The sequence below is a fragment of the Acanthaster planci genome, linkage group LG12 (assembly GCF_054643075.1).
Source record: "Acanthaster planci isolate LZ-2023a linkage group LG12, COTS_SCS, whole genome shotgun sequence".
NCBI classification, from domain to species: domain Eukaryota; kingdom Metazoa; phylum Echinodermata; class Asteroidea; order Valvatida; family Acanthasteridae; genus Acanthaster; species Acanthaster planci.
In genome coordinates, this window is record NC_141788.1 from 56,796 (window position 1) to 272,124 (window position 215,329).

The following is a 215,329-nucleotide window of genomic DNA, read 5'->3' on the forward strand; positions in this document are numbered from 1 at the left end:
ACCTTTCATTCCGAAGTTATTCAGCTGATGCCGCAGCTCTTGTACAAAACAAGGACGTTTTATTTGTATATTAGTAATTTCAAATCAGCAGCGTGTAACGGTGTTCGTGATTTTCCTATATTGGTCACTCATTAATCACATGCACAGGATGTGTCACATGGACAGGGTGGTGTGAGGTCACAGTAGGGTAGATGTTATTAAGTTATGTCCAATATTGTGCTTCCTGCACGTCGAGCAAATTAATCCTTTTCACGAACATTTTCTCCTTAAAGGGCATGTAGACGTGATTTTACAAGGGAGCGTAATTTTGCACAACTTTATATCATACATACATTACTCAAAAAAGGGACCACTTTTTTCCTTGTAATTTTTTTCCAAGCAATGAGTGGGGTCTAGTTCTTTCATGTTTTAATTTTCTATGTGATGTTGACATTGGAATAAAAAGTTTCAAAACATCAAATGCACATTTTTAGCCGTAAAATATCTCATATTAAAAAAGTATACACAAAATAAAAAGTGGTCCTCAACTTTTTTGTGTAGTGTATTTGAAAACTATATGATTTGGTTAATCTTAATGGAAAGTGCGCTTTTGGAACATAATTTCTTCCATACTTTCCTGACAAATAAGGGCATGCAGAGATGTCATTTGAAGCAGTGCTGTTTATGATATCTGGGCTTAACTTTTCGGTTCAAATTTTGAACCACTGACTTTAAGTACTCTCACATACTGGAACGTGTCACCAAAGGAAAGATGTAAAACGACAAAATATCAAGATTTCTATAGCAAAGGTGGGTGTTGAAGTAATTCTTCACGGAACGTCGTACTTTAACTGGGCCCTGTAAAGCATATTCAAACTAACAATTAGAAGGAAAAGTCAATTCATTACGTTGCTATTGCATTTGTTTAACAGAAGTTACCAAAATTCATTTGTTGCTATCTCTTTGTGGGCTTAATTCGCGTGAATTTAAAATGGCCGCCTGGGTGCATTTCTTTTGTGGGCATACACTAACACTTGTCTCACAGTTAACTTCAGCCAACATTTTGTGGTGCAGTTCGGATTGATGAAGGGATTATAGCGTTTTATCCTAAATGTCAATTATAAACACTGTAACAGGTGTCAGGTGCGGGATGAGAGGGCCATGCGCCAAGGGGGACTTCGAACCCTCAGTTTCTCACCGATATCGCGCTCCCTCTTCCTGCTCTAAGCTTCCGAGGAAAAACATGAGGAAGAAAGATTGAAGAACAGTCGATGGCACTTCAAGGACACCTTCCTTGTAGAGACCTATACTGGTGAATGGGGGGGGGCGAAGTTAATCGTGGGCATTGTGGTCAATGCATGCTTCATGAGTAATTTTGTTTGCTTTTTTACCTTTGACTTCGGGGCCCCATGGCAAATGAGAATTTGTTGTACGAATTCAGGGCAGTGATATGTGCATCAGCAGAAGTCGTGCCAGTATTTGCAAGCGCATGCCATGATGCTACCAAACCCTGGGTTGCTGTATTGAGTCAAGGAGGACTTTTAATGAAATTTAGAATGGACCAATAAGACTAGCTTTGTTGTTAAAAGTAGATAGCCAAATCAAAAAAACTGTCTCTACGAAAGACTAAATAATTATTACCGTGTGCTGCTACTCAGTGTATCCTTTAAAACATCCAGATGTGAATGAAATTCAAGGATAGTGTTTGCCAGTTTCATTCACACCAACTGATCATTTATGATGGCCCATTTATCGTAACAACTTTATCCTTTACTCTCAGCGCTCATATTTCTCAATCATTCTCCTCAGTGAAGACTTTTTTGCTGCTACTGTTGAATTGAAAATGACATTTCTTCACAACAAAACCTCAACCTGAATGTAGTATTTGGCCTTGATTTATGAAAAGTTCCATCCAAAGTGAAATTAAATAATAAATTCCACATTTGATTGCTCCGTACCGTGAAATTGCACACTGATTATGAGATAAAAGAATGGGTCCTTTGTGCCCACTGTGGTGATGATTTAGAGTTAGCAAGCCGGAGCTGGAGAGCGCGTGACACGGTAATTCTACCCCATGGAATCCCACGAGTCATCTGGAGCGTCTCTGGTGTACAGTATCGTCTCGCAAATTTGTTTTCTGAGTCAATTTTTTGCCAAGCTATCGTACGAGATAACGGGGAAATTGTAGACAAAAGTGAGGCAACGTGCTGACACGGTGCTTTTATCTCAAGAAAACTAACACGACCCGGTCGACCAACGGAGTGTTTTGTCGGAAAATTGCATCCACTTAATATCAATCAAATTAAATAAGGAATCGAGTCGGCTATTAGTAGACCTACGTTTCTTGTTGTAGGAGCTCACTGCCACGCCCACGCCACTCCCAAAATACATTGAAAGCCAATTAAACCCATGCATCCAATTCAAATAGCGTTTCACCACGTACACAGAACATACATGTTGTAAGTATGACTCGGAGTATTTATGACAAATACGTATCTTAAGTGCATTATTTTCCTCACTGAGCAGAAACGCATGGCTGCCTCAACTTTTCTTTGCATTTGAAAATTCGAAGAACACGTGTATGAATACTTTTCATACCCGCATCAATGTGGAACTTCCTGTTGGTATCATGGTATCCACTCCAAGGAACCTTCGGGGGTGCTAGATTGTTTTGCAGGGGCTCAATAGTTTTTTATCCCATGGGTTTTTTACATTAAGATGTGCCAAATTCCGGACAGATTGTAGAACTTTTTTCCATAAATAAAAAAAAGTTGAGACTAATGGTCTCTAACCTGTGGTATATAGTTCACAAACACCTCAAGCTTGTTGGCCTGTTTTGCTTAAGAGGCAGGCGGCCACATTCAGACCTGACCCCAGAGTTAGACTACTAATTGGGGGAGTTTTGGAGGAGGGAGGATTTTTTAAAAGTCTACCTGGCTAACACTTGTGAACTTGAAAAGAAAATTTCAGCGATCACAACCTTGAAACACACAAGTCCAATGTGTTCCTGAGCATCACCAGGCCGCGCTATTTGTCTTCGATTTTGCAGGGTTTTTTTTAAACGGCCGCGCATGGTGGGAATTCGCTCGTCACTTAGCGCCCGATTAGGGTGCTAGGAAGCGCCGATGGCCATGCACAGATTTTGTCACACGGTCACACGGGTAACAGCTTACGACGCGAAGAGCATGGTGGGTAAATTTCTGCCAGGCGCGCGAGCTCGCTCAATGCATTACGTAAGCGGCGATTAGCAATTCGGTATTTTTTTCTGTTTTTTTTCCTCATCGCTGAAAATATTCTCACACAACACTTTATTCTTTCATCAAGATGACCATTGATGTTAAGCACAAACGACTTGCCAGCATTTACCTTTGTCAAGTCGAGCATTGCATTTAAACCCCCCCCGGCTCGAAATTGTATTCCATCCCGTTGTAGTACCTTACGAGCACATATTGTTTGAGGACGAATTCGATGATTCTTAATTGGCGAGGATACGAGCCCAGCAGCGCTTTGATTATTTATACCGCATAGTAATATCGTAGTCTATTCATTGAATAACGTGAATAACTGTTTTAAAGTTCAAGGATCGTGAGTTTTATCATCAAGCCACGAAGGATTTACTGGTATGGTGGATTTTATTAAGATAGAAATGATAATAGGATCATCCAATTAAGTCGGAGTTTGGAATCCTGATTTATTTTGCTGAGGCGCCGAGGCAGTCTGAGTGTAAGCTTTCAATCAGATAACGAATCTATTCCAGTTAAGAGTTTGTGAAACTGTGAGAGCATCTCCATTTCCAGGTTTTAATGAAGTTAATATGCTGGCCCTGTCATTGGCGCACAGCCAATTTAACCGGGTTTCATAACATGGTAATATATGGTGCTTTTTAAAATGCATGTGGTTGCAAGGGGTAAAAATGGATTCTGGAAGCATAACGATTTCCCACATTATCGTAGAGGTAAATATGTGCTCATATTTTGTCTTCGTTGTCTTTGTTAAGTGATCGGGCTCCGGGTTTCAAGTGGTCTATCTTACTCCTTTTTGGACGATAATTCTTCGCCGCTTTTCTCCAAGACGGTATAATGTAAACTTAAACTTTTCACAAACATTAACCCTGATCGCTAGATGTGCATAATAGTGTGATGTCATGATGAAATCATCAGGTATCAAACAGCAGTTGATTTAAATCATGGCAAACCTTTATAAACACTGTGACATGTTTTTTTTAGTAACCTGCGTTTAGTGTTGTAACATTTAACATTTAAACCCATAAATGTTTACTTGTAAACACAAACATATTCAAAGACTAAACAAGTCAACACGTTTATTATTTTCAAGAACACGTGAATGTTTATTTCATAAACTCACTGTGTTTACATTGTAAACATTTCGACATGTTTATGAATTATTAATTTGTTCCATATTTAAACGTTAATGGCATTTAGCAAGTGTTTAACAAGAATTTAGATGTTTACCTATACACACTTCGACATGTTTACAACCTGTAACACTTTTTAAACACTGTGACGTGTTTATAATCTTATAGGTGTTTATGTATATATATTTAAGTTCAAAATTTAATTCAATTGTCATTTAATAGACCTGTGCTTCTTCTTCAATTAGATTTTCGATGACATGCGTCAAAATTATGTGACGTCATCAATATAGAAATCGATATCACCCAATCAACTTGTGTTTGTAACTCAAACACGTCCCGTCTGGTTTTGTTTTTGAGTTTTACTTTGCCGTTTCTGAATTTTTCCCTGTTGAGTTGCTTGCGTTTTAAGATTCTTTTTACATATTTGGGCCTGATTTAGGAGCTACATGTACTCAAACGCATAAGTTGTTTGTTCCCATCGTAAAGGGGCATTAGATTAGGCAGTCATCTATGAATGAAGGAAGACTGTGCTGTAAGTAGTCAGTGCTCTGTCAGCGTTGCGATGCACTAGATCCTGAATTCCCACTGGTTTATATCCAGGGCAAAGGGAATATTGTGCGTCAGAAATATCAGCGGTCTTGATTCATCTGTCAACAACTGCTGGCAGATTTGGACTTCATATGAAGTAACAGATAAATCTGCTTTTACAAACTTGCAATGACGGACGAAAATACGGGGCGTTTTGGAGAATCGGGTTAAGTTTACAGATTTGCAGGAAGTCGCGAGGTGAACAGTTGATTTCTGTAGCCTCTGAAATAGATAATAGATGTATGCATTTAGATTCGGCAAATAACTGTTCATAACATCATCGCCTGCTTCCTTGTGATCAATGGGCGTAAACTGTTGTCACCTTTAGCGATGATCTAAAGAGATGGTACATATTAACTAAATAAATTGTTGGTTGGAGATATTAAAATATGGCTTCCTCCACTTGAAAATCAATGTATCATAAGCCCAAGAAATGTTTGTCCCATTGCCCTAAAATGCGGTTAATCCGGTGCAAAATTGACGGCCTTCAATTGAACCTTCCCACTTCAAATTCCCACGGGACTTAAATAAATCCCCTTCTCTAGCTTTCTTGGGATCAGTGAAAATCCGGTAGAGGGGATTGGGTGTTTTATGCCAGTCTACCTGGCGCCATTCCGGGTTCTACCTTCATGCCAGACTGCTAACAGGAAAGGGTAACGCCTAAGGTGTGCAGCCGCGCACCATCAGCCAGTAGACCCTACCCCCCCCCAACTCAATGGCAGAAACACGCTGCTCCGTGAAGACAACTGAAACAAGAAATGACTTGCACTAGGGTGGACCAATCGTGAAAAACCACAATGTGTGAAGCAGAGACTGATCAAAACATACATAATAAAAAGAACATAAGGTCATGCATTTTGCTAGAACTGAGCAAAGGACACCGCGAACAACTTGGCTGAAACAAACCACAACAGATGCTAGATTTTCAATGATTTAACCGAGCGTAAATTGACTTAATTTGATAACAAGTTACAACCAATAACTTAACTTCCTGTACCCTCGACAATTTATCGCAAAAAGCCCCTCCGTATACTTGTCATTTGCTCTCACGTCCACTTGCAAAATACACCAGACGCAGATGATCCTCCGCAAGGAAATAGTTCATGACGTCTCTGTAAGCCTTTTAAGCTCTTTCTAAATCACTGGCACCCGAGTTATAATGCAGACCCTCCTGGGGTCCGCTGAAAACACACAAAAATTCCCTGAACTTTATAAGCAAGGGTTGGGTAAATATAGAGTGCCTGCACTTTTCGTAAGACTTTGATGACATGGATGATTGAGAAACGCCTTGAGATACATTAACTATGAACACTATTCAATTTTTGATAAAACTTTGGAAGTCGGATTTTTATACTTTTCTTGCAACCTTTGATCTATGCCCAAACGATTGTCTGACAAACAAAGGCGGCCTCTCGTGCTAGCCATCTCTGTGGCAGTATGCAGCTTGTCGTAATGTCTGCCGAACCGGCACTGCCTTGGCCATTTCGGTATCGCGCCGGTTGTCTGGTTTGTCGGTATTGTTGGCAAAATGCTGCTCTGTGCCCCGAAACTGACAAATGTACGTACACTGCACCAGCCAAATTTGGCACTTCAATAACAAACTGCCGCTTTGAAATGTCTATTCTAGAGGCAAAAGTGACGCCATACCGGCACAAATTTGCTGGTCACTGAATGTCAGTCAGTAGGACACTGTACCAAACTGCCAAACACTTACAGTATTGCATTTTTCATTAACAATTCTTGGCCAAAATGACCCTTTCCAAGTGAACTTTTAACCGGTCAGTTCGAATGATCAGATGGAAAATTACGTTCTTCGTCAGAAACGTGGTGACAAAAGTTTCCCTGAATTGCTAGAGGAATTTTCAAGTCGTCGTTGTCAAAATAAGAAGAGTACTCTACATGAAAACAGCAAATAGTAGAGGAATGCCTCCATAACTTCTAATGTCATTTTCATATCAGATTAACACACGTCAGGTTGCATGTTAACTTGTCTTGACATTAAGAGCAAAAGAATTTGATGGCCTTCCATTACTGTTGAATGAAATCCAATTCGCACGTCCACATTAGCCATATTATATATATAACGGTTTTTTGCCCTTACCCAACGTATATTAATAGCCATATTGTTTTCCTGTCGTTCAAGTAACCACTCATTTACATTTCCTTTTTCCAGTCTCAGAAATTAACACCAAATTCGAAATTCCAATCAAATTAGGTCCACTAAGAGTGAAGTGGTTTTTCTTCGCCAAATAGGAATTCATCTCTCCACGATCTTAATGATGACATCAGTGGCAAAGACGGGCCGGGAAAGACGCGCCAGCTGACAGCTATAATTGTCCGGCAGCAAACGGTGACAAGTGAGGGCAGATGCGAAGTTGGGATCCACCAAACACGAATCTTGCATTTTGATCACGCCTGCGTGCATTGGGTTATATCGTCATTTTAGAGTTGACCCTGCTGAAGACTTTTTTCTGAGGGTATTTACTCCTCCGGGAATAAGGTGCCAAGGGTTTTGATAATCCAACTTCAAAGGGCAAGAGATATGTGGTGAAAGATAGTTGATATTTTGGGACCGTCTCTCCCCAGCTCGAGTGATATCCAGGGTACTCAGGGTAGCTCTGCAGGACTGACAGGACTGGAAAAAAATGTTTCCAGGCGGGGACTAAGCAGTATCCTCGTCGACACTCTACGTGACCATCCGTTTAGATATAAAATTGATGATGTTAAATATGGATGGTTTCTGGCGCAAAGAGGTGCATAGAAAAACAGGTCAGTAAATGTTTAATTCTGTAGCACCGTGTAAAACTGTTTAAAAAAATGATGTAAAATATATGAAGAAGAGATTTAGATTGTTGTAAGGTATCACTTGGCGAAAGTGCATAACTTAGCCAAAGTGTAACAAGACTTTCGTTGGCCTCCTTCGTTCAGTATCAGTATGCCTTTATATAGTTATGCCTCTGGGGTGCGTAAATTGAACACCATCAATCTTTCCGAAAAAAAAAATTTTGCCCACAGACATGTTCGCGTTTATCTCCTTTGAATAGAAGACTGAATTAAACAAAAGAAAAATTAAAAGTCTCCTAAGATTAAAAAAGTATGCTTAAGATTCAGATGTTTCGCCTTTAACAACCAGCAAGATGGATCTTATCTGTCTCTACCTTGTGTCTAGTGATTGGCCTCGTTGTAGGTCGTTGCACAACTAGGAACTTCGCTGTATAATCTCATTAAATTTAATCACTTTTGAAGCTTTTAACCTTGAAAGTGTCCTCAGTTACCTGAAAACGGGGTTAGCTGACGTAGTAAAGATTCCCCAGACTCACCAGGTGTTTCTTGTTGTTTAGTCTGATCCAGCACCCACACCCTTTCCCGGCGACCTAGACGCCCCCTACTAATAGCCGTGTTTAATCGATTCCTTACTTTCTTGATCGAACACAACACAGCAAGCTCAGGTAACGAGTTAATCGCGTAGACACGCTAGGAGCTTTTCAGATTTTCTAAATGAAATTTATCACGTCTTAATTAAGAAAAACAAACCAGCCACAAGTTTTTTAATAAGCAAAATCTATACATTAGCCACGTCTGTCTTGAGTGCATGAGGTCTCGGAACGAAACAAAGAATAAAAGTTTGTGGTCAGGGCGTTCTCGTTGAGGGGAAAACGTCTCCTACCCGTAGTTTTACACTGACTGAATTTGCCTTGTCTTTGTAGTGATTGGAATCAGCTCTCTAGCAGTAACTTACACCGGCGTCAGTTGAGATAGGTAAATTTGCTTGGACTTGCACTTGCTGACGTGAGCATGTGTGCCTTGCTCAGGGCCGAATAATCCCATAGGCACAGAAGCACAGTATAGGGCCAGTACTAACAAGGGCGACGAATAATTAGAGGGTCGACAAAAATACTACACAGTGCGTCATTTAATGTAAACAACTCTGACCCCCCTCTCTCTCTCTCTCTCTTTCTCTCTCCTCTCTCTGAATTTTTCGATTATTATGTGATTCAAGGCTCCATTGTCGCTTACAAACGCTGCCTTTGATCAGCGGAGGATTGTGAACCTGTACGTATTTTTCAACTATTGCGCGTGCTCAGAACTATGCACGCATGCTCAAAACAACGCGCGCATGCTCAGAACTGGTAAAAAGGACCGGTATTTTTGTCGCCACCACGCGTCTCAAAGTCTTCCATTGTGCCTGGTATATATTTCACTCGGAGCGTTTGCATTATAATGAATTTGTGTGTTAATCATTTATCACTTCCTATCATTTTAACGAGTGTGTTATTTTTCTGTGATTTCATATGTTATTTGACACATAATTTTATGCTGTATTGCACACGTTTATGATTGCAACCAGGAAATCAAATTTCATAATTTTATTTGTGTGACAAGCAAAGTAAGAAGAGTGAATTGAATTAATCCGGAACAGCAAAACTTATTGCAATGGGAAAGACTTTTTGTGTTCTCTGTAATTCGACCTCAATTATTCTGCCGGTAATGGAGATGTCAAGCTTTTTAGGCTAACAAAATTAGTTATTTTCAGATGCAGGTAAAGTAGTGAGCAAAAGTAAGCCATTCGAGGTATTGCTTGGAATAAACCAGGGTGATGAAGATCGTCTAGGTTTTTAACATATAGGTTTTTGTCATGCAAAAGCATGCACCACCGACTTCGGCTTGCATGTACATGAATGGACAGTTTTATGCATCATTCTCAACATTTATTTAGCTCGTATGCTGTACTGCTCCCTGTTCCATTACTTTACGTAATGAAAATATGTGAATAAAACAAACCACATACAAATAGGCCTCTTTAACTGAAACCAAAGTCAGGACGTGAAGACAAGTGTTTTACAGTGCTATGAATGTCAAGCAAATCTTGAATATGCCTACCGTGTGTGACTAACATTTGTAATAAATAAATGCAGATTTCGATGATTGGCATTTGGAAAGTTAAACTGGTTAATTTCTTTAAATAAAACAGTTAAAGAAAATGGAAAACATTTAAGCTGTCACATGTTCTATGGCTGAGCAACAACCTACAGATATCTTCATTCATTAGTGGATAAAGATACAGACTGGAGGTTCATGGGCGTGTTAGCCCAAAGCATATCTCCATATCTCCATACCTTACAAGAGATGGTCACAGTCACGCACTGGGGACTACGTATGCTTGCCCTTGTTCCGACTATAATCAAAATCACCCGGTATGTGCCTACGTCCAAATTGACTGCTATTTCGGTAAAATTTGCCTGAGAGACTTGCTCAACGGTGTTCAGGGAACGTCTTGGTTTCAGTGCATGTTTTCATTCTACTCCTGTCCTGCAAACTAATTTGGTAAAATGAAAAGCACAAGAGCCCATTACGTATTTAGTAGTTTATAGTCAAACCCTATACTTATCTTATATCTTGAACATAAACAGGACCGAGACTAACAAGTAATCTGTGATTTCGCACGCTTTGCCAGAGGTTTATGGTTTGATTGACAAGTAACTGTGCACAGAAACAAACACTCAATTAAAAGGCAAGGGTGTTTTTGTTAGCCATTACATTATTCTCCGTGAGGAATGTGGAATAATAATGTAACGCCTGCAGTTGGTCAAAAAATGATTTGGCATGATGGTCACATCGGACTGCACAGTGACCTGGCTAGAGTCCCAAAATCAAGGATTATCATAATATTATCCTGAATGTAAGTGTGGAATAAATTTTGAATGTGACGAGTTTTCGGATGTTCTTGCACTATGGCTTAAAGAATGCATATTATATTGAGTGATTTGGTTGGAGAAAAAAATGCAAACTGCTTCTTAATTTAAGGGTAACTTCTTGATTTCACAGATGTGGGCTTTATGGTCCTAACATCACTGCGCCGTTCATGTGTTTCCTCGCAAGCATTTTCGTTCTTGATCGAATGGTACTGTTTTTAGTCAATCACAAAACCTGTTAAAGTTTTATACCCAGAAATGAAGGTCATGTCATCCATGTTGCTTATGCTTGCTTGCTTGCTTTTATTCACCCATCCATCCATCCATCCATCCATTCATTCATTCATTCATTCATTCATTCATTCATTTATTTACCCATTCGCATTAGTATTTGGTCTTCCATTGGGGCCCTGCATAAAAAGTTTTAAAATCATAATCTTACAATAAAACTACAGCAACACAAGTTAAACAAAAGAAGCAGGAAAAAATTATTTAAAAAAACTCTAAATACATTGGAGAAGAGAAAATGCGATGAATCAAAAATCTCTGCAATCTATCTTGTTAGGATTGCTTCATGTAATTCTGCCTTAAAATCATCCGAATTGCTCAACACTGAATGGATTCTATTGAATCAATTTGTTTCTTACGGTTAATCCACCAGGTGAGCAGTAGTCCACAATCGGCAAAACAAGGGTCTCAGTGAAGAGGCACATTAGAATGGCAATTACCAGATACAAGACAGATCAGACCAATCAGTCTGTTACACTTGGAGATTACGTCTCGAACGTGTCCCAAGATAGATTACTTTGAAAGAAGCAGCCAAGAGGCTTAAGAGAGCTCACACATTCCAAAACAGCCCCAGAAAGAGTGTACCTCAGATTTGGTAGCTGACGCCATGTCAAACGCATGACTTCACATTTGTAAGCATTTAAACGCATGCAGTTGGACTCGGCCCACTCAGAAATAGTGTCCAAGTCCTTTTGAAAAACAGCATTTTGATGACCAGTGTAGACATTAGGAAAGTGAAACGTATCATCGGCATACTGCACCACGCTAGGTGAGATGTGTAGTTGTAGGTCATTGGCATACAACACATACAAAAGAGGACCCAGCACTGAACCTTGTGGCATGCCAGAAGTGACTGGCAACCAATCGGAAGAGCAACCCTTAAATACAACTCGTTGCAAGCGATTTGTCAAAAAAACACTTAATCCAGTCAAGCGCTGCATCATGGATGTTGTAGTATATTTGGAGTTTTTTAATGAGAACTTTGTGTGATATGGTATCAAAAGCACGATTGAAGTCCAATTATGCTAGGTCCATAGCAGGCACTATGGCATCCAAGGATTTCAGCCAATCTGAAGTTGCGGATATGACAGCTGTGGTGCAGGGCCTCCCGGGTATGAAACCGTGCTGCCGGGAAGACATAAGATCATTATCCAGACAATGGTCATATATATCCAATCTTATGTAGTATTAGTTGTGGTAGGCTCAGACAATAGTTGATCCAAACAAAAGCTCTCAGCTAAATCTTGAAGAGTAGATCTCAAAGGGCAAGGATCAACAGAAGACCAGTTGACATTAAAATCACCCATAAGGATGAAGCCAGCCTACGAATCAAGATGAAGGATATTTAAAGCCTCTTCAAGAAGACCAACACTGGTAATGTCCCAAGGGGGCCTGTAATACTCCACAGAGCCAACGCTCAGAGTTTATGGTAAATTCCGCACACACAAATTCAATATCCGATGGTATATTGGCGGAGTCAGCTGAAGTTGGATTAAGAAAGTTTGATAACGCAAGCAATACCCCTCCACCACGACGATTTCTGTCCTTACGAAATACGCAATGAGTATCAAAAACAACAGAGTCAGGAATTGTGGAGTCTAGCCACGTTACTATGATAGCAACAACAGACAGATTCATTGAGTGGACAACTGTCTGAACTTCCGGTATTTTGTTTTTGATACTGCGAGCATTGATGTTCGCACCAAAAAATTCTTTCTTATTCTTACAATAAACAGGAACAGTAGTCAATTGGCTAGGTTGGGGCAAGATGGTCACGGAGGTGTTAACGCCGTCAGAATCCCCATCACTAGTTGAGATCGAAGAGTCAAAATAAGAGTCCGATAACGGAGGTAAGCAGCAGTGTAGACAGTTACAAATTTCATCGGGTAAATTATACAGACGACTATATTCTGGCACAGATTCGGATTGATATTTTATATGGAACCAGGTAGAACAAGTGCTGCAGAGGAGGCCCATTTGATTTGACTTAACAACAGGTTTTAAACATGTGCCACATGGATACTTGTAAACTGGTCCGGGGTTTATTTCCACATCGCCGCAGACTAACAACACAACCAACTGAGGATCGTATGTGTAGACTTGCATTATGAGCTGGAATCGTGTGCGATAGAGCGTTACAAACATGGCGACTCGGTGTACTTTCCTGCAAACAGTTGTTAATTAAATACGAAATCAAGTCCGTTAAAGCTAAAACGACCACAGGTATTCGAATTCAATGTTCTGCAGGATCTATATTGCCCAAACACTCCGAAGCAATACCACCATGAGATGTAGGCCAGAATCTGAAAGCCAAAAAAGTAATAAAAGCAGCAAGGGACGGAACACACGCCCTACCGACAGTGTTGTAATACTCGTACTCGGTGTGGGCCAAGGAAATGTCTTTCAGCATGTTCCAAAAGCCACTGAATATCTCTTCAGACACATTTTCAAGACGGGGGAAAACGATTTCATTTTTGTCACTGATTTTATTAAATTTTATATGAGCGATTAAGTAAGTTAAAGCTTGTAAATTGCCTCGACAACATGAAAGAGGTCTGGGGAGATCTTTAATCAGTTCAATTCTAAGAAATAGAAACAGTTGCTCAAACGTTGATAAATACATGTAGTGCGCCCAGAATTGGTTGAATTAAAACTACCGTTCTGCGTATGGCATATGCATTCTTCGAAAACGTTGGTCAAAACCAAGACTCAGAAAAATTTATACCGATGGTTTATTACGGCCGAACATTTTAACGTTGTTACAAGTGTTAAATGACTCAAGTTCAACGAACTGATTGGAGAAGAAAAGAACAGATGCAATACAACCTCAACATATGAGTTTATTCGTGTCCCGAGGCTAACACGAAATCTAATGCGACGTGGAGTTACACACGGAAATTATAAATTACAAACAGCAGCGTATGTCTGGATTGCTTTACACATATAAAGCTCCCCCTCGGACGAAGCTATCAAGACGACATCATATCGACTTCAATCTATTTCTTGGTTTCCTGTCTCCAATTTGGAAAAATGAGCAACGGAAAATGTGAAAGTTGAAGAGTATGTTTTGTTAAAAAGTATATTATTACATTATGAAGCTGTCCCCGCATTTCCTGGTCACTGCATGAGGGCGTCCCAGACTCGTATCGTTTGGCCTCTGCATGGGGAGGGTCAGACGGTCGAAAACAATACAAAAAACCTCGAGTAAAACCAAATTAGTCGGTGAACACATAGAGCTAAAGAAAATAATGCACAGTCGTCAGTGTTGGATTGTCTCGTTCTGAAGTTAACTTGAATTTCCATGTTTTTTACACAATTTTAACCTATCTTTACCCAAGTTACACACGAAAAAACTTGCACTTGGCATACATACCATTTGGTCTCAGTGAACGTTTACATGTAAAATGTGCACCAAATTCAGTTTGGTGAGCAAGACCTTCATCGTCCATTGTTCCACTGGTCGATTTCCATTTCTTTGGTGATGCATTTATTTGTAATGCACGGCAATAAACTAACGAGCAGCCCTTTTTAAGAAATATTTTCAATCATTATCAGTAAATTTTAGTTTCACAACTCGAATATGAAAACCTATAAAACGAAATTCCTGACTGGCATCACAGTTACAACGCCCTCTGTTGTCTGGAAAAGCACGGACAAATTCAAATGTTTTAAAAATGCATTTTTCAACACAAGTAACCCAAAACGTATAAAGTTGTACACAAGTGTGTGTAAGAAATATTAATTGTTTAGACTCTTTAACAGCTGTTTCTAGTGGCTTATATATTTTTGGCGGTAAAAAGCACATTAAAGCTGTCTTGTTGATGTCCTGTGGGCTTGCCATCTCCAGGTAAAGTTGATTCCTTGGAATGCATGTTAGTCTGTGGAAAACTGCCATATTGTTTTCCTTAAAGTGATGCAAAATATTGAATCGAATGTATATACAACATCTTGCTTATGAGCACGAAATGGTAGCTTAATTTTCAAGTAGATGCTGTGACGAAAAAGAGATTTCATTTGACTACAAATTTCAATCCAACAGCTATTAAAATAACTGAATTCCACTTACAATATTTCCTGCTCGCGCTTGTTGTAACCCGTGTAAAACAATACTACTCAACAAGCAGACTATAAAACTTAACAGCAAAGATAAAGAGTATATAACTTTAAAGCCCATTTATCTTCATCGTGCATTTGTTGATTTTCAATTGTCCTCAGCAATGTTCAAGTGCATGGTGAAGTTGTGATTGATAAGAACTAAAGGCTGCTTTTCCCTTGACAGAAAAGAGCTATTGACTTAGCACTTGCGTCTTACTTCCGGCAAGGCGTACGGCTTATAGGCCTACCGAAACTGAGACCCACCTTATTATAATGATCTGAACCTGCAATGACCAAAAAACATTGGCACTTGTCCAAATAATGCTAAGCTGTTGTATAGGTTTATCGCTCGACATGGAATGTCAGCATTTTTTTGTGTCATTTGGGAAAGAATGTGTTTTGCGAATGGGTGACGAAACAAGCTCACGTTTATCTTCAATCTTCATCTTATTTCTTTAATAATTCAATTTTCAGGGGCAAGTCCATGAAGTTTTTCAGAGGAAGGTAGGCCCGTCAGATTTTTAACGTCCTGTAGTACTGAGGACAATTAGGAAATGCATTACATTGTTACTGACGTACAAATAATAACCTTTACTGGATGCCATCTTTTCATTAGTACCATAACTGCTATTTCTTAGCTGTTTTAATTTGAAAATAATTGTGTCAGTATAGGGGTTCAACCACCACCCCGATCTGCACCTGCTTTTCGTGTGAAGAAATGTCATTTTAAACTCTTTAAGTTTACCTTGTGACTGAAAAAAAATTCAAAACATTTTCCCTACCTGTACTTGTTTAAATAGTAAGCATTATCTTGTAAAAGCATATACAGTACATCTGTGACAGATTATCTAAGTTTTCAACGATGTAGGCTACCCAGATTGTTTGAGGATCAGTCCTTTTTTTCATAGTAACATTGTGTTAGTTAGATGTGGTACATGTAATTGAGATTTATGGGTGATTCTCTACAATTCATCCTTTACAATTCAGTTTGCCCTCTTGGCTCATTTGACACGACACCATGTATACAACCTGCTGCGAATCGCCTTTTTGTATTTAAGTTGTAGAGTGGTAAATTTACCGGGCGATTTTTTTGTACCTCCAAGTATAGCATGGACACTAATGAGGAAATCGAGTTTCCTCCTTTATAATTCAAAGTACAACTCCCCCCCCCCCAAAAAAAGAGTAAGGCGAAATATATTTCAAGGACTTGTCAGTCGGTTTGACGACCCGCATCCGGCAGTTACAGTTGAATTCAGGAATTTCCTTTTCCGGTGTATAGAGTCCTAAAAGCCACTAAGATTCTTCCATCATGTTATTGCCACAAGTTGGTAGTGAATGTTGCGATATCGCTCTACAACCAACGAAGTGGCAAAGACTATGAAATAGTGCCTTTTAATGGGACCGGGTCAATCTCATTCGTTCAAAACATCTACCCCGCCTTTATAAATCAAACAATAACTTGTTGTATTCCCCACCTCCAAATAAAAAAAAAAATAGTTTGTCAAACTTTGTGACATTATGAATGCGCCGACCACAGAACTTATTAAACAGAGGTTCAAACATTTCATCTTGACAACTTTCCAAGCAATCTTTGGCTTTGGCAATGAACGTGCATAACACACACTGGTTGTCACTGCATGTAGGCCCCTAAACATTGCAGTCAGGGATGTTGTTTCGCGCATAAAAGAGTATTTTACAGTAAACTTTCATTATTATTATCATGCCAGACAACGTGAAAATAAAACCGCTCATTTTAATTTCAACGCCCTCCCTTTCTGAAAGTATTTGGTTCTAGGCGCCTGTTTACGTCATTCACATAGAGCCTAAGGTTATATTCTCCAAATGTTTTGGCTTTTGAACAGGGAGTTTTAGTGAAGGGGATTCCATTTGGCCACGCCCTCTTACTAATACGGGGTCCTGTTTTCTACAGTGGCATTGTTGGCTGGACATCCTCGCGTCCTTGTCGATCACATAACTCTAAACGATGAAAATATGAAAACACTTTTGGATCAACTTGACATTCAAAGCAAATCTTACAAAATAATGAATCGCCAGTGCAGTTTTGAAACGGAAGACCCTCGTTCGCAAATTGTCCATATTTAGAAATCTCCCTAAATTTTTTTTTGTCTCTTTGCTTGACATTAACCACTGGACAAATATAATAAACGCTGCTTCCTGTTTAGAATGTCTTCTCTGATATTAATGAGTTTACCTACGTCATTCGATTCCGGTCTATTGTAAAGAAATGTTGCAGAGGACTATTTTTAGCCGTGTCAACAACTAGAGCATTTGCTCGTAAATTACCGAGATCAGTTGAACCCTAAGGACCAAGTCTACTCCAGGCTTAACGAAAACATTTCGTTAGACAAGCTGAGATCGCGCGTGCATCCAATCACGGTGCAGATTTGTAGTTGAGGAAACTTCTTTGGTCGGAAATTTGTACCAAGTTTCAGTTAACAACAAACCATCTGCTGACCAGCAGGGTTTTTTTGCTGAGCAACCTGTTGTGCTTAGGCATATTTTGTCTGAAATGGAAACCCAAATCCAACCTATCATCGCAGAATGGTGGGCACGTGCCTTTCGCAAGCCAGGGTACAGGAACTTATCCACAATCCCCTTGGGTACTCCGGATCTAGTTTGTACTAAGACAGCAGGTGCACTGACAGCTTAAATGGGCACAAGACCCTGTAATCCTATATATCGCTGGCAGTAAATGATAAAATCGACTGCCGGATCACTTTATCTTTATGATATAATACCGTTTATTTACTTCTTCCAGCATAGTTGGTGCTTGGAGGATTACTTTCTCCAAGGCTGAGATCTGTAATGCCCTCGACTGTTACAACCGATCATGTCAGGTATACACAAAAAATGAGAAGTTGGTATTTACCTTGGAGAAATTGATGGGACGTACCCTTGCAGCTCTCATCAATTAACTTGTCATACAGAGAGCTGGAACTTCGAGTTCTGTATATCTCTGCTTAATCAATCGATGGCATATCCTGGAAGTAAAAAATGTGGATCAAAGGAGGCTGTAGGTCATGTTGGGGAGCATGACCCCATTCCTTCCGATGCTCGAAACCCGCAAGCAAACAAATAAAAGAAGTGACACAGGGGTTGTCTTTAAGTGTTTTGTCTTGTCTCCACAACATTTAACATAAATAGAGAAGTAGTAGGCCTCTACGTGAATTGTATGATAATTATCCAAATGACCAATCCTTGTTAGAAAATACGTCGTCTTCATTTTCCTGACCAACCCATGTTCAAACTCCTATTCAACTGATTGTCCTGTTGAGTGCAAGATCTTCATTCATCAACCGTCATCATGCGGTCGTGTTTCAGCAGTCTCTTCATTATCAGCCCGTAACAATGTGTGATAACGAAATCACTTCCCACTGACCTGCCATATTGCAATTAACGCTCGTGTTACCGATTCATGATCAAACAAAACCTTCTTTGTCACGTCTAGACACGCGACCGAAGGCTTAAAGACAAGTGTTGATTGGGTGTTTCATTGTTAGGTGGAGTATTTACACGATTCACACCATGCTCAGGTCACACTTGGAGCAGTGTCTTCCAACGGAAGTATTTTACTCACTGCCTGTTCAAAAGATCATCAATTCAGTGAATGAAAATCTTTTAGGTTTTATCTTTCAAAGTAGCACAGCAGCGGTAACTGTCGTACTTTGATTTTCCATCATGCATTTTCGTTTTTTCTTTTGTTCCTTTTTTGTTTCTATTTATAGGATGATCTAAGTCACATCTGAAATTATATACGACTTCTGGTAAAGATGTAAGCCTTGCTGACGTCATTGGCATTTGAATGTTAACAAAATCTTTTTAATCCGTTCCACACATTTGATGTCTATGGGGCCTATATTTCATAATACTCCCGCGAATCCAGTAGGATTAGACATCAATCATTATTCCTCCAAATAACGCATTGCTTGGTTCCTTTACCCGGAAAGCCCAACCGGAACTCAATTCCGTCATTATAAGAAAGGATCCAGATGATGTTTATTTCTCTGAAATAGCCAATCTCTCAACGGGGGCAAATCCACTACAGGAAAGAAAATACCTTATAATGGACCATGAGCGTGGAGCTTTGTTTACGCATTTTCTGAGCCTAAAAATGTTGAACTGTGTTAAATGTTCCGTGTCTTATACAGAAATGAGTTAAAAGTCCTGTCTTCAACCTATATAATCTATATGAATAGATTCAAGTGACCCACATGTCGTCAAATTTGAGAAAATGTCTGTCTTTATGAATAACCAGGATTGAGCGGAAAGGAAAACAGGAAAAACGAAGTATCGTCCTGAAAAATTAAAATGAAGTTGCTGGGTATACTCCCTAGGTATATACTGATCTTTGCAAATTATCTGCCATGATGATTAAGGAAACCCCTAATTGTAGTTCTTAGTGCATTTGACATCAATTTATAAGCACAGTTATGTCTTTTTACATGTACATGGACCAAAAAGAGATCAATTATATTTTGTTTGCCTATATTCGAACCGGGTTTCCCCCCGTTTTCCTGGTCTCTGCACCTGTGTACCATGAAGACATAAACGATTGTTTTGCCTGAATATCAGAGGAAAAATAGGTCACATTTCCTCCCATAAATGCAGAACTACGATGCATGGGACTCAATAATGTGCGTATCCATAGCTTAATCCTTCACTAGTCTTAAAATAAACAGCCGTTGTTTGTTGCTTTATATTTTTGTTTATTATTGACCTGCGGCTATGGAGGTTATAGACTTGCCCCTTGGCCAATATCACCCAACCAGTGGACTGTGGGACAACCTGACAAGAAGGCTTACCCGCAGAATACTTTCCTGGCGTCATTGTAATGATGTTTGGATTATCAACCAGTCACCCATTTGATTACCAAAGATGTAAACGTTAAGGGTTTTGCTAATGCCCGATACCTGGGGATTTTGATTGCATTTTATAGCCTATGTGTACTGTGTCCCTGTGACTAATATACAAATCCCGTGGAGTTGTTGTTCCCTGTTTGACAAGGGGTCCGATTATTCTACAAACTTAGAGAAGACTGGATGATTTGTAACAGAGTTCTCATCCAAATTTAAGACTCTAGAGTTTACGTGCTTCCCATAGTTAGCTGAAACAATGTGCCTGTCAAGAATACTGCAAAAATGTGATGTATAATTCATTTATTATCTATATTTCACCAAGGAGCTATAATTTACCTGTCTAATCTGCATATTCGCATGTCAAAAGAAACCACACTTTATAGCAAAGTTCACTATTGACTAAGAGAGAATTCATCCCGATGGCTAACGGAGTTTATTTCTCTTTTCCTTTTCTCTCTTTTCACTCTGTTGTGCTCTAAGCCATGACAGTTTATTATGAAAAAGACATTCTGACAAGATCCCAACGTCAATTTGCTTAATGCTTTTTCATGGGGGGGGTAAAGTTCTAAAATCAGACACTGAACTTTACCCTGCAGTGTCATGTAATAGCGGGTGGAAATGCAATCCAATTACTGAATTAATAGTTTTCCACGTGCCACGGCTGTTTATTCCATCACCAGCAGGTCGATTACTGGATTTTACATGGATGTGGGTGCTTGAAAACACGGCCGTCTCGGCCTTGGTTTATGGTTCCAAATACCGATACTCATAGGGTCTATCATCTATATTTTTTCTGCACATGTATGTTTCTGTTGAAGGCCTGCGTGATCTGATGTTTTCTAATTCTATGACAGCTGAGAAATAAATAAATGTTTACTAAAGTTAAAAGTGCAAGGCCGAAAGTTTACAAGAATATTTTAACTTATTGAAACCTGTATCCTGCTTGTTCAGGTAGCATCATGAGTATCTGCTTCCCTGTATGTCTCCTTAATGTACGAAACCTCTTGATTCTCTCCCCGAAATGGCATGTCCAAAAGCTCGGTTAATGAATAAATTATTGAATTGAACTGCAAATTGAATTTGAAAATAAAATAGGGAAACATCCACAGTTCATACAAATGAAGTTCAGATTAAATCGTCTACAAAGATATGTGGTACTTACAGAGGCTGTTGATAGGTGGTTGCCTGAAACCCCACATCTGTTTACCAGGCTCGTTTTCAGGATTAACTATGGAATCTTGGAAACCAGATACATGTAGTCGACAAAAAACACATTACGGGTAGTTTACATTGCACGGCACACGACTACCACGTGGCATGTGTTTGAAGGACGCACGCAGAACGAAGAATGCGAAATAATGTGTACATCACAGCAAATTGTCAATACCATGCGGTAAGTGCCGTTCTAACTAAAACCGCCTGAACAGGTTGTCGCTTTGCCTCCAAAGCTAATGTCTTTATCAAGTGTCATTTGTCACTCTGCCGACCGACACTGAAGCTATATCGGTTAATCGTCATGAAAACGACTTTATCTCAAAATATATCACTGTGCAGCCAAAGAGATGTTTTGTTTTTTGGTAAATCATGTTAGTATTTCTTCAGCTTTAACTATTTCAGCCGCACTGCCTTTGCTGTCCCGTCAAAGAGCGTGAATCTGTGACAGCCGGTGTTATTTAATTAACATCGATAAGAGAACATTTGTACCGTTTCTCTAATTGCAAAGCCAAAAGTGATAGGCCTATTACACATGGTGACTGATAGCCCCAAATCCGTCAAATAAGTATGTTACTGCAACATTAGCCTGAGTTTCCTTTTTGTCTCAGGAAAGGCACGCGCGAATGTGATAGTGACGTTGGTTTGTAATTTACCATAACATATCAATGTACGCACCGTATTGTTGAAGACAATAACGTTCGTGGAGTACACGTACAAGCCCACTGCTTTCTCTACAATTGCGCTACCTTACTTTGTCATGCCGACAACGCTTCAAAAGATCCGTTCAGTAATTTCATTTTGAGAATTTAATTTAGTCCTAACTTGTTTAAAAAGTTAATTGGAAAGTATACTTAATTCTTGTCGTATTGTTGAGACTACCTTTTTAATTTCAAATGTGTCTTTGTATTCAAACTAAATGTAATGGCCTGAAGTAGTTTTGGTCAGTGAGACTTTACTGCACCTTGTCTTTCGTCTTTACCATTTTACAAGCACTTTGCCACAATAATTTCCACCTGGCTACAAAGTAACATTCTTGCCTCTAATATCAATGTATTACGGGTAATACAAGTTTTTAGTTTATAGAAAACGTTCCAGAAGTGAGTTGATCACCTGCAAATACATGTTAGCGCTCGCCCATCTGTACGTAGCCTTCTTTAATAAACGTCCATTTATGGAGAAGAAACGGAAATCAGTGATAATGTCTACAGCAAAACGAGAAATCGTCTTGATTTGTTCATTTCCGCTGTGTTGAGTTGCATCAGTTATAGACCTTAGCACTGTGGCAAGTTGACTTTCCTGAATTCCCTTCGGGCACGTCGATAACCTCAAGTGTTGTCATAAAGACAACTTTTTCCCAATTTCCAGGGGCATGACTGAATTTCCGACTTCTGAAAATGAATTTCTATTTCTTATTTAGTTCTTCATCTTCAGTGCACCGGACTGAAGATAATACGTCATTCATACGCTAATGGAGCATGTCACGAGTTGATTTTGACACACTATAGACAATTAATCTCGAAACTTTGACCAAGGCATCCTTTGCAGCCAACAATACATCAGTGGTACCGTAAAGCTACAATCGTAAAGTGTTGAGCATTGGAAAGTAGGTGTTGAAATTACCTCAGTTGTTGATTAATTCGAAAAATGGCTAACTTTGACAAGAATTCGCTGAAGGCAGGTATGTAGGTAGTTGATTATCTGTCCAAAGTTAGACAAAGCTCAGTTTGGTGATCATCAAATGCCCGGTGCGCTTCTAACATGGAAGACGAATACATCATATCATGATGTAACTTACATCCTGCTTACCTTGGCACCCATTGACAAAATCAACAAGCAAGCAAAAGACATTGGTATGGATTAAAGTTTAACCAGCTTGATACCAGTACCGACAATCTGTTACTGAATGAGACTAAATTTCTAAAACAAGATATTTATTTATAACTTTTTATAGACATTGACGTTTACGGATGTTTTTCCTAAATTCAGAAGGTGTAATTTTACCATAATAATTTTAGTGGTTCAGGAAAGTTCAACTGCTTTACAAAGCATGTTTCTTTTTACCTCGCTTGCTGAAGTCAGAGACAATGCCCGCAGTCCTATGTCAGAGATAATTTTTCTGCCTTTATAAAATACATAAACAAGAGTGGAAATTTGACAAAATTGTGAACTTCCGCAAACTGCCAGCGTCCAAAGGAAGTACACCAATTAAATCTAATGGTAATTGCTAGTAAGCAATTACAATACTGCAACCAACTGGTCAGGCACTGACAGATAGTTTAATATTGAAGACGACCATAAGATAGGTCCCCCAAAATCATGTTCAGTAAATACCGAATATTACGGCGTGAAGTTCTCAAATATGCCATTTTACTGTTGTGCTGAAATGGAAAATATGTTTTTAATGAAATGTCCAACTCTTTTATTGTTTCGAAGCTCCTTTTCCCGGGGGTAAAGGACCTAAATGCACTCACTGAGAAATATTGGTGCCGGCGTTTCTCCTGACAGATTGAGGGCGGAGCGGGCTTTGGACAGTACACATGGACACACGTCCATAAAGGCTAGTTCCCGGAAACGGGGTTAAACGTTGGGTTAATTAAAGGCCGGAAAAGACAAGAGAGCAACCAAAAACGCTGCCGTTTTCAAGCATACAGAAATTGGAAAACATTAACATCACTCGCCAGTACATGACAAAGATTTAAGGAAAGGCATAACTGTAGTTTGATTTGTTAGGCCAGCAGTTATCCTTTTGAACCTTCTTTCTTTCTTTATTTATTTATCCAGGGTAAACATGCTGGTTTCCATTTGGGCCCTGCGTGTTTCCGTTAGAAACAAAAGCACCATAATAATAAACCTTGCTTGCTAGAGCCAAGTACAACCACTGCAGGACGCAGTGAGTAAAACACAATTTGAGACGTGTGTTTTTGTAGAAGCTCCCAAATAGTGCACAGATGTAATTCAAAAGAAATAGGAAATAGAACAACGACGACTTTGGGGACTTCAAAACTGAATACATGACTTCATACCCTTTGATCTACTCGGTTTATAGCCAGCTTTTACAAAACATTAGCCATAGGGAAAACAAGAGAAAAAAAACCTGCATGAGATCGATAACGTTGACTAAATTCCCAGTCGTCTACATGGGGTTTTTACCAGTTGTACCGTTCCCTCAACAGTGCCTTAATTTTTAATCACATATCAATCACAAGGTTGTAATTCAGTCAAAGTCAAGTATTGTAAATACGCCTGTACATTTTGCTGGGATCCACGGCTGCAATGAATGTCACGAATCAGCTTCCGCATCAGACAAAAATATACCGAGCTCATTTGAGCTCTGTCATGGTGGTTTCTTGGTCCCCCTGAAGTCAGGCAGGGATTATCATTCTGTTTATCTCTTTGCCATCTATAATTCCTGCGACTTTTACGCTTAACTCATAATCCAGAAATCTGGGGTCGATTGGATTTAGCTGGCATCCGGTTTGGCACGTGGCAGTCGCCCGCCGTACGCCCGCCAAGGGCATTTCCCAAAGGGAAATGACGGTAATAAGACGTACCCGGCACAAAACCCTGTCAAAAAGGCACCACCGCACCTAGGCCATGAAAACATCTTGACCCGATGGTGTCACTGACGTCACTCTGTGACAGGTGATTTACAAGAAGGCGCTAATGTAAACTCAGTCTCCTTGAAAGTGTTACTCCGCCGTTGACATCAATAAAGCTGGTTTAATATTTACGTAAGCTAACCTTGCTCCTAAAACAGACCTTTACTTCCATCAGGACATATGCAACAAGGGCGGTTGAAAAGCTAGTTTTTGTGAGTTTTTACTTAATGGACAGACTGTACGATGGGTTGCTTCACTCTCGCTGATGGCTCGCATAACGATCACAAAACGAAATAATCATAAACATTACTACATTTCCTTGAATTTCAGTCTGTAAATTGAAGTCAGTGTTTCTTAGAAGCGTGTGTAATTTCGCAACACGAAAACAATTTCACAGATCAGATTTACGTATGTTTTGTCATACACAAACTGGTACAAGAACTAGTTCGTAAAGTATCCAATGAATTATACAATTTGACTCAAAAATTACAGAGCCAAATTATAGATCAGTGTTCATATGAGTTTATGACCAGCGTTCGGGCCCGTTGCCAATGGGAGCTCCGCCCCCGTGGGAAGCCGACCCCTTCGGCGAAAAGCATAAACGTAAAAAATATGTGCTGTTCTTGTGATGTCCCCCCCCCCCATACTGTGTACCGCCTTAATGTCCGATGCTGGCGATGGGGGTGCCAACGGTTGTCTATTTTTGTGCAGTTTGTGTGGTCAACGATATTTAGACATTTTCGTGGAAGACACAAAAGATAGGATTTTTAAAAAGTCTCTATTCCAGGTTCACACCGAGCACCAAACCCTTTTGGCTGAGGGTAAACTTCGCAATTCCTGATGAAATCGCAGAACCCTTAGCAAGGTCCTTAGATAGTATAGTGAAACGTGCGTTACTCTTACCACACGTGCTGGGTCAGCAAGTCAATGCAGCACGTGGGTAAAAAAAATTACCACGCTCCCACCATGCTCCCAGTCACAAGCAAAGAGGCGGAGCCAAAATATTTCGGCGCAAGCGTCACTTGCAGTGCCCAGGCATGGCACGCGATCGCCTTGGAATTGTCACCCAGTTTCACCCCCGTCGGAATAATGGTTGTTTCGACGTCTTATCCAGATTGACGATCTGCAGTGAGCAAGTGCAGGAGTCAGTGTGGACATGTTCATGCGAAGTCTACATGTACTGTATGTGTGGGTGTACATGTACAGTGTACTGTACATATGCAGCACACAGCGTTCATACACTCTGCCTACCCGCATCAACCTTAAAATCTCCTGTTTATGATTATGCAAAAATTGACAAGCGCAGATTTATGTCGAAAGCGTGCTGTTCGTTCGTCTGTTAATCACCCTCCATCGACTGAATATTAATTCGCCAAGTGCCCGGCAAGTCGTCATAAAAGGATGTTCATATTTTCAATTGTTTCATATCAAACTAGCCTGACCACATAGTCCACCTGTTGGCTGCATAGTCTTCCGTTCATTTCTGCACGTCTTCACTCTAATGCCAATGGGATCGCTTCGATAGGTTTATCAACAGCAGAACGGAATTGCGTCAGCACAGTGCTACATCAAGGTTTACCACGGACATACACTTCCTGACCTTTCAAATAAAGATGGAATGTCTGTCTAAAATTTAAAATAGATTTTTCTTTCACGCCGACGAATCACTACATGAAATGTTACTTGTGTACCAGCAACAGTAAGACAATGTTTATCCCTACCGTGTTGTAAACATTCCACGGTGCTGAGAGAGGTTTGGAGACATTTAACATTAAAAGTGCCGTCACCTGCTACTCTCAAAGCCACTAATCACTTTGCCTTTGTCGCTGGAGGATTTGCTGAGTTCAACCACTTTATCTGGTCTCATGTACCCGAAGGGTCTTCGTCGCAGAGTTCGGAGAACTGACCAATGAGGTGACTGCATCGAGTAGAATAAAGCTTAAAAACGCGGTGGTTGTGGTACCCAGCTCGTACTGACGTAGGCGTATTGCAACCGCTACACACGAGCAGAAAGGGTGGCACAATTCTATGCCCGTATCAGGAAACGTTTGCACGTAACTGATTTCAAACGAGTTTTTGAGTGCAGGAATCATTCCTACCACCCAGCAGTAAAGCACATCTTAAAGGTAAGAAAACAAATCATATACCTTATTTAATAGGTGTGTTTTACAGGTGAGTTTTGTACAGGCCCTGTGACGTGGTTTGCAAAAACCTTAGAGAGCCCCTGGGACATTGAACCAGGAATCGTGGCTTCCTGAACGATAACCGCCTGGTTTGTACAGACATTAAATCAAATTAAGCCTCGGTATACTACTCTTGATCAGTGATTTTTGTTTTCAACTTTTTGGATTTCAACTCTCGATCAAGTTTGTCGGGTTGTCTAATCTCATAACAATTTTTCTTGTATTTTGTGGAATGAACAGTCTCTAGAAACGAAAAACCGCTGTCATTTTGAAACCTGAAAGAAGATGGGCTGTCGTCGTTGTTACTTACACCATGTTTGCCGTATTTCTATTAGTTTAGTGTGCTTGACATTTATTTAAAAGCTGATCATTATGTTCATAACGTGATGCATTAACATTACATTAATTTGTTCATCATACAAGCCAACAAATTAATCACCAAAAAATTGCATTTGGGCATTTACGCAGATGCCTTTCTAAAATGAGACTCCCCTAAAATTTACTTTCCTTATTTATTATCCTTAACGCTAATACTGATGTCTGTTCACTCCAAAGCATTTATATCACACATGAGTAAATTAAAATTAAATTGTTTGCCAGAGAGCGTAGCGATTTGGAATTATTCCTTATAAAGTAGTTATTTAATATATACTAATTGATGACACACAGTTATTGAATCTATTTACAGAACCTGTTACTCAACGAATGTTTGGTGGTATCGTCCTATAATCTCATTTCCAAAATAGTGAAAACCACTCAAGTGGTTCCTTGCCCAAGTGTTTAAATTATACTTTCACTCTAAATCGTCTCGTTCAGTATTGTTTGCTTTTGTAAGTTTCTTTAATTAAGATACTGGAATACTTCAGAATTTGACTTTTTAAATCCATAGTTCATAGAGACCCCAAAAAGGCTTAAGATACAATGACTTGTACACTGTACTTCACGAAAGACCAGGCCTCTGTAAAGAGTTTGCAAAATTAAGTTATCTATACTCGTCAGTCGTCTCCATCTATGCAGAGCAGTAATATTTGTTTTGCACTTATAGCTAAAATGCTTGGTTTATATATCCAAAACAGACTTATTTTCTTTACCAAGAAGGCTTTGTTTTCACTGCTCTAGATATACCTTTGAAACAATGGTGTTAAATGCAAAGCGGAAATGTTTCTTGGTTGCACTGTAGCTGAACAAGTTTGGAAACCTGGTCATTATGCATGCACGCGCACACTCATGTTTCACCAAAAGGTTCACTAAACAGGAAACTGCGGGTCAGTTTGCTGAGCAGTTGCTTTTTGACGAACAATTTTATATCAATAAAAACTTAATACAGTCAAGAAATCATTATTTGTTTCACTCAGATCAAACCCTTGGCTTCAGAAGTTTGAACCTCAGGGAATACTGCAAACCTACTGCTTGTAGAATTTGAAAAGTTTCAGATTGAAACAAAAAAATTAAAAATGGCAGTCTAATTAACAAATAATTGCTATTGCAAATTTTGCAGACATGGTGTCAGTAGCAAGTTGATATCTAAGGGAGGGCAGTCAGGTGGTCATGAGGATATCCGCCTTAAGGCCTACAGTTAGCCATTGTGCTCGGGTCCAAAATGATAGCTGGGGCCCAGCCGGACTCTATGCCTGCTCGCGAATGACCTTACTTCATTTTAATCATTTCTAATTGCTAAACAATGAAATAACAGTCAGCTGCGCTGAGTTTAAGTTTGGAATGATGAGGTATTTACTAGTAGTGTAACCTCTGGGCAGGGGCACATGTCAAAAGGTCACACAGGGACTCGTACCCACCACCATGAAACTTGTTAACCCTTCAAGTTGGTCTAAGCCTATGTGTTTTACATCCAAGCACTTCCTTACATTACATGCAGGGCCTTCGAAAATTCTAGTGCCGTCCGCTGGGGTCCAATATGCTTTTCAATTGCGCCTATTGTTCTGAATCGACAATCGGAGTACAACGCACTGTACGATACAATGTGAAATCTCGGTCATTTCAGGCAATAAAACAATACACAACCGTTACACTTTTACATTATGCAAAAAACTGTAAGCAAGAAAAGAATCCCAATAATTCGACATACAGTTTAAGAATGTTCATTCAAGGAAGTAAGCCTCAATTTTTAAAAATTTAACTTTCATTTTCTTCACTTTTTTACCAGAAACAAAGAGTTTTGCGGTAGAAACGAAAGTGTAGAGAGAAGTCCCCTAAATTTCCCACCAACGAAAATCTATTCGGGGATGAAAACTGATCTTCCCGGAAAAACGTGTAGTTGGCCCCATGGCAAGAAAACATTTGCATTCAATTACTGGACTAAATGGAGATGGACCACGGGGGTCTTCAGGGGGAATTGAAGGGAATTCTGTCTGTTTATTAGTGTCATATTTAAAGGTGGGTGTTTCTAGACATGTAAAAGTCAGTTGGTCATGTCACTTTGTTATTTCAATAAACTAGATTCAAACTAATTAAATTGGAGTTTCACAAAAATTAATCAAACCACTGAAACTGATTTCAATTCGTCTGTTAGCGTAATGTTTAAGGATGGGTTTATAACTTCGAGAAAACTAAAACCTGAAAGTTACCGCATGCAGACGTAGAAAAGTCAAACTGAAAATATGCTCTCGCTTTCAAATGCAGGATCATTCTATAGTTTATTACTTTTTTGGGAAATCTTCTGACTCGCATACTTTGTCTAATAAATTACAAGTCCTTGAAGCCAGGACGAAATAGCCTGATGAAAAAACTTACAAATAATTCACCAAGGGACGAACATCTGCTTACCAGAACCATCCCTAAGCCGTGCGTGAAACCTCAGAAGCAAACAAACTTTTCTGGAGCCAGTTTTTATTCCCCGCCAGCATTTTTGTTTCGTAAAATAGTGCAGCGATGCGCTACAATAACCGATATTTCGACTACCAAGGGAACGTGTCGGAACGTGTCTCAGTAGCAGTACCTCATGCTTGCCGCATCGCGCACGCCATGCCCGGCACACGACATGCACGGGTGGTGAATTTGGTCCAGACCTCGGTCTCAGCATCGAGGCCTGGGGCAATCCATAAGAAACCACCTGTTGACTGGAACGGCATGAATTAGTAAACAATTTTTCCAATCAGACAGCGTCTGGTTTAAGTGGAATTGACATCAATCGTATCTTGTTAACCAGTAATTTATGCGTAAGAAAGAGAAAAACGAAAGACAAACATAGTCTTGGTGTAAGTGCAAAGACTGAGTTAACATGACTCTGACATTTCTGAAATGGAAGATCGAAATCAAATCAAGGCTTTCAAAGTTTTTAAAAGCTTTGTACTTCAAAATAGAAATGACAACTTATAAACACTAGGCCTATGTATCTTTCAAAGAAAGTTTAGTTGAGAAGCCTTTGTCGTGACTTGATATTTGAAGCATTTGGAGTAACCATGCATGAGTGCGGCAAATTCTAAATCCCTTCGTTCATTTGTAACTTGTTTATTTTAAAATAATTTGGTTGGAAGACAAGCCAGCTGTTCTTCACCCGAAAACACGTGTTTGTCCATGTCGATTCAATAATCATAGCAACCTGCTGAGCTATTATCAACGCGCGACCTTATTCTGGTTTTTTTTCTCACCAGACTGAGTGTTGGTACCGGTATATCTGCAGTCACGGGATCTCTGTTGTGCGCATGAGCAATGGCTTCTGTTGCTGTTACAGCTAACGTAATGGGGATTGGTCGAGGACATGGACTTCTCCCCAGAACCTTGCTGGTTCCCCCACCTCAGGTGACAACACCTGTCAGCCCAGTGGATACAACAACGATAAGCCGTAATGGATCCACGAGCCAGTCCGTGCCATCACCTACCCCATTTACGCCTAGCCCAACACTGCAGGACAGTTTCAACTTCACGCCGGCTACTAGTCCAGAAGATAGGAAAAATGTGGGTTTACTGCTGAGTATGGAGAACGACCAGAAGAGGGCTGTTGCACCCAAGGCTGAACTGAAAATCAAGACACAACAACAGACAGCTGAGAACTGTTTGCAGTCCCCTGTCTCACCACATTCATTTCTGGGTAGTCCTGCGATCCCCATTTCCGACGCTCCACACATTGAACCAGTTGCAAGAATGCAGCATTCCCCTCATGTTACCTGGACTTTCCCTACTGTTGTCAACTCATCCCCAGCCACACAAGGCCTATCTGAGCTCCAGAATAATGCCACCTTTACCATCCATCCAAGAAGCCAGAATGTATTTTGCAACGTCAGACAAGCTGGTTTCGCCCCACTCATTGAACGGGCTGGTGGTTCCAAAGTCATGCGACGTGTGTTCACCAACAGCCGTGAGCGATGGCGACAACAAAACGTCAACTCAGGATTCTCTGAGCTTCGTAAGTTGCTGCCCACTCACCCAGTCGATAAGAAGCTCAGCAAGAATGAGATTCTACGGTTGACCATCAGATACATCCAGTTCTTAATGGATCTAAGAGATGAGCAACTAGCCCAGGATGCAGCAGATGCTAGAGCTGAAGGTGAGATGGACACTATCGAATGTTCATCCAGCATTACCGATAGCTACAAGAAGGACAGAGTCCCCGTCGCTTCTTCTACCATCTCCGTCCAAAATACTGACACCAGCATTTGCCATCAGACACTGCGGCCAAGAGGTAGTCGCAGCTCATCCGAGAGTGGCATCGGAGATACCGACAGTCTCTGCGGGAGTGCAGGCAGCGGTTGTGACAGCCAAGGCAGCGTGTACTTCAGCGACGATAACGTGGGATCGGTCGACTCTTCCACTTGGTTTTCCTCCCCCGAAAGTAATCCGAGTATGTAAGAATCCCATTCAGCAGTAAATTTTAAAGTTTAATCTTATCTTTAACACTTGCATGGGTTCTTGCAGATCAGATGTTCCATTAAACAAGATTGGTGCTTGTGACATACGCATATATCTTGGTAATTACATTATTGTTTGCAACAAGTTTGTAAAGTGTATCATGTACATGTATTATACTTTCCTGTCAAGCCACAAACGACCATAAACATATATATTACAAAGAACTGATTGAAAGGCATCAATTATCCAACAGCTTTTATTTTTGGCTTTAAATACTAAAAATGCGAGATGTGTCATTCGCATAATTTGCATAGCATCTAAGAACATTGTTGAACGACTAATGCGTTCCCAAGTAGAGTTAATGTGTTGTTGGCATAGATCACCAGAAGCAGACCTGACGTGTGGGACCTTGTTACTGTGTACCTCAATCTAATCAATTAGCTTGTTTTTAATGGAAAACCCATTTTGTCTGGCCCGACTATTTATAGATGGAAAACATTCAATCAAATTTCCCAGGTGTGATGGTAAATTAACTTCCATGTCAACGCTACAGTGTATAAGACCAACAGGTTGACATTTCAATCTGAAACTGAAATAGAATATGTTGGCGCAAAACATTCCAGTCGGGTGATAGATAGTGTTGGGCAAAATAGGTCACACTAAAATAACGATAGTGGCTGACATGGCACGTACATGTATTTCATTGCTGTTAAGTGCCGGACCTTCTGTGTTTGAGCACAATCGTGGCCTTATCAAGCAATAATGTTTTACCATGTTCATGTTAGTTTGCAAGATGAATAAATCAAGTCGTATCTGCAGCGGACACAATGCATGTAGGGATTCCTTTAAAAAATACTGTTGTTTCTGTGCAAGTTTACCGTCCATTTATGTAAAATATTGACTTAAGTGAAGTGATGGTTGAATAAGATTGCTGAAAATAAACTTTCGGAGCGGTGCAATCCAACAAAATATTGGCCGAAACAGCAAGTTTGCGTGATTTGGGTTTGGTATACAACAAATTTCTCGGCAGCAAGATTTAGTTCTGTCGAAAACCAATGGTAGGAATATCAACAAAATTGTAGTATCTTAACACACTGCTTAAAATTCGCCACGATTTCATTGTTTACATTTTATTTCGGATCTTTCTCAACGTGGCATAAAAATCAGTCGCATTCCTCCCTTTTTTCCAAATGCCTTCGCTCCAACCTTTCAAATTATCTTACTATTCCTGCCATATGGACATTTAATTTTGGATGTACCTCTGGGAATTTATGTACTATTCCACTGACTTGTTGACCGCATGTGGGAATCCATTCCCAGTGGTGTAAGTTTATAGCTAAACTGTTGTCACAGATTGACCAAAGCGAGCGACCACATTGGTCTGGAAACTTACCCATATCAGTATAAACTGTCAGATTTATCAAGCAATCTAGTGCTGCATGACTGCAATGGTCAAATCAGCCTGAATTTATCCTACCACCTGTGCGCTGCACACATCGTCTTGAAATAGTTGTCAGAATGGAGCGGCCACGCTTACCAAAACTGATAAATCTTTTGAAAAACCAAGCTTTCAGGGATGGTGAGCGAATAAGACCCGGTACACACCTAACTTGCTGTGAAGCTGTGAACACCCTCCCTTGTCTTGAAAAGGCACTTGCATGATACATTTAAGAACCCCAACATCGTTTATATTCGGCCATACAGTCACCCAGTTATGCATTCCTAGCGAAAAGAAGAAAGCGTGTACTGACATCTTCCTTAGTTGAGAGATTATTTTACGTGCATACTTCTGATATCTGGTGATTAATTCAATTTATAAAAAATCTGTGTTTTTGTGTGTGGCCTTCTGCCACTGCTGCGAAGTGATACTTATTTTCTTCATCATGCTACCATATTTATTTTCCGATTGCTGTTGAAAATAGTACCGCCAGTCACTATAAGTTCTCACTTTCAAGATCATTTTTGCACTTCAAGATCTTCATTCATCAAGAGAAAACACAATTTGAAACGTACGTGACAAATTGACATCTGAATTTTAATTCGTCGTGTGGAATTGTTTCATTTGGACATTTTAATATCAAGAAACCGTCCAGAAGTGTTCCTTTGTTGATGATTCATGCAAAGACTAAAATGTGATGGAAAAAGTTTTGAGATGGGGGTTATTTCCTCTCATTTAGTCAATATTAATTTGTAAATGCATTCAGATTTATGCTTGGAAAAGCACCATATGCAAATAATACGTGGGGTTGTATCTATCACTGTACACAACCTTGCTGTTGATTCTCTTTTCACTCAACTTTGTTTTCTTGAAAGAAAAAACTCTTGTCCGTCCAGTGATTGTAAGCGTGAGGCTTTGAATGAATCCAAACCCCGTGTGTGTATGGAACGCAATACCGTCCACTGATAGTCCGTTTGTACCAGGCGTCATAAATTTATTCACAATTTCTGATTTGGCCTGGGGGATTTGTAACATCGCGAATTTAGCATGTGGACATCGCTTTAATTCTGTGGAAGGTTTTGTTGAATTTTAAAAAAAACATTTAGATGCATTCTCTTCGAGGATGATTAAGTGGCCGTATTTTGCGATATATTTTAAGTTTCCACACACAGTTTTTATAGGGTAGCCGAGAGTGATAACAAGACATGTATACAAGAATTTTCTTAGACGGAGGAAGTCCCATCGCAAGAAAGTAACGATTCGGAAAAGGGTTTTCTTTATTTTCGTATGATCAATACAGTCCAATAGAGCTTTACGAAGCATTCTTATGTATACTTTTGACAACTCGAACATTACTTTTACACTTGATAACAGTCGTTAGGTTTAAAATAAACCTGCTTCAAACCAGTCTTCTAAAATGAAGGACCATTGTTGTCTTTCCGTGACAACCTTCATTTTTATGAACTGAACACAAAATAAACGCATTTTAGGCTTATTACATTACTCCACACGTTGGAGTCTGTTTTGTATTGCAAATCGTAGGAAATCGAATACGGATGTGTGAAGCGTGTCCGGTTCTAGATTTTTTTCTGTGTTGCATCATGATGCAAGCAGATGTTTATGCTGGGCTGTGCTATATGTTAATTTCACTAGTCAGTAAGTCTGTAATTTAGAGAGAAAAGGTACTTTATTTTTTTTCTGATTTCCTTTCTGTTTTGGGCTGGACCCATTTTATTAGAACGAATTTATTAGAATTTAGAATTATAGATACAAAGTAGGCATAAGTTCGCTGTTTTGAATTTATACTTCTGTAATTTGAATTGTACAATGCCATACATAAGCTGTTTTATCGTATAGAACATAGTTATATAAGAGAATACCCATGGTCATTATTTTCTCCACATATAGCTTAGACATTGGTTTGGCTTTCCTGCAGATAGCATGTGGCAAAGGGCGTAGATGAAGTCCTCCAGCGGGATTATCCTGGCATACAACTTGCAAAAACAAAATCAACCGCAGAACATTCAAAAGGGTGGGTTCAGCCTAAAATATTTTTACCACTGCAGGGCGCTGTTCACTTTGCTTGTTACCATGGAAAAAGAGCAACTTTTTAGACCCTTTGCCCGGTTACTCGACATAAAAAAAATTACGTATGAGTGTTGTTCTTGTCTGCCCTTTGTCGGGGCTGGGGCGGGGTAGGGAAACTAGATCTCTGTCCCACTCCGAGGTCTGGGGCCTTGATGGTGTACCTTGTCGTGTGACCTCATCGTTAAGCAAGTTGTGCTTATTGGAAGGTTACGTAATTAAGTGATCAGCAGGGGATGTCTGCTGTCATGTAGCTCCAATATCAAAGTTTAACTCTTGGGTAAACTGTTTTGAATTGTTTTTCGACATTCTTTCGTTTCTCGGTAATTCTATTCATTTCTTGCCATGCCGTTCATATCAGGTTATAAAACAAACTGCACAAATTTAGGCCGAAGGGGGCGCTGTCTGTACAAAACAAGATTTTCATTGTACCGGTGGAACTTTTAACCTCTTTGTGACCTTCTTGCCTTACTAGCCGCTTGACGTTATATTTTTGTACATAAGTCAGACTTACAGATGAAAGTTTGTTTCCAATTTGTAATATATTTTGATATCATGCTGTTAGTATTTCGTCCAGTTTACATTCCTGTTAAAATAGTACGTTATGACATCTAGTCCGCCCGCTTTCATGTTGCTTGTATATAGTAGATGCTTATCATGCAGCCTGCTGTACATTCCATAATCGTTTCAGTATATTATAGACAGTTAAGATGAATTCAACACAATTTGTATTAAAACAATGATACATGAAGTTTGTGATGGACCGTTTTGTGAATTTATTCTCCAGGATTAATTCCTGGGCTCTTTTATTTAATTGTATAATTATATCCACAACATCATATCATAAGCTTAAATACTCCCCATCCTCGCTGGTAATATAGATGTACAACACTTCTAATGTGTGGCTGATCAACTAGACTTGTATAACGCTACTTAATGACGCCACGAGAAAGACAGTTTAGGCTTTACTCAGTCCCGAGCATAATTTTTAAAAGAAACATAATACCGTTGATTTCATTTTATTCCCTGTTCCAGTTCACTCGTTGTCTAGCTCCACTTCGTTACAGACCTTATGCTCGTGTGTTTTTGCTCACCTCATCACAATAAAGAATAGCCTTTTTAAAATCCAAAACAAAAACTGTTACATTGGCAAATGCTAATTACATGGAAAACCTTGTTAACGATTTGAGGGCAGTGTAAATTTGTAATGCATGTATTGCATAATCAGCACTTTTCGGGGGAGGTAAAATCACCTGACAAAGAACCAAATGGCAAAATGATTCGATACCAAGAAAGTCTAGTACTTGGACAAATAGCCACCATTATTAAATGCTGATTAATTGTATGCCATTGTTTGTCTGCAGTGTGTGATAAGAACTGTTCAATTACTGTTTGTCTGTTTCCTCTAGTCATGGACACAGAAGTATGTACTTGTACATCGACTTTTCGATTGATTCGCGGAGAGGTTATTAGCGCCCTCAACGTTTAAAGTAATACCACTTAGCGAAATGATCGATATGACTACACTTAACTACGCATGTTACTGGCCGCGCAATTGAAGTTGCCCACAACTCAACTGTTTTTTACTTTATATACAACGTAATGTCCATAACAGACCTTGACATTTAGGCCTAATCTTGATGCGACTGGAGTCAACACTTTGATGTATGGCCAGCGTGCAGTATGTAATACACATGGGACTCAACCCATAGGGAATATTCACAAGCGACAGGTTGGACTGACATGTCTTTGAGTATTACTCTCCAAAAACAGAATGAATAATGCCTGATGTTAAAATTAAAGACATGCTTCGGAGGGATTGGATCAGTACAAAACGCATGACTATTTTATAAAAATCAATTCATCGGCTATTCATCCTCAAACGTCTGCAACGTTAATAGCTCCACTTACCGCATTAATAATTCTCGTGTCAGTGTTCCCTAATGTGTAAAGCACAGGACTTCATAAAATGTTTCTAGTTCGCTATACTTACTGCTTACGCGCTTATGAAGATTAATGAATTCCAATTTGGTATCAGTGAGGATGGCAACAAACGTGAAGAAGAATTTTGTTTTTAATTATCATAACTGCACTGTGTGACCATGCACTACTACCAGTTTCAGAAAAAATCCCAGCCAACTTCTTGTTTTGTTTGTTTACCCTCTTCCAACTGCACAGCATTGCAACCAGCTTGGCAAAGGCAAACACCGTGCCAATAGGGTTAACAGCCTTATCAAGGCGTTAGTGGTTTTACTTCTGAAAGACTGTACCCGGTTAGCTGTAGGTGGGGTCACGCTAACCAACAATGATGGAAGTTTTTCTCTTCAGGGAGAATCAAGTTGACAGGTCCAGTGGGATGATGCAGCACCCAGTAATTAAGTTTGACTACTAAAACACTGTCAAAGCGTCAAAGTGACCAAACGAGAAGTTGCTTTTTATTAGTGTTGTTGTACAGAAATTATAGAGACTGACGGGTCCAGACTGTTGTGATTAAAATGCACTGGCGATATTTTTGTTCTGCACTGATGAAGTCCTACCCAAGAGAGCAAGTGCTGAGCTCGCAGATAGTGCTATGCTGGGCACGTGTTACCAGGGACCCACGTAGGGTACAGGAATGAAGATAAGACCATTTCGAAACCCGAGTGCCCCTGGTGCGTAGGCAACGGTTTCCTTGCGCCCATAATACAAACAGGAACACCCAATCAAGGCGGTAATTCGGGTAAGAATTGAAAAATTGGCGGTTACGGAAAGCACGTCACAACCTAAGTTTTGTGCTACTCTTTGGTGTCTTTAACGGGACTTACAGTTTACCAGAATAGCTTTCTTCCACCCTAATATCCATAACAAAGAGCCGACCTGTCCAGTTCATAACAACTCTTCCTCTTGAACCTCTTATAATATTTTCTATTCATTTTCTGTAACGTTTCTAAGTCTGCTTAGTAGAATTACGTTTGTTTTTACCAGAAGGTAAGTCAGTCAGCGTTTAAGTACTGGGTGCCATTCAAATAACACATTTAAGGCCTCAAAGCAGATACAAAGATTTCTAAGAGTTTTCTACAATATACCGAAAGAACCTGTCTATATCTGTGAGTCCAGGTGTAATCATCTTGATAGATGTACATACATTCCGAATGTCATATTTTATTCAAGTTGAACGTTTTTGTTTGTTTTGTGCTGATAGTTGCTGTACATGTACACTTTTCGGTTCTCCTGTTTGAATCATCAGTTTCTCGACTGCGTGGACCTAAAAGGAAGAAGGGGCCAAGTTTATCAAAAATTTGCGCTGCCCTGGAGATTTCTAAATTGATGTTTTCATCACTTCAGACAAAACTTGCAGGCTGTTCCTTTTCTCTTTGCACTGACAGGGTTTTGGTTAATATACCTGAGGCTTCTGGTCCGATGATCGATATGTGAATACGCCTTGGTTGAGCTAAAACTTCTATGACTTCTCTAAACTGAGTCACTGATTTTGATTCGGCAAAATAGTGTTTTATCACTTAGCATACATCCTTTTTGGTGTCCGACAATGATTGTGAAAAGGGGACACTTGACCTAGAACGGTAAGGGCATGATGTCGACCTGTTCACCTGTTGGTAGATGGCGGACAAGAATACAAAACAATTTGACGCAAACATGCAATAAAGCGAAGGTTGGCATTTAGAAATGGTGAGGATTTGTCTATCGAAATGCCACTTGATTTTGCTTTCAATATAATTTTTTTGTATTTAGTTTTAGTGTTTGACATTTTTGCCTCCGTTTCTATTAAAGGAGGAAAGATATGTATAGGTTTTAACGATGACCTTGATGCAACCACATACAACTACTAATAGATTAACTGCATTGAAATTGGGGAAATGTTATAATCTATTTGAAAAGATGGTAAAATCTCATCACCCTGTGCCACGTGTGGTACTGATGCAACATCATGTTAAAATATCAACACCATAGTGACATTTAGAAATGTTCAATTGTGCATACCCTCGATAACATGAACAATCATCTGTAAACATGAAACCGACTCGAAACCAGTAGGGGTTTATTTTTAATCCGGCTCTGTGCTATCTTTACATATTGCTGACGATACCCCCCTTGTGATGTATAACTTATGACTGACATTTCACTTTGTGCGCTGGCCAAGGATTAAAGTCTTAAGACTCATGCTTTATCTTTGTTCACCAACCCCGGATACTTACGGAGTTCCGAGAACCGAAGACAGCCCACAAGGCAATAAGTAATTTACTTTGTGAATAGAATCATATACTCCATCATGATTGATTTCTTTGACGCCATTAGATTTTACGACAGTTATCGATGTTGCTGTGATCAATTCCCCAAAATATTTTGCTTCGCTGTCGAGTATATTTATACACCTTATCATGAACCCAGGGTATGTATGTCGATGAGACGTCACCTTAGGAACAACGGATCTAACTCAATTTGAAGACTACATATATGTGCAGGTGTTAATAAGTCGAGCTGTTTAACACGAATTTACGTTGAACTTGTGGCGATGGTCACATAACGCAAACAGTAGGCCTACATAAAGCAAAGGTAATTCTTCAAATGAATCAGAGACAATCCTCCACAAATCGTTGTACCCTTTGTACTCATCCAGTCAAATTGAACACATTTTCCTCGTTACTTACGGGAAACACAACCCGTTTACTTTAAAGTTTCGCTCTGAAATAAATCACAGCCATTTTCCCAACTGCATAATATCATTCATGATTTTATTCACATGTTCTTTCAGACATCGAATCAAAGTTTCCGTGTGTTGCGAATAATTCATTGATTCATTGCAAATATATAATCGAAATTCGGAAATTAAAAATAGATAGCTTTTACAAGCCACTCTCTGACTGGAATGACCTAAAATATACAATGTTCAGAGGTTAGACCTCCTCTCTATAATATCACAATATGTCTCTTACGGCAAATAAAGCGAATTCATAACTGGACATTCTAGAATATTTCCCTCTTCGGGGTGGGTGGGTCTAAGAGCGTATCTGCGCCAGATAATTGACTTTGTAACGTAGCTTCCACTTCTTGTCACTATAGATGTAGTTCTAACTGGCAATTACTTTCCTTGTTATTACGGTTAAACCTGGTCTTAAAGGTCTTAGTATTTCCTAATCGTGTTGACGTTTTGTCCTGCATTTCATATTATTGAGCGGAAATTTACAAAAGGAAAGTTCAACATTTTGAATATTTAGACAGAATCTTAGCTGGTTAATAGTCGGTGGGGTGCAGCTCTCGATCGTCTACTGTGCCAAAGGCTCATGTATAAGCCAGGGGAATGTGCCACCTTAAACGTATAATTCCCTCAGTTATTATTGTATGTGAGATACATAGTCAACAGCCCGTGGTTCAGGACGCGCGATTGACCATGGTTGTCCGTGGTTGTAGTTTGTTCGCTCGATGCTTAGTCGTACGACACGAGGTTAATACTTAATACTGTTGGTAGCTCGTGTTCTCCAAAGTCCTTCAAAATGTCAATGCGGGCGCATAATTTTGTTTTGATCAAAATGACTCTTTTGTTTTTGCCTTTAGTATTTCTTAAAGCAGCCCAACGGTAAGACCCCGAGGATTTATTGTTCTCTCCAGACATGTTTGTCAGTTATTCCTTTGGATGTCGTGAAGTTGAGGGCATCTTGTTCTACATTCTGTATACTTTGCAAGAGAATCAACATCACATATCCTGAGATGTCAGGCTACTCACGGTGGTCTGACCAAAGACACGCTGACAGGTCCAGCCATCTAAAGAGGCACCAAGCCCAGGAGAGGGGGGATTTCCTCAATGTGGGAATATACTTCCCCCCCCCCTTACCAGCACTCACGCTCAGCAGTTTTACCAAAAGGGGGTCAGCATGGCGTTGTCGCCTGTTATAAGTTGAAATAACGCAGGTCTGTTCAAACCAATCGTGCCGCATTGACTTGTGCGTTTGTGTGCGCCCCCCTTGCCATCTGCTCCACCCTCATCTAATACATCATGCAACTTTTAAGCAAGCTTTGGAAAGCACGACTTAATGGGCAATTCGAATTGTATGCTGGCATCCGTCAATGAATTTCCACAAACATTATTCAGACTTTAAAGAAAGAAATTAGGAATTTTTTTAGCTTTACATGAAGCACATTGTGTTCTGCATACATTGAGCTCGAGCTGGGTGGTTTTTATATCGATGATAGCCGACTACAGAATTAGGAATGTTATTTTTTAAAAATCTTTAGGGACGACTTGTTTAATTGAATCAAACGAATTAGAGATCGTTTAAAAGTAAACTAAATTTTTCACCCAATCTCATTTAACATACAATCTTCACCACAAACTTTCAGGAAATGTATGCAATGCATGAAGTCTGTAAATTATCACCCTCAGTGCGCGGTAGGTGTTAATAGCGGCGGAATGAGATGATGTCTTTAGGGACACAGAACCGTGAATGTAAGGTAAGAAATGTGCACCTAGCCTTAATTTGCAAACATGACAAGTGAATCCGTTAGCCCATTGCTTACTCCTTACCTAGAGTGTTGATGGTAAAGGGAAATTATTACCGTGTTTGGAATGATTCGGCATATGTCCCTTGGATAGCAGGGGCATTGGTGTCAGATGGGGGTAGGTGTGGCTAGACAGTAGGGCCCAATGTAAGACCATGTACTACCATGTGGGATTTGGTTTCTTGCCAGCAAAGTGACGAGAGAATAGCCTTATTTGTTGCTGGAGAGGAAATGTTTTTTCTGTTGTTCGACACGCAACGTTAATAACCTGGCCAGACTGCTCACTGTGTTATAAACATGAAAGTTTTCGGCGAAGAAAACAACTCGTCAACAAATAATAATATGTTGCTCTTCGAAAATGCAGCAAAGTTTAATCCTGTATACAACCACAATGATACATTCTACATAAAATACTCTACACCTAATTTTGATAAATGTTTAATACTTGTATTTTTAAAGAAATGTGACATAAGATTCACAGCGTCCATGTAAGGGTAAAGCAATAATAACTTGATCTTTTCGTTATTTTTGTCTACACCGTGGCTCTGAAAAATTCTTGATACTTAGCAGAGGAGTAAACCCAAAAAGATCCAAAACCGGTGTATCAAGTTCTAATCCAGACGAAGGAGGGGGCAGCCCGAGCGAACCCCTCCACCACGCAAAGTATCATATTGTAGTGTAATTGATGAATATTAATGAATGACAATAATGAATATATAACCGTGATGAATATATGACCTTGATAAATATATGACCATGATGAATATATGACCTTGATGAATATATGGCCTTGATGAATATATGACCATGATGAATATATGACCATGATGAATGTCTGACCATGATGAATATATAACCAAGATAAATATATAACCATGATGAATGTATGACCGTAATGAATGTCTGGCCATGGTGAATATATGACCAAGATGAATATATGACCTTGATGAAAATATGACCATGATGAATATACGACCGTGATGAATATATGACCTTGATGAATAATGGACCAAGATGAATATATGACCTTGATGAATATATGACCTTGATAAACATATGACCAAGATGAATATATGACCTTGTTGAATATATGACCATGATGAATATATGACCGTAATGAATGTATGACCTTGATGAATATATGACCTTGATGAATATATGACCATGATGAATATATGACCATGATGAATATATGACCTTGATGAATATATGACCATGATGAATGTATGACCGTGATGAATGTCTGGCCATGATGAATATATGACCTTGATGAAAATATGACCATGATGAATATACGACCGTGATGAATATATGACCTTGATGAATAATTGACCAAGATGAATATATGACCTTGATGAATATATGACCAAGTTTAATATATGACCTTGATAAACATATGACCAAGATGAATATATGACCTTGTTGAATATATGACCATGATGAATATATGACCGTAATGAATGTATGACATTGATGAATATATGACTTTAATGAATATATGACCATGATGAATGTATGACCTTGATGAATATATGACCTTGTTGAATATATGACCTTGTTGAATATATGACCATGATGAATATATGACCATGATGAATATATGACCATGATGAATATATGAACATGATGAATTTATGGCCGTGATGAATATAGGACCATGATGAATATATGATCGTGATGAATATATGACCTTGATCAATATATGACCATGATGAATATATGACCATGTAATAGACCGTATTCGCTGGCACCCAATTACAGTCAGATTCCCCGACCTAGTGTATTCATTTGAAAACGTTGAATTTACAGAACCAAACTTTATTCTACGATTTTCATTCCAACCCCCAAAATAACCTGGTACCATCTCATTAAGGGTTTCATATGTATACAATACGTTCAGGAATACGACAGAAATTCGGTGCCCCTCGAATACGGTGTATTAAAAAAATGCTTTGAGGCGAGCATATGCAGCGCTATCATCAGTTTTCTGCGTCCAGTCATAAACCTGTTAATTAAGGAAATAGACGAATTAGGGAAACTTTGGCAGCCGTTTGCAGTCAAAGGATTGTCAATTTAGCATGGAACATTGGATGACGTCATTTTTTCGAGTTCAGGTTTGATGAATGAGTAGGGGTATTAATTGCTGGCCCTAATGTACAAAATGGAATGGCACTTTCACTGATGCAAAAATCCACCTTAGAAGTAAGTGATGTGTAATTGAGATTTGGTTTATCTAAATGATCTCGGAACAGTCGTTGCCATGCAAGAGTGCTCGTTGAACACACGCACTCACCGTGAACACTTTCCCCACAGAAGGAACGACGATATCCCGCTTCTTTCGCCGTGAGAGATTTACTACCCTGTCCTAGGGCATTCTTGTTTCATCATGGTCTGCCCTACTAGCTTGTTCCTCTTCACGTCGTGTATTGCCAGTGATGTGGTTTCTATCATCAATTCAAAGGAAGTTGATAAAGTCGGCGCCCCCGGCCTCGGGCCCCCCTTCCCTGGCGCCAAGCCGCAGCTGCACGGGAAACTAAGGATCTTATAGGGCGCCGCCACAGCTGGTTTCTCAAAGAAAGCTATAGCAAATAAACACCGTCGCCGAAAGACTGCTATCAAAGGTCATCCTAATTCCAAAAATATGACTTGAGGTTAAAATAAGCCTCCCCATTTCACTAAGTAAATCTCGCCACCCTTCCTAATGCATACTTCGCTGAAATTTATCGTAAATTGACACTGATGTGATGTCACGAATGTTTTATTGCAGTATGTGGAATCATGTACAATAAAACTTGAGTGACGCAACCCAATGGGTTGAGGGTTGATATGGTTTAGATATATTGAGTTCTGTGAGTCATTTATTCCATAAGAGTCATATCACAGCAGACTTCGTTTCACAGTCATCCATATGACAGAATCTCCTTGCGAATAATTCTGGCATCTTTAACCTCATAGGAGGTTTAGCAATGATTTCCGATATGTGTGATGTGACCAAATTTGACCTAAACCGTAAGTGGCAAGATCATGACAGATTGTTTCACATCATAAGATTTCCTTGGCAGTAATGGATTGGGGGAGGGTGAGTATCTGAAATATTTCTTGTCACTGAAAGCCCTTTATCCATAGATTTGTGGCATGTGCAACAGAACATACACCTTCAATGATCGAGAAGAATATTATTTTGCTAGGGTGCACCTAGAAATAAATTCCCATAGATACCAGTGATAAATCTTTATATTTCAAATTATTTTAAATATACTCACCAACTCTCACAGGTGTCCAGGCTAAACAGAAGAATGATGTTTGACATTTCCTCTTTCAGTTTCCTTTAACGTTTTAGTGGGTTGACTGATGAAGTTTTAAGAAATTCTAGCCTAAAGCAGACCACCCCTAAAATGAAGACTGCCCGGAAAATTACACTGCCCGGAAAAGTAGCCATTTTGAATGCAACCTGCTGCAGAAGGGTTAGGGTGGCCACTTTTGGACCCGATTGCATCCAAATTGCTCAGAATTGGAAGGCCTGAGTGTGGGCCAGTGGTTCAGTGCCATATTTCTTCAATTCCTCAATGCCATGGCTCTCAGGACTCTCTAATATAGACTATTTTGAGTGTAAAACTTTATTAATGAGTTTGGCGGACATATTTCTGGCCGCTTTACGGGTGTAGTCCACTATTCAGGCCCCATTGAAAACAGTGTAAAATCAGCATTGTTCGGGGCCAGATAATATGCGTACCAACATCCCTGAGGCATCTGAAACACACGGTAAATTACTGTATGGTCCATAATCTTTCACTTTCTTTTCAATTTTATGTGGGTTAACCGATTACATTTTGAGCAATTCCCTCAAAACAGAATTACCCCCCAAAAAGTGATTTTTCCAAAGTCTGCTTGCAGCCATTTTTCTTGTGACAACCCTCAACTTTCTCGGGCACTTAGGACCATTTTTCACTGAACAGTATTTTTTAAGCCATTCTGCTCTCAGATGAAAGCCCAAAGACCCAGGGGGTTGATTCTGGCAAAGATTTACACAATCTCACCATTTTGAGGGCCATACAATCTCCTTTTTCAAAAGATACTGTGGGGCACTTTTAATGCTAATGAGCTGGCCAGAAATTCTCGCGTGAATTAGTGGACTGCACCCTTCAGTGGGGGTGCAAAATTGTACAAGTGACCAGATGGCGCCCTCTATCGACTGCATGAGGACAAGAAATGGGAACATGAAAGGTCGTAGAATCAATACACAATTACTCAGATTTTACAAGAGTGACCTGATGTCGCCCCCTATCGACTGCATAAGGACAGGAAATGGGAACATAATGAAAGATCGGAGAATCAATCATTAGATCACGTCTCAATCTGTTTTTGCCTTTTGCACGCACATCCTATTCCCTGAATACACTGAGATTCTCTGTACCCTGTCTTTGGAATAGTGTTGATGGTATTATTAAGTCCCAGTCATCTGTGGGATTTTCTAAGGACAGCTACAAAACCACCTAGTTTCTGATTATCTGAGGTAGCTCCTTCTCTTTTATCATTCTAATCTTCTTTAGTTCTTCGTTTCTAGTGTTTGGTAATTCCAATTTTTGTTAGATCTTAATCTATTGGTTCGCCTTTGTTTTGTTTGGTTTGGTTTTGTTTTGTTTTGTCCTTGTTTTGTTTTGACTGTATTGTACTGCAATTGTCTTTTTTATGTATAATTTATTGTCTTTCTTCCTTGTCTGGTTCTTTTTGTTGTTTTAATAAGGCATTTCTGTATAAGACTTTGGCTTCTGAAAAGGCATCCGTATTTGCCCCCTTTGATTTCAGTGTCTTATGGTCTTATTTAACTTTCACTCTTGTAGTCATAAATTTTCATTTATTGACCTTGTGTATGACTTGATAAATACACTGCAAAACGGAAATAACTGTTGAGTCAGAACAAAATTATTCAGAGTTAGGAGATTACAGTTACTCAACTTTCAATTGTGCGATTTTAACCCAAAATAAAACACTCCAAGGGACAAGGGGTGATGTTGGTAGGTCAAGCGAGTTAAAGCAATCAATCAAGGTGTGGTAATGCAGGATCCTGTTCCAAGGAAGTGTTTACCTTTCAGCTAATTCTCCCTTGTAAACCTCCATTGTTATTTTCTTGCCTTTCACGTTAATGCCTGGTCCTGTTATTTTGCTCGAAAGCAAGCAACACGCGTCATATCCAGCAAAGTGACATGTAGACTGGTTCCCGTCCCGTGCGTAGTCTCCAGACGTCTTACAGGCGTCCTCCTGGCAAACGTAGGGACCAGTAGTGGGTAATGAATCCGGTAGAATCCTGCCGGTTGTATGTAAATGAGGAAACGATGCCCGCTCAGTGCACAAATCAAGCAGGAATTGATAGCATATTTTGCTTTTTCTTCTTCATTACGGAAAATAACTTCACCATGAATTGTTCATTATTCTAAAATTTAACACAAAGACCACTAATTTGAAATAAATTGCCGTAAAATGATTTATTGATTATAATCATTGAAAAATAAATTACCACACTGTGACCAACAGAGGCTTAGCAAGGATAGCTGTGTTTTATTCGCCTCTCCACTGAAATGTATTGCATGTTAAAGCATTGCTATTGGTCGACAAAACTTTAAATATTCAGCATCCAAATTGACAGGACTAATCGCACACGTTAAACCGCAGCTAGCTATCGCTCCTTAAAAAATCGTTCCTATTGAAGATAGAAACAACTGCCTTGCCCTCCAGAAAGACCCCCATAAGCTAGAGAAATGGGAAAGGACCCTGGCAAATGAACTTCAAACCAGAGAAATGTAGCATCATCCGGTTCACAAGAAAACGGTCTCCAGCTCCTTACAGTTATTCACAGTCAGGTCATAAGCTGTCTGGAACAATAATTAATCTTCTTACTAAGTATCACAGATCACGTGTCTTTTGATGATATATTTCAAATCATTGGTAATCTTGATCAATTTTGGATAAAAGATAACTAATAAAGTGTAGTGGGAATATTTTCAGCAGTGAGGAAGAGCAAGAACAAAATCGAAATAATAACCGCCACATTGAGCGAGCTCGCACACCTGGTAAAAATCACCCATAAAGCTCTGGGCGTCGTTAGGTGTGACCCTGCGTGATATATTTCCTTCACTAAAATCTGTGCAATTCGCAAAGCCATAAGCCCTTCCGACAAGCAAACTTGGCTAACTGCCAGACTTTCTAAAATTGAGGGCGCTAGTCCATGTAAGTAGCACTGCACGCGGATATTCCTGTCCTGCTCCAGTGAACTTGAAGGTCATTCACTATCTTGTGAATAGGCTGCGTTCGTGATATTTTGCATTAGTCACTGCGGTAGTGTGCTATTTTTAGCTGTCGGAATTTTGCCCACCCGTAGATCAAGGAGAACCAAATATGGTACAGCGTGAAATGTAAAAGCCTAATGAAACGACAAAGAACCAAAAACTGCGACGAAAAATGTACAGCCATTTCCAGAGTATATGCACAGTCTCCATTTTTATTGCGTTTATTTCATTTCTCTATTTTCATGTGTTTATATACTTAAGCGGAATGCATGAAAGAAGTCACGGTTGTGGGGTTGTCTTTGATGAATGTTCCTCATGCTTTCTGAATAACTGAGGGTGCGAATGCTGTAGTGTCAATTTTGGGAGGAAAAACCCTGTTCAGTTTATATGCTTTTCTGTTAAATTGTGGTTGCAATAATCTACTCTTTGAAAAATTTCTGGGAGCAGTGTTTGTTTGCTTGTTGCCAGGCATGTACTTACACAACAAATCACAAAAGTACAGGAAATTTAGAATAGCAAAATTTGTTTACTAATCAATGGAACATTGAGATTTTCCCTCTGATGACTTCACAGTTTTCTTCATGAATATGGAAATTGGCAGCATAAAAAAACAAAATGGCTCCCAAATGCCTGTTAGAACAGTACACCTACAAGCGAAAACAAGTTACATTTGGAGCACTTAGATGTCTCTCTAAACGTTGTACTTGTAGTAAAAAAAAAATCAGCATCGCATAGTTAAACATGTTCGGCTCTTCTATTCTGCTCAGGTGTAAATAACGTGGAAATATTCATATTTTTATCATATTAATGTCCCTTTTGAAGATTAGGCAATTGCACTGCAAAACGATAACAGTTTTTTTGTAAAAAGTTTTAGTGAATTTGGCGTGCTTTATTTTTCAACTCTAACGACGAAACATTTCCTATGTGCTTGAAAATGTGAGGGTTTACAACAAAATGGCGTTTCTGTAGATGAAGCCGCATCAGACTACTAAAGAGAAAATCTATAGGTTGTTCTTGGTAAAACTGAACTAAATACCGAGCCACATGCAACACGTCTCTGTCCCGGAATAGCTTCCCTGTCCCTTTTTCCGAGATGTCCAAGAGAATCCAGTGATCAGCTTGATGCTGAGCTATGAACTTCCTGATTGTCCTGATGTACCCAGGTACCGTCGTAAAATCATCGTCCAATTGCAGATAGTAGTCAGACATGTTTGCAGAGTAGGCAAAGAGAAAGACGCCGTCAATGTTTTCTTTCGATCGCCAATAAACGCGTTCAACTGGATTGTCGAACGTTCTTTTCAAGTTGATGAGTGGCGGATAGAATAGCCTTGGTGCTTCGATCAGATGCAGTAACCCACTTTCTAGATGTTCTGGAAATCTGGACACAATATTACGAGCTTCTTGACGAGCCTTCTCTTTAAAGTCACAAGCAAAGACGACGATACTGATCTGTGACCGTTCAGTGGCATTTGCATGAGCTATCAGAGATTCTAGGGTCTGGTAAAGGTAGCTGGCATTTACTCGCTCTACTGTTGTGATTCCGATCGTAAGGAAGCCTGTAACAGAAAGATTAAAATCAGAGAGTACAATTTCTCATTCAGGTAATTACATCCGTTACTTCAATCAGAATTTTAAAAAATGCTTTTTAGCCTTTAGGCCGTATTATAAATTTGTTCGACCGTCACGAAACATCATCACAATGTGATATACTGCTGACAGGAATAAGTACTTCTGGAGTTTGTGTTTTCCCATCGAAACTGTGACATACGTCATAGGCAATACCTCCAACAAGAAAGACTATTCCGTTCCCGATCAGTTCCAGTCCAAAAGTTCTGTTTCTCTTCACTTTCTTGTTCAAATCTACTCAGTCGCTCTTCAACTTGATTTTTCAAGTGGACTTCATTTTCCACTCTAGAAATCAGACTCCAGCTTGCTAACAGGTATCGTTCCATTTAACATAAAATGACGAATTTAGGAGTGTATTCTAATTAATTACTACAAAGTTTATGCAAAACTTACCTCTGTCTTTTCTGCGATGACCAAGAACCAAGGCATTGTCTCGACTGATTTTTTCTAAGTTCATGCAACCAGCGTCAGATGTCAATACTGAAGCCTGCAAATATGCATCTTTGTGAAAGTACCTTTTAGAAATCATCGCAGCGTCAATTAAGCTAAGATGTTGTGTACCATTCTTGGAAGAAAATATACAAGAGTTTAGATAGTTGCTAAAAACAACAATCGATTTTCAATCCAAAACAAATGATTCTTATTGAGTTTAAGTTAATTAAATTGGGGAAGCAACCTGCGATGGACTGGCATCCCATCCGGCGGGGGAATAGAAACATTCCAAGTCGTTTCATGTCAAGGAAACCGCAGATAAACACCAGCCTGATGAGCCAAATTGGCTCGGACCAGACTTGCTTTATAGTTAAATTATTACATTAAAATCCAGCATTTTGTGCCACCATTGGAAGAATCCTGTGTGCAAAATGAAATATACCTTGGACGGGTTATCAGTATCGCCACTCCAACCTTCCTGTGTAATTTGATTCCGCTCTGCACTGTATTTGGCAAAAATCTCAGGCATCCATGGCAGGTTATGGTAGCCTGCAAAGGAGAGCATGGATACCCACCCACTTGGTTATGTTATTCCCTTTAGATGACGTCCAAACATTCAAGTTTGTCATTTTGTAAAATTTATTATTTAAACTAGCTTTTATTGATGACCCACTTTTGAATAAGAAACGGCGCAGATTCTGAACTCTCCCAATAACTATCAATGAAATAAAGTTACATAAAACTGGTCTTTTGAAAGATTACTGTAATCTTTGTTTATATAATTAATCTGGGGACGATCCCCTGACGACCTTCTACGCTTGTTATAAAAAGTGGACGGTAAGACTGAAGTTCATGTTAGTAGACTTGACATTGCTAATACCCAGTGGCGTAAAACTATGCCGGAAATTGAGGGTGGGGTTGGGGATAAGGGAAGGTAAGGGGTGATGAATTGCCCGGCCATGAAAATTTAAAAAGCTGGGGTAGTGACACCATATGACTCTATTGGTCGATGTTCATGATACTGGCATACATCATATTGAGTGATACTGAATGCATTTTAGTCGTTGGAAGTCTGCAAAATTCTTCACATTCTGCTCTAAGTTTTTGCTCACCACAAAAGGTGTGGGGGAGTGATTCAATAGCCCCTTCCTCCTCAAATAGTGGGCGAATTACCCCCCCCCCTTCCTCGGGATTTAGGCCCCATGCTAACAACCGACAGCACTGAGGACATCAGTATCTAGACCTTGTCCAAACTCACCTCATCAATTTAAATTAAACTCACCTTGTGCTGTGGTGTCCTTGCTGTCTCTTCCTAAGTCGAAGCCATTTCGAGCCACAATCACCACGACAACAACTCCGACTACTATTAACCACAGAAATCGTCTCTGAAGGCACAGCCAAGCTTTAATACCCATGCCTTTCAACCTTGCACGACGTAAGTGCGTTATGTCCTATAAATGTTCACATAAACATTCACACTGTGGCGCAGTACATGTGAAACGTTTGACGTAGCTGCAGGTACACAACCCTGGAAATAAATATATTATAATGTTATGAGTTCATGTTGTACAGTAGCTGATGAATATACATATACGTCAGCGAACTCTCCATGCAGACCATGAGATCCTTAAACTGGATACTCATTCAAAACACAGAAATTACAGAAATAAATCGTAACTGTGTATCATTTTTTTATCACATGGAAAATAATTTTTCAAATACATAGGCTCAACACTTTAAGGTGAAGTCAAAACAAAATTCTGTTATATTCTCATAATCAAAGCAAAGAACAAGTAGGTTTGTAGGCTTTATTTTGACACGAAACCGCCAGACGCTGAATGGTCTCTTGCATTATAATGGCTGGAAGACATGTACATGTACACTTGCTGACACATAAAATTGACATAGCCTAAGTTCATTCTTAAATATCGGAAACGACGTTGGACACCCTACCGAGTGTTAAAATTGAAAATCCCAAAGGTGAACTAATGTTTTCCAAATTACATTTGCAAGAAGCCGGTCGCATGCATTGGTACACCTTGTTATTTTACATTTTAATTTAACTCATGAAATAAAACGCAACGCAGATGTAATTGGCTTACCTTCTATCCCTTTGGTTATTCCCTTGTCCAAGCTTTAAAAACTCACTCACATTTGTTGCAATGAAAATGCTGTTTCTGAATATTTCAAGTAGATCTTGTCTGGATAGCAATCATTCGCCATTTTCTAGGGATAGCTGACTGTTAACACCCTTCGCATGACCTTAATTATGCGAGTTCTTCTTGAGCCATTCCATTTGCTGGAAGAGGGGTAGGCGTTTAAAGGTTTCGAGGGTAACCAACTGATGGGTTCCGACCTTTTTAACCTATAAATAAACTGAAAAGTGCTCAGAAAACAAGCCACACTTTCGGCTTCAGTGCGAATCCGTTCTGTGCTTTCGTTTCCGCCCCACAAATGCACGACCACTAATGATTTGGAAAGCAACTAAAAGGCCTTTATGTATCAGGGAAATATTTTTTATGAAAAGGCCTATTGGAGGATATGCCGGAACCAACTTGCTTCTCAGTAGAAGTATATCATGACGTTCTTTAATTAATGAATTGGGAAAACCTCAGGTGGCAAGAGAGTTTCAATCTAAAATTACCCCCAAATTAGCCAGTTGAACAGACACAATTTCAGTATGGCCATGTGATGATACACAGGATATTTCATTTCCTGCCTGGGTCACAGGGAAGTTGTTTTCATTTGTAATGTCTCAAACAACGGAGTGCTGACGTGAGGTTGTGTTATTCATGCACTGATTAGTGTTCAGATAGAACATGCACACATGTCACAGTGATCGTTTCCCCGGTCACTTTACGGCATAACGCATCAGTATTACAAATCCAATAGCTTTCCGTTGACAGCGATCAAAAGCCTTTTTGTTTTTAATTTTCAAAATCCAGGTTCTACAGTAAATCTCATGTTTGTTTAGTGTTCCTGCTTCTTTTAACAAATATTTACAACGTTACAGCCGTTTTACGTAACTGTCGATCGGAACAAAAATACAAGAAGGCCTATTATTTTTCAGTTGTTATTTCCCCATGGTAACATTCCTTGTTAGGTAAATACGACACCACGAACACTGCACAATTCTTTCAACATCAGAAAGTGGTAAGGCGATCAAGGTACGACCCTTTAAGTTCAAAAGGTTGTCCGGGGGTGTACAGTTTTTCCTACCCTCACAACACTAGAAGCTGTCAAGTATCAGTTTGTCACTGGCTGTGAAGTCAATGTTTTACAATGTTTTCCAATTTATTTCTTCCAAGGGTGTTTCATGCACCGACCGTGACGGTTTCTGCTATGTCTTAAAATTGGCAACATGTCCGGGAGTTGATTCCTCCCCCCCACCATACTTTTAGTTCAGGAATACTAGTTCGAGCCTGAGAAGATTTCGATCGCTAACGTCACCGGCCAGACAGTTTCTGTACAGCATGCGGCATAAATTGTTGGCCCGCGTACCGACCTGTGTTCTCAGCGGAGACCTCAAAGACTCCTCAGTCATTCGACACTGAGTTCAATGTAAAAAAGATGTCTGCTAAATCCTACGCACAGATCTGAATAATATCACATGATGGGTTTCTGTCAAAATATTTTTGTCTGTCTAGCCAAGGTCAACAGTAAGTAGTCACCAAGTTCAGGATCAAGATGACTAATGCAGCAATGAACATATAGCCATAGACGTTTAGCCAGCTGAGCAGACACTATAATCACAAATCAAGTACATGTAGTTTTACAAAGAAACCGGATCTTTCGGTGGAAGGTCAAAGATTGATCGCTTTTCGATTTTTTTTTAATCCACATATTACACTCCCACGTTAACAAGATGTTTGATGTTCTCAATATCGAGAATCTTGTAGTAGTTCTTTTCAGAACTCAAAAAAGATATTTTCCACATGGTGTATCCGCAAACCCGCTACCTTATCGTATTCTACCATGCAAACCTTCAAGAGCTACTTCTCAATATTAGTCGCCTATTGCTTTTCAGACCTAAGTGTTGCTTCCTCCATGGTTGCACATGGCATTGAAATTCCTTGTGCCTAGACATGCACCGACAGCCAAATTGTATACTGTCTTCGTAAAATTCATATATTCAAAGTAGACATGTTTCAGAATTGACAGTGACTGTGTGAAAACTCCCCATACACACATGCAAAATACGAGGAACATGTATTATTAACGATATTAGCATCAGTGTAATTTATCGGTTTCACTAAGCAGTCCAATTAATATTTCGATCATCATTTTCTACATTGAATGTGTTTCAATGCTACCACGTAACGACACAGTTGTCAGCATGCAAGACTATACTGAGTGCTGTATAATTACATGAGTAGACCAGCTTCCCTTTAGTCACTTGACAGGAACCATTTTTATGCACGTACACGCACACCGTCCCGTACAGAGCAAGTCTTGCACGAGACTGTTTTACTTAGTCCATAATACGGTCTAAGTGCATGTACATGTACATTTGCAGTACATGTCTGTTTAGCATGGCCGAATGGGGCCAGGCGGTAATCTGGACGAGGAGAGCTTCGTTACCGACACGACATACAACTCAAAGAGGCACCTCTTGTGGTAAGATTACCCCATGCAATTAACACGTAAATTTGTGCAACCCATTTAATCAAGAATTTCAATTATAATTTGGAGTATTCTTAAAATTGACCACCATACTGTGTTTGTTGAGTGAAAGGCTTTTCATTTTTCGCCATATCTTCATTCCAATAATACGTCCGATCGCCTTTACAAGTCTACAGTGCCTCAATACTGGCTCGCATTATGGAGACCTCGCCCAAAAAAGGCAGTTCAGCCTTATTGCTTGATTTAGCCTAATTTACGTCCAAACTCATTATTTAGAGTTTGGAGGAATTTGTGTGATGGTATACACCCTGGGTATACATCCTGGGTAATAATTTGAAAATCTCCAAACTGCTTTTTCTTTACCACTACCTGTTTTACCATGCATAGAGAACGAGGTTGCCTAGGATACGGTGATTTCGACGTTACTTGGAGGCAGTTCGTGGTTTCTGGATGTAACGCTTCAGCTGTAAAATGAGGTAGTTAAACTGTCCTTTCTTTCGTAGTGTCTGAGTCCAACTTCAAAATACCGGCATGGAGCTCCCAACCACAACTAGTATTAAACATTTGTCACAATCAAGTTTGAATTATCATCTCTCCAATTTTTTTAACTTTTGGCTCCATAAAATCGGTCACAAATATAATTTACCAGAAATTGAGATCCCTGTAAACAAGGTGTTCTAAGAAGACAGGGAAGTCAAGCAAAGTATTCTGAATTTAAGTGTTATTCATGAAGAGATTTTTTCATATATATATTATTGTTATCAGCGATTTCAATTTTTTCGTCTTATGTGTACTGAAACAAGTGTTTTATTTATTTTATGTATGAATGATTTTATTATTAGTAAGGTTCTGAATGTACATATCACTTTGATGACAGCTGTTAAACTTTGTAGTATCCCAGACAATCCTTCTTGAACCTTTTGTGATGTTTCATTTAAAATGACAAAGGATTTAAAATAAAAAAACCTTCGGTGCAACATTATAGTGCATTGTAGAAAATAGCTTGCCGTGGTTTAAAGTTTTAATGCGTGTATATACGGGCCTGTCTATAATAAGGAACTTTCGCACAGGGTTCAGGTGAAAAAACCTCCATGCTATTTGAAAAGATGTGGAAATCACAAAAATGAACAGAGGTGACAAAGTAAAAGCAGTGGCAAATGAGAGATAAACTTGACATTCAGAACGGATGAAGTAAAAAGTACATCCCATGTTTCATTTCATCTTGTCGTTCTGACGATGTGTGCATATGAAAATATGCCCTGAGTCAGTCATAACTCGTCGATTGCGAGAATGAAACTACCCCGAATGATTTTTATTTATTTTCTTTGAATGGCAAATATCCGAGTTGAACTCGTTATGCTTTGAAAAGTGTAAATTTGAACTATATTTTATTCATGCCACTCCGCATGGAAAATGAACGCAAGGCATTTCGTGTGTTAAATTAGATGGGTCATTAAAATCATATCTTCAGCGTTAAATCGAAAATTAAAAACCAAATAAAAAGACATCACCGGTGAAAAAAGCAATGCTTTAAGGCCAAGGAACATTCGACATGGAAAGGCTGCCGAGAACGGACACAGTTCTGGGTCAGCTTCTGCTCTTTCACATTATCTTCTCTGTCCTCATTTGGGATCTTCTTCGGTCCTATGCGCCATTTTTGTTTTTCAGCTCTAGAGAGGATACAAATCCGATATGCTTAAATAAAGGAGGCTCGACCACAAAATGATTGTTCTGATTTGTAAGTCTCATCATGGAGTGCAGCAGAAGATCTACCGGCTGTTCCTGGTAAAACTGTACCAGGAACCGTGCCAGAGGGAGTAAGTCGTTATTGCGGAATAGTTTTCCCGTGCCTCTCTCTGAGATATCCAACAGTATCCAATGATTTTTCTGGTGCTTAGCAACGAAATCGTAGATCCTCTGGAAGTACCCTGAGAAGGTGATGAGATCATCGTCAAGTAGCATGTAATAATCGGACATGTTGACAGAGTAAGCAAAAAGAAACACGTTGTCAATGTTCTCCTTGGATCGCCATTTCACTCGTACATTTGGGTCATTAAATGTTTGCTTCAGATTTTCCAGTGGCGGATAGAAAGACTTTGGGGCTTCTATCAACTGAAGCAAGCCACTCTGAACGTGCTCAGGGAAGCTTTTGGAAACAATATCCCGAGCTTCCTGGCGAGCTTTTTCTTCCAAATCACACGCAAAGACGACGATGCGGAGTTTGGATCTCTCAGCTTCATTGGCATTGCTAATTAGGGATTCAAGCGTTCGTTTCAGATAGCTTGTGTTCTTCCGCTTGACATTCGTTATACCAATTGTAAGGAAGCCTGAGGGAGACAAGTACAAGAAGAAAATTATCAGCTTGATTTGTGCTGTACTTGTGCCTCGTCTCATTTCGCGAACTATGTTGTGAGTTTAGTTAATTATTTTTATCTTGAAACTCCTAGAGAGATACTCGACAGAATTTCGAAGACTGAAATGATGAGCAAATGTTTGGCTCAGTATAAGTCTTACTGCATTTCTCGATTTTGAAGCCCATAAGTGGCAGCAGATAATTTACATCCTCTCTGTTCTAAAGATACACTGCACAACTTCTGTGAGTCACTTTACATCTTGTTCATTTTTACCTCTCTGTTTTTTGCGATGTCCAATCACTAAGGCCTTTTCTCTGTCAAAGTGCTCCAGGTCCATACAGCTCATCACTCGGGATACATCAAGCCGTTCCAGAGTCTGTCAAATCAAACGACAAATGGCACACAAATAATAATTGTGCTGAGTAGCGATCGTTTATATTTTGTAATCCAACTTCCAAAAAAGAAACATGTTTGCCTAACTTATAGCAACATCAGGGATGACTTAGGTGACTCTGGAGTGGCGTCGCCAATCGTCAATATTTACGTCAATATTTGCGACCAAATTTACGACCCACTCGTTGACGATTGGCGATGTCCCTCCAGGGCCACCATAGATGACTGATACTTGAAGTATTACCCACACTGAACCGTGTCTGTTCCATTTAACTGAACGTATTTGAAAACTCCAAGTTACACTTCAGTTGCAATTGTCGTATCCAAGCTTGCCGTAACACGCTTAAAACCCTTGTGTGAACGGGATGGTCCCGCAGTAATGGCTTCTATCATTCTGGTCGCCTGGTTAGTCTTTACGCGGACCAAATTTTAGATGAAAACAGTCCTATACCTTTCGTACTTACCTTGTTTGCAGGTTTACCCTGTCTCTGATTCAACAATACTTCTTCATGTTGATTCTTGGTTCGTATTTTTTTATTGGATTTGTATTCCATCGTCAATAATGGCTTCGGTCGAGATGGTCCGTCAGGTACACGTCCTGCAAAAGCAATTATGAATTGGTATGAAGTCAGAATGGGTTTCCACTGCCAGGTGTTCATTATCATGTGTCATGGTTGAGTGATCAGTTATAGATTCATGCACATGCTTCGAATATTCTACTTGTGTTGAATCAGTAATCGTACTAGCATTCTCCTTGTGCAGTTATATTAGGTACAGAAGTCCGCCATGCTTTGCAAACATAATACATATCTATTTCAGTCAATAAATCTCCTGCAGTTGAGTTTCTGGTTGTTATTATTTTAACGGATTTGCTCGATCTGCGAGGTCTAGTCAAGAGGCATTTCAGTTCCCCAACCTTTGAATACAATAGTTTGTGACCCATCATATTAAAGTGCTTATTTTCTTGTAATTTAATCATGCATCATTTTATAATGCACCCAAGCGTTACTGAAGCCACTACAACGTACGGGTAGGAAATCAATACCTATTAAAGGCATGTGGATATACTAAGACACTTAAATGATATTGTCGACGGCTGTTTCTTTCAGCTATGCCTGGTTTCGGATAACTGTTTTATGTTTGGGCAGATTACTACATCTGTGATATTAGTGGCCTTCATAAGTGTTATTTCTTTGTGATTTAAATAGGACTTTAGTAAACAGAATGCAGGGGTCAGTTCATTACATTTTTTTACCACGTAATCAATACTAGAAATTTGCGAGGTATCTGCCAGAATAATTGGCAGCTTTTACTCATCTGTGCTGTAACCATATAGAAGCTATGTTTGTATCCACCTGCCAAGCATTCTGACATCAGACATTTGTCTTCTATGAATTTGTTGTCAGCGATGTACAATCGTCTGACTCACCCTTTGTGTTGTCTCTGATCGTGAATAAGTAATACATCGTCGTCAGAATAATCGCCAGGGTAATCATGTAGGCAGCTGTATTTCTGTGCCAGAATCTCATCTTGAATCTACGAGAATGGAATTAGATATGGAAACATTGAGATCATTCTTGGTCATATAGTGAGAATCATTCAAAGCCCTCAAAAATCGAACAGATTATGGAACGTTCTCAGGATTAATGCACGCAAAATAACCTAAGTTACTAGCTTTCAAAACTGCATTGTAGTCGACATGTCGGAACAATTGTTTACCTTCATCGGATCATAGAGTAACTATAGTCATTTTTTTTAGTTGATTAATTGAAAGCAAAACCCGTTATTTCACAAATTACTGAAAACTGAAGTTTTATGCACTTAAAAACAACATCCATCATACTTACGGAAGTAGAATTTACGAAGATTTCAACAAGCGACAAGCTGCAACCGTCCGTTAGTTTTGGAACTTACTTTGCAGAGTTGCTCTTTCCCAATCGGCCTTTATGTACAGGTGCATTATTCAGACATATAGCTATATCAGACAGGACAAATCTGACGTGTATAATATAAACACGTACAACCTTTTACGGTTGAGTGGACCCAGATGAAATAAGCGTATTAATACCAACGGCAAGCATTATTTGTTCATACACAAAATGTCTGACCCTCAAATTAACATCACAATATTGTGTTGAACGCGGTACAATGAACCTGTGCACTTCTGGCGAGAATATTACACTGTTTATTTTCCGAGGTTGTTTTAGGTTTAATCATTTATTTCTATTGCGTATCCACTGATGTGGCTTATTAGATGGCTTACGAGTTCAGTATAGTTCTCTTTATTTACAGCGTCAATTGAGTTGGTATGTACTGAAGACCTAGTTTTCTGGCACAATTTCAAGCATTCTTTTCAAACAGGCACCCGTCAAATGATAATGCAATTGGGTCCTGTGCAGTGTGCCATAATATAGTGATCACACGTAGGGACAAAAACCAACAGCACGGTTTTCATATCACGCAGCTCATGCGTGAGCCATTTAGCTACATGTATACACACAACAGCTGGAGTATGACTGTGTGCTGCGGCCATTTTCTCCTGGTACTGAACTTCTATTTCCCTATTATCTTTTCTACAAGGTCTAGTGTGGATAAAGCTGCTGTCAAGATGTCGCGTCGCTGGAAGTTGATTTGTGTTCCGACAGTTATTGTAACGGTGATAATATGCTTCACGTCGACATATCTGTTACTGGTTAAGGGTACGAACCGTTGGGGTGAGTTTTATAAACACTTTCTTTTCCCAGGATGGATTTTAACACATGGAATTTACGAAAGCCAATCGAACAATTTTGAATTATGCATCAGTTATGATATCATTTACGGAGATTACTTCAAAATTTGATTTGCTCGGACAACGGGTGTTTGCTTGTATATCTCCAACGCATAAAATCTTTTGTGTGTTGTTGAAATAAATAGACTTGATTCAAAAGCGAAGTGATAGTGTCTGGAAAAGAAGAGAGAGGGCGAAAATCGACAACACATATACAACATATACACGGAAAGCTTTTGTCAGTAGTAACCAACAGACATAAAGCGTAGCTCTGTGACTCTCCTCCCATTGAATGCCATTAATAACCGACATTATGGTTGGGTTAATTTTGATATTGTAGGAAGTGGCCGTGGGCTTCGTGTAAACCAGAACACAAGAAGGACTGGTGTTGAAACAACACGGAATTTCTCAAGAATTGGAAACAGGGAAGAAAAAACTAGAGAGAATATTACAAAAGTGGTTGACAGAGAACAAAACAAGGTAAGAAATCTTATGAGAATCGGTTTATTGTTAAATGAAATATAGTTGTTTTCGTGAATGGATAATGAGGATAATAAAAATGCAAAAGAAGTGCAGATCACTTCCCCATAGTTTAGTGATTCCCTGTTTTAGAGGGCTTTAAGCTCACAAACAGGGGCAGCTTTCTTCCAATCTATTACAGCCTCTGCTGCAACAAAAATAATAAACACTAAACTTGTGTAACCCAACTGGAATACAATCTGATCCAGATCTTGGGATTTTTACAGATATTGATGACGAATTCAGCAGCAGTTGCCGTGTGTTGCACGGATCTGATGAATCTTGACAAAGATAAAGCTGTGATTATTGGTCGTCGAAGAAAAAACAAAGGTATAGGTCAGATGTGTCTTTTTAAAATTGAAATTGTGTCCAATAGAGAATTTTAATTCACCGCAAAACACGTGTTAATGTTTTAACACCTTTTAAACGCCTTCCTGGTAACATTTTATGAAAGCGTTGTGATATTAACATCCTAAGCTGAACACGTTTTGGTGTCATTTTTAATCAATACGTGATGATTTGTCTATAAATTGAGACACAATCACACTATTGGGTGTTAATAACAAGACACAGAAATACGTTGATCAGGAGGTAACACTTTCTGAACACCGAAACTCGTTATTTCAAAAAAGGTGTTTAGGTTTAAAAGGTTTCTTGTTTACATTTGGCGTTTACAATGGGCGTTTGTAGTGGGCGCTAGGTTTTGAAAACGTTATACACCTTCACTTTGTAATGGATGTCGGAAGTACGTGTAATGGTTTCATTTCTTTCATTTCTGTGGCAGGTTTTCTAACAATTGGTATACCGAACACACCCCGTTCATTTGGAAAGAGTGACCTCAAAAGAACCCTCAAATCTCTGATTCAGAACACTCCCAATGATCTCGGGCAATCTCATGTGAGTATTGTTGTCTTTGCAAGTGCCTTAGACCAGAGTACTCGACTCTCCACCCGTGATATCGTCGCTGGTTTTCCTGAACACGTTCAGAGTGGACTGCTGCAACTTATCGAAGCCCCTAGATCTTTCTATCCAAATCTGTCAGCACTTACTGGCAGTGATCTCTACAACCGTGTCAAGCAGAACGTTGACAATGCATTCCTACTTGCTTACGCTATGGACAGTGCGGACTTCTACCTGCAACTGTCAGATAATGTCAGAGCTCCTTCCAATTATCTGCAGTCGATACGTGATTTCATCAAGCAACAAGGCGGAGCTTATTGGGTAACCCTTGAATTTTACCCAGTAGGATTCACTGGCAAACTTTTTCATGGAGGTGGAAGGGACATGCAACAACTCATCCATCTATTCACAGAATATGCCAGGGAACAGTCTGTCGAAAGTTTGTTTGGTCACTTCAAAGACTTGAATGTGCAACTGAGAGACGCTGTGCGAAGACCACCTCTTTTTGCGTCATAGTGAAATATTAAGTAGACTATACTAGTTCCATCCTCACATTTTGTGTGTTTTTATCTCAATTCATATCAGGACGTAGCTATGAGTTCCATTATTTTGTCGTAATATAATTTGCCATTAACATGATTACCACAATGTGTGAAGTGGATATTGTGGGTAACAGTAAATTACAATGAAGCTCACGGGAAATTCTGGACACTAAATATACCGGTAGTTATCAGTTATTATTGTCAATCAATGACAAGAAAAATTTCACAAAGTAAAGACGGAAACGGAAGGAAATCGACAGTAAATAATGTTTCATATATTTCCTGGTATCATACACAGATTATATATATTTATTATATGTTTTGACATATCAGAAAAAATAAGCTTTACATGGGGATGGATTATTTACGATTTCTTTTGGATTTTCAAAGGGGTGCAGCCTTTTAAAGCACGAATATTTTTGTATGGAGGCTTTGCGTGGTAGCCATATTGCCTGCCGGGGCAAACCTTTTGTTCCACTGGGAAACCTTACTCTTGCATACCCTGTGGAACAAAAGCACTGGCCTGCAAGATGGCAGCCGTGCAAACCCTTCATACAGATTACTTGTTGATGATGACTAAAATCGATGATGTAAGGTAAAGGTAGCCCAATCATTGTAGCTGTTCCCATAGGGATTAACAACAAAAAACTCTTCAAGAAATGCTATATTTCGTGGTAAGAATTATAAAGTTCATTATAATATCAGAGGCAACAATCAATATCATCAATTGATATCAATACAGCACGGTGCAATGAATTGTTTGAAGACACATTTGTGGGAATACATTTACAACCAAATAGATTCAACAAAGTGAACTTACAAGTTTACCACATCACAAATCTTCACGAGAAAGAAATATAGATGCTTCCTTATGCAATCACATACAAATGCGAGTATGTACAACATCACAACAAATACTTCATAAATGAGCAAATAACATGGTGAGATCAAATGCGTGCGTTTTAAATTGTTTTACTTGTCTTTGCCGTAGACAGTTTACGTAATTTAATTACATCTTGTGTGATTATAATGGCGTTTTGTGGTTTATTCTGATGTGTCATAAGCCTTTATATAAATCAATAACCTTATTTGGCTTTTCGTGTTCTTTTGTAAGTACTTGATTTCTCGAGATGAAGGCTACATTTTTGCGGTAGCCGTGCTAGTACCAGCAATGGCATTATCATCTGGTATCTGGGACTCCTCGATTCCTGATTCAGAATAATAATCTTTCGCTCTTGAAGGAGAAAAGCCACAAACCAGTCCACATACCCAACACCCAAATCCTCTCCCATTTCCAGGTAGGATACGAGACTTGCCTTGTCCCTTGAGATCGTCTACCTCGTTCTTAAGCTGGGGAGGAAAAGTAAAGCTGAATCTAGTTAAAGCACTGCACATACTCTGCCTGCTATGGGATATCTATTTCATGTTTATTAGAGGTGTTCAAAGGGAGATGACTTGACTTTCATTCACAAATTGAAACATTATAGATTACTCTTCCTTTATGTGTTTTATTGCGCCTGTTTATTACAACAGCAGGGCTATAAAGATAACAATAGACTGTATTCGCGGGGTTTTCAATTTCATTCGTATTGCTGAATGTATTGTATACATTTGAATTCCTAACTGGGATGGTAACAGCTGATTTCGGGGGTCGGAATGAAATCGTAGAATTGAGTCTGTTTCTTTAATTTTTAAATTTTCAAATGAATAGACTACGTTGGGGAATCTGACAGAAATTGGGTCCCCCGCGTGTACGGTGTACATATATTAACAGTTTATTGTTTTGAAATTTAAAGGATCCAGGAAATGAATTTTTCTTAGAATCACTTTTTGTGTATCTCTGTACTCTTCTTTCAAGTATGAAGACTTTTTGACATGTGTTTTGAGTAAAGTGAACTGAACGGTGCACTTTTTCAAACATTAAAAATTGGCCAAGCATTTCTGGACAAGTGACGGCGCTTTTGCTTTGATGTAAATTCAGGAAGACATGGTTCAGGTTGCAGGTTTTCATGTTTAAATTGTGAACCCCAAATTTGCCCCAAAATCTCGGAACACTTCTTTGAAAAGTATTTTTTTCTGGATTATTGCCACATACTTACACAGCAATAAATTGCCAAAGAAAAGGAAATCCGCCATATCAGTTGTTGAAAAAATCTAGAAATTTCCTGTGCTTAAATCAGTGCAACATTGAGATTCAGTGCCTTGGATGACATCATAGTTCTATACATGAATATGCAAATATGCATTAGCATAAAACAAAAAAGCATCAAATATGGGTTAAAATTGCAAATCAAAATAATAAAATTAGGTTAATTGAAACCAGAAGATGCAATTTCATGAGTTTCTAGTAATATTTATAAAAAATATTTCTATTTCCTGGTTCCTTTAAAGGGCATTTTGTTCTAAACGTTTAGCATGCACAAATACCAAATTCTAGAATTTGGTAAATAGAACTGCGATTTCATTTTTCTGCTGTCTGCTACGGGCTACGGTCGACATGAAAATAAATAGTTAATTTGCAACTAGAAAATTTTTTAAAATGGATAGCGTGAATATTGCACTCGAAGAGGAAACAGGAAGATGTTAATGGAATGTCAGTAATTAATACCTCTAGGATTTTCTTTTTCAACTGGTTATTTTCCGCTGTCAAACTGGTAGTGGTCTCGCTGGCGTTGTTTCTCTCCTTGGCGAAATGCTTGTTAGTGGATATTCCAGACTGGACAGGATCTCCATCTGGATATTTCACTACTGCAATTATCTGTAACGATAGCAGCATCAATAATATATCAACAAGGAACCTCATACCTTTGATGCGTCTTTTTTCCTGCATACTGAACATTACCTTCAGACGTGGAATGCCAAGGAAATAACACAAAAGTTCAACGTGAGCCGGAGTTCTGATCGCTCTTTTAAAACAGCGCCCTCTTACAAGTATGCAAAATACACCGGTATGCGTGTTATATCTAACAATGGAAATAAATCAAAAATTGAAAATGCTCAGAAAAAAATTCTTTTCAGATAACATATTTCTGGATAAGATTTGGTACCTTTGGAACAAAGACGATGAACAGAGTTATGCTGGTACAGAAGAGTATGATACAAGACACAAAGGCAAAGAGAGCTTCCGGATTGGTACTGATGACGACACTGACGGCCACACCGATGACACAAAGAATGACGACATTGTAGACACTGATACCGATCAATTTACTGTCATTCAACCCCTGAATGCTGACCTGCAATGAGAGAAATAACAAAACAGATGGAGACGTCAGTGAAAAGGGTTTATTGTAATTTGACCACAGTACCCTGTACCCCTGTAGGAATGAAAACGTTCGTGGCTCGATTGTGTTGCATTGGAACATGTTCTTTTGAATCGCTCTGTCCACATCTGGTAGCAAATTCCAAAGGCTGAAAAGCGTTTTTCTCAAACGGGTATGGATTTTGTATCAACATACAAGGGATGAGGGAACTAACATCCCTCACTCGGGTATCAATAAACGTTACAAGAACCAAGCAATATTAAGTGACAGAGCGAAGATGTTACGAACAACCAACCAATTATGTGTACCAACTTTGAGCCAAGTCTATAGAATGCCAGTTTTTCTGCTTCAGTTGGATACTAAGCAAACACCATCAGATTGTAGTTATAGCGGTTATACCGAAGTGAACAGTTTTTCGTTTGCCAAATTTGGTATTTCTAGCTGAAAACTCATCCCTAGTATTGAGAAAGGTTTGAAGTTGGAAAGCACTACATACCTTACGAGTTTCCCAAGCCAAAAATGTTCCAAATATCAGCAACAATCCCTTGTACCCATACAACGCGCCAAGCCAGTACGTCAGCGTATCACAAGTACAGAATTGTATGTATGGCTGTATGATCCTATTGGCAATTTCAGGGTCCTCCTATGAACAAATAAAATGCAGTCATTATCAGTGTGACTTGGTTAATCAAATTTAGGGAGAGTTTCATATTGTTGCATGATTTGAAAATATATAAGACCATCAGCCATTTACCTACTGGTCGATATTGGCTACAATACGTTTCTTACCTGTGGATAAAGATCCAGAGTTCGCATGGTGGCTGGATCAAGCACTTGCCATAATGTAAGAATGATGACGTCGATGAATAACAGAATCAAGACCATGAGAAAAAGTTGTCCGTCTGTCACAATCTGTGAATCCAATTGGACACTTAAATTGATTTTTATTTATCCGTAATAGAAACGTTACCCCTCCACGTGAAAATTGGCAGGACCGTTTTTAAAATGATGGTTAACTGTTTCAATTCCTAAAAAAGCCCCCCCCCGCAGGTTTTACACCGCTTGTATCATTTCGTCCATTTATTTGCCATGCATGTATGTTCCTTATGTTTTTAGGCATAATGTAATGGTTGTAATGGTTTCTTACCCCCCTCCCTTCCTCGGTGATTTAGAGGATTCATTACCACTTATTTAATACTAATATTTTTACTTTTCAGTTTACCCTTCGTTTTGGAGTTTTGAAGGCGGCCACACGATGTACCCTCCATGTCTTGCTGAACATTGCCCCGAATGCTAGCACAAAACCCACCGACAGTATCCATGTCTTTACCTGCAGTAAACGCAGCCTTGATATGATTTTTGTATGGTTCTCTCTGCTGATAATTAAAAATGTTTTATACACTTTTCTTGATAATTAAATGTCACTTTACTTGATACTGTATACCTTTGAAATGGTAAAATGTGGATTAAAATTTTTTTTCTGATATTTTGAGATGTGAAATCTTACATTGCAGAGAATCCCAAAAATTTCCTCAGAAACAAGGTTGGTATCCAGTCCCGCGATTGTTACAAACATGTAGACTAGCAGAGCACCAACGATAATCAAATTGTTCAGACTGGGACTCGACATCTTCACGTGCCTGAGATGATAAAAAATCCATTATAGTAAACGTAACGGTACAGCCACAGGATCTGCAATGGAATAGGCCAATTATTACACCTTGATGACAAGTAGATGTGGCACAATGGAAAATTACTGAAATGAACCATATGAGCACTTTTTTCCCTGAATCTGGGACCACTAGAAATGACGGGGACACGGAATTCATATGCGACACGGGAAAAACTCTGTAATTATAAATATCGTCATTTATTTCAAACCTTACATGCGTGAACATGAGCATATTGATGAGAAATATACTGTGGCGGGACAACTGACACCTTTTTGTGGCGGACCAGCAGACTGGCCGGATCGGAGATAGAATTGACCTGGCCTACCGCACAAATATATTTATTTGACCTTACGCAAGAATGAGCGGCTATCCAAACGCAAGGGGGGATATCAGTTAACGAACGGTGGACTATGCCTTAGGGGCTGTTCGTTTGGTGGAAGTTTACCACCGCTCTGTGATTAGGTAATTGATCCCAATGTCAATAAAGATTACAGTTAATGTCAATACAAGTGATACAGGACTGACTAAATCTCACGGTGACCAGTGATCTCTAAGGCAATTATATGATTGGTTTATTCAATGTCAGTGCTCAGTTATCCGTTATATACAACAGCAATTAACTATATACAAAATTATCCTCACGGGGAGATAGTCCTATGTGGTCAACTGCACCACGAGCGTGATTAATCAGCCTTATCCTTAACCTACACCAGAATAACCCTCGCAGTGATCAGGGTAAACCCTCACGGTGATCAGGGTAACCCTCACAGTGATCAGGGTAGCCCTCAAGTCTAAATAAATAATCTACTGATGGCTTAACTGATAAGTCTTGACCACACAAGCAATTACAATCTTCGTAACTGTACAACACAACAGGGTACACTTATACAAGAATAATCTGCACTGCCTTACAAAGCAACACAGTTCCCAAACTGCAACAAGGTTTCAGGTGACTTAAATAACCCTCACCCACTTCAAGTTATTATGAAATAACACAGGTAAGTTGATTAAGAAGGCGATTATAATAGTCCTCACCAGACTCTAACGGAAACCTGCACCCGGTAAACCTCAACGAGGAAAGCAAGCTCCCAGACCAGGACCGCAACCAACCGTCGCTATGCCAACAAGCATGGAACAACGGCACACAATCCTTCTAGTCTAAGCTTCGCTAATTCCCCAATTAACTGGTTCGCTCGGGTTCCCTAACCCTATAATCTACCACTTCTTAAATAAACGAGACTGTCTTACGATTCCCAATCTTCAAAGAGATCTGATACAATCGGCAGCTCCGGCAACTGAGAACAAGTACCACACTAACCGATCGCACCAGGTACACTTGAGGTAGATCCCCAACCACCGGCGGTCGTACGTCAGATTTACTCTCGAAATACAACACAACTCCACAGAGCTCTGGTTAGCACGCTGCCATCTTGAGAAGTCCCGGCAACCCACGCAGCCAGCGCCCAGACCTAAGGTAATGCGCGCCTCTGATTGGTTGCCGCGCGCATGTTTAATGCATGATTAAGACGCTCCTGAATTATTAATGACCCAGACTAAACACAAGTCTGCGCAGCTACCCTGTTTCGCCACACAGGCCCCAGCTAAGCTTAGCCCGTCCCGGGTTAAAACGCTTAACCGAAATATTAAAAGAAACAGGGGTAATAGAAATTTATACAGCATAACATGTGAGGTTTACCTGAAACCACACAATACATGTTATATAATTAAAAACCATTCCATGAGATCTAGTTGATCAACCTCACATACGTGTTATACAAACACATCCATTACTGTACCTGCACGTGCAACCACGCTCAAGCAACTTACCTGAGGCTTACCTAGTAATCCTCATACACCATAATTAACATAAATTATGCACTGTTGAATTAGAAAATATACGAACTTTTGCAACTTATAAAATGCTTTAGAAAACCTTACAGAGATAACTAATATGAAAATTTAAGAACACTTCAACACACTTTATACTTTTACGCGGAGAAAAACGCTAGTTTGTGTCCGCAAAATTAAGATAAATTATGGTGAATCGTCTTTTTACAAATAATCCTAGGCAATCAAAAATCATGGATATAAAACAAATTTTAAATTGGAATTATCATGATTAGGAAGATAAACGCTATAATTAGGCTTGGGTTGAGTAGCAGCTGGCGTCCACCACCTTCTTGTACTTGGCAGTTGTGGTCTCCTCGTGGACCAGCTCACCGTCTAGGAAGGTTCGCCGGTGGATCCGCTCCTCTAGCAGGGCTGCTGTCCTCCTACACCTCTCCGGTGGCTCATCTAATGTCGTTCTCGAACTTCATGATCCAAGTGTTGCCACTGTCACTTTGGGGTAGTGGCCCCAGCAAGTCCACAGCCACTCACTCCATGGGCTCGCCCACCAAATACTGCTTGAGGGGGGAACTCTCCTCTGGGCAGGAGATTTCCTCCTCGCACACAGATCACAGCTCCTAACGGATGACCTCACATCTGCGGTCATCCCAGGCCAGTAGTACCGCAACTTGGCCTTAGCCAAGATTTTAGTGACCCCAAGGTGACCACTAGTCTGACCTCCATGTAGCTCCTGCAGTACAGCCTTTCTCAATTTCTCAGGCAGTACCAGTCGCCACCTAATTGACTTCCCGTCATCGGACTCCCAACTTCGGTACAGGACACCATCGCGCACCCCGAACTGATCCCATGAGGACCATAGGGTCTTGTGCGCCAAGGAGGCGGCTTATACAGTCTCCCAAACTGGGCGGCTGTCCGACTCCTCTTTAGCCCTCACAATCCAACCAATACTTTGATCGTCAAGTTGTGCCTCCCTTACTTCTTCCCTAGACCAGTGTGGTTCGGCAAAGATGCCCCTCACGTCTGCCTCAGGAACTGCTAAGTCAGAGTCAACCTCACGGCGACTCTCCTTCTCAGACGCAACTGTTGGATTTCCGGCAACTTCCGTTGCCCCTTTCATATCAGACCGACCACACTGTTTACAGACCTTCCTAGACAACCCGTCAGCATTTCCATGCTTACGTCCAGGTCTGTGCTGAATGGACACGTCATACTCGGAGATTACCTCAAGCCACCGAGCAAGCTGACCCTCGGGATTCTTAAAATCAAGTAACCACCTAAGAGCAGCATGATCGGTGCGAAGTAAAACTTTCCGACCATACAGATACTGTTTGAACTTCTTCAGATAGACAACTACCGCTAAAAGTTCTCTCCGGGTAACACAATAGTTCCTCTCGGCCTTGCTGAGCTTGCGGCTTGCAAAGGCCAGGACCTTCTCATGACCCTCATGGACCTGGGACAAAACTGCCCCCAGTCCATCCCCACTCGCGTCCGTGTCCAAAACGTAATCAGACTCAGGTATGGGATATGCCAACACAGGTGCAGTCTGCAGCCTCAGTTTCAACTCTTCAAATGCCTCTTGGCAGGCATCCGTCCATCGAAACTCTCTTGACTTTTCAGTCAGCGCATGCAGAGGCGACGCTACCTCGGCAAATCCCCTGATAAACTTCCTATAATAAGAAGCGAGGCCTAAAAAGCTTCGAACTTCTCGGACACACTTAGGTGTGGGCCACTCAGCCACTGCCCGAACCTTTTCAGGGTCGGTAGCCACACCTTCAGACGACACTACATGACCCAAATAGGTCACAGAGCGCTGGAACAAAAAGCACTTACTAGGCTTCAACTTCAATCCAGCTTTTCGGAGTCTGGAGAGAACGACTCGAAGCCGTTCAATCTCCTCTCTCTCAGTCCTGCCATAAACAATGACATCATCCAGGTAGATGAGCAGTGTCTCCCACTGGAGACCCGCCATCACCTTCTCCATCAACCTCTCGAACGTCGCAGGGGCGTTACAAAGACCAAAGGGCATGCAACGCCACCTATACAACCCGTTCCGCACCACAAAGGTTGATTTCTGGCTCGCGTCCTCGTCGAGGGCGACCTGCCAATATCCCGACGCCAAATCAAGCGTCGAGAACCACTTTGCCCCTGCCAACGCATCTAGCGTCTCATCAATACGAGGGACAGGGTGAGCATCTTTGATTGTTACCCTATTCAACCCTCTGTAATCGACACAAAATCGTCGGGTCCCGTCCTTCTTCCGGACCAGCACCACGTTTGCAGCCCAGGGACTGTCAGATGGTTCTATAATGCCCCTCTTCTGCAAATCTTCCACCTGCCTCATTATTTCCTGTTGGTTACACAGGGGATGACGCCTTGGCCGCTCCTTAATAGGCCTCGCGGCGCCAGTATTGATCTGGTGTTTTACCACATCAGTCTGCCCTATGTCCTCATTACCACGAGAAAATACGTCCTGATATTCAATCAAACAAGCCTTCACCTCCTCATGATACTCCTCACCAATGTTGATCTTACACTGGTCATACAGATCATGCAGGTGACTCGGCAGGTCTCCATAGACCTCACACTCATGGTTCTCACCAGGCAGGACTATGGAGTCAGCCTCAACCGCAGCAATTGTACCAACAGCTGTCCCCTTTCGGACAACGCGTCTCTCCTCATTCGGATTAAATATCCGCAGCGGTAGAGACTCGGCGTTTGGCTCCACCAGCGACCGGGCTAGAACTAACCCTCGCTGAGCCAATTCGCCACCACCATCCACAGGTTCAACCAAGGCCGGCTGTCGCATTGCCTCACAGGTACTGGCTACAGTACCAGGCACAATAGCCTCATGGCCCGCTGGGATCTCGGTGGTTTCCGCCACCAATACTCGACCGACAAACGGCTCACCAGCACCATTAGTACACCTTGATCTTTCTCCATTCAGCCTCAACTCCAACCTTCCAAAATCTAAGTTACCTCTGGTAGGTAACAGGAAGTCCATCCCTAATATACCCTCACACTTCATGTCGGCAAAAATTACCCTAACCGGGTAAACTGTTTTGCCTATTTGTATATCGACCCAAGCAGTACCCATTGTTGCTAATGGACTGCCATCAACTTGCCGAATGCTGGCCTCTTCCGCCTCCAGCACAGGCCTTTGCTCCTTGGGAATTTTATGATAAACAACACTACTGATTAAAGTGTCTGTTGACCCTGAATCAACTAAGAACCGACACTTCGCCCCTCTAACGACTCCATCGACAAACAGCCCACACCTTGGCCGGGAAACAGACTTGGGCTGAGCACCTAGTGGTTCTCTGCCTTTTTCTGTCCTGTGCCTCTGGTTGGCTTCGTCTGTCCCTCGTTTGAGCACTCGGGGAGGTCCAGCCTGCCCCTTTCTCTCTTTCCGAGGCTTGGTACATTCCTTGGCAAAATGACCAACCTCTTTACACCTGAAGCACTTCAACACACAAGGCTTCTTTTTCTCTAGTTTCGGCGACAGCCTCGCTGGAGGCTTATCGTCACCCTGGCTCGTGAACTCAGTCAACATCTTGACCACCTGATCTATCTTCTTGGCTTGCTGCCCAGCACTCTCCTCCAACTTCTGCAAACGCTCTTCGGTGCCCGAGTCCATGGCCCTTGTGAATTTCGTTGGCTTCTTCTCTACTCGCCTTTCACTCTCAACTTTCTCAAAATTCTCAGTCTCTATAGCTGCACGTATCGCCTCGTCCAGTGTCTTCGGACGGGCGCGATAAATGCCTTCCCGGACCACCTGACTCGACACAGCATCCATGAAGTGATTTTCCCCCAGGCGCTCACGTGCCTCTTCGGGAATCTCTGGATAGGATTTCACCACCAACTCACGGACTGCCTGCCCCAGTTCTTGAAGACTCTCCTTCAACCCCTGACGTCGGCTCCTTAAGTCCACGAGGTAGTTCTCAGCCTGTTGGCTGGGACCAAACCTCCTGTTTAGAACCTGAACAAGTTCTTCAAACGTGAACTTCTTGGACCCGTCGCCAAGAATACGGAGCGCATCACCCTGGAGGCTAGCAGCCAGGAACTCGGTTGCCTGCTCCTCACTCCACTGATTCACCTTCCTACACGCCTCAAAGTGGCGGTAGTACTCGTTCCAAAGAACCTTACCGTTATACCGATCGGGGGTAATCGTAGGCCTTCGAGGTCTACCGCTTGGTGTACCATAACCCTCACTACCCACCAACCTAGACTCCCTTTTCAGTGGCCAAGGGCCAACTCCAGGTGAGTCCACCTTATCGACAACTTTGTCAGATTTCTCCACAGTAGGGCGAGTAAGAAAACCCAACAACTCACTGTGTAACCCTCGCTCCTTCTCGGCGCAATCAACCTCATGGTTCAAAAACGGATTGGTGCTAGGACTACGCATGGGAATAGGCCTCACAGGCGTACTCTCAGCGTGCCTCGGCACTTCCTTCGAAACCAATTCTGGCGATGTGCCAACACAGGAACGCTCTCTTGCCTTCAAGTCATACCCGAGGGTACCCTTAGGCAATTTCCAGCTGATTTCAGAATCAACTTCAACCAGAGGTGTATCCCTACTCTTAGGGGTATCCTCACTCAGAGTTTTAGGCTGTGTACCTTTCTTGACAGCATCCAACTCTGCGGACAAACGGTCCCTCTCCCACTTTAACCACTGAACCTCCATTCTTGAACGGTTCAGCTCGTCCAGGACAGAATTCTTGTCAACCCCCATCGAGCTAACACCACTGTCCTTAACCACGCTCATACTGGAGTTTCCTCCTGAGCAGGGATCTCAGTCTCAACTAGACTCTCTAGACTCGGCCACTGGCCACTTGGCGATACTGGTAACTCACAGGCAAACTCAGGCTGTGGGACTCCCAGTCCCAAGCCTCCAGAATTTACCAAGCTTTGTATACCTACTACCACCCGGTGAGTTCTCAACAGGATTGGCAGTTGCTGTCCTGCAGTACGTCGCAAGGATCGCAACTCCGCTCGAATCCTAAACAGAATCCCCACCAATGTCACCAACCCAATAATGAATACAATGTACAAGGCAGTAACTACCCAGGTAAGCATAACCCGCCTACCTCGTTACAATTACCCTCGCTGTGCACCTCTGTGAGGTACATCCACTTCACAACAAATGACAAAAATTTTACTCTTTATTGGTAAATACAACTATAACAAAAACACAGATCATCCCACTTCTGACACCATTTGTGGCGGGACAACTGACACCTTTTTGTGGCGGACCAGCAGACTGGCCGGATCGGAGATAGAATTGACCTGGCCTACCGCACAAATATATTTATTTGACCTTACGCAAGAATGAGCGGCTATCCAAACGCAAGGGGGGATATCAGTTAACGAACGGTGGACTATGCCTTAGGGGCTGTTCGTTTGGTGGAAGTTTACCACCGCTCTGTGATTAGGTAATTGATCCCAATGTCAATAAAGATTACAGTTAATGTCAATACAAGTGATACAGGACTGACTAAATCTCACGGTGACCAGTGATCTCTAAGGCAATTATATGATTGGTTTATTCAATGTCAGTGCTCAGTTATCCGTTATATACAACAGCAATTAACTATATACAAAATTATCCTCACGGGGAGATAGTCCTATGTGGTCAACTGCACCACGAGCGTGATTAATCAGCCTTATCCTTAACCTACACCAGAATAACCCTCGCAGTGATCAGGGTAAACCCTCACGGTGATCAGGGTAACCCTCACAGTGATCAGGGTAGCCCTCAAGTCTAAATAAATAATCTACTGATGGCTTAACTGATAAGTCTTGACCACACAAGCAATTACAATCTTCGTAACTGTACAACACAACAGGGTACACTTATACAAGAATAATCTGCACTGCCTTACAAAGCAACACAGTTCCCAAACTGCAACAAGGTTTCAGGTGACTTAAATAACCCTCACCCACTTCAAGTTATTATGAAATAACACAGGTAAGTTGATTAAGAAGGCGATTATAATAGTCCTCACCAGACTCTAACGGAAACCTGCACCCGGTAAACCTCAACGAGGAAAGCAAGCTCCCAGACCAGGACCGCAACCAACCGTCGCTATGCCAACAAGCATGGAACAACGGCACACAATCCTTCTAGTCTAAGCTTCGCTAATTCCCCAATTAACTGGTTCGCTCGGGTTCCCTAACCCTATAATCTACCACTTCTTAAATAAACGAGACTGTCTTACGATTCCCAATCTTCAAAGAGATCTGATACAATCGGCAGCTCCGGCAACTGAGAACAAGTACCACACTAACCGATCGCACCAGGTACACTTGAGGTAGATCCCCAACCACCGGCGGTCGTACGTCAGATTTACTCTCGAAATACAACACAACTCCACAGAGCTCTGGTTAGCACGCTGCCATCTTGAGAAGTCCCGGCAACCCACGCAGCCAGCGCCCAGACCTAAGGTAATGCGCGCCTCTGATTGGTTGCCGCGCGCATGTTTAATGCATGATTAAGACGCTCCTGAATTATTAATGACCCAGACTAAACACAAGTCTGCGCAGCTACCCTGTTTCGCCACAATACATTGCTTTGTTATAGTGGCGTTAAAATAACCACGAAAAAGTGTTACTTATTTTTCAAGGCGGTTGTGTGTATCCCTTCGCCAAATCTAACATAATTCGTTACAGGTGCTTCGAGAGAGGTTTTTTCTTGGGGGCGTTGTTTTAGAGATTGTGATTGCTGAGTTTCTTTTATTTTTTTCCTGAGGGAAAATTACCTCATGGCTAGAGCGTCCGTAATATTTTCATTGCAGTTGTGGTTTTTCGAACTGGGACATAAGTTTATAAGCAAGATTCTCGGGTACCTCTGTTGACGGAACTTGACGTTAAATGCCAAGAAACAGAGCGAAACAACGATAAAGAAAGCAGTCACTCCGCAGATGCAGAAATACAGGACGGGTGTTACGCCTTGATATAGTCGTACAATCTCCACAATATCAACTGGAGTGCGGTCCAATGGTTGACGCTCCCCTGGCATTATCATTAAAAACAATGACAGCATTATAGCCTTTGACATGTTTTGGTGCAGGTTTTTTAATGCTTTATAAGACCTAATTTAATAGAACAATTTATTGGAGCATTTACACACTGTATCGATATAGTTATATGGAAGACAGTCCTCATCCACGGCGCATGTTCAGTTAGAGTGACTTACATTGTACACTTTTTATCACCAACCTTGTTATAGCGGACAGTGGCAAGGTAAGTTCAACAGACGCAAATACCGGTTTATAAAGTAATTAATGCTCCTACCCGGTGTAATTTAGAGAGAATGCAAACAATATAGCTTTGTTCATCCAAGCAGTCTGTGCCAGACGTAATAAAGTAGAGTGAGCCAATTTCATTCTCATTATGATCTCCGACAAAGCCTTCGGGTTTCCAAATGTTGTTGTAATTAAATTAGACAAAGACTGTACCTCCGTAAACTTACCCGGCCATTCAATGTCACTACGCCATTCTAAACTGTCTTCTAGTGCGCTGTAAAATGCAATCAGCTTTTCAGAAAATTCTACACGCAAAAAAAAATTCAGCTTTTAATGTTTAGATTGAACTGTGTCACAAAAACAAATAAAACTTAAATCGAAAATGTGCATTGTGAAGCCACGAAATCCAACAATGCAGAATACGTTAAAGTGAATTACTGGGGCTTATGGCTTCGAAACCTGAAAGAAACTTCAAATGCTGCAAACACTGCATTTTCAGTTGGTACATTCTTTCTATTTCCACACTGCCTAGTAAGACTTACCTGCACGATCACGACAAATGAAAGGCAAAGGTTCAGAACAGTCTATCGTCTGCCACTTCCCGCCTAGTTGATAATCAACATACACGCATGCACCGTTTTCAATGACGCCAGGTGGACTGTCGTTTGGAACCCAAGAAGCATTTCCGACATCATCACCCAACTTATGTAAGACTCTCACCAACCTAAAACGATTAAAAAGAATTCAAGGCTGTAATTGCCTATTGATTCTACTTCTTGCACAGATTCCGATAAACTCATTTGATTCCTGCTGTCGCATTGTGTCCAAAAATACGTTTTGCTACCTTTGTATAATCAGACTTACCATCTTTGAGGGAAATCTGGTTTAGAATTCGACTTGTTGACAAGAAACTCATTTTCCTTCTCATTGTCGAAATGGGCGAGTGATGCAGATGAGCTCAGCATGGTACAGTGAGCTTGTGCCTCAGTAGAAGAAAGAAAGGGCTCCGTCACAAACTTGAAACATGCAGACCGATATTTTTCCCAACCTTCAGCACAATTACCTTTAAGGTTGAAAAGACATGGCTCATTTTCCAGTTATATACCATATAACGTTATATTGAAAACTGTATATTCACTTGCACAGAGCAATCAAAAAGACCGGGCGACAAAACGCATATTACACCCAAGGCTGGAGATCACATCACAATGCACACCGCGCTTTCATATTCCTTACCCACACTCAAACATGATGCAGTTATTGTGAGCTTGGCCTGACAGCCCTGCAGGTTTTTGTTGACAGTTGAAGTTCATTAAAACGTTTTACTTCGTATAGGTTTCTTGACGTAAAGTCTGCTGATCTTGAAGACACGTGCAGACTTTTCCCCTAAATGCAGTTTTCGAGAATAGTACTGACACGTGTGACAAACTCAATAAACCGATAAGGCGATGCGCCAATTCCGTGCAAGTCGTACAATTTTCTGTATAACAAGGGACCAAGATACTCGCGGAGTCGATTAAATTCGAGACCTTCAGATGAAGAAAGTGTAACAATGAATTCAAGACAGAAGTACAACAACAACTATTGACTGCCGTGGTGTGTGACATGATTTTTTAATGCCCAAGGGACGCCTAGAACCGTTGGAAATACAGTTGGGAATATTTATTAAATGAAACAATGGAGGCAATATATTCAATAACGAGATAGCATGTGACTTGGCTCAAACCTCATTGGAAAAAGCCAGTGAAGCCCAATTCAAACTGAAATGAAATTTATTACCCTGCAACTGTTCTATTTGTATGATGCCAACTCTATCGCCTCTCTTGAACGCTACGGGCCCCTGCGTAATGAGAATAAAAGAGAAACTAGTTTTAGAAACAACATCACTCATGGAAGCACACAGTGATAACTTCATGCGATACTTGGCGATATACAAAATGTACTATCACAACATCAAACAACCAAGATAATAAACCGAAGAATAGAGATGACAGGTTCTGTCCTGTTCACGAATGATGCTTCATACATTATAAAAATTCTACCAGAAGCATAACTTTTTTGGGGGGGGAAGGTCATCGCTATTGAAGGGGAAAACATAAATCCAAACTCTAAACCCGCTCAAGATTGCCCCATGTTGTTTGTTATGTATATGAAATTGCTTTATCCAAAGCAAATGACTACGACATTCAAATTTTTCCTTGTAGCGGACAATATTTTCCAGTTCCAACATCATACCAGTTACTGTACTTTGGTTTCAATTAGATTTTGTACCCACACCTGTCCCGTTTCATTTATTCCCCTTGCGCTATGGCTGTTCCAAAAATAGCTATTCATCATGTTGCACTTTTCAATCAAAATCAGTGATGTATATTCTCTTCATATTCCTTCCACCGTCATTTTGAGTAATCTTGGAGATTTATTCATCAAAATTTTCCCTCTTCTTCAGCAGCAATAGTTTGATGGATGGAAAGTGCATCAAGCATCCGAAAGCCTGACTCAACGAAATTTGCCGCTTGGATACTTCCTGGTAATAAGCTGTAATTCCAAAGACGTCAGTTCTTACGAACTTGCAAATAAGATTACAGAAATTAACGATGAGCATGCATCCATGAGGTAAAGTTTCTTTGGAACACTAAGAGTGTTTGAAGAAATAAGATTAAATTCAAGCTGAAAAGATGCTTACTTGCCAAACGATGTTATTTGTCGTAGAAAATATCAAATGACGAAAAACTACGCATTTAGTCTACATACTGAATTTCAGATATATTAGTACAGACCCACCATATATTGTGTAATAAGTGTTGAAGATCCGTATAGTTAAAAACATGTAAAACCGAAGATGTAAACTTACAGAAACACCTTTAAACTCCGTTTCATTCAGAAGGTTGAAGAACAGTTCGGACATTTCATTGTCTTCATAGGAGAAATCCTCCAGGCGTCTGAGGCTACCATCTGAAAACCTTCTCAGGAATTTTTCAAAGAAGCAAAAGTCCAATTATACAAATCAGAATGAATCTTTTTACAAACACGGAAACCTACTGACAAGTTTTTCGAGTGTATTATTTTGTTGCTAATGCCCATCCTTTGCGTTTAGGAAACGATAACGTCTGTTTTACAAATTTGATTAAAAACTCGGCTGATGGAATGAATAAAGAGACGGTTGTAAGTTCTTTTCTTCGTGAAATTTCGCCATTTACGCAATCAAGTGCTTTATGAATAAATATATTGCCATATACAGCCATTTTTTTTTCCTTTTCAGCGTCCGTGGTAGGTATTGAAATTTGCACAAACATTCATTGTGTTTTAACTTTCAGTGCTCGTCCATCAGAAGGGTAAACAACACTGATTGGTCTTAACAAATTCATTTTCCAGCATCGTAATGTTACAGCCAGATGCGATTGGCGTGACGCACACCTTGTACTGTTTTTACCTCGGCTACTGTAGTGTATCTCATGGAGTTCCAAATTAAATGTCAAACGGTTAACAAACTATCAAATATATCATATTGATAGATTTAGAGAAAGAAAAATTCTTCCATTCCACCCCAACCCTGGGATTAAATGTTACACAACATCGTTGTTTCCTTCTTAACGGAGTTGTTTGCTCTTACAGAAAATTCACAGTCAAATGAGACTGACTGTTTACATTGGCTAGTGTGGTTTATGAAACTCTCTAATAAATGTCAAACAGATAAGTCTTGAAGGTTTGCATTGTTTGGATTCAGAATTCTCCTGATGACGAGCAGAGCATACTGCTCGAAACGTCGAGTACCACTGGTTCTTTTCAGAACCGCAAATACTCACAAAAGAGATACGTCCATGGTGCTACCGCAAACCTACTTTCTATTATAAATGTCAAACAGCTAACAAATATCAAAGAAAAAGAATATGCCATTCTTAGATGAATAAGGTCACTAAGACTAAGCTTCAGCCATAGTCAAAATTTAGTTTAGTTCACCTTGATGTGTTAAATAACATGCAGTTTCAGACAGCATGACTACTTGTTTAAAAGGGGAGTTTTATGAAGACCTGAATAATTTTATCAGTCTGCACCTTTTCGTCTTGAGCACTTCCACAGACTTGTTGAAAGTCAGGGCGATAGCCCAGGCAGCGTCATAGACGAATGGACCGAGACTGTTCCATCTATATTCCCGGTTCTCAGGCCATGCCATTCGATCTTTGTATAACATTTCATATTCTGCTGCAGTCTGCAGAAACAAACCAAAACAAATATTTTCATATAGGCTAGCTTTGGGAAATATTTTCTGTTATATTAGAAGCAGCTGGAAGGTAAAAATTATCCGGCTGGCCATTAATTTTGCCAAGTAACAATTCTGAGAAATTCTGTGCCTCTTGAAGCTCAATAAAGTTAAACTGTTCATGTTAGGTTTACTTATTATCTGAAGCTATTATGCTCCCCCTCCTATTTAAAACTCTAGGGCTCAACTTTTTTCAAAGGACGATAAAATTTCTAATCAAGATGTTTTTACTGTACGCTCACAAATTAAACTGAATAAGTGACTCACATGAGTCCCGCAGTGCTCTTGGGGAAATGACGGTGAAGAATTCGACAAATTTGTCCTTAATACGGGTTCATTAAAACCACTTCAACTATCCTTACATATAAATGCCCTCATTTTTGAAGGGACTTTAGCTGTTATTGACAAATGGCCCCGATTGAAACACCTGCGCCATTGTTAAAGATTTAGCTTTCAGTTTATTTTCCGGTTCCGCTGTCGTTCTGAGCCTCATTATTTTTCATTCTAATAACCCAAAGTCACCTGCGTCTAGTGAGAGGCTCCAGCCTCCAAAATTGATTCCCACTTGGTATTTTGCAATATCTTTCTCGAAACATTTGCCCATCACTCAAAGAGAAAAGCAACGGGTTCAATATTCAAACAGATTCTCACAATTCCAGCCACCGTCGGTTCTTTCGAAGTGCAGAGAGGAAGGGACTCTGTCGAAATGTATTGCACGCCCTCTACGGCCATCCTCATCTCATGGACTGAACACGTGATTGTATTGTCCTCGTCTGACCACCATTTGTCTCGATACCAGCCAATCAACATCCACACGTAGTCCCCACTGGTCATGCCCTGCTTGTATGCCTAATACATGACAATGATGAAAACTGTTCAAGCTGTCCCGTCATGGGTGAAAAAATCGGTAGGAGCCCAAATTTGAAAACAATTTAAGTTCTGGCAATTCTTACAAAAGCCCAATCGTGCCACAGACCAAAAATAAAACTGTGCTCAACTAATTCGTTATTATGAATTACTAATTCGTTTTTATGAATTACTAATCCTTTATTACGAATTACTACATGAAATTCGTAATAACGAATTAGTTTCCCTCAGATTTTTCTTGTTTGTGGGCACGATTGGTATTTCGGAAATTCTTCATTGTATGGGGCAATTAATACAATGTACAATGTATCGTCAAAGACAACCTTTTGACCAAACATTGATAAGCACACTTTGTATCTCTTTTGTGGGGCAGAATGAACTGTGCTAATTCTCTGAATGATATTTTGCACGATGCTAATTATAAAGAAAGAAGACATCTATAAAATTCTCAATTGAAATGACAGGAAAAGGTACTAGAAATGTGTGCAGAGAAAAGCATCTTAACTTACTTCACAAAATAGTCGCCTTGCTGTCTTTGCATACATGTTGCCAATTATTATCTTAGCATCTTGGCTCTGAAAAAAAAAGTGCATTAAATAATGCTGAGGTTGTCAGCCATTTTCGTTTGTAATTATTTGTTTCTAATTACATTCGTTCTTGGCATTCCCAATCCCCCACTTACAGGGATCTGCTGAAGCATACCGTGCACTGCATATTACTTATTAATTAATAAGCAATATGTTGGGAATTTATCCTGAATGTATCCAGGAATGCAGAGCGCTCATTGTGTCCTCGCTGTAATCAAAAAATGAACAATCATAATATCATCAACAAGAACAACACAGCATTACAGCACGTGTAAAGCTGGTTTTATGAACAAATTATTCAGGTCATCTCTGTGTCGCTGGCGTATCCAGCTGGGCGAGGGGAAACTTTCCCCTCAGGGTTTTTTTTACAAAGAATACTTTATAGGTAAGAATGTAATCGGTATATATATTTATCAAATATTAGTACCAACATCCTAAGAAAACAACACCATGAAATAAAAGCAAGGATGTTGGCATTTTTTCTCCCCAACGTTGTGTTTTCATAACTTTAATAACGAGCCCACAGCCACATTTGCTTTGAATTTACCCCGACGCCAAAAGCTGGAAACGCCGCTGCTGTGTCCCTCACCTTGAGACTTTCTATCTGGTTCTTAGGATTTTCGGAGAAACTTTCTGATGAGATGATGGTGATGTTTGCTTCTTTTAGCAAGGTCAGCAGGTCATCGATAGCCTTAGCCAAAACAGGACAACAAAGATCATCGACTGAATAAAAGATCTAAATTCGACGAAGATCCAAGATAAGACTGGGCAGAAAGGATGTTATTTGACATGACTACTTCACGAGCGTCATTTAAAGATTTCCCTAATGTAAAAGTGTACATTTTCATGTGAGGGATGATTTTTAATAAAGAGTGTTAATCAATTTCTTTTAGGCTGCATTCAACTGAAGGGTTTTGAATCCACTTCCTCACAACTATTTGAAAAACAAACTAATCTTAAAAAACAAAGGAAACAAATCCCACTGGGGGTACCTCAATCTCAAATCCAGACTCTGTCCTGTTGTTTCAATAATTAAATTAACAATCAGGTCATGCACAGAGTTGAATCACGTTCATAGGTTGCTCGTTATGTTGAATAGCCGATACGAAATAGTTTATTAAGTTGGCCAGTGGCGATTAATGTTACCATGCAACGAGCCATTTTAATACAACCGTCTTCTCCTCATAGACTACTTGCTGATTTCAACGAGTGTGCAGCGAGTTTTTTTGCAATAGATTTGGAAAAACATCCTAAAGGTTCATAGTGTATTTCACAGAAGAGTTTGAAGTGTTCAATTATGACTAGAACTATAGAAAACAGCGCTAATTCTACCATTTAATTGCTAAGAGTTGCCGATATATAAGGCTTCAATTCCTTTTCTTTGTTTTGACTCACCAGTGAAAACACTTCATGGTTTTCGTGAATTGTGGCTACCCTCTTCCATCCAAATTCTCGCATCAAACGGATTCTCGCGGGATTAAACGTGGCATCGGGCATGTAGGTACGATAGAATAATGGGTACTTCTCACGATTGGACAAGCCGGGAGAGGCTGCAGATGGGGAAACCTGAAGAGTTGAATAGATCAAAATAGAAAACAAGATCAAAATAAAAAAGGTAGGTGCTGTGTTGGCTTGTGTGATGGGATCTAAAATCCGAAAGAGAAAATTTTCAATAACAACATTTTCTTAACTTTCACATTTAAACATTTAACGTTTCACTACTTTGGTTAAATTTAGGTGTCAAATTGAGTGCTCTTCTTTGATCTTCTTGCAAACTCACTGCGATCAGGTTCCAAAAATGGGCGGTGCCAGAAATTATCTGAGAGGCGGGCGAGCACGGTGCGCCGATGATCATGGTCTTCTTTGGTTTGCGATAAAGTTGATCGAAGAACACCCGAGTTCCCAGTCCAGGCTCACACTAGGTGAATACATTGCAGTGAACAAAGGTTGATTTTTAAAGTAGGACTATTATGTACATATGATATATGATTGAATAAAATTAAATAGCTCAATCATTGAATAGCTCAATGAGTAGGGCTGATTCGGAATGTCATGGCTGTGGCTTTAAATAACACGCGTTTATGTAGGTCACAGCCAGACTGAAGCCGTAGCTAGCTCCAATGCCCCCTCAGCCGTTTTATTCGAACAAGGCCTTATATTTACCTAGGTTTTGCACAGTGTGTGGGAGTTGTATACATAGATTTTGCAAGCAGGTGGCAGAAAGGTTTATATTATTCTTTCCGAGGATCCTAAATAGAGGATTCGTGATGTTTTTGTCTTGTTTTACATTGTAGGTAAACTTAGTAGTTACAGAACGAAAAGTAAAATAGAAAAATAAGGATGAATTCATCCCTCTTTCTCCGTATATATTGGACTCATTGTGAATTGTAATTAAATTCATTTCACATAAATTCTAGCAATTCTCAAAAATACGAATTAAAAACCAGTGTATATAAAATGGCAGACATCAATTCAAAAGTGATAATGTATGCCATCGAACTGCCAGGAGATGACACAAACGAGAACTGGTTTGAACCCAAGGCCTGTATACGTGTACACGTTTGACATGTATGGCACAGTTTATAGGGGAAGATCTGATCAACGTGTCATTCTTTTACGACAGTGGGATTGATCGGAATAGAGCAGATATTACATATTCAGTCCACCCCTATGTTATATATAATGCAAGCTTTAAATCAGACTACAGTAAAAAATAGACATCGGCCCGGAACGTCATGTACAGATTCAGAAACGAACTGAAATGCCATAAACTGATACACGTGAACAAGCATCGTGAAAGGCATAGGTAATCCCGGGAACCTTGTTGGCCGATTGCACATTACGGGATGAAAATTTTCAAAGCAAAATTGCGTCGCTGATAAAAGCAAATTTGCGATGATTTACATCCCACTTCATATACTCCGGCGTGTGGTATTGCTTCACATTAATTTATACATTATTTTGTTATCTCTGAGAGGGCTTGCTACTTCGATCCTAGCAAGAATCTTTATCAAACGTTTATCATTACATGTTTTGCTTTATTTGGTAACAATTCTTCTGGGATTGGAACGTCAGACCCTCTAACTTTCTTATTTTTCGATCGCTGTATCAGTAAGGAGTTTGGAGAAGTCTTTGCATTTTACATTAATTTTCTGAATTTTTAAGGGCTCGGAGCCCCTTTCCAAATTACTGTTCTTTTTCAAAACTCATTTTACATTGAGTGATCGGGTAGACATACCACAGGTGGATAGTTTACGGATAAAATCTCGGGGTCCCAAACAGGAGAAGGGACATTGTCCCCATCCCCGCCAAATTCATACCCACGGTCACATTTCTAATCAAACTGAGTGGTGAAAGACGTTTTTCCCGTGTGATAACCTCTGGCTAAAGTGGAGGGAAATATTCTAATCAGAAACCATTGTTTGACCTTAGCTAAAAACCAGGCATTTTCTTTATTCTTCGCAAGACATTTGGGGTTCGTAATTTGATATTTTTGTGCCGGGTTTAAATGATCACAATTGTAGTTAATAAGGAAAAATGTTCTCTCTTGACAGATCCGTTTATGAGACATCAACTTCCGACGATATCGGTATTACAACTGTGAAGTACCTACTGCGTTGACAGCTGTGAGACTTGTTTTTTTTTCATTCGATGACGTCAAAATAATGCCAAGAGGAAACCAGTTTTTGGTTTACATTTTCGGCGATATAAAATTACATGACGCCGTTAATTTGTGATTTAGTCTCCAAGTCATTCAGGACGCATGCCTTTGCAGTATAGCTTCATCTAAGTGCTTCTCATTTTTTATGCAATTAGGTTGTAATAAATGTCTGTGTAACGCCCGCTTCAAACGTCGAACTTCTGTCGTACCTAATGGTGCCGAATTTGAATTTGACACGACAGAAAGTCTACGTTTGAAACCAGTATACAGTAGCCGTAAATCTGTGTTGGAAATTGGGAGGACGTGGAATGGGGAAAGATGAGGGGATGACTTGCCTGACTATGGAAATCTGAAAAGCGTGAGTTACACACTATATAGGGGCGATGTTCATGATAAAGATGTCCATCTGTAAATGTGTATCAAATTCATGTAGAATCTTACATCAGAATGGCTTTTTCAATTGCTTTCCTTTTTAGTGATAATGTAAACATTTTTGTCAGTGAGAAATCCTGTAAATTCTTCACAATCCGCTTTAATTTTTTTTTTGCTCATCACGAAAAAATATGTGGGGGATGATAGCCCATCCCCCACCTCAAAAAGAAGTGGGGAGATTTACTTCCACGACCACCACCCCCAAGATTTACGTCCATGTTTGAAGCAAACATGGCCTTGCTAGTTTTAATGGCAGAAGAGCGGCACGGCTTCAAACGCCGGATTTCTGTCGTGTCTAATTCTATTGGCATGTCCCAAGTCGGAATTGCAGTGGTGCCGGTACCATTTAAAAGGCGCATGCGCCTGCTCCAGTTGTTTTCGTTCTGGCATTAAAACCAATGTATGTCGTTTTCCTCTTCGGAAACCCCATTTAGTGTCCGACATACCTCCACGTGTTTCTAATAATGGATTCAGAATTTTTTTTCAAACTTCACCAACAACATTGGGTATTTTTCTGCAAAAGTATCATTATAATAACATTGGAGAGTCTTCATGATTATATCCCGACCTTTGCCTTGGAGATGGGAATTTCATGATTATATCCCGACTTTTGCCTTGGAGATGGGAATTTATATAAATCTGAATCTCTAAATCATGTCTTAACGTGAGAGAGGAACATTTCAAAGGTCGCTTTTTGAATGCATTCTTCTGAATTCGTATTCAGCATCACTATATCGAACCTACATTTTTGACCAAATCTCGATCCGACAAAATGAGTGGAGGTTGTTTCTTTTGAAAGGAGGAGCAGCGGGAGTATTAATTTGTGCCGGAAATTGGGGCGGGTGACTTGCCTGACCATTAAATTTGAAAAGCAGGGGGATATGACAACATACGACATTATATAGAGATCGATGTTCATGATATTGATGTACATCTATACAGAATGGTCCATGCTTGAAGCCCCATAAAGCTTTTACTTACTCAGGGAATATTAATATTACTAATAGATTGAATTACAGGTGGCTTGTACAGGTGCTGCTAAGCTTTTATTTAAACAGCATCACCGCATTAATTATGAAAAATTACACAAATAGTTTAAAACCAGACGCCATCGTGATGTAATCCCTCTGCAGATTGATTTCCTCAGGCCTCGTTTTGATGCTACATGGACGATATTCTTACGTGGGGATCGCCATTGACTGAAGCAACATGCAAGGTAACTCTAGCTTTTTATATTTCAGAGGTGGAAAGAACATCAGACAAAATAGCTGTGTATACATGTACATGTAACAATTATCTACCTACCTGAGTATCATTCCAAATCAGCTTCAATTCGTACCCTGGCAGGACATCTGACCGTTGATTAATGTGATCTAGGGCCATCTGACAAGCTGGTAACATGCCACTTCCTTCCCATCCTCCCCCAAAGCTGAAGTAACCGCTCAAATAGATCGGTATCTTCTCTTGACTTGCTGGATAAGTGAAAGAATCATCTGCGGACGCCTTGGTCCTTGAGCTGGGTAACAGAGTGGTCAATGGACCACGTTCGGTAGGTACATTTGGTGAATCACGGGTCCGAAATGTTGTTGGGACCCCAGTGTCATTAACCAGAGGAACCGATTCGGAATTTGGCGGAATGGTGCTTGCGTCTTCAGTCCTTGCTTGAGATGTATGTTGACCACGGTCGAGGTAACTTCCTTCAAGTATGGTTGGCCTGACCATTAGGTCTCCAGCATCCACTGCAGTCACATTTCCCGATATCATCTTAGTCGTATTTGAAAGCTCATTTGATGGGGTTTGTGCCTGAATGACAACTGCATAAAGAGACAAATGCAAAATAAACGTCCATATTGACTCCATTGTGACATGCAAACCTTACATTCTGAGTTTCACCGAAAAGATTGTGTTACTTTTTAACCCAAGCACTCTTCATTTTCATCTTCTAATTTCTTTAGTGCGGATCAGCCCAATCATATCTAAACGATATGTACGCTGGATAGCAATTTTACTGTGCGATAGGAAGAAGTCTGCGCGTGCATGCGCAAAGACGAAGGTTAGCAGCTACTCAGCGTGTATCTTAGGCTTCGAGCGAACAAGAAGGAGGTTGCGTGCCTCTGATGTATTTGTCGTTTCAATATATATCAGAAATCATCTTTGTTTTCGTAATATAGGTGGTCCCTCATTGGCTGTCGACAGGACTGCATATAGTAGAGTGATTGGTTTGCTAACCCCCCTACCGCGAATGTAATTCCTCCCATGATGGATCTATCGATCTATACGCGTGTCGAAACACAAAAGCGACAGTCATTATGTTTAATGACAGAAATTGTACTAGCCTCCCAGGGCGCCCATAAAAACCCAAGGCAGTGTTTCGTTTTTTTAAGAAAGGTGAATCGATTTGCGTCAGCTTACACAATAAGTGCGGTATAATCTTATACCGCACTAGGGATAACGAGCAACATCAAAAAGCAAATGGGGAAGCGCAAGAGGATCTAAAACAGAGTAAAAAGAACTGATAAACCAGAAGATTGGAGATTGTTTTGTACATTGCGAAACATAAGACTGGTTATCAGCCAATGTTTGTCCAGTGTTCAAAAAAGGGAATCGATCACTGCCAAGTAACTACAGACCAATTTCTCTCACATCAGTAGCCTGCAAACTACCCGAACATATCATCTTCCACCACATCATGATGCATGCTGAAGATTATCATATCATGAAACACTATCAGCATGGGCTCCTTAAACATCATTCATGAAGAAATTCACCGGTACTTATAGATCAAAATAAAAAATCAGATACATGTGCAAGTGCTCGACTTCAGCAAAGCATTTGATACAGTGGCTCGTGAGAGATTACTTCATAAAACAGAATATTATGGGATTAGGGGCAACACTTTGTCTCGGATCAGAACGTGGTTAACTCAACAAGTTGTTGTAGATGGAGAAGCGTCAGACCCTACTCCAGTACCAAAGGGCATTCTCTTAGGTCCGTTGATGTTTCTACTCCACATTAATGACATCTGTGATAACATTAGCGAGGATACTAAAATCAAGCTGTTCGCTGACGACTGCCTATTATTTCGCCCCATTGTTCACCCTAGCGACCAGCAACATACAGAAATACCTGGATAGTTTTGTGACTTGGCCTCGCAAAATGGCAGATGTCTTTTAACCCACAAAAAAGTCACACGATGCCCATGAAAAGAGGCAAGAAATATTTTGATAATGTCTACCAAATTTCAAAAGATTTGTCTTGGTCTCTCCATTTCCAATCAATTAGTAAACAAGGCTAATAGAACACTTGGTTCCAGATGTTAGTCAGCCGTTCAAGAAGGGGCCTATAAAACCTTGATTCGGCCTCAGCTAGAACATGCAGCTGCAGTCTGGGATCCCCATCAGTCAAATTACATTAATAACCGGAAAAAGTACAGAGGCAAGTGGCAAGATTTGTAACGGGTTACTGCAAAAGAATGTCAAGTGTTACGGATATGCAGCAAAATCTCTGATGGGCAACCCTTCAATATCGTAGAAAAACCAGTAAACTCACAACCTTTTATCGTGAAGAAATTGCTGTCCACATCCCGTATTATTTCACTCCAGTGGAAAGACCACAGAGAGGCAGACAAGACCAATGCTATGCATCTTCGCAGTGCCGTACACAGGCATATCAACAAAGCTTTTTTTCCAAAAACGATTGTAGACTGGAGCAAGCTCCCCAATCATCTTGTTCATCAACCAACATCATCTGGATTCAAGATAGCCCCCCAAAACATCGTATAGCACAACCCTAATTTCTTGCTTGCACGGCACTGGCACGAAGTCAAACTGGATAATGATGCCTTGCGGCTATGTCCAATCAAGAATCTGAAAATACCGTGATTTTGTTTAATTTCGATTACTTGTTTAGTCCCTTAGCCAACTGGTAATTAATGATTTTATATATTTTTTCTTAATAGGGTAATGGGATGATCAGCCCAGGTTTCAACTACTACGGCAAAATAAATTTCTGTGATAATTTGTTTCTTGTACTTTATTTTGCCTTACTTTTTAAATTTAAACCATGAGGGTACACCCATCTTCAGTTACAGTATTGGGGGAGTTGATAGGAATGTCTTTGATCCGTTTTGGTAATAGAAAATGACGTAAATTAGAGTTTTTGCTGACTAACAAAACAAATCTTGCTGATATAGGTACAAAAACCCTTGTTTTATATGCCTTGGTAACAGACGCCTGTAACCCCATTGGTGAGTCCCCTTCACAATCCCTGTTTGGAGTATGCGCCTTTTTAATTTTATAACTGGGTACATCTGAGCGTTTGGTGGCGCCTTTTCAATAGGGAAACATGGCGCCAACCTGAACACCAAAGCGAGTAAAGACGGACCGTAATATTTTGGTTTACGGTCGTGCCGTATTTGACGTGATTGACAGGTGAGCATAGCGTACATTGTAAGTAATAACGTAGTTATAATTTCAGCTTTCATTTAGAGGTGTGAAAGCAACAGTAGCGCGTTAGGCTTACCTATAGGACTAGCAGATTTTATTTTTTAAATTGCACGATTTGCGCTGCATTGTCAGGTTGATTAACTGTATGCAGGGTATGTTCAGCATGATTGATAATAAATAACAACTTTAGATCAAACACTAAAAGTGAGGCATAGGTTAGCCCGCTTTCCATTTTTCCCTTGGGTTTCCCTCAGCCCCCACTTCACTACTATGTTCACTATGATGGTCATAGGCCTACTTTGTGGAAGTAAGTAGGCCTACTGTAGCTGTCACAGGAAGTACAACATGTACATTGTATGTAGAAAGCACCCCATGAATGAGTTAGACATGTAACCATGACAAACAGAGCCCTACAAGTTACCCCATTGTTATATACCATGTATACCAGGTCCTGTCCCTATTGATAGTGATTTATTTCGATCCAGTTTACCTGAGATGGGTCCGGGGATATTATCAGATATCTGCTGAATCTTAATGAGCTGAAATTGCAGCAGTAATCGATTGAAACTTTTAAATCAAACTTTTCTGTTCAAGCGTTCTTTTATTGGTACTTCATAAGTGTCATCAACCTGATTTTACCTTCTCTTCTAGTGCCTTGGATTAGTTTTCTATATAGATGGCGCTTTATAAGTGTGTATTATTATTATTATTAATCTACTATAGGCCTACTTACACTGCTAAAAAGCATGTCTAGGTTACTATTTGCAGAAAACTCGCCCTTTTCTCATTTGTAGGAAAAAATGTTGCCTTCAGTTGGCATTTTCCCAGCTCCGGACAAATTTTGGCCCAACTTGCACATTACACAGACTCCTTTGTATGGTTAACTGATGGTAGCCTATACGGAGAGCCTGTCTATTTTGCACCCAATCTTGTTGAATCAGAAAAACTTATATTTATTTGTTTGCCTTCTTACATTTGCTATTTTAAGAAGAAATTTCCATTGTATTCAAAAGTTCTCTTTGCAGTTTGTTATTGCGGTGATGAAAACGTGCGTTTAATAATGAAGCAATACTGTACTCCTTTGTGCTACACCATGTACTAAAATTGCCAAAGAAGTCATAGAAATGTGGCAACCAGTCTATGACCAATATCTCATTCAATCAGCGCAAAATAAATTGCTCCCTGACTCTCTATTTTGAAAGGAATGTAACCAAAACTTTTTCGCTTAAAGGTTTCAAAGGCATCAATTCAACATGGAAAAGCAGACATTTGTTGCCAACGTGTATGTAAGTGGTGGACTGTTGCATGGCCACCATTTCTTAAAGTGACATAAAACCTTATTGTCACTAGGGTCTATGTTACTTCAAATCTAATCTTATGTTGGTTGTTTATGTGGTGAATATTCAAACAGATTTTGAAGAGCAAGATAGTCTTTGTGACACGTTATGGCTAGCAGAAGCAGAAAAAGGAAGCGAGCAGCCACAGCTGAGGTTGAAGTGGAAGAGATTACGCCAGTGAAGCGAGAAATTGGAACATCTGAAGAAGAGGATGAGATTACACAAGGTAACTTCATATTGTGCATTGTTTATACATACGGTATGACTTCTGACTCAGGGGAACTCTTGTGGCTTAGTTCAACCCTGGCTGTTTTGAAAACTGCTGGTTCGGGGAATATCTCAAAAAATGGAAAATTACTGTTCCCACTGGAAGGATCCATTGTGAAAGACAAGTATTCTGAATGGGAATTCATTACCTTTAGGAAAGCACCATCGCAGACATACACTGTACGGACAAGTTTTCTTATTTAAGAACATATATTATTCTAAAAGAAAAGCAGTCATTCCAAATTGGATCAAGCAATATTCTCAGTATCCGGCATTTTCCTGATGACGAGCAGAGCATACTGCTCGAAACGTCGAATACTACTGGTTCTTTTCAGAACCACAAATACTCACAAAAGAGATACGTCCATGGTGCTACCGCAAACCTACTTTCTATAATATTCTTATTGGAATGTTTTTTGGCCTATTAACATTTGACATGCTCCAGGGATCTGCCGGTCGGGCCCGACCAGCACGCAGAATTGCTGACCGCCACAATCTGCCAAATCAACTTTTCCGGCCGGCACGTATTCCCGATAAGAACCCAAATAAAATAGCATCTTGGTCGAGGGATCGATCGTGAAGATATGAAGATCGCGAAGAACCCGTAAAATTTCTTCGTAAACTTCACTTTGCACTGCCATGCATATCGTCTGCGCACCCATGTACGTGCATATGCAACATATCTGGACCAAATATTAACATGAACCAATAGGAGGCTTTGTTACGCGCAATGCACGTGTACATAGTGCGTAACGAATCTTTCCATTGGTTGGAAGGCCACACATAGGCTTGCATATGCAACGCTCTCAGTGCGCGAAGATCCGAAAACCCCCTCTCCATGATGTACAGCGTTGTTTGTCCAGTTCCGCATTTTACCCAGTTCCACAACTTGAAAAGAAAATTTGGCTTAACTTTCAGAAAGACAAAATTGCAAATGACCCCATTCACACTTCGTTTAAACACTTAAAAATCTGGCAGAAAAACAATTTTACATGTACTTGCAAAACTGACAATCGACCGTGACTGTTTTTCGCCGCGCCGACCACGGTTAGCAACATTCGGTGCATGCATTTTCTGCTCGATGTTGCATAAAACGATCACTGCGATCGTTTTTTAAACCAACGATCGCACCGCATTCGTTAATTGTTGTTTATCCCACGGTGAAAACATTAACTCTGCAAATTTTTATTCAAAAGTAACAGCATGCTTTTGCCTTTTCCGTAAACGAGTTCCATATGGCAAGATACACGCGCTCAGTATGCACGTGACACATGGCCAGATGTGTCAGAAAAGCAAATGGCCAATCTACATTATGTTCATGTAGACTTTAAAATGACTGTTCAGAAAATCCCTGCACACATTTATGTATGTCGTTATCCCATATGCATACTGTTCGAACTTTCGTACAAAGAAAATAAGGAAAATATTCCGCCAAGATTTTGCATGTTTCGCCTTATTTTCAAAACACACACAAAAAATGAAAAATGATTTGAATAGCAATGAAAATTATGGGCATCATAGAGATAGAAATTAATTCAATATTTAAGGGATTTACAGAATAAAATCAATATTTATTTCTACTCTTTTTTTTCTAATTCAATTGCCCGTCTAAAATTATCACCTCATCCTAGTTGACCAAAATTACAAATTTTCAATTTTTTTATTAAATTTCAGAAATTTCAGACATGAGATCCCTAATTCTAGGCTGTGTATACACAGCTGAAAACACCCAGAAAGTGCTGTTTCCGACCATCTGGGGGCTTTTAGATTCCAAAAATTTTCTGGTACGCTCCGCGCCAACCAATGGTGGCGCTCCGCTTAGATAGTCCTGCCGGCACTAAAACCATCCTGGGCAGAACCCTGATGTTCCCTTGAGCCACATGTATGATTAAGATTCTGGGCATCCACTGCAAGAGGGGACAGGAGAGAGCAAGTTTTAACATGGAAACGAACAATCCTTTGGTGGGCACTCACTTCATTATTTATGTGTGTTTGGCGCTGGGCGCACTGTCTATTTGCAGCCAATTTACATGCATGTTGGAATGTACATGTACACAGGTACGTCTTTGCATAGGCTGTGCACCAGCCACATACTTGAGCTTAGTTGAAAATTGCCCACCAGACTGTGTCTCTTTTGCCAGTGAGGGATAGGATGTGATGGTAGTGGTTCTGGTAGTGATGTGCTTGATTGTGGTTTTGATTCTGATTGAAAAGTGTGGGTCTTGTTCCAGTGGAGTACTACAAATCTGATAAGGTTTTCTGTACTTGCTGTTGGGCCAAGACATTCTTACGTTCCCAAAATAAAATATGCATTCTACATTTAATGTTTAATGGGCCACAGAAGAGTGCCGCCGTGCCATTTCAGTTATCATCGGACACTCTTGAGCACTTTTTTCTGTAGAATACACAAGTTTAGGCACATACAGCTGAAAGGTGGCCATGTATCCATCCTTGATGGCAGAAGTGTGAGGCCTTGCTTTGATCAGTGGATAAACCAATATACTGTGTGATGTAGAAGGGAAAAAAATGAAGAGGATTTATACAGTACACATAGGATACATACTAGAATGGATAACATAAACTCACTAGATTGAGTTTGTGATGGGGATACTGTGGCATTCTAACTTCTGATGTTTTAATCAACGTGAATAAAATTTTACTGAGAAACCACAAGTTATTTCAAGTACTCCTACCGGTATGTTCAATATCTCATGCAATTGTCGTACTTGAAACTTTCAGTATCTTCTGGCATTGATGTGCTTTGTCTTTTTTTCCTTCTAATCCTTAAAGATGCTCAAACAGCTCGTCCAAGTCGAAACAGGAGGAAATCAGTGAAACTAGCAGAAGCAGAGAGTAGTGTGAAAACACCCAACACAGAACCACAAAGACTTGGTGTTATCTCTCTTCATCATGAGAAAGGTGGAAAGAAAGATTCTGGAGATTCATGGAGGATCACATCTTCCAATAAGCCAAGGAAGAAGTCAGCTTTTGAATCTCAAGATAAAGATAACGAAGTAGAAGAGAAGAGTCAATTGCTTCATGTTGTTAGTAAAGGCAAACGACAGCAGACAATTAAAATCAAACCTCTTCACAAACCAGAACCAACAGATGAGAAACCAACCCCATCAAGGTCAGGAAAGAAGTCTCATCAGAAGGTTCCACCCCCCATCACAGCTACAGGGGACTCAAATGTGACTGTCAAGGAGGATAGCGGAATTAAACTGAAATTTATTTTGTCTCCAAAAGATAAAGGTAAAAATATTCCTGAGGTGGAAGCTAGTGAAGGATCTAAAGAAAGACAATCAGCATCCAGGGAAAAATCAGGGAAATCCTCTATGAAGGATAAAGACGAACATGTGAAAGCAAAGTTTGTATTCAGTGATCAAGTGCTCAGATTAGATGGGGATAAGGCTGTGGTAGGACAAACTAAGAAACGGAAACATGGAGAGACAGAATTAGAAATGTTGGACACGCCAGATACAAGCAAAGGAAACAAGAAGAAAAAGACATCTACTGAAGAACAGGCAGTCTCGAAACAAGCTGGAAAATCAACACCAGGAAGTAAAGTGGGTTCAAAACTTAATACTAAAGCCATGTCTTCCAATAAAGCAACGAGTAAGGGAAACTCAAAACTTTCCCAGAAACCTCCTGATAAATCAGGACAGGAAAAGACTGATAACAAAGGCCGTACAAAGAACAAGACACCTGATGAAACAAACAGTCAATCTGGCAATATATCCAAAGATGAGGATAAGTCAAAGAAGAAGAAGCCCAAGGCTAATACAATAGCAGCTAACTTCAATCTACTATCAGCTGATGAGTCAATTGAGGATCTAGTGATCGATGAATCAAAATCAGAATCTTCTAAGAAAGCTAAGTCTAGCAAGACAAAGTCGGACAAGAAGAAGAAATCAAGTGAATTGGACTCCTTCCATAAAAGCAAAAAGCACAAGAGCAAAGACATGAAGAAACACAAAGCAAAGTTCATCAACACAGGTACCAAGAAACCAGGTCACAGTGTAGGTCTAGATCCAGTCACTGCTTCACATATGCTTGGTCAGTTTGACAGTGTCCCTCCCCATCCTCAACCCAGTCTGGATCTCAAGGGACCAGGACTTGATGATGAGAGTTTTTTTATGGCTGGCAATGATGCGATGGTTCCTGCATTGTCAGCAGACACTGTTACCATGGGACTTACTGAACTGGGCTTCCCAGGCATGTTTGGAAAGATGAAAAAGAATGGCAAGAAGTCTAGTAAGAAAGCTGATAAAGAAAAGAAGAAAAAGAAGAAGAAAGAAAAACTGAAGAAAGATGGGAAATCTAAGGTAATTTTCCCTTGTCTCCTGTCCGCTCCCCCCCCCGAGCTCATAATTCAGAAATTATTTCAGACATAATTTGTAAAGATGGCCTTAAAAATCTTAGGGCATGAGCAATTTGTCCCAAGAGGCTTCTTTCATCAACCTGTGCATGATGTACATGTTTAAAGGTTCATCCATCATCCCCCATCTGCAGTACCACACTCAGAAAAGGCGTTAAGATGCCTCGAGAAGAAAAAACAATATTCTCAGATTTTTAAAGCTTTCCTTCAAATCGTACAGTTATTCAGAAAATTGACCATTTAGGTATTTTAGTCATTTCCTTGACCTACCCTTGACTTCTGAAATTCGTACATATTTCACCCTATCTCATTCAAATCCTTTTAGAAGCTGCAGTGCATCTCCTGTTTTTTTTTTAAGTTAACTTTGCTTGGCTACTGCACAATTTGTCTCGAAGAGTGTTTTGCATTAAGTCTAAATTAATTCAAAAGATAGTGAAAAAAACTCTTTTTTCACAGGAGAAGAAGCCCTTATCAGCATACATGTTATGGTGTGGTCAAACAAGACGTAAAGTAGTAGCGCAGAATCCAGGGCTGGGTGAGTAAGACTTGTCTCATCCTTGCTTTGAAATAAAAATTTATATTTTTATTAGGAAATATAGCTGAAATGTTTTTTGAAGCCGCAATCTTCAGTCTGCTACCGGAGGAAAATTTGTTTAAATTAACACATTATATTCCTTCCAGATCATAAAACCTCCATTCAATGGCAGATTCTTTGAGGTAGTTCTGAAGTTACACCTTTCTCATTTATATACAACCTCATTCTCAAATCTGTACAGATTTCTCTGGCATCAGTAGGATGATGGGGACACTGTGGCAACAACTCCCTGAGAAGGAGAAGCAAGTCTGGTACCGCAAGCAGCATCTTCAGAACATTAAACACAAGAATGTGCCCAGCTTGTCAAAGCAGAAATTCCGTCGATCAAGTTCATCGGGTAAAGGTTCACGTTCTCCTCATGGGAGTCCAGTCAGACATTTCTCTCCAAGGACCGAACCAATTGACTGTGCAGCACACTTCAAACTTCTTGGAGAGTCTTTAAAATTAGTTGGAGACCGACTACAAAACCATGTTGTAAGTACAAACTAAAAGTGTGGCTTTTCCAAAACTAAGTGGTTTCTTCATTAAAGATGTACGTTTTTGCTTTCTAAGAGGGAATATATGGGTGTACTTCTCACTGGATATACTAATAGATTTTTGTATTTCATTCACAGAATGCAAAAGGTTTTTCTTCGAATGACCTCAAAATCCTAGATAGCCAGTTTATGGTTGTATATGTAAGATAACTTAACATGTTTTGAGTGCAAGGAATTGGTTCCTGTTCTTTTTAAGGTGAGACAAGTATGTACTGAATTTTAGCTGTAAGAATAAAATCTAGATTTCATTTGACCTTTGACTTACGGTCTTTGCAGGGTCAGATGGAAGTTCATGGGAGTCTGTCTGTTCTCTTGGATTCAACATTATGTGTCCTGGGTCCTCTAATGTCTCTTACCAGTCAGGTGCCAGAGTTGAACTGCATCAGTAAGGAATCAATAGTAAGTACATTGTACTGTGTGTGATAGAACCTGCAATCTGATTCTGCAGTGTTCAACCCAAAGGATTGCTGTCCTGTTTCAAATTTGAGAGAGTTTTTGTTTTTGTCCCCGACATATTTCTGCCAACAAAGTACAATTTATAATGTGTTAAAGTGTGTATCTTCTACAACATTTTAAGGTTCTTCTCATTCCTTGAAGACAAAAAGGAAGGTCAACATAAACACTGGAGCAACAAACTTTGTTTCAGTTATCTTGATGTTTGCTTGGGTTGCATCTTAAATGATATATTTGACACTTTCCTCTACTTGTTGCTGAAGATTGGGCTAAATTTTAATGCCAGCTAATACTTAATCATGCAGTCTCTACTGCCTTTAATATTTGATAACTGTTTTTGATCAAAGCCCTTGACGTCCAAGTTGACATGTAAAGCCAGACTGATCAGTTGGTAGTACCTGAAAATCACATGCTTCTCAACTTCAGCTTTCAATTTTCACCCTGAAATTGATTCATTAACTTTGTCACTTTCCTAAGCAGTTTACCCGGTGGTTTGCTTATTACACAGAGCACAACAGTGGACAACATAGCCTACATCATGCCTGGCTTGGGATGATGACCACATATTACAATGGTAGCATAGGTCATCTCTCTACAGACAAGGCAAAGCAGATCAAGAACATGTCGAATAAAGCCATAGGAAGAGTATTCCAGAGCTGCATTATGCTTAGTGTGGGTTGAATATGCAGATTACAATGGCAATTTAAGTGATTGCTCACAGGTAAAGCAGGTGTCAGGCAAAGCCACAGTGGCTGTCTCATTAACTACTCACTTGGACCATGCACCGTTGCCTGGAGAAGCAAGCAGTTGTCAAAGTGCATGTATGTCTACAGGTTGATCAGGCTGGCCTTGAATTAGTGCACACACTAAAGAGCGGACAGGTTGTATGTGACCATATAAAACCTATGACACTTCCATGCTGGTTCTAGTGGGAACTATTTCACAATGACAACAGTTGGTATTCCAATTGGAAATCTCTAAGCATAATGCATTACACAACACTCTTACAAATACTAGCTTCTGTGAAGTGTGATATTCTGAAACTTCAAGTGAGACCTCTTACATTTGTATAGTTTGAACTTCAGATTTCCTATATGTATTGGACTGGAATTATGCACAGATTTTAAAATGTAAGATTGCCAAGTTTTGCAGTTTGGATATTTGGTATAAACTTGTTTTAATCATGCTTTGGAAGTTGAAACATTCAACTGAAAAGTTGTTTGCGGTCTTTTTATGTCATTTTTAGTCATCAATTTAGAATCACTGTTTTTATTCTTTGCAGAAAGCATGATAAACTGTTACATTGGGGGTAGATTTTAAGTGGAAATGTTCATTGGATCGTTTCCAAAATACATGTATGCTGACCTATCTGATCAGTACCAAAAAAGGGTGATCAGAGAAAGTGGCTGGCCAGAGATAAGTGGAGCCAAAAATGCATTACAAAAAAATGCAAAAACTTCCAGAACTTCCCAATGTTGCTTGCACATTGTGTGTTTACTTTTGAAATGTTGGGACAGTTTTTGAAACCAAAGTCCTGTTTTGTTCAGAATTCAGACAGAACAAATTCACACCGGTTTCTACTGTAGATGCTTTTTCAGTAAACTTTCACTAAGATGTAATTTAAAGAAATTATATTCATAGGCCTTTGGGGTCAAAAACTTGCAGAGAAGCACTTTTGTTGAGGTTTTGAAGCAGTGGTCAAGACCACTGGAGTGTGAAATAGAGAAGTGGTTGTAAACATCGTTTGCCAGAGAATTTCATGAAATCCGTGGGAATAGAAACATGAAATTATGATACTACCTGTACATGTAGTTATGGTGAAATTATGGTGCCATAAAGATCAATGGCCATGGTTACTCCAGTGGGAAAGAGAACAAAGTGGGGGCTAGACGGTTAAATGTATTTACTGTTATTTTTCTTCCAACTTTGTAAACTGATTGCCCTTGAATCTAGCACTTTATGGCTATGCATGCCCAGGTCAAAACAGTTTTCAGTGTGTAATACTACCTGTAATGTTGGAATGCCTTCAATCAAAAAAAGGTTTCTGATATTGTATCCCGGCAAGAGTAGTATGTATTTATGTAACAAAGGCATTTTGGCATGAGCATAAAGGAATCCTTGCATTATGAAAACGGCGACAAGCTTGCTCTGTAGATGAGGTCAACACTGCGACTGGGTCCAAAATTCTTTAAGTAACACAAAATCTGACAGTGCAGCCTTATCTGCAGCATTGCACGTCTCGTGGACATGGAAAGACTCCTTTCAGTTCTGCACACTGCCACAGACTCACAGTATTAAACGTAATGTTCTAGATGACAGTCCTCACACAGATGTGCATTTGCCTTTGTTTACTGTCACATCATTGCTTACAGTTAAGATTCCTGTAATGTGCCCCGTTTTGGTGGTAGTGAACTCAGCTCACATATACACATGTGCACAATCAATTTTCATGCAATTCTAATGTACTTTTATTTCCTAGTCTATATTTAAAAACTTCCAACTACATGTGTATCTTTTAACAGAAATATTGTATATAAAAGTCTCAGATTTGCTGAATGTCAGTACTTTGTGTTGTATTACATTTTTTCTTTTTTTTCACATTTCTGTTTGGTTCTGCTTTGTTTTTAATATGTGTGTGCATGGAATTGGTTTTCAAGATATGAACACCCACGACAATTGTATGTCTTTGTTTACAAATTTCAAATTTTCATATTTCAGTTCAAACAACTTAACATATTTCAAACAGTAATGATAATCCCTTGCCTTTTTAACTATCCTTTTGAAGCTATCCCCTTGGAAAGTTGAAACAGTAAAATTAAACCTTGCATATTTTTAAATGACAAGCTAGCCCCATGCAAAATTTTAAGAAGAGTAACCCTTATCAAATTTTATTTAATCTTAAAATTAGCTGCTTGAAAAAAATATGAACAGTGAGATTTACCCTTTGTCAGTCTTTATTTAAATGGTAAAGTTACACCCTTACAAAATTTAAACAAGAGGGTTAATTCCTATCAATTTTTGTGTTTTCTTTAATACAATGTCTACGTGTATAAACATAAAGCTAGTCCCTTGTCAAATCTTTGAAAAAGTATTCTCTTTGCCGAATGTTGTGTAAACAAGGGGATTAGCCTTTGCTAAAGTTTAAACCTTGCCAATTGAAGTTCATTTCGAGTATCCCTGGTCAGATTCTAAGTTGAACAATTTTCGTTCACTGAATGAGGTTAACCACTTGTCAAAATTTAGTTCAAGCAGCACGATTAATCTCTTTTCCAATACTCGTGGTAAGATTAACCCCTGGCCAAATTTTAGTTAAACAATATTATTCCTTGCCTAATTTTTATTCAAGTAAATCTTAATTTAAACAGCAACAGTAACCCCTTCTCAAATTCGGTTTGAAAAAGTCAGGTAAGGCCCTATTCATTTTGAGAATACAGTTCAGAACCAGTTTGGCCACAAAGAATCATCAGAACGATTTACATCTAAGAAAAATTATCAAGGCAAGCAGGCACATACATGTATAAGTAAACTTTATTCAAATATTTCATAAAATTTAATTGTTCATGCAACTTATGAATACAATATTGCGCATTTTATTGCATACAATTATTCAAACCATCGCTGATAATTTTTTCAATGATGCAAACCAGTTGAAATTTTGACGATCAATGAATGTGTGTGATTGAAATGATATAAGATTAACCACTTGCCAAATTACATACAGGTATCATGCAAACTTGTATTACTATTGAAAATTACCCCCAAAACTGCAAGTAATAACCCTGAAATTTGAAATGAAATAGTTACAAGAAAATAAGGTTTTACCGTCTGTCAAGAGCCTGTGTACATATAATGTAAATTCCTCTCTTATAATTTGATTTTGATAACCATTTCATCCAAACATTTAAAAGTTTCCTTCTAAATGTACAAAATTTGGCCAATTATAATTCAACATATTAAATATTTGTTGAAAATTTCAAGGAATAATATTTCATATTTTGTAAACACTGCTCTTAAAACTAGTATGAGGATAACCACTTGTCAATTAATTTACCCACTGCAAAATTGTTGTGGCAAAATTTCACTTAAAACTAATGAACAAATAATGTTATTAACAATGAATGTCCCTCATGAGAGTTCTACCAGTTTAGAACATACATGCGATTGGTATTAATTGACTACATACCCTGCTTCTGAATGCACACTTCAAACGAATGCCAAACATATCTTCTGGAATTGTAAGAGTAATTAAAATGAATTTATAATAAGCTCTCAAATAATAATACAAAAAATTTCACAAATCTCCATCTGTTAACTGTTACAAGGCCCTCTCTGTGAAAACATACAGGTAGGAATAACCTTTACCAAATAAGGGAATAAACCTTGACAAATCAAATAGAAATAAATTACAAGATAGATGTTACTATTATAGTAAGTTATAAAGCATCAAATTTGTAACTGTTTGACATGGCATATTATACTACAACAAATGTCTTGTGGTTATACTCACTAAATTGTGCCACTGTAGTAAACTAGTATGACAGTACTGTATAATTTCTGGAATGGATAGTGTAATAATACAAAAGTTACAACTACCAGCAGAGTTCCTAGACCTAAATGACAAAAACACCGCCCCATGTCACAAAAAATAAACTCCAACCAAACAGGTACATGTGGGAGAAGAAATCTACCGTAACTTCTGGAAGGTGAAGTAACATAGTGAATAAGTAACACTTTATTTGCGGACTAATAAATATATTTTACCTTAGCACCCTGCCTATATACCAAGAATATCACATCCATGTAACAAAAGTATAGTACAGCATAGAATCAAAGTCTGGTTAAATATTTATTGGCTAATTAATCCAGGTGGACAGTTTAAGTTTGCACCTGTTGAAAAAAGTAATTTATATATTTGGCTGACTAGAAATATAAGCAAGACTTCTGGTACTCTACAAAATGACCTCTTCATCCTGTCTATGACTCCAACTTTAATTTAAAAAAACATTAAAATGTCCCCAAATTAATTTTGACCAAAATGATGAACAACTGTAATAAGCTACACAGAAAAAGAGTCATATCATTCAAAACGTGACAGAATTTGTTCCAGCTAGAACAGGCAGCATATGAATTTCTTTAACATTAATTCTGAAGAACATTTCTGTTCAGTCACATGTCATGTACATTAAAGACACTCTGACATCATCAATGAAAATCAAACAAATACAATTCTGATTCAATTTAAGTATCCTTGCAATGGATGACCTTTGTGGAAGCCACGAATGGCAGCCCAATTACATATCGATTCCCTTTTATTGATGTTATCGTGGTTTGTCGGTTAACTGTTGAACACCAATATTTTTTTTTCTGGAAATTTCAGATGGGGTGGTTATTCTAACTTACGCTTAGTAAAAATTGGCCCAGGGTATCTTTTAACAGATACGTGGCTCAAGGCTTGACATTGCTTTCTTTGTATTGCATCATCAAAAATCATATCTTTGAAAATCAGGATTACAACATAATAAAATGGCCTCAAAAATTGAAAACATATTTACATGCAAATGGTCATATCTCCAAAATACAAGCACTTAGTAGTTTAGCTCCAGTCAAACATACGGTGCCCTGCTGAGTCATCAATTTGATTTAATAGATGCACAGGTGCACATGTGTGCCTATAGGCTTGAGGAAGAGTTCTACCCCTGAATCAGCAACTGACTATGATGCACATGCCATTATAATGATCAAGGAAATGCACCTCAAGGGAAAACAGACATGATGAGTGGAACAATGTTATGGTCCTTGGGACTTAACAAATTGCCTTGTTATAATACATGTAGTTACCTTGTATCAGTAATGGAAAAAAGGAAAAAAACCAACATTTGGGATCTGATATTATGAAAAGAATGTGTGCACTCTTGTTTTGGATTAGAAATATAGCTACATGTAGCTCTCTCATGCTTTGCAAATAAAAAAGCAGTCAAAAACTGGTATGGCCTTAAACAAGTAATTTACAATTTTGCATGACAGTCAGCCTGTAATGGCAACCTGTAGGCAGCTTGTAAATTATAACCTCATTTCAATCATTTCAACACTGTAAACCTACCAAGAATGTTATCACAAGGATTACTAACCAAATAGAAAAACAATCATAGTGCTTTGGGCTCCAGCTGTCATCTTAAGATTATCCCATCATGCCCAAGGGAAAAACAGGGCATCTAAGTAATGCCACAAGATGCAATGCATCCTTCTAAATGGCAGGATCACTGTCAAGTGTGGGAATGTCTCAGCAAATTTAAAAGCTCGCCAAGTCAATGTATAAATAACAATGTAAGCAATTTCTGACCGATGGAATAGGGCCACTCAGGACAATGCATGAAAATTGTACACCAGATCATATGTTATATATAAATCAAGATAATGGATAACATCACCAAGAAATCCCCAGATACATGAAATTGAGGCATATCTGTGACAAGGTCATGATGTTTACCTATAAGATACATGTAACTTCTTGTCTGACAATGAAATATAAAAAAAATTCACTTTGTAATCTAGGTTGGGCATTTTTCATGAAAAACAACTTAGATCTCATGTTCAAAGTACAATGAAGCAGGCAAAGTACATGTACAAGCCAAGTTTTAAGTCAATTTTGAAGTTGTGATGTATGTAGATGTGCATTTTTCAGTGGTAAATTACGGTATATGTATTCCTATAAATGAAAGCGTACCCATTCACAGAACTGACAAGGTCGTTGTACTGACACTTGTTTATGGAAATTCGATCAGAGAACATAGAACAAATACTTGGACCAAAACCTTCGTTAGTGACCTCTACATTTATTAAACATCACATTTCTTTATACTGTAACTGAAGACTCAAAGGAGACATTTACTTGTCAGACACAGAACGAATGCACATACAATTTCTTCGCTGGTTCATGACGAACATTACAAAATTCAGTCAACCACACATTTTGGAAGGAAGGAAAATGAAAAAGTCCCACAACACAATCAGACAAAACAGAAATGGTAACATCCCTCCAAACAAAATATTGTCAAATTGTCTGCAGGGATCACTCATACATAATGGGAATTCAAACAGAAACTTCAAGACAGATGAATATGCACTAGTTTGATCACTGTCTTTTACCCCGACTTCTCAGTGCACATCAGCTATCATCCTATCCACAGCTCCCCAGTCTATATTACTCAAGACACTGCCACTGCTAACAGATGCTATTTCTTCCAGTTCTTTGATATCTACTGACACTGCGTAATCGTCATACTCCAAACCTGCGATGCTGATATCATCATCTGTTGATCTGCCCGCATCCCCCTGCAATAAACATCAGCCAGTAAATGATTAATTATTCACATGTTCCTGTGGTGAGTAAATAACACTTTTGGCACTGCAAGGAACTACATGGTAGTGTAGAACACATGCAATGCTTTGTAAGCCAAACCCAAGCAGAAAACTGGTTAATGCATGGGGTAAGAACCTAGTTAATAACCTAATTCACTTGGGGAACAAGGTGGGACTCCAACCACGATCATGAAAGGTGATAGACCACACAAAATCACAAGCGCATGTCATTCTAGTTTCAGTTTCTAAATCTGACACAAACTCCAATCTGCTTGTGTTGCATTTGTTTGTGTGCTAAACATCTCCACAGTAACACATTGCCACCTGTGATTTCCATGACACGTGGAGAGGTGACCAAAAAATCAACTAAAATGTTACAGCATCACATGCTCACCTCCAGGCTGTCCTGTCTCTGTAGAATATTCTTGACATCATCAGAAACGTTCCAGGAGCTCAGGTCACTCAACCCTGACTTTTCATCCATCTCGTCAACTGCTGATGACCTTTGACGTTGCTTAGGATACGGCTGATGTCTGGTTGTTGGGGAGTATAGCCGTGGTGATTTGTACGTTTCTTTTTGAGGAGGACCAACTGTATGAAAACAAAGGATTTGATCTTAAAATCACCTCTATATTCAAAGGTTCCCACAAGACCCTGGATATAGAGAAGCAGGTAAAGATGAGGGCCCAGGCAGGGCTCAACATCGATCTTAAAATTAACCAATAAGAACTTGTCTTTGCTCTTGTATTACAAGGATGTACCATGACTTGATTAAATAATACAAATTAATGACGTAAGTTTACCATCTTCCACTTACTGCATGACAAAGACCAGGCATAATGCTTCCTGAGTATATTCCTTACCATACACATTTTTATGCTTGTGAGTCCGCGGTGCGTCTGAGCTGAGTCTTTGTAATCGCTCAACATATGTTGTAGGTTCTCTATCTCTAGGCTTGTATCTCACGCCCACTTTAGGAGCGGGGCTGACAACATCATCTGTAATGCAAATTTTATGCAAAGATTAACAAGACATATTTCAAATATTTCAAACTCCTTTGCCACAAGGAAACTATTTCGAAGGAGATAACTGAGTCTGGAATGAAAATCAAGAAGTTTTTAGCGGTGATATTAAACACATTTTGAAGCTCCAGGTTTCTTTCTTGTTCTTGATGGGAAGTAAATGTTCTCCTTAAATTTAATTTTTTATTGCCAAGCATTCACAACTATATGCAAAATTATTTACAAATGTACAGTTCAAAGACTTTTCAAATGCGGTACTTGTAGAAAAAGCAATGGTATTGTCTCCAGAAGGGGGGCTTGAAAAAATTAATATTCAATCCATTTCAATAAATCTTGACAGAAAACTGAAACAAATCAAATAAATCAATATTGATTGATTGAAACAAATGAGAGAACGTGAAATATCAGTGAAATATTGTTGATTTCTGAATACCTACCTCGACCCATGAATGTGCCAGATAATGACTGTGTGCCAAGTTGTTCGTGATACGGTGTTGAGGACCTTGGAGTCTGCTCTGGATGAAGACCACGCCCTTCAACTTGCTGCCGACGATAAGGACCATCATCAAATGTCCCCAATGTGATTGTGCCTACACAATAAATCAAACAAGACCATCATGAAATGTCCCAATGTCACAGTGCCTACACAATAAATCAAACAGGACCATCATGAAATGTCCCAATGTCACAGTGCCTACACAACAAATCAAACAGACCATCATGAAATGTCCCAATGTCACAGTGCCTACACAATAAATCAAACAGGACCATCATGAAATGTCCCCAGTGTCACAGTGCCTACACAACAAATCAAACAGGACCATCATCAAATGTCCCCAATGTCACAGTGCCTACACAATAAATCAAACAGGACCATCATGAAATGTCCCAATGTCACAGTGCCTACACAACAAATCAAACAAGACCATCATGAAATGTCCCAATGTCACAGTGCCTACACAATAAATCAAACAGGACCATCATGAAATGTCCCAATGTCACAGTGCCTACACAACAAATCAAACAAGACCATCATGAAATGTCCCAATGTCACAGTGCCTACACAACAAATCAAACAGGACCATCATCAAATGTCCCCAATGTGATTGTGCCTACACAATAAATCAAACAAGACCATCATGAAATGTCCCAATGTCACAGTGCCTACACAATAAATCAAACAAGACCATCATGAAATGTCCCAATGTCACAGTGCCTACACAACAAATCAAACAGGACCATCATCAAATGTCCCAATGTCACAGTGCCTACACATCAAATCAAACAGGACCATCATCAAATGTCCCCAGTGTCACAGTGCCTACACAACAAATCAAACAGGACCATCATCAAATGTCCCAATGTCACAGTGCCTACACAACAAATCAAACAAGACCATCATGAAATGTCCCAATGTCACAGTGCCTACACAACAAATCAAACAGGGCCATCATGAAATGTCCCAATGTCACAGTGCCTACACATCAAATCAAACAAGACCATCATGAAATGTCCCAATGTCAAAGTGCCTACACATCAAATCAAACAGGACCATCATGAAATGTCCCAATGTGATTGTGCCTACACAACAAATCAAACAGGACCACCATGAAATGTCCGCAGTGTCATCTTGCCTACACATCAAATCAAACAAGACCATCATGAAATGTCCCCAGTGTCACAGTGCCTACACATCAAATCAAACAGGACCATCATGAAATGTCCCCAGTGTCACAGTGCCTACACAATAAATCAAACAGGACCATCATGAAATGTCCCAATGTCACAGTGCCTACACAATAAATCAAACAGGACCATCATGAAATGTCCCCATTATCATAGTGCCTAACAAAACAAATCAAACAGGACCATCATGAAATGTCCCCAGTGTCACAGTGCCTACACAACAAATCAAACAAGACCATCATGAAATGTCCCAATGTCACAGTGCCTACACAATAAATCAAACAGGACCATCATGAAATGTCCCCATTATCATAGTGCCTAACAAAACAAATCAAACAGGACCACCATGAAATGTCCCCAGTGTCACAGTGCCTACACAATAAATCAAACAGGACCATCATGAAATGTCCCCATTATCATAGTGCCTAACAAAACAAATCAAACAGGACCACCATGAAATGTCCCCAGTGTCACAGTGCCTACACAACAAATAAAACAGGACCATCATGAAATGTCCCCATTATCATCGTGCTTACACAATAAATAAAACAGGACCATCATAAAATGTCCCCAATGTGATTGTGCCTACACAACAAATCAAACAAGACCATCATGAAATGTCCCAATGTCACAGTGCCTACACAATAAATCAAACAGGACCATCATGAAATGTCCCCAGTGTCACAGTGCCTACACAACAAATCAAACAGGACCATCATCAAATGTCCCCAATGTCACAGTGCCTACACAATAAATCAAACAGGACCATCATGAAATGTCCCAATGTCACAGTGCCTACACAACAAATCAAACAAGACCATCATGAAATGTCCCAATGTCACAGTGCCTACACAATAAATCAAACAGGACCATCATGAAATGTCCCCATTATCATAGTGCCTAAACAATAAATCAAACAGGGCCATCATAAAATGTCCCCAGTGTCACAGTGCCTACACAATAAATCAAACAGGACCATCATGAAATGTCCCCATTATCATAGTGCCTAACAAAACAAATCAAACAGGACCACCATGAAATGTCCCCAGTGTCACAGTGCCTACACAACAAATCAAACAGGACCATCATGAAATGTCCCAATGTCACACTGCCTACACAATAAATCAAACAGGACCATCATGAAATGTCCCCAGTGTCACAGTGCCTACACAATAAATCAAACAGGGCCATCATAAAATGTCCCCAGTGTCACAGTGCCTACACAATAAATCAAACAGGACCATCATGAAATGTCCCCATTATCATAGTGCCTAACAAAACAAATCAAACAGGACCATCATAAAATGTCCCCAGTGTCACAGTGCCTACACAATAAATCAAACAGGACCATCATGAAATGTCCCCATTATCATAGTGCCTAACAAAACAAATCAAACAGGACCACCATGAAATGTCCCCAGTGTCACAGTGCCTAACACAACAAATCAAACAGGACCACCATGAAATGTCCCCAGTGTCACAGTGCCTACACAACAAATCAAACAGGACCATCATCAAATGTCCCCATTATCATCGTGCTTACACAATAAATAAAACAGGACCATCATCAAATGTCCCAATGTGATTGTGCCTACAAAACAAATCAAACAGGACCACCATGAAATGTCCCCAGTGTCACAGTGCCTACACAATAAATCAAACAGGACCATCATGAAATGTCCCCAGTGTCACAGTGCCTACACAATAAATCAAACAGGGCCATCATAAAATGTCCCCAGTGTCACAGTGCCTACACAATAAATCAAACAGGACCATCATGAAATGTCCCCATTATCATAGTGCCTAACAAAACAAATCAAACAGGACCACCATGAAATGTCCCCAGTGTCACAGTGCCTACACAACAAATAAAACAGGACCATCATGAAATGTCCCCATTATCATCGTGCTTACACAATAAATAAAACAGGACCATCATAAAATGTCCCCAATGTGATTGTGCCTACACAACAAATCAAACAAGACCATCATGAAATGTCCCAATGTCACAGTGCCTACACAATAAATCAAACAGGACCATCATGAAATGTCCCCAGTGTCACAGTGCCTACACAACAAATCAAACAGGACCATCATCAAATGTCCCCAATGTCACAGTGCCTACACAATAAATCAAACAGGACCATCATGAAATGTCCCAATGTCACAGTGCCTACACAACAAATCAAACAAGACCATCATGAAATGTCCCAATGTCACAGTGCCTACACAATAAATCAAACAGGACCATCATGAAATGTCCCCATTATCATAGTGCCTAAACAATAAATCAAACAGGGCCATCATAAAATGTCCCCAGTGTCACAGTGCCTACACAATAAATCAAACAGGACCATCATGAAATGTCCCCATTATCATAGTGCCTAACAAAACAAATCAAACAGGACCACCATGAAATGTCCCCAGTGTCACAGTGCCTACACAACAAATCAAACAGGACCATCATGAAATGTCCCCAGTGTCACAGTGCCTACACAACAAATCAAACAGGGCCATCATCAGATGTTCCGAAATCTCTGAAATCTACAAATGGCTTCACCACATTCAGTAACAACTACTAGAGACCACTCAGCAAATATCCCCTACCCCATTTGAAACCTCCTACCTAGGTTCCCTCTTCCACCCCCAACATACCTGTTTTAATCCTTGGAACTCTCTTCGGTCCTGTTCTTGGCCTTAGACGTGTACGGTTCCCAGACTTCTGTTGCATATCAGCTAACCTCTCACTGTAAGTCTTTAAGACTCTTGGTGAAGTGTTGTCTACAGGTTTAGATGCACCTGGTATTCTTTCAGTGCCTTTGTCAAGGAAAAATGTGCAGAATTTAAATCATGAAACTGAAAACTTCCACATTAAATATATTAAAAAAACAGAAAGTATAAAAAAGTACAAAAAATATCTTGCAACAAGATACTATATACTCTGATTGAGTATTAGAAACCATGACAACACAAATGACATAGAACAAACAAATCAAATACAAATCCACTTAGTCACATCAACAACTGCTACTCCTACAAAATTACCAATAATTCAGTGTCAATGTAGGTGTTCACTGAATTTCATTTTTTGTTGAGAATATGAAAGAGGCTTTTAACCAAGATGTAAAATCTTACAGCAAGCCTCACAAAATACAAGAAAATCACGATTGAAAAACAGCCCAAAATGTTAGGAAAATGTCGAAGGTGGAGTTGGACAATATTTCAGTCATATATCTAGATTTGAGATCTGAATATTTCCTCAGCCATAGAAGTAAACTAAATAATTATAAAAAACAAAAATCACAGCTTACCATACAATCGTTGTTTTGCCTTAAGACTTTGTGATGAAGCTTTCCTTCCACCTGACTCTCCCTTCATCTCCTGTAGCATCTCAGTGTAAGTCTTCTGTCTCCTTGTTGACCCTCGCTGCTTCCTGGTGACCTCTGGCCTTTGAACCCTGACCACCTGATCAAATGGTTTAGGTCTATAGACCTTTGCTGGTTCAGTCTTGCTTCCGTATTCCATTAAATCTCTGTCTTCCCCACTGATTTCTGAAATTCCATCTAGCATCATCAGATTACCTGAGTCTTTCAGTCCTTGACCAAGCCTATCAAATTTCTCCTTCCGTGGAATCGGACCTCTTGAACCAAGCTCCTCGGATTGCAATCTTACAGTCCAACTACCTTCCAACTCTCCATGTTCCCTCTCCAGGCTATAGCCAAGCTCTCCACCTCTAGAAATTCTTGAATCCACCCTTTCATTACTTGCTCCCTGCCTCCAAGCCTCAGACCTTCCCTTATACGCCCCACTGTCAATAAACAAGTACGTCCCCTTGTGCATCTGACTGCTTGGCAGTCTTTCAGATCTTAACGTCATCTCTGAGGTATCCATCCTACTTGATGCTCCAGTTTCCCTGGATGATTTGCCTTTCCTCTTACTGACAGATAGAGAAGCCTCCTCAGATGGAAGATGTGGTTTCTCAATGAACATCTCTGCCATGAGAGCCTTAGCTAGCTGCACTCTCTCACTGTGACTTGCTTCCATCATATCTCTGTCATCAAACAGATTAAATAAATAGAAGATCTGACCAAAGTCACACACTTTAATGAGTTAGTTCAATGAATTAGTTTTGATGAGTTAAAATGTAAGAAGCAAAGATAGTAATAAGCAATAACAGTTCAGACACTGCAGTTGAAAAATCTAAGGTTACATAATGAAACTGTTGTCCTACTTCTTCTTTCTGTCTCTTTCCTCCTCTTGTTTCCTGATTTCCTTCCATGATGAAGGAGCCTGATGACAAGAACAAACAGGGATGGTATAGCAAAAAGTGATTTAAGTAGATAACTACAGTCAGTGAGGCAATTTCTAAGTTGGCCATTAAGTCAACATGCCTACCACTATCAAACATAACATCGGTGATACTCATATCAATCGATTACTCAAAGTATTCCAAGAGAGATCAACTATTTCAGTAAGGTTTCAAAGGTAAAGAACATAGGTCTTGGTTGAATGTAGTCTTCATTAAGTTTGGATCCAGCTAATATAATCATTCAACTAAAATTCTTTCACCATTTTACTGTGAATCGGTCAGTACATGTGTCCATCTTTACATTTCATTCTCAGTTGTTTTGTCATTATTGCCTCATTCTACTAGCTGGGTTATGTTTTATGTTTCCTCTCAACACAGCACTTTGCTTTCTCCATTTTGGACATGCTTGTTTTTGGTCAGTCTGTTTATCAGTCTTTTCAATTCCCTTACAGTTCTTACCACTGCCTCACTAGCCTTAGGTTGGTAGGGCTTATGTTCCTTCTCAATCAACAGCTCTCGTTGTTTCTTATATTCAGCAAGGTTCTTAGATCGTTGTGTCAATGCCCAGTCTCTCAGTTCCTTTCTTTCTTTCTCGCTTCTCTCAGCTGGTTTCTTCCTCGACAGCCCTCTATCAGCCATATCCTCATCTTGTCTTGGTGTCCGTGGTGTACTGAGAAGTTCTCTGATCTTGTCACTGCTGAGCCATGTGTAGTCTTGCACTTCAGGCTGTGCTGTCAATCTCCTGGATTATGACATTATAGAGATTTCGTAGACATCTTGAAATTCATCCTCTCGCTACCAAGGGTTCAATCCTGCTTTACTGAGTGCTTACAAGTGACTTGTAGCTCAGACTGCAAATATTTTACAGCTATTAATCACATAACACTGTAGGGACAATTTGTCCTTGCCTGTGTTGGTACTAACAACAGCTGAACACCTAGTAGCAAGACCACTTGCTATTAAACTTATTAACCCTAACACTCCTCAGTCCTCCAACAGGTGAAGGATTGAGGAGGGTTAGGGTTAAAAGGGAAATAAAACTGTACATACAATGAGGCAAGGCGGGAAAAATGGTATTCTGTGTCCTTTATGTTGGAGGTCCTGAAGTATAAAAGGGATCAACTCAAAATGACAGAGTTTCCAGAAAAGTCCTTATCTTTTTGGTTTTTGTTACCTCTTCTGTATTTTCTTTCTTGCTGCTTTTTGTTGTTGAGTCGAGACACCCATCTTTCTTACGTCATTATCATCTCCTTCAGCAATGACCTCAGCAATGATGTCACTCACACCACTGATACCTGAGATACCTAAAGTTAAAGCAGTGTCATCTCCCCTGATAAAAGAAATTAAGGTGTTAAAATGTTATGGTCTACTCAGGTATCAAAAACCTACGCATTCTAAGGGTGGCTATAATGAGCAAGGCAATTACATGTACTTTTCTACTCCAATGTCAGCTATGAGTTCGTGAATGAATACATATGTTTGTCATTACAGTCAGGCAGCAAGGCCTGACATTTCAATCCTAACAAGATATTTTTAGTCAGGAATGCCTGATATAGAACTCTTCTAAACTGTTTCAACATTATCCAGGTCTGTTTAATAAGGCCTTGATCATGTTATGAAATTCATATAAGGCAGTCTGAATTTATAAGAAACACTGTAATGCTACCATCAATTTCTTATTAAAGGAGCAATGTCAAAGCATAGTTCTACCTGTCAATCCCTGTTACATTCCCCTCTTCCTCTGTAACCATGGAAACCATTCCAGCCACATTTTGATCGTCTCCATGCTGTTTTTCTGCCTGTCTGGAGTCCTGGCTTCTTGCACTGTCTTCATGTGCTTGAACATCTAGTGCATGAGGACAATCTACCTCGCTGTGGTCTGATAACTGGTAGCCTTTCAGTGAGTAATCTGCCTTTGGTCTGGTGTCACTAGGCACCATGGCATCAGCTAGGTTCTCCACTGTATGCAACATCTAATTTTAGGGTGTAACATTCAAAGTATTATTTAAGATGAGTGGTTTAAGAACAGGCAGGCATGTAGACAACCAGGATTATCATTACCTTCCTTTCGGTTAGTGTCAATTTTACAAATTGAAGTTTAAAAAAATGCTTTTGTTGAAAAGTCTGACACGAAGTCATTTCCAACAGTTCAATCATTTTTTGAACTTTTTACTTTTACAAGAGAGGTCATTTCAGAATATTGCCAAGTGGCTTAACATCATTTAAAAGAGAGATTTTATGAACCAAGGATTCTGTAAAGAACAAATGTAAATTAACAGTAGCTCAGGTGCCAAACCCTAAATCTATGAACTCTCAAAAACAGGTTATCTTTTTTAGTGGTTAGTATCGGAGATGGATCCATACCAGGCTTGTGTTCCTAAAATCTTGCTCAATATTGGCAGCTGATTCTTCAATGGCATTTAATTGCTGATCCATGTGGGCTAATCGTTGACTCAGTCTCTCCTTAGTGGATTGCCGTGTTGATTCACTCCGTGCCTTGTTCTGAGCAACTTGAAGACTAACAATCAAAATCAAAATGGACAGAAATTAAAACCAACAGTAACCATTTACATCTGTCATTTCCAATGAAGGAATCCTCTACAAACATCTCATCATACCAGGTTTCTTTGGTCTTTCTATCAAGAACCCTCAGAGTTACAGCATCAGGTCCTCCAGTCATCTCTGCCTCATCCTCAAACTGAACTTTAGGAGGAGTCTTCTTAGGGTGAGCGTCTTTAAGGAACAATGCATTGTAGTGCAGCTCAGCATTGGTTGGATGGGGGGTTGAGTTATCTTGAGTCTTCTCATCTGGGGGAGGGGCAGCCTGAGCAGGAGGGAGGGATGGAGACTGCTGACGATCTTTAGGAAGTGGTTCTGGAGAAGGTATGTCTCTGAGATCGATATCAACCACACTGATAAAGGAGCGACCCTTGGTTGTCTGTGCCGAATCCTAATAAACAAAAATATTGAGAATAAATGGTCCTAGATTTAAAATCAACAGACAAGTTGAGTTAGAAGTGTGTTCTGCATCAAGTCAGAATTCGGATCAAGTAGGATTCAAAACATTTGTCAGTGAAGATTCCCCAATCACATAGCCCGTCTACCACCAATAAAGAGGCCAAAAAGCCAAACCGATCACTCCAAAGCAAAGTTAGAGGACTATTTGTCCAGCCAACCTATCCCCATCCTTCCAATGAAAACAAAAACAATAGCTTTCCAAGGCTATATTTGCATATCACTATCTTTTAAACTTGGCAGCTGTAGACTAATAAAATAACAGCAATATCTGGAGCACTTTCCCACTACTTGAAGGCAAGAAAAGAAACAGTTCAAGAACAGATAAAAATCAATCAACACACCTTGCCAATCGCCTTATCCTGTATGTCTGGTTGCTTATCAGAGGTGGAGGAACCAAAGCGAAGATTGAAGAAGATATCTGGAGCCAGTATCTGACCAGTATCAGACAGACCAGTAGCTGCTGCTGTGTACTGGGAAGTAGCATCAGTAACTGTAGGTGGATCTATACCAAAGGAGGGGGGGGGGGTTGGTGTATTTAACATTCATCATTTTGATCTTTCCTTGAATCTAGTTATTATCCACTACATGTATATCAGCCATACCTGCCTTGGACATTCTCTTTATTAGGAACATTCCTGAATGCACAACAATCCTGTGGCTCATGTAACACTTTGTAGAATACTAAACTGCAACAAGTCACTAACTTCAGGAACGCTTAAGGTTTTGTGAAATATTCCTTCCAAAAAGATGGTAATACAAAACAGTTGACCTAACCACTATGTTACATCAAAATGGAACTGATACCCTTACCTACAACAATGGAGGACTGGCAAAAAGTACATTATCAACAAGAATACATGCATACAGTCTGAAAAGCAAAGCAAAATTTTATAATTTAACCAGGCATTTGCAATACCAATACTTTCACGCAAACCAATAAAAGAAACAATTCACACTGCAGTGAACAGGTTAAAGCCGTACTTACAATGAGGAAAGTCATCCTTTCCCATTGAGGTAGAAGCATTCTTTGTTTGTTTGGTTCCTGTGCTAATACCAGACTTTGGCTTAGTCTGTAATTTTTGGACGGTATCATAGTGAACCTGAGCTGCTGTCGGTAGGACTGATCTAGCATCTCTGTCCAGCAGCATGGCATCATAAGATCCTGGATAATATTAATCATAACAAGACTGCTGAATGACTCAGCCAGAGAATATGACCATCATTCATTTAGATCTTTTACAGTTTGCAACATAAGACTAACAAGAGGCCATTTGGGGAAGTCCCTGTGACTGGCTGGGTTGATTAGCCATTTTGATTCAATTGTCCATCACCAGGAAGACATTCAGTAAACTGCTACCAGTTTACTGAAGGTAAAAACTCCCTTCCCTTTCTATTTTAACCATTTTCAAAGCTTCATTGTATATTCATTGTTAGATTTTGACTATGTGGGAGCAAGACTCATTAAAAATACAAATGCTAATAAAGAGATAATTCAGAGAAAAATAATGTTTTAACACAATGAAAAACATCCTGACTTCTTACCAGGCTTAATCGCATAGCCAGTCCCTAAATCTTCTCGTCTCATAGTCTGATCTTTCCCTTCTTCATCTTCCTCATCAGAATCCGACTCATCAACCTCGGAGCTCTTTCCTGGTTTCTCTGTAGTACCCTTCGATGTCTCACCCTCCTTAAAACACACAAATTTTACGGTCCTTATTCTTACAGAGGTATTTAATTAGGAAAAACTACTCAAATGTCAGTTCCAGCAGTTTTGGCTTTGGCTAAGTGGAACAAACTACTCCCAAATGGTTTTGAATGCAAATGTTCCTGCAAATATAGTGTGTTCCCAAGCTGCCTCAACGGAAATAGTGTTTGTGACTAATTATACCAGATAGCATTCCTTTTAGAAGAGTTGGGCATTCAAATGTTTGGGATGTCTCTTTATCCTACAAATTTGTGAATATAAATATTAACCCTAAAACCCTGGGGTATGTGAAAAACTGTATTGATATTGACAGGTTCAGGATTAGAACGGTTAGATAACAAATTTGCTTTGATTGTTTCAAACAATATATCAGCTCTAACACAAGTCTTAGTGTAACAATTAGGGTATCTTGAAATGCACTGACCTTAGTTGATTCTACAAAGATAACTTTTCTCTTCTTGTCCTGGTCTACTTTAGTATCAGGAGCCACTCTTCCTTCCTCATTCTCCTGCTGTGTATCCTGTCTATTGCTGTGTAGTTTTTCACTAGGGTGAGGCTGATCTTTTTGTAGCCGTGGAGTATCTCTCAAGTTCTGAGGTACAGCATCAGGTGTGTCTCCTGATTCAGTATGAGAAGTTGTTGGTTTTTTGTCTTGCTGTTGACGTCTTCTTTGTCTGTTTGGATGAAAAGTTAAGGGTTATAAGGACTTTTAAAAGTACAAACAAAATACCTGTTGCTTAACAAAGGCTACATACATGTAGATCAACAACAGCTTAACCTGTTAAAATAACTGCATTCCCAAACAGCTCAATACACCTGAAACAGAGTGATTTGATACAATTCACTACAACCTGGGCCATTTCCAGCAGTGCACCAGAGAATGTGATCCATAATTTGCATATTGTGTTGAATACATTATTGATCTTTTACAATAAAACATTAAGGCCATTGTTCACAGTAAGGGTGTGCAAGATTTGTGTTCAAGTTTCAATGATTTGTACCTTGTAGCATTAGTGAGATCGTTCTTCAGGTCAGCATGGAGAAGGGGGATAGGTGCAAGAACCTCAGGACCACTTCTTTCCTCCCTTCTCCCCTCCATCTGTTCTCGCGTCTCTCTAGCTCTCACAGCTGGATGCTTCTCTTTCTCTTGTCTTTGCCTCTTCTCAAAGGCATTCAGCTCCTCAACAGGAACAAACTGGCTGGATTTGGCATCTGTCTTAAGTTGAAAGAGGGGCAATGGGTGCCTAGGTGGGGGAATGATGGGTGCTGTATATCTTGGCTCCATGTGGAGTAACGGGATAGGTGGAAGACTACTATCACTGTTCTGTGGTTGTTGCTGAGTGCCTGGGTGTAGCATAGATATCAAGTGCCTCACAGGGTTCTCATAAGTCGGGGGAACTAAAGGTGGGATAAAGCTACTGTTTACACCAGGGCCTGTTCGAGCAGTTTTAGGCATGACAGTCTGGGCTGCTCCTCTATTGTTAAACTGGCCAGCATATGGTGCTGTGTTACTCATCTGTTGGTGATGGTACGTAATACCTCGATGCTGTTGGGCATTATCATGTACCCTCTTGTGGGTGCTTGTCAGGGAAGGTCCAACACTCTGTGACACACCAATTCCCTGGGGTGGGGGAGGGTATCTAATCCCTGCACTACCCAAGGCTCCCTGCGCTAGTTTCTCAGGGGGTACTGTAAGTAGCAGTGGAACCTGCAGGGTATATTTCAGTGTTGACGTGTAGTTTGGTGGTGGAATACGATGTTCTTGGTTTGATTGTGTGGCATGAACATTGTTTGAGATGCTATTTTCCACACTTGGCCCAGAATGCATCCCATAAAGGTAGGCATTTGGCATGGAATCACCAACATTACCCTCAAAATCCTTCAAGCTCAGCCGAGACATCACAGATTCATCATCTCCCACTGATGCAGCAATTCTTCTGGCTGATGTATTCTTGAAGTCCTGATGTCTTACATCATTTGGTGTGCTATGATGATCAGGCTTAAAGTCACTCCTATCAAAGTTTCTGACTGGTACATCAGTTGCTGACGGTACTGGTTTAGACTGGTTTAAACCAGCCATGTCCTGCTCTGACTGCACAACATGTACATCAGTTCCTATCCCTATGCTTTTCAAATTTCTCCCCCTTCTGTCTTGTGACACATCAGAAGAAGTCTGCTCTTTGTGTAAAGATGAAGGCACACTCACAACCCCATGCCATGTTTGCATCAGTGGAGATGGTGCCTGAGTCTCTGCATCAATACCTTGGTTAGCAGGTAACTGAGTTGTGGTGCCACACCTTCCAGCACTATCTCTATTCAATGATCCTTCAGTGGTTGGCAGGTGAGGTTCAGGCTGGACTGAATCCGATTCAGTCTGCTGTACTTTGCTTCTAACTCCAAGTGGCTGTGACAAGTCTGAGGAAGCCAGATTTGTATGCAAATCCCTGTTGGCAAGACTCCCAGAGTTTGTCTTGTTTTTCTGCCCAAAATAAAGAAGAACAAGAATTCAAGTTTTCTATAACATGGATCCAAAATGTATGGTGAAATACTGCACACAAGAGTTTCCAAAATGATCAAATAGATAGGAAATTTCACACTGTGCATCTTTCCCACTGCTTCCTCTCCAACCCTTCCCCAAAACAAACACTTTTAACAAAATATGAAATTAATCAGTGCTTAACAGATTAATCTAATAACTATTTTCACTTCCCAATATCTTACATGTACCTCCATCATTCTCATGAATTCTTCCCGGACAATTCTCTTAACGTCTTCATTCTTCATGTCCAGATTCAAAGACTTGGAGCTCTCATCAAGGCTTTTGAGCTGACGCGGCAAGGTGTCATTTTTCCTACCATCTGCTTTGGGAGAGTCTGGCATTCCTTTCTTTGTGTCTATCAGCCAATTTGATGGCTCTTCAACTTCATCTAGAGAACTAATATCCAATGTACTGCTAGAATTGCTGTCAGTGTAGTAAAACACATCATTGGTGATGATGCCTCTTGTTGACACCCTGTTGTCTCTTATAGACTGTGGAGAATGACTCAAATCTCTCATAGCTTTCTTCCTTCTGTCTTCAGATGATTCAGTATCAATTTCCTCTTGTGCATTGATTGCCTGTGATGTTGTCACATTCACTGATGAGTCACTGGCATCTGACAGTTCTGTGGAATTTCTCCTGACTCTCCTTGCAGCTTGCTGTGTCTTCCGTCTTGCTTCCTTGAAGACGTCAGGGCTTTGGGCTCTCAATAAAAACTGAGTAATAAGCTCCTTGTTTGCTGATAAATGTCTTGGTGATGTTCTGCGATGTTCTTCAGTCACCTCTGGAAGCTGCCTCCTCTTTTTTGGCCTAGCACTGATCGTCTCTTGTTTCACTTCATCAAGACTTGGACTCCCAATTTCCTTCATCTTCTTCTCCTTGATGTTTTTTTTGATCCGTTCTTTTTTTTCCAACTTCCTCCTATCATCATCATCATCAGTATCTGTATCAATCTTCGTAATCATTTTCTTTGATGCTCTCTTTGTTTTAGATTTTCTCAATCTCTCAGCACCAGGTTCTTCCTCTGCGACATTTACTTTGTCTCTGTCATTCTTTCGCTGTCCTTTTCTTAAGTTTCCAATATGAGCCTGTTGTACCTTGCCCGATTGAACAAGTGGTTCAAAAGGCAAGGTAACACTCCCTCCCTGTGCTATCGTAACAGTAACAGAGGAATCAGGAACTGATTGTTCCTCAAACAAGTCCAAGTAATACAGGTGATGGATCAACCATAAGCTATTCAACACCAGCTGTTGCGGTAATCGGACTCTCAAAACTGCTTTAGATTCATCCCCATGCTCCTGAGTTTGTGCATAAACAGCCAATTGCCTCTCAGCCCATCTTCCAAACCATTGCAACATCTCAGCTTTGCTTTTGTTTGCCTCACCAAGATTCAACACCACAGAGGAGTACGGTTGTAAGACACCCTCTTTGGATGAAGGAGGTTTTACTTTGTATTTTTGAGAGGGTGAGGTCTTTTCTTTATTTGGATCGACTGAGTTCAGGCTGCTACGACTGCCATGTTTCTGGAGTGAAATCAATTGTGGACTTTCTCCAATGTGATCAGGTTTGTGATGAAACATACTCTTGCTCCTAATGTGCCTGCTCTGATTTTCATCTCTAGCCTCATCTTTGAAGTTATCAGTCAAGGTGTCCTTACTTGCCATCCATGACTTAATCAAGGTAGAGGAATCTAATTCCACTGTAGGAAGCTTGGTGTTAACGGACATCCTTCTAATAACAGACCCAAATTCCTTTTGTCTTAACTCGGAAGAGTATGCTTTGATCAGTGGCAGCTTAGGTTTGCTAGAAAAGGGGGCATTATCTTGAACAATCTTGCCAAATGCCACGAGGAAGAATGTCTCCAAGAAGTCCAGATATCCCGGAGTGCTTTCAAACTCTCTTGAACCAACAATTGGATACTGAGTGCCTTCCTGCTTTGAACCAGTTGCTGTTTTATCTCTCTTGCCATCTGCACTGCCAAGATTCTTCTTTACTGTCACAGAAGCACCTGTTTCCAATTCTCGTACATCTCCTTTGACATCTTGTTGTTCTGCTTCCTTTGGAGGATCTTTCTCAGACAACTCCTCAAACACCTGCAGCTCACACATCCCTATTTCCACCTTCCTGTTACTCACAGTCATATTCCTCAGCTTGCACTGATATCGATAATGACTGTGAAGCGTCTCGTATCTGACAACTCGCTTATTCTCCTTCCCAGCATCGGTAGACATCTTTACCACCTTTCGATCAGATTTTTCCCGTTTTCGTTTCAGTTTCACCATTAGACGCTGGAATTTCTCTTGAAGGAGTGGAGAAAGGTTTTCCATATTACCATGGAAGTGGCGGGCAAGGATAGCTACTGTTTTCTTAGTAGGAGTAAGCTCTGAGACAGCTGTTAGTAGGATGTCTTGGACCTCCTCTTCAAGATTCAGAAAGGATGAGAAAGGATGAAGATTGTCTGCCCACATCAAGATGTCTTCAAGGAGTTCACCATGTTTAGCAACTTCTGCATTATTCTGGGGCTGTCCAAAAAAAAAATCATTTAAAAATTGAAAGTAAACTAACTAAAAATAATCAAAATCAAAGTGTAAAATTCTATCCTTGGAGATAATTGTTCTAAGATTGTTTATTCATAATTAAATATCTTTCAAAAGACAGATTTTTCAGGTGTGCCCAAATCACTTAACTGTCTTAAGCTTTTTGGTCCATTTCATTTGTACATATAACTCACAAGATGACACATCAGCTGGATTTCTTTAAATTCAATCACATGGTTGGAAACAAACGTCTTGTATACTGGTATATTTCAACATATCTCACCTTAACATGCAGTGACCGCTCACGACTGGCCTGGTACTTCCGTACAGCTAGAGTGAGTTTATCACGCGAGTGTAACATCCACACAGTACAACATAAGTCACGGAATACTCGAAGTAGCTCAACAGTGCAAGGAGGAAGACTAAGAGAATCAATGCCAGTCTTGAGAAGATCCACAGGGAACCGGGCGTGGTCCACCAAAACACTAGGGATTGGTATTGGGCAAATTTTCTGGAGATAAAAACAAAATATAGATACAGACATCTTGTCAGTAAGTATCTGTTTTCTGTGCCGAGATTCTTCACTAATGAGCTGATTTTAGGGATCATATATATGTACTTCAACTGATGACTATGTCATGAATCAGTGGACAATCCTAAACAAAATGTGAAATCTGTGAACTGGTACTATGGTACACAATAATGTGAAACTGGATGAACTGGATAAAGAAAGCCATGTATGAAATGAACATGCAAAAGCTCGCACTGCCTGAATTATGAAAAAATGAAAGCCAATTCATAATAAATGCTACAGGGCATAAACATTATACATCAACATGTAAAGTACACACACATGTAAATGCACAATTTATGATTTCTACCCAAATTGTACAATGCACGTACATGTAGCTATTTCTACAAAGATCCTAAAAGAAAAGGTCAAAAATTTAAATCCTGCAGCTGCAGCCTGGCATAGGAAAAGTAACTTAAGCTTTGGATCAAAATGGACGATTTAGAAAAAATAATATGGTTCAATTTTCATTTCTAAATATGTTAATTTCTTGATGCTTTTACTCTCACCTTCCTTCTCGCATCAACAGTTAACAGTAAGTCCAACTGTTGGACATACCATCGTGCACAAGGCAAGCTACACTTGGCTGAGTTAAGAACCAGCATGATGAGTTGAATCACATCATTGACTTCACGTCTCAAACTACTCTCATACAACACTTCTTCTGGATCAGAATCCTAAAATAAGTAGGAAAAAAATTCTGAAAAGATACAACATATCAAGATACAACAAAAGAAAAGTAACATTGACAAATTGGCAGATTGCCAGCACAGGGCAAGAAAGTATGGCACTCTAGAGGTTCCATGTTCCACCACTGTACCTGCCAATTTTCTTTGTTCAACCCAAATTAATTGTTTTTGTTAGCAAAGAATGCTGATGTCTGGATACGATTGGATAGCTCATAATACTGGAATTAGAGACCAAATGTTTCCTGCTTAAAGCCAAATACATACAAAAGGTTTTTTTATAATTAAATATCATACAAGTTTGTGACAGGTGTTGTGAAATCATTTTTCACAGGTTTGACTTCCAAAAATGACAAATCAAGGGAGCAATCGTTTCTCCAACTACTAAAAACTGAGCAATAAGTTCTATTTGCTCAGATTCAAGAATCCTCTTGCTACCATCTGTGACTATATTATACATGTACATGTACTATTATTTGTTTGGACTCCATTACAGTCAATAAAGATTATAAAATTGATCTTTGAATTTAGTGTTTTTTACAAGCAAAGCCTGCATCAGAAATGAAATCAATTCAGGACTTAGTACTTGACCTGATTCATACTCAGTAATACTGAACCTCATTCTATGTCTGTGAATCATCACTGCTGTTTACCACAGATGTAACAACTTTGCCAATTCACTGCCTTTCAATGAACTTAAGGTATAAATTTGTCTGACAGAACAGGGATTTTACAACTTCCAATGACAGATATCCAACCTAGGTGTCCTTCCTTGATATTGATAACTTCTGTGTGCAATGCACTGTGGTGGGTAGTGTATCCTTGTTTGGATGGAAGTGTTGTATAACACAGTAGCAAGTCTAAGTATCTTAGTACCAAACAGGAAGTTATTCCATGGACACTGTGTCGGCTTACGAGCCAGTCATACAATGATTAATAAGAAGTACATGGGTGATATCATATAAATCAGTCATGTTCCAATGAAAACCAGAAGACACGTGTTCGTGTTTATTCATCTCATTTTATTCATTTCCTTTTTAGAATGAGTTTTATACTGTCTGATCGCTTTTCTTTTTTTGAATTCTACATTTTAGCTTTTCGTGTGCCAAGAAAATTATGTACATGTAAAACCTTCGGGATCCTAATTTGGCCACTTTGACAAAGTTCTTATTTCAGTTCGATATTTTGCAGTTAAATGCAATAATTTTCACACTAAACTAGATTCATCGTGCAAAAATGCTTATAAATAATTAGCAAATCCAACAAAAAGCCTAACTAATTTTTAGTATTTTCCACACTATACAAAATCTTCATTGAAGTTAGTGTCACACACCTTTGGTTCATAGTCTGGCTGCGGACAATAGAACGGTGGAGCAGGTAAGTAGAATTCTTCCGGAACCAGAGTGTTGAACCCCGCAACCAATGAGAGACAGCGATCCATCAGGTTGTGTAGCAACCATGGTGTAGGGTCTAAATCAGCAATGGTTGCAGCAGTGAGCATGTCAGTCAGTGAACGACTGAGTTGTTCTTGCATGATTCGATCTTCCTCATTGAGTGAGCCTAATAAGAATATGAAAATCAGAATATTCAAATTCCTTGTAAGATCACAAATGAATAACTCTGTAGCAGTGTTGAAGTCGAGACCATCACAAGACCAGACACAAGACCATACACAAGACCAGTCACTACTCACAAGTATAAACAGGGTGAACAATGACAAAGGAATGCTTTCGTTGCAATTGATTTGAATTGTTTGTGACATGAATTCAGACTGGAGGTCTTTTTTGGTCTTGCGTGATCTTGTGAAGGTCTTCAGCGGTCTGGACTACAACAATGCAGTCTTGTAACTGTCAACATTATGTCCATGTATCAATTTTATTCCATATTAACTGTCAACATGATGTCCATGTATCAATTTTATTCCATATTAACTGTCAACTTTATGTCCATGTATCAATTTTATTCCATATTAACTGTAAACATGATGTCCATGTATCAATTTTATTCCATATTAACTGTAAACATTACGTCCATGTATCAATTTTATTCCATATTAACTGTAAACATTACGTCCATGTATCAATTTTATCCCATATTAACTGTAAACATTATGTCCATGTATCAATTTTATCCCATATTAACTGTAAACATTATGTCCATGTATCAATTTTATTCCATATTAACTGTAAACATGATGTCCATGTATCAATTTTATTCCATATTAACTGTAAACATTACGTCCATGTATCAATTTTATTCCATATTAACTGTAAACATTACGTCCATGTATCAATTTTATCCCATATTAACTGTAAACATTATGTCCATGTATCAATTTTATCCCATATTAACTGTAAACATTATGTCCATGTATCAATTTTATTCCATATTAACTGTAAACATTACGTCCATGTATCAATTTTATTCCATATTAACTGTTAACATTATGTCCATGTATCAATTTTATTCCATATTAACTGTCAACATGATGTCCATGTATCAATTTTATTCCATATTAACTGTCAACATTATGTCCATGTATCAATTTTATTCCATATTAACTGTCAACATTATGTCCATGTATCAATTTTATTCCATATTAACCGTCAACATTACGTCCATGTATCAATTTTATTCCATATTAACTGTAAACATTATGGACATGTATCAATTTTATTCCATATTAACTGTTACGGCCACCATAACTGTAGAAACATACAAACAACTGTAAATATCTTAACAACAGCCTCTTAGAATTTCTGCATGGTAAGTCAATGTCTATACTTACACATGGAAGAACTGCGTCTCATCCCACTGGAAACAGTCAGCGAGTGACTGCCTCTCTGATCTTTCTCATTAAATGAGGAATTTCTCTTGACTGAACTTCCTCCCCCTGCAGAAGGAGGAGTCAGAGGTGTCTGGAGGATGACACTAATGCCTTCCTTGACAATAACCAGAGGGGTGAGCTTCTCAGGAAGGCACAGCGGCTGAAATGAACTGTGAAATTAAGGGTGAACAATATTCTTATTCATAACATTTCAGAAACACATGCTACACTTTGTGTTCTTATCGAATGATCAGTTAAGCTTAACAAACTGACCAAAGGCAGTTGTCATTTGACCAACTACAGACAGAGAGCTTCAGAACTAGGTAATAAGTCAGTTAAGTTCTTTGAGGAATATTCTTTGTCTATTCAATGTCCATCCTATCTTTGCAGTGAATTCTTTGAGGCAAAGAAAAGGAACAAACTTTGATGACTTTGTATATGGAATACAAACCAAAACTAATCTTTTCATCTGACCTTGCATCCTTTTTGGATGCTTTCTCCAATTCCATTTGTTGGTTGGTCATTACTGACAGCATGAGGGCGTTCTTCCAATCACCAAGTTCTCGCGCTAACCATACAGCTTCAGGTAAGAGACCACAAACTAGCAGCAAAGCCACAGCGGTATCTGCTGTCCAAATCTCTGAAAGTTGCTGCTGTCGAACACTGCTGGAGATTTTTTCATGGTAGATTGGTAATGTTCTACTTGACTCTGAAATCAGAATACAACAAAGTAAGGTATCAAGACCAAGTCATATGTCATTTTCACAAAAAAAACCACCAACAGCCAAATGTCACCATGGCGCATCGTAGTGAGGAGTGAATAATGAAATATGTATAACTACAAGTACAGTAGAATTCAAACTTGTCATGCTTCAGTGATTGAAGACACAATAGCAGACAAAGAAGACATCAATGGTGAAATACACAACTCAAAAAAGTTTAGGACCACTTTTTAGTTTGTGTATATTTTTTTATATGAGATATTTTACTACTGAAAATGTACATTTGATTTTTCAAACATTTTTCAAGTTTTCTATTCCACAACATCTAAACAAACAAAAAATGAAAGAACTAGACCCCACTCATTACTTGGAAAAATTACAAGTTAAGAAAGACCCCATTCAGTACTTGGAAAAAGAACTAGACCCCACTCATTACTTGGAAAAATTACAAGTTAAGAAAGACCCCATTCAGTACTTGGAAAAATTACAAGTTAAGAAAAACGTGGTCCTTTACTGTTTTTTAGTAGTATAAACAGTTATACAGTAGGCAAAGGTTAGAGTTATCTATGTACTCACCAGTGTCCAATGGTTGCAGATGGAGCGGAGGTAATGGTTTAGCGGCACAAGGTGGATAGACAAAAAGGCAATGATTGGTAAAGTAGAGGGACATAAACCGTGCCAATGTTTGAACTACCTCCCTCTGGACTGGATCTGGAACACAAGGAAGCTGTGGGTGTTCCTACAGATAATGGAGAGAGCAGATGCAGGGGGATGTATTTAACTTTTAGTAGTTTTGTTAAGAACTTTTTTCTATCTTCTAAAAGCCAACTCTTTGAACTAAACAACTTGATCTGTCCTAGAGGTCCTAGATTAAGAACTAAAGGCTGGGCCCTGAGTTAAAGATAATTTAAATCTAACAGGCAGATTTCAATGAATTTAAAAGCTTAGATCAACGCCAAAACCTGGCTGCACTACTTATTCAATTAAAATGCACAAACAAACCAATACATGTACATGTATATGTATTCAACTAACATTTGAGCAAGAAAAAAAGACACATTTCTTTCTTGAAATCTCTACAATGTTATTATTTCTCTGCCCTACGCTTTGAGTTTACACAGGAAGCTGCACAAAGACAAGTCAATTCATCAATATCACCTCTCTATCCTCTTGGTCCAAGCCCAGAAATGATGCCTTGGTCTTCATCAATCTATTCAATCTTCTCTCAATCTTCTTCTGACACCATCCATGTTCTTGAGTCTTGACTACGTAACACTCAATCAGAGAATCAATAAGGCACAAGGCAGCTACAAGGTTGTATTGCTCTAAATGAGTATAGAGGATTGCCAGGAGGGAGTAAGAGAGAAGAGTGGAAGAGCCAGAGGTGGGAAACAGGGGTCTGCAAAGGAAAAAATAGATGCTGAATCAGTCATGCCCCCCTAAAAAATGTAAAAATGAAACTATGGAAGGAGCATGAAAGAACTGGAAGAGCTAGATTTAAACTGCATCTTAAATGAACTCCTGCTGACTGCATCATGGCTTATTTTTCAGATTGAAAACAATATCCAATGTCACAGATTTTACAAAAGTAAAAGAAAAACAATCTACAGATAGATGTGTCACTGACCGTTGCTTCAATGCCAAATCACTTGATGTCTGAAAGTAGTGGTTGCTAGGCAACTCCACACTACCATTACTGTGAAACTCTTTAGTCTGGTAGACTATCTCATGCCAGCAGGTCACAGCCTCCTCCGGATAGCCCTGTAGGTAATACTGACATCCTGTGGTCAAGGACAACAGATAGTGAGCTACAGATTAACTGTTTTACAGGTACCAATGGCTACTGTATTCCATCTTGGGAAAACACCTTGATGTGTTCTCTTATCTCTATCAGTTCCTAGTAAATTAAAGAAAAGTTCCTAATACTTACACTTTATCCTGCCTCTCACTGTTTAAGGATTGCTCAATTTATTTCATGCTAACCTTTAAGAAAATCAGCATCAATTTGCCTTTTCCATTCATCACTGAGGGAGACAGAGACATCACAGCCCAACTGCTTTAGTTTCATCTGTGCTCCACATAACAGCAGCAGTACCCTCCGTACACCCCTGCTGTGGTGAGTGGAAGAGTCCTGCACAAGTTTCTGGTATCTACCAACCAGATGTCCATGAAGGAGCTTCCATGTTTGGATCAACCTGAGGGGTGGCACGGCAGAATAAAGTACAAATGAAAATTCTACCATCAACGTAAGGAATGTTATCCACAAATATACAGCAGCAGAAATTCCCTCTGATGAAAAGAACTACAGGTAGCATACTAACATCCACATGAATATTGGAAAACGAGAACATTTTGAACGGAAATTATTATCAAAACAGTCTATCTTTTTAGGCATTGGCCGGGTAAACAGAGAGTCTTTCAGTAGAACATGTGGTTTGTTGTTCGTTAGTGTCTTTATTAATTCCCATATAAGGACTCTTATCATTGTCAGCAATCCACTGACATCAGGTAAGGACGTAGTAAGAGAGAATCTAATACCCTAGAAACCACAGATGACTAACAAGCATTGTTAAAGAGGTAAAGGCTTGACATCACAGCTAAGCCAAAGGACATCCTGTGACATCACAACATGCTACCACTTGTTACTGGACACACAACCATATTCATTGAAATGCATAGTGAATGGGTCATTCGTGATTGGCATATTCATTGAGCACGGGAGAGGAAATACTTGTTTCTCAACAGATTTTGACTCAAAGTCTGCCTTTATCAAATGTTACTTTGTGCAAGAAATCTGACTGAAATGCAAAAAAAATTCAACACTATGTCACACATGTAAATAATTGTGAATTCCTTGCAATCCAGCAAATCATAGGCCCATGTGAAAGTAGCACCAAGCTCTTCAATGTTGAATGCATACAATTCTTCAAATATCTCCATAGATGATAATGCACTGGGCTTCAGTTGTTCAAAGAGCTACTTACTTAGCAATAAGTTAGAATCCCTAGACAAATTCATATATTGTTACATTTTCTCTTGCTCAATTTTTACTTCCCCTCTGTTTGCATTTGTATGTCCCTACTTTGGGAGTTCAGTTTATGCTCAGGACAAATTGAATGTAGCCAAACACTAGCATTTTTTTAATAAATAAAGTGTTTTTTCAATAAACTTTAAAAGCCTTACAGAATGATACTGGTACTTCATTAGAAAAAATGAATAAGAAATGTGGGGTACTTTTCAACAAAGCAAGTATTTTCTAAAAATGTCATTTAAAGGGAAACCACACTTTTTTCTGTCCAGTAAACCTTGGCCAAATGTATACATGTACTACTGAGGGTGTAGTACACTTCCAGCCAATAGTAGGCCCTGTTTAATAAGCATTTCAACCAATAGCAAGTACTCTTTCATGTACTTCCTTTGAATAAATCCTAGTCACTGTTACAGTCAGTCAAACTACAAGTACTCATCAAACCAAAGCATTTCATTACTACGACGTGATCACTTAGATCTTGTTTGTTGGAATTTTTCTGAAGTTGTACAACAAAACAAGAAATTTGGCCTAACTCATCAGCACCAAACTTTGCTTTCCTTGGACTTCCTACTCAACACTTGTTACCATTAACACTGGACATCAAGCTGCTGACCACCAAAGTCAAACTGAACTATTGTTGAGTTTATTTGCTGATCTGATAAAGTTCAGTAGGTAATTTACAACCAGGGCATTCTGGTTGGCTGGATATAGATGTACAATACCATAGGGTCAGCTCCAGGCTTCACAGATAGTACAAACATTGTGCATGTATTGTTGCAACCTATGGCACTATGACATCAGATCTTAATCCCTAGGTCTGCATGGATTCACAGGCCATTGAGCTAACTGATGACTGAGAGAACTTAAAGAACTCTGAAGTGGATGACAAAGGAGATCTTTGATGGGAACACAGGACTAGTAAACCACGAGCTATCTCAGATCACTTACTTATCACTGCACTGCTCGTGCATAAGATGTAAACCTACATGTAAATGCTGTCATCAATTTTTGTCTCAAACTGAGTTCTGTCTATGGATGCAACGAATTTCATGACACTGGAATTCTCTTTTCTTGACTGATCCTCATCAGCCAGGACATCTTCTGGATGTGTGAAGGTTAAGTTAGTATACAAAAACTCAAGCTTCCAGTTTCTGGTAAGTTTCCATTATGCTCTATGAGTTACAGTAGTTATATTGTTCCTTCAATGTTTGCTTCAAAATGGCTTTATCAGTTTTGACACTTTTGAACAGGGTCCAATTCCACGGCGCTGCTTACCGTAAGCGAAAAATTGGTGTTTACAGTAGCAAAAAGTTCTGTGCTAACGCCGAACGTACTTCATGGGTTAGCAAGGAATTTTGGCTTGTGCACATGTGTACATCCAGTAACTAAGGATTCTCTGCTTAAAGGGTTAGCGCACAATTTTTCTGCTTGCGCACTTAGCACAGAATGGAGATCATAAGTGCCGAATTCTGCGGTAAGCAGCGCCATAACATTGGGCCCAGCTCAGTGATCCCTTCAGGAATTTTTATCAGAATTAGGAAGCCTTTTTCTTGGAATTTATCTCCTTTAAAATTTACAGCTTTCAAACCATTATTACTTTCTAGATTTTTTCCAATTTGATGTTATACATATCTTAAAGGAAAGCAAGTTAAACTTCACAGCAGATGAACCTACAAAGACTGACATCTACATTACATGTAAATTATCAATAAACCAAATTTAAATACATGTATGCATATACATCCACATGTATGTCTTTGCAACTTATCTAATGTTATTCCAAGAAAAACCAATGTTTTTATGAGCAACTGGTAAATTGAGAATATCTCAAATTAAAAATGCAATCTTTGATAACACACAAAAAGATATGGCACACAAAAGAAAATTTTCAAGCATTTTCATTAACAGCAACGTGATATTTCTAGTACAAAACTTTTCAGTTGCTTTTTATTTTATTGTGCTTTCAATTCCTACAGATCCTTTGGGCCGTAACAGCAAGCGTTATGGATATCCAGAGACCCCAGCTTTCGGCAGTTTTCCTCATCTTTTCTCTCTCCATCTTTATCCGATCAACAAATTCTGTCCAGCTTACTGTCACACCGACTCGCAGGAACGTTCTGATTGGTGACCGAGCAGACTTTCTTTGTTCTTACACTCCCGACCCAGGATTCTCCTGTGATGACACTTTTGTCTTTTGGGGGAAAAAAGGTGGTGATAACATTGCAAACATGACCTATGTCATCGATTCATCAAAATATGGCATCAGATGGCAGTCAAGAGTGAACAATGAAGGTTTCTTACGATGCTTGTATACACTAATAATTAAAGACATCACTTCCTCTGATGGTGGTCAATACAGTTGTGCATTGATCCGCCCACAATCTGGTCGATTCTTCATATCTCAAGCTTTAGTCAAGCTTCAACCAGTCATTCCCCCACCTGATGTCTATCCTGTATGCAAAACATCAGTCATTGCAGGTCAGTCACTTACCCATGGCATGATGTTGGTCTGTGAATCTCTTATTGGTCAGCCTCCAGTGACTTTAGAATGGTTTAGTGGAGATTATCAACTACCAGCTGAGCTCCATAAACTCAACAACAACAAATTACTTCACCTTGAGACCACTATGACCTCAGTGGATATGGACCAAATATACGACCCTGTTATCATGTGTGTAATGACACTACCTGACCCCATTGATGAGATCAGAACCTGTTCTATTAACACCACCACAACCGTCATCGTTCAGTCTGCAAGCACTGACCAGTCATGTGTACAAATGTACACGTTTTTCTGTCATGTGACCAGTAATATTCCATTTGAGATTAACTGGCATCTAAACGATCAGTTGATTGAGCCAGAGGATCTCAAAGACCGTTTCTTTGTTGAGACTGAGGCACAAGCACTTCACATTCGCAACGTCACTGCCCAAGATAATAAAAGTGTAGTAACTTGCCATGTTGCTACCATGTTTGGCAACTTCAGTGGAGCAGCTGTCATGGAAATTGACACATTGGACCCTGGCAGGAAGAAACTTATGACTGACAGCCTCATGGCTTTAATTTTGGGTTTAATTGTTGGAAGTTTTTTTCTACTTGTTGCCATTAATATCATCATTTGGTACAAGTGTAGAAGATGTTTAGTATCCAACAGCTCAGTAAAGGAATCTTCCATGCAAGAAAGTACCCCATTTAATCTAGTATCCCAATCTGAATCAAAGCAAGGAAAAGTGGAAGTTGTAACTGAGACTGGCTTCCGATCAGACAGCCATTATCTTGACATGAGCATAACAGTCAAGAAAGCTGCTGCTACCAACAATGCCCACTATTCTCCAATGAAAAGCCTTGACAAGTCAAACGATGATGATTACATGGTAGCATCAAATGACAATGATGACACACATGTATCTGACAATGAATACATGATGAGCTCAAAATCTGACGATCCAGACACCTATGTGTACAGCTCTACTGATGACCTCAGCAAAATCAAAGGGAAAAACAACCCTAAACCAGCCATTAAATCGAAGCCAAGTAAGCTTCAAGAAGAAACTGACATCCACTCTCCAGAGGCATCTGGCACAGAACACCACTCAAAGGAGAAGATCAGCAAAAGGGTAAATGAACAGCAGATTTCACCACCAGCTCTAAGCGATAATGATGACACAAATGATTACGAAGTTCTTGCAAAGGATAATAGCTCAAACAAACCAAAACTAACTAAAATTACCTCTGACGTCAACCTGATTAAAACTTCCCCGACTTCTGCCAAATCATCCCCCAAATTAACACGAAATTTTTCAGCTCCTCTTCTGTCACAGGAGCAACCAGAATATGCTGTCCCTAATGATACATGTGATATGATGGTGAGAAGCACCAAAGAAGCCCCTGTATACGACATTCCAAAAGATAATAATAGCCCAAAGACAAATAACATCCATCAGAGAATCAACAACTTTGAAAAGGCCACTGGAAAATCCTCCTCTCCTCTGTTCAAGAAAGGAATGCTACCTCCAGTGGCTCAGAAGAAACCCAATCGTCATTCAGACCCACCAAGCTCTTCTGACAGTGAGCAAAGTCTAAAGAAAAGAGCTGCCAGGATATCATTGCCTCAAGATGATTCCACAAACCAGTATCTTGTTCCTAGTGTATCACAGCAAAATTTGGACAAAATAAATGTCAAGACACCACCTGTAAAGGAAAGTAAATCTCCTCTCCTTAAGAAGGTTAAGAACCCATTCAAAACAAAGAACAATAATAAAGACGTTTACCAATGCCTAGATCGACAGAGTATGGACATTGAGAAACCTGATTATCAGTTGTTATTAGGTATAAGGAAAGTTGACGATACCGGCCTTTATGAAAATGTTTCAAATGAGGCAGCTGTTTAAATCAAAGCCAAGAACAGGTTATCTGAAGTATATCAAACAACATTTTACTTCTTGTAGATGAAATTGGAATTGGCAGCAAGGCTCAAGGTCTCACTGCCAAGCTCTTCCCACTTCCGGGGAACTTTTCAAAATCCTTGTCATACAACGAGAATACCCAGGCTTTAAGAACCACATTCCAACTTGACACCAATAATTCTACGCATCTGAAAGAAACATACGGGCGTAATTTGACGGGAGAGTTTGTCTGTATGTTTGTTTTCTTTTTCTGTTTATTATTTTAATTTTGGTATGTTTTCTTGTTGCTTACATTTTTAGTATTTAGTCTCTAAATATAATGTATATAAGCATTTTCACTTTGACGTATGTTGTTCTCTAAACAATGAAGGTAATGCGAGATAGGCTGGTCCTTGCTCCATGAACAAGTGTGTATTAACTACATGTAGCTGTGAACGTAATTTAACTTATTGTGTAACAGACGCACTTAATTTTATTTTGTATTTGAAAAATTTTATTCTTAAAGTGTTAATCAACAAAGCTCACCCACAAATTCTGGCTTTTATCAGCCAGTGCAACATCACATCATATGGGCTACACTGTTTTTACTGGTACGATTTTACCATGCACTCCCCCACCCCCTAAATATTTGTGGCAAATTAGTGAACAGCAATTCAAACACAAGGGCAGATACAGGACCACATTTTCAAGGGGGGGTCAAACTTCTCTTTTTGGGGGGACAAAATAATTTGAATTTTTTCCTATTACATGTATCTTTTTATGGCATTTCTGTGGGGTGAGGTTTTTAGGGGGACGGGGGTTGACACTTTTAAAGGGACATGAAATAGACCATCATTTTTTCAAACAAAACACTTTGGCTCTTTTTTGGGGGTGGGGTCTGACCCTGTTTCCCCCTCCCTTTCCCTGATCTGCCATTACCCATATGTACATGTAAAATGTACCATACATGTACATACCGGTAGTAACTAAAGTTCCGAGCCATGTGTATGCCCTCACACTCCCTTATTTTGCAGTTTTCGACATGTAACAAATTTGGCATGTTTGGGTAAGCTCTCCGAGAAAAAGTCTGAAATGTTACAGGTGACTTGTTGATTAATTTTTAATATGATAAAGGTGTATTATCAACATTGGATTTTGTTTGTAAGTTACATAAATATACATGGACAAAGCATTTCAGAATCTGTGGGCGCAACATTATAAATCCAACACCATCTTCTTCAACTTACGGTGCAGAAGAAGACTATACAACAACACTTTTAACAGTCTGTGAGTCCTTTACAGTGAAGAATGTAACTGTCTAAACTTGTTTGCTTTCTCATACGAATGTGCTACATGTAATTACCGTATATTTTGTGTCTCCACAAACAAGTAGCACAAGTATGTACATATTTATAAAGGTACGTGTACACTTGGAAGTTAAAAGATTAAACTTTAACACTGAAAAAGACACTGAGTTAAACAGATTTTTTGTATTGTTAATCAAGTGCAGTCTTCAGAAAAAAAATGGTGGAATGATAGTTTTATTACTTGTACAAAAACCCAACTACGGGTAGTGAGTCACAGGTGTCCCTCTACCAGTTTTAGTGCTTACAGCAAAGTTATCTCATTTGAACAGGTTGTTTCCACCATATTTTTAAAACCAACAGATAGCATAAACTTCATTATGCAACGATTCAAATCTCAAGATCATGATGACTTAAAATGTGCTCTAAAGTAAATTATGCTACCGGCATAAACACTACTGACCTAAACACTACTGACCAACACTCTATTGACATGAAGTTACAGGGTATTCTGATAAGACACTCTTAAACCAATCAGATCTAATAAAACCATTTCATGCAAACTTATGGCATGAATGGTCCTTCAAAATCACCACTCTGCTGGTCAATGTGGTGACTTGCAAGTGGCTTGCCAATCCAACAAAGGTCCAAGCTTCAATCCGGTCCACCAATCTGTTATCACCATTTCCTTAACCACAGGATGGAGTTACCTTGAGTTCCTGATAACATGACATTTGGCCCACCTACTTTATCCAACAATATTAGTAGGGACCATAAGATATGGTAAGCATATGGGGTGCGTATGTGGCTATAAAATACTGGGTGGTTAAATAGTGACTTTGCATGGTCATATGATCCCACACACTGCAAGCAATGTGCATTTCCGTCAATGTAATGAATGTACGATGTACATGTACAGTATACAAGAACAATGTCATGACTAAACAAAATCTTGAAATGGCGATCTAACTATCCAATTTTTCCGAGCACTAAGAACTCTGCTACGCAGATAAGGGTTACATGGGTGAGAAAATGTACATTCATTGTCCAACCTGGATGGCCAGTAATTGCATCCACTTCAAGTCAAAGTCAAGGCATTACACGGAGGTACATGTAAACTAATGGCTTTCTTTGCCCTTAAACCCTAACCCCCTAGGGGGTGTGTAAAATCGTATCAAAATTGGAGAATTTGGGAGTGTTAGGGTTAAGTTTAAAACTGGGAAACACACAAATAGAAAACAATTGAGACCATACAAGCAAAATGAAGTCCAGACTCATGTCTGGCTTGGAGAGTGGTTCGTTTCAAATCTTGATATGAGCTATACTTTTCTGGTTCCAGATTGTTGACTCCAAGTTGACCACAATAATAGACAGTGGTTCCCAAAACACAGACAGCACTGCCCCAAAACAGCAATTCTGTGGCCCATGGCTAAAATCTTTCTTTTTTTAATTTACAGAAAGTGCATTTGCTGTGTCAATGTTCTCATGATTCTCTATGTACATGTACAGGGATGACACACATCCATAGAAAAGAGCAAAATGTTTGTATCGGATATTGTCTAAGGTTAAGAGTTCATCACCCAGATGTTTATTCCTACACCAGTCAATAGATTATAAAGGTAAACATACAATCAATGTCAGTCTATGCTTACAGATTATCAAGTCACAATTACATGTACAGTAGGCTGACTCCAGGCGACTTGTTCTTGTACGTTCATGAACAGCTCACTTCGTTGTTCATGGGTCGGCCATTTGATCTCCAGGAACATACAACTACATTGTACATGTAATTACTGCTGATAAATATTGGCAAACAAAATCCAACATGGCAAATGGCGGCATCCATGTACATTCTTCAAGGTTTAATGTTTGGATAACTGGGCTGAATTCTTTTGTATTTAGAAGGGAACATTCATTTCTGCGTTACGGAAAATTATTGATGTTAATTTGCAAAAATCCCAGTCTGCAGCTTTGTAAGACATCGATATACATGTAGCTGCAGCTGTTCAAAAGCCAAAATCTCACAAGTTTTTCCATATGTTCGTGCAACACCCTGACAAGGAGGTGGTGGGTGATCTTTTTCCAAAAACAGTGTTCTTGGGTCTCATTCCTACCATTCAAGTGCAAAAGCAACAAACCTGTGTCAAGAGCGGACTGCCCAAACTGGACCTCGGATAATTGGATGGATTTGTGTCATCAAAGTTTTTTTTTAAACTGCACGGTTCATTTGTAAAGATCTAGAATTTTTTGCACTTGCATTTACCAAGAAAGTTCTCAGTTTAGCAGTTAGTGTTTTGTTGGAGTGGATTGGATTGGTGGAATACGAGCTCAGTGGAATTGGTGATGCTACATGTATGTTACATGTCCAAACCAATGGGCACAGAGCTTATTCTCAATGGTTTTAATTATAGAATGCTGTGGACAAGATGTTACAAATCAAGAAAGCTGAAAATGAATGCAAGATTCAACTTTTCTTCTTTTGGCAGGGGAGGGGAAGGGAAAGGAGGGGTGGAGGACAGTGCTGTTGGCAAGGGCATTGCTGGATTGAGAAAAGGAACTTAGTGGGTGATAGGTCTGGAAACTGATTACCAAGAAACACGATTAGTCATTCAGATACTCTAACCTTTTAGCAGGTGAGTGTCTGACTACAATGCCTGGATGTCCCACTTCCCTTCTTTGCTCCCTCCACTCACGACTTCCTCTTGGTTGCTCTGGCCTCGTGGTCACTAATGTCACCTGATGATCTATGTCCATAGTTCCCCTAATCCTGGAGCTCTCCTGACACATGAGGGAGCCCTCTACAATATCTGCTTGATGGTAAGGATGCAGGTGGAATCCATACGTTGGTTGCTGAACTTTTGTCAAGCTGTAGACATTGCTCAAAAGTTTCTCACAGTACTGCAGAATACTGACGCAAGACCGAGGAGCAGTGGTCAAGTTATGGTGCCCACTATGCTTCAAGATGGCTCGTACAGTACCCCTGATGAGCTTATAGGTAGCAGTGAGTCCATGATGCCTGGCTATGTCCCAGTGCAGAACAGAAGTGGAAGCTTTAAAGACAATAAGGATATCATACAGTACTGATACATATCTCTGCTCCCTACTGTTGAAGTTGTATCGGATTGTCTGTAACATGACAGTGAACAGTTTGACAAGTGTTTGAGCTGTATATTGAAGTAAGTCTTCCAGTTTACAGCTCCACTCTCCTGTATGAGACACAGCTAGTCCCCACGCACTTAACAATGCCCTCTGTGCCCTACTAACGATCACCGCTACTCCATCACTTCCCATCAGTGACATTTCTCGAGTTCCTTGCATTTCATTGGGATCACTATACACAAACTGTCCTTCTTCCACATGACTGAAGCGACCAGCATAATCAGCAAAGTCACTGCCTGCTGTGCTAAGCAAGCCATCCCTTGTCAGGGTTGAAGTCTGTTGTCCAGTGTTACTCAAAACAGCAACAGCTCTTTGAGACAAGTGTGTTACCAGACCATCACTGCCATTCATAGTCTTCTTAAGCTGTAATGAGGACAAACTCCTCAATCGCTTGCCTTCCAAACCTTGTCTCTCAAGGAGCAGATTAACTGCTGTCCTGCCTTCACTAAGAAAGTCTCGCACCACACAAGTACAGGACAAATCACTAGGCAGCTCTATGACAGTGACCAAGTAACCATCAGAGAGCATCAGAAGGGGCAAGGATGGGTGTGTAGCCAAAGAGTACCTCTGTCGTTTCTCATCAGCTTCTGATCTCAGTGAGCTTGTTGGTGACAGATTTTCTTGCCTTGTCTTACCAGTAAATGATGAACTTCTGTGTTTGGCAGATGGGCTATCAAGAAAACAAAAGGCAAAATTTTTATAAATTATTGTCAATATCGTATGTAACCCCCAGAAGTTCCTGAAGAGTACGAAATAAAAATGCTGAAGCCAATCAGATATTAAATGTTATTTTTGAACTATACAATCAATAAGATATGCCCCCAGTTGATAAGATAAAGCTGAACTTTCCATCAACACTTGATTTATGTCTTTACCGGTAAAATATTGAAGTTAAAAAAAAATGTCCATTTTTAATGACCTCTCACTTTTTGCCAATATATTTTGAAACCAAGAAAAAGTAAGTTAACCACTTGATGCCAGATGACATGCAAACACACATACTTTTCCTTATTTGTACCCGGGAGGACGTGTACACTCATTTAAAAATTCTTTTTCTCATTTTCGTGGTAGGCGTACACATGTATTAACGTGTTATGCTTAGTTGGGTCGAAGTACAATTGCAAGGTTGAAAAAATTGTGGGTGAAAAAACCAGCCCCAGCAGTTTTTTTGGGTAGGAAAATCTGGTTAACTGGTTAATTTGACTTGGAATAAACACAATGCAAAGAGTAGACTTACATGAAAGTGACAAGAGGATGGAATGGTAGAAAGAATGCAGGTTCATGCTCAATGGAACAACCTGAGCTCTGAATTAAAACAGCTTCACCAAGACGCGATAGTATCGTCAAACAACCCTGCTTGGTAATACAGGCTAGGAATAAATCATTTGGAGTCCAGGCTAAATCCGCTAACCAATAGGATCTGGGTATTAAACAATAATCAAATCAGATTACTTTCATTATTACAATCAAGGCAACAAACCTGTTTTCCAAGGAACGTATTCCAGCATGCTTACTTTCTAACAATTAATAATTTCACAAACAAAGCTGTTTTGGAAAATGTATGTATATGCAATGGCCTTTAATGCAAAAAGCACCTCTAACAGTGTTGCCTAGACACATGGACAAGAGGAAGACACTTGCTTTGAATGGATACTCTGCACTTTTTATTACTAGACTTGGGAATCTACACATGTAAGCGCACCAAGAAAGGAGAGATGTTGTCTCAGGCAATACAGCAGGCTGGCTTTGTTTGTCATTTCCATTACATTCTAGACTTCAAAGGAAAAGGAGGGAAAAAATCTAGGAAGAAAACCTTAGAACCAAAAAATGTCTTCCTCACCCATATTTTTACAAGACAAACCATGACACGTTTTACCTTGCTTTCTCTTTCCCGATATCTTTCTGACATCCACATCCCTTCATGTTGATACTGATGGCTGTCGATCCCATGACAGATACAAACAATACCCTTGTGTCTGTAGGATATCGTTGATTGACAGCAACAGCCAGAGTATGACCACTGCTAGCATGGCGAGTGAGGTAAGCTCCATGATGCCGCACAGGTTCAGCTGATGCCGAGAGATTGGACAGAGAATGGGAGAGGGATGACCACTGGGCAGTGAAGCGAGGTTGGCTGGAAATCATAGCAAAAATATAACCTTCAAATGACAAAACTATTCACTTTCTTTCAGTAAATAAAAAGTCGATGACTCAGAGAAAAGGGAAAGGTAAAATCCATCACACCATCTCAAGGATACTATGTTTCAGTGTACATTACTGAAAAAAGCCCCTCTTCACCCATCCAATGTCAAATGCTTTAGCATTTTCTACCTATTCATCCTTGAAAATGCAGGCAAAATTGCTTTGAGCTTATAATGATTAACAATATTAGTGACATATACATTAAGACTGTATCCAAAACGGGCTTCCAGAACTATGGCTAGGTCTACTGTCTGCGCGTCTCTCCAATGGAGCATGTATTTCCATTGGAGCGAAGACCTTGATCTAGCTCTAGACAACAGCTTTGGATGCACCCTGATACATCTCATCTAAGACCAAAACAAAAACATCATTCTTAATGCAGGACTCACCTGACTGTGTATAAATGAAATGGTTCCAACCAATGAAGAAATACAGATGATATCTGGACATTGGAATGTTGGTTGAATACAAACGAACATACACAGCACAATCCAAGAACCTGGTACATGTGCAATCAAAGTCACAAAGAAATATAATTGCAAATTCTGTACTGCTTGAAAATTGCTTCATGTGTACAATTTGAAAATTAAGAATGTACATGTACTCTACATCATGGCAGAAAATAAAACAGGAGATAATTTAAAGTACTTTGCATTTAGATTTCAATTCATAATTTAGGTGAGGTTTTTAGACGCAGTACAATTATTGATTTCATTAACCAGATATTAAATTGAAAAGCAAATGACTACCTGCACATACTTTGTCTTTACCTGTTTATTATGCAAACACTGTTAAATGATACGATCTCAATTGCTTACGGAATCTCTGAAGAACACAGCATGTACAGCAGTCTCTTTACATTCTGCGCTTGGCAGTACAGCACCCTCACAGTCCACACATGACCAGGTTCCTTTCAGAATGTGCTGCTTGGTAGAATACAACGTCATTGATTGGTCAATTTCCCACAAGAAGAGCTGCCTATGGCCAATCACGACCAAGATACAAGTGGCATCACTTGAAATGAAGACAAGAGGTGCTGGTGAACCTGTTGGTAATTGAAGACAACTTGTCAAACAATTTTGCAAGCTCTGGATATCACTTCACCTGATAGATGTAATAATTTTTAAATGTAAAAAATTATCTGATTTTCATTGCCTTGAGACTGAGTGAAATAATAGGGTTGAACACAAAACCTGAAAACAGCTTTGCACACCAGATTGGGCAGTATGGTTAAAGACTTGTCACATAACTTTTAACAAAATAATCAGCCAGTCTTTGATATGCCATGGTAAAACAGTTTGTTAAAAAGCTTTGAACAGTAGAAAGACAAATTTAAATTGGTTTTTTGCCCATGTTCTGAAACTTTACTTACTAAGCTCAGGCATACTACCAGTTTTCATCTTTTAGCATACATGTATCAGGAATTTTTTTTACCAATTTCTGGACTGAAATTCAATCTAACTACATGTAGTTGTCTCACGTCTTGTTTTATCGGCATCCTTGCTATGAGATGAGCTTGGTTTAAGGGATGCAACTTGATCAATTCCTGGAACCGTTTTCAGTGTGTCTGTGTCCTTGTTGTAAATGAGCAGGCTACCACTCTCAAGGAGGCAGACCAGGTATGCACCTACATAGAAACAAACAGAGTTACATGTAAATTACACTCCAAAAAAAGCAGCATTCTTCTGAAGCACAAACAAGGGATCAAGACCCTGACCTCCCACTTGATAGTAAAAAAGCGTCTCCCAACTATGACTATTTCTTTTTCTTTTCCTATCTTTGGAAATCTGACAATTTTAAAGAGAAGGGGGAACACTGTTCAACCGAGGACTAAGTTGAGGAGTGATCTGTATTAGTATTGATGCAGGGATTATCTATACACTAGGTACATGACAATCCCCATTGCAATAAGAAGCTTTCTAAGCTTGTTATGAGCCATTTCCAATTTCTAGAATTGGCAGTATTTCCAGTGGAAAGAAATCCTTTGTATGCCTCCTGTATACCTCAGTTCATAGCAGGCCGTAGTAGTAGGCTGTATGGATCCCGTTCCTAAACTTGTATTAAAATGAAGTTTTGGTACGTACAGCATTAACCCTAACAGTCCCAAATCCTGCAATTTCAATATGAGTTTACATACACCCCAGGGTTAGGGTTCACGTAGTTTGAATTTAAGAAATATTGAGCAAACTGCAAAAAATTCTTCCCTCTTTATTAACTTTGTTATTTATCAACAGTCCTTGTTATTTAGTGTGAATATTGGGCATATTTCAACTGAAAAGGTTACTCCACACAGCCTATTGCAACATGGAGTTACTTCTTTTGTACAAGTAAATACACTAACACAGTAAAACTGCAAGGTGTATAATGTTACCGTTAGATGACACATTAGATGCAACAAGATGGCTTAGATGAGCCTGGAGCTTTGCAATCTTCTTCTTGGTGCCACCTTTTCCATTCAGACATAACACCTTAATCCGATGAGAATCCACCAACAGCAAATCATGTGACTGAAAAGAAGATTTAAGTCAATGAACCAACAAAAGTTAAAAATACATGTACATGTATACAGTACAATACATAAATATATTATTAACCATAACAGTCCCAAATCCTCCAATTTTAATACGATTTTACATACACCCTTGGGGGTTAGGGTTAAAGCATTAAAGTGGAATAACATGGAAGATGAGAGCAGAAATTTGTAAGCCAGCATTTAGCTCTTGGAATTTACTGGCTCCCCTTTATGACCAAATGAAATTGCAAATCTCTTTCTCCCTCTAAAGCTTCCATAGGCAAATACCAAAATAGGGGAAATTATCATTCTAACGGTTATTATCATTTCCATTCAATTCACTCAAAAATAAAGCAGACTGATGAGTTTTAAAACATGGTAAGGAAAAAGAATGACACTTTCAGGAAACCATTATATTTTTGTTTTATCAATCATGGTAAGTTGTGAAATAAGAAAGTTGTGAATTAAGTTGTGAATTAAGAGACCAGGCGACTAGACCGTCACGGACATTAGAAATGTCCTTTAAGGTCACATTCAGCAGTGAAAATATCAAGCAATTCACTCAGAAGACACTTGCCATTTTTCTGACCAGTCTCGTAGCTTTCATGCATAGGGTGTTAAGCAATGTCCTTAATTATATATAACAGGTTTTTTTGCCCTTACCCAACGTATATTAATAAGCACTGTATGCTCAGTGCTTGTCCGAGAGCTTGCGAGTCAAATGAAGCAGCGGGTACAGCGAACTATTTTCAAGATGTATTTTTTTTTTTTGCGTTGGGGAGATGTTAATTATATATAACAGGTTTTTTGCCTTACCCAACATATATTAATAAGCACTGTATGCTCAGTGCTTGTCCGAGAGCTTGCGAAAAAAAAAACCTCACAAGCTTACTCGGGTGGGACTCGAACCCACGACCTCCTGCTTACTAGCGCAGATGTCTTAACCACTCGACCACCGAGCTTGCCGGGGTCGGCTGGCTGGTCCGAGTCAAATGAAGCAGCGGGTACCGTGAACTATTTTCAAGATGTATTTTTTGCGTTGGGGAGATGTTAATTATTTATAACGGGTTTGCCCTTACCCAACGTATATTAATAAGCACTGTATGCTCAGTGCTTGTCCGAGAGCTTGCCAAAAAAAACCTCATTTAATGTCCTTAAAGGTTACATTCAGCAGTGAAAATATCAAGCAATTCACTTACAAGACATTTTCCATTTTTCTGACCAGTCTCGTAGCTTTCATGCAAAGCAAAGGATGTCAAGCAAAGTCTAGAAGTTCTTTCCAAGTCTGGTCCGTTTTTACAGCAGGCAATAAAATATCAATGAAAGAATATACCGACACTGCTTGACACCCTGTGCACAAACCTTATCTGCTTACGAGCCTGGACTAGGCTCATTCCAAGTGTTTTCTACGTTGCATAAATCTCTCAATATTTTCCTTGCTAAATTTGTCTTTTAGGTCATGCACATGCTCTCAAATGGCTAATACTAGAAAGAAAAAGTCAGTGGCGTCCATGTATATGGAACTCTTTTCGGCAAAACAAGGGATCTGTCAACCATACAGTCTCAGACACGGACGTTAGCCTAGTAATACTAGTTTTAGACCTCGGCCTTGCCAAAATTGCAGTTACATAATACATGTGTAGGCCTAGGCCTACCTCTTTGCCAAGCCACGCTAGCCGAGGCCAAGGTTGCTTGGACTTTATGTCCGGTGCATGGATGACATTTAAATCAAGACGCATTGTGCTTGTCTCTGGTAGCGCTGGACTTGACGCCAGATGCTACATCATAACAGAGCCTATCGTCGAGTCAGGCATATCGGGTGACCGTTGACTTGGCTTCGGCGAACCATGGAGGAAGGAATGGGCGAACAGACCGTACACTGTAGGCCTACTCCGTAGTCAGCAGGTCAGGCAACTTGAATGACATAATGTTACTTTGATTGACGTATTTACTGTCACCACAAAGCAAACATTTGGCAAGATGGTCGTATGCTGCATGCTTTGTTGCAAATGGTCCATTAAATTCATTCTTTCAATGACAAAAGAAAATGTTAACATCAGAAAGGCAGAACATGCAGAATGTTTGTTGTGGTTCAATGTCATTGTCAAACACTACAGAACGCACGAACGCGGCCGGGCCCTGCATGCTAGACGGTCGCAAACGCGAATGCCTAACGGATCTTTTTTGATTCACTCATCCTCGATCTCAGCATGATCATTTCTGGTCGAAGACCGCTATAACTCCGCATACAACATGTCACTTAATATCTGTTCAACAGATCCGAAGAAAAACGTCGGATGATTGAGGGCGCTAATAGCGGCTCATCGCATCTGAGGGTAAAAACGATCATTTCGATTGGCCCTGCGCAAAGGGATTATACTATACCAACGAGAACACCCAAATTTCCCGTTGTGGGATAATAAAGGGATTATACATTGCATTTTGTACAACTACAAAATTAAAATTTCTAAATACAGACAAAATGGAAAGGGAAATAAATTTCCTCCAACCAATGGAAATCCAAAACGGAGTTTGAAGACATTGTTCTTTTTCCTCCAGGAGTTTATTTTAAAAAATCCTCAGGTTTCTGGGCCTGCCCAGTAAACTCAAAATGTTTGAATAAACTCCTTTTACACATCACTAGAGACAGGTTTTGAGTCATTTTAAAATTCCAATTAATTCCTGATGGGGGTAACAATATTTGCAACACAACAAAACAACAATTTGCATACTTTAAATACTGCAACTATAGGCACAATTTTATTGGAAAAAATGTTAAAGTATTAGTCTTTATAAATAAAAATATAGTTTATGGCAATAAGTGTATATGGAAAATGGACTTATGAGTTTAACATTGAAAATGTTGAAAATCAAAGTAAATACTTGAAAACAGTGATAAGTAGGTTCAGATAAAGACCACACAAACTCATTTGTATAGAAACACTTGCAAAAGAATGAAAAATACAGCCTTTGAATTAATGAATTATTTACAAGAGCATTTTGAGTTATATCACAAAGGTTCAAGGTAAATTGTTAACCTCATGAAGTGCCAAACAGATTGATATCTTGAAATTAACCAGTTAGCTGTTATGCAAAATTTAACTTTTAAGTACAAAAAAATGCAGGTTATTATTATTATTATTATTTATTCCGCCATTCAGAACAGATACTGGTAGGGCAATATTCAACAAACGTGAAAATCAATGGACTAAACAAAAGAACATTACAAATAACAGGGACAACCCACTCCAAGTTGGCCAGGAATGACAAAAGTATACTTAAACACTAAGACCCGAAAGCTTGTCAATCCAAACTTGAAGTGGAACACTAAAAAAACAATTAAATTGAAAAACATATAAAAGGATATAGATAAAATACACAACTGCAATAAATAAATCAGTCAATCACAGTAAGCATGAGATGGTAAACCCCAAAAGAGAGTCACAATAAACAAATTGAAACCTATAATTTAATATGCTGGAACAAGAAATTAATACATACAAAATTAACCCCCCCCCCTCCAGCACATCCAAATTTTAAAAAATAATTACATTGGAAATAAATAAATAAAATAAATTTAAAAGAAATTAGATGTAAAAGCTTAGAACACCACGGCACAAAGTATGGTGGGGCAGACAGGGATAAAACAGAACTTTTTATCTGAGTCATGTGGTCATGCATGTATTTCTTTCATGCTGTCCCAATTCAAGCTACAACGCTTTGGCAAAATAATAGATTATATGGCTTACTGAACATCGAGACAGAACAACCAATTTGAAACATTTAGTCTGTGTTTATCAACTTATTCCCAGTACTATCAAGCAGAATTTCTGGTTATTGTGGAGGATATCTCTTTGCCCTCTGAAATCTCTGGCCACTGACATCGAAAACTTGAACGATGCCATCTCTGCCTGACCAGATGTCCTCCTTGTACTTCTCAAACAAGAAATGTGAAACCTTGATAGAATCACCTACAGGTATCAAGTGAGAAATGGAAAATTACCTTCCATTTGCACTTTGCTAGCACAATTCAAACCTTATGTAAGTTCATCCTTGTTGTGTTACATTTATGAAAGTCAAATCAAAGAATTATTATCTTAGGATTTCAATGCAGGAAAATAGTAAGAATTTTTATTAATTAATAAAACCACCCCATTTGCAGTTGAAAATGACCAGAATCTTACTTTGAATGAACCCCTCAACCCCTGAACAAACACCTTCCAAAGTCCTCCAATACTTTCTCCCCTTTATCCCTGCACCCCAATATGCACATATCATTGGTACTTACCAATGGGTACAGTCGTATAGTCTGATGTATTATAGGTCCAAGGAATCTCAATCGTATTCAAGCACAGTTCATTAAATCTAGTCTGGTTCCACAACTGATGTGCATGCTCAAATTCAAATGCAAATAGGCTCCACCTTCGATGGTAGTAGCTATTGAAATCCAACAAAATATTTTTGAAATTAACATTAATCTAAAAGTTTTAACATTTGATTTTGTGGCTGCCTTCCAATTTTGGAGTTATGTTTGGTGATCCTGGTTGCTGATCAAGGCTGCATATATCCTGGTACAAAATCCTTTCGCGTTTTTGTGACCCCTTTGCAACCCCTTCCTCCACTAATTGTATGATTTCTTTGAATGTAGTTGTGGCTCCTATTGCTTCATTAAATTTCACAACGTGCAAAAAGCTTAGAAATATGAATTGAAAAGTAATCCTTTTCCATGACATATTTAGTGAAATCAATTTACATGTATATTTCAATGATTACAATGACTGACTTACGACTTCATGAGTCCAGCCCACTGCTTGTTAGCATAATCATTGATTTCTGCATGAGGTCCCCAAATTGTGATTTGATTCCGTGCATTGTACTCCAACCATTTCTGCTCCTGAAAATGATTAATAATAATCAATTTCATCAAAACTGATAGAGAACAAATATTTATTTGCATCCTGGTATCTCATAAAACAATCAGGTTTCAACTGGCTGCATACTGGCTGCATTGTCTCTTTATATTCACACCATAATCAGTGTTCTCCACAGCCTAAAATTATAGCAGGGCGGCACATAATGCGAGTGCGAAGCCATTGTGGCATGGGGTCTGGGGCCCACTGAAAGGCCCAGGGAAATTTTGGATTCTAGATGCTCTGTGGTGCAATCTGAGTTATTTCCTGGGCACTTTCTTTTGACTCCATGAATCAAATTTGCTCGTGTTAAAATGAAAGTAAGATTGTTATTGGGAGGTCATCAAAAGTTGATTTTTTTCTGGGGCATTTTCTTGTTTCACTGATCGGAACTCACCATCGAGCCAATGGTTCAGGATACATGTACAGCGTACGTACGTGAGCGCAACACGAGTGAATAATGTACAGTCACTACCCTAATCCCAGATTTCAAAAATAACTCCTTGATCAGGTTCCAGAGACAAAATCCTATAATTCCGGTGAATTATAGTCAGTGAGCCACCTTATGTGCTAGAAAAACTACAAAATTACTTTCAAAATGTAAGCTTTTAATCTGGACTTAAGGGATCGTTAGAAGTGACAACACTTTTTCTAGTTCTGAGTTGGTTTAACTGGTTCTGAATAGCGACAATTTTTTTCTAGTATAAAAATTCAGCCGGAGCCATTGTGGCAAGCTGATTTTCTAATTGAGAATTTCTCGATTTGGAGAAAATTTGTTCATGGATAACAATTTCAGCAAATTAAAAAGTGAAACTTGTGTAAATTTTGACTCAAGTTTTCAGCTGTAGTGCGAGCAATCAGCGACTATCCCCCGTGCTTCACAGTACTGTTGACAAACCCATTACATCACATACATACACATGTACATCTCTGTTGTGCCCATGCAGTTAAGTTCGCAACGTACGTGGGAACATTGTGGGTACATTTACGGTGTATGTAATCCACAACTAGGAAAAGTATACATTTAGTTTTTGGCCAATTTACAAAAAATGGGAAACTCCAAAAGTCATATTGATTAAACAAACTTTAGACGCGAACATTAATAGGACTGTTAAGTAAGAAAAAAGTATTTGGAATCACACGTACAGAATGAATTATCACACGGTATTTTGGGTTGATTTTTGGGCTCTCATTATTTCTGACAAACTATTCAAAATGTCCAAGTTCAAGATGGAAATCTAGCTGGCAAACCTTTTTTTTTTCTAAATGGTTTCTGAAACAAAAGTTCTGTAGAAGAAGCTTACATTTTTGACCTTTGAAATTGTAGAAAACAGAAGAGGTAGTTTTAGAAGCAGTAGTTTTAGAAGCAAAGGAAAAGAAGTTTTATTTCAAGCCGTCTGGATTTTGGAAAAATCTGGAACTGCATGTAGGAAAGTGGCTGTATTTTCCGAGGAAAAAACGAGGTACTCGAGGTATTGGTTCTTGACGCTACAAAATGAAAATGCTATGACTGGGAGATTGAAACCAGTCCAATTTTGTGCTTTCGTACTACTGCGTCTGGCTTTGATCACAAACAGTGCGAAGTGCTTTTCTGTTTTGCTGAATAATGATGGCAAACTCATCATATTCCTTCCATAAAGTGCGTAAACTTCTTTGCATTTAGATAAACTGTGAAGATTGTGGAGAGTAGAGAAAATCCAACTGAAATAGCAGGGTGTTGAGAATTTTGGCAGGGCAGCAAAACTTTAGCGGGGCGGTCTAAACTTTTGGCAGCCAGCCCATCCTGCTAAAACCCCTCATGGAGAACACTGCATAATGTATGCAATTACCCATAACATAATATACTCCTACATACTCAAGTGAATAGTTTTTATATTCATCCACAAATATTCAACAAAACTAATTCAAGTACAGCTGAGACATGGCCTTGAACTTCAATGTAAGCTACAACTCGCAGAAGTTACAAGACTAATCAAATATCAGTCACAGTAAAAACACTAACCTTAATGGATGTGCCTAAGGCCTTGGCTGACTGAATCCAGTTGCCTAGTAACCAATGAGAATCTGTTGCTAAGAGAGTATCCATGTCCAGCAAAATATCGAGAAACTTCTCCAGACAAAGACTGGTAATGGAACAAGCAAAGATAACAAATGAATATTAAACAGGTTGTGTTCATCACTGACATAAGTAATGATAAACATATCAGTCTTCCAAGGAGCTTGTAACTGTTGTGCCTTTTTAATGTTTGTGTTACACTCAAACTCACTTCCTCCTACTTGCTAGTATAGACAACTTAACCACTGCACTATCACATTTCTTTTGTTTAGCTATCTGGAATAAGTCTGATACTGCAGTGGATACCACAGCGACTGTTATTGGAAATTCAATACTGACAGTGCTCCTTGAATTACATCAAGTAAATAAGTCAACAATTTTTATCTTCCTATGAAATTTATCCCAGCTTACCTGGCTAATGTTTTCTTATTCATGTGGATAAAAGTTAGGAATTCTGCATAGGTTACCATGGCGATATCCTGCAATACTTGCCGACCAATATCCACAAGGTCATATCTGAGAAGAAATTCATGATGAATATTAAAAACTGGTGTGATAAAATGTGGATGAAAAGTTTGATTTAAAGGTTCCCTCTCAACCCTTACCTTAAGTGGCCCTGGCTCAAATCCTTTGTGGTACATTAAGTGAATTGGGCTTTTCAGTCTCTATTCCACAGTGTGGATCTTCTGCAGAAAGTATCAAGTATTGTGTACTGAATACCCATCAATGTGTTTAAATCCACTAGGAGCAGAAAAGGCCACTTACACAAACTCAGAAGAGTACAATACTTTATTCTCTCCCCATCCCAGTGGGCACACGACGCGTGAAAGACGTCTTTTTGTGGTCGTTATGTGGTCGTGTGTCGTAAAGTGGTCGTGACAAAAAAACGACGTCTTAAAGACGTCTTTTATCCTCGGTTAGAAAAATTGCTCCAGCAACCATGACCACAAAAAAACATGACGTCTTTAAGACGTCGTTTTGCAGTCGTTATCGAATCATCGGTACCACACATACAGTGAAAGGAGAAAACGACGTCTTAACGACGTCTTTTTTTCTCTCTGTTTGAATTGTTTTCTTCAACAAGCAATACATGAAACACACGACGTCTTTACGACGTCATTTTACAGTCGTTATCAAATCGTCAACATACAACAGAAAAAGGTTTAGATAACTTTATGAAGATTTTGCACGGTGACTTTTGGTTTGTCTCGGATTTTGCCGGTTCTCACTCGGTTTCACCGCGGAAGGTCCGACAGAGCAATGGCATACCGTGTATTGCGAAATCCCGCCTGCGGCCGCAGGTGACTGTTCTGTTTGACTGTTCTCATCTATTCGTCAAGAGGGATGTGTGGGATAGCAATAGTGCGAATGTCCAGTTTACAGGGAAATTTTAACACTAGAGGAATTGCGAGTGTGGTTAAGTACACCTGCTTGTGATTTATTATTATTTGCAGTGGAACTGACCCTCAACCCCCCTCGTCTGATTTAAAATAACATGACATTAAAATACCCCTACATTTAGAATGGATGAGGCTATTTTCTTTCATTGCCTGCTTGCTCGCAAGCAACGACTGGCTTCGAGCGTGTGCACCGCCCTACTATAGTGGCTCTGGCTTAGTCTTAGCTGGTTCCAGCCTTACGAGGAGACTCTGAGCATGCCGACTGGAACCAGCGATGGCAAAGACTGAGGTCATGTCCAAAAGTCAAAACGGGCTTCCAGAACTACGGTTAGGTCTATTGACTTTGGCGTCTACACGTATTTCAAATGGAATAAAGATCTTCAGGTCAGGGAACCAGACTACTTCATAATTTTGTCCGTGCTTTGAATTAAGAGAGCTCGAGTACATGTACATGTACAAGTATCGCTGCAAGCTGCTTGTCCGTTTCAAGAAGAGTAAGACAGGTTAGGCCCTTCCTTAAAAGGTAAGTGCTTATAAACTGTAATTCTGTTACGTATGGGCATTGTTGGTGAAGCAGAGGTCAGGCTTAAACGCAATAATTTTAATCCTCAACAGTCAACCGGGCCGGGTTGGCCACGGTTGTTTCCTACCTCCATGGGTGGACCACAGACAGTGTTTATTCGTAGTCGTACATGTACGTAGACTCGCAGTCGTAGTGCAGTAAGGAGCATCTGGGCTTGCCACAGTGCCCATACTTCAGCGTCATCAAATATGGCAAATACTAACAGTGTCAATAAGTCTAATTTACCCTTTTAAGATTAAATGTTATACCATTGTATTGGTGAGACTAAACTGTGAAAATGTAATGGCAGTACATGTATGTGATGCAATGTACAATATTGGCCACTCGATGTAGACATGTTTGAGACAGTTGGCGGCAGAAAAATTCTTTTTCATTCTGAATCACAATGAACATGCGCACTTCAGCACAGACGTGGTGTAAACAATGGTAGAGGACCGGTTTATTTACTGCCACCAAAGTCCTTATAGTTTTTACAAAAATAAATTGTCTTATTTGTTTAACATTTGCAGGAAGTGTTGCATCACGCGGCACAACAGTGTCTGCAGTAAGACAACGAATAGTGAAGTACTTAAAGCTTAGTATTCCTACCAGAGACAAACCAAGAGCCCTGAGTAATTCAGCAGGCATGCCCACCGGATAACTGTGCGACCAGTCTAGTACATCAGATGGCCTGTTTCCTGGCTGTTTCATATATTTCGGTGATATTTAACTAATGAGCATAAAGCCTATTTTTGTATTGGGTCTTATTTGAAACTTTAAACCTTTTGTTGTTCAAGTAAAATATGTACATTGTTTCTTCAGGTTTATTTCCTCAGGTTGAAGCAATGAAGGCTGTTTAAAGTACGGTTATAACAAAATTACACGTCTGATCGGTTTTTTTGGGGGGGGGCATGGGTAAAATTGTTTGCAGGATTAAAACACGTACAATAATTTAAATTGTAACTGACTAGATCATCCTGTTCCAGGATAGTCTGTTTTCTAAAAATTTGACAAACCACTGCATGAGACAAAATTTTGTCCAAAAAGTGTTCAATATTTCCATTTTTTAAAATTCTAAGCCAACTCGATTTGAATTGTCTTATTAGTACAAGCATACATCTTTTCATCAACTTATGTCTGTTTTTCTACCTCTCATAAATGCCATTACATGTACATCTAAAACGTATTTTACTAAGTCTTGCCTGGTTGGAAATGTTTTGTTCTGCCAAATATTCAGTTACATGGCTTATACTACATGTACATGTACTGTGTGCTTAATGTTTCCCATTCTTGCCTTGTCCGTAAAAGTAAAACCTTTTAACTGCTTTTATCCAGGAAGTGTAAACACAAGTGTACCTTGTTTCATCGTCACTTTGATCGTGCTGGGTGCAATTGTAATGGTCCGTCCAAAGCCATTGAATTTACCAGAAATATTATTGGTACATAATATTTGTGTAGACCACCAATTTCAGCAAAGTGTGCTAACAGGTTATTATAATATGAAGAATCAGAGTTAAATAAAGAATATTGTTTAGTTGTAAACAGTCGTTTCAGTCAAAATTTATTTTATAGCCAGGCAGCGTGTTAAGGCATGTGAACTTCTTTTTATCATAAAAAAGTTTTAAAAAATGACTCGTTCAATGCAGATGTCTTTTTTCCTTGATATTTGATGGATAAAAGACGTCTTAATGCTGACGTCTTTTACTGCTCAATATGCTGACGTCTTTTATTAGTCGCAATGTTGACGTCTTTTATTAGTCGCAATGTTGACGTCTTTTATCAGTCTCAATGTTGACGTCTTTTATTAGTCTCGATATTGACGTCTTTTATTAGTCTCGATGTTGACGTCTTTTGTTAGTCGCGATGTTGACGTCTTTTACTCGTCATAACGCTGACGTCTTTTTCTAGTCGGACCACTGACGTCGTTTACTTGTCAGGATGCTGACGTCTTTTGGCTTTGCATATACGACTCAAAAAAGACATTAATAAGACGTCAATATTAGACGTCTTTAAGACGTCATAACGACGTCTCGTGCCCACTGGGATACAGTCAAATCATGAAACAGTCTTTGCAAACAGAGGCACTTATATGTAAGATGGCTCTTTCTCACAAATTTTCATCATAAGTTCACCCTCCACCACCTCCACTTAAAACTCCACCTGCAGTATTTTGGAGGAACCGCAACCAAGAACCAAGAAAGGATTCCAGACCTCTCAATCAGTTATTAAATACCTGTAGAGTAGACTGGTACCAAGATCTGTGGCTGCATTTATCATGAGTGGCCATGCCTCAGCAACTTCCTTCCAATCATACCACACCTAAGACCAAAAACAGACACCCACTTAACACCTCGTTCCATGTCAAGAGGAATTCAAACTCCCATTTCCAATTTGCTTTTTCATTGTCAGTGCCATTTATGCCAGTCAGCCATGCTTAGCAAGGATCAACCAAAATGCCAAATGGTGTGAGTTGGAGGCTGCAACAGATGCATTCATTTTGTTTTCCGAGAATATCTCAGTAATTCTTGGAGCACAGGGTAGGTAATGTTTGGCAGTACTAACACAGGCATTACACTCACTATGGAGAAACAATAGTTAGATGTAAAACAAGGAACTTACATCTGGATCAATGGTCAGTGATGGTCGCATCACTAAGGCATTACGATTATGTTCTTTAGTGTTTTCCATGGAGTTGTAGATGGTATCTTTAAGAATCCTCCAAGCTCTTTGTGTTTGCTGAGTAAACTTCCCATAACGTCTCACAGCATAAGAGTCGATCCTATCAAAAGTTAAATAAAACAACAGTTCCACAATTTCATTGGAAAAAACTACTTGCTTTGATGGCTTCAATTCACACTCAATTCGGTCAATAAAAAATTAGCTGTTCTTCGACCATCCTCCTGAGGTCAAAGCTCTGTGTTTACTAGCCCACGTCTACATTGCATTGCGACTAACATCCAGAGCATGAAGACAGCTAAAATGCCCTTCAAAAGTGCCTTGTATCCCGAATTCCATAAATGCTGTGTCGAAATTATTAAAGTATGCCCGCAAACAATGTATTTTGCAGGAATTTCTACAAAACTCCACGCTTTCCATCAGGATTCATTGATGATCCACATACATGTTCATCTAGCACGCATACTAGCACTTGCACGAAATGCATAGTAACCAAGTGCCCCTTACACATGCGCAGAAGAGCCGTGGGCGTGAAGAAGTCGCAGATAAGGCGGTGTCCGAACATTGTTTGCGCATATCCACATATTTTTAATGGAGCAAAGACCTTGAGCTAGCTCTGGACAACATAAATGACAGAATGCGGGCCGTGCTTGGAGGCCATTTCGCGAATGCACAAATGCATACTACCTCAAGAACGTAGGTCATTAATGAATCACAACGGAAAGCATGGAGTTTTGCAGAATTTCCTGCAAAGTACATTGTTTACGGGCATATTTAATAATTTCAACACAGCATTTATGGAATTCAGGAAACAAGGCAATTGTGAACGACATTTTGAGCTGTCTTTGTCAGGTAAAAATGAAACAAAAAACTGTTGAAAAAAATTTTGCATAGTAGGAGGACTTTCATACCCTGGATGCTAGTTGCAATGCAATGTAGACGTCGTCCAACCTAGGCTATATGTTTACTTGCTTTTACACACAAAACTAAACTACTAAGTTTTCTTTGAGTAAGCAGAACAAGTACACGTACTTCCATAATGAAGTTAAGAGAAATCTCACCATGCTGTCACATTAACAGGCTGAGTGCGCCAGGTTAAGTCATTCATGAAGCCGTACATCACATCGTTTTGCTCAATGCCTTCTGGAGTGAGACCGGTACCCACCATGGTGGAGCCAGGGAACATCCTGCTGGCAAATACTGCCTGGAATTAAACAAAACAAAATAAAGCAGGCTTGAGAAGCAGGAAAGATGACAAAGCAAGTCAGTCCAATTAACAGAATGACTACTACTGAATATTCTGATCCACAGTGAAGCACTGTGAACTTTTTGGGTCAATGTAAAGAAGAGAAAATATGAGAAAATATGAGTAGCAATATTTCGATATATTTTTCAATAATGATGTTCTCAAAGTTTCAATATTTTTCATATTTCTCGAAAATCTGATTTTTTTATATATCAATATTACCAAATAACTAACACTATTATTGATATCAATATTATCAATATCAAACCCATATCGATAATATCGATATATCGACGCTGCTTAAACTTTACATCACCAAAATTCCTTACCTTATTGACATAATCCAGCCGACCGTATAGTCCATGATTTCCTCCAAAATTGTGCAGCATACACCAGATAAATGGCTGACCATAGAACGAGTTGGTTCGGTCAAACACTGGTAAAATGTCAGATGCTAGATCCAAAATAATCAGGCGACCCTTGAGATAGCAGGATAAAAATAGAATGTGTATCACACCAAAAAATCTTACTATTATTTATTCAACTTCAACAGAAACAAAACATCACAGTATCGAGAATCAGAAAGTACCAAATAGGCAAAACAATGCAGGCAAAAAAAATATACACATGAACACAATGCCTGTAGACATAATTTGAGAATTTCAAAATTACGTCAAACAAAATTTGTCGGTCCACTACTAACGAGCATATTCCAACTTTTTTCAATGTCTTCCTGAGACTTTTCAACCAACCAAAGGTACTGCTGTCAGATGAGCTTTTATTTGTTCCTTGAACCAGAAACCATTTGAGGTAAACAGCCAGCCTTGCATCAGCCAAATGCCCTTTGGATCAGCTGAAATGATGGTCTCATAAACTCCTCGACTTGCACTGGCAAGGTATCCAAGATCACTGGACAAATTGAAGAACAGAGAGAGACAAAATATGAATTGAATGAAACATGAACTCAATTTAGCCACATCTAATTAGTGCATCAAAATGATCCCTTACATGAAAGCATCGATGATTTGATAGTTCCTCACTAGAAGTATTTCTAGAAGCAAACTCGTTGAGAGACTGCAATCAAAGGGCTGAAGAGATCAACTGATCGAGCTCTCGTGTAATATTACAAAGGTCAAAGGTTCAAATCCCACTTCTATCAATAATCTTATACATTTTAATCAATCAAACAATTTAGTTCTGGTATCAAAATGAAAAGGGTTTGAACAATGAAAATAAATTTCAGGTTTACTTTGAAACAGGGTTCATCTCATTGAACAGGTCTGCATTGTAGACATGATCAGTGCCATTAAACTCTGCCATCATCTGGAAAGAAAATAACATTGGAAACTCATTTCCAATTGTTATATGACAATACCTACATGTACTTTTATTCACTAGCATTGATAGATGTACAGCTTCAAGTATTTTGATATTACTTACTGTTTCAATAAAAGTTTTGCCAATCCTCTTGAAGAGAGGGTCAGAAGGCACCAAGAACTTAGTACTGGACATTCAAAGAGAAATAACAAAAACTATTCAACAAAAGCAATGCATTCTTTTCTTTAAGTAATCTGTAGAAATGTTTGAAACAAAATGAGCATGTCTACATTTGGATCAAACTGTAGTCTTGTCTTGAACTTACCAGCAATACTGACGATCCTTGCTGAATTTCCCCCAAATGCTACCATTGATGATATTGGCTTTGGGAAACAACCTGTGCATAAAAATGACAACAAAATAAACATCTGAGAACTGAAAAGAACTTTCACCCTTACCTACAGTACGAAGCCCTTGAAAACTCAAGAAGGAGTTCTAAAGATGTTATTAGAATGGGGAAAAAACATGTACTGCCAAGCCACAATTACATGGGGTTTCATGCCATCGGTTTCCTATACATGAATGGAAGATATGTATGCATTAAAGAAAGTTCCTTACAGAAAACAGCAGAAATTGTTGGTTCAGAGACTCTGCAACTACATTAGGAAATGATACCACTGATCAGGCATATAATGTGCTAAAGATGGTTGAATGAGACAAACTCACACAGCAGCTGTCAATCGCAAAGAAACAACAAACCTAATGGTGGCATCAGGGACATGTCCAGCAAATGCCGGCAGGACAGGTGTCATACCCAGATCTCTCATTCTCTTCAAGATCTGATGCTGTAATTTGAGCTGATTAGCATGCCAGGATGGTGTTAGAGGTCCACCCCAGCCATGGATGTTACCAATACGTGTCCTGAAAGCCAGCACAAAACAAGAGAATAAAGACCTACAGGTTAGTTCATTCAGCAAAGGTCATTTTTGTTATAAGAAACGAACAAGTTTCCCAGCCTGTTCCTTAACGAAATGGTTGATTTGGTAAACAATCCCAACATGGTCATACCAAGGCCTTGCCAGTCAGTTCCCTGTAATGATCAGGGTGGTCACTGGAGATGTACAGTGGAGTATTCTAATACCTTCTAGTCAGAGATATTACTTGAAGAAGATATTAGGAGTATGATGTCATATTTATTGTTTTTATCTCAAGCGAGTAACTGTACTTGTAGAATCAGCTTAAAACAAGCAACTTACCATGCCAAGAAAGCTGGACCTCCAAAGTGTGTATCCAGATCTTTCTGAGTGAAACCCATGTTGAGGTAGACTTTCTGCCAAATAGCTTCCTGGGCATTAAATGCTAGAGGTAAGTTAATTCCATTCATAGCCATCCAATCAATTTCTCTCTCCCATCGCGTCCAGTTCCACCAGGCAAAGGAGTAGCTGACAGTGCACACATTCTGATAATACCGAAATCTGAAAAAGAAAATGATCAACCAAGATGCATCATTTATGGTTATTTACCAATTTAAAATAGTCTTTAATTACACATGTATGAAATTCTTTTCCTGCATTTCTTTTTCACAAGTTCATTTCCAAATTCCACTCAGGGTGGTTGTGACGTGGCTTGACAAAATGAAGGGGAAAGGATAGTAAGATTTCAATATTTACCTGTTTGGACTGGTAATCTTCAGAGCTGGCTTAACCGTAGGCAGAGTGGATGGAATATTCAACTGGTTCCCAGCCCAGGAGATATGACAACCACAGTAATGTTTCAAATAATGATGAAAGCCCCATGCTGCAGCCACGCCCGTAGTACCAGTGATGCTAACCTTATTATCATGAGACTTGATCTACAATCAGAGAATTTGAATCCCAAAAAGATACCTTAGAAGAGACTATGAAACTGAGCTCGTAACAGTTTCAAAATTGTGTAAATTAATTCTGAATGTTCAATATTGCCAATCCATATTACTAAGTTCTAAACAGCTTGCCTTTACCAAACTTACATGTCGATGTACATGTACCGGTACATGTATCGACTGCTATGAACAGTCAATACAAAATACATCGTTTGCCAACAATCAGCAATGAATCATTTAAGTTGTATACAATCATTTATACATCACTCAAAACGTGATAATTTTACCTCAAATGTGTCAAGATTTGGAGGTCCTATGGACGAGTTTACTACCACTGTGAATGCTGCGGCTTGGTCTGGAATAAGTCTCTTTATCAGAGCAGTCACAGCCTTAGCTTGGTCATCAGGACTTGTTTGGGTCTTGATGTTGTTTAATGATTCAAACTCTTCACAGAAAGAAAAGTGATGAAACACAGAATTCAAGCATGTCAAAGTAGTACCGTGTCTGAACTTCTAGTGAAATTAAACTTTTTCAAATACATTTGAATATTTTGTAAACAATGTGCCCCAACGCCAACTAAAATCACGTACACACTGAAAAGTACAGAAAGATGTAGGATTTAACAAAATTGAATAAAACAAAATAAAACAAAACTACCAATGCAACTCTATCTGGTATCATGAAGTTATTTTTCTTTCTTCATTTTCATTAAGGCCTAGGCCTATCTGTATTATCACTTCTAAAAGTTCTGCAGATATTAGAACAAGTAAAACTAGTATTCAACAACTGAATTACATCATTACATTAGGCCTAACTACAAAACCCCCGTTGTCATTAACCCAATCAGTGCGGCCTGAGGATACCCCCAGAACTGTAGGGTCCGACGTCCGCCCCGCTCCGGTTCGTGGGAGCGGGGCGGACGTCGGACCCCACAATGTGGGGGTAGCTCTAGCCTGAGGAATTATCGTGCCTTATTTGATTACTATATCCAAGGCCAGTCACCGGGAACTCTAGCCCCACTAAAGTGGCACGGACTCTCACTCCTGCTCCATCCGTAAGGATGGGCTAGGATGGATCAGGAGTGACAGCCCGTGCCACTCTAATCTGTACGATAATGTAATGATCTACACAAACGAAAGTGAAGATATGGAAGACTTACCAAGTGCATAACAACATGCCACCAGTATTGTAATGATGGACGGTGCAAAACGTAGCAGGGACATGCTGAAACTCTGGGGAAAAAAATCCAACCTACGAACAGTCATGAAAGGTACTCGTTGTCAGCCAGTCTGAAAACTTGACAAATCTGGTCTCGTGGTTTTCCTTGTTTATTAGGAAAAGTTTTGATTAGCGCCCTCTGTTGATGCACATTCTCATTTCCATTGCACTTGTTCACCGAACAATGATTTAGAGCTGCACATTTATTTGAAAATTTCTCAAGGGCACTTGATTCAAACCACTTGGGAATAGATCATAGAGATATTTTGCTGAAAAACTCTCATCAGTACCCCATCTCGATTGTTTTAATTTTAAAAAAATTAGGATTAATAGACCACATTTCACCAAGAACACATTTTAATATAAAACTAGCCAAAATTTAGTTGCCCTCCATGTCAGGCTGATCCCCATGGGCACAAATCCCACGGGGTATAAAATTTCCTACCCTTCCCCCACGCACACTTTTTGACCAGGATATAAGCTACATGTATTAAATTACCCCCCCCCCACACACACACACACAACCACACCCTACACACACCCACGTAACTTTTACATGGTGAGAAAAATCAAGGCACATTGTAAAAAATATTTTGGACTTCCAAACAACCAAAATTTATTCAATAACACTCAAGAAGGGAGAACAGTTTTTAAAAAAGCTTTAAATACATTACATACACGTTATCATAAACATTACCTGACTGTCAGCCCCCCTCCCCTTTCAAATTTCTATGGCAGGCATGTACTAATTCGGTCGCATGTGAAACGATATTTTCAAAATGCTTTGAGTCCCATTTCAACATGAATCACTCTCCTGGACTGAAATTTTGACCAAATGTCCCTTGTATGAAACACTTCAATTTGCGACAGTTCTTACACATTAAAAATTTCTCCTTTTGGAGCAATTTCCAAAAATCAGTTTCGTAAAATCCTTGTGGAGACCTATTCACCTTTAGAAATTCCTTGTGGAGACCTATACACCTTTAGAAATTCCTTGTGGAGACCTATTCAACCCATTCTTCTGGGTCTCCACAAGGCACCATATTTTGGCACGGGAGAACAAAGCCATGTCTCCACAAGGATCCGGATACAAATTTCAGAATACATGTTATCCCAAAGCCCCACATCCCCGGCATAAATTTACACCACACACCTATCCCTTGCCCTATCCTGTCTAAGTTATGTTCCCTCCAATGTAGTGGAGTTTTGGGAATCAGCAGGACTTCATGAAGACTAACTCTCTTCCTAAACCTCTTCCACTGGGGAGAGGTTCAGACTACAGCTCATAATTTGGTGTTCTCACATCACAGCTAATAAGATAATACTATACAGGAAAAAGATGTCCAGGAGATCAGAAAGACACAAATCATTGACAAAAGAGCTGCTTTGGTTCCAATTAACAGCATTTAATAGTTTGCAAATAAACTATATGAAAATAACACAAATATAAACGTACACTGTATGTATAGTAAGATTTCAATTTGGTCAAACTGTTATGTTGCTTTTTTAGAGCACACAGCTTACCCCTAAAATGTTCTTTTTCAAACATTTATGTGTATAACCTTGAAGTACAACACACGCAGTCCACAAGCCTGCAGGAACACGGGGTGCTGTGGGTGTTGAAGCATTCCCTAACTTTTTTGGACTAAGGTGCTGGTGTACAAAACAGCAACCCCATTTTTGACAACGTTAAGCCACAAACATAAACTCACCAATGTCAGAGATACAGATATTTATGATTTTACAACCTCAGCACCCCCTAAGACAATGTGTTCCCACAGGCATGGCAGTCCAACCTGGTTACTGGGTTTTATGAAGAAACTGTCAAAAGTACTCATTGTGGCAAAATTAAATATTACATCTTTTGAACGATGTATTTGAGTCAAATAAGTTATTCTCGCAATGAGCAAAGTGACAGCAAAATAATTACACATCATCAGTAATTGTTAGTAAGAGTTACGCAAAACACACAAAGCAAAGATGGCAAGAAAACAAGGGATACGTTGGAATTTAAACTGTTCAATGCAAGCAAAATTGTATAAGAGTGCAGTTTCAAAACATTTCAACAAAGAATCATTGTGAGGAAGCCAGTGGGTTTTCAATGACTTTACTTTCAAGAAAAAAGGGAACAATACTCTCAACAAGTATAAATAATAATCATACAAGTTTTGTAAATTTTATGTGGTTCTGTTGTCTGAACTCTTTAAGAAAAAATTCTTAAAACCTCTTTGGGTTACAAGTTCACCGCATGTACTCCAATCTTATAAGTGTTCAGTGTCCTGTTTAATTATTCATCTTTAATAAAATCTCTTTGTGCATTTAAAAAGTAGCACATTACACTTCGCTTGATTTCAGTTTTAAATTGAAGTAACTGACAAAACTTCTTTACTCCAAAGTTAAATGTTTGTGTGACCAAAGATCTGTAATGTTACCACCAACAGATGTACGGGTGTTTATACTGGAACTCATCACAACACAAGGGCTTCCATGAATTATTAAAAAAAAAAGGACTATTGAGATTGAAGCACACTTTAATCATTTTTGTTTATTAATCTACTGTCACAAATGCAGGCAATTATACACATTCTATTTACATAAATAATCACGTACATGCCCATGATTTCTCTGTTGCCAAATGGTGGTCATGCTTGTGGTGCAACAAGAGGGAACAAGAGCTCAACTTTTACATTTTTTTACATTTGTTTTATTGATATAGGTAATATTTGGTGGAGGTAACATTTAGCTAAATTAAAGTTTAACATAAAAACAAAATGACTGTCAAGTTCACCGCATGCACTTTAAGACTTTTAGAAACAGTATTTTCATAACCACATTTTAAACCACTACCCTACATTCTGCACATGATGTACCAACCAAAAAGTATACATGCTTGTTATCTCTAGTATGAAACTTTCACAAATATCAACATCAAAATAAACATTTCCGCTGTGCATATGCGATTAAAATTGTTTGGAATACATGTCTGCCAACAATTTGTACAATATTTATACTTATGTAACAAATACATGTACATACAATGAATACACTCTTTACTTTCTGTATACACACATTTTTTTACAACACAAACTCTTTTACTGTTCTTGAATAAATTCTCCTTAGTCAATGACTAACTGCTCAATCTGTCTCACCTTTAAATGTTCATTATCTTTATAAACAAAGCATTGTTAATGTAGCAAGCCAGATAAAAAGTATAACAAAATCTGAAAGCTGGTAGTCATTCATCTTGATAATTTATGCTGAACAAAACTGCCATAAAAATGTTAAAATGTGCTTTTTTGTAGTGTGCAGGCTGAAATTGTATCAAAATCCTGTTGTAAGGCTTAGTTTGTTAGTTTGTTTTTAACAAGTGCTGAATTATGCTTCTCCAATGTAATGCCAATCTGCTGTTCCTAACAAAGAAAAGAAATTGTTCACAGATTTGGGAATATCTGTTAATGGATTTTCATTTCAGCATTATATATATGTATCTTTCTTACACTGCTACAAATGTTACAATGTTATCAATACTAATGACTTGGTCAAGGAAAATGAGTACTTTTAAGACTGGCCAATTTGGTGCTTTTACAAATTAACTTCAAATTCAAATGAAACATATCAGTAAAGCATATAGCAATCCAGCTGACAAAATGTATCTTAGACTTTCAAGAACATGTAACCCGTTTCTGGACCAAGTTAACATTTTTCCATGAGCCTCTTAATAATAAATAATATTTAACAACTTAAGGTGTTTGACATAACACAAAGCCTTGATTATGTACAGTTACATGTAGGTTTTACAATTACTTGATAATTGTTAGTGGTATTTCTTTTAAAATATTTTCCTCTTCAGAATACATGCACTGGAATTTTAACAAGAGTCACATTTTAAATAAGCCAAAATCATTGTGGCATCAGATAGTGGGAAAAAAACATATCAGAGCTAAAACTGTCAGTAACTTAACCTTTGATTTGAAGCAGAGTTCTGCTCTGACATATCTCTTGGTGTAGATATATCTTTAAGGACCACAGTCAGATGGGCATTAAAATGGCAAATATGCAACACAGTGACTGAGTTCCAAATTTAGAAAACACTTATAAAAAAATTATGTACATCTGCAACCAGTAATTTCATGCTGGAATATAAAATAAATATTTTGAAGTGGCAAAAGGGACTAATTTTTTTATTGTTTGATCAGGAAGTTAAATGAGTCATTAAAAATTACAAAATTATATTTGTTTAGTTGTAAGTAGAAAAAGAAGTTGAGTGAAGAAGACATAAAAAGGTTGATGAAGTATTACCAAGGGTGGGTCACCATTAGTATCACCAAAGGTGGGTCACAATTAGAAGACATAATTTTGACAGTATTAGACAAGCTCTTTTGAAAGCTTTTGAATACAAAATTGGTGGTTTGAAACAGGTCTATTCCCTCAAACAATGTAAATCATTTCAAAGTGGCAGTCAGCAACTTTTACATTTTTTGAGAGTGACATTTGTCCCCTGATGTTCTGTTCTCTATATCAACTAATTAAGTAGATGCCACATGCAGACAAGAGCACCTTGTATTTACAGATATTTTCAGCAAGCAAACTTTACAATGCTTTGCTGGAAAGAAATCCAATAATGAATGCTGATTTGAAGTTGCCCAAGGAGACATCGCAACAACTGTGACACCTCATTGGTCAAGGACACATGTAATATGCATACATATGTACCACCTCTCCACAATCATTGTGCCAACGCAGTAATGGCTTGTAACTCTGCTTGATGAATTACACTTTAAGGTATTGAGAAGTCAATTAAAGTGGTGGCATTGATTGGAATTGGACCAAGCACAACAGAGAAATAAAACAATGCCAGAATAAGCATGCTTAAACAAAGTCACTGTTTGATTTTCCAGACACATTTGACAACATGGGCCAAAGAGATTCCACAGGAAGGTGCCACTCCTAATCCATGTTACAATTGTAACAATATCCTGAACTCTCAGGAAAATTAGAACAACATTAATGGCGAGCAAAGCCTACATCAGCCTATTTGTAACTGTATCTTTGTAATAATGAGATGACTTTTTGACTATTTGTTGAAAGTATTAAATCGCGCCCTCATTAATCATACACTCGGCCAATAATTCAATTACACCATCAATTAGGAGCAGGCACAATTCTTAACTTGTATGGTATCTCTTCATATCTGATCCAACTTGTTTTTAATAAGATGTCTCACAGTGCCCTCAGAAAACAATGCACTGAGCAACCAGGTCATCACTGTCACAAGTCAACCATATTAATTAAGAATAAACTCTTTGGCCGGAAGCTCAAAGGACTGTACTTTCTTGTGGACTAGCTGGGGGCAGCTCTGACTGTAAGACATAGTCCATACAGCTAGCATCATTCCTGCTATTTGGACTCATCAATGGCAGAGAGAATTGTGAAGGGTTAGCCCTTGGGGAGCTGTTTCCACCAACAATATCGATGTAATCCTCACTATCTGTAGAGGACAATTTTGGCAACAATGGCCTGTCAACCTCGGGACTGCTGGATTTGTTGGGTGTTTGTGGTGAGAGCGCCGTCGCCACAATAACCTCCTGTGGTGCTTTGAAAGAGCTAACAGAGTGGATATCCGGAATCTCCTTGCTGTTGTTGTTAAAGCCAAGATCAGTGCGGAATCCATTGATCCAGTCTGGGTTCACGGCACCCGGATGCGAGTCCAACTCCTCCGGGCTTGATTCCGAAGGCCAGACAGACTCGTATGGGGGTGTCTGGACAGAGACTGTACCTTGAATGGCCATTTGACTGTAGTTAATATCAGACTCTTCTCCTTTGTCCTGTCTTGCTACTTTATTCTGGGAAGTTGATGCAGGGTGATTAGCTCCTAACTGAAGATAGGTCATGCTGCCAGATTCACTTCCTGAGGACAGACGATGTGGTGATCTAGAAGATGACTGTGATACTCCAAGGACAGGAGATGCGCGCCTTGATGTGTACTGGACACTTTCCCTGCTACCCATGGGTATGTGGACTGCTTCTGGACTTGGCAGTGGCCTTTCCTTGTCAGAAGTCTGCATCATATAGCTGGTAACTGGGACAATGCAATCGTCACCATCTTCAGGACAACTGAAGACAGGAACCTCATCTTCACGATACTCCTCCATTGGTGACAGCATTCTCTGTCCTTGCTCTAGATCAAGCTCAGAATGACCATAGCCGCTTGAACAGCGAGTGTTGGGTCGTCTGTGTTCATTCATGAGGGTTTGATTATAAGTTTCAGCATCTGACTGCATGTCATGGAATCCCTGATCACTACTGGAACCTGAGCTTGTACTTAAACTGCTCTTATTAGATGTAACCTGCGACTCTTGAATGATCAACTCTTGGAATGACTCGCAAGTGTTCAAAACATCAAAATCTTCTTTATCTTGGTGAAAAGTCACACGACTCTTAAATTTCTCACTCTGAAAGAGAAAATGAAAATTTTGGGAATAATATATAAAAGGCTTAAATATTAACCCTTGGACAACAGAAAAATGGGAAATGGTTTCTCTTACACGTACAAAACCCCAAGGAAATTGGTTATGGGATTTACATAAAGTGAAGCAGTACAAGAGCTCAAAATGTAGTGCCCACAATGACTGGCTGCCATTGCATAAGCCTGTTAACACCGCAAACTTCACATAGTTACCTGTTAACAGTCTCATCAAAACTCATGCTTTATATTAAATATACAAGCTTTGAGATTGCAAAATGAATCTGTGAATACAGAAGATCTATATATTTATACACATAAAGAAAGATATACACATTGTTTTAATTTGCTCATAGATATCTGACAGTTAGGAGGATTTCATTGTGTTCTGGGTTGTAATTTGCAATGTACTCCATGTCATTGTGGTGTCAATGTCATTTCAGCTATTTTTGGTGTCACTGCCATGCCTGCTTCTACCATACTGTGCATGCACACACGTTCCTTCATGTTAGGGAAACATACAGTAATTTGTATAAAAAGCACCATGTGGGGCAGCACTGCATATGAACCCAGATTTGTTACATACAAAATGAAACCTGCGACTGATTTGGTTGCTCGACCGTAAGTGAATTGGGCACATTTCCCCCACAAGGTGATTTTTTTTTTTTTTTAGTTTAAACATCTCGAGAAATCTAGGGAAACAAGAATTCTTATACCTGTACTCTGTAAAAATTCCTCACATTGAGATGCTTAGGGCCAGTATGCATAATACAAAACTAGAACAATCAGCGTAAACTGCGTGTACAATGCCCCCATGAATAGTAATTTGTTCATGTTACCCACAAAGCAATAGACAGTTTGCATGGCTGTCATTTTGCAAGCCAATGATTTTGTCCTACAGAGTATGCAAAGGTGGTTTCTCAGTGGAACAAAAGAATTACCCTGCAAGATGGCTATCACACAAAGCCTCTATAATTATTCAAGACACTTACTGAAGGCTCCAGAATACCGTCAATGAAGTAAGGATTAGGAGATGGTTTCATAAGTGCAGAGTGACGGACAGTATAAAAACAGAAGACAAGCAGTAAGATTGAAAAAGCACTGATGAGCACAGCAATGATGATGGCGGTAGCTGGAAAAGATATAAAAGAAATATGCATGATCAGTACTGGTTGGAATTGGAACCTACAGTACTTCAAAGCGGTGTAAGTTTAAGAGTTTATTTATTTATTTATTTTTTATTTCATTTCTCGGGAAATACAGGCAAACAAAACACACAGTAAAACATTGGAACAAAGGACAAAACCCAACCAGTCTCCGATGGATTGCCCAAAACAAAAAGACTCCTGACGAGGGGCTCTCCACGCTAGTTGGATTAAAAACTTACATAAAATACTTAAATGTAAATTTACTGACATAAATATATATATACTGATATAAAACCCTATTCAAGAAGATTATATGTACATAAATGTCTAATTAATGCAACACAATGTTTTTCTGAAACCCTTGAAGATGCATTTCAGAATTTTTGTATCAATTTTGGTTGTGCTGTTTTGGAGAAATCTAAATATCAGTACATAGGTAGTGACTGTACAGGTAAAATGATCACTGTACACACAGAGCTTGGGGGATTATGAGTAAAACTGTCAAGCCATTCAAGAAGAAAACATCAACTTACATTGATTTGATATTTTACTGTCCTAACTATTCTTTGGTGATTCATTGTTGTGTGAGTACATGGCAAGAACCAATAAATATCCCCTTCTCAAAAATGTTCTAAATGAGCAAAGTTTGAGTTTACAATTTGACCAAAAACCTATAAATGGAAGTGTCGTTACTAAATGACACCACAGCAATGATCTCCTCAAATTGAATGGAAAAGCACAGACAACTGTTCAATTTGTAACACAACATGCATTTTATTGCATAAACACAGAGCTGTTTCAGCCTTCCTTCGTTTTCAGTCTTGTTTTTTCATGTACATAGGATTCAAAAGTGGCATTTTCATGACTGTTATCATCAAACCTATCTCATGAAACAGAACATGCACCGATGTTTTGAAAAACAAACTACAAAATACTTTTTAATCACTTGACCTCAAAAGGGTGTCAAATAATTTTCATATGAAGAAGAGAAAAAGACTGAATGCATGTCGATTGATTAGGAAGCAGGTAGTCCGACAAACTTACTGGGCAAGTCAGTACCACACATCTCTTTCTCCAACAACACCGGTTCCCCTAGTAACTTGTCTTCTTCATTCCATCCAGTAACAGTAAAGATCTTAAACATGAATGGGATAGCTTCTTCAAACATGGAGCAGTCAACACTGAGTACAGCCTGAGTTACAGACACCGACTTATTGGTGCTACTTTGTGGGTCACTGCTTGGCCAATAATGAACCTCATAACCAAGAAATGGTCCATTGATAGTCTCAGGTGGTTCCCACCTCAGCTCAATCTCCGTTGATGAGGATTTGTGGGAACGCACATTTCTTGGCCGAGTTGGTACTAAGGATTAGAAAAAACAATACCACAAAAATCTGTCACACAAAATAAAGCAAAAGTTAGAATTTCAGAGGGTATTCATGGCACATTTTAATTTTGTTTTCATTATCACAAAAATAGTAAACCATACCAACAAATAGAAACATCTTGGAAAACTACTTTAAAAACTTCAATCCTCATTTATTTCCTCTACAGGGTCAAGGGGTCAAAATATACTTTCTGTTACATACATAACAGAAAAATATTAACATTAAGTTGTGCACAAATATACCAGATTTCTTGTATTCAAGTACCCATTTCAAATGAAAAGAGTGTAGCGGTCCCACTCCCAGCAAGAAGGAAGATTCAAGGAAGAAAAGGAAAAACCAATCTCAGAAAAGAAAAATACAATAAGGAGAAAAATATGAAAATCTCACCAGAAAACAGTGTTGTGACAGTATCTGTGACAGGTTGACCCTTTCCAACCTTGTTGTGGATGATGACCCATATGTCATATTTTGTATAGGGCTGAAGTCCGTCTATAATTAATTTTTGCTTTTCCCTTTCCAAAGGTTCAGCTGCATGGCTATTGACAAAGAACAAAGTTTCATAAGTTTGTATCATGGCAGCTGCTACCAATATATGACCTCATGAATATGAAATATCAATACTTATTTGGGCAACAACTGCACGAAGAGCAATAAAATGAGAAGAACAATTTTTTTTCAAAAATATGCTGTAAACTCAATGAGAATTAAGACATAATTGATCAAATGTAACATTTTACCACAACCAAAGCTGTCTCATTCAGCTTTCATATATACTTCGACCATAAATAGACACATCTACTGATTACGTTCACCATCAAAGCTTCTGTCAACTCCTAACCTCTGGTACTTACACGTTGTCTGGGCTTGATGCGACGTTCCATTTTACAACATACTTGAGAATCTCTCCATGTGGATTGGACGGTTCAGCCCATGCAACCACGATTCTGTTTGGAGCATCTGAATTTGCCACAAGGTTTTCGACTTGAGCTGGCTCTGTAAAGTATTCCCCCAAAGGTAACTAAATGAAGGTTCTGGCAAAGCATATTCCTTAAGAACTGACATTGTATGACAGGTGATATGATCTTTCTCTGACAGACTTCAAGTCTAGACAAACAATTAACTCTGCTGAGATTAATATTTACCTGTTGTTAAATCAGGTATGACAAGATGCGAGTAGGGCCCAGCCCCCTTTGTCGTATATGCAGCAATGTGGACATCATACTGGTGAAACTTATCTATGTCTGTATTGAAACACAGAGATATTTCAGAATCTCTAAATGCAAACAATGTAATAAATTTGAGGTTAACAATCTCAGGTTCACCTTCTTCATTACTACGACTCGGTGGCTGTATATACATCTACACATATGCTACAAATGTGGAAAATCAAGACGTGCAGATCTCTGGGCAGACAATGTTTGAAACTATGGACCTGATCCTGTATGAGATATATTAGGTTACATACCAGGGAGTTCATACATGTTTTCAGCCACAGTGACATTGAGTGCCTCAGGAAGAGAATTTGATGAGATATTCACGTGATATCCTCTGATAACTCCACTTTGTTCATCCAAACGAGGAGGCTGTGTAAAGGAAAAAGAGTTGCATTGTGATAAGATGGAATAAAATTGAGAATGAAGCACAAAAGTTTAAGAAAGGCAATAAAACAAAGAAAAATCATGGTATTTACTTGAGCAGTTAAAGACCAAGGGGTCACATGAGTCTTTATAGAGTGACCATCTTACCTGCCAAGTCAGTTGCACATCTCTCTTGTAGGGATTTGGGTTGACACCAAGCACAGACTGAATGAGATCAACAACTCTCCCACTAGGTGCTGAAATTGTCAAAAAGAATCTGTCATTCAATTTTAGGTAAGACTAACCCCTACACTTCTGGCATTTGAGTCTTCTGAACTAATCCTTATTGCTAGGCTAAAAGCATCCTCTCTATTATCAGTTTCAGCATATGCTTCTTGGAAGGAAATGAACATACATAAAGATTATCGATGCTAGTCTTATCCCATAGAAAAATTACACCTTGCTAAATAACACTCTCCCATACCTGCTTCTGGAGAGACTCCAGACACCAATGGAGACCACTCACTCCAAAAAGATGCACCGTTCAACTGACATGCAACTCTCACCATGTAGTTGGTGTAAGGTTCAACCTTCTCAATAAGGTACCCCCTCTCCACACTTTCCACCTGCCAACAAGAATGAATACTTGGTAGTAAACAGAGAAGCATGCAATTCTCAAGTTACTAGGAGATATGCATGAAGTCTTAAGTAAGAAACCAAGAAAGTATGGCTATGGATTAAAACAGAAACACATCACAGGTGAAGACAAAAGTCAACAGCTTCTAAATACAGTACATGTACAATACAAAGCTATTAAACAGGCACCATTTTAACACTTGTCTGCTTGTGATTGTTCTACACAGCCTAAAATTTTCTTTCAAAAGGAAAACAGGATCAGGGCAATCAGGTTGAGAAAAATCCAGGCCGTCACTAAGGCTTCTCTGGCAAGCAGCTAGCCCCTCATTGGCAAAATCCATAACCATTAAACATATCATTTGTTCTTATGATGTCCCCAACCCCTTCCCCCCTCAGCTGGTGCCAAGGCTGGCAAGACGAGTCTGGTGAAATAAGATTCAGATCCTATACATCGTCCAACTTTGATCAAGAATGCAGTGTGGTTTAGACAGTGAACAAATCAATCTTCATTTCCCACTGGCATCTCATTACTTACACTGTTCAACTCCACTATGATGGTTTCATTTGTTCTCCCGTTCTTGTAATAAAATTTATACAGCAACACATTTTTATATTGCTCCAACCACTCATTGGGTATCTCCCAAGACAGCCACATGTCTGTAGTAAAATCTCCATGCTGAAGAAAAGTAAGGTTCAGCCCTGTCGGTGGGTTGGGAATGGCTATGATGAAAAAAGACCAAGAACAAATAAATCAGTTATAAACACACAAAAAAGGATTTAGGCATACATGTAAGAGTCATCAAAGTATGCAAACGGTGCAGTATTCGGAAGCACAAAGGTGTAAGTCATGTAAACCCATGTTCCCAGTGGACCATCTCATAGTATCACCTGGTACTTTTTTACAGTGGCGTAGCATTACCTCTCATGCGTGGTTGGATGGACATGTAGCTCAGTGCCAGTGTCACTGTGTCTACTCACTTTTCTCACAATTTTAATTACACCTATCATAACATTTGCCCGTCAAATAACAAAAATTCTTTTCATGGAAAAGTGTGTATTTATCATACACACTGGAATAGACGAGGCGTCAGAAAATCACTCTTCACAGGAGGCATAGCAAAGGGAACACATAGAAGTTTTACAGCACAACACTTTTCCCAGTGGCTTAATTGGGGCCCTTTAAAACTACTCTAGCTCCACAGAAGTCTTCTGCAACCACTTTAGACATGCAAAGTTTCCATGATTGCAATGTTCATGTACATATCAAAACTAAAAGGTAAGTCAATTATCTGTGCATTCTTTAAGTAGATTCTACCAAAAGGGGCTAGGGAATGGCATACAGGACAACAGGTACATGTATGCTGGGTGGAACTTCAATCCAAGAACTCAAAGCAGATTTGCTAGCCTCAAGGCCTCAAAACAGTAGTACTATGAACAACATCACACAAAAATCAACATTCCAATCAATACTCCATAAACTCAGTACTCCGATATATGCATACATGTACAACTCCACTTGCCATGGTTTTAACTTATCAAATTAGTTGAGCAGTCCTGAATTACTAAAAGGATATTCTAAAAACCAGGGATGTGAGTGGCCAATTTAATTCAACACTAAAACAGCTAGAAAAGAGCTGACATGTTAAAAGTTCCAATACTTTTGTACGGACCAGGTGTACAAAAAGCTGAAATTCAGGGTCAACATCTAAACAAATCAGCTGAAATCAACTAAATAGCTGAATTCTCACACCTGTGAAAAACACTGGGCAGACATTTCAAAGTTCCACAATTGTAATCAGTGAATAACTCTGTACTTACTCTCAGTGAGTGTCGAAAACAAAATCATGGTATTTGAAGAGTTGCCTAAAGGGTTTTCTTGAACAACATGGATCTCCATCTCAAACATTAATGCTTTCTGTGTGAACGAGTAAATGTCCCTTCCCAGTGTGATTGTTTTCCAATTGCCAGAGTATCTGAAGATGTCAGAAGAAAAGAAAACAAGGAAAAATAAACAACAGTTTGCTTGGTCAGCTTTCACTACTGCTGAGTTTACATGTAGGTCTGATTACATGGATATTAGACATGTATATGGTTCGACATTTCGTAAGTTGGGAGTGCAGGAATAATTGAAGTATGTAGCTTTTGAATTCAAGTATTCACAGATATTGTAATAAGACAGTAATTTTCCTTTGAATATCAAGTTCTTAGTTAAGTACTCGCATAAAGAGAATTGCAATATTTGGCAAGATATGAAAGCTGTGTTTTCCCCCTCAATTAAACCTTTTAAAATCCTCACGTATTTTTCTCATCCAAATGGTTACCATGAACACGAAGCTCTTATTAATGCAATTTACGTGTATATGTACTTTACACTGACCTGTCACCTTACATGTCACAGCAGGAACAAATTGGTCTCGTACACTTTGGTGTTCAAACATAGCTTACAAATTTTGATGACCACAGAGTTTTGCACAATTACACCCTACACTGATGGGCTGAGTTCGGGCGGCTTGTTCTCGTATGTTCACGAACAGCTTGATTTGTCGTTCTTGGGTCGGCCACTCGAACGCCGGGAACGTACAATTGGTCATCACTGGTAGTTGGTGACAAGCAACATGACAGCGTCCATATTGTAGTAAACTATTCGAGAGTTAATGCTTGGACAACTGGGCTGAGTTCTGTTCTTTTTAAACAGGAACATTCACTTCTGTGTCGTGAAAAATAATTAATGTTAATTTTGCAAAGCTTCCTACTGTCTCCAACTTTGTAAAACATCTCTCTATTTTTTGCAGCTGTTCAAAAATCAAAATCTCACAAGTTTTTCCGTGTGTTCCTGCAAAACCCAGACAAGGGGGTGGTGTGTGATCCTTTTCCGAGAACAGTGTTCTTGAGTCGTGTTCACGCCATTCGAGTGCGAGAACAAGAAACCCGTGTCAAAAACACGGCACCCGAACTCGACCATGATGTATGAGTGTCGCTCCTACCATGAATTAATGGGAAGTCCAAATTAATGACAGTAACAAACAAAACCTTTGATATACACTCACACTCTCTCCTTGTATCGAACATATGTATTCCTGATACCAAGTCCAGTGTACTGCCCTCTGTCCCAAGAACAAGTAAAATTGGAAATGTTTCGACTGGAACACTGCAAATTCTCCACTGGAAATGGAGGAACTGTGTAAAGGAACAAGAAATCATCAGTTCATTTGAATCAGTAATGGTCGCCTATCACAAACACACATACTTAAAGAATTCGAATCTGGGGAAGGGTAAAAGGCTATTTGCATGAAAACGTAAGTTTTGTTTAAACAAAAAATACAGTTCACAGCCTCGGGGGAGGGGGAAGGCTATAAGGTGGCACTTTGAACCTTGAAAGGCCAACGTGTTCAGATACCTGGACAAGTTGCCAATCTTCAACCCCCCCATCCAAGATTTGATGTGTTGCTGCTACGTCAAAGTGTGGTTTATGGAACTAGTGCAAGTGTATGAATTGTTTGATGTCCAGGAATTATGGTTTTCCATTGTTTTGTGTGATATTCATAGAAACAGTATCCTACATCTACCTGCTGTTGCATCAGGCCACAAAGATCTTTACTATGTGCGCTGGTACATGTACTGTAGTTTCGGGAGGGGGGCACTAGTGGGAGCCACACCCCGCTCTCCTCAGGACCAAAAGTTCTTTGTGTTTTAAAATAAAGGGGGCAAATTTAGGGGGATAACAGTCAACTCTTGATAAATCGAACCTCAAGGGAATGAATAAGAAATTTGAGTTATCCGCATTTCGAGCTAACAAAATTTCCTGAGTCTTGCCCACACACATGCACAGTGCATAGGTAACCCTACTTGCCCCCTTGGTGGCTAGTGAAAAAGTGGTTATTTCCTTATATCCAACAACAAATTTCTGCAAAAAATCATTAGTTTTCTGAAATTTCTGTTTTTCTTACATACATGTATAATTTATATTTTACTTATGAATAAAACATAAGCCACCAAAACCATGTACTTTCATTTGACGCATGGGGCAACATGACGGGAACAGCCCAGTGCTTCCTCTCGCTTGGCCGGGGCTGGGCCCAGGGTTTTCCTGTTTGGCCATAATGATCATTCCTTTTTAACCGCTTGAGGGACATCGCTTGAGGGCATTTTGCATTTTAAAACGAGACCAAAATAAAAAAAATAAAAAAATGCTTGTGTTTTTGTTTGTCTTTTCATTCCCTTACCTTTCCTTTTGTACCTTTTTTTTAAAATTTGAGGAGATTTGGCAAAGCAAAAAAGCACATTTCCAGTATGGGAACGCATGTCGTGTCTACACACGGGCTGTAATTAGACAGTCAGCATGTAAGTAGTGTGCGAGTGCTGCAATTGGGCAAGCGGCAGCAGCCAGGCTTTAGCTGCGGCACAAACAAACTTGCCTTCCGTGCGTTCACATGGCCTCTGTAAAGAATCAACGATTGGACTGCGTGCTTGCGGGCTACATTTGGACAACAATGGCAATCAGGCTTTCTTGAAAGCCAGGATTTGTTTAAGCTGTGGTCACAAGAAGTCGATTACAAAAGCACTGGCTGCAAGCACGCTAGTGTCCTCATGCAAACAGACTACATGTAAGTGCGGTTTGCAGAAATATACTATAATTAATATAACTAAAGTCTTGTGATCCTTTTCCACTTATTGTTTGCGATTTGGCAGCAGTCCTTTTGGATCACTCCTTCAAAAACTTCAAGTTAAGCAGATGTAGTAGTTTGGGCATTTCTAATTATAGTGGTATTTCTGTACATAAAGCCTATTCCTTTCGTAGGAATCAAGAATGTCTTTGAGATAAGCGGAGTTTCAAGTTAACTGACTTTGAGAGTTTACTGTAGCTCATTTGCTGTCCTAATCCTCCTCCCCCAAAAACCAAGTTTATCCTTTCCCTACAAACCTGGCTTGGGATTCCCATTTCAAGATGTGAAGGTACAGGTACATGTGTATAAATAAGCCCTTTTCACAGGACGACAAAAACTTGCAAGGCTTGAGGCACAATTTCGGAGCGGGGATTGTTTACTTTACAAACCACAATCATGTCCTTTCACATGGCACCGTGTAACATTTCACAAGCATTCCTTTAGATGTGAACGCTTAATCCACGGGTTGCCAGTGAGCTCCACACTTACTGAGCGCAAATACCACTAGTACCAGCGCAATGTGAGGTCAAAGGTTGGAGACCATCGATGAAAAATGGCTGCACTACATCGGCAAAGTCAAACTTGCAGACAAAAATACATCCCGAAACCAATGTTTCGGAGATTACCAAGAAGCAGAAAAGTTTCAAGAAGAGCTGGGAGTATGATGAGACTCTCAGCCTTATAACTGCCATGGAAAATGCCACGATTATGGTGAAAATGGACGGCATGGTCATCAACGGCGGGAAGTTGCAGGAGGTATTACCGATCACACCGGCGAGCAGTGCCATGAAGTTAAAGGCGCGCACACGTTGTGTAGGGTTGGAGGTCACTACACATGCGCAATGTGTAGGTTATCGCAGGGGACGTTGTACAATAATCATCCATCCAATAATCACCCATGCATCCATTCATACGACCATTTCTCATGGGTTGCTCAAGAAATCTTCCGCTAGCGGAAGATATTTCGTAAATATGGACCTCCTCCAAAATACGGTATCTCAAGGATTCACCAGGAATGCTCGTCACTCTCAAGCACTGGCGACCTTTCACACGATGGCACTTTTGTAAGATTTCTCAAGCATGACAAAATTTCTCAAACCTTGCTAGTTTTTTGTCGTCATGTGAAAAGGGCTTTAACTACCAATTATTTATAAATGAACAAAACAAAAAACCCTTCCCGACTTACGTCCTACATAGACTGTTGCTGATGTTTGATAGTTGTTCGGATTCCAACTGTCACAGTTGAAGCAGCAACGATACGTCATTCCTTCATTGCCTCCTTCTTCAGGCATTCGGAGGTCTTGCAGGTGTAAGATGGAAGTACGACTGTTTGTGACCTCCACACGATGACTTGTTGAGATTGGACCACAGTCACTGTTTACTTTTAAGCAGGCAATCCAATGTATATCTGCTGCTGTTTTACCATTGAGCTGTCCATGGAGTGTACAAGTTAGGTTCAAGTCAGATCCATTAACAACAGTGTCCCCTGAAGGCAGTAATGTAGCTGAAACAACAACAAGAAACAATCATAAAAAATTTTCATGAAAACAACTCATCCAAAGATCCTTTCTCTCCCTAGGTTGAAAATGTATCATTTTGAATCTGCATAAATATTTTTACTATGAGTGGCCATCGTTGCAGCCTCAGTCATCCTAAAACGTGCGTACATGTAATAGAATACACATGGCAATAGAAGCAAATACGACATACATGTAATATATAATAGCAACAGCAATGTGGAAACATTATAATTGGAGGGGTTAGAACGTTAATGTACAAGGAACTTCTCAGTTTATAAAATTGAGATAGAGGTACATGTACATGCACACTGTTCATTAGCACAGGATTTTCTTTTACCGTACATGGATGTTGAAGAATTTGCGGGGAAAAAATGCCCTCCCCCAACAGCTCTTTCGAGTTATAAAATCGGACGTTAAACTGGCAATATGAAAATAAACTGTTCAACAACAGATCACCTTAAAGGCTAGAAATAGAGATTATTCACAAGTCAACTTTGGCCTGACAAACCAGAACTTGTACCAATAACCACTTAACAGTCATGTCGTCAAAATACTCTATTGCAACTGCATGTGTATTTACTGTATGGACAATGTGGATGTACATGTACTGTACCAGTACATGCACCCAACTTACATGCATCACATACATGTACAATCTCTTGCAAAATTCAGTTTCCTAAATGAAAACTCAAACCACTGATGTTCAAACATCGAGCACAGAGTTCTTAAAAAATCACAGCAACTGATATTTTACCAGAAACCTGAAGAAATCTGAAAGCTTACAATCTGAAGAAAAGGAATCAAATGCACCCTACTTTTTCATGCAATCAAAATCGATACTGTACCTGCTCTACTTTCACTGAACATTTTATGCATTATTAGCAATATAAATCTCTGAATGCACAGTATATGCCCGTACCAGCCACCAGTCTGTGTTCTCGGAAGCAATGGTGACACATTGACCAAACACAGCCAAAGGTCTCCATTGAATTTGATTGCATCACACACAACACTCAAGCGGCTCCACTGCAGCCGCCAGGAGCTTGACATTTCAACAACTTATTTATAAAAAAATTGAAGATGCCTCAGTGACTAGGTAGACATGTCTCTCGCATACATGTCAAAAACCCCATGGCAAATAATCTTGTTGAAAACAATTCGACTTGTCATATCAGGAGTCCAACCATAGACCTTTCAGCACTTTCCAGAAGGCCTGTCAGACATACATGATGCACATGCATACAATATTCCAGACATGGCTGGATCTGATAAGATTTATCATGTCTGGGGCATGATGGAACACACTTTGGTGGGATAAAGTCACTCACTTACAAACAAAAGACAAAGTCAAATGACCCAATTTGTCTGGTTATTTTTTTTTCTCCTCTCTTTTCTCTGTTTCTTCCAGAGGATACACATGAACATAAACGAATTTTATCTGAAGACACCAGATTGACAACTCATTCCCATGGGAGCAGAGCAATCTTCCAAATGTAAGAATTACATACACGTACAGATGTCATAAGGTTCTTAAATGATCTTCTCTATAACCACAAACAAGCCATCCAACTTTAGGGGATGCTGGATGTTTAAGCTTCAAAGTACATTGCTGGTACGATGCTCAGTGATCGTCTTCGTAGTATGAATTATGCCAAAAACAAACCACAGAATATCTGTATGTTCTTCAACCTCTGCCAAACAATTTCAACTCACAAAACATTAAGAACTCATTAATTTCTGCAAGTCAATCAAACGCTAAGACCGTCACTCTGCTGTGAATCACAGTGTGCACATCTTACATACTGGTACATGTATGTGTGTATGTACACAACTGTCTCAGTTTCCTTCCAGTGTGACCTCAAGTTGTAAGCCATTAAACTACACTGTAGCCTACAGTCATACATGTCAAGCTTTTGACAAGCAATTACAGATCCAGCCTAAAACAATATTCCTATCAGAGCTTTACTTATAATATCATCAAAGCTTTGCCATAAGCTAGAACACAGCGTTGAATTAACACCTCAAAGAATGTGACATGCAATCAATAAAGAACTGTGCTCTACTTCAAGTATGAACTGACTGATGTTGTTAGGCAATACTGCTGATTGTATGCTCCATTTACGTCATACCAAAGAAGAACCCAAGACAAATAACTCTGTCTCAGAATACACAGTGTTAAGTGATAAGTGATGGGGTGGGGGCTTAATAACTTAGCTTTCTTTGAGGCACTTGGACAAGTTTTTTGCAGCAAAAGCTTTCAACGGCTTTTCTACAAACACAGCTTTGGTCCTAAAGTGACTGTTCAGAACAGCAAACCAGAGGGCAATAGGCCTTGAATTAATGAATTCCTGGAAAAAGCAGCTGACCCTTACATAACCTTAAATGGCAGCCTCAAGACAAATGAAAATATCTAAAAATGGACTGTTTCTTCAAATTGCCTTCACAAATAATGAAAAGGATTTTCTGCTGGCTGAAATGCTTTCGCCATGCCTGAGACAAGTATTTCTGGTTGAAATCTAATTATCAACCTTGCTTACGGCAATGGGGATTTTAATCACAGCACAACCAAGCATTTCATGTTTCTGCAATTGTTGCAGTACGTTACTACAGTGAATAGTAAAGCACCCAACCCATTCCATTACCCTAGTGTACTCAGGTTTCAGTTTGCACAGCTCTATAACAACACAAACCCACACCCCTTAATCTTCATCTTGACACCAATCAAGAACCAATGCATTCTGGGAACATATGCAAACTGACACACAAGGCCAGCATATCTGCCCAGGCTTAAAATAATTTATGTTTCTTGACACTCTCAATCTCAGTTCAAATCTCGTATGAGTTCCTATACAATCTGAGGGAGGGGTACATGAAATTGGCCAGAGATCTAATATTACAGTTAGTGGCATCTTTAAAAATCTGTAGATTTTATACCTTAAGTTGATAACAATAAGTTGAAAACCTCAAAACTATAGACTGCAAGCAGATTTTATCATTCAAAAATATTGGTTACTTGGAAAAGCATGTCAAAATGCTTTTCAGCTTTTCAGACATGTACTTTTGTTTCTCAAAACAAGTTCTATGGCAATCTGTTAATGCAAATATTAAAACTGTGCTGCTTTACATTGTAAGTGGTACAATATAACTGAAAGCAATGGATTTGAAAATGTGAGCATATGAAATAGGCTCACATGAAATTATTTTCAACAAGCCTGGTGCTCTGGCATGCACATGTATGCTCATCGTTGTATTTAACATCAAATCTCCCTCAAGCCACTGGATTCAATTTCATTCTGGGAAATCTACAGGCATGCTCCATCTGGGCATCTGGGGAAAGTTCTTCTAATAAGAATACAGAGGGGGGAAATCTCCCTCAGGATAGGGAGGGAAGCTAGGAGGAAGGAATTCTGCAGGCTGACATGAACCTTCCGTAAGTAAAGGGGAGGGGTCACAGGAGTACAAGCAGGTGATATTCACAGGAGAACGAACAGGGATGTGTGGACTGAATAAGGGCACGAGCAAAGGAAACATTGAGGAGAAGAATTGTACGAGAGCAGAATGCTGCAATGGCACTATCACAGGTTGGGGCTACACATGTACATGTGGGTCTGGCTTAGTCTCTGAGTCAGCTGAGCATGATTTGAGTCACCATTATCAAACAACTTAACATACTATTTTCTTGCAAACAAAGAGGGAAGACAAACAGTGAAGGAGGAGGGAAGGAAGGCTTCAGTAACAGGACTGTATCCCTGTTATGTGTTTCATAAAAAGCTAGAGTGTTTAAACTCTTATTTTACTTTTTAAATATCAACCAAAAATACCCAGTATATAAACTTTGATTGAATAAGAATTGATTAATACTAGCAGCTCACAGGAGGTTTGTTGTGCTTTTTTGTGACAAAACAAAGAAACCAGTTTTACCATTCAAGTTTCAACAATGTCTATTGAATGTCTATCAATACAAGTTCAACAACTTTTGACATGAACAAATGAGACATTCCCTCTTAAGTGTGTAAACATCCAAGAACCTTCAAGATCATCCCAACAAGCTGATCATCAAGCATAGTTACACGCCCACGAAGCATGATGTCAATAAACTGAGTCCATTCCAAAATCCTATTTTGTAAAAGTGTATATGTGATGACATTAAACAGCTGTTTAAGAGTAAACAGCTCACAATGACATCATCAATCACATGACATGAGCTCTGGCATGTCTACACATCAGCTGACATATCATCGTGGAGACTGTTCCAATCAATGATAGCATTTTGTAAAGATTTTTCAAGCACTGATAAGGAATAAAATGTTAGGCTATCGGTAATTTTTGCCGGAAGTGTATTCGCTTTAAGTTTACTGGTACCAAGAATGAACTGCTATGAAATACTCTAGCCCAACAATAACTGCGATTCCGCGTTAGATGAAACTGTTTTTCAAATCATGAATGGCGTTTTCGAGAGCAGAGATTTACATTCTGGTGGTTGACGGAGCCAGAGCCTACCAGTACATGCATGGTCCAATCATACATGTACGGTACATATACCAGTACATTACGCAGTAATAGTACAATATAAATATACTAATTATTTATTTCAGTACAGATAATACATGTATTATACATGTACCCATATACATGTACCTAAGGATTTTGTGAAAACAAACTTCTTCATTTATCTACAATGTATACAATTTTCATTCCCATTTTATTCCGTATTTATTTCATTTGTGACAAGTTAGACTATTATGTTACGATGTACCAGTAAAGTACAAGATAACAGTGACTGGTACATGTATAAGGGGCTTTTTTTTTGGGGGGGGGGTGGTTGTTTTTTTTATTCCTTCCATACATGTACATGTATCTCAAGGGGTTCTATTTTACGTTTTTTTTGAGGGTATTTTGTTATTTGAATCGTCCTTGTTTATTCCATGATTGTAGATAACTTCCAAACATCACTATCAAGAAGGAACTCCTGATCTATCACATGCTACATGTACATAAGTTCCTGAGGTGTAACATACAAAAAGTATGTATGAATAGTTAATAGGTTTTCTCCACAGCTCCACAGGTAAAACGAGAGTAGCCTTTGCAAATAAAAACACAACACTTGAAGGGAATGAGAAGTGATGTTGTACATGTAGGTCACCTGACCTGGGGTGTAAACATGGTTTGGATACAACCTTACCCGGGCCAGCAGGAGACAGTTGTTGGCAGATTCTGGCAGCTATACATTTAACAAATCCTCTTGACTATGAAGGGCAAAAACAAAGCAGGACCTGGATGCATGGTGGAAAGCACCCAGGGGGGGTCAAAAGGGCATATTAATACTTCATCATAAAATAGAATTGTTTGTCATGAGGAACCTTGATGAGAAGCAGTGTAATGTACATGTACTTGTGAGTTGCATAAATGACAAGGGATCATTACACTGTCCGGTTGTTTTTCTTGAGCATTACTTTCTTCCAATTGTAACACATTAAATAGAACTTGGTATAAGATCCTAAGAAAATGTTTGTCATTAAAGCAGATTTCTGCTATGATTTTAAACATCTGACATTCTGAACGTCTGTACATGTAATTTTAATCTTGGACCACTCCAGATGATAAGCACATTTAAGTAGCTGGCAGAGTAGCTTTCAGGAGTCGAACTGCTCACCACACAATGGCAGCAGTATTAAACTAGTACAATCACAAATAGACTGAGGACTGGAATATTTTGAGAAAGATTTCATCCTAGAAACTTCAGCAAATATGTGGCCTTATTGAACTGTAGCTTTCACACTCCAACCACCATTCTCTTGAAATTCAAAGGTTCAATCTTTGGTCTTGGAGGCTGAAAAACAGGAGTTATTAACTCATAGGACTCAAATGGGATTAGTTTTTTACTTGGATCAAATGGTTAATTGAAAACCTAGTTTATCTGAAAAAAAAGTAATTCACTTTACATGTACGTTACCTGCATGTACATGTACATGCATATTGGACGCTTTGCCTATCACCAATGCATAATAATAACAATTATGTTCACTTTATGAAAAAAAAAAGAATGTATGACAAACATGTATAAATACATACATGCACTTATGGTCTGAGTTGGTGCTAACTACATTGCACGTACACACAAAGACACCACAGCTTGGTTAAGACGAATCACACTACATGTACATATATCTCCTTGTCTTGGGTTCACATTGGGCCATTAGTGCAGTGTCAACACAGCAGAGCTCAAACCACCAATTTACTATGCCTACGCACAGACCATGAAAACCAATATCTTTTGTCTTGAGGCAAAGGTGACAGATCAAGACCTTTCTTACTTTCCAAATTGAAGATATAAGGATGAAACACTTGGCTCTGGACATATTTGACACACCAGAGACTTTAGTCTAAACACACAGCCTTGATGTCCTAATTATTTTAACCCTGCCAATCTTATAGCCAGGATGCTGTTACCATTACAGTGGGTAATGTATCATATCTTCAAATCAAGCATAAGAACACATCCTGGGCCTTGTATTCAAAGTCCATCAACTGGAAAAGGAACATAACCATGCGTACAACAATGGGGAACAGGAGAAGTGCAAACAAGTCCTTCCTGAACACAGATAATTTCTGCCAGATTCAGGAAGACGTTTTCCTCACCAAAATACTTACATGTTAAGAATGAAATTCAACACTCAGGCTGCAAGTTGTCCTTCATACCAAACAAAACCAAAATATACACGAAAGTAACATTTATTACTTGAAGATGGTACATAGGGACACAGGTTGAATTGTGTTTAAAAAATTCAGGACCAAAACAAGAACCATGTGCGTCACATTTATAATTATTAATCAACAGTCATTATAGGATATTCTACGACACTGTACATGTACTTGATCAGTACGTAAAAGCCGAATATCCAAACCATGTAGGAAACTGGGAACGTCCCTCACCCCACATAAAAAGAATTGGCTCAAATTACCTACATGTACTTGTCTGAGGATACTGACTTCATATTCTGAAAGAGGGCTTGAAAAGCATGACAAACATTTCAATAAATTTCTGAAGATCAAGACAATTTACTTTGCCTTAAGGCCATATGATGGCACTTTGTTTTCAAACTTGTCAAAACAATTTCAAAAGGATGCTTCAGCCTTTAAACCTCTCAAGTCTGAAGACCAAACAAATACCACAGTGTTGAGTAACCAAATGAAACGGAGATGCAGTTCTTCAGGTATGAGGTCAAACTGCCATCTTTAGGCCTTGAGCATATAAAGGTTCTTATACGGATATCAAAAATTTAACTTTTAAACCTGCAAAACCAAGCTCATGCATTCAAAATTAAAGGATTTGTTTTATCTTCACTGAGAAGACTATACATGTAGATGAACAGGAAAAACACAACTTTGGTAAATTTCTTGAAATTATATATTTTATAGGTACAATACATGTAGGTGGCCATTTCCCCTCTAGCTTTTAATATGATTTATATGGACACCCTTGGGGTTAGGGTTAAAGAAACCTGACTGATCATATGATATGTGCGAGAAGTAACTAACCAGAATTGCAAGGACATAATGAGAAATGTACTGCCCAGGATGGAATGACGTTCATCAGTGTTTGGACTTGGCTACCTACATGTAACAGATCTACTTCAAGCAGCCTGAAAACTTTTTAATTAACCCAATTCGAACAGACCCGAACTCCTTCACTCTGATTGATTTGCCTAAGTGATCAATGGTGTATTTGAGGAAGAGCAGGAGGTACAGTTTGTATTGGCACATCAGATGTTGCTCTTGCAAGACTAATGACAATTGATCACTTTAACAAAGTTCAAAAAGGTGAAAAGAACTGCACGTTTAAACTTTAAATGGAGGATCCCCACATACTTCAGAGATTTCAAAGACCTCAGTCCCCCACAGACGTATACCCTGTTGCCCTTTGACCGCAGCATAAAAGTGAACTCGTACAGGAAGGATTATATTGGGATTTCGAAGAAGTCCTTCTAGTCTTCATGCCATGTTTTAAAATGTGATTCAGCAATCCACATGTGTGAATGATTAATCTTGACATGCAGAGTTCAAAGCAGGCAAAGATTTATCCAGTGGCAGTGACTGAGTCAGGTCTTCTTCTTGATATCCTACGGGTTCAGTATTTTTGTTATGCAAATGTGTGAAGGCCAAGCAACTTGGACATGTAAATTGATCCAGAAAGGATTTAAATCCAGCCCAAACTGGACTTTTGGGGGTGAAACTTCAAGAGGATGGGTTCCTTTCCCATTTTCAGTCCAGTTGTGAGTCTGAAAAAACAAACATCTGGCCCAAGCTTGCGGTCACGCTGCACAAGGACACAGGTTTTCACTAGGGTACAGTGCACTAATGTGGAAGTTTCGAAAGCACTCTTCTTCTTTTGGTCACAATCATGGATATTATTATCATTATTGATACAGTTGGAAGTTTGATAGGTACAACCGGTACATCATTCTAAGATAATAATGAAAGACATTGGCGTCCTATCTAACGATGAAAGAAAGCACAGTACCGGGAGCATCGACTCATTTTACTGACAGCCAAGTTATCTCTCCCATGGTCTCGGTAAAAACTTTTCCCATGTTAAAAGGTCCAAGTGAGGACAGTGGTCATATAAATGTATGACAATTTTTGCTACACTATCATTTTTATAAAACTTTCCAAAAGTTTCAGTGAGGGGCACGGACACTCATTCATTCACTCAATGAAACCGATAAAATAGTGCAATTACCCTTTGCCTTGGTCACACTGGGAAAATAATGTTTTGGATATTTAGTCAAAAACTTGAAATCAAAGCAGTATTGTAGTCGAGTACTTTTGTACTGCCAAGTACTTAAACTTCCAAGTACCTGAAAGGTCTGAGTACTTCACCTACCAAGTACAAAACTGATTTGTTAGAATGTTTAAATGGATGTGAACAATGGATCTACTAACTTTTTTGCAGCTGATTGTTTTTATTGAAATCTGTCACAGCATTCCTAATCAGTATGTTTTAAGTAAAGTTGCTGATTATACATGTATTTTAATCCGAAAACTGTGTACAAGTATTTTTAGGTTCCTTGACAAAACACAGACATACAACATTTAATACAGAAAGAAAAAGAGCATCAGGTTCTGATGCACCAACAACAGCAAAAGCGTTTACTCAGAGCATGGAGATGGAGTCTATTTCTACCTCCATGCTCAGAGGTAAAATGTAAAAGCATCGAGAATAAGCAAATGCAGTTGATGCATTTCCCAATTTCACAGAGCTGCTCACAGAATTTGCTGAAGTGCCATAAAACCTTGCTCAAAGACAAAGGTTACCAGCTAAAACTCACGTCAACCAAAAAACATGTAAATACACATGTAACATTCTCAAACAATGTACATGACAATGGAGCTGTGATTGGTGATCTGTGCTTACACGTGGCCATGTACCATGTGTACAACATACATGTACACACATGTGCATGTACTGTACCACTGCGACTCCAACTCATGATGCGTTAGCCTAGGCAAGCACAACTCGAACGCGTAATGTGGATGGGTGAAGTCTGCTTTCCAAACTTAACATTCCTACATGTTCATGTATGCCCGTGTTATTCTATATTCTAGATTCTATGTCAGGGCCGGGAACCAGACTAGCTACAACTGAATTGAGTACTACCGGTACTATTCTTGGACCAAAGATGCCTTTTTGTTGTGCTGTGATCCATTATTGCATGCAGTGTGCGGTGTACACATGTACATGTACGTGCACTTCACAAGGCAATACACAGAGACAATGCCCCTTCCATGTAAGACTACATGTAAGAATACATCGGCATTTCACATTCATAATTGATGAAGATGGCAAATGTGTAGACCTTGTGTTTGCCAGACTGTATCGGTCTACGAGGATCAATTCTCATGCACCGTTGTATTTTAATGGCCATAATGGGTTTTAAAGGATTTTTTATCAAGTATGAGTACATGTACCTTGATGCTCGAATACAACTTTCTTCCGAGTATTTTGCAGCCCAAGTTCAAGAACTGTTGTTCGAGTAAAGTACTTGGAAATTCGAGTACAAGTAAGACATGAGTACTCTGAAAACGATAGAGTACGAGATCTGAGTAGCGAGGGCTACAACACTGCATCAAACCTCAACAAAATACAAGTATCTTTACTATGAGACAATATACAATTGCTTGAGTAAAACAACTTACCATTGAACGCAATTGCTGAGCCACTCTGTGCCCAAATTGCAATCAAGAGAGTCAACAGCATCCTGGCGACGGATGTCAAAGCCATGATGACTAGAATTGGAGTAGTATCGCTGGCTTGGCAGGGCTCCAAAGGCAACTACATGTACCAACAACACTTAGTGTTGACATGGACTGGTACAATCAGCAAACTGCAGAGGGAAAGAGAGTCAGTGAGGGGGTGAGGGAATCACAGTGACAGAATGGAGGTGAGGAAACAGGGGTAAGGGGGTGGGTCCGGGGGTGGGCAAGAGAAAAAACGTCAAGATATTAATTAGCAATTTGGTAAAACCCTAAATTTAATCAAGAAAAAGGTCTCAGATTACACTGTAATTCCACGTAGAAGACATCTACACACTGTACATGTAAAAAAAAGCTGCAACACTGAAGTAACGGTTTCTATATCTACACAAATTTAACAAAGTACATGTACATGGAAATAAACATGCTGTAGTGCTTCCTGGCTCTGATTGAAATATTCTATTTTGGCTTGTTACTCCTCCATACATTTGAAAACACGCATGAAAGTAACATATCCCTACTACCCTGTTATTAAAAGTGTTTGAGGTTTAGTGTACATACTAGGTAGGTGATACATGCACTGCTAAAGTATTGGTACACCGGTACAGCTTTCCCGGTTTTTTTTTAGTTTTTTAAGGGAGATTAGGTCTCCCACTTTTCTGTTGTTTTCTCTTTTGCTCTCAATATTAAATAAATACATGTAAACAAAGATGGAAATTGTCACTGAAAATAGACTCTGCATGTACATGTGTGTTGGGTTTGCCTCTTTTAGGATCGCCCTTAGTAACTACTGGGCACTCCCCTTTTTTGTAAATAGTGGATCAACAAAATTTCGCTTCAATTTTTTGTGACATCACATTCCCTTCATTTTCCCATTCACTTGACTTACATACACGTACATGTATGAACAGGCCTTCAAGTAAAAGACATCCCGTGTGGGATTTGAAACTACAGGGATTGTAGAAGTAACTGGTACATGCGACCCTTTGTAATGGAAGCTAAATGTCATAATTTGTGGTAAAAATGGATGACAGATGCTCATTAACATATTCTTTTGTCTGAAACACATAGCCGCCAGCTTAGTGTCTGCATGACGTGACACCTGCCAGCCAAGCTCCAATGATTTTATGATCTTCATCCATTTTTCATGTCTCCCTCCTTACGTTCATCACAAGGCAAATCAACAACCTCATGTACATGTACAATGTATTCAATCTTTAACAACCTCTCCAGTTTATCCATTACTTGTTTAAAGTCAAAACAGTAAGTACAATGCAGTTGTTGCCAATTTGGTATGGCTGGCCTAATCTCTCCTCCCCTTTAAAACCCATATTCTAATCGGATGACTTGCAATCCATCAACGAATAACATTACTCTGTAGCTACCAAACCATTTGCATGTGTCATGTATGCAGCATCATAAAAAAACTATAGCATACGCTACGTACATACAATTACATGTATATTACACACTAAATTAATTTGAGCGCTTGGCTAATCTATGAATTATTCCTTGTGAGAAAAGACAGAAAATATTACACCATTACAAACTGCTTGTAATTGTATGATGGAAGACAATGCTAAATGTATGTCATATATCAAAACAAGTTTAATCTAAATCTTTCAGAGAATTTACTGCGAAAATTTCAAAATGAGAGATTCTTGTTGTACATCATGTAATACATGTACTTGTCAATTAATCCCAAAATTAATGAATACATGTACAGTGCAGTTAAATGCTGTTTCAGGTCAATAGTTGGATACATGCCTAGTAAATTACTTTATTTCAAAACTATCACTTTTTTCTATTGAATCTGATTGTGTGCATCACTACAAGTACAGTACAAAAATACACCTTTAGAAACTTTCCTTTCAAAACTGGAATTCTATTGGCCGAAAAATTTATAAAGATGAACAAAGAAATTGACTGGAGCGAGATTTGAACCTGCAGCCTCCGGAATACCGTACCTGTGCTCTACAAACTAAGCTACATGTATCTAACCTTATGTTGATGGTTTGTCTTATTTGTCAATATTTTTGTTGGGGGGCACCAATAAATTTTGCCAAAAAAGAAAGAAAAAACGAGCATACTGGGTCAACAATTCATGTACATGTACCTGCATTTAAAAAATAATTTTATTTATTTATTACCAAACTCTTGCGACCATTTTAAGTGGTCAAACTGTGATTTGACTTACATATTTTAAAAAAATGAAAAATTTAAAATCATAGGCCTTAATGATTAAATGAGAGAAAAAAAGATTAAAAAGGAAAATTTACAAAGATTGAAAAAAGAGCAAAAACCTAAACATTAAAACAGAGAAAGCACTATACCATTAAAAATTTCCTAAGTTATTTCTTTTTACAAATCTGTCATACTCTACAATAACAATAAAAATACTTCAAGTAAGATGTTAAAGTGAATTTGAAAGCAATGTTTTTTCTACTAAATAAAGTACACGATGAAAAACACTGGATTTGGACCTCCTACCTCCACAAACACACACCCTTCAATTTTCAGGGAACTGAGCTTTTTATATACCTACACACTCAAACATTTGGCTCAATAAAAATCATTTTTGCCAATATTCCACAACATATTCGCGGTCATTTTGGAAAACCGGTTCTCAAAACATTGAGAAGCAACACATGATTTTGTAAATTGTGAACAGAAGTGTTTTCTCCCATGAGCCAATTAAGGTTTCAACATCGAATTCCAATAGGGCATCATCATACAATGAATAACCAGAGCCTAAATTATCCTGAAGGCTCTTTTTTGTGTTGATTTGATACAAGACGTTTGGTATGCAGTTAAACCTGAGTGCCACACAGGTGCCACTATTCAAATATGGGCTAAACATACATGCATGTGGGAAAAAATGTTACAAGATCTTTTCTGGGTACAATGAACTTTTTTAAGCATCTGAGAATGTGGAGACGCCTGCCACCTTCAGAAATCATTTGTTGAACCTGTGTGTTCCACTTTAAATTATTTTGAATCCATACTCCACGTAACTTTGTTTCTGTCACAACTTCAAGTGTATCATCACCTATTACTAAGGAGGGTGGTTCACGTGAATCTTTTCCAAAATAAAACTGCATAGCTTTACACTTGGATGGATTGAGATTAAGCTTGTTGCTATGTGCGCAGTGAACTACTGTAAATCATTGATATTATTCTGAATGAGAGAAATGCTGTTGACTGATCTGATCTGATCTGATCTCACCTACATGTAAGTTAAGATCATCCATATATTTCCATTTTTGGGCTATAGAGTCGGCACATGTATCGTTAACCCTAACCCTACATAATACTCCCAATACTACTTGTAGTAAAATGTAGTACTGAGCGCTGTTGCGTGTAAGAGGACATGACTTTATTGTTCTCTGAAGCCATACGATATAATAGATAAGACAATGTACCATACAGTGCTGTGGCACTATGAATGCATGGCTTTATTGTTCTCTGTACGAGTAACAATGGAAGTAACCTAGCCAGAAGTAGTAATTTCTAGCGCGAGGTCCTTCAAGCTCAGACTATTACTTTAGTATTTTGTAGTACTGTGTGGCGTAAGCCGAACAACATGTTTGGTGGTTAAGGTTAATAATAGCCAAAAAAATGATCAGGCCAAGTTTTGTCCTTGAGGAAAACCACACATAACATGTTCCAAATTCAGAGGGCTGATTGATAGCGAATTTGAAGAGAAGTCAAAGATTATTTTTTTTTTTTATCTTCTTCATCTCAAACCTTAAAACAAGCGTGGAGCACTGAATTTGAAAGAACTTTAAAATAGCTTGCACTGAAGAAACTAAATATGGCCAAAGCTCAAAGACATCTGTACAGCATTCACATGAGAAAGATTTGTGGAGCCAAGAACTTAGAACACGCACCTTGCTACATACATGGATGTTCATCACACACCTTGGCAATCCACATACCCCTACACATTTAAGTTCCAATAACCTTGAGCATTGAGTAACATCTGATTATGATTATGATAGTCTACATGTAGAAGCTGATCCAACAACCCATGCACTTTCCTTGAAGAAATTGCCAATTTGAGGGCCAGATGGAATTTACATGTTCTCCACTTCCCCCCAACATTCCAAAGAACAACTGCCATTTATCAAGTCAAATACTTCAGCAGATTCCAACCAGTCTTGTGATGACTGGAGAGTCCCCTTCTTGATCCTCTTGTGAATCGATTCTTTGATCACAAAGTCTCTTCTTCATTCCCATATCTGACTATTCTCTTTTGGCAATAAATAAAACTCTTCTAGGAAAACAGATCCTTTTACGCACAACCTGGAATGTTGGAAATTTTCAACAATACACAAAGTGACAGAGGAGATCTTGAGAGTTCATTCATCCATCACATTAAGAAGTCTTCTCATCCACACATCCGCGCAAACAACCAAGCGCTAAGCCCCCATAAGCTCACCAACAATTCACTTTCAGAACAATTCTGTCAGTTCTTTTCACCTGAAACTGCCAAATAATCCTCATTCTTCAAGACTGAGCCAAGGATGGTTTGTGTATCATTGTAAGAATGTCAAGAAAGTACAGTTTAAGCTGATAAGCTCAAACCAGTCATGATAAGTACTGCGGGGACTGAAGTTTCTGCAGGGACTGAAGTTTCTGCAGGGACTGAAGTTTCAAGAAAAATCTGTTAAATCATGACAAAGTACATGTACATCTCAAAAAAGCCTGCAGAGTGTGGGGAGGGGGCTTCTGCAAAGTGCCAAATGTGAAAAATGTTTCAGTATGCTATAAGCAGACAGCTGTAACAAGACAGCTGTCTTTTTCATGTTAACTGTAATGTAATGTACATGTCGAAGATGTGATTTAAGCCCAATAATTTCATGCATTTCCAATCCTCCCAAGGCCTGAAATGTGCCTGTGCTATGCCTCTGCTCTATCAGTGCCTTACAGTGACTTACCAATGCTCACAATTACAGATGGTACTGGAAGTGAAAACAGCAACTGAGATTTGATGAGACATGGATATGAAATATTTCAAATTCTTAGGAAACTTTTTCATTTTCACAACAGCAAGTTTGCTTACCACAAGGTCCATGATGAGCCTGATACATGTATACAGGCTTTTCAAATTGCTCATACAGTTTGTAACTCAGCCTGACAAAAGCCACAAATTAAAAGTTGACATTTAGAGATTGTTAAAACTCATCTCATTCACAGGTGTAACTGGACATTCTCTGGCAAAAACATTAGATATCAATGTGGCCCAATAACTTTCGCATGTACATGTGCGTATTTCACCCAAAGAATAAAGACACCTGGGCTTTGTGATTTCAATAACAGCACTCCCTTTATCAACTACAAAAGCTACTTTTATCTAGACGAATGCATGTGGCATTATTAGAATTCTAAATTGGCACATTTGTGAAGTGAAGTTCCTATGAATTTTTCTAAAATTCTAGGATTGATATTCAGTATGCACATACATGTACATAAAAATACGTACACGTACCGGTATGTCTGTTGTTTGAGGTAACTGCTGTTTGAACAAACTCAGTTTCCAGAGGTTAAAGCAGGATAATAGACAGAAACTATTAGCTTAATTTCTGTCTCCATCTTTTCCTGGATGACCTAATTCACCTGTGAACTGAACCCCATTATTGGCCAATGCTACAACTCAGCACTAATTTAATTGGCACAAGTGCATGTACACATGAAGGCTATGCACCTGTGTATACACATAAGCAAACCCACAAAATCAGCACTCTACTTGGAATCTGACTTACATGTAGGAAAGGATTAAATGCTTGGATATGGACAGAATTTCCAATAAATGTAATGCCAACAGCAAAGAGACCCATTTCCCAAATATGAGCTACTCCTGCTGCACCACACTCCTTTGTAGTACTGGTACATGTACATGCTATTCATCCAAGCTGTGTTTATCAAGCAGTTTCCACAAATCTAGTCATCCTTTCATCTTAGTTTAGAGTTTGCTTCAACAAACAGGGAACAATTTCTACAAACTGTACCCAGCAAAGTGTGGAGCTTCACACTGTCACTGTCTTTCTTTGTGACAGCCTTCACAAAAACTCTGACAAACAAAAGACATATCGCGGTATTTGAATAACATATGAAAGATACTTACCCCATTTCACACAAGTATCTGCTTGCAGTTTCAAAGCCTGCATCACAATGTTCATTGTATGCATTACTCTCATATCTATCTGTACTCTAAATGCATGTAGGTACGTGCACAGTTTATCACGATGCGCGAGACAGGTTACCGTGATAAGCATACGTTGAGAACACGTACACAGTACCGTATATCCTGCTTCCTATGAAATGACTCATATTAGTCTAAAATGCCAATCTGTTCACTTTTAAGTGCTTCAGGGTCAATTTATCACTGCACAGATGAATTTCATATTGTTAATCTACTCGTCTGGTCTGTGTACCAACCCTGAATCACACAACCAGGACTATTATCCATTTGTCACAATGACAGCTCATTAATCCACTGGGAAAACCAAGATAGTGTTTTACTCTCATCAGGACTGGCTGCAATGAACTCATAATGGGCATACATTGTACATCTGTTGACAAATTTATAACACACGTACGTGAGCAGGTGAAACCAATTAATGAAGTCACATCATCTATGTGGTTTCTGTGCTGATTTACAGTCTATTTTTCAGACTGCTTTCAAAATTGCTTTTATGATATGAGTAAAGGCCGGGGGGGGGGTTTGAAGTAGAGGAGTAGGAATGGAAAAAGAGGAGGACTTGTGGGCGGAGGAGGAACAGTGGAATGGGGGAGGACAATCAACACTGATTAATGGATTTTTCTCAATTAGCAGAGTGATCGCAGTGAATCAAACCCATTGAACATCATCATTATCACCTTCCACAGTGACTCCAATCGCCAGTCCCACCTGCCAGTTTAAACCAGTCACCTTTAAGGCTGTCCTTTCCTGTCCCTAAGAGTCGGAAGAATCTCCTCCTCCCTCATATGCATGACTCACAGAAAATACAGACATGAAGGAGACCCAGGTTGGAAAAAAAACAGCTGATCAAAACTGCTCACCATGCCTGAAATCATTGGCTCACCACAGCTACAATGTAACGGTACTACCACCAATTTTTCATATCAAATCTACCCATCACATTTGACAATATTTTCTGCTTCAATCATTACACAAGACATACAGTAAAGTACTATTCAGTAGTTTATATTAAATGAGAACTGTTTCAGCGAAACAAGTTTGCAACAAACTCCCTGAATTAAATCATTGCAAGCTAAGTAGGCCTACATGTACATTAAGAACTGGAATTTATTGCATTGTTCCTCAAAGACACTTACCCCAAGTACATGTGGATGTATGCACCATACTGGTACACCTTAAGTACAGTATTTCTGATTTCAATCTTCATTCCATTCAGACATTTTGACTGTTTCATAGCTTGCCAAAAAAAAAGAAACATACAAAAACATGTCATGCAGGAATGACCAAGCAATGCTTAGAAATGGTTTAAGTATCATGTCGTACATGTATCTCATAAGATTTATTCTCAGCACTTTCTGCTGGGTTGGTAATTTATTCGCATAACCTGGTTTTCTCAGACATGAAACCAATAAACCATTTATCAACGTAGTGTCATCATAGGCCTACATATTCTTCTGAGCTCCACACAAGCTTCATTTGGTATTGGCCACCAACAGGACAGTGCGAACTAGGTTGTTATACGATTGACTGTCTTGATGTCTCCTGCCATCACGACCCAACTTCACAGAGCTTCTAATCACAGAAACTCCCTGAGTGCAGGAAATATTTGCATAGCACAAACAGGTTACCAATGTCATGAGATACATGTACATACAGCCTGTGGCTAATTCCCTGCTGGTTGTTGTAATAAGCATGTTAAACTGCTGAGCAGTATTCTGCTAAAAGCCAGTGTTGAAGGACTTTAGTCTGTGACTCAGCCTCAGATTCAAGGCAAGTAACTTGACTATAACATTGCTTAGTACTGTTTTAGCGACTCAAGGTTTTGCCCTGATCAATGTTAATCAGGGTAAAACCTTGAGTTACTAAAATGTAATGTCCATTTGTACCCATCTTTTCCTTAGAGAGATCAGATCTTGCTACTTACAAAAAAAGTTATGCAAAATACTGGTACCATACATGTACATGTACACAGTAGGGAAAAACATACAGTATGTGCTGTACATGTATCTTTAAAGAGCACCTCTAAGTAAAACATGTTTTTGCTGATTTAATCTGTTCAAATAAATATGCAATGCATGTAGCCATGCACAAGGGTTTATCCACTACGAACACAGGGTGAGGGTTCCCCTCGTTTTCTCTGTTTTCTCAGATTGACGCAATCTACATTGAGAATTCACATCTTGGCATGAAGAGAAAAAAAAACCCTTTTAAGTTGTTAAAGTTGAGCTCTGAAGACAAATGACACTGCGTTCAATTTGGATGCTTCCCTATTTACTTGAAAAGATAAATCAGAGAAAACAAGTTTTCCTTGCTCTTTAAATTTGCATCTCACACACTCCAGGATCTATCTTTTTGACAACCTTACTTTTATCTTGTTCAGAAGACACCAATTTCAACTGTGTTTAATTGCAACACCCTTGGATTTTAATTTCTGAAAGAAAAAAGTACTGAAGCATCAGTGTCATCAACAAACCTCCCCCCTCTGGCAGAAATCTGTTTTCCCGAAATGACATCCAATACATTCCTGTCCTGCCCATGTGTCAAGTTTGATCCAACTCTTCACTTGACAGCATACCTTTCATTTAATGCATTAGGAAACTGTGCTTACTATGCCATTACTGGCAAGAATAACCCTGCAGCGAAACCAGTTTTTACATGTACATATATATGTCTGAACACTACAGAGGGTTCCCATTTCCCAATATGGACAGCATACATGTATTTGCCATTAAAGTACAACCCAGATGTGCTATTTTATTATTTCCTGAATTTAAGCAAAAACAAATGAGTACCAGTAAGGTTTCTTAGAATGCAGTGTGTACAGATGTTTATATACTCAACCGCTATGTGTAATGAACTCTATACATTTATGTGCACCATAATTGTTTATGGTGCTGTAATTTACAGGTACTTGTACAAGGAAACTTGCGTTCCACCAAAATCTTGGAATCTGTTCAAACACTCAGCAAGTTTTGTATTCTCTGCTAAGCTTTTGCAGTGATTAATGGGTGTAGGGCTGTCTGTATGCACCTGCACTGCAGCCCACACCTGCATGCACTTAGTTACAACTTGGTCGACCAATAGGATCGCTGGTTTCTTCCACATGCATCTCTATGCAAAGTCAAGACAGTTTTGGTGAACATGATGATACCCCGCTTACAGTACAGAGGCTGGGAGTTGACTCCATTTCAGACATACACTAAAAATTAACCACCAAACTCTTCAACTAATCCAATACAGCCCAATAAACTACCAGTAGATTGTACCTTTCAAAACAAACACATGCAGTGAATGTGTACGGAGCCACAAGTTCACTGCACACATGCTGTCTAATGATCCAAATTACTTTTCTCACTGCTTGACGTTTGACCGATCAAATCCAGCTTACCGTAGGAAGCAGGTTATTTGGTGTCCACCCACCTACATGTAGGTTTCTACGGCTGGTACAAAAATACTGAGCCTGTGTACACACACACACACACAGACACACACGAGGGGTTCAGTTCTCATTAGTGACTTAATGACAAAGCACTCCGCATTCATCAATTTCCTTGAAGTGGCTTGGGGATACTCACAGACGCCAGATTACTTTGACCGCTTTTTCTGCATGGATCACTGGACAGTGTGCCTTTATCAATCAATTTGGTCTTCAGAAAGCACATTAAGACGGTGTCTTTGAGGAATGAAGGAAGGAAGATTCCAGCCCACTCAATTTCCTGCAGCTAGAGAAGAGAGTGCAGTCTAGTTTCGAATCTGGATCCAGCACTACTATTATCAATGAGTATCTTAAAAAAAGCGTGCTAAGTTTTAAAAGATGTTGAATAAGCACACACACATATTGAAATTTGTGTTCATCACGTACGTAACCATGGCAGCATCTTGTTCACATCCTGCAAACATGTATCAACAATTTACAAGTTTCATCCTAACAAACAAGGGTGCCAGTTACCAACAATAAAATATTAGACCATAGAAATAAATGATTCATCACTTGGAGCAACATGGTATCAATATGCCATAGTTGCAACATGTTGTTTTGTGTGTGGAATTACAGTAAACCCTCGATAACTCAGTAACTTAACTTGAAACTCTGCTTATCTTGAAGATATTCTTCATTCTCGCTAAAAGAATAGGCTTCTATGTACAGAAATATCTCCGTACCTTGAAATGCCCACACCGCTACATGTGCTTAACTCAAAAGTATTTGAAGGGTCAATCCAAAAAAGACCACAGCCAAAATCACTGACACCAATAATTATGGGTCATTTCTGGAAACTACACTTTGTCTTTTTGCTGCAGCACTAACGTGCCGCTCACGTGTGTAGACACAATGAACATGCATTCCCAGTGCAGTGTTGGAAATATGCTTATTCGCAATGCCAAATCTCACTCAAATTTTTAAGACAGGGTAAAAACGAAAGGTGAGGGAATAAAAAGACATGTAGGGTTACTTGTGCACTGTGTATATATGTGTGGGCAAGACTCAGGAACTTCTGTTAAGAGCTCGAAATCAAGATAACTCGCATCTTTATCCATTTCCCTGAGGTTCGAGTTATCGAGAGTTTACTGTACATGTACATGTAAATACATTCAGGTACTTTATATACATGTACATGGACCTGTTGCTGACATGTGAAACGTGACTTAAAACAGGTCTTCAAAACTAGGGATCAATGCATTTATGATTACTCACAGACATGGTACTGATAATTATCATAATGACTTCATTGAAAGACATTTCTACAGGGTATACCCCAATTGAAATATATAACCTTGTAACTTGGATAATTTTTGGGTCACCGAGAAAGAACGAGAAGTGAAATTTGCCACTTGCAACAAGTGGGTCAAACTTTGTCATTAAAACCCTCCTATGCAAAGATACATTCTTGACACAGTTGTCCTGTCACGTCAAAACCAGTCAAATTTCCCATGTATATGTCTGTGTACTGGGAGAAATCCAGTGGAAGCAATTTTGTACTGTTTTTGACGGTTACAGCAAAAGGAAGGTTAAAGGTCGGACTTTACTCATTGGGGACAAACATTACTTCCACCATCAAGACCTCCCCTCCCACTTCTAGACATAGCACTCTAGTCTCTACATGTACAGAGTGTGCCCATCAGAGGGTAGTCAGGAATTGTGTCACTGTACTGTTATCAAAACTCTAACAAAAAATCAATTCTTCCATCTAACATTAGACACAACACCTGCAATCAACTCGACAAAATAAATGTTGATTTTTGGCAAACATAATGTGACCCGTCACAACAAAATGAGCACAAAGTTGCATTCTGCTCTTTCCTATTTTGAAGGTTCAAAATCGTACTGAAGTGGAGGTTAATTTGGGAATTTTGTAATAACTGGAAAGACTAACATGTCTATTTAATTCCAAATATTTCGCAGGATCATATAGTTAAAAAAGTCATTCTCACAGCAGTTTTGACAATAGCATTATGCATGCCTGGTCTGAGATGTTGAAACAATGTTGGGAACAAAGACACAAAGCTGCCAGAATAATGCCACATTGTCACCTTATACTTCTACCCTAAGTGTTCCGTGTACATGCCATTGGACAGCTCTTTTTCTGCTGAACTCAAAAATACCAATATCTTAATTTTTGAAAATTCCGACTTTCAACTCATTTTGTGGTGACAGGTCACATATTTTCTAAAGGCTCAGAAACTTCAAAGTGAAATAAAATAATTAAATTAGGAACTTTTCACACCATGATGAAAATCTCTGGCTGCACTCATATTAACAAAAGTTACAACTGCATAGTGGGGACAAAATAATGTATGTATTCAACACGCGTGTAACAGGTACATGTACAAGTAGTACAGTATGTGTGATTTGATCCTCGTCCTGTTATGGGAAGTTTTTTATTGTTAGGCAAATGCGGGAACATTTTTTGTCCCTCAATGTTTTGGTCTGAACGATATCGGTGTAATGACAGGTGTACATACATGTCCCACAACTCATTGTACATGTATTCATTGTACACTCGTATACATACTGAATAATGCACAAACAGCAGGGATACCAGTACAATCACAGAGCAAATGGTACACTACGACCTCTGTGTTGGTCCCCATCATGCACTCTGGTTAATTAATCTCCAACAATTTGGCAGCCCCTTAATTCTTGTGAGAATCTGCTATGTTTCTATACCACTCTCCAGCTTTTAGCACTGAATAGCAATGATACACTGTATATGGATGAGACTCTCAAAACTGTGGCACATGATATTGACTTGGATTTCTCCAAGGTCACTCAGTTCACATTGCTGTAAATGCCATACCATAACGATTTCCTAGGAGTAAGGCTAGAATAGAGAGTCTGTATACACACCTTTTACTACATGTTCATGTACTGTACATGTACCACCATGTACTGTACATGTACCACCATGTACTGTCCATGTACCACCATGTACTGTACATGTACCACCATGTACCATCCATGTACCACCATGTGCTGCTACCATAGGGTATCTCTTATCCTGGATAGTAAGAGGTACACAATGAAGCACACAATGTATACAATGTATACATTTGTACAAGGTGAACTACAATGTGTAGAAATACATTACACAGGAACATAACTGTTCCCACATCTGGGCCCCTGACTGCTTTACAAAAGAAATTGTCCCCTAAATCTTAAGAGTAGGCATGTCACTATGTCACTAAAATTTTGAAGTGTCTATGAAGCATTTCATTTTATGAAGCATCTTAATGAAATAAACACAGAACAGAAAGAATTTTTGATATACGACTTTTCGTTCTTGAGTTATGATGAAACAAGTAATGAAACACAACGGAATCGTCCAAAGAATACAATCATGGGGAACAGCTTGCTTCGACGCAATTCCAATGCGCGATATTGCGCGTCACACGAAGCGGTTCTGACGAAAAAGTCATTTTAAAAATCACCATACCTTCTTTATTCTGTCCTCATTTCAAACATTAAAAACATGACAGTTAAGAGGAGACTGTAAAGTATTATCCACGTATTTCTGTGTCATTTTAGGTGCTTCATGTTTTGACAAAGCCTATCAAAAAGTACACCTCATTTTCACAACGGCCCGTGTTGTGCATGTGGATACCATGTGCGTGCCGAGTTGGCTGAAAATATTGATAGCCCATTTGACCTGCCTACTAAGAGCCTGGAGAGGGGTGAATGGGGGGTGTGAGGTTGAATCCACCTCCCCCCCCCACACACACACACTGTTTTGGATATCAGCAGCTGTTTTGGATATTTTTCAGCAGCTGAGCCCTTAAGAGATTCCAGAGTAGCTCTTGGCAGTCATTCTCACACAAATTTTGCAAAAATCTAACATTCCGTTCTTGCGCAGGGCACATTTTTCCAGGACAGATCAGCCAAAAATGTATACTTTTCCACTGCGATGCTCAATGCACACAGCTTGGCACACATAGCCTTGAATTTCAAATGACCGGAACAAAAAAAACATACGTCTGATTGAGATCTAATTTCACATTTGTAATGAAAGGAGTGTCTGCACATAAATGCAAGCCAATTTTTTTTTTAAAATTAAGCATGGCACAGATGAGTTCTTGGAAGTGAGATGGGCCAAAATAACCCAGCTCTTTTGGGTTTAATTTGAGGAAGGCCAATCCAATCCCTTGAGGGTGCACCTTTTTGCAGGGGGAATTTAAACAAATATTTTATTTTATTTCTTTTTTTAAAAATTCAAGTGAAATTTGGCGATGCAAAAGAGTATTCTGTGTCGGGAAGTCATGTCAGTCAGCATATGAGCAGCGCGTGAGTGCTGTGGACAACTGGGCAGGCGGCGGCTGCGAGGCTTTAGCCACAGCATGTAAAAAGCTTCCTTCAGTGCTGTCACATGACCACCGTAAAGAACCAACGACTGGACAGCGTGCATGCATACGTGCGGGCTACCTTTGGGCCGCGAGTGCAATCAGACTTGCTTGAAAGCAGGAATTTGTTTAGGTTGTGGTCACAACAACTTGATAGCAATGGCACTCACAGCAAGCACACACGTGTCCTCACGCCAAAAGAGGAAGCACATTTTCCAGAAATGACGCATAATTTAAGTCTCAGCATTCTTTTTCCACTCATTATCAGTAATTTGGCGGCAGTCTTTTTAGACTCTGATTTAAGCTGACGTAGCGCTGTGGGCATTTCAAGTTACGGAGGTACTTTTGTACATTAAAGCCTACATGTATTCTTTTGGCAGGAATGAAGAATATCTTGGAGATATGCAGATTTTGAGTCCCCCCAAAAATAATTATGTACTGAGACCAGTAACTGTAATCACGTACGCATGTAATCCTGGCAAGAAGTGGTTACAAAGGTATGGATAAAATTACTCAGACACTTCGACTTTTCCCAAAGAATGATGTCTCAAAAATTATGTATGCATACATGGTAACATTTCCACTTTATATTTTAGATAAGATTTAAACTGCGTACAGACAGACAGCGAGAGTATTTCATCATACATGTATGCATCAGAAGATTTTTTGACAGGTTGGACTGACTACTGAATGCACCATAGCAGTATGTCAGATGCCATTATTGACATAAATTCTAAGAATCTTTCAATGAGTAGATCTCTCAGACTTGCTACAGTACTTGAAATATGAAACCTTCCATATCTTCAACCTTTCTAAAATTGGGTCTGACAAGGCGTGTTGCAACAAGTGGCATACTTTCAAATTTTCCAGATCTATAATTCGTGGTTTTGTTCATCAGGGATTATCTGTAGTGATAATATTTCACTCAGAAAAGTTTGCACAAGTAGCCATTATCTATCTGGCAACCTAATGAGAAACTGAAACCCAACCTCCTCGAACCTCCCACATGTATCTCCCTGGACAGGGCAGATAAATGAGTTTCTTGGTCCCAGATGGAAAAAGAAACCAGCTTTAATAGGTTTGGCAATCCACAACTTGCAGAGGAGCTTACTTGCAGTACGCTCCTCTTCCTATTTTGCCCCCCACAAAAACATTATTCATTTTTCACAAAAATCATTATTGATTTTTTTTAACAACTGATCAATTACACCTTGGGCAAGGGTCATTCTATAAATCTGGGGGTCCAATTTTAGAACACATCCTTTAATTTGCATGCATGATTCTGTAATGCAAATAACCTGCCAAACAAATAAGAAAAGTTTGAAGTTAATTTGATGCTATTCAAGTCAGGTCAGGCACATGTATAACGAGGACATCAATGAGCTTACTCTTTTGGACCCAGAATTTATAGAATGACCCTCTCGAGTTTTAAACATCTACAGAAACAGAAAAAACACTGGAAGTGGAAAAAACTGGGAAAGTGATGAGGCTGTCACTGCTGTGAGACATTGTATATGTAAATGTATGCAAGTTGTAACATCATACATGTAAGTACCGGAGCTGCGAAGTACAGAAATGTAAGGAGAGTATGTGTAAATGGTCAGACATTTTCCAACATGTTTGGTGCTGCAGAAACTATAAAAAGGAATCATTATCCAAACAAACAACATGTACTGTATGTACACATGTACACAGTCTGTAGAGAATGTAGGCCATGTATACATGTACTGTCACCATACCATGTCACCGTACCACCCAGTCACTGTCACCAAAATTATCAGGAAAATAAAGGAGACAACCTACAAACTTACGTACATTAAGTTTGGTACATGTGATACACTATAACTTATTTCAACTTTTGACAGTGTAGTTAGGCAAATGCAGAAGAAATGATTTCCATAAAATTAAAAAGAAACGTTCCACCTTTGAGGAATAATAAACACAAATTGTGCTGAGCATTAGATTTAGACAGGCTTGAGAGACATAATGGTGTTTAGATGCCCCCTCTCTGCATGAGTGCCTGACAACGCCAGCTGGAGTCCATGGTTTCACTTACCACACACACATGTACATGTTTATGTCCATGTACCTGTAGGTGTACCCACATGTAGCTCACTCTATCTGACAACAGTTCCCACATTTCAGCTGACACATGTCCATAGGAAAAAAAAAATTCCTGCCCTTTCCAAGTGAGGTCCAAGGCTCACAACTCAATTACTAAGGAGACTATTCCTTCCTCCATGGGTAGACCATGAATAATGATGTTTCGTCTACCAATCTGTTATCACAGTCAGCAATTGAGATAACAGATAAAGTCTTTCCAGTAGTTCTCACCATTCTTTAAAAAGTTTAATGCATTATCATGAAGATAGATGGAAGCACTGGCCTCATTACTGGAAGCACCACACAGTGACACACCAAAACCTTGAGAAATGAGGGACTATGGGTCAGAGTTTATTCTGCACGATTGTGTAGGAATGCAGCCTTCCTTAAGCCACTTGAGGCCTTTTCACACTAGACAAATCTCGGGGTTGACTCAGGGTTGAAGCTGGGTTGAAAACGGGCGGTAATTCACACTTCAAAAATTTCAACCCTGCATCAACCCCATCATTGACTTCAACCTGGGTTGATCCAGAGCAGGGTTGAGATTTTTAACCCGGGTTGAAAATTGTTTGTGCTCATTTTCGAGTTGAACTCACCCTGATACGCCTAATTCACACGGAACAAGTGTAAAACAATGCTGGGTTGAATGAGGGGTTGAAAATCCAATTTTCAACCTAGGGCAGTCATGTGCTCCACCAGGGTTGAGTTCAACCTGGGTTGAGAGGGTGTAGTGTGAAAACGCCTTTGGTTACTTACTAACTTACATACATGTACTTATTCCCATCAAGGAGTAAATACACTATTATGAGTGCAGAGAAGATGCAGGGAAACTGACACCATCTTGGAAATTGCTTGTGGACCAAATTAGCAGGGATAAGGTTGTAGAACCATGGTAGAACATTGCTGGTGGAGTTTATATAAAAATGTATGTAATTATAAGTTTAAGAAACAAAAACTGGTAGTACTTAAGATTTTACTCACACTGGTACAATAATCCTTGAAATCACTTGGGTGAAGTCTGCTTCCTCAAAAGCCAGCCATCCACTGGCACTGGCACCAGAGATGTTACATCCTTGCACAGTCTACCTCTCTGACCTGAACTGTTCCAGGAACACACTCTCTCAGGGAGCACTACTGCATTGAGTTCAAGCACAGGGACTTTTTCCAAATTTGACAAATACACGTACTCGTACATGTACACGTGTACTGTACAGTAAAGGTTGTAAAGTAGCCCTAACGTGAACCATGGAGGAATCAGAACACTTGGGTGAAGTCTACTTCCTCAAAAGCCAGCCATCCACTGGCACCAGAGATGTTACATCCTTGCACAGTCTACCTTTCTGACCTGAACTGTTCCAGGAACACACTCTCTCAGGGAGCACTACTGCATTGAGTTCAAGCACAGGGACTTTTTCCAAATTTGACAAATACACGTACTCGTACATGTACACGTGTACTGTACAGTAAAGGTTGTAAAGTAGCCCTAACGTGAACCATGGAGGAATCAGAACACTTGGGTGAAGTCTACTTCCTCAAAAGCCAGCCATCCACTGGCACCAGAGATGTTACATCCTTGCACAGTCTACCTTTCTGACCTGAACTGTTCCAGGAACACACTCTCTCAGGGAGCACTACTGCATTGAGTTCAAGCACAGGGACTTTTTCCAAATTTGACTAATACATGTACTCGTACATGTGTACTGTACAGTAACGGTTGTAAAGTAGCCCTAACGTGAACCATGGAGGAATCAGAACACATTCCTCCATGCTTGAACATGCACACATACATACCTTCACATCTGACAAAATCTCAAATCAATTAAAAACATTTCTTAGAGGATGAATACCAACTTCTTATACTTTAAAAACAAATTTTTTCCAAAACCTGAAAAGACCGAGTTTCTTGCCAGTTGCTACATTATACTGAATGGCTAAAGCATCCTTAAGTAACAACACATGTACATGTGCACTGATCTCTTTAGCTCTCTGTTAATTAAACACAATTTTTTAAACATGTACAACAAAAGGACACATTAATTTTCAGAGCTGTAAAAGGATTCATTTGATTTTCCGAGCAGAGTGAAAATTCATGTTCCAGGGCCACTTTTTTTTCCATTCAGCCTCAGGCATTATTAAACAAACATTCCAATCAAAACCCTTTGTCTACGTACAATATCCACATCCCAACAGAACCTTTTGAAAGTGGAATATTCACTTATGTAAACTTCCCTTCTTTAAGCTACTGTGGAAAGAAAATGCCTTATTTTTCAAAAGTATGTATTCTACACATAATGCCGTACAAAGGACCATTCTGTTACACACTGTACGTGTAAATTATGCCACAATTACAGACTACATGTTGGAGAGTGCTAGATCAGAGCATGAAACTGGTCAGAAATTTTCAAACCATGTTTGGTGTAAGTCCAATCAAGAGCAGATGTGGTCAGACAAAACTTGTGAGGGAAATGTGCAGATAATTGTGCCACAAATGAAATCAGATCTGTGTTTTTATCCAGCTATTTGCACTATGGCATTTCAGGTGTATGTGTGTACTTGAGCATGTAAGTTACATAAAAAATGGCAAAACAAACCAGAGTGTGCTGTGCGACCACTTTTGGCGTAATTTCAGGCACTGCTAGAGAATGAAATAAAAATCACCTACCTGGTATTAAAGCTTATCATACTTTTCTACACTCTTAGCCCTTTCATAGAAAGTACAATCAACCATTACAAATTAACATTTTAAAATTAAATCTAATGAGATTTTTGAATTTAAAGGACAACAAAAATTTTTAACAATTCTTTGAAGTGTCAGGTACTATGGTAACACATGTCAAATTTGGTAAGGAAACTGAAACAAACACTGTACATGTAAAGGACTCTCATCAAACCCAATTATCAGAATGCTTTTGAAAATAATCAGCTACTTCATTGAAACTGAAAGTACAATCGTAAGGTAAATGTTTCCGTTTTCTGAGTGAAAGAAAACATGTTGTCCTTGATAATCCTTCACATACAGATCATGCTTGGAAACACCACTGAAAGAAGTGTGGTATACAGTGAATGTTCAACAGACCACACACAGCTTTCTGACTGACTTACCACACATGGACATGTACATGTATGTACAGTACATGTACACGTAGATTACCATGAACAGTCTTCAAGATGTTAAGCAGGAACAGGTGTGCTGATGTCCAAGGCCATAAACAGGATTGGTCAATTATATAGATAATGAATACAAGGCAAGCAAAAGTCAAACCAGTACATGCATGTTGGACAGAAAATACATTTTCCATCACCAAAATTCATCCTATTAAAGTATTACGTACATGTACATTTATCCCAGTAAAATGAAATGAATGATACATAAAAATGATGTCCAAAATACACAACAAATAGTTTGATCATACACCTTATAAATATTTAATATTCATTCCTTAGGGGCTACAATAAAACTTCCACTGAAGTTAAAATCAGAGCAAGATTAGCCAGCCCCAGCTACTGTTCCTTTGAGGTGACAAACTACACAGTGTTTCATGTGACTAAAGAGATGCAGCAAACAAATAACCAATTTCTATGACATAGCGCCGTTTCTCCAGATGAAAAAGTTCCTTCACCCACATGAGAAGTAGTTGTGTTCACAACGGATGCTGGTTTTCTCACCAGCAGTAATAACAATAAACATGTAGACTTACCAACTACGTTAATCACAACTTAGCGATATACTTTACAATTACATCACTATGTACATGTATGTACCGTACAGTACATGTATAGAAAATAAAACTTATCGATACCAAAGATTGGATTGACACACCCAAAATCCTGGATAATAAATTTCAGGAATCATTTAAATTTACCTGTTTCCAACTGCTACCGGTATGCGTCATTTTGGGAGATTTTACACTGTCCTGTAAGTGGGAATTTCCTATGCTCAAACTGAAATGAAAAACCACAGTGAACAAATGCATCTCCTACAGGTACGTGTACGTGTACCAGAATATGTATACGTGTACATGTATGTGGAACTTTACAAAGCACATGGGCAATTTTTATGTAAAGGTGCACATATGAACCTGTATTTTACCCCTAACAAAGTAATGACACACTGAATGTAATTTAGTGCTTAGGTTTAGTTTAGACCCAATTAGAGTTAATAGGCCTACTCTCTAAATCGGAAAGAGTGAAATTAGGGACAAGGCATTTTAGGGTGAAAATCACTCTGAATTCAGACTGAAAAAAAGGCTGAAACTAGCTCCCTCCAGTAGAAACTCTAGTGATATTTCAACCTTTTGGAGTGAAAAAATTTAAACTCCAATTCATCTGGTCCTTAATTTCAATCGAATTTTCACTCAAATAGAGTGAATTTTCACTCTTTGGAATTTAGAGAGTAGTTATTTCCAAACAATCATTCCTTTTTATGGATAAATGTAATTGATTAATAGATTCAGTGTATTTTTTGCACAATCACTTTGCAGGTAAAGTTTGATTGACATTTATAAAAAAAGTATGCAGAATTCATAACAAATTAGAACATGAAAAGACACATTAGTCTACATGTACCGGTACATGAATTTCAACAAACGTTTTAAGACTTTCCTCTAGAAACAAATTTCATGAGTTTTCCGGAAAGGAAGTTAAAAAAATCACCTTAATCAACAAAAAAAAAATATACACACCAAACTTACCCATATGGCACAAATGCTTGGGAGGCAAGACACTAGGAGGATTCCTAGTATTGATTTTATGCACATTTATGCCACATCTGCCTCTACTTCAAGATCTCTTGCCATCAGCGTTACTTGGACGAGATAGACTGACGTCAAAAGGCTACCCCTACGCAATGTGTTACAAGTACCGGTTCATAAACCTCCCTTATGATTTATTAGACTACATGTACTTCAAGGAAGCTAACACTAAAGATGCAGAATTACAGAAATACATGTGAAGTAATGAAGGCATGCTGGTATATACTGCCAAGATCCGGTATTTATGGAATTGTGGTGGAGAGCATACATGTATTGTAGGATCCAGTAGTCAAACCTAAACTTAGCTTTTAGCAAGTATCGGTATATTAATGACCGGTGCTGTGCCATTTCTTCAGGCAACTTGTGGGAAAATTTTAATTGGCTGTTTTATCCACAAACATCTATTAACTCTCACAGTGCAATTAATTTTCTACATAGGGCATCAAAAGGCATGTGACCACTGAACCATGCCATTTGTTTTGAAGGCCCTGTCCAAGGTACTTGGCTGAGACTTACAGGCAGGCAATAATGAATGCTAAGCCTCTCCGTAATAGCTAAATAGCCATTCCTAAGATGTGTTACAGACAGCATTGCCACATTATATTCAGACATACTGTACATTGTTATGCAGGGCTCCAGATATGAGGCTATGGGCAGTGTGTGTGTAAATCTATGGTCATAACAATCAACGACAGGATTCTGCATGTAGCTGTCAAGACGCAGATCTTCGCAGAAGAGACGATATGTGACATCATTTCGACAAACATACGAAACGCTGAAAACACATAAGAAAAGCCTCTTGGGTGATTAAATACATGTACATGTCACATTCTTTAACCTTCACTGTTACCAGTACTTCAACAATGTACATGTACCAGACCAGTACAAATGTATACAATTCATTTATGGTAAGCTCATAATGAGCCAAATGAATACATGTACATGTCCAATGTACATGTCCAATGTATGTACAGCAAGATAAACATTGTGCCACACAAAGAGAGTCAGCAATGTTGAACACAATCCAATTTTGCCCACTGTCTGCATCCATGTTTGCACAAGCAGCAAAGTATTTCCATATGATTGCATATCATCAGGGACTGTTAAGCAAGGCTGTCTGAATTCTCTTTACATCCACATGGGAACACGCCCAGAGAACATTTTCTCTTTATTAAAAAGACTTTCCTTTGAGCTATATATGTAAGACCACTGGTTGACGATGAAACTTCCTGGGTTGACATACAATATACATGTACATGTGCTGCAATGCATTCTATGTTTATAAGTCACAGGTACTGCTCTTAAAAGCCTGATATATAAAAAGGTGATTGGTCAAAAAACAGGCCTGTGCCAACACAAAGTATACAAGGAACCTTTCAGATTTACTGCAGGATCTTGATGGTTGCAAAGTGTAGTGGTTCGCAGTTTCCATTTATTAAGCTTGGTTCTAATGCATTTCTAATGCATTTGCTGCACTAACATTCTTGATACGAACAGCAATGCTGCAATGTCTGGATCAATCCATGTACATGTTCTTCCAAACGATGTACGGAAAGTCCAAACCCACGAAGTACTGGTGACCTTAATGGATATTTTAAGTGATGTAACAGAATCGGCCACTTATGGGTACTTCACAGTCAAGGATATAGCTATATCAAAAGCACTCTAACCCTCACTACAAATGGTAATGCTGCCCTTAATGTTGGACAAATAACTTGAAATAAGTGGTGACATTTTCCACATTTATTTAGGGAATTTTCACACATATCTCATCTTGACCCATCCTAAAAAACATTGCTACTAATGTCCGAGACCATATTGTCGCCAGGTCCCTAACTTTGCATGCAAGTCAGATTGTTCTTCACAGTAGATGGTGAAAAAAGGGACCTGGCGACTATCTGCTCTGTGCAGGAGCACCCCATCATTGGTTGAAAAAGCATATATTGGACAGGAGGGCTCATTTTGTTGGAAGTGATGCGACTGCAATGCTCGCATTTCACAGTCATTCATGAATTAGCAACACGCAGTTACAACTAGAGGAGCCTCCATTGCTAGAAAAAATTCCCCCTTAGTTTATCTCACAGCCCATACCATCATGGACAATTTACATGTAAATGTACAAGTAGCAATCTCACCAGATATGACAGATGAACGTCTTCGCCGCCCACTTTAAAACAAAGTCCACCACTTTAAACACTCGAGTCAGTTCAGTATTTTGACAATATCTGCTAAAAATGAAGGTCATTCAAGAACAATTCACACACAAACCGAAACCTTCCAACTGTCAAGATATTTAGGTGCTTTTTATTATGTCATGTACAGTAATTATCTGACTCGTTCTCATAAATGCAATCCAATTTTGTACACCAAAACCGTGGGTTTTGTTGTCCTTAAGCATGGCAAAAACAAACCCCCCTGTTCTGGGGGTATCCGATTAGGCTACCAAACTGCTGATAAATAAAAAAATTCATGACCATAATATTAATAGTCATCAGGTCCCTTATTCTGCCACTTACTGTAAAAACCAATTAGACTTGACAATTGAATGGATAGCCAAATTAGCGACCTGGCGACTATACGGTCACGTATGTTAGATTTTAACAAGTGACAAGCCCATGAAGCCACGATTTCGTTTTACCTTCCTCCAAGGACCACACTAGTGCTAGCCAGGAATGTCAGAACATCAGAGAAACAACAGGCCCAGGCCTACTCGAACTTTCGAAATTCGAAACCAAGCCTTTGGGCCTTGGCAATATTTCAAATTCAACAATAAATCTCAAACAGCCAGGCTCCCCGTAACCTTCCGGTAATCACAATCCCTTTCCTAGTTTGTACGTGTACACATGGTCCTAGTATGGATTAAGGATATCTTCCTTCCTCCAATCCATGGCACCGTCTACAATTTTTAAGTAGGCCTAGGCCTACAAACAAACAATAACTTCCATCAACTCCTCCCAGCTCCTAGTCATTATCAAGGTTCTACCAACCTTTCCGTGAGCCACTTGTCTCAGTTCTTTATGTCCAATTTGATATGTGAAAGTACTGAACTAAAGACTGTTGAGGTTCAAATCATGACGACGAGGAAAAACCTGTATTTTTGCAGAAGGTGATGACTCGGCAAGCTCTCACCAATACTCACGTAGTGAGGCCACAAGAAGAGTCCATCGGCCTGGCGGCCTATCCTTCACATCGTCAGTTCCTACACTGAGACACAGTAGGTCTATCAAAGTCGTAGTTGCAAGCCCTTCAGAAAACTACGTAGACAAAACTTTTACACTCATAAACTGTTCAGTTTCCCTCGATTGGGCTCAAATTCCCCAGCGTCTTTCCGTGACACAATTCCACACAAGAACCTTACTGCAGGTGATACCCCTCCGCGCACATTGTTCTCAAATTTACGTTGACTTCCCAGAAAACGATCTCTGGAGAGTGGAGACCTTTCAGCACACACGCTGCGTAGATGATGTCACCACTCATAGGGTAGAACACTCAAAACAGAATGCGAAGGGGACATTCTTACCCCTCTTTAAGAAAATATTTCTCAGGATAATTTATAATTTTCAATTGAAAATGTTTTTCTAAGTAGTTGCAATTATAGAATGATATAGAAAAATTAAAGAATATTATTAAATTGAATAGTTTGGCATGGCTTTTATATGCGAACTCCCTATTGTAAATGGACGGGTCCAAACCGCGAAGTGACAGACGGCCAATGACCCAACGCTGAACTAGATTAAGACTTTCGAAATACCCACTGGACAAAATAAAATAACTCCAGAAAAACTTTAGAGCTAAACATGTGTAATCCTACTGTTTTCTCAGTCCTGAAAATAATTTTGTTCCATTGAAATATGTTGAAATGGACCAAAGGTCGTACATGCCAGTCATTTCTATAAATACAAAGGGTACTCATCGATTAATTTTTGTTGCCGTAGGTTTGCTTCTTAACAAGTGCAAACATCGTGAAAAGAAGTAGGCTAACCCTGTTGGCGAGTTTTAATGAATGTTTTGTGAATTGAATGTAACGTATAAGACTTCACTTTTCGGTTAAGAATGGAGATCGAACAGGGACATTTTGCAGTTGCTGGTGCGACATTTCAAAAGGGGAGGCAATTTGAAGCGTTTTATTATGAGTGTCGGTAGACAGTTGTCTAAACTTGTACCCATAGCAGGTCCATTTTGGTTCGCGTGTGCATTAACCGCAGGCAACACGTGCGGTATTTCAGCGGATTACCGCATTATGACAGACCTTTTCCTCCAACAATTAACTGTTCGTCACGATTGGGTAGTTGAACCTCAGTAATAAATGCATCGTGTAGAGATCAAGGACGGATCTAAGGAGTGATAAATTGGGGCAATTTCTCTCCCCTTCCCTCTAAAAAAGAGGGCCAACCGTTTTAAATAAAGCAAAAAGGCCTATTTTACTTGGGTCTGTTTCATGGATTTCTCTTCCTTCCAAAACTTGCAAATACAGCCTCTCAGAAAAGCTGTAAAAGGTTAAAAGGAGAAAATTCAAAATTCTCCCCCCCCCAAAAAAAAAATTGCCCCCCTTCCTCCCGAAAGTTGATTTTGGGTCTTGGCAGAGATCAGTAGGCCTACTTCTTTCTTAATCATTCAGATTTTTCAGAACAAATCTTTAAAGCAGGTTTGTGTGGATGTTTCAATCCCAGCAAAAACTTTCCGCGTAGCAAAACGAAAAGACATCGAACTGGGTGGTAACAAAGATCACACGAGCGTTAATAGATCGAGGACCATTTTTACAAACAAATTTATAAAGACAGGGACAACAACACAAAACGCTAAACCACAAGTAACAAAAAAGGTATAAGCTTTTGCGCCAAACAGCGTAGGATGCTGCGATTTGAGCAGTTTATTTTCATCGAATACGATAAAGCATCGGATCGGAACTGCACACTCGGGATTACACACAGAAAACACTCCCCCACATACCACAAAGGGATTTACTAAGGAGTTCAACCATTCACGAATTTAAAAACACCGCTGGTTATTTTGGCCTCCATAAAGAAGTCAGTGGATATTATAAAGACATACTTAATTTATGTCCTATGCTGTCAATGCAATTAGGCCCTATCAAGATTTATATTAAATTTTACTTCACTGCTAAACAATCATTGTAATTTTTACAGGGTAATAGATCTTTCAAATTAATGAGTTATACGCTTGAAAAAATCCCGGGTGAGATTGACCCAGAATGGGGTCCCAATCAGCGTAACCCTTTTCTTGGTCAAACTATGACCCCATTTTCGGATCATATTTGACCCTTTCTGGGTCATAATTTGACCCGGAAAAGGGTCATGCCGAATGGGACTCAATTCTGGGTCAATCTGACCCGAGACTTTTTAGGGTGTAGCATCCTGTACATATTTGCTTCGTATTTTCTTTCATTATGCAATGAATTTATCCAACAATGCGGCTATTTTGGTATTTTAGGGTGTAATGGGGGTATCTGGCTGCAATTAGATAACTACAAACACACTTTGATCAGCAGTTTTAGGTGGGGACTCATGAATTCCTGGCCCACTGGACAATCTCTGTGGAGCTATATAAATTATTTACGACCAGTTCGAATTACGTCCACTAAAATGTCAAGCATTCTGTGGGAAGTTTGCCAAATATGACAAGACATTTGCACCAGATGAAAGACCGTAACAAAAATAATCTGACCCATACAATTCCACCTTTTTCAAAAGCACCTACCCCCCCCCCCCGGAGTCGTAGAAGAATCCTTATTTCGCCACTCCTAGGAATTCAAACCTCATGCTACTATGGGTACATGAAATTACTACGTCTCACACCATTATATCATGCAATAATTAGGCTGGAGGCATCTTTGGCCGAATTATACTTACTTGAAAAACATCGCGATAATCCTTGCTTCGCAAAGTTCCAAAAACCCGCCCACTGATTCTTCACCTTACCTGTCAACAGGCGGTGACGTTATTCCTCTCG

The 215,329-nt window shown here is 39.2% G+C and overlaps 9 protein-coding genes across 21 annotated transcripts; 3 read left to right on the top strand and 6 right to left on the bottom strand.

The window, feature by feature from the left end:
- Nucleotides 1–25,779: 25,779 nt before the first annotated feature.
- On the top strand, nucleotides 25,780–36,576 carry LOC110985830 (uncharacterized). Its single transcript, XM_022247209.2, has 2 exons — nucleotides 25,780–26,835; nucleotides 30,504–36,576. Exon 2 carries the CDS (start codon nucleotides 30,562–30,564, stop codon nucleotides 31,696–31,698), a length of 1,137 nt encoding a protein of 378 aa, XP_022102901.2. The 5' UTR covers nucleotides 25,780–26,835; nucleotides 30,504–30,561; the 3' UTR covers nucleotides 31,699–36,576.
- Nucleotides 36,577–48,180: 11,604 nt separating this feature from the next.
- Nucleotides 48,181–54,188, bottom strand: LOC110985807 (alpha-1,3-mannosyl-glycoprotein 4-beta-N-acetylglucosaminyltransferase C-like). 2 transcript variants are annotated; one of them, XM_022247166.2, is made up of 5 exons: nucleotides 52,158–54,188; nucleotides 51,338–51,583; nucleotides 50,498–50,604; nucleotides 50,017–50,110; nucleotides 48,181–49,553 (listed from the first exon to the last, which is right to left on the bottom strand). In XM_022247166.2, the coding sequence occupies exons 2-5, from the start codon at nucleotides 51,468–51,470 to the stop codon at nucleotides 48,868–48,870; spliced, it is 1,020 nt and encodes a 339-aa protein (XP_022102858.1). In that variant the 5' UTR covers nucleotides 51,471–51,583; nucleotides 52,158–54,188; the 3' UTR covers nucleotides 48,181–48,867. The 2 variants fall into 2 exon arrangements, with proteins under 2 accessions (XP_022102858.1, XP_022102857.1); XM_022247165.2 differs by having other exon boundaries at nucleotides 50,017–50,188.
- A 331-nt stretch (nucleotides 54,189–54,519) lies between these two features.
- LOC110985805 (alpha-1,3-mannosyl-glycoprotein 4-beta-N-acetylglucosaminyltransferase C-like) lies at nucleotides 54,520–64,686 on the top strand. Of its 5 annotated transcripts, XM_022247161.2 has the most exons (6): nucleotides 54,520–54,672; nucleotides 55,066–55,154; nucleotides 60,006–60,139; nucleotides 60,536–60,675; nucleotides 60,942–61,044; nucleotides 61,499–64,686. In XM_022247161.2, exons 2-6 carry the CDS (start codon nucleotides 55,150–55,152, stop codon nucleotides 62,128–62,130), a joined length of 1,014 nt encoding a protein of 337 aa, XP_022102853.1. In that variant the 5' UTR covers nucleotides 54,520–54,672; nucleotides 55,066–55,149; the 3' UTR covers nucleotides 62,131–64,686. The 5 variants fall into 5 exon arrangements, with proteins under 5 accessions (XP_022102853.1, XP_022102854.1, XP_022102856.1 ...); XM_022247162.2 differs by lacking the exon at nucleotides 54,520–54,672 and having other exon boundaries at nucleotides 55,041–55,154; XM_022247164.2 differs by lacking the exons at nucleotides 54,520–54,672; nucleotides 55,066–55,154 and adding an exon at nucleotides 59,508–59,622.
- On the bottom strand, nucleotides 55,666–59,427 carry LOC110985808 (alpha-1,6-mannosyl-glycoprotein 4-beta-N-acetylglucosaminyltransferase-like). Its single transcript, XM_022247168.2, has 5 exons — nucleotides 59,273–59,427; nucleotides 58,855–58,961; nucleotides 57,890–58,023; nucleotides 57,306–57,408; nucleotides 55,666–57,005 (listed from the first exon to the last, which is right to left on the bottom strand). Exons 2-5 carry the CDS (start codon nucleotides 58,952–58,954, stop codon nucleotides 56,323–56,325), a joined length of 1,020 nt encoding a protein of 339 aa, XP_022102860.2. The 5' UTR covers nucleotides 58,955–58,961; nucleotides 59,273–59,427; the 3' UTR covers nucleotides 55,666–56,322.
- On the bottom strand, nucleotides 63,294–88,093 carry LOC110985829 (gamma-aminobutyric acid type B receptor subunit 1-like). Its single transcript, XM_022247208.2, has 20 exons — nucleotides 87,292–88,093; nucleotides 83,674–83,811; nucleotides 83,289–83,459; nucleotides 82,483–82,584; nucleotides 81,816–81,881; nucleotides 81,091–81,288; nucleotides 80,234–80,388; nucleotides 79,033–79,141; nucleotides 77,961–78,021; nucleotides 77,046–77,244; nucleotides 76,724–76,905; nucleotides 76,409–76,486; nucleotides 75,783–75,948; nucleotides 66,927–67,059; nucleotides 66,642–66,749; nucleotides 66,209–66,331; nucleotides 65,916–66,062; nucleotides 65,204–65,392; nucleotides 64,765–64,914; nucleotides 63,294–63,506 (listed from the first exon to the last, which is right to left on the bottom strand). The coding sequence occupies exons 1-20, from the start codon at nucleotides 87,844–87,846 to the stop codon at nucleotides 63,294–63,296; spliced, it is 3,243 nt and encodes a 1,080-aa protein (XP_022102900.2). The 5' UTR covers nucleotides 87,847–88,093.
- Nucleotides 88,094–90,304: 2,211 nt separating this feature from the next.
- LOC110985803 (uncharacterized) lies at nucleotides 90,305–100,558 on the top strand. 2 transcript variants are annotated; one of them, XM_022247157.2, is made up of 7 exons: nucleotides 90,305–90,416; nucleotides 91,843–91,994; nucleotides 94,826–96,360; nucleotides 96,870–96,948; nucleotides 97,190–97,482; nucleotides 97,821–97,943; nucleotides 98,506–100,558. In XM_022247157.2, exons 2-7 carry the CDS (start codon nucleotides 91,877–91,879, stop codon nucleotides 98,551–98,553), a joined length of 2,196 nt encoding a protein of 731 aa, XP_022102849.2. In that variant the 5' UTR covers nucleotides 90,305–90,416; nucleotides 91,843–91,876; the 3' UTR covers nucleotides 98,554–100,558. The 2 variants fall into 2 exon arrangements, with proteins under 2 accessions (XP_022102849.2, XP_022102850.2); XM_022247158.2 differs by having other exon boundaries at nucleotides 90,306–90,434.
- On the bottom strand, nucleotides 100,442–145,743 carry LOC110985791 (uncharacterized). The gene is made up of 35 exons (XM_087144278.1): nucleotides 145,227–145,743; nucleotides 143,431–143,566; nucleotides 142,540–142,686; nucleotides 141,878–142,104; nucleotides 141,449–141,558; nucleotides 140,734–140,991; nucleotides 140,095–140,277; nucleotides 138,322–139,527; nucleotides 128,962–129,173; nucleotides 128,606–128,759; nucleotides 128,137–128,377; nucleotides 127,555–127,717; nucleotides 126,731–126,965; nucleotides 126,218–126,426; nucleotides 124,763–124,989; nucleotides 123,253–123,420; nucleotides 122,456–122,683; nucleotides 119,824–122,157; nucleotides 118,098–119,575; nucleotides 117,521–117,770; nucleotides 116,934–117,078; nucleotides 116,377–116,553; nucleotides 115,733–115,893; nucleotides 114,992–115,323; nucleotides 114,738–114,891; nucleotides 114,084–114,346; nucleotides 113,548–113,703; nucleotides 112,833–113,115; nucleotides 112,296–112,354; nucleotides 111,376–112,115; nucleotides 110,720–110,881; nucleotides 106,816–106,968; nucleotides 106,220–106,354; nucleotides 105,751–105,947; nucleotides 100,442–105,329 (listed from the first exon to the last, which is right to left on the bottom strand). Exons 1-35 carry the CDS (start codon nucleotides 145,308–145,310, stop codon nucleotides 105,153–105,155), a joined length of 11,544 nt encoding a protein of 3,847 aa, XP_087000404.1. The 5' UTR covers nucleotides 145,311–145,743; the 3' UTR covers nucleotides 100,442–105,152.
- Nucleotides 145,744–146,309: 566 nt separating this feature from the next.
- On the bottom strand, nucleotides 146,310–160,940 carry LOC110985834 (alpha-N-acetylglucosaminidase-like). Its single transcript, XM_022247213.2, has 18 exons — nucleotides 160,759–160,940; nucleotides 159,887–160,044; nucleotides 159,409–159,590; nucleotides 158,995–159,213; nucleotides 158,498–158,659; nucleotides 158,064–158,135; nucleotides 157,862–157,925; nucleotides 157,671–157,744; nucleotides 157,174–157,330; nucleotides 156,751–156,900; nucleotides 156,237–156,379; nucleotides 155,119–155,278; nucleotides 154,733–154,818; nucleotides 150,949–151,053; nucleotides 150,484–150,604; nucleotides 148,359–148,465; nucleotides 147,860–148,008; nucleotides 146,310–147,542 (listed from the first exon to the last, which is right to left on the bottom strand). The coding sequence occupies exons 1-18, from the start codon at nucleotides 160,862–160,864 to the stop codon at nucleotides 147,406–147,408; spliced, it is 2,352 nt and encodes a 783-aa protein (XP_022102905.2). The 5' UTR covers nucleotides 160,865–160,940; the 3' UTR covers nucleotides 146,310–147,405.
- A 1,259-nt stretch (nucleotides 160,941–162,199) lies between these two features.
- Nucleotides 162,200–212,781, bottom strand: LOC110985797 (interleukin-6 receptor subunit beta-like). 7 transcript variants are annotated; one of them, XM_022247135.2, is made up of 15 exons: nucleotides 212,499–212,781; nucleotides 188,411–188,598; nucleotides 177,880–178,197; nucleotides 175,077–175,206; nucleotides 173,848–174,002; nucleotides 172,565–172,749; nucleotides 171,878–172,019; nucleotides 171,562–171,650; nucleotides 171,282–171,399; nucleotides 170,959–171,057; nucleotides 170,668–170,809; nucleotides 170,204–170,352; nucleotides 169,473–169,790; nucleotides 168,273–168,412; nucleotides 162,200–167,269 (listed from the first exon to the last, which is right to left on the bottom strand). In XM_022247135.2, exons 2-15 carry the CDS (start codon nucleotides 188,493–188,495, stop codon nucleotides 166,133–166,135), a joined length of 3,207 nt encoding a protein of 1,068 aa, XP_022102827.2. In that variant the 5' UTR covers nucleotides 188,496–188,598; nucleotides 212,499–212,781; the 3' UTR covers nucleotides 162,200–166,132. The 7 variants fall into 7 exon arrangements, with proteins under 7 accessions (XP_022102827.2, XP_022102824.2, XP_087000405.1 ...); XM_022247132.2 differs by having other exon boundaries at nucleotides 212,347–212,781; XM_087144279.1 differs by lacking the exon at nucleotides 212,499–212,781 and adding an exon at nucleotides 208,472–208,529.
- Nucleotides 212,782–215,329: the final 2,548 nt, after the last annotated feature.

What these genes read in the sequence shown, in the direction of transcription:
- LOC110985797 (XM_022247135.2), bottom strand. Translation starts at nt 188,495, where the DNA reads ATGGCTTTGACATCCGTCGCCAGGATGCTGTTGACTCTCTTGATTGCA. An exon ending in CTCAGCAATTGCGTTCAATG is followed by an intron (nt 178,198 to 188,410) that starts GTAAGTTGTTTT and finishes TTGTTGTTTCAG; the next exon opens with CTACATTACTGCCTTCAGGG. An exon ending in ACGGTATTCTGGAGCCTTCA is followed by an intron (nt 167,270 to 168,272) that starts GTAAGTGTCTTG and finishes TTTCTCTTTCAG; the next exon opens with AGTGAGAAATTTAAGAGTCG.
- LOC110985830 (XM_022247209.2), top strand. Translation starts at nt 30,562, where the DNA reads ATGGCTTCTGTTGCTGTTACAGCTAACGTAATGGGGATTGGTCGAGGA.
- LOC110985808 (XM_022247168.2), bottom strand. Translation starts at nt 58,954, where the DNA reads ATGAGATTCTGGCACAGAAATACAGCTGCCTACATGATTACCCTGGCG. An exon ending in AGGGTAAACCTGCAAACAAG is followed by an intron (nt 57,409 to 57,889) that starts GTAAGTACGAAA and finishes TTGATTTGACAG; the next exon opens with ACTCTGGAACGGCTTGATGT. An exon ending in ACATCGCAAAAAACAGAGAG is followed by an intron (nt 57,006 to 57,305) that starts GTAAAAATGAAC and finishes TGTCTCCCTCAG; the next exon opens with GCTTCCTTACAATTGGTATA.
- LOC110985834 (XM_022247213.2), bottom strand. Translation starts at nt 160,864, where the DNA reads ATGACTGTTCGTAGGTTGGATTTTTTTCCCCAGAGTTTCAGCATGTCC. An exon ending in AAGATTACCAGTCCAAACAG is followed by an intron (nt 159,214 to 159,408) that starts GTAAATATTGAA and finishes TTTCTTTTTCAG; the next exon opens with ATTTCGGTATTATCAGAATG. An exon ending in GGTACCAGTCTACTCTACAG is followed by an intron (nt 151,054 to 154,732) that starts GTATTTAATAAC and finishes ATTTCTTCTCAG; the next exon opens with ATATGACCTTGTGGATATTG.
- LOC110985829 (XM_022247208.2), bottom strand. Translation starts at nt 87,846, where the DNA reads ATGGAGTCAATATGGACGTTTATTTTGCATTTGTCTCTTTATGCAGTT. An exon ending in GAAGTGCTCAAGACGAAAAG is followed by an intron (nt 79,142 to 80,233) that starts GTGCAGACTGAT and finishes ATTCCTGAGAAG; the next exon opens with GTTTTCAGATGGTAGCCTCA. An exon ending in ACAAATAGAACAGTTGCAGG is followed by an intron (nt 77,245 to 77,960) that starts GTAATAAATTTC and finishes TCAACCTTAAAG; the next exon opens with GTAATTGTGCTGAAGGTTGG.
- LOC110985805 (XM_022247160.2), top strand. Translation starts at nt 59,893, where the DNA reads ATGCGTGAGCCATTTAGCTACATGTATACACACAACAGCTGGAGTATG. An exon ending in TAAGGGTACGAACCGTTGGG is followed by an intron (nt 60,140 to 60,535) that starts GTGAGTTTTATA and finishes TTGATATTGTAG; the next exon opens with GAAGTGGCCGTGGGCTTCGT. An exon ending in TCGTCGAAGAAAAAACAAAG is followed by an intron (nt 61,045 to 61,498) that starts GTATAGGTCAGA and finishes TTTCTGTGGCAG; the next exon opens with GTTTTCTAACAATTGGTATA.
- LOC110985791 (XM_087144278.1), bottom strand. Translation starts at nt 145,310, where the DNA reads ATGCGTCTTGATTTAAATGTCATCCATGCACCGGACATAAAGTCCAAG. An exon ending in CTGTTGATGCGAGAAGGAAG is followed by an intron (nt 122,684 to 123,252) that starts GTGAGAGTAAAA and finishes TTTTATCTCCAG; the next exon opens with AAAATTTGCCCAATACCAAT. An exon ending in GATCTCACTAATGCTACAAG is followed by an intron (nt 117,771 to 118,097) that starts GTACAAATCATT and finishes TCATCCAAACAG; the next exon opens with ACAAAGAAGACGTCAACAGC.
- LOC110985803 (XM_022247157.2), top strand. Translation starts at nt 91,877, where the DNA reads ATGGCTAGCAGAAGCAGAAAAAGGAAGCGAGCAGCCACAGCTGAGGTT. An exon ending in AGAGGATGAGATTACACAAG is followed by an intron (nt 91,995 to 94,825) that starts GTAACTTCATAT and finishes TAATCCTTAAAG; the next exon opens with ATGCTCAAACAGCTCGTCCA. An exon ending in AGAAAGATGGGAAATCTAAG is followed by an intron (nt 96,361 to 96,869) that starts GTAATTTTCCCT and finishes CTTTTTTCACAG; the next exon opens with GAGAAGAAGCCCTTATCAGC.
- LOC110985807 (XM_022247165.2), bottom strand. Translation starts at nt 51,470, where the DNA reads ATGGGTATTAAAGCTTGGCTGTGCCTTCAGAGACGATTTCTGTGGTTA. An exon ending in CAAGGACACCACAGCACAAG is followed by an intron (nt 50,605 to 51,337) that starts GTGAGTTTAATT and finishes TCTCCTTTGCAG; the next exon opens with GCTACCATAACCTGCCATGG. An exon ending in ATACTGATAACCCGTCCAAG is followed by an intron (nt 50,189 to 50,497) that starts GTATATTTCATT and finishes TTTTCTTCCAAG; the next exon opens with AATGGTACACAACATCTTAG.